At 39.6% G+C, this 210,324-nt stretch overlaps 5 protein-coding genes across 19 annotated transcripts; 2 read left to right on the top strand and 3 right to left on the bottom strand.

Moving 5' to 3' along the window:
- Positions 1–18,682: 18,682 nt before the first annotated feature.
- zfp64 (zinc finger protein 64 homolog (mouse)) lies at positions 18,683–22,802 on the bottom strand. 4 transcript variants are annotated; one of them, XM_046056550.1, is made up of 6 exons: positions 22,648–22,802; positions 21,636–21,803; positions 21,380–21,526; positions 21,146–21,208; positions 20,805–21,056; positions 18,683–20,704 (listed from the first exon to the last, which is right to left on the bottom strand). In XM_046056550.1, exons 1-6 carry the CDS (start codon positions 22,652–22,654, stop codon positions 19,272–19,274), a joined length of 2,070 nt encoding a protein of 689 aa, XP_045912506.1. In that variant the 5' UTR covers positions 22,655–22,802; the 3' UTR covers positions 18,683–19,271. The 4 variants fall into 4 exon arrangements, with proteins under 4 accessions (XP_045912506.1, XP_045912505.1, XP_045912504.1 ...); XM_046056549.1 differs by having other exon boundaries at positions 22,632–22,659; XM_046056548.1 differs by having other exon boundaries at positions 22,626–22,659.
- On the top strand, positions 22,655–128,131 carry LOC123975244 (teashirt homolog 2). 5 transcript variants are annotated; one of them, XM_046056545.1, is made up of 4 exons: positions 22,655–23,122; positions 23,305–23,435; positions 87,149–87,312; positions 124,393–128,131. In XM_046056545.1, exons 3-4 carry the CDS (start codon positions 87,306–87,308, stop codon positions 127,431–127,433), a joined length of 3,048 nt encoding a protein of 1,015 aa, XP_045912501.1. In that variant the 5' UTR covers positions 22,655–23,122; positions 23,305–23,435; positions 87,149–87,305; the 3' UTR covers positions 127,434–128,131. The 5 variants fall into 5 exon arrangements, 3 of the variants coding, with proteins under 3 accessions (XP_045912501.1, XP_045912502.1, XP_045912500.1); XM_046056546.1 differs by having other exon boundaries at positions 22,655–23,027; XR_006826012.1 differs by lacking the exons at positions 87,149–87,312; positions 124,393–128,131 and adding an exon at positions 48,451–49,177.
- A 36,229-nt stretch (positions 128,132–164,360) lies between these two features.
- Positions 164,361–171,929, bottom strand: znf217 (zinc finger protein 217). 6 transcript variants are annotated; one of them, XM_046056765.1, is made up of 7 exons: positions 171,911–171,929; positions 171,383–171,482; positions 168,045–169,406; positions 167,734–167,841; positions 166,203–167,594; positions 165,954–166,078; positions 164,361–165,797 (listed from the first exon to the last, which is right to left on the bottom strand). In XM_046056765.1, exons 3-6 carry the CDS (start codon positions 169,366–169,368, stop codon positions 165,966–165,968), a joined length of 2,937 nt encoding a protein of 978 aa, XP_045912721.1. In that variant the 5' UTR covers positions 169,369–169,406; positions 171,383–171,482; positions 171,911–171,929; the 3' UTR covers positions 164,361–165,797; positions 165,954–165,965. The 6 variants fall into 6 exon arrangements, with proteins under 6 accessions (XP_045912721.1, XP_045912720.1, XP_045912722.1 ...); XM_046056764.1 differs by lacking the exon at positions 171,911–171,929 and having other exon boundaries at positions 171,383–171,526; XM_046056766.1 differs by lacking the exon at positions 171,911–171,929 and having other exon boundaries at positions 171,254–171,518.
- A 5,132-nt stretch (positions 171,930–177,061) lies between these two features.
- bcas1 (brain enriched myelin associated protein 1) lies at positions 177,062–192,081 on the bottom strand. Of its 3 annotated transcripts, none has more exons than XM_046057271.1 (14): positions 191,839–192,081; positions 189,755–189,815; positions 189,395–189,479; positions 188,272–188,561; positions 184,713–184,892; positions 183,666–183,725; positions 183,293–183,328; positions 182,765–182,980; positions 181,509–181,547; positions 181,100–181,165; positions 180,741–180,779; positions 179,856–179,978; positions 178,923–179,135; positions 177,062–178,165 (listed from the first exon to the last, which is right to left on the bottom strand). In XM_046057271.1, the coding sequence occupies exons 2-14, from the start codon at positions 189,779–189,781 to the stop codon at positions 178,088–178,090; spliced, it is 1,452 nt and encodes a 483-aa protein (XP_045913227.1). In that variant the 5' UTR covers positions 189,782–189,815; positions 191,839–192,081; the 3' UTR covers positions 177,062–178,087. The 3 variants fall into 3 exon arrangements, with proteins under 3 accessions (XP_045913227.1, XP_045913226.1, XP_045913228.1); XM_046057270.1 differs by having other exon boundaries at positions 188,242–188,561; XM_046057272.1 differs by lacking the exons at positions 180,741–180,779; positions 181,100–181,165; positions 181,509–181,547 and having other exon boundaries at positions 188,242–188,561.
- pfdn4 (prefoldin subunit 4) lies at positions 191,860–196,231 on the top strand. Its single transcript, XM_046057273.1, has 4 exons — positions 191,860–191,963; positions 192,423–192,530; positions 193,065–193,205; positions 195,857–196,231. Exons 1-4 carry the CDS (start codon positions 191,937–191,939, stop codon positions 195,986–195,988), a joined length of 408 nt encoding a protein of 135 aa, XP_045913229.1. The 5' UTR covers positions 191,860–191,936; the 3' UTR covers positions 195,989–196,231.
- The last annotated feature ends 14,093 nt before the right edge of the window (positions 196,232–210,324 follow it).

The following is a 210,324-nucleotide window of genomic DNA, read 5'->3' on the forward strand; positions in this document are numbered from 1 at the left end:
TTTTTTCCATTCATATTAGTCATATCACAACATAAGCTTTGCTGGTGGGCAATCAATGCCGCTTTTTCTATGACAGCACTGTTAAGACTATACAGAAATGTTCCCTGCCACCCTTTGTTCTTGGTGATTGTACAATCATCTAAACATGGCATTATCTAGCAAATACAAGTATAGAGGCTCACTGCAATTACTACAGTGTCAGACTGTTTTCATTATTGATCAGCAAACACCCTTTCAAATGTCCTCCTTTTCATGAACACATGTATTTAGTTCTTTTGTTTGGTAACATCAGCCTAGAATAGAGACTGAGGGCATTGAGTTAAAAGGTATTGGATGTTTGTCTGCTGTACCAATATTGTTTTTTTGCCTCAGTGAATGTTGCTCTTTTGAAAAGCATGCCCATATCAGTCATACAGCACGTCACATACCTACTGGTCATAGATGTAATTTATCATATATATATATATATATATATATATAAGCCCCCCTCTATGTACATGTAGGGAGGTGGATGCTGGAATAAATACGTATTTTGTGCAGGAGTTACCTGGAGTGACCTGAGGTAGGTAAATCACATTTATTGATTGAGGATTTGAGGATTTTTTAATAAGGGATTTTAATCAGGACATTTCACTTTATCATGTAGAGAAACCATATCAATGCAAATTATTACTTTTAATATTATATTTATGTGTTTTACAACATGTCTGGAGGGGATCTTTGAATATAAAATGTGACAAATTACAAAATGAAACTTTTACACGTCCTTTTGCATGTTAAGAGTTCAACCACAAATGGTTGTAACACTTGGGTGAAACCGGAAGTATAAACAACTCTGTCTTTAAACTAGATCTGTGCCTTTGGTTATAACAAGATGACTGCTTATTTGTCTCACACCACTGACTGAGAGGTTGGGATTTGGAGTTGGAGGAAATTATGGGCCACAGAATTCCACAATCAACCTCTGCTCTTAAAAATGTAGTTTTGAATGTCCATTTTTGTCAAGGTTATTGTAACCGCTGTTTATTTGCAACCAATGAAAGCCTTGGTTTATAGTGATGGTAACAGTCTAATATCCTTCTCAACCCCCCAGTGTGTGATCTGTTGAGTGTGTGGGTGTGTGTGTGTGTATCACTGATGTGGGGGCTGGCGGGTGAGGGGAGAGATCAGTGGCCCACACATGGCTGTAATTTAATGGAGAATTGCCCAGTGGTTCCTGTGCAGAGGTAAACACACCAATAGTCAGGCTTTTGTTATTGCATGACTATGACAACCGCCTCCATCAATAAACAATAGAGTGTTGGAGGGGGGTGGGGACAAGGACTCACTGTATGAAAAGAACCCCACTGTGTCCACTTCGCACTCTCTCTTCTAATCAGCCACATAGTGGAGAAGCGTATGATGAGCATGTGCAATAACGAGCATGGAGAGCTGAAGTCACAGCAAAAGTAAAGCACAACAACAGATTTAGCACTTTCAGGGATGTTGTAATATTGGAAGACCCCACAACTCTAATATTTAACTGCTATCAATTTACACATTTCTATACATTTATCAAGATGAATTGCAGTTTTGGGGATGAAAAGGTCAAACGTGAAGAATTTGAGACACAATAAACAAAGAGATAGGGAGAGCTTGGCAGTCACCATCAAGCTGTGAGTCAACAGGGGGCCAATCCCTCAAATCTGAGATGCAATCTGGGCCAGGGTCATAAACATTTACAGGGTGGGAAGTGCTGAGCAGAGGGCCTGCAGGATATCAGCCCTCTCTCACTTCTAATTAGCTTATGAGAATGCACTAGTTATACAATAGCATAATGCCATCCCCTATTGTGGTGATTTCCAAGTGTTAATTTCAGTTGAAGGGCAATAAAAAATCCATTTAAACAATAGGATAAAGTCAAGAATGTGAAACAAATAATCTGCATGTTATGTATGAGTATTAGAGTTTTACCAAACAGCAGAAGAATAAAAAAATCTGATTCATGGGCATGTATTAATTTAAAACTTCAAATGGATGGACTTTCTTGTAAATTATATCTACCAAACAGCATCAGTAACATCTGATGTGTCAAAAAAATTTACTTTGTAAATTAATAATTAAGTTTGTTATTTTTTTGGTTGATGTTTAAACCAAATGTAACCAAGTTAGTTTATGGTGCAGGAGGACACATGCTCTGCTCATTCACACTGAGGGATTCAATTTTGTGGAAAGTGCAGCCAGATGGCAATGTGACAAGAGTAAAGTATGGGACAAATGAAACATTGATGATTGTAACACACCCATGTTAACATGATCTCATCCTGCAACATACTATATGCACAAACACACACACACACACACACACACACAGTTCCTGTCAGAAAGTGTTAATGGATCAAATTTAGGTCATATTTATTTACACACACAAAATGTAATAACAAATGAACAGAACATTTAAAATCATGCACATCAAAGTATTGCCATATGTTCCATGACCTCATCTGATAATTCAGTGTCAGTCACTTTGAAGAGTCTTTTGTCACTGACAGACGTGACAACAGATGTAGCGGACAAGGTACAAATAAAATAATGATTAAAGCTTAATTTAGAATAAGCAAAAAGCTCTTAAAAGTGCCCTTGGGTGTTGAAGGGTACAAAACTTCCCTGAAAACAAAAGAAACACACTGCATAAAGCACTTGACAATGAATTTGGTCATTCTTCTGGGACTGAAAGGCTATAAGACACCTGGTGGGTTTTTTAGGCTCTTGTAGGTTTACAGCGGCCATTGACAAAGACAGCCGTGGACCTCAGAGGTATTGACTGCCTTCTGTGACCGCTGAAAGAAACTTAATCCCCACAGCCTCTGCCTACTGTATTCAACAATATTTACTCCAAGGCATTTAAAATCTGTTCACATTTCCTTTAAGAAGAGTCACATTTCATGATGTTCTTGTCACTTTGTGCTCTTGAAAACGTAGTAGTTGTATCTGCTTCTTGGTCACATAATGTCTGACGCAAAAAAAGAAAACATGTTTGAGTTTGATATTGCTTCTTCTTGTTAATAAAGTTCATACAATCAAAATCATTCTACCATGAGCTGCATGGACATGAATAAGAGTGCATTATGGTTGTTATAGCAACCACAGAAATGGCTTCTATGCTGAACAATAGTCAGATGGATTTTGGGGAGGCCCAGTGGCCACCCCCCTCCACACCCGCATCTGCTGCCGCCACATTCAGACTTATGGGATGTTCTGCCGATTATTCTCTGTCCTGCTTCCCCTTTTCAAAACTGACAAGCTGAGATGAATGAGAATGAAATTAGGGATTCTGCCTGCATCTGTCCAGGAACTTTGATGCAGTAAGCTGTGGTGGCACTGTTTTGATCGGAAGTTAATAAAGAAAGAGAAAGAAAAGAGACAAATGAGGGCCTGTTGAAGTTATTCAACTCAACAGGGGGGTTAAAAATGTGTGTGACAAAAGTTCTTATGCGCTGTGCAGGGTTTATAATGGCAAACCATTCCAGAGGAAGAGCCAGAAACATCCAGCTGGATAGGCTGTAAATAATGACAGTGCATAGCAACCAGGAAGGTATGCAGAGGCAGAATATGTATGCTTCTAGGGCTTTCTTGTGACCTTTTTTGGTGTTGCTTTTATGGGTAAAACATAACAGGACATCAGCAAGTGAAGAAAGAGAGGCAGATACAACAGAACATGCAAACATCAAGACAATTAAAACATAACTAAGAATTCATAGAGTAAATGACAACAAAGTAGAGGGCCTGTGTGTGAACTATGAAGATAATGCATTGGTATGATGGTATGGTGAGAGTAAAATGTGTACATGGGTGTAATTGTGTGTATTTAGTTATCAGAAATGTCTTAGATAATTACAGGATGTTGCTGACTGCTCAACTGAAATCATTAATTCAACCGATGTGCTACCTCTCTCTCCTCTCTGATGAGAAATAAATGAGCAAAAGTTTGTGTGTGAGACAGAGAGAGAATGTGGTTTATTTTATTGGAGGCACAACTGTAAATCACAACCCAGACAAAAAGGAGAAAACCCTTTAGTGCCTTTGTCCTTTGATTCCTTGTGGACAGCAGCCACAGTAGAATTGGATTGGAGCCACCTGCCTGTCTGTAAAGCCACCGTGCACACTGGATAAAAAGCGAGACTACCGCTGCTTTCCTACACGATGGAGGAAGGATTTATACTTTTAGTGAAAACTACTTCACACACAATAAGTATATCCCAGCAACTCAACTTCACACTCAATGTCAATGAGAATCTCAAAATGTGTTGATAATATCATGGAAAAGTTCATATAAGAGAGAACTTCAAGGAAATTCATGGAAGTCAAGTCAATTTTATTTCGTATAGCCCCAAAAATCACAAATTACAAAATTGCTTCAGAGTGCATTGCAATCTGTACAGCATGTGACATGCTCTATCTTTAGACCCTGGATTCAGATAAGGAACCCCCACCCCACCAAAAAGAAGAGGAAGGATCCCTCTTTTTTTATAAAGTTTCCAAATTTGTATTACTTATTTGAATTCCTGTGCTGTTTGGAAAGTGCTCTGCCTCATTACAGAAACTTAGGATTACATTCAGGATGTTTTGGTATTGCAAAACATGTTTCCCAACTGCATTTGGGGAAAGAAATATTATCTTATTTAGCCATTACAGAACCATAACTGAAGGATTTAGGATAGTATAGACCCTGTCCTAAATTCAAAATACCTTCCAAAAACGACAGCAAGGATGGTCTGTCGGCAATTACAGTGAACATGCGAAACAACATGAACACTGAAATTTTATGACTGAAAGGCTGCTCAAACCGTATGATGACACATTAAATTTCCTGTGTATTAGTGGATAGTCTATATATCGACTGCCAAGACAATTGATTTGGAATTTGATAAAAGTGCTGTGTTTTCAAATATTTATCCTGGGCAGATAATTGGGAGAAAAACAAACTTCCCAAAAAGGTGGGGTTTCCTCTCTGCCTCTCCACCACCGACCCGATAATCAATAAAATTGAAGTTAAAACTGAACGCCTGTCTTTCCTTGTCTTTATGACAGTGACAAGTGAAGTGAGACAGCCGTTGTCAAGGATTCAGGCAGTCTCGTGCATTTTGAACTCAGATACAGGCATCACAGGACAAGTGCCGATTCTAGTTTACAGTACTAGTTAGGTTTTATTATGATAAGATATGAGATAAAGTCTGAGATAGGATAGGACACAGCCATCAATTTAGGAATTGCTTCTGTAATTGGAAGATAGTATTTGTCCTATCTTTGAAACTAAAGAAAGGACATGCAGTAAGGAAATATCTCTGAAATGAGGCCACTGATTACTAACGTATTTCCTCTCAGGTATGTGTCCACTTAGTTTTGTACTCTCACGCACACAAATACAAACAAAAACTGAGATAGCCCTGAGTCTTTCCCAATGCATAGTGACCACCGATGCATTTACAGGAAAGAAGAAAAGGGTGGAAAGAAAGACTTCTGTCTGAGGAGGGTATCCAAACCCCCACATCCATATTGATTAAACAAATTTGCCACAAATCATTTTACAAATGCCCAGTGGGGGGCTATAGAGGTTGGTGGAAATACCCCATTCATGCTCTGTCCTCCCCCGCAGGGCTGAAGCCTCGACTCTTGGCTCGTTTAAGCGTGCTGACAGCCTCTGATCCTCTGGCCATCTGCAGGGTGGGCTGGCCATCGCTGAGGGGTCTTTGTGTTCTAACCTTTAGGAGATTTAACAGTGAAACTGGGGGGGGGGGGGGGGGGGGGGGGGGGGGGGGGGGGGGGGGGGGGGGTATCTGAAGGTGAAAAATCTTCCTCATAATTCTGGTTTCAGCTCACACACAAATCAAACTGTGAAGTCAAATAACATGGAGCAAAGTACTCATAAACTTACTTACTTACAACACTGAAAAGCATCTTTATTATAAACATTCTGTTGGTGAATTTTCACAAAATAAGTACACTTTCTCTGCAGCATATAGCTGATGCCTGGTGTGCTCTCTCAGTGACTCATCATACAAATTTAGCTTTAGCTCCGCCTCCCTCACCACACTTGTCTTTGTGAATGAAAATGGGTGGAGACAGCTGTGTGGAGTATATAGTACGTGCGTGGAGTATTTTAGAAAGCAAGTCCGTGTGAGTGTACATGTGCTGAGCTGTTGCCTTGCAGGGGAAGTAAACAGGATGTTTGTATAGACTTTAGCAAATGTACACACTGCAACATTAATTACTAATTAAGTTATGATTTAAATTTTTAACCTCAATTTAGGTTTTTCTTATTGTATCGTATTCAGCTCAAGTAATTTTAAATACTACATCAGAACTACTGATCAAAGCAATTTACAAAATCAGTCATGATTAGATCTAAACAGATCAATAACTGATGAAAATCCTCTTAACTGATGTTTTATCAACACATATTCTAGTAAACTGCAGCAGTCTACACTGAGGCTCTTTTGGCTCTGTGTAAGGGGTCCATCCCTCCCCTTCTCATAACCTCAAACACATGGTCAGCTCCTATTATTTTAACTGCTTCCAGTGACTTCAGATCTTGCTCGACCTCTGAGTGCAATCAGGGGAAGGAATGGCCACATTAAAACAACCAGGCCAGTGACAGCTTAGGTTACCCCAGTTATGAAGAGTAAGATACTACTTTATAAGCTACACATGTTCATAAATCAGTGTCTCTGGGAATAGAATAACTTTGGAAGGTTATGAAAACCAAAACGTACTAAATTTTGATATTTTAGGTGACACCATTTTTGGATCTTAATGTAAAAAAGTGAGAATTCCTTAGAATATGTACATGATGAAGCCAGTGCTGTCAATGTCTTTAAAAACTCCTTCCTATGTTTTTTCCACTCATGTGGAATACATGTCTGGAAATTATCTTGTTCCTGTTCATACAGAGGTCAAAAGACGTATGATGAGTAGGCTCAGAGGGAGCAGTTGATTTGGTGTCTGACGAGAACAACAAACAGGTAATGCTTGCAGCAGCTGTGTGACAATTCATGTGTGTATAAGAAGGCATCTACTTCCTGCTGACTGGGGTTTTCACCAGTATGACTACACAGATATAGTGGCATTTTATCATTCACAACGTCAGATTCATGCAAATACACATACAAACATGTGCACTGGATCATATGCATATCAAACGTCATATCAAACATTTACTGGGAGCTTGAATCTATTCCTGTATCGCTCTGCTTTCAGACCAGCCCTGAATGCTTCCCCAGAAACCTAATCCAACAAAACAGCCCATCGCTCATAAAGACGCCACATGAGTGATGTGAGCGGAGCAAGTTATAGCGACCCTGGGACACACAACTCTTCCCTTTTCTCAAACACACAAATTCCACTGATTTGCACTCATCTGTGATCTCAGGGAACTGTCACATCAGTTTCAGGGTAGCATTCATAAAATCTTTTCATACACTGGTTTTACATTACCTGTGAAAATGACCGGGATTGTTTGAAAAAGAGAAGAGCAGCAGACTTTTTCAACAACATGCCATTCATTTCTTTCTACTGTCTGATTTCCACTATTGACAACCTGGTTTTGAGTTGAAAAGACATCAGAAATCAATATCTTTTTTCTTGTTTGCTGCTGCTGTTAGCGGGGATGGAGGACTGAGTCACTAGTAAGCTGCTGAAAATGGAGACACAAAGTCAAATGTTTTTTGTGTATAGCTAACTAATCCAAACCATTATGAAAAATATCTTGCAATTATACCTCACTGTAAAATCTACATTTTGAGCATGAATATAGTTACGTTTGAATGTGAAAAAGCAGAGATCTAAAGATAGAAATAAAGAAATAAAGTGTGGAGGTCAATAGGCTCCTTAAAAAGCTCTTTGCTTAAAAAGTTAGGATGAAGCTGATATTATTTATGAAAAATACATAATTTCTTAATTGGCTAAATGACAAACCCATTAGATGTTTAGCAGTGGTGAGCAGGCTGGCACTCACATACACACCCCTCTGTGTATCCAATTCTTTCTCGACCCACCTAGTCGGAAGTTACAGAGGCTTCATCCTCCACACAATGAGATAAATATACTACTCGGCTCTTGCCTGCAGATTTTTCTCATAAAAAAAACCCTTTGATAGTTTAGCCATCTGGCCAGAGCCAAAAAAAGTCCTCATAAAAGAGGCCCAAATAAGGTCAGAGGTCACTCCCTCCCTAGGTCAGGGGCCCTGGAAGGTTGTTATAGTGGACTTTACTAAAGTTGTCAGCTCAGATCCCCTTGACAAATTAAAGCACATTCTTCTCTTTTTAACAAGTATTTCATTACAGTCAGCCTTCTCTAAAGGAAATGTTCATACTTAGTTTCTTTGTGGGGAGGGCAGGAGAGAAAGGAGAGTTTGCACAGATATGGAATATGAACTCACCTTCATGGAAGATAAATTGATTATAATCAAAAAGACCATCTCAGTCTAACACTCAGTCAGTTGGAAAACATGGACAGCTTGTGGTTTATCCATCAATACTTGATTATGAAAACCTTTGATGCATACGATTTTACTTTTTTCCTTTCAATACAAAAACCATTATCCATATCTGGAGGAGTAAACGGCCTTTAATCAGCACATAGTACATTAAAAGGTGCAATGACAGCCTGTCATTAACCCTGACCTGTCTGTGTCTCAGTCCAAAAGTCCAGAGGATGAAAGTCTTGGGTTGGACTTATCGGACAGACACATTTAGCTGGCTGCTGTCTGTGTGTCAGCAGGTAGAATCTGCCTGCTAACACGATACAGACACTGTGACAGTTGGTATGAGATGCAGACTAAAGAGATTTCAAACTAATGTCTTCTTTTCAAATGTTAAAATGATGACTAGGTCCACATTGTGGCGCTAAGAAATAGTTTGACATTTGGAAATATGTTGTCACTTTTGGACAGAGCCATGCTAGCCGTTTCCACCTGCTGAGCTAAGCTAACCAGCTTCATATTTACTGTACAGACAGGAAAATTATATTTTCACTTTTGGCGAGAAAGCGAGTAAGCATATATCCCATAATGTCAGTATAAAAACCCCATTGCTACTTATATGAGAAAAAAACATCTAAAATGTGACTTGGTTTCATATCCCACAACCCACCTGTTTCTACCAGGGCACAGACTGAAGTAATATTACAGATGAGGTAGGAGAACAGGAGTTGAGCAATGCTACATCTGTCTTTATACCCGGTGAGTTTTTTGAATGTGTTTGGTTCCACCCCACATGCATTCAAAACCCCATCTGAAACATTCAAACAAATGCTCAGCATATGACAGCCCCTATGTGACTGTGGGAAGGACTGGACAAAGACAAGTGTTTTCCACCACACAGCTGCTCCGCTGGAAATTTGTCTTGAGCTCATTGTCTTACTCTTTATGGTGTTAAAGCTCTCGCTCCATGCTCCAGTCGCTTCCTAAGAAAGGTGCTGCTGGATGATACATAGGCAGAAGTGTCCAGTTTCAGAGGAAATGGTGAGAGAATTGGTAGGGGACGATGAGCTCCATTAAACACCGCTGAAGAATTGGACATCGCAAGGCTGTGTGAAGCAAACAAGCTACAGGTGGGGTATGGGGAGTGAGGCCACACAACACCAAAATCACACGTGTGGCAGAGTGTATTATTTCCTCTTAAAGGCAGTTATGCAGTGTGAGAATGGGATTTAAAATTAATTAAATCAAATGAAAGATCAGCAGAATTATAAGTGGTAATCCGAATTGAATTATCTTAGAATGCATTGATTCAGCACTGAAAAATACCTTTCATGTCTTCATCATCGTCTCATAAAAACCAACATTTGCTTTTGTTCCATTTTCAATGAACTGATGATGAAAGGTGACAGGGGGGAGAAACACTTCAAATTCCATGCAGACAAGAATGCAACGTCTCCAGTTTCTGATAATCAGCATGGCTATGAAGAGTGAAAATAAACAAACACTTTTTTTTCTCCCAGAACTTTTGCCTGAGGGACCCAGGATGAGGAGGGGCTTCATCCCAGCACACCATTATTAATCTTAGTTAATTGTAGGCTTCTCCATTTAACTGTCCCGCATTTTTCATTACTGTTTATAGTGGCAGAAAACTGACCTACAATTTTGTTCAGCTACAGTAACATTGTACAAAGTGTCTGATATAAACTTTATTAAACTCCTACTGTTTATCTACAGTTTCATCATGTATATGTGTGTAAAATATTCTAAGGAATTAGAGAGTTCTGATTATAAATGAAACCATGAAATAAATGTGTTGATTTGTGAATGCATTCAGCAGGAAGTAATGATTTTTTGATTTTGAAACATTTCACTTTAACATACATCCACTTAGCTTTTTGATAAATTGGCCTTTTGTGACTCACATAGTAAATAACCACATTAAACATACTGTAAAATGATGCACATGTTTCCCACTGTGCATGCAGCACTTAACCCCTTCGTGATTACTTGTTTTGCTGTATCTGATACACATCTCTAGTTTTTCATGAGCAGTAGGAGGACGTGGCATGCCTTCAGTGCCCATAACACAGCATGCATTCCATGTGTTGAATATTGTTGGTATCCTCGTTTGAAAAGGAATGCATCATGGTGGTATAATTGCCCTTACTTCTCTCTGGCCACTTAGTTAAAAGGGATTCAGATGGTTTGGGATCTCTCTCTCTCTCTCTCCACCACCCCTCCTCCCATGGGGTAGGGAGAGGAGGAGAACATGAGGGGGATGGGTGTATTTGACTTGGGAGAGCTGAATTTGGAAGGGGGTAAGGCCATTTACATAAAAGGCCAAACTATTTTATTTAGCCTTCATTTTCCTCCCAGACAATCATTGCTTTAAATTACAGCTCTTCCTCCCCCCTTATCAAGAAGGGGTGATAATGCTATGGCTGGCATTCCACACAGTTTCCAATACAAAATGACCTACCCAACAGACATAGATATTGGATTATAGTGGCATTTTAGAAGTCACATGATCCTCTTGTTTCGCTCTACGACTTGGCTTCATGTCCCCTCTTGTTGGCAGGGCTTGCTGGCTGCTGGGAGGTCCAAGTGGCCAAATGCTACAAGTTTGGTGGTGGAACAAGCAACTGCATGTGGCTGTGGCTTATCGAACCATGCATGGTCAACCCCCCCCCCGCCCCGCCCACACACACACACACACAACTATATTGCACTTGTTTAGTGAATCGTGGACCAGCGAGTATAACAGGTTTTAGAGTTTTGCAAGTTACATTTGAGGAATTTTAGTTTTGGGGTCATTGTCTAGTTGTGTGTTTTGCAGCAGGCTGGTCAGACAGGAAATATTCATTCCTGCTCATTCCTTGCAGCATGTTAAACTCTGCAATTACTGAAATAACAAAACACCACTAGACTAAATTATTAAAACAAATATGTGACAAATAAAAATAAATTGATGTTCACATCCTCTATTATATTGATCAGTTTTTTAAAGTTCATTGACACATATTTTTGCCATTCTAAAAAGTAGAACTTTATGGATCCAAATTTAGGAATTTCCACAGTTATTCATGATCTTTTTGATAGCTGTATTTATCAAGCCTATTATATGAGGTCCAAGGTTGTTTTGATTCATTCATTGTGATTTAAAAGTGTCACTTTTATCCATTTTATTACAGACTGTCTGTTTCAAACATGTGTCTGTCATCTGTCACCAGCCTGTAGTATGATGCTCCTGTGATTTTGTCAATCCTATTGATTCAGTGTTTGCAACCCCAACCCCCGCAGCAGGGCTAATTAAAACAATTTCAAGCACAAAGGAGGGGAGCCTTTTGTATCACACAACCAGCAGTGCAACGGATATGGTGCCAGAGGGGCACAGTTGTCAAGGATTAGCACCCCGTCGCAGGCGCAGATGGATATATCAGCCTCCCACCACCGGTGATGAGTGTCTAGGACAACTGCCTCAAATGAGCTTTTAGCAGGAATGTAGACGCAGCCGAAAGACCTGAACTGAAACAATGAGCCAACAAGTGCAGATGACAGATGAAACAAGAGGTTTTTATTAGGCATCAAGTTGCTTTTCAATCATAATTGTGAATGTGCAATATATAAGTGAATAAATATGACATTAAAAATTATATTTGTGTTTCACATCATTTTTGTAATACTGTTAAACAGCACCACACCCATATAATCTGGTGACTAGTTAGACAAATTAGTCTTATTTATGAAAAACCTCCCACTACCCAGTTTTTTTCACATTCCTAAGCCCTGCAGAGCCCACCCCCTTCCTAAAACAGAGAGATCTGCTGGTGACAAATCTTCAAACCAACTTCCTCTCCTTCCTTTCAACCCAAATAATGGGCCAATGAACTGGATTCTCTCTGTCCTGACTCACATCCTCCATGCCATAATATTTATGCTGCCTATTCAGACGTTGCCCTCATCAAATTGCAATGTGAATCACACCGCAGGATTTGGCTCACCTCATTACATCCTGACTAATAGTCTGAATATTAGTCAGGGACAGTGTGATAGAAACAATGGCTTACCTAAGAGTCACTGCAGAAACAAAACTTTCAATACACATGACCACAGCTGCCTCACTGAGCTGAACAAGCACATTCATTTGGAATCACGAATCTTACCAACTGAGGTGTTGACAGTGACCGTCTCATCCATGCTTTTAAGGCATTGTTGTTATCTCTGTGGCCAGGCCATACTTATCTCACAAAAGGAACTGTATGTGAGCAGAAACAATAGGCTTGATTGAGTGCATTCCCTAAAAGGTGTTAGGTTACACGGGCCTGGTCTATTTAATAGATGATATCTGTCTAAGGGGGACTTTGCCATGTGATCTTTATCACTGGGCTTTTTGAGAAATGGTGCATCATTCATAATCTAATTAATTATCTGGCAAGAAGTTGTGATAACAGGAAGTCCCCCAAGGCTGTGTGTTGTGGGTCAAACCACAAACCAGAGTAAAATTAGTGAAGAGTTTGAGATGATTTTATAATAATTACATTCATCAATAAATAATTGATAAATTTTAAGTAGAAATAACAATAACAATAACAATCTTCAAAGAAAACACATTTAACCAGACAATTTCAGTGTCCACAGTAAGAAGCTATTTCATTTCCATTTGAAGAAAATAAATCTCATCCATCAGTAATTATACATTCATAGATAGGCCCAAATACCCCCTACTTGATTTAAAATAAAAGCCACAATAATGCAATTAGCCTAACAAAGAAAATGGTAATCCATGAGCCAGTATGAGTGCATGGGTGGGATGCATCTGTAATGACCCGAGAATGACTCTGAGAATGCTTCTGAGGAATTTTCACACCAATAAGCTCCAGGAGAGTCGGACTAAAAGTTTGCAGCAACACGCATTATAGTGCTAATCTCTGTGTGGTGCAAATGAAAAAACAACAAAAACTTCTTAGATTAAAAAAGAAAACGCAGTTAACAAAGCCAACTTCATGTGTTTTCATGTGTCACAGGTTAAAATGTTCATTTTAAGTATGATCTGCAAACCAGTCATTCACAGTCTGTATTTACAGATATCAGTAACAGTATGGGACATTATCAGACCACCAACAGATTCATAGCTGGGGGTTGAATCACATATGCTAATAAAGCAGATGTCCACAGTCCTCAACACATTCCAGGCAGCCTATAAAAACAAAGTGTCTTTCTTCCCCAAGGAACCGAGCCCCATCTCTGACTGTCTCCAACAGCCACAAAGCTTCATATAAACATTTAGTGACATAACCTGATGGTCAGCAGTGCTCTGCCCCTCCCTGCCACTGTCTCTAAAACAACCACAGCAATTTGATCCCTTCAGACTACATTTTGGGAGCGCTCTGTGTGTTTAGCCAAGGTGTGGGTCTTTGTCTGAAATCTTTCCATGAGAGTGGAAGTTTCGGGCCACATCTCTGTGTCTCTGCTGTCCACTGTGCCCGACTCCCGCTGAATTCATCAGCCATTGTTTTCTCTGCACAGGCATTTATGATGTCACTGCAAACATAAGCTTTGTCCTCAGATGAAGGATCAGCCAGGGTTCGTGCCCCTATGAGGTCAAACAAACAACAAATATTCATAGGCTATGACTTAGATCATGGGGTTGGGTGGACATTATGGTAGTAGTAAGAAAACGTCTTTTAAGGAAAAAAAAGAATGGCCACCAATAGGGATGGAGGCAAATTTTCTTTTTTACTGGTAACAACAAAATAGGAGTAATACATTTTGTTATCACATTAGGTATGCTCATAGTAATACTTGAAAAAGCACAGCTTTTATCTTATCTTTTCTCTCTGCCCTTATCACCTCTATCCATTCCAGTGAAACGCCACACCATATCAAAATGAAAGCAATAACATTTCCTGGGTCTGCCACTGAGACCCTCAGTCTTCTGAATCATCACCAGTGATTAAACTGATAAACAGTCAAGATACACCGAATGTTCCCTCAGGCCACGGTGATGAACCACACACAGCAGTTATGACAATAAAATACTTCTTGATTGTTTGGATGTGAAAAAGTATTGCCTTTTTTTTTCGAAAATTTTTTGTGACTATAGATTAGATAAATATGATAAAAAATACTTCAGATAAACTTACCTGTAAAGATGCTCAAAATAGTGATATTGCAGTGTCTTCTGAGAATCAACAAAAATCCACATTAACATTGCTTTTCTCATTTGTCCATTTCCGCCCTGGATTTTTTATTTTTCAAACAGCATAAGAATGAATTTTGGCCAGAGCAGTAACTGTGTGCATTAAGTGCTTTGAAAGCAGCCAAGGTAAACACAGACTTAAGCATGCACACGCACACACGCACGCATGCACACGCACACACACACACACACACACACACACACACACAAAACAATGGTTTGTATCTGTAAAGATCCAATTTCTGTCATGTTTGTTTTCTTAGGATAAGGCATGTGTGAACAAAGAAAATATTGTGCTTGCTCATAACCATCTGTTGAAACCACTGGAATTTCTAAAATTATAAATAGGTCTGTTTTGTTAAATTGTGGGAATGTTCTAACATCGGCCACTGACTGAGATAACACATAAGTATTAATTTAAAAGTTAAACGTTTGAATTGTTAATCCCACCAGGTTCTTACACTTTTTTAACCTGAAATGAAACAAAGCAACTAGCATGGCCTCATTCTGAATGTCTACACAATCATATACAACCACATTTATCTGTGTTGTTATAATCAGCGTTACTATTCCAATTCATTACAGTGGTAACTTTGATTGAATGATGAAGAACAATCTAATCACTCTATAACAGCAGGCTGGCAATGAAAACAAATGTCAAACCACACAAAAACTGGCTGTCATGCTCTGCAAACTATGAGAATGTGGACAGAGAAAACACAAAGCAACATGCTGACGTGTGAGAATGATCAGAGGCTGTCACAAATAAAACAACAAATCATCTATCTGTGTAGAGCTAAACCTGATGCCACAAGACAAACACTTACACCAGTGTTCCCAACACAACTTGCATCCCACAAAATATGGAATAAAAGACAACAATTGAGCAATTGTTCAAGCTTCAATACATGGCAGGCACCATGTGCACCGTCAAAACCATGCAAACATTCATTTGTTTAGGGTTAGTGGCACAGAAACATGACAGAGAAACAATGGATAAATGTCTTTGTTACTGAATCACAAAAGCTGATAGCTGGTTATTTGCATTCACGAGATCACACCCAGCACTCATTGCTGGATATTGTTGTAAATGGCACCGGCTCTGTATTGGAGAGCAGGAGATGCTGTAGCATTTCTTTGTCCATTAAATTACTTTTATGGGCTTTGGCACTCTCACTCCAGCCATGCCTATTTGCTTAAAAATATACTTATTTTTCTGCCCCCTGAGGACTGGCTTTAAACTGCTGCTTTCAATCATAAAGAAACAACAACAAAAGAGCCTGTCAGGGTAATGCTTCCTGACAGCCCAACATAGACAAAAAAAAGACAGAAACAACACCCTAAACACTCAAATGAATACCACAAAAAAGGTGACAAAGCTTTCTGAAAAAGTGAACAAAAAGTAGTTAGAAGAAATGCATGTGTGTAATGTGTAGATTTGAGCAGACAATCACTTTAAATTGTGCATTATTTTCATTAAAAATGAAAAAAGCCTACAACCACATAGAAGTAAAATAATCTTACAACCAGAATTTGACCTAAAGTTATGCTATTGATTCCACCATGGACACTACAATAGCCTAATAATGCCTTTGCAAATAATCACATTGCATTCAGAAAGGCAAATTAAAGTGTCTCTTGTGTTGCATGGCTTTAAAAGGCTGATCAATTAGCTCTATCATCTTGCATTTCTGTCACACAGACACAAAGAATGGAACAGAACAGATAAAAGCCTCCAGTGTACTGAGAAATCAAAAACTCACTTAAGATGTCAATAGTGTCACAGCGAAAAGACGCCTGCATTGGAAAACAAATCCATATCAATACTTTACCAATCAGTTAATTTCATTAAGACATTCAAAGCCATTTACTGATGGGATAGCAAATTCTGTGGAAACAAAGCAAAGGTCACAAATGTATTGTTGAACAGAGTGACAGATTGTACCCGGAGGAGTGCAGCGTGAAGAAAACACCCAGCGGCTGTCTGAACAATTTATAACCATCTCTGATGAAAGAAATAAACTTAAAGTTTATTTTAAAGCCCTTTTACATTTTCACATTACTTAAAATACCTACCCTTTGTTTCACTAATGCTCATGTGTTGATGCAGTCTGGTTGTTGTCCTTTTATCACCCGGTCCTCTCTGAATCTATTTATATCCAGAAGGAATGCATCACAACTTACAATTTCTTTAAGAAAGTGGAAATTGCTTTTTGGGGAAACATTTATGACCCCATTCAAAGGCTGACATCTCAAACACAAGAAGGAAGGAATTGAGAAGTGGCATACAGTATTACCATGTCTGTTTAAAAACTCTTTCTGAAAAAAATTTTAACCAAAACTTTAAGATTTCATGATAGAACGGATGTGATTTTTCTTTTTTTTTTTGTGCTCAAAATGAGGTGTGACAAACCCCATCATGCGTTCATTATTATACACAAAATAAATTAAGATCGGCATGATTCTAACATTTCACTCTTTACAATAGTTCAAACTCTCCCCCGAAGCAAAGCTCTAAAGATGTTGTAGTCCATACAACAAGCACTTAACGCCAGCCACGGTGTCACATGTGGAAGAGGAGAGGGGGAGAATGTGGGCTCTCCTCCTCCTCAAGGGTGCTCAGGATTAGGGCCTGGAAGTCTGTTAGATAATAGATCAAAGAGATACACCAGAGAGCACTTCTTGCTTTTCTCACATAATGCTCATCTTCATACATAATGGAATTTCAAGAGCTTTTTCCCCATCTTCTCGCAATTCCAGCTGAAGGTCAGGCGACAGACTTTGGTCCTGGAATCACACAGTGTTAAAAAGGGTCACCGCTGACACAATGGACCGTTGGTGTGATCATAATATAAATATGAGCTTGAGTGCAGGTACTAACAATGCAAGAGCATAACTTATCCCAGTCCAGACCCACCAAAGGATCTGAACAAGGTGCTCTCAGTATTCACTTGCTTTATGTTCCTGAAGTTGTGAAGGATTTCTGAGTTATTAATCTGGAGCAGCAGATCAAACGAAATATCTACCGTGACTTGAAGGAGTAATTCAAAATTTACAATTCCCAATTTTCCAAAGAGGAGCCATATGCTCATTTATCCCAGATTTAGGATATTAATTGCTGATATATTGCAGGCATTCTTTAGTCGAACGAGCTACCACACGCCATCAGACCAAGAGCAAACTTCAAGAAGCTCTTGAAAACTCATCTCTTCCGAGAACACTTCCTCTTATAACACCTCTAACTCCTAACATCTAACATGCACTTCCTGTGCTCTTCTTCTTCTATCCCCTACAATTACCTTGTATTGATTGCACTTTTTGTTAACTCTAACTTCTTTCCCTAGGTATTTACCCCATTGATGCGATATGTGCCATTAGCGCTTAATTGTATTTACTGCTGCCTCTATATGTATTGGCAGTTGTAGATCTCGTGCTGTATTTTATGCTCTCTATGTTAATGATTGTATGTTGTTCCTCAAATGTAAGTCGCTTTGGATAAAAGCGCTTTCCAAATGAATGTAAATGTAATATAATTTTGACATTTTGGAAAATATGCTTACTTCCAGAAGAGACTTCCCCTTACGAAAATCAAACAATCTCTGAAGCAGAGAGTTATTCATCAAACAAATCTGAGTTTGTGGCCATGCAGAAGCCAGAAAAGGTAGGAGTCTTTATCAGTAGAGCCATTAGTGCTGAGGGACAAAAAAGAAATCAATGGTCAACTGTTCATAGGAGACTCCTATTAAGTTGCAGCCTTCACTTTCTGCAAATACTAAGTGCTGAAGTCTGCGTGTAAAAATGGCCACAATAATAGGTAGCCACAGGCAAAACAGGCACTTAATTGAAAAATCTATTGGGAGAGCGACTTGGCTTTTAGAAACTAAGACCTTGATATGCAGTCTAATGTTTTCTACAACTGAAATCTGCTTTATAGATTCAGGATGGGGACTTGAAATATATTCATTTCCAAAAAAGAGCTACACATCCAGAATATGTAGAATAAACATTTCATGACTGCAATACTCCACAATTTCAGAGTAGATTTCACCCTTTATTCATATAACTCTGCTGCCACCTAAAGGACAAATTGGAGAAATCCATGGCACAAGTTGTTTCAATATTTAAATATGGGCACAAAGTATTTAACAATCTGTTTCAGATTTAAATTTTTCCTTATTCAGACATTTTCTCCTATGACTTTGCCTGAAAATAAACCTTACTTTAATTGAATAATTTATTCAATTCATTGATTTAAAATAAGGTTTATTTTAATACCCCTCAAAAAGACACTTGAAAATAGAGTATATGAAATTATGTCCAAATGGTTAACTTTCACATTCAAAATGTTATTCAGTGTTAAACATGACAACATTCTTGACTGAACAGCTACAACAATTAATTATTCTAAAATCGGAAAACTCAACATGTCTCCAAAGTCAACCGTAATGTTACTTCACTGGTTAATGATTAACTTGCAAGAAACAAAAGCAGTTAAATGTTAATGGGCTGCACATGTATGTAACGTATAGACCTAAGAGTTCTTACTGGCAAAGAAATAGCTTATGATGCAGTTACAGTCTTTACATTTTAAGAAAAACACTCCCGACCCTCAACTCATTGCGGGATGCCTTCCAGTGTGTGCGAATCTGAGTAGAGTGTGTGAGGAGGGAGCTGCTGTATTGCACTCTGCTGTGGCTGAGTGGACACTATCAGTGGAATGCTGTGGATGACCACATTCTGGCTGCCCAGGCTGATGTTTGGCACAAGCAACGCACGTTCCTCAGAGGCTAAGGCACTCTCCTCAACAGTAACTGTCCGTGCTGGCTTAGACATGTCCTCTGAGGAACCACACACCATGTTGGGTGGAGTTTTTGTGGTCACCATGGCGGTGTTTCCTTCTGTCACCACTGTAACCTCTGTCCCACCCTCCTGGATCAGGGCGTTGAGGCCCTCAAGTTCAGAGCAGGTTGTAATGAATGTTTGCGAGCCGCTGCTGGAGTCCTGAGTGGTTATAGCCGTCTGCAGCAGGGCCTGGTGGAGAGGGTTGTTGGTGTCAGCGGGGCCGAGCTGTGTCAACAGGACCGTCTGGGGTTCAATAGTGGCTTCTGCAGTTTGGGACGAAACAAGGGGCTGCATAGGTGCTAGCAGGTTGACCTGTTGGATCATGGAGTTTACAACCATGTCCTGGCTCTCCGGACTTAGCAGGACCATGTTGGTCTTATTCTGACTATCCACACCAGCTGGTATTAAGGGGTTCTCCTGGCCCAGAGGGTGAGATACGATGATTTTGAGCTGTGCACTGGTGTAAGGAGCCGAGTCAGACAGGATAGGAACTTCTAGCTGGGTGTTGCTCTGTGACGTTGTGACAGGAACCAAGTTAACTGCATCGGCTGGGGTGGAGAGCTGGAACTGCAACACATTCTGAGTGTCTCTATGTTGCTTCTTGTGGCTCCGCAGGGAGTCTTCCCTCACAAAGGAAGCGCTGCACACATCACAGCAGAAAGCTCGAGCCGCATCTAGTTTGGCCCGGTATCTGGAGCCAACGGGCTTTGGAGAGTCACCTCCTCCGCTTTTCCCCCCACCTCTGCCACTTTTCCCACTGCTGCCCTTTTCAGGTTTATCTGAGTGGCACTTTTTTTTGTGGATGACGAGGTTGCTGCGCTGCTTGGAGGCAAAGTTGCAGAAGTCACATTTAAAAGGGCGCTCCTCTGAATGGATCCTCTCATGGACTTTGAGCGCCCCCTTGCTGGAGCAGGAGTAAGTGCACTTGGAACACTGGATGGGCTGAGTGGGTTGGTGTTCTCGTGAGTGTTGCCGCAGAGCAGTCTTGTTGGCACACTGGAACTCACAGTGCACGCAGTGGAAGGAATTCTCCGTGCCATGTTTGATCTGAATGTGAGATTTCAGGTTGCCTTTCATGGCGCAGCGGTATTCACAAAAGTCACACTTGTAAGGCTTTTCGCCAGAGTGAATCCGGATGTGCCTCTTCAGGTCTGAGTTGATTTTGAACTTTGCTTCACACTGTTGGCACTGGAAAGGTGCATCCCCTTGGAAAATTAAAAGGAAATGAATGACAAGACAAATTTTAAGTCTACAAAATAACATCATTCCACAGTTGCTGACAATTCTGGATATTTGATTACCTACCAGTGTGCGAGCGGAGGTGCACAGTGAGTTGGCTGGAGTTGCGGCTGGCGTACGGACAGATCTGACACTTAAAAGGCCGTTCATCATAGTGGATACGTAAGTGCTTCTTCAGACTGCTGCTGTCTGCGGCTGCATAGGTACAGTGTTTGCACTTGTGTGGCTTCTCGCCAGTGTGTGAACGGCTGTGCATGTTGAGCTTGTCCCGTCGACTGAAGCGCTTGTGGCACAGCTCACATTCAAATGGCTTCTCCCCTGGATGGAGGATGGGAAAACAACTTGTGTCAGTATCCGAATAAGTGCTTCAACAACAGGGAGACACATGTGGAAAAGTATTGACATACCGGTGTGGGTTTTGAGATGCCGCTCCATGTCTTTTTGGCCATACTGTGTCTTAAAAGTGCAACCTGTGGATCAACAGAAACTGTGCTTTTACAAGGTGTGTGCAGACTGTGTACTTGTGAAAAGGTCATCTAAAAGTGTCCTAAATAAATAAAAGTGGGACTTGACTGGCAGGAAGTACTTGCCTCCCAAAAAGAAGGAATGTGTTATAGTCATAAACTGTGAGAGGCACCAACCTGAGAAACAGCAGCTGTGTCTCTTTGAAGTCAGGGCAGGTTTTAATTTTTTGGAAGGTGTTTTCTGTGCTTTGGTCAGGATCTTTTTAACACCTCTCATAACACATGTCTGGAAGGTTTCCTCAAAAACAAACTCAGTGCTGGAATCTGAGTAGGACAAAGATATGTTTAAGGTTTTGAATGCACGAGGCAAGTAGTTGTAAATCTAATTTGCAGACAAATTATTGACAACAAAACCAGAAGTATAGTATTTTACCTGTGAGAGTGGCTGTTGCAGTGGTAGCTGATGTGTCAGAGGTGGGTAGGGAGCATCCATTTTGCTTATGAGCGAGAAAGACCTCAAAATTATTATACTGCTGCTTGCAGAAGCCACAGATATGGATATCTGGGCTCACCTCCACCACAACAGAATTTCCTGCAGCGACTTCAGAAGGAAGAAAGCACAAAACAGGAACCCAGGATTTTAACAGGAAGTTGCGTGATATACGTGAAACTGACAAGATTACTGCAATATTACGGCGCAAAATTATGACTGAGATGTTGCAGATATGGTTTAGTGAGTGATCTTGTTAACAACGGGTTGCCTATACCTTCGGCGTTGTATGTTGCCATTTTCGAGCTTGTTTTGCTAGAGATTAACTCATCTTCTGGCTTCTCAAAGCCTACACGACGTCCATCATGTTGTTAAACGGTACCGGCTCGAGTGAACATGCAGCCAGCACCACTAACGTTATTACATATTTAAAAATGTGGACGCTACCGCGGTCTCACTATCAATAGAAATAACAGTGTACTTCTCTTGACAACATTGATACAGACCGTTTTTACGACATGCCACGGAAGGTTTGCGGCAGCGGGATAAGCATGCGTTTTTGTTCACGTGACGTCACATGTTGCTTTTATAACTATGGGAAAAATCTAAATTACCTCATGCGCATTGACGATAACACGATAAAAGTGGTGTATTTTTTTAGCTACACTGTTATTTCTTACAGTAAATATTTTTGTTAGAATTTATATTTGTGTTGTTGGGTTTTGTTTTTAAACGTCATCTTATATACATGCCATTTGGAAAGTCAACTAATCAAAACACGAGTTGTAATCCCAAAGTTCCCCCCTCTATATTCTGCCAGTCCATAATAAACATTCTTTTGGCTGTCTTTATTCAAACAAGTGCATTAAACGCGGGGCCAGTCTTATGGTAAATGACACTGGAGTCAGCTAGAGTCAGCCACACGGTACTTACGAGTACCTGAACGCAGCATTACCCTTCATTGTTGGGAGTGGGATTCAGTCACGGATCCACTTTTGTTCTGAAAGTGTAATTTAGTTAGTTTAAAAAGTTTTTTAAAAAGAGGCTTGATAATACAAAACTTTATCATGTAAACGGCTTGCAGTGAGAGAAATTTGGGCGATTTTAGGATCTCTCTACCTATTAATTACCGTGTTTTCTTCGTTTCTAAAAAGCCTAACATTAACGTAGCAAGACCGTTAACGGTACTGCCACCTGTCGTAGTGGAAGTCCAATCAAGTAGCCCACTTTGCATACTAAAACTATTCATTTGTTGAACGATACAAATAACAGGCCTATCTGTTTTTAAGGGACGTTTAAAGTCTACTGTCACTTAGCTAACTACATTGTTTACAGGTGAGCTCTGGGCTACAACGTTAGCACATTTTTAGAATATAGCTTTAGCACTTTCTGTGGTATCAACGACTTTCAGTGTGTTTCTCCTGTGAGAGGTAAGCTTTCAGATGTGGCAATTGTTGTAGGGCACTTAAATATACATACTCTACCATTTTAAAGTAAGGGCAGTTTACTGGGTTGTTGGGGTGAGTGAATGTGAATGCCTCTTTTTATGCCAGAGCGTTTGTGCAAGTGTGAATAAGCCATGAAAGTGACTGACATACAGCTCCATTTTCAGTGGCAGGTCCTTAACTGCGTGATTGCCACTGTGAAGCTCAGGAATTTCCTTACGCTGACTTTCCTGCATGGCAAAGGCACAGGACTGATTCCTTCCCTGCTGAAACAGCAAATCCTTGAGACAGACAGGAGGTGCACACATGCACACACACACACACACACATGCACACACACACACCAATGCAGGGCCTTTCATGGCCTGCCCACATGAATCTGACTAGTTGATTACCACTGTCTTTGAATTTCATCCTGTCAGGATTGTCCCCGTAGATTCAGATAAATGTATGGTAACAGTTTATGTCATATTACTAGAAAAGAACTGTTTTCTTAGGGCATTTTGAAAATTTATGACTCGGCCCAAGACATGAAAAAGAGGTAAGTAAATAAATAATTACATCTGACCGACGAGCGTGCAAATCATGTGCACATAAATCCCATAAACTCAAATGTACATCAAAGACTGCATTCACATGTGACAGCCAAATGACTCAGAGATGGGTTAATCAAAGAAAGACTTATGTCATCACTCCAGCTGTGGAGAACAGGCCAGTATGCCCTCTACTCTGATCTAGACTTCATTATTCAATCAAAAGAATTGTAAATCAGTTTTTTTCACTTTTCACACTTTAACACCAGCAAGGAAGTCTTATGATTGAGCAGTTCATTCTTATATATGAGGAAACACTGCAACAGTAAGGTGTATCATTACAAATATTCCCAGTACGACTTCAACTAATGATGATTGATTAAGCTACAGACCCCTCAAATAATTAATTAATCATTTGGTCTCTTTAATATCATGAAATGGTGAAAGATGCCCATCACCCTTTCCCAGAAGCGGACGAATTCAGATTTCTTATTTTGTATGACCAACAGTCCACAACTCAAAGATATTCAGTTTACGGTCATAGAAAACAAAGAAAAGCTGGAAATGTTCACATTTAAAAAAACAGAATCACTAAGTGTGCTTGAAAATGTACTTAAATGATTAATCAATAATCAATTGATTTTCTGCCAATTGATCAATTGACTAATCGTTTAAGCTCTAATTTACATCAATACCTGGTTACACTGCATGCTAGTGACTGTTTTTTTATGAGTCCCCCCTATCCTATAAGCCTTTCTTCATTTGTTGTACTCAGAAAGAAAATATCATTTGGACATCCAGCTGTGCCAATTCTAATTTGTAGATGTGCCCCTTTCCCATTCATTGAGATGCCCGAGAATTCAGTGAGTGATGTAATGTCCCTCTTTTCCCCAATGAGACAAGGGCAACAATAGGGGGGAGTGCCTCTGTCACATTATTTTCCCCCACCGAGGCACGCCAGCTGCTTACAGTTGCTTAATGGCTACGAGCTGTCACAAGGCATCACAGCCCGCTGCCACACAGGAGCGGCAGATGCTTTAATTGCACAATGACTTGTAGGTTGTCAACAGCAATTATACCATGCTTCCACCTGAGGGCACCCAAAGAACACCGTCTACTCACTTCACTGGCAAGACACAAGCCTTAGAAGCTGGCCGCTACACATAAACCTGATCTCAGAGTCTTGCTTCTGTCCAGACAAGAGTCGCAGATAGATTCCAAGTCTCTTTTTAGCTTAATGGTTTAGCCATGTGCTGCAATAACCTGGAAAGGACTGTCAGACAGCAGGCTCAGGAGCCCAAAATCATATTTAGAAATAAAATATTTATCTAGCTTTGTCACCTTAGGGCCCGCTGCTCACCGTGCTGCGGCAGGTCGTGGTGTGCAGAGTTTGAGTAATTTTTCTTATTATTAATTCATGCCAATTTTTTTTCTTTGCGATTCAGGGGAGGCTCATTCGCCGCTGCCAGTCCTAAGATTATTATCATTAAGAGGAGGCAAATAAAATGCTGAGTTCAAAGCTATGGTGCAACATGCTTCAGCCCAAGGATGTTGATCGTTTGTTCTTTCTGAGAAAATACTGTGTAATGTGCTTAGATTTGTGGTCTGTTCTATTTATAGACAGCCCTGAAATTATAATCAAGCAACTGCGAAACCACACACACACACACACACACACACACACACACACACACACACACACACACACACACACACACACACACACACACATAGCGACCTTCTGTTTGTGTCATGTCAAATTGAATGGGTAAAAGATGTCCTGAGTCCCGTGTTTGTTTTGAGCCATAAGACAAATTATACACACATGTATGAATTCCTTTGGTCAACAGCTGCCATCTCAGCATCAGATAATACAGAGCCAAAGTCTGGGAACCATCAGATTCCTCCAACACTGCCACTTTATCATATAAAAAGACAGTGTACACAAGCACACACAGCGCACACACAGATTTGTGAACAAGTGCAGCAGTGCTACACACAAAAGGCGCACATGCTCACACGCAAATCAGCGCTATGCTCTTTGTATCTGCCAACTGATGCAGATGATAGGGCTGCAGATGAGTGCAGGCTAACCAGAGACTAGAGGGTACATGTGGCTTCATAGACAATAGCAGGCCATAGCCTGAGGAGGACAGTATTCAACCCTAAGAAACATGATGAAGATAAAATCCTCTGTTTTTAATTGAGTATAAAATATTTTATGTAGTTAAAAATGTTTTTACTGATACAGAAGCTTGCGGGAACGTTAATGTGGCCACGTTGCCGGGTGTGTAAAATGTGAATGTTACCTAGAAGAAGAAAGCTTTCTCTTCTCCTAATTAAAAGTGCATTTCTATCACAACTGAAGTATTTTTAGTGGAGTCCGCTTTGGAAGGTAGATACTGTAGGTGCGTTGTATTTCGCTGTAGTGTCAGCAGGGGGTGTCCAAAATCAGGCTAGAGAAAGAGACCCTGTGCTTGTTTGAAGCAGCTTACAAGGCAGTGCTCCAGTTTGTAGTAGCTGACATTTTGGAACTAGTGGGTCAGCAAAATGGAGAAGCCATGGAGATGTATCAAAATCAGAGAGACTTTTGATCACAGGACGGGTATTATAATTTATTGTGTCTCTTTGCTTTTCTTTATATTGAGTCCTAATTATGGTCTCTGGGAACTGACCATTAACATTATTGCACAAGTAGGTTTCAGGTGTTGCTTTCTGCTCCCAAGTAGGAAGGAGCAGACAGTGAAGCTATGGACTGAATATTTTGGGTTTAGCCAGATCTACGGGGCTATATCTAAACAAAAGATGCATGTGTGCATGTGCACGTGTGATGTGTGTGCGCATTTTTTTTGTGTAAAATTGTCAATAATGTCATGATGGAGGAGGTAGTCTTGATAGTTAGACAGATAACAACGAGGCTGGCTTATTCATGCCCTGCACACACACACACCTACCGACATGGCACATGGATACACACACGGCATCATCATCGTCACAGAGGGAGAAAGGCTCATAATTGGGCCGAGGTGTCTGTAGATAATGAAGCCAGACCTCACACCTGCCAAACCTTGGGGATTTCACTTGACTGGCCACTTAAATCTTCCTCACTCTGCGGGTCTGGAGGGCAAGAGAGTGAGTAAGGAACTAATGGAAAAAAAGCATGCGCTACAGGGAGGATCCCTGTCAGCATGAGTGTAGTGTGGACCCCCACCCCACCCCAGCTAACGCAGCCCCCACAGCTCGTTCCATACAGCACCCACCTCACTTCACTTCACTGTAAATCCTCTGGTGTCAAGGATTTCAGACGGAAATGGGGAAATGCTGCACCAGCTATTTTGTTTCAAACTCTCAAAACACTCGCTTCTCCCAAGTTGTCTTTGGTGACAGCGTTGTGTGCGGGAAGCGTATTGTGGCAGCTTTTAGTGGGGTGTCATTCGAGGTGCTGAAAGGGAAATCAGATAGACGCTTCAGCGGAGAAATACTTCTATATAGAAAGTTTACCTGACAGTCATCAGTGAATGCGTGACACTATATCAGTGGTAGCAAAAAGCTACACCAATTAGGGGTCGAGTTTACCCTGGCAAAATCTTAACAATTTATGAGCAACAAAACGGAATTTCACTCTGTCTTTTTTCATGACTTGATCCATAAATGAGGCTTGGAAATCATTGTCATTCTGGATACAAATAAGGTGTGGATATAGCACAAGAAGAGAGTATTCTATTCTGTTTCAATTCTATTCAATAAATACAAAGACAGCAGTGCGAGACAGCGGGGGGTATCACTCTTTGTTAGCTTGACATGAAGTCAGCCATGTCAGCTTTTACATATGTGGTTGTGTCTGCTGTCAAAAGGTTGTAGTGGTAAATGGTAAGAATCAATAACTTTGTTGTGCTAACAGACACAAATAGAGACTGGTAGCTCTGCTTGTTGGTTAGCTGTATCCAGATGGCCTGGGTATATCTGTCATATTTTATTCTTTATTCTGCAGATATTGGATAAAAAGGATAAACACGCTCTTGTCAAACTCTGCTGTCTTGTGGAAGTTGTTTTGTGCCTCCACTGCTACCCAAAGTCAAGCCATGCATTAATGCTTTGACTTTAAGGCTAAAGCAAGGTTACTTGGAGAGAACCTCAGTCATATTTCTCAGTGCTGAGAAATACTGATACAATAGTGATTCCTAATGGAGATCTGTAGATGCTACAGCAGCACACAGAGTCACTCAGAGATGTTGTTAGGTGTCAGTGAAACTGCATACAATGCATACAAGCTGGTAGATTTGTAGCAGGATATAATGACACATCTTCACAATATTCAGTTGGGTGCAAATTCTGAATGGATTCTAAAATCATCCCTATTTGACTGGGGCTCTCATTCAACATGAAAGGAGCCAGAAAACCCAGCCCAGGCTAGTAATCTTGGATACTTTCAGTTTAATTTTCAAATGGCCAGTCCAGGTGGGAAGGTAAATGAGCCCAGGTGGCTCGCCTGGCCTGTGATATCCCGGGAGGGAAACCTTGCAATCCACAGCAACAAAAACTAGCATCCATGGTGATGGATAGTGTCACATGTCCACCTAATGTTTGTGCTCTAAGTGCTGTCTGTACATACTGAGGCGATGGCTCACCTCATCCTCTACTGTGATAGATTATAGATAGACAAAAAGCTGTGTGAGCACAGCCAGTTTTGGGAAATGTGCTGTAACCGTAGACCCTGGATCATCATCGTCCCATCTTTTACCAGCTTCAGCTGCCACACGAAGACACTTTTAGTAGTTGGGCAACATTTGCTAATGTGGATCTTCTTTCCAAATTGCAATGATAAGCGACGCTGAAATGCGCCCTGAAATGAAATCACACGAAACCGAAAGCTTATCAAGATGAAACTGTGCAATAATACAAGAATTATCCATCACCATCCATCATGTATTTGTTTGCAGGAAACAGATTACATGGATCTTAATTGAAATATTATTTTACCTTCATTTGAATTATTTATGCAGTTGCTGACTACATTCATACCTCAGAGAAAAACATGAACACATTATGTGATGTAAGAATGTAAGAATGTGTGTGCGTATTTGTGAGGATTTCTCATATATTATTCAAAGTGTACAGTCAGAATATGGTTTTATGTAGCCATACGAAGGATATCAAAGCGCCTGTCTTTGATACAATTTACTTGAGATCCACTGGCCAGAGCAGAGCTGTCCGTTGGCCTACCATTGCTAATGAGATCGGGGGCTAAAATTGAGAGTGGTGGGCTGGCTGTCATCCGCTAGGTGATGGTTTTAAGACTAAGCAGTGATACTTCATTAATTAACCTTCACATTCTATGTAGATCTGCTCATCAAGATGCAGTTAATTAAAGAAAGGTCATTCCAAGGGCTGCTGGGAAGCGGCATTATTACAATGGAGGGATGGCACTGCTTTGAGCGAGATAACACAGGGGAGGGGGCAGGGAGAAGGCGATCACCCAGTCACTACTAAAATGGCAGACGACTTGCCAAAGCCAGTTTCTGAACTCCTTAGTTCTAGAAAGATGTATTTTTTAGTTGTTTTTGTTTTTTGTATTTCTTACATTCCCTATTTTTTTAATATAGAAAGATATTGTTGAAAAGCTCTAATGGAGAAAGCCTCAGTAAAATATTCATTACACTCAATCGACAGCATCTATCTTTTAGCATCTCAGTATAGTTTTTCTACTCTCTCTCTTTACTTTTTTTTCAGCACTGTGTCTTCCCTGTCAATTTCGTGGGTGAACTCTACTTCCTCTGACCTTGCTCAGTGCACAGGAAAAAAAGCCATCTTGAGTAAATAAAAAGAACTCAGCAGGATATAAAATAGTTATGCGTCATCTGTAAGTGAAATCCACTTCTGGGTGGTGACTTATTCATTTTGATTTCTACCTATCTATCTATATATCTTTGTCACTGTCTGCTAAAGTACAGCTCAAAAAATGTGTAGCCTTGTTTTAGCAAGTGAATCAAGTTGATACTTTGTTTTGTCATACAAACACTAGTATACGTAAATGTCAATATTTGGCTCTTATCAATCAGGAAGTGATTGTTTTTTTTGCAGGTCTGCATACTAACAATAACAGAGATATACTAAGAAATATGTGTCTGTAGAATTGCCTCTCAGCCAATCACACAAGTGAGATCAGACTTAGTGTTACCAACGGCTTTCTATAATGTTTTTTGCCAAGCATTATTTTTTGATAATGGCGACCATCCCCTCCCCCCCAGCACTGTCTTCTTTGGAGCCTTGGCATCAGTTTATCAAAATGTTGCTCTACTGCAAAATTCTAGCGAGACATCAGCACCTCCCCTGTGTCCACTCAGTCCTCCTGTAGTCATCCCTGAGTGTCTTTTGGCATTGCTTCCAATGGCAGGTGTAGAGACAAACGAGAAACGGTGCGCAAGCGTGCACGCGCATGCATTCAAGCGTGTATATGTGTGTATATATCCCTCCTACCCTGCTACGATACAGTAACTGCTGACCCCGTACACAGTGCCATTATGGCAGACGAGGCAGGGCTCCCCTGGCAGTGGCTGGGGCGGCTGGTTGCTAGGTGGAGAGACATTACCGCGGGCCTCTGCAATAATTTATCCTAAGAGCGCGGCGAGCCGTCATGTAGCCCCTGACAGAGAGCTGCAGTACTTTATCAGCCTGCCTGTAAATCAGCCATGTGTGGGTGCAGACGGCAACATTGTTTGATCTCTTTCAGACACTCTAATAATCTGCTCCCCTCTGATTGATACCTTCACACAACAAAGCACATTACACCAGCAAACCACAGCAGCCATCAGTGTGTGTACGTGCATGTGCTAATGTCTGTCTGTAAGAAGTGCATGTGGCCGTGCGCGTGTGTGTCTTTCTGGTGGTCATCAGTATTGCCAGTGGCCTGGGGAAGGAGAGGGAGGGGATGAATGAGTCTTCTGCAGAAACACAGGGTCATTTGGAGTCTCTAAACCAATGACAGGCTAACGGGTTCACAAAACGATCACTGGATGAAGGGAGGGGCAGGGAGAGAGGGGGCGAGAGAGATGCAGTGCCACCAACCTCAACACAAGAAATACAGCAAACAGATTAAGAGCTACTGAAGCAGTTATTCTTTTCATAAGGGGTGTTTTTTTTAAATGACTATTTTGCGAAGATGCCTATAACATTATTGCCACATCAGGAGGAATATAGTCTCCTGTCTGATTTAGATGCATGTAAACATTACATCTTATATGTGTAATAAACATTTAATTTATACACCCGGAATTTTCTTGTAAAACTACAAAATAGTTGAAAATATAATTTAGCCCTGTTTCAGATTTCAGTAATAGTCCAACCTTTGACAAATACAGCAAAGGTAACTGCACAGCTGAATGCTTGTGTCTTTTCTTTAAAAAGCTGATATTTATTTTTTTTATTCCATTCATGGCCTTCTATCAAATAAAAGTGAATTGCATCCTTTCCAAATTGCCTTCCAACTCCTTGCTCGATATGGCTCATATACAAAGGAGAGCAATGTCCCGTCCAACAATACCCATACCATTTGTGCCGCTCAGCTTCAGAATGTCATTGGTTTGAGTGTGACAGTAAAACATACCTTTTCTGCGGGTTGCATTGGAACATGGCTTCCAATTATTCAGCTCCAAATTCAATAGCAATTTTCTGCTCAATGAAATAGTGGTTTCAATCTCTAGAGTAGTGTCACTTTAGAGAGATTTTCAAAATGGCATGTCTGAGAGTGAATAGATGGACACTGGAGGATTCATTTTGCTTCAGGAAATGATACTTGTCTGCTGAAGCTTGTCATTTATTGATGAAAAGAATATCTCTTTAGATACTGTAGAGTATCTATAGTTTGGGTATATATATATATATATAGTGTTTTTTTTCTTCAGTCATGGAATCCATAATAAATGTGTCTAATTTGTAGCTTTTAGTCAGAACGTCTAAAAGGATAAAAGATGCCAAACAGATGCATAACCTTATGATTGTGTTTGGTCAGATGGAGCTCATTTTGCTTCGGCGCAGCATTAAAAGTAGCACTGAACAATAAAAAAAAATGCAATTATAAGTGTGTTTGTGTGTAATGTATCAGTAGCCCATCCAGGGCCCCATAATGAATGCAATGCAACGTGCGATCACTGAGCCGTGTGCATGCCCCGCTCAATGCATCTCTGAAAATAAACAGAGCAATGGAAATGGTTCTCATTAGTGTTGTTTTCATATTAAGTCCCTCAGACAAGGTTGACAAACCCAGCTCCCTGTGCCAGGCTCCTCAGGGACCATCGCTTCAATACAGCTAGGGCAAACAACACCAGCCGATACCAACACCATTACCACCTCCTATAGTTACTTATCCTCCCCTCCCTCCCTGCGGAGTGCTCTGTCTACACAGACCAGAGGAAAATGCATTAAGATCTTCCAGCAGCATAGAGAAAGAGTCCTGCTTTCATTTATCACCATTGCTATTGGCCCTAAAAGGGACAAATGTCTGTTCTCCATCTCTGTGCTATTAGAATTGGAGAAATGTGCGCTGTATGTGTGAGATGGAAGTTATTTTGTGCTCCAGAGACGATCCACTGCGAGGCTGTTTAGCAGGATACGAACAGGTGTGCTGAGCTTCTGGCTTCCACCATGTGTTCCAGTTGTTTCATCTGCACCTGTTTCCCAAGTCCTATATTCGATGATCAAAACACTTTATTAACCATAAAGTGTTCTCGTTCGTATGCTGCACTATCTCTGCCTCTAAATGTTTCACAGTCACATATTACCATGAAGTAATTCATTGATGAAACAGAGGTTATTGTGTCAAAAACCAGGAAAATATTGCCAAGTAAAAAGAAAAAGATTTGCTAATTTGCAAATGGATGATTTAAAGTACTGTAAAACCAGCTCATGAAAGCAGTGATGATTATTTTTAATAAACAAGCTATCTTTAAATGTAATGTATCTGCTTCATGCATATATGAAAGAGAATTACTTTTCTTCTTAGTGAAATGTGTGTTTTCAGCTAATATATTTTCAGAGCCAGAATCTGACAGTAACCATAACTAAAGCAGAAAATCACTCCACACGCTGTCACCCTACAGCAAAGATTTCCAAATATCTGGTGTTAAACTGTAACTTATGATTATTTTCATTATTTCTCAATGTGCACTGTTTTTTTTATTAATGATTAAATGTCCGGTCTACAGAAGGTCAGAAATGCCCATCAGAATTTCCTAAAGCCCAAAATAATAATCTTCATAGTGCTTGTTTTGTCCAACTAACAGTCCAAAACCCAAATATATTCCGTTTACTATCATATAAATTGAAGCAGCAAGTCCAACAATTAAAATCAATTGATCTATGATCAAAATAGTTGCACTATAATTTACTGTGGCTGGAAATAATTGATTAATGGACTAATCATTTTGTCTCTACTTTAATTGAGTCATTCTTCTTCTGTTGCTTCTTTTTCTAAAGTCATTGACCAGCCTTGTAACTTGAACACAACTAGATGCTGAACTATACTGACGATTCATTTAAACAAAGTATATCTTTGTCTTTATGGCCAAAATTAGGTTACCTGCCTCTAGATGTGACCATTTGTTAAAGTGAAAATGGTCATACTGTTTTAACATAACCCTTTATTGTTATTATTATTTGCATTCACAGGACCTTATCTGCATTTCAGTTTACGGGAGTTTCACCAGATTTTTTTTAGACTGGTTTGCTGTTTCAGCAGGTTATTTCCTTGGAAAAGTAACCTCTCAGAGCAGCCACAGTGGTTTGTTTGACAGAATTAAAAGGACATAAACAGCGTTAGTCACTATGGCTGAACTGAAAAACAAAAAACTGCCTTTACAGAAACTTGGATTAATAGAAAACCCAAGAAAGAAAAAAAAATGTAGGGTCCACACTAGGGCTGACCCCCTATAGTCGAAGATTCGATGCTTCGATGGGCTGAGCCTGATTTGACAGTCAGTCTCACAGTCGAAGCTTCGCAGCTAAACAAGGATCATGCCATTTTGCCGATATGGGGGTGCTTAACGTCAGATTTTACATAGATCTACCAGTTTTCTCTCAATAAGTTAATATACAACCTATTACAATACACATTTAAACGTTTAATGCTGTAAATAAACATGTAAAAAGAAAAATAACTTCCAATAAATGTTTTTAAAGTGCGTGAATAACTCCAGAATTGTAACCCTAACCCCGGGTCGTCAGTGCGCATGTGTATGCGTAGCATGTGTGCAGTGGCAGGAGAGATGGAGCCCCAACTGGTGCATGCAGTTGTCGGCAGCACGGCGAAAACTCTGCACAGGACCGGTGAATGGCAGGCGAGAGAGAGAGAGAAAATGGTCAACAATGAGCCTCAGTTTAGCGTCAGCTCGCAATCGCCGTGCACAAAAACACACATGATTCGACTATCAGTCGACTATAGGCAGGACTTGACGATTCTGACTCGACTTTGTAAATCCTTAGTCGAGGACAGCCCTAGTCCACACTAAACTTTGCAAAGGGCACTTGAACCATCACCACCAGTTGCTCATCTTTAGGTACAATTACCTGAATCACTCTTTTCAGTACGTATGTGAGTGTTCATGCTTGTAAATGCATCTTCGCTGTGTGTGTCACAGTCTCGTCCTCTCCCCAACACGGATGAGCTCCTTGGCTCACCTGAGCTGTGATTTGGCAGGGCACATCACACTGCTGCAGGCTACAGTAAATATCACCTTTCTTGTTATCTCCAAGACCTGCTTTTCCAGTAAATAGGGGAACATGTAATTCAATATACTGTGTCGGGCCATTTGCTTTCAGAGGACATCTAGGTGACATGACTTAGTGGCCCCGGAATGAACATAAAGATTAATAAGTAATGGACATATAAAGATGATATTTGCACTCAGATATCCCTTTTTTTAGATTAATGCTTTTGATCACAGGGAAATGGGTAATACAAAACGAACAGCAGACAGCAGAAGGTATGACATCTCAACACAATCTGGTACATTAGGGTTCTGGAGTGCCTTGCATGGTTGATTGAAACAAAACTTGGGAGCTGTTGATTTTTTTCCCCCTAATTATAATCAGTAATTTTGCATATCTTGCATGATATTTCTGATGGATTACCCAAGGTGATCATATATAGCTACCTCATGATTTGATATATGACGCTAGCAATGATGACTCAAACTAGCTTGCATGTTAGAATTTATTGATAATAACGATACAGCAGTATTAAACTGCCTGTCCCACATGAAATGGTATTTGGTCATCCTCTGTAATACTGTGGTTGATCCCCCTGGTATTTTGTAATTTGTTGCAGTGTTTGTGTTCTCTTTCACACTTTAATATCACGGTATTGCTTCAATTTGAGCCGCAAGAGTTCTATTTCATTTTGTGGGATTAATTTACTGGGTAGCACGCGTCTCAAGGTATTTGTTGTGTTTTGTTTTACCTATGAATTATTTAGAAGCCTCAAAAATAGAGAATAGGTTACAAGACTGTGCCTCCTGTCTCTCTCAGCAATCGCAGTCAGATGTTTAATTTGGTCTGCTAGCGTGGAATAGCACCACGACTGGGATTAGGTTGTTGGCTATGTAATTTCCCTGAAGGAGGAGCATGTTGAATTTGAGAATAATGATAAAGGAGGAACTGAACATTTGAAACAAGGAAAGAACTCATGATTGCTGCGTGTGCTTGAAGTTATCATGGACTTTAGCATCTACATGAAATACTAATATAAAACCAAAATAAAACCACATGCTTCAGCTTGTTAGTCGGTAGATGAGGCTTTAAAGTAAAGTTTGTAGCAATGCTATAATCATCTCTTCAATCACGTCATTTTTCATAATTTACCCTACATGCTAAAGTTCACTACATCTATTAATGAAAGATTCCATGTTTTTCTTTATACTCCGTAGCACTTTTTAAAAATGCTAATGGACTACAACAAGCACCTGAGCAAGGATGAAAGTGCCCTAATTCCTGCTCAAAAGGTCACAGAGATGAGTTATTGTGGTATAAGCACCTGAAAGCTATTCCCTTGTTAGATTTGACAAAGGGAGGCTGCCATTTCCCCCCTTAAAAATAGTGTTGGGTAATAAATGATCATTTGTGGAATGTGGTGGCTACCGGCAGTGACTTTTCCTCTGACATAACTTTACTGCTGGCTGATTTACATCCTGAAAGTTGTCCCCAAAATATTTAAAATGAGCATTTTATTCATTATGCACAGCAGACGGCAGTGACACACACAAGAGCTCTTATTGTGCTTCTTAGGGGAAATGGCTAATTAGTTGGCCATGAAAAATGCAGGCGTGCCTGTTTTACTATCATCCTCTATTTGACTCAACAACACTTTAGGCTTTTGTTACAGATTTGCAGTTATACACCCAGAATCTCTGCATCTCCACACTTTGCTCTACTGAAACATGCGCGCTTCTGTCAATTACGAAACATATTTGCCTCTGCATAAGCGTGTCTTCTGTACAGTAAGTGCTGTGTGCACCTCAGCATATGTGATAGTCCTTCTCAGCAGCCCTTCACTGGTCCCTGAAAGGTGCTCCTGGTGTGGATGAGGGGCTATAGAGCAGGGATCACAGTGACAGTTTCAGGTGGAGGAGTCTATTAATAGTTTACCTCTCAGCCAAAGCATTTCATCATTTTTGGTGTCTGAGGGCTTCCTGCTTCAAAAAAAGGGGGAGAAGTTATGCATCTCAATCTACCGCTTCATATTTCATGCTGTTGAGGATTATAAATAAAAGGACAGATTTTGACCTGGGCTATTAGTTACCCGGGATCCTGTGGGTGGATGGTGCTTTGTCTTCTGTCAGCTTCTGGTGTTTTTCCTTCAGAAAGCAACAGGATTACAATCGAAGTCTTTGGGATACAATATGAGATATGATTCCCGCAGCCTAGAAGTGAAAAGGAGGAAGACTGTTGGGCTGAGGAACAACAAAGGGCAAAACAAAACAAAACCAATCAGTCAAAATCAGCCAAAAGGGAGCATCAGAATGGAACAAGGTGGGGAATTTGACAGTGGGTCAAGCTATGGGTCACACTAAAGTACTAGTTTGGTGATTGCTGTTTCCCCCATTGTGTGACTCTCTTGTTTTGACCACACAAACTGGCTGAAAGTCTCCAGAGACGAGCCTTTCTGACAGAGTGATGAGGAAAACAGCAAGCTAGAAAGCTCTCATTCTCTCACCTTCCCCATGGTCCAATAGATAGGCCCAACATATGCCAAAGCAGCCTGTCAGTACTTCTTGTTGTTGGACAGACCTTTGATCTTGAACAAATAGACAGAAGAGTCTCAGAGCGCAGGCCTGCCTCGGGCCATAAGGAAATATGGGCATCACAAAGGGTCAAATTCTGGAAGAAGGCAGTAAAATTAAAACCTTTATTGCCATCTTTATGGCTTCATTCCCTATGGCAATTACATTATCTATGGAAAATGACAGAGCTTTGTTCCCATTATCAGTGAAATCTCTAGCAAGGAGTGTCTGATGTGCTGAAAGTGATGTATATCAGTCTAAATATATCATAGTGGATGTGGACCTATTGTACTGTGTCAAGGTGGCTATGTTCAGCAATTTAACGAGCTGAAATGTGATCACCTTTTGCAAATAAACACAAGTGCTTCCATAACAATCTAATCAAAAAATAATAAGAAAACTTTTTGCAGCTCAGAGTGTTTCTATCAAATCTAGATTGACAACCCTCGCTTGAAATTAATGATTTTATTTTTCTGCAATCACTCAGTCGCTAACCACTCGAAACCTCACACATTGACTTTTCTCCACAGATTGCAACTCATCCATTTTTTAATTGTGTTCATTTTACCTGGGTCCCACCGGACCTGCAGCAGTGGTGGTCGTTGTCATCCGTCTGCTCTGACAGGAAAGGGAGAGCGGGAGAGTGGCGCCACGCCACTTTCCACCCCAAGCTGATGTGTCAGGCTTATCACACAGCCGAGTGATCCTGAGGTGACATCCTCCACTGAATCGGTGACATTTCACGGACGATGCAAATCTATCCATCTTTGTCAAGCATCCGCCTCGATTTTAGCATTCCTCGAGTTAGCATATTGATCACAAAGAAACGCATGAGTGAGGACTTCTTGTTTTCTGCTCCTTAAAATGGCCATTGTGAGTCCACTGGACTCCTCTGTCAAAGTCTGCTGCTGTGGGCCTTAATCTGCCCTCTTCAAAGTTGCATAAAATATGGACAGCTTTTGTCATTCAGGACCAAGAGGCTCACCAAAGACTTTCTTTGCCTCTTTACTTTGTGTCTAAACTTTCAACAAAGTTTATTTCTACAACATATTGTTGTTTTCAAGTGTAACAGAAATCTCTCAAATCAAATCTTCATGTTGATATTTTAGACTTTTGAAGGTAAGTGTATATAGTTAACTTGGCATTAGAATGTTGCTGTTAGCTCTTCTTTTCCTACTCTTTAAAAAGATGCTGTAAGCGATTATGGAGAAATCCATCACCATGAAAGAAACCATGATATAGAGGGAACAATGTCATAGCAAGTAATGTAATTAACGTTAGCTAAGTTGTGGGTTAACTAACTGACATTACAGTTGCTGCAGCAAAGCTAACATGCAGAGAGGATGAGACGTCCCCAAAGCCAGCAAACCAGCTCCAGACAACAACACTCACAACTCTCCTGCTGCTATAGTTATCATCACAACAACAGCATGTCTTGGAGAACTAGGAAGTAAGCTGAATGTCCGTGGGCAAGTCATTTAATGTTACCTGACACACAAATCATGACTGGAACAGCTAGTGTTGTGTGGAGCGGTCCGGGCCACTTTGTTTGTTTGCGATTTAAAGACAAGGGCGCCCCCAGAAGATTTTCCCAGGGGTGGCCAGATGGTTCCACTGAAAATCCTGGGGTGGCACACTAAACCAAAAGCCATAACTCAATTTCAGGAATTCTATTATGCAGTATATAAACTAGTTGAATACTACGTAAAAATATAAGTTAAGGAATCACAGACTGATATACTTTGATTTCTTATTTTACTGTTAAAATTGTCTAATGTCCATAGACTAAAACCAGTTCAGTTAACATTCCATAAAAATCCTTTTTGATGTGTTATCTGTATGTATTATACAGGGGCAATTAATTGTTCTTTAAATAGGCAAGTTAACCTTTGCCTTAAAAAGACAAATACAGCTTTTATTTGTAGGAGTGCATGGATGGGGAGGAGCAAAACATTTACTGGGAACAAGCCTACTCAAGATTACAGACATCATGGAGCATAAATATTTTTCTTTAAATTCAAGTTGAAATATACGATATGTGTCTGTATAGAGTTGTGTAATTATTTGTTAACATACTAAGTTTGGTATTATTCTTGTTACGAACAACTAGGATAGTTATTCTTGAAATATCCCACTTTTTAACAACCGATTTGACCAGTGTCATATTTATGTAAAATGTAAAAATGGTGAGGCACCAACCATTTCAAAACATAAATACCAGTAAAACTACAATACTCTCCCTTGCTTCTGTGTTTTTTAACATGTCAGCATGTTAGAGCATGAGAGAGAGAGCGAGAGAGAGAGAGAGAAAGAAAGTGCATTGACACAAGTTACAGTACCACTGTCACAAACCTAGATAAAAAATACAATATTTAAGCAGACATGACCAAGCTCAGAACAAATGAGCCTACAGGGCCATAAGCAAAGAGCAGTATGCTCAACACCAATAAAGTCAACGACGCGCACAGACAACGTTTTAGGGATCCAGAGCCTTTCTATAGCCGCTTTCCACAGAGATCCTGCAATCAAAACGGAAAGAATGTTGGCCAATATATATCCCATTCCCAGCTCTGTACCTTTCATACAGCGCAGCAAGCCAGCAAACTGGCCTAATAATCCCGAATAATAAGGCAGTATGAAAGTGGCTATATGACAAGAACATCATGACAACAGCCGTAATCCGTAGTCTAGTGTCAACCGATCCAGCACAACAATTTGCTCATGCAGGGACCAGCAGCAGAGTCAGGATGATAGAAGATGCTTTCACTCACCAGACCTAAGGCCTCACGTTAGCAGAAAGGCGGCCTGGCGGTTTTTCCTCTGGGCAAACTTCTGGGTGACTGAAGTTTTTCAGAAAGCCTGCCGACTTGTCGTGGCCCCGCAGCGTTTGTTGTGCTACTCACTGGAGCGCCTGTTGGGCGCAAGTAACGTTGAGTCCAGTTTCACAGCGTCGTCCAGATGACTCCCACTATTCTCATGTTTTGCAATCCTCTCAGAAAGATGAAGATGAAAACAGGCACAGGACCGTCTCCTTCGAAGCATAACGTTAACAGCCGGTCACAAATGGCGCTGTCAGGGGCTCCAGTGTATGTACGACGTTAGCTTGATGTTAGCGATGGTGCTAACCTGTTGCTATCTGCTGACTATTAGCTCTACAATACACAAAACTGTGTAGCAGTGTGACAAAATTTTGTCTAATTAGACTTTTCTTTCTTCTGCAGCTTGTTGCTGCCTCCACAGAAAACACACACATTCGGCACAACACCGGTCTACTCCGTTGCGCTCTGCCTGTTAGTCCTGCCCCTTAACCAGTCACAATTTTAGAAACGTGATTGCCATCTACATGGACGAATCGGAGGCCTCTCCTAAAATAAACATCACAGTCTGTCACACCTCAGGGTCAGAGGTTACCCTCTTAAAGTGACAGAGCCTAAAATGAGAACACTTGTATTCTGCTATTAACCTTTTAACTCAAACCAAGGGGTTACATATTATAAACAGTATGTAGCATTTGCTCGTTGCCAGAGGGAGCCACTGGGGCCACCCCCTTGCACCCCCCTGGCGGTGCCATTGTTTACAGAGCCAGGGCTCTGTACAAATGCCAGATTTTAAGTGAACACAGAATGGACAGCTTGCACACTGTGAGGAGATATTTGCTGAAAAACAAAAAGATGTATTTTTGAAGATAATCGCTTACCCCACCTTTAATAGCATCATTATGCAACAAGCAGTTTATTGGCAACCATGTCTAACGATGACTTGCTAACTTGTCAAGGCGGTGTACATGTTTTGGCATGAGTCCTATAAAAATAAAAGCGCTATTCTTCCTTGAGCTGCTTTACTTAATAGCAATGGAGCTTTCTTTCCGTCAGTTAAATTGCTTTGATGCATTACAAAAAAACACACAAGGTAAGAACCTTGTTTATGATAGAGAAAGCCCTATCCACCTGGGTCCAGCAGTTTTTAAACTAGCAGCTTCTGTTATTTGTGTTAGGGCGTGCAATGTAATAATTGATTAATAATGCAAAGCTTTAGGGAAAATTATAACCCCTAAAATGAGGGCGAAGATTGTGCTTGTGCCGAAGCAAATCAACAGCGACAGAATAGCACCAGGGATTACAACATCTGCAGTCTGTGGTGTCGAGGTTAACTTGCCCTGTGATTACAAAACCCATTTCCCGGGAGCAGGTGTTACATTGACACCGTTGCGATCATGTATGTGCAAATGCTGGTGCAAATCAAAGCACACACCGCCACACACACACACACACACACACCGACACACACACACGCGCAAACTGAAACACCCAATCACACGAAGAGGGTGAGAGAGCAGAAACAAAAGAATGGCTGCTTCCCCAACCATATGCTTTTGGCCTCTATGCCTGTGAGACCCGTGTGAAAACATGAATGAGCAGCCTGCAAATCGATAGGGACAAGAGATCTAGTGTCTAGCAAATCCAGTGCAGACTGACATGTTCTCCATGTAATCTCCTGCATTGTGCTGTGAGGGGAAAGATTATCCTTCTCTGACTGGCTGGTAAAAGGTTGCTTTGCTGTAGTTCATGTCTGTGTGAAGGGAGGGAGCATATGCCTCTCTGTAAACGATGCTGGCTCCCCCTCCTCCTCTGTCAGAGACTGGATTATGTCCAACATTATCCACCCCCCTCACACACACCCGACTCTCCAATAAAGGACTTTCTCTCTCCCCTTCTCCTTTCAAAAATCATTGGATTTATGACAGTGGATTTCGTAAAAGTTCTGCGCCAATTTTGATGCCTGCTAAGTACCCCGGCAGGATTAGAAGAGGCCTCTTGATGTGTGCACTCCAGTGTGTTGAGCAGTGTATTGTGGTCAGGGTTATCAACTGAGGAAAGAAGGCAGTAGTACATAGTGCATAATGATAAGGCTCGTTATACACATCAAGTGCTGAAAGCAGAGAGTGAGAAAGAGCATGTGTGTTTGTTTAGAATCAATAGAGAACACTATTGCATTTAATTTGTCTTGTGCTGCCTTTTCCACCTCTTTGCTTTACATTCATAAACAGCAGATTAGAGGAGATGGCTAGCCCCACTGTAGCGGCACCATTATAGCAGATGCATGGGAAATGGCATAGGAATAGCTTGAATGAAATGACTGCTTACATTGACTGTAAATTGAAACTTAACATTGCTGCACAATTTATAAAGTCATAATAAAAGGCAGCGACTAGCTCCGGATACACTTGTAAAAAAGCAGTATACACGTTGTAAATTGTAATGAAATACAGCAATGACTTTGCCCTGATCTAGAAATAAACAGGAAAAAGTTGTGCAATATCTGATTCAAGATTTATTGTGTCACGCTTGTATTGGCGCATGTGTGTGTGTTCTTCAAGTCTAGACACAAGAGGCAGACAGTCACCTTCACAGCCAGCTATCCCCGCGAACAGCCCGCCTGCATTTCTCTCTGTGATGATGTTAGGTGGCCTGCATGTGTAGCCGTAAATTCAGAATCACTGAAGCAGTTTTGAGTGGCCGCCTGCAGTCTGACTGTCTGACAGAAGGTCTGGCTTTGGGCAGGTGTGAGACGAGGAAGAGCCAGGTTAGACTCAGTTAATAAAGCCTCAACCAGTTCCTCAGTCTGCCCTTGGAGATCAGTTACATCAAAGCACCAATCAAAAACTGGTGCAGATATAATTTGTCATCAGGGATTTCCTGCTAGAGAATTATAGAGAAGATACAGGCCGATCAATACTATGGATTTTCACTGCAGTGGCTGATTGTCCAATTGCTGTGAAACATGTACCGAGATAAAGGGCACGCCTGCCATTTTGTAACAGACTGCAGAGTCAGCATAGGGCTTGTCAGATACTTATAGGCTGCTGTGATAGAAAATTATCATGCTGCAGTGTCCAAGTACTATTTAACACATTTTTCCTCCATGGGACGTGATTCATCACAGATACCCTCTCTTCTCTGCTTTTGAGGGGGCATCACTCTGCGTCATTGTCAAGTGCGGCTCTGGCCACACATGGATGGTGTTTAAAAGAAGCAGACACAGACGGATGCCACTGCAATGCAATCCCTCCGCTAGAAAATATCAACCAGAATTAGAAAAGATATGGGAGGAATATGTTAAATTCCCCAAACACCCTTCAATGCTGACCACTTAAAGCATTTACTAAAGACTTCAAAAAGTCCTAATCATTTTAGCTCACGTCTTAAAAAGAATTATTATTAGACCAGTACATTGTTGAACATTTTAAGAATCTTTTGTGCCTCTGAGGACCTGTTGCACCCACCGGCACTGGCCTCCAGTCACACCATACATGGGTATGGAACACCAGTATATATGGTCAGCACAAACCCTTTAGGTTTTCCAATGTCATTAATAAATGTGTGTTAGAGCACTTTGTTATAGAGCCTCTATCTATTTTTCTTAATCCTGCTGTGGTCTGACATTGATCATAAAAACTGATGGACCAAGACCAAATTATAGCCTCCTGGACAGCAGGGTGGCACAGTGAGTAGCAACACCCCAGGTTCATGGCCCCAGCATCGACCAGTTCATTTTTCACGCAGCGAGGTCAGCAAAAAGTCACATCTCTGTTTCAGGGGTGAGTAGAGTACTACACGCAGGTACATTAAGGCTGGCCTTTGCTGGGTAGCCTCAACTTCATGCAGTGAGTTTTTTAGGCATGCCAGCAACATGTCGGTCGGTCGGTCGGTAGGTCCACCACTTTGGTCCAGACTGAAATATGTCAACAACTACTGGATGTACTGTCATGGAATTCTGATGTGGGTGATCCCCTGACTTTCTGTCTATCACTACCATGAGGTTCACATTTGTGGTAGAGTGGAGAGAAATTTTGTTGAGAAATTTAAATATGAACATAAAATCTGGTACACATATTTGTGCCATCATCATGTAAAAATTTAAGATTTTCCAGTGCGTTGGTTTATGACCAAATGACCTTCAATTCAGCCTCAGCTGTACTTTTTGTTTAGTGCTAATTAGCAAATGTTAGCATGCTAACACACTAAAAAAGGATTTTGAACACTGGTAGCATTTAGTTCAAAGCACTGCTGTTCATAAGTACAGCCTCATAGAGCTGCTAACATCGCTGTGTATCCGACCTGTTGAAAGTAGGCTATAAAGTAGGTTATGAAACTATTCTGTGTTTTTGATGGATGCGAAAAACCGCAGATAAATCAAACCTGTTCCGAAAACTTGAATGACAGATGAAAATTTTGGAGCCTGTGTGTAAACGTGATTGACACAACGTGACGTCATATTTCTCTTTTAACTTTGACAATACTATAAAAGGTATAAAATGTACCAGTGCGATTGACTCCTGGCAAAATACACAAATTCACTAAACTCCTATGCTAACGCATCTGTTACTTCTTCGAATGGTGGGAGTAGATGAAGACATTTGTGTTGATTCTTGCAACCAACAACAGAGAAATTGGTGTGCTTTGCTTATTTCCACATCTATTTGTTACTGGAGTCAGCTTTGGACACCTTACATCTGGCGCCCATGATAGAAATATAGGAATTTGCTTAAGAGCTTCATTTGGTGAAATTCCCATCAGATAGACCCGTAGTCCATGTCATAGAATGAAAACAAGCATTTCAGAGTGGGTGGGCCTTAAACCATGGAGCTCTAAATGGAGCCGAGACATGTCTGTCTTTGTTGTATATGCCAAGCCAGTTTGCAGACGCAGGGCAGCGACTTTGACCTGCATTAGATCTGGATCTAGAGCTGGATGCCAGGCAGAGAAAGGAGACGCTGCAGAGAAAGTGACAAAAGCAATGACCCACAACTAACGCATCTTTTATAGCAGTATAACAGTACATCTGTAAACAGACTAGAGTTAGAGTTTAGGACAAACACAAAATGAAATGTAACCAAACAAACTAAAAGATACACAGTTTTCTAAGCTTTTATTTGCCTTTATTTTGGCACCAGCACCCACTAAAATAATTATACAAAGAATGTAATGAAGCGTTGCAGGGTTATTTCATACCCAACCTAAAGTCTGAATATTGCAACAGTTGTTTTTTTTAACAATGCTCATGGCGTGGCTGGGATGGCAGTGTCAGTCAAGTGGATGGGTCCGCAACTCTTTTCTAGGCTGAAATATCTCAACAATTATATGTTCAATGGATTGCCATGAAAACTTTTACATTTATGTTCCCCTGAATCACCAAAGGAAGTAGGATAAAGCCTACTGACTTTGAGTTTTCATCTATTATCATCAGTAGGTCAAAAATTTTACTTGACTGTTCCTTTAGTGCCACCCATAAGGGTGACATTTGTGATTTTGAGTAATTAAAGAGCTATTGAATGGACTGCCATGAAATGTGGTACAAGCATACAGTAAAATCCTAAACACTCGGTGATCCCATAACTTTTCTATTAGAGCGAACAATGGGAGCCGGCTCCCTTCTGAGGGCCGATTTGGCCCCACATGGTAAAAGAAAGCATGATAATCAACAAATTATACATATACTAATTACTTTTACGTATTGAAATATTCAGAATGTGTAATTATTTATTAACCATACTATACTTTTTTATTACAAGACAGTTCTTCTTGACATTTCACACTTTTTAACCATCAATTTGACAGAATATTTGAATATATTGCAGATGAAGAATCTTGCATATTTATCCCGCAACAAATAAGAATGTAACTCAGGCAGCCAGTGGAGTGGTACTAAATGAAGAGCTGAAAGATCCGGCTCCCTTCAAAGAGCCTTAATTCCCACGACTATTCCCATCAGCCACATCTTTACTTTGTGTTAATTAGTACTAATTAGCAAACTTTAGCATGCTGACATGAGGAACAAAGATGGCAAATATGGTCAACCTTATACCTGCTAAACCTGCTACATCAGTATCCTAGCATGCTGACGTTAGCATTCAGCTCAGTGCAGCCTCACAGATCTGCCAGCTTGGCTGTAAAGTTGTAGTCTTGTTTTGAAGGACTTCATTACCCAGAAGTCATGTAATGTGACACTCTCTCTCTCTCTCTCTCTCTCAAAATCGTTTGGTTAACCCTTTCCCTTTCATGGTTAAGCAGTGGTACCGCATTTCTGTGGTGTAAATATATAGAATTTAAAGTGGATTTACTGCTATTTATACATATACACACAATTTTATTCTTCAGATAGAACATTTTGGTAACATACATTTTCACTTATTTTCATTTTTTCAAGTACTTTCTCAAATTTTACACCTGAAAATGTACCTTTAACATCAACCTCAGAATTAATTACAGGAGTCTGGGGTTATCTCAGGGTTATCGCAAATGATGGTAGTTTCGGAGAAATGCAAAGGTCAGCAATAAAACACCTCAAATTGCTTTATTTATCCAGAACTGAACCAAAGTTCAAAACTGAGACAGAAATTTGCTGAATTAATTTAATCTGGTCATCACTAGTGTAGTACTGAAACCAGTTTCCATGTGATTGATTAGTCAATTGAGGGAAAATGAATTAATTAATGACAACTTTTCAGTGCAGTAGCCTTGACTTCTGACAAAACAAAACTGCTGATCTGACTTTCTTTATTATTCTACAAAGTTGTTGATGTTGACAAGCTGAAGTCATGCCATTTATTTGCCTGTGATGTGGCTGAACATGGGTCCACCTGCCTTGATAAAATCCCACTACAGTCCCTTTTACTCTAAAACACATGGTGTAGCATGTCATCTGGAATGTTATGTGAAAAAACATTGCACATATTTGTCTGTGTGTGTAGATTCAAAACGGTCTGATCCTAAATCTATGCCACACCACCTGTTTTAGTGCAAATTGCACTGCCAAGAGCCTGAAAATGTTGCTGCTCATCTCTACATGCATACACCTGCCATGCTGCGGAGATGCTGAAATAAAGACTTCTGTTATAATTAATTAAACAACAATACAATCTTCTCCACTAACTGAATCTGTCTCACTAAATAACCAAAAGGCTTGATTTTGCCATATTTTCCAAATCCCTCGATTTTTCTGGATTGGTGGACTTCCTACATTTCACAAGTAGCCAAAGTGAATCAGAGGCTGGTCTCGCTGGACTGATTCTTCTCAAAGTCAAAGGTCAACACAAAGTTTACCATTTTGTTTTCCATTCTCCGTCGTCCTACCTGCTGTCTATCTTAAATGACGGGCGTGGAGATGAGCGTTTTGGGAAATATGCACGGCAAAATGAATTCATACTGTAATGTAATGAGGACTTGCATGAGCTGTAATTGTTATTATTGCCAGACACAAATTGAAAAGCATAACCTGTCTGACACCAGCTATCAGTTGTCATTATGTGGGAAAACATGCCCTCATTGCAGATAGCTGTCTGTTGACACCCAAAGTAATTGAGGAGGTAGTCGAGCTGTTGAAGGCTCTCAAAGGGGAGGACGAACACTTGATCAGAGCATTTTTATGTCTTCCGAGATGATTTGATTTCACATAATGTCTATTTTACAGCCAGATATGCCATTAATTTGCATGATAGTGAGCCAAAATGTGACATTTTTATTTAGACGTCCCCACAATGTTTGGAGAACAATTGGGTGGTGTTTTTTCTTCTGTCAGTCTTTCAGAGCAGTGGCGTCTCATTATATCATATCTAACAGAGCAGTGAATAGCTGCCTCTCTCCTCACATTGCTGTGTCAGGTCAATGTGCCATTTTTTAAGTGGTGACGGGAGGGAGGAGGTGGGGGTATATTGTTGACAGCAAGCTGATGATTACACATTTAACTCTTTGTTGTTGTTTACCAACAGCAGAAACGAATAGAAGAAATAAAGAAATTAGCCTCAGAGTTATTCTAAATCCCTTATCGTCTGGGCCAAAAATTGAATGTTTATAGCAGTTTTGCTGTGGACAAACCACCAGGAAGTACTTAAATGTGATCCACTTTGAATGTGGTGACTTCCTATCTGGAAATGTAATTGTAGGTGCAATGTAAAGACAAAGTATTTTGGCAATACATCTACAGCACAGGCCGATGCTCTTTCTCCTGTTAGCTCAGGCTGGCAAACCGGGCAAGTCTGTGCTTGGTGCCTGAAGCGCTGAAGCGAGAACAAGGAGCTTCTTTCCCATGAACTGGAGCCAAGTGCCAGCACTTAAGGTGAAGGGCCGAGGCGCTGGAGAAGTAATTTAATCTGAGGCTCTGCCCAATTCCCTGGGCGGCCGAGTTTAAGAAAGGTCACATAGAGAAACAGGCTCTGGTGACCCCTTCCCAATTACGGGCGCTATAGCAGAACATATCACAGCACCGTCCAAAGTGACAGTCATTTAGCAGCAACTCATCTGAGGGGAGGAAGTGGGAGATGGATGATAAGAAAATAAAAAATGATTTGCCAGGACCTGTTAGCCACTTCTCTACACAGGCCTGCTGCTCCCCCAGCTCCTCCCTGTCTTATTCACACACACTCACATACTCCCTCTCTCTCTCTCTCCTTTCTCTCTGTCTCTTCCCACCCCCTGCCACCCCTGCTGCCCATCTCCCTCCTGCTCCACAGACACGTGACGACTCCGCATGATTATTGGCGCAATCACTCATGTAACAGCCTGCCCAGCTTTCCGTGGGGGCTCCAGTATTTGTCACTGTCACTTCCCCAAGTGCTCCGCCATTGTCTTGGAAATTGTATGTGTAAGGCAAGAGATGCCTGTGACCCACTTCGACAAGGGAGCCAGCGATGTGAGGGCGCTCATCACACAAAAAAACAGCAGTTTGATGTGTCCTATTATGTGTCCCAGCAAGAGCCATAAATAATTGTGACAAGTTTTTTGTTGCGCGTGAAAGTCCTTGACTCTGCCTCCTGTTCCAGCACCTCCTCTCTCGTATGGAGACGCTGCCAAGCACCCCCGATGATAGATGGCACGGTGCAGCAAATGACAACGGGATAGATTTTTAGTTTGTGCTTTGGAAGGGATCAGTAATGGTGCTTTGCTGTACAAAGCAATAAAAGAGAAGGACAAGAGACAGAGGGGGGAGAATGAGGGGAAAACAACAAAAAAAAGATCCATCGATGCCGGAGAGGGAAGAATGATGGTCGGTGACGCATGATTTTTGGGCATTTGAGCACTTAGATATATGAAATCAGCGTTTGTCAAAATGGAATTGTGGTGTGGTATTTGGCCGCTCACCGCAAAAACATACATAAAAAATGCATGAAATACACTTTATGGTATTATATTGTCCACTACCACTGAGGAGGAATAGTCTTCTCTTCTAACAATAAAAGAGCAAATTGATGTGCCCCAGTACAACTGCATTGTTTTTGTTGTTTCTCTTTGCCTTGGACAAAAGCTGTATGCAGTTGTTCAACTATTCATTTGAGTACATTGTTGTTGCTCTTTGTTCCTTGCCAAGCGGTGATTTCGGACTGCTTAGCCGAGGAAAATTTTCTGTGAAAAATCGACATGGACGTTAGATAAAGTACCACCTGCAGGTCTTGGGTGCCAGGCGGGCAGGATACTGGTAGACAGTATGATCAGTCATGGTAATGAGCTCAAGCCTGACATACATGCTTTGAATTATATGACTTTGAGGCCTAGGCAGCCTCAAACCAGGCCTCGGCCATTAGTTCAACCACTCTCTCCTTATCTCAGAGTCAAGCTGTGAAGTTTTAACAGCGCCATCATTCCCCCTTTTTCCTCTCTAAATTGTTCCACCTCCACAGCAGTGCAAAGTAGGAAGGCTCACAGAGGTCAATTAAGATTGTTTGTGTACTCTGACAGAATGTGGTCTTTAGTTAGATAAATATGGGGAGGTACTTTTGCCTGAATCGCTCAAGTCAACAAGCCAAAGTTTATTTCTTTAAACCTTCTTACCAATGACATGAAATAAAATGATTTGTTGATATCAGCAGTTTAAGTGATACAACAGCATTTAAGCATTCATGCGTTCATGTTTGTCTTCTTTAGTAGACCACAGATGCATTTGCTAATTGTATTTCGCTTCCTCTATCACAATTATTAATTTATCTCTTAAGACCACTGCGGCAGTGATGATCATTCATGTCGCTGCATCCGATAGTTAAGAAGTGGGCTTCCGTAAAAATCCATCATGTACATCAATGCACATTACTGAGGTAATTAAACAGGAGGTAATACCGCCAGATATCGTAAAATATCAAGGGGTGATTATACGCCCCTTAACACTGTACAGCCTCAGCACATGGAAATGATGCAGTAGATGAGGGATCAACTGCAAAAAATATATATCACACAAATGTAAATGTAATTTGTCTATTTTAGAGAATCTGTACCATATCCTATGAAAAATACTAATTATTTGAAATATACTGATTACAGCTAGCTGGGAAAGTGGCATTAAAATAATTACTTGTGAGCCCTCTCAGAGTTTGTACATTTAGCACTGTACCACCATTAGGAATAATCTGTCCAATTAAAGGTTGTGTAATTAATTAAGTGCACATTCTGTGAAGAGGAGAAGGGAGAAAATTTATCAACCTGCTGAAATATGACCTATCTTGTCCAAAAGACTAATATGTTTAAACAAAAGATGAAAATTGATGACAACATTATTTGTAACAAAATGCTCACCGTGCAACTATGATGCATCTGTACTTGGATTCGGCTTCGTAGCATTGTCCTCACAAAAGCTATGATGTATTACCCCCGGCTGCCTGGCAATAACTTTCAATGAAGGGCGCTTTGCCTATCTAGTTAAGCAGTCTGTTACTTTATCCCACTTCACATCTCAGGCCTTCACTGTAAGCATCATCTGGTAGATTAAGACATGTTTTCTTAGGTAGAATTAAAAACATGAATTCTATTGAGGCCTTCATAGAAATGTATAGTAGTGGCATATGATGTTGTGAGTAACTGAGGCAGTGTTGGCACTGAGTGGACATCCTGATACCAAACCCTCACAAGTGTAGTAGAGCAGAAAACATCTTGCTGTGCAAAACCTGTCGGGTCATTTCTGTTATAGCGAGAAAATTTGAGCCAATTCTGTGTGTGTGTGTGTGTGTGTGTGCATTTGAGAGCGTGAGCAAGATGCCAACAGTTTGTACAGTTACAATTTGTTGCCAACTCTACATATGGCCTGGATGAACATTTCAGGGAACAGGCATTATAGCCCAGTACATGTACAAACACATGTCTAATGTTACAATGAATGAAGACATGTAAAAACATTGTATTTAAGTGCCACTTCTGACTCAGCCTCTCAGGAGGTACAGTGAGTGTCATTGCAAAATGATTTTAGTAGTAATACAATAATGTCATAATAATGTTCTAATAACAGCAGTAATTTAAACACTCAAATACTGTCTAATACAATTGGGTCTGCATTAATTAACATCACAAAAAACAATCCCCTACTTGTGGAGAATCCGAGAGAATGTCTAGTCAAGTGACACTAATGTTGAGCTCTGACGTGATCTCAAAAGTTGGAAAAGGTGACTTTGGGAGCACCATGGGTGGTCTACAGCAGCAATGTGAAGCACCTAAAACCTGGCCCGTCTGATTTTATCTAGTTGTTGAACTGCAGCGCCAGCAATTTCAGGCCTGCGTGTCCAGACCAACCCGCGCCACCTATAGGCAAGAGAAGTAAACAGTCTTGAGGTGTGTCAGAGTGTTACTGAAGCTTTTTCTCTTTTTATGGCTCCTGTCTTTGTGGGTTGATTTTTGCGGAGATTTTAAACTTGCAAATCTAATGAAACTTAAAGGCTCAGTGTCTATTATTTAGGAGGATCTATTGACAGAAATGCAATATAATATACATAACCTTACATAATGAACCGTTATGTTTTTATTACCTTAGAATGAGCCGTTTCTATCTACATATACCACAGGTCCCCTTATATGGAAGTCGCCATGTTGCGCCGCCATGTTTCTACAGTCACCACCTTGAATACATACGAAGAAGAGTAAGAATAAAAAGAAGAAGAACAAGAAGAAGAACAACAACAACGAGTAAAATTAGTAGCAGTACTAGTAGTAGTAGTCGTCTGGTTTATTAGAAGTAATAAAAGAATGGAAATTTGGACAAATGGTGGCCGTATTTAACACAAGAGCAGGCAGAGAATGTCTCTACAGAAATGTAGAGTCCATGTAGAGTCAACTAGATGTCTGCATGTTGTGTATATGCTCTGATAATGCTAATCCAACACATCTTTCCAGTAGCGTTGTTGTTTTCATGTTGATTCTACATTCCAACATAAGAGCACATAAACGCACTGGAAAGTTAAACCTTGCTCAACTTCCGCTGCAATGCGATACAATGTCACCTGGTGAGGCACAGCGTTGGCCAATCAAATACGTCCAAGATCACGTTCCTGGTAGATGCCTTTGTGACATTATCGCAGTATTTCTGCTATTTACCTCTTGATTTTTGTGGCGGTGTTCCGCTCTATGTATGAAAGCAGTTGTGTTTCTGATTTTGCTTTCATGAGTTCAAGCGAGCATGCGTACGAGCACACACCTGGTTGCAATCATAAAACCGCAACGCTAGTGGCCACTGAAACCTACATATTACCCCTTAAATATTAATTTGGTGTTAGTGTGACACAATGTTCTAATTTCATTTAGTATTTTTATTTATGCATTTTTATTCATAATTTATTAACGGGTGACACAGGTATAGAATCTATAAGCTAAAAAATGCACATGCAAAGAAAATATCAGCTATAAAGAAGTGTTGCTGTAAATCTCTTTGCCTTCAGGTGGCGCAAGAAATAATAATAACAATAACATTTTATTTCTATAGCGCTTTTCAGGGAACTCAAAGACACTTTACAATGAAAGCAGTACATTAAGTACATTAAAAATAGATAGATAAAATACATAAATACAAAAATACATACTAGAAGCGGGTAGTGGGGGGCATAAAACTAGCAAATAGCAGCAGGTGAAAAGTGATAAAATGGCTGCAGCCATTACAGATAGTGTATGAATCTTTAAAGATCAGTTACCTATTTAGAGTCTGTCTGGCAAGTCAAGGCTGCTGCTCTTTACTATTCACAGTTTAGAGTTGTTGATTTCCAGCTCCCAGAGATTTTAATTTCGAAATATGTTCTTGTATTCTGTTACACTGAAACAACATGATAATGGTTGAACCTGTAGCCAAAAAAGGTTTCATGTCCTCTGCTGAAGCACCAGGTGACACCTCCTTTATAGAACAGAGAGAAAAGAATAGGGCCATATTATGGGCACATTTTCTGTTGCGTAAGTGATTTCACAAAGGCAGGTTATACTTTGAGCTCTATGAGCCCCGTAGCCCCAGTGTACTGGGTGGTGGAGTGGAGTGTACCACCGCACCTTCCCAAACTGCCATCCAGCTGACAGCTCCCAGCCAAGGGAGAGAGGAAGAGAGGCTGAAGGGAGAGGGAGACATAAATCCTCTGTCCTATATAAAAAGAAATACTATCTGTGTCAAGGAAAGGTGGGATGCCCTAAAATGAATGATAACAGACTCATTAAAAATAACGGCCGCCTAAATGATAAATAGCTCGCCTCCTGAAAAGAGCTCAGGACAATGGCTTTAACAAATTAAGACTGCAGACTCTGCCCAAAGGTGTTATTGCCCCTCTTCTCTTTCACCAAAATGTCAACTAGCTGTGTTTAGTTCACCATTATGGTCATCATGCTACCTTATGGATAACTTAACATACTGTACCCACCAGTTAATTTTGTTGTACTTCCACAAAAGTGCATTTTTTTTGAAGATGTGGCCGCAGTAAAACAGGCTTTAAGAAAGTTATTCAAGGGTGAAATAAAAAACTATAAAGCACTTAATTTATTCCACATCAGCTGGCATTTGCAGGCGAGAACCTAACAAGGCCGCTGCTGGGTTTGGCACTACAAACAGACCACTCTTAAACATGTAAACCTGGCACCATGCTTTAAAACCAATAGCTAGTGTCTGAGACAGATCTCACATTCCTAATGATGACAGTAAATTAAGCTAAACTATCTCCACACATTCAAAACTGTACACATCTTTTCGGACTGTAAAAACTCAGCCAGCATTCATCAAGTATAAACATTTACATCTGTGTGACATAAACAGATTCCACCGCTGTAAATACTGCAGAGAAGAGACAGAGCCTGGCTCTGTCGGGGGGAATGAAAATGAGGAATGGATGACTCGTGCGAGTCACTGACTTCTGAACTGATAGACGTCCACTCCCGAGCAGGCTTGATGGGGCCAGACGTGTCCGTGAGTGCACCCTCTCCCTGTCTCTTCTGTAAACACTGGCATTCCACATGCATGAGAACATTATTTTGCAAAAGCTTCGTCAAGAATTCAAAGACCTGCAATGACAAGAGTTATGTGGCTCACCAAGAATGGTGTGTTTTATGCTGCTCCATGAATCATGAGATCTGTTTAGAATAGGGATACATGTAGTCAGGTTTTGGGGGGGATGGCATCATGGACAGCTGTTAACTTGGCTCTGAGCTCAGGTTGGGTGTTGTATGGTTGCAGGGAATGTGGTAGTGACAACTTTTTAAGTTCAGAATTTTTGCTTTTGACGAGCGTCCAAATACATGGGGTGACAGCTTAGTTCCTGGCATTTTAATTCCAGTCTCAGATCTAGCAGTGCCCGGTATAGCCAAGCTCTCATGTCTTTATGTACAAACCTGCTCTAAGGACAGATACAGGAAACAAAGCTTTGATCCAGCTGACAGCATGTCCCAATACTATATCTGGCCTGGTAAAAACAAACCACACATACGTATGTACTTGTGTTAACGTCAGAGCAATTTTAATAACAATTTTTAGAAAATTTGCGAAGAACTTTATGCTGCTTTTCTGGCTCAGCTGATTTGTTATGGTCTCTGTGCTTTCATATTGAACTTAACATTTATATCTTGATACCTGAAAACAGATCTAATCTTTCCTTTAGGGATTCACCCAGTCTGTGTTCAGACAGAAGAGTTGACTGGGGGACTTTCCACAAAAGCAAACAACAAACAAAATCCAGCTGAAGTAGGTCATCGGCTGTGAGCTCTGAACAATTGTGAGCAAAGGATACAAACATTTAGTACATGCATGAAGTTGTAGTATGTGTCTGGGTAGTACTTGTTGAATGCCACAGAGCTTGGCAGCTGCTTCTCAACTGCTTCTTGGTGCGTGAAATACACCGCATTGCATTTAAACGTAGCTTCCTTTATGTAGGTTTTCCAGTTTGCATCTTCAGTAAATTACTGCAGCATTTAATTTAGTGTGGTCATCTAAGACTGCAAAGGCCAAAATGGACATTGTAAGGGTTTAAAAAAAAATCTAAATCAGATATTATGTACTGTAATGTGTGCATTGAAATGTGCTTGCTTTGCTACCAACAATGACCCTGTAATGATTTCACCAAAAGTTGTTTAAAGAAAATGGTAGTTTGAGTGAAGTTGTAGACAAGAGTTGCAAGAAGAGGATGATGGGGGCTTCTAGGCAATTCAAGCACTTGTACTGCTTGATTATACATAGCAACGCTGTGATAAGACTTCATTGAAATTTACAACAAGCAATCTCTACCATATGGACTCACCAAATGGAGATCACAGACTGGCAAACGCAATCAGCTTTTTAATTAACAGAATTAACAGTGCGATGTTAAACCATAATGACAGCAATAAAAACAGTTGATGTGACAATCAAAGTGCACGAAAAACATTCATAACCATTATTTTCATTAGTCTGAGAGAAAGACAATAGCAGTAAGTGGGGTTATATTGGAGAGGGATCTCAGACCCCCCTGTAATCACACTTGAATTAGCTGCAGATACTGCGAATACTCCAATAGGCTATAAAACATGGGGTCACATAGAACACTCATTTGGGTTTATCATGGACACATTCATTTGATGTTGGCCCATTCTCTGAAGGACTAAGTGTTGTCAGAAGCAATAAACATCCTGCATTTTGAAACATTACTGAATGTGAGACAAGGCCCAAATCTACAAAGTTGGCTGATCTACTGAGATTCATCTTCCGAAATGCTATTGCAGCATTGCGACCAGAGATCTGATCAGCAGCTGAAAGACTTTGGCAGAAAATAGCTGTTTATTGACCATAAAACATGTGCGTGTAAACATAAAAGCACAAACGCACACCCACACGCTTACACTCACACTAATACAAGTACACACACACAGCTACACCTACACATAGAGAGATAAGCCACAGCACCATAGCAAGGGCCATACCCCCGGCAACAGCACACAAAAGAAAGTCAAATTATTAGAAATAATGAAAAGCCATCAATAAGAATTCTGCAGAGACTCATTTCATTCTGTTTTCAACAGCGCTTTTCAGCCCATTATTTTCTGTAAATGTTAACATCGCCAAGCCTGCCTATTGATTCTATTATTTTTGACCTTGCATTAGTGTCGGCTAATCTCGCATGCTATAAAATTTCATTTCATAGTGAAAAATACTCCAAGGCCCTAAGGGTGAGTTATACACAGGTTGCGGCACCCCTGGGATTCATAAGTGCACATGCGGGTAAACAAACCGTACATTTAATGTTTCTTAGATGAGTGAGCAGCGCTGGGGGTTTCATTTCTTCCTAAACCTCAGGATTTTTCCTTTCTTTTGTGTGAGGTGGCTCAAAGTAAGGGTTAGGTAGAGAGGCTCATTCAAAGATGAATGCGAGCGTCTTCCAAAACGATATTGTATTTTCACTCCCGTACACAGGCCTGAGAGGAATGCTGATCCAGTGAAGCCAAATACCTTTCTTCCAATGCATGTATGAGGCATCGCTGAAGATTGTTACATTTTTCAGATCACATTCAGGAATGACCCAAGCTTGACCTGGAAGGGAGAACAATGAAGCAGCACCTATTCTACACCAGCTATTATTCAATTGACACATAATAATGCTCAGCAGTAGTCAAGAGATTTGAGAGAAATCACTAAATGTCTGATGAGAACTGGTGCCTAAGAAAAAGCTAAGAAAAAATGCCGGCACAATATTGCAGATGCCTGCAGTAATTACAGCTGCAGTTCGCAGGGGTCCAGGCCAGAAATAGTAAAAATAAACATACCTCGTTCTAACTGATAAATGTGATTAAATTCATAAATTAATTGCAATAAATTATGAAAGCAAATAGGAGAGCATTATTTTAATGTATTCACAGTATTTTAGAAACCACTTTGAAAGCCAAGCTTTACAAGTTTGGAGTTCATTTTATATTGAAACATATTAAATTACCGCAGTGTTTAAAAAGTTATTAAAACTCTTTGAGATTTTGTATTGTAAGAATGATCATGTTTGTAATGTTATTACATGCAGCTGCACGGTTGCAAAAGCCCCTTTACAAAAACTGCGTTATATTGTGTGTCATAACTAACACCAAGCTGCTTTTTCTGGAAGTAATCAAAACCCAAAATAGCACAACGTATTTTATCAGTATTATTAAAAGGGGCTTCAAAGCCAGTGGTAGCCATAATAAAGTTTACGAGAGAACCATTTTAAGACCTGCAAAGCAATATCAAAATGTCTGTGAGAACTTCTTAAAAACTACTCAGTCAGCATAGTCCATGTTTCAGGCATTTGTCTGTATGCCCATTCACAGCCCCAAAACATGATGTGGGGAATTTGTGATTATTTCAGTAAAACTTGGATGCACATCTTAAGTGAATAAGGGATCAATCCACACAATTCTGCTATACAAAGACCTCATTTTCCTTGTTTTTTTAAGGTACAAGCTTACATGTTTATAGAATTGTATTCTTTTTGTTAAAACAGAACCGATTATCTTCCTTGTGGAAACATTGCTTCCATGAAGTATAAATGTGTTCATTCAGTATTCCTGGAGAATGAGTAAGTGATAAAAATAGATGAAGTATTAACTTTGTTTTGCAGATAATCACTCCAATATTTTTTCTTCAGAGACTGCAGTCTCAAACCAAACAGTCTACTTGGAGCGCTTCACAGAATAAAGTGGAAGAAATATTAACTTTGTGTTAACTTATAAACATATAGGGTCAGTATGACATCTTATAAGAGTCTAAAAGAATTTTACCATCCAGCCTGTAACAAAGGTCTGATTGGTCAGCTGAAGTTTTTTTCCAAAATGCAGCTGTCAGATATGTCAGTAAGACGACAACACTCCAAAACTGGTTGAAACAGGGTTCTCCACTCATCTTCCAGAAGTATGCAGCTGAATCAGGTGGTTCTCACCAGGGTTTCAAATCTATGGATCCAATGGAGGGAGTTGCCATATGATATGCCTGTGTTCTGATATGATAAATAATCACATCAGAATCAAACAGGAAACATGACAAATTTAGTTCCACATTTAGGCCAAAAGACTCAACTGTGTCAGAAGTGTGAATCCAATGTGCCTGAGCTGTGAGTTGATAATGTCACCACCTCTAGGAGAGGGTGAAATTTTCTATTCCCCAGAAATTTAATGGCCTGGCGAGCAATGATTAGCCTGAGCAAAATGTCGAGCAACTGTATAATCCGTGTTTTGTGTGTGTATTGCAGTTTTGTGTTCAGATATGCAAATCTTTAAAGCCCTTTCATTTTGTCCAACAAAAGTCTTGGATTACGGATATCCAGGCCAATACTTCTTCTTCCATGTGACAGTCATTGTTGACAAGTTGTCCAATTAACGATCTTGGAACCCATCAGCCATCAACTGACGACGATTTGATTTAATTTTTTTAAGCAAATGAAAAGCTAATCTCAAGGGTTCCAAGATTAATATAAAGCTGAACTGTTGTCAGACAATAGTGATGGGTTTTGAGATTGCATTTGTGTTTCACCTCTTTTGCTCTTACTTTTACCTGCATGCAACCAATGCCTGCTCAAACGTGATTGGTCAATACTACTCACACTACAAATGGAAACCAGAACGCTTCCAAAACCAAAATCTTGTCCCTTGCCTACCGATTCTGCACTAAAATGCAGATATCTGTTTATATTGACTAGTTCAACATAAACTAGACCACAGGCACATTTTAGCATGTAGACAACATGGATAAAAAGCATGTAGCATGTGCGCTGCTGTTAATGAAGGATATAATGGTGTATTTGTTTACCTGTCCGTGGATGTGTAAAGTGTTTAGTATCTGACGGGCTAGAACATTGTGCACAGTGGCCACAGTGGAAAAAGCCTGTAGGTTGATTAGATAGCCAGGAGACAGTGTTAGGTGGATTTCTAGGAGATTTTGACTTTTTTGCATGATCAAAGGAGGCACTGAGCTGACATTATTTAGCGATGGATCACTTTTGAGGACATTCCAATGTGTAAGGAGAATGTTTTGACATTGCCTACCAGATAAAGTAAGCCACATGTAGGGATGTGGATCGATACCCGGTTCTAAAAGGTTCTAAACTTTCTCAAAACCTGAAAATCAATAAGGTCTGAGCTTATCGATACTGCTATCGAGACTAACGGGTCCTAAAATGTAATGTCTCGAGCTTTAAATCTGGTTTAACTTGAAACGCGATGAAAAAGAAAACTAATGTTTTTTAGTAATGGCACCGAAACATTATCATAAGGCTGCAGCCTCTGCTGCTCTCTGTCGTCTCCTACATCACACGCACACAGCGCCCAGCAGAGAGAGACGCCACTCCGTTGCGATGGAGACTGTGAAGTTAAGCTAGCTCCAAACTACTCGAGTTGCCGACTTATACGCTCTTTAATGTAAGCATGTGCAATAAAACCTTTGCGAGTAAAAAGACAATACTTTACCAATGCAACTGTGTGTAGGGTAAACATGTAGAAAGGGCTCATTTAAACTGCTCTGTCCTCAGTCTCTCATCCTGTATGTTTTATACAAATACAGCTAATGTTAGCTTGGCATTAGCCAAATGTTACAAACAACCTAAATTGAAAGTTGTCTGTAGCATAGCCTGGTCTGTAGTCTTAAAATTTGGCACATTGTTAAAAACTCTGCTGCTGGCTGAGACAAACCAGCCGCTCCTCCTTCAACCAGGTAACGTTACTTGCAGGCAGTGAATAACAGCAGAGAGGAGGAGGAGGAGGAAGAGGCTGACTGATATCTGAGTTCTTCATTCTTGCTAAACGACACAGTATTGTGATGTCACATATTGACTTTATATAGTGACATTGCTGTTGTAAACAATAATGTTGCTGCTCTAGAAACAACATTTCGTTGTATTTAAAATATTAAATCCTAATCCTACAATTAATTTATAAATAACCAGGCAGTTAATATACACACTTCAATATTTGTTTATTTATTGCAAGTCATATGTCATCTCAATATATAACAATGTTATTGCACATTGAATATTTTACTTATACCGTGTAGGCCTACGTTATACCCGTTTGGTCTCGTCTTACCAAATAACCGTTGCCAAGTAATTGTAAAGTATCGATAGTGATATCAATAAAGACTTGGATCGTTAAGCAGTCTCAATAATGGTATCAATATCAGTAAAAATTTACGAGCCCCATCCTTAGCCACGAGTGATGTAGGAAAACTTGTACTTCTGGTCAGTCTTAGCTTTGATGACTAAAAGAAAAAAACATGATGAGACTCAGTTGTCCTTACTTGATGTTACGAGTTTATTACATTACAAATCTAATATCGGAGAAGATCTTGATACAGCATTCATAAATGGACACAGTCAATACCAATCTTCATACACTCTCAGCTTTATATAGTACCTAAAGGCTGTTACAAGTACAGACCATTTATGCTTTTGCATTGAACGCTGTAGCCCATATATTTAACTACACATTGTGGTGAAGCATAATGATCAGCTTGGTAGCATCCCTTTTACTCCTAAGCATTTCTGGATTGTCCTTTTTCTGCCTCAACCGATCTCCACGCCTTCTCTCATTTCTCTGTTTCACTAAAAGTAACTGCTGTTCAACATTGATCAGCTTGAACTCTAACATGATCCACTCAGTTTCAGTCTCCATTGTTTGTAGTAACCTACACCAACGAAGAAGAAAAATCTTAACATAGTGGAACATAGATACCCCACCGCCAACTAGTGTTTTGGCTGTGTAATTGCAGAGCGACGCAGACATCAACGCACAAGTATAAATGCTCACAACAACACGTAGCATACGCTGCCGGGTACAGCGTAGACTCGACGCAGAGGTATAATGTCATAAGAGAGGGGGTAGACACGGTTCCTGTGACTGACAGCGACTACCAGATCTCATTCATGCTTATTATGAAGACAAAAGATCTCCAAAGTCTCCTCCAGACATCCAAAGCCTCCCAGCATAAAGCATGCCAAGTCTGTAGGACTCAGGGATGCTTCTCAGGTTAGAGTTAAACATAACTCTTGTTTTAACTTACAGGGATTCCCTATCTGTATGTATGCCCTTCTAAGAGGTCAAACAGATATATCCTGTGGGGTTACCCTTTTGCTGGAAACATTCTTTCATTTCAACAGCTTTAGACTGGAACTATGTAACAGTGTCTGCAACCGTCTCAAGAACTGAGACTTGGAATATTGCGGATGAGCTGTTTTGGGTGATTACCCTCAGCTTTTAGAAGTGTGTTTCTCCATAAGGGTTTGTGATAGATTGTAGGCTCAATAGTACTGTTATGTCTAGAAAGTGAATGACCACTTTACTCAAAAACTGTTAGAGTTGTACTGTAGTGAATCATGCTTATAATCAAATAAAAATAAAAACACATTCAATTTGTAGTTTATTTGCAGGTGATGCCTGGTGCTTTGTTAATGGAGACCATATGGTTTGGGCCTATGTTTCTGAAGTATTCAGAAATCATACAGTCATTTCATAACCTCAATCTATTGGACCAATCACAGAGATAATCTGTCCTTTTATTCTCGAAACATTTAATAAGCAGGGCTGTGATTATCATCCAACCTTGTTCATTGTTTTTTTCCCAGATTAGTCCACAGATGTGTGTTTATCTATTTTTAATGTTCCTCCTACCTTATCACACTTTTCAATTTGGAACTTTTGACACAAACATGCTGGAGCACTTTGCTGCAGCTCCAAAATTAGAGCGTGTGAAAGAGAGCGGTAGTGGGAGAGAAAAGAGAGAGACCCTGTGATTTTTCCGACTGTGGATGCCTGTGTTCTGGGTGTCACTTTGGTTAATAATCTCTTACCAATCCTTCAACTTGGGTGCACGTACAGGACGCTTCAAACCATGAAAACAGCTGGCTTTGTGCAGCCCAACTGTCAGAGTCTCCTTTGCTGTCGATGATGGAAATATCAAACCAGTGAGCCGTGAGTGGACATCTCAATCTGAATCTCTTCAGCTCAGCTAAACCACAGCCGTCCTCCCACTGATAATTCATGCAACATACACTCACATTAGGGACACACTGAACCATCCCTATACAGTCCTCTCCTCCTTGTAGTAATACACTGGCTACATCAATCTCGCTAATTCTGTTAAACTTGAAATGAGATGCACTTTTGTCATTTCTTAGACTTGGCTATCACTTTGATATACAATTGTTCAATAAGAATCAATTCAGTCCTGAAAAGAAAGAGCACTGACTCTTTTCAGATATTGAACAAAATGGTAAATTAAATGAAAAGGCCTGAGTTCAGTGATGTACTTAAGTGAAAGCATTTCACAAAGGACATAGTTTCAGAAATTATCTCCATTCAGGGAATGAACAGTTTGGTGTTGATACCATCAAGTGAACACAGCATCAATCCATTTCATCTGTTTCTAGATTATGATGTGGGTCTTAGTTGCTTTGCCAGCATACACTCAACCTCCCCATTTATTTTAATCATCACAGTAAACTAAAAAACAAGGAGTAATAGGTGTGGCGTTCCATAGGAAGCGCAATCAACATACATGTCTAAACATTTCTGAGTAATTCATCAAATAAAAACAAAGAATGTCTCACATCTATTTAGAGTGCTTGGATCTTAGATTTATTAACAGCTAGATACGGTGGAAATTCAAACATAGTAGTGGATTCATTTTCCACAGAAAACAGATTGCAGTCGATGTTCAAAAGAGAGGCGGAAGGAATGCCGTGTTTGTTTTTCTTCTCCAGACCACCATTATGTGTTTTCAATATGATGTGAGTTGGAGATAGAATTAAAGAAGTCCCTGGAGCTCATCCAAGTTTAACAGAGCAGCAAGGACAGACAACCTTAAGCCCACACAGCGCTACAATGCTCCTCTCATGGAGAATGTAATAAATAAATGAGCAGATGAGTTTGGTTCTGACAAGTGAGGGACATGGCGCTCCCTGTGCATTTTTGATAGTGATCTAATTCATCTGGCAGGCGTGGATGTTGATTAAATCAGAATGTCAGCCACTTGACAAGACAAGACACAAGCCGGCGTGGAACCTGTTTGAACAGCGTGAGCTGTGCAAGATGGCCAGGGAGATTTGCAATGCTGCGTGGCCGCTGAACTCCACGCACCGCCCCGTTATCATCGCTTCCTACATGTCCGGAGAGACAGACAGACAGACAGACAGACGGAGAGAGACGTAGAGGAATCCACTGAGGCCCACCTCTTCTGTTCTCTCTCAGGATGACATCAGTCCTCTGACACTCAGTGTAAACAGAAGGATGTGATGGCACTACCATGTTCCCTTTCACTCACATGCAGTTGATGCCTCCATCAAATCTCCTTGACAATCACGGAGCTGGAGGCAAGACATACGTACATGCTGAAATCACAAGCCCTGTAATTATGGGGAACAAAGACTTTCTGAGCAGACTCACTTTATGAAAGACCATAAATGGAAAATCAGAGCAAAGAATGCGTAGGGTTGGTCCGTCGATAGTGGCACACAATAGGAGTATGATAAAGGGGGAGTTTCGAAGACAGAAATTCTTGAGCCAGGTTGCTATATAACTGATGAGTGCCTCTCCAGAATCACTATATCTGTGGAAAACTATTGCTTTCCCCAAAATCCAACACAATACCACAACCATCTGCCAAAATATGACAACAGACTGACGTAAACACACTTTGGAAAATGATACACATCTTTTGAAGTTCCTTACATACAAAAGACATACAAGTGATGCTTTGCAAGATCGCTGACATCAGATCACTGTTGTTTAATCACTATCTTTATGCAATATATTTCCATTGTCATATGTGTTGAATTATGGTTTGGCACAATATGAATCGCACAGATTTGGGTCCTTGGATGGCTCCTCTCCTGCCTGCCGTTCACCTTCCTGCATACACAGCTCCAAGGAGGTCAAAGTTACATGTAGAAAGTCACGCTACTAATCTCTTTTGTCACTCATAAAATTTACACAACATCTCCCTCATGGAGGCCTGTCAGTTTGCTGCTGCCTGTGTCTGTCAGAGAACACAGATAATTACTCTGAGGGATCGGAGAAGGCCTTGATTATTTATAGGGCAGGATGACTCAAAAGAAAAAAAAATGTTATACGCTACTTTGACTGATTTCTTGTTAGTAATAATAGAACAATATTATGCATAAAAAAAAACTTTACACTGTTACCAGTTTTCAAAAAAATAGAAATAAAATCCAAAAGTGGTAAATCCTGTGGTCATTTTTTTGTTTTAACAATTTGAAAGTCATATCACTCACAAAATGAAGATTTATGTGAGATGAAACTTTTCTAGAACTTCAGAAGAGCACGTGACACTGAAGAGTCAGATATATTACAGACGTCTCTAAGTGAGCGTTCGTATCTGTGCATGACACGCTATCTCTCATACTGGGCCATGACATGACATGCTGGACATACGTCATGCTCGGTCTGCGGCTTAAGAGTGATCCTGGTCATATGAATGATGTGTGAATGTAACAGCCGATGCTTCACGGTGTTTTTGTTCACCTTGTTGTGACCTCACCTGCTGTTTGTGTGTAATTCTCTCCCATGATAACAGCATGAAAAGCCTATGAATTATGCTAAGCCCTTGTGTGAGAGAAAAGAGAAAAACAAGCAGCTCTTCAAGAAGAAATGATGTTACAGTGATGTGTGCTTTTGATTCACCTCAGCTTCAGATCATGAACAGCTCCATTTATTTTCCATAGAAGATGGTGCTGTAATGTACTGTAATGTTTTAGTCTTCTAGTGTTTTTTTGGGATTCAAAGCCCCTGAGCACGTGGCTTCAGATCTTAACTATCTCGCTATAAAATGAATATTCATGACTTAATAAACATCAATTAAAGTTAGAAAAAACAACCTAATGTTAATATCGTCAGCAAAAACTATGACGAAAAATAGTAGTTGATGACCTTTTTTCCACGACGAAAACAGACAGATGAAAACATTTATGTACATTTTTCATTAATGAATAATAACGATAATGTGCCTTGTTAAGAGCTGTTAATGTAGGTGTAACATTAACGTTACTTTCGTGTTGCAATCACAAGAATGTGACATCTCTAATGTAAAATATCAAAAACTTTTCCAGCGTGGGCGTAAAAGGATCCAATCACTCATAGTAAGAAGCTGATTGAGAAAATAATACGTTTGCTGGTGCCTTGAGCTTGGTTAACCTCTAAAAGTAGTAAAATAGTGCAAGTGACCAGTATCCAAACCGTCTCACTGCTGATCATACCTCCAAATACATGTGCCTATTTAATTCTAATACGCTACTTAAATGCGGGCTTAATAAGAGACGGCAATACCGTGTGCAAATCAATTTGATATCTGTGGGGACAGAAAAGTGCACATCACACATTACGAGCCAGGATCAAGCTGGGGGCAGGTGCCTCTCTTCTCAGAATTACAAGGAGAGTTTGCAGACAGATATGAATTTACAATTAGTCTCATCCTAGCGACTTCTTAAGGCTTGTGACAGTGTCTGGGGTTCCACTAAAGGCCATGTGTGCAAAGCCATGAATTTCTTGCGACAGGCTATGATACCAGAGAGGCTATATTTAGGGAGGATAACTAGTACTGCACGGTATAATCTGACATTTGTACCACAAGGGAGTCATACTGCATTGCTCACAAATGACAGTGTCACTGTTGGTTTGTGTCCCCGGTGGAATAGGTTAAAGAGAACAAAACATGTTTTTGCAGTGGAGTGCCGCTCTGCAAGACAGATCTAATAAAACTGTATTTGATTGTGGGGATATGATCTGACTGTGGCTGTCACTGGTGAGTGAGCCCCCTGAACGCGGAGACAGCAGCAGTCTGGTTGAAAAGGAACAAAGAGTCCCTGGGAGCGGTCTCAGTAGACTCTGAAACAGGAGTCTGCATGACTGGCCTGCTTTTGATGGCTGACTTCAGTAGGGCATTGCAACCAGGGACGAACAGAGCAAGCAGAGGCCACCATTGTTTAGTGTTGCTAGCTGTCGATTTTCTTAAAATTTTAAATATATCATGTAAAGCATATTGCTTTACTAGAGCTATTCATGAATAAACATCCTGCATATCCTGGGCAATGTAACATTTTATTAATCTACAGATACATTTTCTATCTGTTCCCTCATGCGGTGTCGTAGTTTAAATTATAACGTCAACCAGCATATTTGAGTACCTGTCAAATCCTTTTAAAGAAAACAAGCATGATGTAATTCTGTTCAACCAGGCAATTCATTAGCCCAAGTCAAACACTCATCCTTCTGCAGTTGGCTGCTGTTGTCCTCCCTGCGGACGCGGTGAAGCCACTTAGGTCCACATTCACCAAGGTGATCAAACCTGCGTCAGCCTACACCTGCCTCCCCTCTCAGGAGGAACCAGGACAGGCTGCACAACAAAGCTCCAGCGGCACACTTGGGGAGTTCAGCTAACTGCGTCTTCAATCACCACATCTCAGCTATCCAAGGATTGCAGGCGTTTAGGGGGAAAAAAACAGGAGTGTACATGGAGGTGTTTGCTTAGGATGCATACTGCACCAGCTGATTGATGTAGGAGGAATATCCAAGCCTCTCAGCTGCTGAAGTGTAGTGCTCTATGACACCTTGCATTTTCCTGCACAGCCTTTGCATACTCTTCCAAAGTACCCTGCAGAAGGAGAAACAGTATCACTACTAAATAGACATATGGAATATGAGTGTTCAAGACATCTTTACTAGGAGACATTAAAGCCATGTTAGCAGAGGCAGTTGAATATTATACTAGCTAGATGCTCAGTGGAGATTTGAGGATCAGCAATGTGCAGGCTGTTTTTTTTTCAATGATATGTTTGAATTATTTCTTATGGGTGTGCATAATGGCAATATAAATCTTTCTGGGTGTGCAATTACAAAGACTGGCATGGTCTATTCCCCGCTGGGTGATCGCCTGCGAACAATGACATATTACCGGCTGGCCGGCAGTGGTCATTAAGAACTGATATGGGATTTATGGCCAGTCTTTAAACATGAGATGGCATTAGAGAGATTTGAATACAGTCAAAATGGCACAAAGAATCTAGCCTGAACAAGATGGAGCTAATGAACTGTGGTTGGAAAGCAGGGGGATATAAAGTTATTTTGGGTAAAGCCAATTTCTCATCAAGCAAAATGAGTCTGATTTTAATCATGGGTTGTCAGAGTCCATAACAAGCGCGCTGTTTTATTGTGGTATTGTATTGGTGAGGTTTTATATGGTTTTAATGAGCAACATTTAACAATTAATATATTAACACACGGTTCTGTTTGTAATGGAGCTAATGAAATGCATGTTGAAAAGCAGATAACAAAATCTGAAAAGCACAGAATGATTGTATTACTAGAATTCAAAATGATATGGACCTTGAGAGGCAGTACAGTATCATCTCAGTCAGTGTTTCTGCATGACGACAAAAGCTCTCTATATAACCGTCTTACTAATTTCCAGTAGCAATTAAGGAGTCTTACATTCCACACGATACCTGCTGAGAGAGTATAAGGAGCTTAAACATCAGATGTGTTCATTGGAAAGTGAGAAATAAAGACTTTGCCTCATCATATTAGTGCCAGCCCTTAAAGTGACTGTTTATCATGAGGTAGTGCTCAAGGTTTTAATGAGCTCCCTGCCTGTTCTAGTATAATTCCAATTAGTCCCTCCGTCTCATATAATGGCATGATTACCTTGTGAAGCCTCCATTGTTTTCTGTACAAGTCTTGAAAGGAACTCTGACTATTTTAATCTGTTTCCCAGTGGCAGCACACCTGCCAAGCCAGTTACACCTCCTGCCGAATGATCACAGGTATTGGTTCATTAATACAGAGAATGGCAGTGTATGAATCCCCCCGGTCACAGCTACTGGATAGATGAGAAAATGAATGTTAAAATCAGATTTTAACTGCATTTCTCTTTCAATATTATATTCACACCATTCAAAATCACAGTGAGAAAGGAGTTGGGGGAGTTTATAAAAAGTGAGATTCACAAAACAGCAATAATATTGTACATATCTATTTCTGTTCTGCTTATACTCAAACTACTTAATGAAATAATTCAGTATTTATTGAAAATCTCTGCTCACTTTCTATAAAGTGTGACTGATCTCAGTCAAAGTGATAACAAATCCTGCAGCTGTGTCAGCCTCTAAAGTAAGGCCAATTACCTCAATTTTGGTCGCTACCATTTCAGAGGCGAGAGACGAGAAGGAGCTATTTTTGATCAAAACCCAGGCAAGAGTAGAATCAGTCATTAGCAGCAGCCATTTGCACTGTCATCTTGTTTGGACAGCCTGTGGCTTCCACTTGAAGACAGTTCTGGTTCTAAAGGAAATGCACCCGCCTCGTTCCTCACAGCCTCAGCACTCTCCACACAGGGCTGATTTACCAAGAAACTCACCGCACAATCATTATGATGTATCACTGATATCAGTTGTCATAAGGGCATGTTGGGAAAATGCATAACGAGACTAAAAATGTGCAGTAACTTCATGCAAACAAATAATTGAGTTAATGCTGTTGATTCAATAACTTTCGAAACCGCGAGGGCAGCGTGCTCTAACCACACTATATTGTTCCCAGTATATCGGTAATTGATTCAGAGTTCTGAGGACACTGTCTTGCACAAGAAATGTTTCATTCAAATCATAATTTAACAGGGTATCGGCAACAACGAGCACAATAGGAGAGGATGGTAATAGCCAGAACCTAAAACTGAATTTAGATTTTCTCTCAGATTTGACACTCGTGCAGAATAAGAGACAGGAGGGAAGAAATGGTAATCTGCAAGAAACCCTTAAAAGAATCAATTTGGCAAGGTGTCTGAGAATGTGACTTTATCCGGCACTGTGATTCCGACTGTCTCCTGTAAGAGTGGGATGACTGTCTTTCTTCCCTGCTGACAGGCAGACCCAGGCCAAATTGACAGTTCTTTAAAGCGCCTGACAGAAAGCCGCATTAATTAAGTCATTGCTGGACTTTAATTGTGTTAAGAAGTTGAAAAAAAAAATCTAATATGAGAAAAGGTTACCAAGTCCTCCGTGGTGTCAGATTTTCTACTTTCTATGAATATTAATGTGCCTAATGAAGACAATCTTCGCTTCATCTCCCCATTGTTCTGTATTCAGGTGCCAAGCTTTCACAGCCATTGATTTGTTGTTAAAGAACAAATATGTCATGGGAGAAAATGACTGCCACGTCTTTTATCTTAAATTTATCAAGAAAAACGCCTCTCTTTTCAGTTGAAGTGTGGATTTTTTTTGTTATTCTAAAAAGACTTTAGCTGAGTGAGTGTCATACAAAAGTTGTCAAGGTGTGTTTGGGTGTTAATTAGATGTGGTAAGCCAATTTTTCTATTCTGCTGTGAACAGGGAACAAAAGGAAATTCAGATTTCACGAGTTGCGGTGGACAACAAATACATACAACGCCAGGAAAGCAAACCAAGTCTTTGTCTTTAGCCGGTGGCATAAAATTATTTAGCTTTTCACATTCAGTACATGGGCATATCCATTCAAAAATATGTTTATTTGTAAAGACAAACCATACTCAATGCTATCAGCATAGAAAAGAGTAAACACATTTGGAGGATCATGATTTCTCCAAGGTGGAGAGCTACTGAAGTGCGACTGTCTGCCGTTGCTGGCAGATAAAGTCATGTGATAAGATATTTGATGGCAAGTTACAAGTTCTTTGTGCCTGCCACTGAGCCTGGGGGAGAGCAACACCAAGCGCTCCCCAAACTTCAATATTAACCGGGCATCATGATTGCCAGGCATATTGAAGAGACAGAAATTCAAATGAACCTCTCTTCCCGTGATAAGACGACCTGAGTCCTTGTGAAAGATGAGCTATGGCTATTTCTGGAGAACGAAGTGCTCGGTCTCGCCACAGGGCAAACCCTGAATAGCCAGGGTTGGAATTACTTGAAAAGAAGGACTGGCTGATGTACTTGGCACTTGTCATTGAAGGAGTGTCTTTTGTTCACAACGCCATAGATCTCCATCTGAGGAAACTGTACAAAAGGACTCATGTATTTGTGAATCCTTTTGTGAAAAATTAACACACGCAAGTGACTGGGGGAAAAGGATAGTGTCAAAATCTCATGTGAATTTACTGTATAATTTTGGGAAAACCTGGCTTGCAACACACCGTCTGTGCGTCATTTTCTCTCCAAATGTCCTTGTCTTGGATGGCCGTTGAAAAGAGAGTAGTCATAGCTAATTTATGTTGTGGGTTGGGTGTACACAAAGTGTGAAGGATGGGGAACTATGCACATGCGGACGTCCCTTTATTGCATCTGACAGAGACGACTTCTTTCTGATGGCATCCCTCTGTGTGTGTGGGAGTCAATGAAGTTCACATTGTTTCCCACCAGAAGAGAGAGACACACAGGAGGAATCAGTCAAGGCTGCACTGAGATCAAGTCTCAGAGATCATCAATTTAAGGCTTACTTCAAGGGGAGCTGTGGTTTTATGTGTTAAAAGAGTATATGGTAATTCAGGCCAAGATAATTTTATTCACTGAATGTGATAAATTTGTCAGTATTCGCAAAACTTTTCAGCTCAAGAATGCATATAATGTACCTTTTGTCACTTAAAGACCCAATCTGTAGTCTGTAAGTAGCAATATGTGTTATTGTTTCATTATTAATGCTTTCCCACTTATTAAAGGTTTGTTTACATCAGTATTTTGGGGAAAACAGCAGGAAAACTATTATGATTAGCCAACTTTTAATCTATAACTCAAATTCCCAAGTCATTTATGCGGACAAAAAAAGACAGATTTTGTCTTTAACGCCCTTCCCTGTAAAATTTTTACCATTTATGTTGCATAAAGCAGCTTTTTTCAAAGGTAACTCTGCAGGGGGAGGTTCTTGCTCAGATTTACTTTAGTTCCCATGTGCTGTGAACCAAACTTGCTTTTATTTATGAGAAAAGTTTAACTTCTGGCTTAGTGCTGCAATGATTATAATTTTGACACTGAGCCATTATCCAGTTTTGAAATGAATCAAATATAATGGTTATGTAGTGTTAACCTTAAGTCAGTATCTCACATTTTCTTTTTATACATACATTTGTATGTATAAAATCTAAAAAGTAGTGTATTTATTATTAATAATATGATTATTATTGCTTTTTTGCCACACTTAATTGTGACTAGACTGACCCAAAAAAGACACAGGAGAACAAATGAAGAGCAGCATCAGAGGGAAAGTAATGAAACGTCTTTCAACAACACTTTGTCTCCGTTCCTTTGGCCAAGTCTGGGATACCTATTAACATTCCCTTTAAATTATTCATTCTGATGGATAAAACACCTCTGCAATTAATTGCATGTGAGCCACCCAACCCCCTTAAATCTGTTGAAGAGGCTGGAATTCACAGCGAGCACTCGTTAAACGTATAATTTCCTTACACTGGACTTTTAAATATGGAGCTGCGTATAAAAACAATAACTTCTAGGTAAATAAAGTAAAATAGATGGCTGCTGATTAATGGGCATAGCATGAAATATTCTCTCTTCATCAGGCCCCCTTCTGTAATAATTCGCCTTAAGGAGAAAGAAAGAAAAAGAGAGACACCCTCCTGATATGAAACTTTTCTATCGTTTGTATATTCCGTTTCATGGACATTGCTTCAGAGCAAATGAGTACCACACGTCTCACACACAGATTCCCAACCTTCCATCCACTGTGAAAACGACATTCAGTGTTCTATATTAATCATAAACATCATAGATGGATGCAGTATTAATTGGCGTACTTCTTTAAGAACAAGTAAGATTTGGGGATCATGTGTCACTGTGGAGAGGTCCTCTCTGTCTGACTTGTTAATTTGTAGATAATGTGTAACATGACTTCATTTACTAACTCCGCATTCATATTTGATTTTAAATGTCCTGCTTTTCACTGTTAACTCGTTGAACTCTACTATTGTTTCTACCCGAAGAGTGATGGATAATACATTTGTGCCTCACATTCAAGGATTAAGTGGGCGGAAAGTGCAGTATTGATGCAGGATACAAACATAAAGGCAGACTGATGGCTGCTACTAAACTGATGTTAGTGTCAGTATTGACGTTTTTAGACAATGCCATTTTAAAAATGCAAACTCATAGCGAAAAAAGTTATATAAAAAACTCATGCTGTAAGCAGAGAGGGAAAATAAGCATTGTGTTTTTGTAAAAGTCTGCTGTGCAGAAGCTCATCCAGGAAGAAGAGTGTGCGGCCCAGCTATTTATTGCTATGCTGCTGAATGCAACGCCAGCTCAAAAGGCTTCAAATCATTGGGGAGATTGTTAGGCTTCTGTGAAAATTACGGAAATGCAGGGGAAATGGATGAGCAACACTTCATAACAATTAATCAGGGGCTGCTGATTAATAAAGTTCATTTTTTATTCTCGATGATTCAGGGGATTATCAAAAGGACACTGTCCTTGTCATTTTGATTAACAAACCCATCCTCGCTCTGGAAGAGGACGCGCTGAAGGGAGACGCTTTCTTTCGCCCATAAAATAAATATTGAATGAGAATATTAACTCGTTAACCTTGACAAGTATTTGTAATTTTCATAAGGGGGTAAACTAGCAGATTCAGCACAAAAAATGCTGTGGGGGTTTGAGAAAAGGCACGGGAAGAGGGGCGGGGGGACAACAACACACAACAAATTAGAGAGAATGAAGAATGCTACTGCATGAATCCTGTCATTTTTATGGGCTGCAGTGATTAATTTGTTTGTTCAAATTCTCAATTAAGCCAGGAGGAACGGGCAGAATTAGAAAAGGAGAGCAGTGCAGTGTTGTCTTGGCTTGCAAGTGCCCTGGGGAGATATAGCCCTACCTGATCTCAGGTCATCAGGCTATTCTGCAGACAGCTCACACAGCCCTGTGCAGGGGTGTGGTGTGTGTATGTCACCACAGAACACAGAACACCACAGAAAAAAAAAAATGTAAATCAAAATATTTCGTCAGCCCCCCTGATAAATCATTCTGCCTTTTCCTTTCATTTGTCCAGGTCGCCTTGTCAAGGGTAATGCCCTTAAAATGTCAATTGTCAATGTGAGCATGCATTGCATTAGACATAAAGTACAGTTCACCACACACAAAAACAGTCGCAGTGTTATACAGAAAGAAATAAAATATGGAGCTTGCACTTCCCTTTTCCCTGGAGGCCGTGTACACTTATTATTTGTCAGAGTGACAGATGTTTTTCAAATGATGGTGTCTCATGTGTGCTGAACTTCTACCAAAGCCCTACCGTGAGAGACTGCCAGACGTTATACACCATCTGATGGTGGAAACCTCCACGGACTAAATCCCTGTGCTGTGAGGCTTTCTTCAGGGAAGTCTAACAACAGAGGAAGAGGTTGTCAGGGTGGTCTGCGGAGGTGATCACAACACTTTGCTCGGTAACAGCAGGCTTAGCCCTGGACCTGACTCACAGCAGCACATATGCAGCAGCACAAAACGCAGAATCCAAAGTTAGATTTGCTTATCAGAATTGAATTTGCAGAGTGCTGTGAATTTGTTTTTGTGCTGCAACAAATATTATTTACAGCACAGACATAAATATTAATATAGAAAGAAAACAAATTTGCAAGTAAGTCTGCAAATACTCAGTTCCACAAACTGAGCAGAAAGAAAGAGGTCATTTTGCAATGTGCATTTTTAACTGTGTGTGGGAGGAAAACACTGAGGTAGCATCATAGAGCTAAAATAGTTTTAGCGGGTGGTTGTCGAAATATGCAGTGTCTACCAGCACAGAAAGGGTCAATGAGGTATTTTTGCTGCTTTCTTTCTCACCTTCAGCTCAAACCATAAAGGGTCAACCAGAAGCAGACCGCACATGAATTTTACTACAGATATATGTTATATATATATATATATATAATATACATGCACTACATGGTTGCTTTAACAATATATTACCTCAGAAATTCAGTACCAGAAGGATTTTCCCAGAACAATTGTACTATTTTTGTTCAACTACATTTATATAACATCTGCATCATCGTGTACAGCTACATTTTCTAAATGTAAATGTTCTTTTTACTGTAAAACATCCCACTTTGGGAGAGTGGAATCACAGCAAGTGTAGTTGGATCACTGACTCTTAGCTGACTGACCGATGTGTGGACAAAGTGATAAGCCTTTTCTTTCTGACACAGTGCATTTAAAATCCAGCACCGCTCCGTGTTTACTTTAAATCTTTATTAGACTGCTTCTACTTTTGCTCAGTAAAGTATTTGTTTACTCTATAACAGTTTTGCAATATTGAAATCTAACAAAAGGATACATCTTGTGCATTCAAGTGAAACTTGTCAAAAAAAAATTCATCTGGAGGGAGGGCTGTTTCTGTTCTACATACACTGCAAATCCTCCAAGCGAAAGTGCAACTTTGTTATTGTGTTTACGACCATTATATGATTTTTGTAATGAAATCACAGTGTGTTTTCCGGACCAGTGGGTGCTTTTAATAGTGTTGGCCACCTTTCTTTTTCCAATTCAAGGTGTCCTCTATACAGTATGAATTTCCAGAGCAGCAGCATTGACTAGAGCCAGCACTTGTGAAGCGAAAATGCTTATTAGTCAAACAGTCCCCATCGGAATAATGCCACGGTCAGCCAGTGGTGAGGGATAACTCTATGTGGATGACACTCTGGAGCATATTCTGTAGGGGATCCGCTTTAGTACAGCACGCACAAACATGATGTATGGACACACAAGCAGAGAAGCATCATGGGACCACACAATGGAAGAGCTGCGGATGAGTTACTGTAGCAAGAGCAGGGCTTGCATCGAACATGCTCTTCAAAACAATGACAGTATGTTCTAGTTTCTGTTTAACGATCCATTTGCCCCTGCAACCTTGATCAAAACCTTTCTGCAAAAATAAAGCAGTTATAATGAATATGGAATTATTATATCTAAAATTAAATCCTACGTTCTCCATGGAATCCCTTAAATCCTTTTGGTGGAAAATAATCTAAATCACAATAGACATCAAAAGCAAAATGGCTTTTCTTATGTTACATAATGACTAAAGGCCTTGTTATACAAGAAAGTGGCACAGTGAAATTCATCCTCATGTCTACAGGAAATAGGTGGTACTTGAAGCTTTGTGAGGTTGGGACTACTCGCAGGGCTTGTTGTTGAACTACAGTAGCTGCAGAGCTATGGCTAACACACTAGCAGGCCCATCCACTGTAAAAAAGAAGTGGACGTAGCCACTGCAACGTCATCCATTGGTTTGTGTACTAATGCATTGAAGCCTTGAGTTTGGCCTTTTGGCCGTTGCCATCTTTTTTTTGCAATGTGCATCCGTAATTAACGTAAACTGTGATATTCATTGGGAGGCTAATTTTGACTAGTGAAAAACAAAATGTCCTTACTGGGAAAAAGGTACAGCCGACTTCTTAGCGTGTCTTTTAGTATAACGAACGCTGAACAAGACATTTGTAGGTGACCAAAATGTTAAAGTTAACTTTCATGAACTGAAAACACACTGCCAAAAGCGTCAAAATTTTTAAACGTAAACACCAATAAAAAAAGCATAGAAAAACAACAACACGGCTATTCGGTGCAGCGGATACAATTTGCCTCTATCCTGATTGACAGGTAGCGACATCAAAATGGGACCATAAATTATAAAATGAATACCATGCTGTAGGCTATTGGGTATTAGAAAGAATGCAGGTTCAAGGTACTTCCGCATTGGCTTCACTTTTCAGACCCAGAGGTTCTCGCTTAAGCAGGCTAGCGTCAAAGATAACAGATGTGACAGAAGGGTCAAGAAGCCATAGGCCTAGTCCACATGTACACGGGTATTTTTATAAACAGAGTTTTTCCTCCTTCGTTTAAAAAAAATCTCTGTCTACATGAAAATGCAAAAATACGCTATCAAGCCCTGTTAAGAGCATGCCAAACCACCAGGCGGAGATATGACCCTAACCATAAAGCCAAGTTGGCAAATCAGAGCCTAATAAAATCGTAAACAAAGCAGACAGTGGTGCACAATCTGACATCAAAAACAGCAGATTATGGCGTGCAGTCTGACGTCACAAGGAAAAAACTCTGTTTTTACTACACGACAACACTGCACCTGCTCTTAAAATCTTCACCTTGGCAGGAGTTTTCAAAAATGACACTGCGTTTCCGTGTGGACGAACGGCCAAACCGCATAGAAAAAGACACGGTTTTGAAAATACCTGTGTACGTGTAGACAGGGCCTCATTATTAAACAAAAGATTAACCCTCAAAGGAAAAAATTAACATAACTCTTTAATACATCTCCCATGAGCTACCTAGCTTGCTTAACTAGCGTTACCTGTCAGTTAACGATACAATAGGTTCACGCAGTTTATTCAAAAGAGGTATGTAAACCATGCCTCATTTTGTGGAGGAGTTTATACTCGGACAGTTTAAATAGAAGTAGATGGAGTGACACAGCTAACAAGCTAAGATAGCTTTCTTAATTTTTGACTCGGTGACCCTCAAAGGTAAGCACGTGTCAGAGGTCACCAAAACTATGTGCTGCTTTACTTCGCCTTGCAAGTGAATCCACTGATTATGGTGATTCCAATGAAATGAGCTGATTTTGCTTGTTTTCAAAGCTGGTGTGCCTGGTCCTTAACAGAGTTATATTTAGTCTGACTTTCATTGCCAGGGCCTTTCAAGTTTAATACAAAGAGGTTTGTCAAAGCATCATATATTTATGTGGAACATTTGCTGCGTCTGGGGAAGGGGAAAATCAATTTCCCGCCCCTCTTGATAATTGATCGTTTTTTCTGAGTGTACTAGAACGATGACAAGCCAGGTCTATCATATTTTGAATGGTAGTAAAGCAGCCAACACATGCTTATCTATAGGTCTGTCTTTCTATCTGTCGTTCTATATAAAAACATTTAATATATATTTGCACATATCACCCTTTAAATAAATTAAGCTGATTTTCTGTGCCCCGACAATGAAGTATGATAATGTGTAAAACAATAGAAAACATTAAGCAGGGACAGGGTTGCAGACTTCACTGATTTAATTCCTCATCTCCACTTAACAGTCTCTAAGACACCTTGTCATTAGCCAGTAAACCTTCTCAAAATAAATCCAATCCCATAAATCTACCTCTGAAGGAATCTGATACTTTTAAAAAGTGACAGTGACTGACCTTGAGATTTATTTTCGTCACACTAGAAACTGTCTCCCTCAGCAGCGAGAGATGTGCCTGTCCAGATGGTTTTGTGTGGCATCGTCTTGCTAATTGTCAGTGATGCCATCAAAGGGATGTAGCAGACCTGACAACTTAGCTGATGAGCAATAAGATGAGTATGAGGGGAGAAATTAGAGCCAAAAACTTGTGACAGTTATTTTGTGCAGCCTACCTATGCTTTAAGCACTTTAAATCCTTTGGCTTCCTTTGTTTCCTGCATTTTTTGCAGATTTGTATAGAGCAGAAAGGAAAGGTGTTATTATTAAACTGAGATTCAAAATATTTATTTCTGTGTAATTATTATGTCTAATTACATTATTCAAGCTATAAACATCTCAGAAAATATAATAATGTAGAAATAATTGGTCCACAATAACATGCTGTATTAAATAGGCTTCTAAATACTGTCTCTATGGTAATAATATGTTACATGTTTTTTGAAGCTATCACCTGTCTAAGTTCGCTTTAAAGTTGAATTGGCTGCAGCACAGAAGCGCAGCAGTATGTCCCCGGTGACTGTAAAACATGCAAGACAAAACATATGACAGAGGGGATGATCCTGACCTGAGAATGACATGTGCTAAAGTACATTATAGTCATTGCCAGAATAAAGGTCACATTGACTCCTGTTATAAATTGGACAGGACAGCTCCAGCATACATGGAGTGTCAAGTGTGAGGAGGTCTGAAAGAAAATCCCTCGGATGTTTCAGGACACACACACACATACACAGGCGGATGGATAAAAGTATCTACGTCTCGCTCTCACTTGTGATTAGCACACTGTGAATCATCACATTAAAGGAGAAGTCCGCACTAAGTTCATCATATAATGGAGATGCAGTGAGTGAGATGTGGGCGTAGGTTTTTCTGTCTTCCCTTTAAACCTTGCTAGTGGCCATCAAAATATTGCAGAAAGGTAGGATACAAGTTAGAGTTTGGGGGTTTATTATTGCTACTGTTTATACAGTTAATGAGTAAATTCGCAGCTTCAACTCTTGTGGTGCAGAAACAAATATATTTTTACATGTTCATCTGAGGCATAATAGTCTTTTGACTAAGAATACCCTGCCTGGAACGACAGTAAGCACAAGAGCAGACTTTTGCACTGAGATACAAAGGGAAACGACTTGAAAGGAAATAAGCAAATGAATGCAATGCCTCATTAGGCGGGCTTTATTTGACCGTAGCCAATTAGAGAGCATCTGTAATTTAAAACAGTCACCTAAAAACAGATTCAACGAAGAACACATTTCTCTCATGGGACCGAATCCTTTGCCTTGTTTTCATTCAAATAAATTTTTTTTACCAGTGACATTTTCTGTTTGAACGAATATAGATAATACACAGAGGACAGTAAAGTTCAGAAATATGCAGATAGCTGGCCTACAGTAGGAGTTTGTAAGTTGAGATGAAAGAGCGGGCGCTATGGGATTTCATGGAGGTCAAGGTTGCGTGCTTATGCCTTTGGCCTTGCTCTCGGCTGGCTGTGCTGACTTGTTTTGCCGTTGCTTTGTGATCAATACCTCTCCCTCTGTCTTAATCAACGGCCGGCTGAGGTATTTGCGGGCTGTTACCTTAATGACACAAAGGTGCACTTTGAAAATCAGAGCTGCAGTCAGGGCACGACTGACAGCTGTTTAGCCATGAATCACACCTGAGTGTAGATTAACGTGGCACTCCTCACAAACAGAGACTGCACTGAAATATTGATAGGGAGAAGTAGATTCTGAGCCTTGTGTGAGTGATCCACATCAAAAGATATGACCAAAACAAGATCCCCACTGCTTACTTTGCAGGGGAAGCCTCAAGAAAAATAGTAACACCTGTATTGCTTATACTGGTTGTTAAGCATTGGAATAAAATTTTGTGCAATATGCATAACCAAATGCTGGAATAATGAGCCATCTGTATGTGTGGTCCCTTCCTTGGAGATGCCAAGAACGGCACCATCTGTGATGCAGCTACCAGCTGTTTTCCTTCTTATTACATGTTTATTAAAAGCTGAAGTTGTCCTCTTCAAGAAGAGTAAAAGAGAGCATGGGTGGCAATGTTGGTTATCTGATTGCCTCCATCTCCATTAGAAACAGTCTTGAGCTCCGTTCCTGGTCCTATAAAAATACACTAACTGTTTCACCAGAACAGAGGGAGTGCTAATTAAATACTCCTTCTTTTTCATCAGCGACTCGCAGGAAATTAAGAGAACAAACACAAGATTGACTGGTAGCAAAGCAACAAACATGAAAGAGGATGAATGAATCTAATCCACCAGGACTGGAAATAAATAAATAAATGATGTCACTTACCCCACCTTCACTTAGCCCTTTGGGTTTGTATTTCAAAATCCCTCAGCAGGGTTTACGCATCTTTTCTATTTGCATTGTTTTCAATTTTCAAAACCTATTAGCAAGATATCGATCGACCACAATTGAGCATTTATGCACAGCAGGCAACCTACATCCCTCAAGTCAGAATCAGATCACATCTCCCATAATTGAGGGTGGCAGAACTGCAGACCACCCTCTGCAACTGTCAACAAATTTCAGGAGCTCAAACTAAGATGCGTCAGGCATGCATCCTGCGCCGAGTGATGGACACTGAGAAGGAGAACTGGAAATGTCCATCAGCATCCTCTGCCATGTGCTGAACAAGACAGGTCAGGTCTGAATAGACACTGACAAACCCAGGGTGGACACACTGTCGACGCAGGCTAAAGCAATACCAAGGGACAAGTGACAGGCTGCTCTGATGCCTTACTTAACTGCGGAGAGGCACGCACGCGGAGAGGCAAAACGAGCGCATGGTGGATCGGACACCCACGTGCACGCTCGTCCATATGGACAGGCAGGCCTCACACCCTTCAAAAGGAGATTAAAAAACATCAGAGGCAGTGTTTAGCCTAATATGAAAAAGTCAAAATGCTGAAGACGGCACTGTATGTTAATGTGTGATGAGAATTGCAAGTGCAGAATGTAGTCTAAAACAGCAAATTGATATTTCTGACAGTGCATCCATTTCTGAGGTTAGTGTGTTCACTCTGTTCAATGCTCAATAAAACAAACAAAATGCCATCTATTTCTGTATAAACAATTACCTGCCATAGATTGTAACCTTATTGGATCGAGTGAAATGTTTGAAATAAATCATTAAAGGCGCTGACAGGGCATTTATCTTCACTCTTGCTTTAATGCTCTGTGCACAACACAGTGGATGAAGTCAGTCAAGGGTGTGTGAGTATATTTTTTTTGGAGTAAGCTGGGCCCCAGTGTGCCTCAGTGTGTGTGCTTGTAAGAGCACCGTTGCGTGTGTCAATCCTCCTGTGGAGCCATGTTCTCAAAGCTCTTCATTTTGAAATCAAGCATGAATAATTAAGCCATTTCACAAGGCTGCTTTAACGATATATTACATGAGAGGAAATAGGTCAAGCAGCAATGTTACAATGATTGTTTGCATGGGTGTTATTGGGTTAAAGAAGACGGTGAACAATACTCCCCTCCCTTCATGCCCCATATACTGTATTTACTCTGCAGAATGACTGACAGCTCCAGTTTCAGACTTATTTTCCTACAGATACGTGTTAGGGTTAACTCTGGGTCATTGTGCCATTCCACCTGAGATAATATGACAACTTTAACCACTGGAGGTGGTGTTCACTAACATGCAAAAGGTTTTGACAAGCAAAATAGACCATTTAAATGTGTTTTGTCTACATTTTCAAAATGTTATGCTGTCACATTTGATAGACAATAACAAATATTGATTGAGTTTGCCAGCAAATAATTACATTATAATTTCTGGAAAGAAATGTCTTCTGGCCATAATCAAGCGGCAGCCTTTGTGGCTGAAAAAGTAAGCCAATGCGGACGTGCTAAAAACTGCAGTTTAATGAATGGCCGCTTGAGGCTGGCTCCAAAAGCGAGTCAATTCCCACAGACCCCCATGTTAAAATGCCCAACTTTACAGCAGAAATAACCATGTTTACAGCCTGGCACGAAAAATGTTTTTTTTTTTGGTCTCCTTCATGACAACCTTAGGGGGGTGAATTTTTATATAACTCAATTGTTTAAATTATATTGAGGCTTAAAGTTATTCATAATTAAGGACGTCACCGCTTAGAGTGACAGGTGGGTGCCCTCTCAGGTGGCTAGCCGCTAAGTGGTTCAGGCTTCATTCATCCGGCCTGAGTCAGGCACTGCCAAGATGGCAACGGCTAGAGCTGCCGGGAGCCACCCACATTGAGCTCTTGAGAAACCTATGGGTAACGTCACAGACACTATGTCCATATTTTATGCAGTCTATCATAATATGGGGAAATAAAAGGTGTTTCTGATATCAAAATTATATTAATCCAAAGTTATATATTTTTTTCTTGACAGTTTAATCCCTTGTAAATAGACAGTATATTTACATTACTTACAAAGTTTCCTGCAGATAGAAGAAGAGTCCCATCTCATCTGAAAAATGCATATGTAAGGCTGATGTTACTCTGTCAGTCCAATGCATCTCTTATAATATCCTTATAATATTAGTGAATCTATAATAAAAATGAAGTCTTGCTTTGATTAACTCAGTCCAAAATGGTCTCCAGAGATCTAAGACATTACACCACTTTGTTCATCAGTTATTTGCTAATTTTGCATGTATGCCATTTGCTGCTGAACACTTTGTACGCACAGTGTACGATGGGTATATTTTTGCCAAAAACAACTACCTGCTGCGTCTGAAACCAACACAGATCAGAGAGGTGAGAGTGATCCAAAACAGTAAAGTAGGGGGTTGTAAAACCAAAACAATGAGCTGAAAAACGTTAAAGCGCTCTGTGGTGCTGAAGGGACCTGCAGAGCAGCTTTAAAGGAAGTATGTTAAAATTCTGTTCTTGCTTGAGAAACAGCCACTTGCAGCTGATTTAGGACCAGGATTTTCACAATGAGAGAGCTGCTACAAACCGCATCTATAAACCAACCAAAATAATTATGGCAAGGAATGATGCAGGATAAGATAATGTTGAATAAAATGTAAAACAACAGGGCTAGTACTGTGTCTCCACTTGCATTTTGTTTCTGTTTACATTGCAGGGCTATGATTCACCAGGGAGTCATTGTATAGTCTGCCTCAAAATGAACATTATACATGCATTCTGTACATACCAACTATAGCCTTTATTGCTCAGCGTGTATGTTTTGTGATGCACAAAAAGCCCGTGGCAATACCGATTCAAAAGTAGTCACTAAAATAACGGAATATTAGAAGGAGTTTGAGGTATTAACACCTGTCAAGAAGAGAATGACATATACTCACTTGTCAAGTACCGGCATTAGGTACAAACAGTGCAACAATACCACATACCTGTGTCTCTATAGTACACTATAAAATTGTGAAAAGGAGTAAGTTCTGACTGATGTGAAAAAAAACTCCAATGATCTCTGTCATCTGTTACATTCAGCCCTGAGGACAAATACGCTGAGTCCCACAAAGCTCCTTTAAATGTGCTTTCAACAACAACAACACTCACATCAGCTTGTTCAACCTCACCTACTTTCAACTAAACTGTGTTCTTCTTACACAGGATGTGACCACATGCTATTGCGTGTATAACCACAAATACCCTTTGCTTCTTTGTTTTGTTGAAGGAACTGTTACATGGCAAACATTTCTTTTAACATGTGAATTTTATATTATTTAGTCTGTTTCTGGAACTTCTTAATGCCGTCATCAAAAATCTCCAACCAGGGGCATCATTCCAAGATGTGTTAAATGATGTTTGTATCTGATTGTATAATCACAGATTACTACCACCCTGTTTCATATGATTTTTTATTCATATTAGGCTTGCATTATTATATTGCTGCACTATGACTTCTGCTTTGTGAAATTTTTATTTTTAACTGCCGTCAATCACATCATCATCTTCTAATTTTTTTTTCAAGACATCCTCTGAATTAGTAATAGCTCTTTGTTTTTAGCTTTGGTAAGTTTTCACAAGCATTACACGAATTACATCTTAAAATCAAGCAGCTGCTTTTGACTGTATGCATATGTTGTTGTTCTGCTTTGAAAATTATGAAACCAGACTTCAATCACAGGCTGTCCATTGTACATGAAATTTCATCTTTGGATTAAAGACAGGTTTGGATTTCCTAGAACATCCTCCTTTTATCATGACTAGAGCATTATAATTAGACTCCCTATTGTCGAAAGACAGTGTAACTAAGTAGTTCAACCGCATAATATGAATGAGGCCAGTGTTATGATATTGGAAACAGTCTGAGGTTGATTCCAGATTTTGCTCAAATGGATAATTGACCAGTGCGGATTCTCAAAAAGCTTTTGTATTTTTAAATGATATGGAGTCACTGAGAGCTTGTGAATCTTATAATGTGAGCAGGTCTGTGAAGTGTGTAAGACTGTGCTTGTTTGTGTTCAGTTTAAACTCACTCTGCTCCTGGACATTGCTGTTTGTCAGATGTTTGTTAGAGCATATCACCACATCAGAAAAAGTTTAAATTAATTTGATAAATTTCCCCCTGGATAATGTTTGTATGGCTAAGTTATATGTAGAATAATCATTCAGACATTGTTTTAAGAATTACAGTTCTAATCCGTGAAAAAGTGCCCATCAATCAGGTTTGAGAGTTAATATTTACCAAACCACATGGCTATAATGACCAACCAAGCAATGCAGTCATTTCAAAATAGTAGACATTTCACATTCACATGGATTTTCTAGAGAACTGTTTTAAATACTTGAACTGTGTGAGCTCAGATCCAACCAATTAAAAATGCTTGAAATGTTACAGAGAGGGAAAAGACAGACACAAATGTCAGAGAGTGAGAAAAAGTAATAAAATAGCTTAATTGCAGTATTGTCCTCCTTCTCATTGCAGTGGTTGAAACCAGAGTCCAAGTTTCTTTTTCTCAAGGCCATCAGTTTCATGAGGAAGAAAACTGTAATAAAGAGATGTGGAGAAACTCCATCTGTTTCCCTTTGTTTCTGAGTGCACATTTTGTCATAGAGAAACATTACAAAAAAGATAAACGGAGTTTCTTTTTTAAAACCTGCATTCATTCATTTTTTTGGCCACTTGGGGGCATCACACCAACCTGTAAGCACCTTACATATTATCACCTTATAAACATGTTGTGACTAACTAGTTAGCAAACAGTTTGTTATTTACACATCCACCAGAAACATTAGCATTCAATTTGAGTCATGTTTCTGGCCATCTGACAACTGTCAGTCTTGTGCTCACTCTCCTTTTAGCTCTGTTCTCGTCTTTGCCATCTCCTGAGGGAAATATCTGGCTCTTTAGCTGATACATGTTCTACTATGTTCACCAGCTAGTCACCATCTGGGGCTAGTAGTCTACAGTTGTTTTTTAGTAGGGGTGTGAACCTTTTGCTATCTCATGATTCGATTTCAGTCCTTGGGGTTCACGATTTGATTCAAAATCAGTTCTTGATTGAAATTTCTGACTTAAAATCAACTTGCTATTCAGTACACAGGGGTGCTAATTTCTGGATCTATCAGTCTGCGGTGTGCTAAGACAGACAGTGTGGAAAATAATGGCATGAAAGCAGCTCTAGGTGATGGCGTGTGATGTGAGCCTGGGCATTTGTAATGTTCCTTGATGTACTTGATTTTCATTTTGCTTAGAGGGCAATGTTACTGGGGGTATAAACTTTTTTACAATATTGCTTTTTCATTTAAAAACATTTCATGGCTCCTGACATGACAGCTCATGACACCTGTGAAGATTTGCTGCTTTTCTTTTTAATCATTTTTATAATATTTATTGTTAATTATTTTGAGGTTGGGCTGTTGGCTGAGGTTAGCATTTTTCTGCATTGAGTACTTTTACTTTTAATACTTTTAGTACATTTTGATGATTATACTTACAAAGTTTTATTTGAGTAACATTTCCATTGTTAGTGTCCAGTATTATCACAGTGTGGTCTTAGTACTTTTACTGAAGTACAGGATCTGAGTACTTCCTCCACCACTGCCCCTGTCTGTCTATCAAGGTAAACAAACACTTAATAATTATATTATATAGTTAATATGTTTTCTAACAAGTTAGGTTAGAACACCCACAGCCTAACTCCGCCGCTGAGCCTCCCCCTTTAAGGAAGTTGGCCTTGTAGGTAACCTGTGTGTGCGTGTGTGTGTGACGCAGACTTGCAGGTTTGTTGTGGGAAGCGAGTCTCCCGGTGTGTGACAGAAGGACCAGCATGTTGCCACATTCACAGAAACGTGTATGCCATAAGGGGTAGTTAAGTTACTTTAGTCAGCCTTAACATGGCTTTTTAAGCATAATATAACAAAGTTTCTGTTCATGTAGTGTTACCACAGCATCCTCCTGCTTTCCTCAGAGCAGAGTTGTGTTCAACTTATAACAAATAAATTACTAGTGGAAACATCGAGCTAGCTAGATAACCGTAGCAACAGTGACACTATGGTCAAAGAACTGCAATAAAATTATTCATGGTCATACGTTACATGCCGCCACCAGTTTGCAGAGTCGATGCAAAACAAAATGTTGTAAATCAACTTATGTGTTGTAGTGATGAGAGTCTGCAAGTAGTGTTTTTACTTGCATTTGGCAAGTGGCAAGTGCCAATTTTGGACCCTGTTGGAAACCTAACGTTTGCAGCGACTGACTAGCACGTAGCCAGCAACACTGCTTACTGCAATTGTGTTTTATGAAAGCCTGAAAGGACTTTTATGATGAAAACTGCTGCCTGTTGCAGCCAAAAACAACGCTATGAGAGCGGTGAGAGTGATCCCGCACAGCAAAGCTGAGAACCATAAAACCAAAACAATGAGCTGAAAGAAGTACCAGAAGCTTCCATATGAAATATTTCCAATTAGAATGGGATCTTTACTAGTAATTCTGCCATATCAATGAATAATGTAAATAAGCGGCAATACTGTTTTTAAATGTTGTTTATACTGATAGTGTTCTCTAGTTATTAGAAGCCTTTGAAATAGTACTAATTTTAAATGTAATTGAGCCTCCATAGGCTTATATCAGCAGCCACGATTCACATATTTTATTAGTTCCAAAAAGTGACATTACACAATCTGAAACTCCTAATAAATGTCTGTTTTTTTCTGTCCTGTACTTTTATCCCAGTTTACAACCCTGACTATATGTGAGACCTAACATTCAGGGTTAACCTGAATATCCACTCCAAAGTGTTTCTCCATCTCTGAATGGTCCAGAATAGACTGTGAAGATGAATCGAATTCTCTCAAAGCTAAAATGATGAGAGGTCAAAACTCTGGCTGCGTTCAAAAGACACTTTCTGGAGCCACCTCGTTGACAATAAATAAAAGGCTGGTTCTGTCGACACTCCAGATGTGTGCGATGGGTGGCTTCCAAAGAATGTGGGCACATTTTAGAGCTGACTGGAAATCAAGCTTACATGGGTGAAAAAGCTCAAAACAAACATTCAAAGAATGTACAAACTCTGCTTCCCGTTCTTTGTCAGAGAAGCAGCTCAGTTGTCGACGAGATCTGAGATAAAATAATTCAGGTTTCAGGAAACATCTGCATGTGTAACTGGGAAGATTTTCAATTTCTTTTAAATATATGATTTCACTTTCACTTTAGGTTTATAAGCCTGTCATCAAACAAAGGTCAAAGTTCACAGACATTAATTAAGTTTTGTTGTTTACTTTCTCCGTATGTAAGCTTCATATTTGTTTTTTTACTGCGAAGAGAGCCACAGGTGGCTCCATAAAAGCACTAACAAGACATATGTTTGTCACATTTTGTTACAGCGGAGGATCACACTTAAGTGAAATCTGTTGAAGTTGTAGCCCGGAAAATCCTCAGGCAGCCAGGTATGAGAATTGCAACCATGTGAGGGAGGAAAAGCTCATCAAGACTTAAGGGATGACAAATTCCACCATCTGCATGTGGATCTGACACTGATGCATGAAAGGTAAGTCAAAAAGTTTGAAATTCAAGTGCTGATCAGAAAGTTCTTCAGAAGCAGTTTGGTGAAGAAATGTGTGGACGAAGTCAGCGTGGCGATGCAGATGACGTAAGGATAGACGTGAGTGGCAGTGGAGCGTGGCCATTCTGGGAGGGATGAGGTGAGGTGATGGTGGGCGCTGTTGTAACGCCTGTCACAGCACACGCATGCTTTGTGTACACAGGGTGTTAAGAGCTGTCAGACAGGTATGGCTCAGGCTTGATCTGAGCAGTGATTGATCGCACAGGTTCAGGTGGAGTTCACGGGAGGTCTCTGGTATCATTGGCAAAATGAGTGACAGACACAAAATAGGGTGATGGAATATTATCAGGAAGCCATTTGTAATGCGGGGCGAGCCTGGATCTCTAAGGGGTGTTGTCTCTCTGAAATGAAGTCATCCATCACCTCCACTTCATACTTGATTAGGTCATGAGTAGTTTTTAAAGAGAAAGAGAGAAGAATGATAACCAGAATGATATCCAAAGTTAGAGGTTGTAGCGTAAAACATAGTCAGTTGAAATACTGAATATTCCATTAAAATTAAAAATCAAGGGTTTCAGATTATACTGAAGTATACTGAAGTCAACCTTATAGAAGCATTTACAATTGATCACAAATGTTTATGGTATAAATAAAGTCCTATTGCATACACACACCTGAATAAAAGTAGTATTTTCGCAGAAAAATGGAAATAGCACAGTACCTGCTAGAACAGAAGTAAAATACTTATTTACTTTCACTTTTAGGGATTAGTCGGTTAGTCCACAGAAATACTGCAACAATTTTGATCATTGATTAATTGTAATTTTCATTGTTGTAAGGATTTGCTGCCTTTCTTTGTTTTATTCAACAACAAAGTGAATATTTTGAAGTTTTGGGAAGTCTGGGAAAACAAGTCATTTGATGACATGTTGGGCTTAGTGTGATGTGCACTTTTCTCTATTTTCTATTTTATAGACTCAACAATTCTTAACAATTTGTTAGTTCCAGCCCTAGATTAGTTAATAATAGTAATATATTTGATGCTTTTAATTTGCAACAATAATAAAAAAGAGGAAGTAGTACAAAGTTACATGTGGAATCATTAGGAAAGGAAAATGATATGCAGAATGTGATGATAAAATGAACATAAATTAATGTATATACAATATCCTGAAATGTAAGGTGGTTTACTTGTCCTGCTGTTTAAACTGCAGTAAACTAGCTTATTTTGAATAACAACTAATTGACAAGTTACACAGATGTAATCAGATTACACTACTGAAATGCTGCAGTCAAGTAAACTGACAAATGGCAATTTTAAATGTAACTTTATCAAGCATGATGATTTTTTACCAGACCTCAGAAGTCACATTCAGTGTGGAAAATGATCAGTGTACCTTGTTTTGTGTATCTTGTAATGAGATACTCCTGGAAACAGCTCAACAGCAGGTCGATGAACAGATATAATCAGTTTTTAAAAGCAGCATCTGCAGATAAGCAGGTTTCTTTATCAAGCGTGTGATTCAGTTAGACCAAAGCAATAACTGACTTTTGTTACTGCAGCGGTTCATTCAAATCTGTTGGAAATCTTACAAACTTTATGGCTTTCGTTCAGCGTGCAAAGCTGAAGCTGTAGGAAAGGATCTAAAAGCAGAATCTGCATGAAAAGGCACCTAGCACAGAGAGATAGAAAGCAGCAGCACACAGCCTGTGCTCCACTCTCTTTTCCCTGGCCTCTGTTCCTTTAATAAACTCATGGTTATCTAGTGTAACAAATGTCTCGCTGCCATCATCAAGTCCAGGCGAGGAGGGAGGAGTTTTTAATGTTCAGTTTGTTCTATGGATCGATGTCTGCTGGCATCGCCTCTCCCCTCGCCTGCACCGTGCGTAATATACTGTACCATTACCAAACGCTTTTTACGCGCATTCACTCCACATATTATCCACCGAAAACTGCCTGCGGGACTGACTGACACACGTCGATCAACATATGTGGCACTGATGGACAAAAACGGATGGTGAAAGGAGAGAATTCGTCCCCCGTAGGAGGAGGAAGAAGAAGAAGAAGAAGAAGAAGGTGAAAGAACAAGCCCGGTTTAACATCTGTTCCCCCCCGAACACGATTCCGTACTGGATTTTTTTTATAGTGAGAGAGACTGAAGTACTCCGAGAGCCAAAATAAAGACTCACACACACTCTCTCTCTCTATGCATGGACTATCGTAGACCGCATTCAGATTTCACCTGGGCACAGTAGTGAACTGCGACTCCAAAAAAAATGCCACGGAGGAAACAGCAGGCGCCCAAACGGGCTGCGGGTAAGCGATTCATTTCTGTTTAATAGGATTGTAATATTTGTGGATTTTTTTTGTTATGATTCTGCGTATAGCTTGCCTATAACACCGGGTTTCCCCCATCAAACTTTTATCATGTGGGACCCCCGAATAGATACGCATCAGATCCCGCATTTAGAGAGATATTGTCCCGAGGAGCCCCATCCGAGCAGGTTTTTATAGTTGGTTAGGATTTTGTAGCCTAGAGTTATATAACTGTGTATGTACAGTGGTGAATAATATGGTCACAGTTACCTTTCAAGCTTATGGTGAGTTTAATAATACTGGTATTCAGCTAATTCTCATTTCATCTGGGACCCTCTCTAGGGCTCCAACAGGGGACCCCAGTTTGGGAACCTGTACTGCTGTAACGTTAAGAAAGTCAAATGTTAAAACAATGGGGGGGAGGAGGGGTTGCAGCATCACAAACTGCTTCTGCAGCTGAGGGGATATTTGTAAGGCTTATAACAGCAAACACTAAAGAAAACTGTTCATTAGGATTTAAATGAAAGACAAAAAAAGCTGTGTAGTTTTCCCTCAGTGATCTGATTACTTGTCACAAGGCATTTATTCATTCACTGATCAGAAAGTTTAGTTTTCACTCAGTTGTTTTGTTTTTTTTAACCTTCCCTCACTGTGTTTGACCTGCATGAAGTGTAGAGAAGGGCTGAAAGATGTGGAGCCGCTGTATCCGTAGCAGATGAACTCTGCATGAACTCTTCATAATCTTATGGACAAATGGAGAATGGGTTACACACACATAGACACACACTCCATCCTTGCTGCTGCCAAGAAGAGGAGGACGCACATACACACACCTCCCTAACACACAGATTTAACTTTTTGTGCTGCGGGGTAATATAGAAAAATCTACCCTATGTTTACATGCAGTCTATTGTTTGTGTGTCAAATTAACTGACAGTTTATTGAATTAATAATACCATTTTCAAGGAGGTCATCATACAGTTGAGGCCAATGTGTCAGTTGTAAACTGGTTTTGTGTGCGTGAATGTTTGTGTTTATTATGCCTTGTAAGATTTAGCTCCTTTGGCACACAAAATCTCAGCATTTCCCCTCCTCCAATAGACACCATAACAAACACATCTTCTTATATTCTTACCCAGAAATGCGCAACTTGTCCTTAAGAAATGCCCACAAAATCAACATTACCCTTGACCTTATTCTCCATGGTCTTATCCACTTTCTTAGTCCACGTCAACATGATGACAGAGTTGGTGGATTAAAACTAGACTGATCAATGGTTTTTCGGGCATATGAGGATGCAATTACTTGGTTGTGGTGTGTTGCGAAGTTATCAGTCTTTATTATGGTTGCGGATGTAGCAACCAGATGGCGATTGTTCCCTGCCAATAATAGCGTCTCTTTATACCCGCTTAAGATACTGAGACCCTTATCTGCCCAGCACACTCTCAGTTTACACATACAAATGTGCGCACACACACACAGTGGCACTCGTTGGCATACAGTCACACACTAAATATTTTTCCCACATTTCACCCTCCAAAAGCCCCCTTTTCTTAAAAACAATGCCCCCAGTTTTTATTCAGAGAACTTTAGAGAAGATGCCTAAGTGATCCCTTTACACGCTCTCAGCTGCCTCGCCTGTACTCTGGTAAATGTGTCAGCCCTATAGAGAAATAAGCCTTCCAGAAGAGTTTCTTCATTGTTGAGGTAATTGTCTCCTCTTTGACAGGCACATTCATCAGTGGCTTAATGGTCAATCAAAAGTTGGCAGGCAGAGTGTTTTCATTCTTTCCTATCCACTACATTAGGAATACTTAATCAAAATGTCTCCCGGTAATGGCTGTGAAGAGTTCATGACTGACTGATCCGTTGTCTGTGCCGATAGAAAATTAACAGCTCGGCACTGGAGAGATGTGGGCCTGCAGATAAACAAATTGTGCATTAATATTTCATCTTCAAGACCTGGGATGTGCTATCAAGCGGTGGAATATTCCTGGGCTATGTTGTCATTTTTCTCGCGTTCATTTTTTTCCTCCTGTATTCTTGAAGGCTCTTTGCAGCTGTAACTCATTTCACTTGATGACTTTACTGGGGTTACAGAGAGTGACGACAAATTGATTACCTGGCAGAGCAAGAATGGAGCGAAGAGAGACGCAGGCTGACAGTCATGTTATAATAATATGTTTAATGATGTGTGGAGGGGGAACAAGGAGAGAGGAGTATTGAAATAAGAGCATGGAAGATGCAAAGGAATAGGTTTCATTTTTTTTTTCAGAGCTCTTAAAGATGCAGTATCACTCTGGGTGGAAATAGTATTTGTAAAAAAAACACCATTCCCAGCTTAAGCATCAATTCAGAGGACATTCGGCATCCAGGGTGCTTGTAATCTCCTCTGGGAATTGTATTATTAATAGGCATATTTGTAAACGTGAGACCACAGACGCACTAGTAAAGGCCAGTTGTATCTGATTTACTTCCTTTGCATACACGGGATCTATGGTAATTTAAAATGCCAATTACTCACCAGTCCAGGATTGGATGCACTAAACCTTTGCTTTATCACTGAGAAAGCATCACTAAGACAGAGGGCTATCAGGCTACAGATTCCAGGACGAAATTTGTGTATCAGGTTTATATATGGTGTAAACCTAAAGCCCTATAAGTGCATGGGATGCATTTTTGAGTGAAGGGAGCCATATGTTATTTTGCGGCCGTGGGAGTATTCCTCTTACTGTTTTTTACAATAGCTCTGTGCCTCAAACCGTTAGCCCAATTTGCTGTTAACAAGATAAATTGGAGAACAGACAAAGGCATTAAGTGTTGCAGTGCCAGCTAGTGACTGACAGCAGCTTGTGGGAATTGGCTAGCAGAAATTTCTCCTAAGTGGTTTGTTCAGAAAACATCCTACGATCAAGGCAGATGTTGTTTATCCAGTTTAGGTAGAAAAAGGAAGTCCATTTTGAATGACAAAAGCTGGGAGGAAAATGGAAGCAAATACATGGGTGTCTTATTTTATGTTTTTTAATACCAGATTACCACCCTCTTGGATGTTTTTTTTCCTGTGTTACCACACTATTCTTTTGTCTGCAGCCATTATAACAATTTTTTTTTCTTTGATTTGCTTAAAATTTGTTTACCTATTGTTGTGAATTGAGATTTGTTTTTTTTAGAATTTAAGTCCATGTGTGATTTTATAGGTGTTTTTGTTTTTTGAGGCTTCATTTGAGGCTTTGCCATTCTAAGCTTCTTCATTTGATTAACTGCAGTAAACGAGAGTTCCCATTGGCTGAAGCGTAACTGTTTCTTGTTTCTAAGTAATCAAGTTAATGATTGAATTATTAAATGGAACAATATTCTAAAGACAGATTGCTGAAATAGGAATTTCTGAATCCATACAATGAAATGTGAAAAGCCCCACTTAATACTAGATACTGTAGTTTGTAAGAGTGTTCGGTCACCTTGTCAGCTTTTTTAGCCGTCCTAAGTGCAAAACTCTGCCTCGAATGAAGTTACCAAGTGATATTATCATTAGTGAGCATTAGATTTTTGTATTTTCCTCTGCACTGTATGTCACGGATTGATTACAACAGGGCAATATATTTGTTTTGATCAAATCCAGCCTTGAAATTTTTGTTGGCTTATGAGCACACCAAACCATATACTTAGACTTTGTTGCAATGCTTGCAAGTTTCTAACTTGCAGGCGCTCCCCATAGAGACATCCTTTAATAACTTTCTCCTCATCAGCTAGTTTTCTTGCTGTATATTCTTACTACAGTAAGAAAATAAAAGATTAATATAAAGTCAGGTGGTTTAAGTGTGATCATGTTGCATTTTCTCTTGCATGCCAGTTTGGTGACACGTGTAGATAGCTAATAGTTTGCGAAGGCTTTTGTTTGCTTGAGAGGCAGACAGGGTGGTGCACTGTCTAGGTGATAAGAACCAAGACTCCTGTGCCCTCCAGCACAGTGATCTCTCTCCTCCGCTCTGCACTCTCCTGTGTGGAAAAAACAGCCTGTTATGATTGGTCTCAAAGCAAGTGCCTGTGCAGTGTTGCACCTCTCTACAGCAACTGCTCATTCACCTTGCCTTCCCTCTGAGACCTGCACTAGTTTCCAGGCAAATGACACAATTTGATATGCCGTTGGGGTGATTCATGTGGATAATGTTTCCATGTGATCATCACTGCAGAAAAGAAACTATTTCTTGTTATGTTTTTTTTTTTTTTTTCACTCATTAAGTCTGACAATAACTAGAATATTGGGAGAGTTTATTGCGAGCGGGCTAAAACTCATTATTTCTGCAAGACATCCCAAGTACAAAAGAAATTATGTTATGGTATTTTGTCCAGGTCCCAACAGATATAATGATTTACAGAGGAAAAATAGGGAGGATACTTTATAGCTTGGGTTGCTCATTTATGTGGATTTAGAGGATACAAATGCAAGGCAAGCTTACAGTTAATACAGTAGCACCGTGGGCCTGGTATTGATTACACAGAGGAGGTATGGTAACCTTTTATATGGTTTATGGTAAAATTCACTGCACCTCATGTGCTTTGTATTATTGTAATGATAGATATTCCCACCACAGTTTATATATTTGTAATTTATATCATCTGCTGTTTTGTCAAGAACATGTCATCTCTGTTTTCCATACAGAGTCAAGAAGATTTAAGTGAGGACATCCATCTTGTAGTCGTTGACCTACATGTATAGTCAGTCAGAGGGCATACATGTTGGCCATATGGTTAGGAGGTCTTTAAAAACAATCAGAGCCGGATCAGGTTAAACTAACCCACTTCTGAGTGAGGTTGGACTCAAAAGAGGTATAGACCAGCTGAGGTTCATGTGCCTACAACAGAAACAGAATGATCATGATTTAGATTTTTTTCTTAGGATCACATGTTTAAGTTGAATTTAATATCTGGAAAATGCCTAGAGTAAATGTGACATTTCCCTTCAATATGTGAGCATAAAAAAACAACAGAGAAAACATTCATCTTAAGTTATCCGCGGTGTACCTGATTTGCTTCTTATCAAATCCTTAATGAGCTTCAATTAAGATTTATTATGCAAATTAACCCTCAGCTGCTACTGACTGCAGGAGCAGGAGCTATGACAATATTGTGCTAATGGTGTGATCTGTAACAATTACAAAGGTAAACTGCTTTCACACTGCACGCTCCACAAGTCTCTGAGAGGTCAGTCTGCTAAATATGCATTCAGGTGTTTTGGTGATTTGGAAATTTGTTTATTAAATCTCTGTCATGGTATATTTTAGACAACAGCTGATTCAATTGTAATAGTATTACTGATATAGGACATAATAATATGCATTGCTACTGTTAGTAGCTGCAGTCTTTATATACTAATAATTATCTCTACTGTCAGTAGATGTATTTACTTCTTCTAGCTGATTAGTCAAAGCTGGAGAAAAATGATTATTGGTCTTTAAAAACCTAATTTCTTGGCAAAATGAAGGGTTATTAAACACGTTTCATTTTAAATATAAGCGACACATATTACTTAAATGAAGCTAGCAAGTGTCATTTTATCCTGAACTAATGTAAAACCCACCTTCATTAAAAATTTAACAATAAACAAACCTCAAAATGGAGATCTACAACCACTTTTCTGATCACCACAGTAACTGCACACAGCGAGGTTATGTCCAAAGGAAGTGCTCCTCAACCCTTTTCTCTAGCACTGTATGAAGTTGTGAACCTTGCACCTTTTGCAACTTCATTTAGCACGGGGCTGATGGCTTCCTGACAGCTTTATAGCCTACATGTTTTATGAGTCGTCATGCAGCGCAATTACATAGGACCTAATTTGATGAATCAAGTCAATGTTTCACTGGCTCTCTTGACCTTGCTGGCCTGCGATCTTATGTCTCTCCGTGTGGGTCAAACAGGGGCTTTCATGCGCTGTACAATTCACTCATACTAAAAAAGAAAATCTACAACATCACACTCTGCCTGCCAACAGCACCTGTTATTACAGCCAATCAAGAATGTACTAATTTGTAATGAGCTATTGTCGGTTTGTTTTAATTGGCTTTGGCAAACCATCAGTCCAAATGAATCAATTAATCAGCCAGTCAAAGCAAAATAATACATTTCTAAATTCCACCATAGTGCAGTGCAAAATTATTCTTATGTTTCTGATCTTTGTTTATATCTATAATAATGTAACATAGTCTTAGTGTCTGAAAGTAGACGAGCAGACATAATTCCAGTTGAAGGTATTTTTGAGTCGTCTCCTCATAATTTACTCCATCTAAACACCTTTAACTCAGTGATTGAAACTGGTGTGTTTTGAGTGGCACAACCATGGAGACAGCATGCAAGAGTAACAAAGAGCAGCTCACATTTAACATGGCAGAAAACATCAACTCTATTAAGCCATCAAAGAAGCCAATAATATATATGTTAAGTTTTTTATGTATCAAGAACCATGATGTTTATCCTAAACTACTTACATTTTATTAACTGTAAATGTGATAGTTAAGCTATCGAATTGTTTAGCTAACACTTTGTTTGCTTGAAACAGCTACAGAAAGCTTAATTTACACATGCAAGACATAAAATAGTTAAGAAACAATTTGACTTAGTACAATTGAATTGGAAACCAACCAGCACTGTTAGCTGGCTAATTGTTCCTTGTATTGTTAATGCTTGTATTGCACTGTTGTTATCTAACAAACTCTTCTCTCAATAGAAACACTGATTTGGGGGATAGAAACTCCGGCTTTCTAATTAGTGAAGCTTTCAAATACTGAATGGCTCATTTGATAATTTTTGTGAGCAGCAGACAAGTTTTAATGTCAAACTGAATGTAAAATGACAAGAATAAAGAGTTTGTTTTTGCTCATGGCGGGGGGTCCAGTGGATCATGCACCCTATTAAACACATTAACATTCGGCCCCCTGACACCTCGAGGTGCAATTTTGATGTTTTTGCTGAAGCCAACATATGGACATGAATAAAGAATGACAATTTATGATAGTGCCAGTTTACTGTATACCTTTTGTTAACTGAGATTTTTTAAAATGATATGCTTGTGATTAAAAGAAATCTTAAAGCACAATAATGTGTTTAGAATTAATAATCTATTTTTGTTTATCTAGTTTTGTTGTTGTGAGCAATGATGATTTTAATAGATAAAATACTTTAAATGTACTTATATTTTCTCAATATATGTTAAGCACAAAGTTGTCAAATTTACTGCAGCATAAGCACATAGAGAGGTTCAAACATATAGAAAGAAAAAAAGGCAAATTAATGCATTTAGAGACAAAAAGATTTGAAATAAATTTAAGAAATGTTTTTAAAAAAGAAAGAGCAGGCTAATCTCTAAGCATGCAAAAAGATTCCAGTGTTTATGTAAGGTTAGAAGCAGAGTTTAGGTGTATATGTGTGTTTGGGCCATTGGGCTTCCTTTGATTGTCATCTGAACAAAAATACCCTAATCCTGCACCTAAACCACCTAAGAGATTCTGCACCGCATTGTGTTTAGAGCCTGTTCCTTAGTGCCTGCCTGTTTGTGTCGTCAGTATGTGATGAGGTAGTCTGTTGAAACAGCTTAATTGATACTCATTAAACAGCAGTGACAGCTTAGGTGTCCTTGATGAATGTAGAATAATTCTGTTGTACTTACAACTTGATTAAGGAGAAGCACACAACATGTCAGTGCTGTAGCCTATGGCTTGGTCTGTATGCACTTACAAGCTACTTAAAATGATCAGTCTCATTGGTCATGCTACCTGCAAGCCGCCCTTAAGTTAATCCGTTGCAATTGCATGTGCCAACAACTTCTCAAACTCTAAATGAAAAAGTATTTTAAAAAAACAGCTCATACTTTATTTGACTTTGATTTTGATAACTTGGAAAGTGTAACACCTAAGAATATACTTCATCTGCAAATGTGAATTATGTTGACTTTTCTTTGTGTTTATTCAGCCACAGTCTGGCATTTCCAGACAATAATAAAGTCAATGGATGTCATGCAGATGAAAAATGTGCATCTTGTATTATTTCAGTTAAAAATTAGAGGCAATTGGAATTGGTTCAAAATTGACTGTCTTTGTAACGAGTGCATGACGAATGGTATAATTTAGAGAAGAAAATGAATGTTGGGAAACCAAAAATATTATTCCACAGCATTTTATATGCCATGATATTCCATGAAGATGAACTAATTTTACTAAATACCCCACAAAATCTACTCACAATATTTTCCTACATCATCATAGAAACATAGTTCACACAGTGGAGATGGGGTCATCAGGGCAGATACTCAAGTTATCATAACGATCTGATTTTGGAGTTGTTTTATTTTTGTTTCGTTTAAAATCCTTATCACTTGCAGATTTTAAGGCCTGTGTAGCTTCTCGCTTTGCTGACATCTGATTAAACTGAAGCTCTGCACTGTAACAGGACGAGCCCTTCTCTCCATTTTGAGAATACATGAAAGAGGGGGAATTTCCGCAGAGGGCGGATTTACAACTTTATCCTCACATGATTAATATTACACAGGGAGGTCTTTGTACAGGAAGCAGCATGTCTAATTATGGTCCAACTGTGTCTGACTGAGAGCAAACATGATGCCAAAAGCTGCCAGTAGGAACTGCACTGACACGTCACGCATACGGTTCACGTGGGTGCGGGGTGATGTCATCGTCACCCAAATTTCATGATCAAGCCCACAACTGATTGAGCAACGGCAGAAGTCTGGCTTTCAGTGTAGTACGTCCAACTGGCAACAAGCTTCAAGAAACACTGTGCGCATATGGGATTTAGCTTCAATAAAACCGGGGAAATGTATTTTTACTTTTTTTATGTTTTCAAGGTTACACATGTCTACCAAACACAAAATAAGACCCATGACCTCACTGATGATAACTACAGTATGTCCACATTTGCTGTAAGAGTAGATACAGATTCATTACCCTCCCCCCTTTACAAGAATTTCAGGGACTCCATGTCCTCCCACATTTGCCTGTTCATCATATATCTCAGCCCAGACATTCAAGAGGTTGCTAGCCAGGCCAGCCATAAGTCATCCTGCCTATCAAGACGAGACTGTGTTTCTCAGCTTGATTTTCAGCTGTTGCTTGTAAACCAGAACAGCATTCTAAGATTAACTGAGTGACAGGGAGGCCTCTAAAAGCAAACTATAATAGTACAATATGTTACAGTCATATTTTATGGCTTTTAGTGTGTGAGGCCAAGTATGCGTATGTGTGTAGACGGATCAGCTGGAAGATCTAATAGGCGTGCATTGCACCTTAGGGAGCGTAGAAAATAATGATCCTGTGTTACTGCTGTTTTTCATTAGGCTGATAATAATAATACAGGTGGACAAGTCACAGGAAGCCTGGTTGGACCTGGTCATCGTCACAAATGCACATCAAATGTGACAAGGTTATTTTTTTAATCCTTTTTTTTCAAAGCTTGTTTTCAATATGTGGAGTATTCCTTTGAAGAATATGTTTTTGTCTTGAAGTGTGTGTGTGCATGTGTGCTTCTGTGTCTGCCTGCGAAAAAGTCATTGATATAGAACTAACTGTCAAAATAAGTCGTGTTCAATCCAAAACCGTTTAAGTTGTCAAGGACACATTTTCCTCTGTCCCATATCCTGACAAACATTGAGTCAGCAATTGTCTGTTGTATTTTCAGTACTGGTATCTCGTGCTCCCCCCCAGGCCATTTTAAAGTTGTAGAAAGTGGTCATTTTCTCTGTGTCAGTAGGGGGTCAGTGTTGTGACAGTCAGCGAAGGTATTCAGTCTGGTGAAACAGAGTCCATTGGGAACCCTAAAGACATTTTGTCCGGCATAGTCGCCTCTTGCTGTCTGTCTTCATCCCTGTTTCATTGTACTCATGGTGCTTGTGGAAAGTCTAGAGAAGCTTGAAACATTTGTCAGATTATTTCCAGATCTCCAAACTTTTATTCAGACCTGACACACCTAAGGCTACTCAGCTGTCAACTGGCAGAAATTTTAAACTCACCCATGAAATCGACATATATGAACTCTATTGAATATTTGCTTTTGCAAAGCTGCCTCTCTGTGTGGGCATTTGTCCTTCTGTCAAACTAGTTCTTGTTATATATAGCACTTATTCTGTCTGAATATCTACCTGTCCCTCTACCTCTCTGTCTCACTCACTCTGTTAGTGACTGACATGTGCTCTCTGTGCTGTATAGTGTATCCCTGGTAACTGTCGCCTGGGGCACTAAAATGCAACAGAGGTCACACACAGATCATTCCTTTCGCCAAAGGCCCTGACTTTAACAGAGAGTGACCCGCGCAGGACAGTGGCGCAGCGGCTGGTCAGTGAGGGATCTAGAAATTACATGAATATAATTTGCTCCATCATCACAATTATAGAGTCATTAGAGAGCTTGTTTTTATTTGTGTGTGTGTGTGTGTGTGTGTGTGTGTGTGTGTGTGTGTGTGAGAGAGTATAAACCTGGTTTAGATGAGAGGGAAACGTGAGATTGGCAGATTAACAGATAAATCATATCTTTGGCACACTTACTTGCTTCAGTTTTAAGTGTTATATTAGACATATGTACAACTAGTTTTGAGAGCTTTGTGGAAATTATGAAATCATATGGAGGAAGAATCTGTGATCAGCAAAGTTCACCCCTATATTTTACCAGGTCTGTGCCAACAAATATTTCACTTAGCATTCAGCCTGAAGTCATCTTCAAATAACCTGAAGATTTATCTGTATCTAGAAAATCGGACACTTTAGTGATAATAGCTACATTAGTGTGATACTTAAAATATTTTTTTCATAATTGTGATTAAATTATTCTAATCATGTGCATAAATATTTAGTGGTGACTGCTATGTAGCTGTCTACTTATCGTAATAATGACAAAATGCTGGTCAGTCACATCTGACAAAGCTGAAAATATCAGATATCACCTAACTGATCCTGTTTGACTTTGCTAACGTTAGCTTGCACAGACTGACAGAAAAATCTGCTGCGCATCTCTTAAATTCCTGATAAAGATCCTGATAAAGATTTTAAGTGCTTGAGTTAAGTATGACTGAAGGATTACGAATATTGTTTAGCTCTCAGTCAGTGTTTGATTACTGAAAAATGACGTGCAAATTAAACTATCTCTAGATTGTTGTTTGTCAGACAGACTCATCACTCTTGGTATTTGTGAACAGCAAAAATACGCAATGTTCGCAATTTTTTTAAATATCAAAAAACTACAGAGTGGCGTTTCTCTCTCTAGCAAACAGTCTTTCAATGTACAGACATTGGTTTTCATGCACGTTTACTAGATAACAGCCAACAGTTTAATTTTGTAGTTTGGCTAAATTAAATAAATAAATGCTGTTACAGCTTATGAGATCTAAAAGTGATAAGCCTTCTAACAGCTTTGAGTCTGCCCTTGATTTAATGGGGGACAGTTGGGAGCAGGGAGGTTGTAGTTACGGGTCATTGTCACAATGGCATGCTCTGGCTCAAACCCTGAACATTGTACCAAATTATTTCTAGTCTCACTGTTGCTCTCTAACAACAGAATAATGCGGCAGCTGACCTTGTAGGCCAAAACCTCATTAAATCCGCAAACAGTGACATTAACAATGTAAAACAATTATATCAGTTATCACAATCCACTTCATATGTCATGATATGCACTTCTGTCTTTTGGAATGTGGTTTGTTTCTTTCCATTCATAGCCGCTGCTCTTTTTGCAGCCTTGAATAGCTCCTTTGAAGCCTGCTATAATCCCTAACCAGGAATTCCTCACTCCCTCAGTGAATTAGTTGTTGATGTGGTGGATCCGTTGCACCCAACTTCCAGGGGGGCACCCTGACTTGCCGGCTTCACCGTTCATCCTCGGCTGCTGGCTCAGTGTATCCGACCAGTTTTCTTTTTCTTATGCCTCGTCTGCCACATCTTCACATGCCACAGTGAAGCAAGCAGCACCCGTTAGTGCCATACAACTACTTGCAGAGTGTGATAACATTTTATTTCTTCATTCCGAGACTTGTGACTGAGGGTGGCTTAGTAGGACTTGATTAAGTTTCTGCTTGAGTATGTCTGTGAGGGTTAATAAGGGTACTTTGGATTCTGTTGAAACATGAGAAATAAAGCCAGGTGCCACATGGACACATTCCTCTTTTAGTCTGAATTTTTCCACTTGGTTTAGAAAAACTTGCTTTGTGTCTTTGAGAAACATTCAGATGACTTTCATATCAGTCTAATTTCTATTTTGAGTCTCTGCCCTCCTACATAATCTTCACCTGTTTACCCCAGTTCTGGAAGTGAGGATGAAAAAGAGAGGGGTTACAAGCCCTTCAGCTAATCAGTCTCTTTGTGCACATGCTAGTGTCTTTATGTGCCCTTGCAATTGTTAGTTGTTTGTGGGTTTGTGCGTGCGTTTGTATGTGTGAGTGCCTTTATGTTTGCATGTGTTTCCTACATGCTCCATGGCAGCCCTCACACCCTGGCAGCGACCCAGCTGAAAAGTTCCGGTACTGTCCAGACGCATCCTTTAGGGACCTCATCAGCCCCTGAATTTCCTTCCCCTCACGCCTGAGGGCATCCATATTCATTTCCTCCACTGATTTGGGGAAAATGATGAAAGGCTGGCTTTTTTCCCATCTCTTATTTCCTGCCAAGGTTGCCTGCATTTCAATGCAACGTAAATCTGCAAAGACCTGCAAACACGTTCCCATTTGGACATGACCAGTTCCATGTTATTAGTATCATGCCATGTCCAAATGAAAAAGAGAGGCCCAGGGTTATTATTGTCATAAGTTAGTGTCAGAATCCTTGTGTGGATCATTGCACCGTATAGTATATTAATCATTTAGTCTTAAAACTGGCTCTTTGTTGAATTACTCAAGTTTCACGATTGTATTTACTTAATAAAGTAAATATGTCATCCACAGTAAAGTTATGAGGGATTGATGATATCGTGGTGATAGCTGCATTGGTTTGAAATAAATCTGTGATTAAACTGGTGGGTGGGTATTTACTCTTACCGGAGATGGGAAATGAATGTTAATGAAAATAACAGTCACATACAGTAATAACCCAACTCTGTAATTATTGGCGTGCTTTGATGATGCCATATATACTCAACACACACATGCGCCCACTTAACTAAACCTCAGGTATTGTGGAGGGCAGGATCCTGCCCTCCACAATACACAACAGCACTCAGGGTGGGGCGTCGAGGCCCAATGAAGGAGCAGGCTTTTAGTTGCCGAGACAACCCAAAACACACATGTACACAAAGGGAAGGCCCCACTGTGAGAGAGGATCATCTCCACCTCTGGCTGGATAAAGAGCGGTGTCGCTCCACTCACTGGAATGCACTCCTGCCCTACAGGCGTATACAGCAGAGTATGTATATGGTTTGCAAGCATCCCACACTCATCATTATTCTTGACACACCAGTCATGGAGGTTTTACTTACAATATCATACCTAAAACACCTTGTTCGCATGTGAAAATATAATTGAAGTGCTCACATGAGCAGTTATTACAAAACTATGTTTTGCTTGAAATAAGTGAGATTCTTTGTTGCTAACAAAAGATTTCAGTAGCAAAGCTGAGATTTTTACCAAGCATGGAATTTCAGCTGACTGCAAAACAGTAAATCACTTAAAGTTGTTAATCCATCTGGATGATTTCCCGTCTGTTTTCATTCCAAAATTGAAATTTGAATTTTGAAGTGATCAGGACAACGTTATATCTGATACTTGCGTCGCTGTTTTCTCTCTTGTAGTCAGTGTGACAGCTCACTCTCAAAAATGGCAGTTGATAGTTTTCACTAGTGGATTTGTGAAGCTCAGAACTAAGTCTGTATTGTTGGGCTCCAAATCTGGGCCACATATGATAACAGAATTATCCTTCTGTACAGTAAGCGTGCAGATAGTCATACAACTGTCTGTCATCTAAGGCCTGCAAGATGCAAAATAGCTTGTGGCTGTGGGCGTCTGATAGACCTCAGTTTCTTTTATAGGGCAGCTTTAACTCTACACAGAGAGTGTGTGGGCATGTTTCACTCTGACCCAAACACACTTTTCCTGCTGACTGGCTCAGCAAAGTAGTTTGTGTACAGGGGGCAGTGCGTCTCTCACCATGAGGGCAGGTTATATTTTGGTGGACACAGTGTCACCTCTACATTTATGTAATGCAATTTCCTCAACACATTCCACAATCTGAAAATGAATACAGTTCATGTTACTGTAGAGACTGAGCTTTAAAACGAATTTCTAACAAAGAAAGACAGCCATCCCTTAGCTAAACCATGTAGACCATTTCAAGTCCAGTAACTTTTTCCATGACTCTTGTTTTAAAATTAATAAAATTATTATTATGGGCTGTGCAGGTTCAGTTGCATTAGGCTAATATATAAAGGAGCTTCAATGTAAGGCCATCTGGAAAATACAGATTTTAAAGGGGGTGAGTAAAACTTAAGTGCTGTTACGGGAAACGACTCAGCTAATTGTAAACAGCTGCAGGTGATATCACCCCTCAGACTACAGACAAAGCAGGGGCAAAAGGTCCCACCGAAAAGCTCAGGATTTAAAGGAACACTTGAATTCAGTCTGATCTACTGAAGAGAAACTGTCCGTTTTAACAATAAATGATACCAATTTAGTCCGTCTCCAAGTGACAAATGTTTTTTTGTGAACAGTCATGCATTTGCACTGCAACATCCTACAGGCAAAACCCCCACTGAAAAGCCCATTAGAATCAAATGAATGTCAAATTCTGCACAAAGTGTTTGCACATGACAAACATCTAACATGGCTAATTGCAGATAAGTGTCAGGGTGAAATGTGTTTTGAGCCTAAGATGGTGCAAAATGGCGTCATGTATTTTTGTTTTAGTACAGTGGTGATAAAGCCTAGGGTTCTTGTAAATGTGCTAGAAACACAAGATCTCTGATAAATATTTATCTACGTCCTTAGTGTTTGTCAGCACTGACTCATAGTGGTTGTTAGAGACAGGAATCTTCTTTTCATGTAACAAAAGGACACATGCTATACAGACTATTTATAAAGATAAATAAATATTCTGGATTTTCCCATTGTGCATTCAGTGTATTATCACTTTAACAACAAAGCATAATCTGTCAAATTGAGCTGAAACTATTTTCATTAGAAAATTAATTGGCAACTATTTTAATAATCAATGAATTGTTTAAGGCAAAAATGTCAAAAAATGTTCCAGTTTTTAATTGACTATTTGATGCTTTTGTTTGTCATAAATAATAATTAACTCAATGTATTTTTTCTTGGTGGAATAAAACAAAATAAATGAAAATGGTAACTTGGGATACTGTGTTGGTCATTTTTCCCCTTTTTTCACAATTTTATTGACAAAACGATTGAATGGTTAATGGAGAAAACAATCAGCAGATTGATGAATAATGAAAAGAATCATTAGTTGCAGCCCTGGCCTGTCAAAGTTAGTTTTTGTTTCTTGGGTTGGTATTTTTGGTGACTTTTCTAGTACTTAACATTGTGTTCCTGTGTCTCCTTGTACTGGAGTTGTACTGCTTCCAGTGATGCCATGTAGTGGAGGGACTGGGCACCATCTTGTGTCCTGAGCAATAGCAGCAGGCTGTTCCATGGCAGCACACCAGCTGCCTGTAGTAGAGAGGGAGAGGTGCTGGGCCGGCCTATCTCAGATTTGGGTCTGTGAGTTATTGACACTCTTTGATAAACCCTTCTGAATGACACTGGTATAATTCAGCCTAAAAGTTTGCACTGTCACCGGGATGAGCTAACTGTCTTCGCTGAATATATGGCTGCAATTTTCGAAATAGGTTTATAGCAATTCTTGGGAGAGGAGGGCGAGATAGCGATATTACTGACTTTATCACTGCAGCTGAGCTGCATCTAGCACTTCTCCCCTCTGTATCTCTCTATTCCTCCGCTGTAGAGCAGTGACGGATCACACAACACACATATTGTAGGTATTACTAAAGAGAAAAGAGTCCACCTCCTAATGGGGGACAGGGAAATGATATGTCACTATTACAGTAATGCTGTATTATCCCCTCTTATTATACTCTTACATGTTTCTTCTTCCCTCTGGGTGGATTTTACATTAAGTTTAGTATCTTAACTCAGTGTTTATCTCAGTGTTTGTCTTCTTACAAATAGATCTCATACACTGGCTATCTGGATAAGCATTCATGGTGTTTTTTCATCAGATGGGTTATTTTCTCTGAATTAGTACTCAAGTGCAGTTTGTTATGTTGCTATGTCTCAACTGTTCTCCTTCTCAGATAATATTATCTTTTTGCCTAATGTGTAATTTAAGGACATTATCAAAATTTGCCAAAACTTTTTCATTCTGTTTTTATCTGACTTTTGATGATCTATATTTATCCCAACAATTACTACTTGAAATGAGTGAAATAGAATCACAGTGGATGTAATTTAATAATAATGGTAGACTTGTTAAGCAAAATAATGAGTCACCCTGTCTATAAACTGCACCTTTAATCCCACCTAATTTTTCTCAGTCAGGCTGCATTCCTAATGTATTTTTGTCAGTGTAATATGAACAGCTCATTGTTGAAATCTTACTGAATCTTTTTTTTCTCTTTTTCCTTTCATGTGTTGAGACAGAATCTGAACCCCGTAAGAATCTAATATACTGAGCCCAGTATAGTGCATCCTATAAATTGATTTTGACCCAGCCTTTGAACAAAAGGAACACTGTTGCATTGCCATCCAAGGCTGATGCCACTCCCTCTTTGGCTCACACTGAATACTCTCCTTTAATAGTGTGATGGGTGGTAGCTGGCTGACAAAAAATGTGCCTTATTTAGTTGGTTGAGGAGAGGTAGACAGAGTGAGGATGGGGTTTCTGTGACTGGCACCGATCAATCACTCTGTGAGGGGAAGCTAATGAAGCAGGCTATGGTTTATTAAAGGGTTAGTAGAGAAAAGATTACTGCATGGCTTCAGAAGCCCTGGAGAGGAGGATACAATGCACCTCTAATGGTTAGGGGCTAGCCATAAAGCAATCAAGGTGTTTACTCTAAGCTGACTCCTATTATCCGATCTGGGTGGCAACACAGATAGTTTTTAAATCTGTGTTTTTTGGCAAAGGTGAGGGAGAAAATAAATATTGCACTACTAAAGAATGTTGATATGCTGCAGGTTTGGATGCCGTTTTACAGTTTGAGGGTGAAGTCAGATTTACTCAAGATAATAGTCCTAACAAGAATACAAACTACACTGTTTCACAATATTTCACCACTGCAAGTTAGCCGTTGTATTGGCATTTGCAAATACAATCCTGATTTTAGGCTAACTTTCATCGGACGAAGTCTATAAAATAACCTTATTCTGAAAAAATATGAGCACATTGAAACCAAGGCACTCGCTAAGACAGTTTGAAAGACAAATGAGTAGCAGGGGAGTGAAAAATGCAAAGCAGATGTTTTTCCCACCGTTTTTAATGGCAGCAAGACATTACTGATGCCATTACAGAGACCTTTTATGGCTTCTTTTAATCCCCTGGCCTGCCTGAGGAAAGAAACCCCTTGTGGTGCAAAGTAGCCTCTTTACTTCAGAACGACAATTTGAACCCATTTCCAACTCACTTCCCTAATCTGCCAAAGGGTTTTACATGGCTTCCTCTGTAATTATTCTGCTCTGAAATCAAAGGTAAAGAGGCATTAAAATACTCCTCTTAGGTAAACATATGCTGCTCATCAGGTAGGGCTTGACTCAAAGTGTCTTTTGTAACAAATAGTCCCAAAATACTGTAGCTCGTGCATCGTTTTTTTCCCCTGCTGCAACTTATTTTGGTCATTTGGTTCACATTTTCAAACAAAGCAATCATTCATAATAAGATCTGATTTGGAGTGTGAGATTTACATGCAGTGCAGTGTTCACTGTCTGCCTTCTGCATCAGACCCAACCTGTAAAGCTCAGGGGAGCACTTATAGGGGTCTGGTTAGGGGCTAAAAATGGAGGAGATGAACTATATGGCTCCATCCCACAGTCCAGCCAACAGTATATCAGTGGAATCTCAGCCGCATGGGCGTGTGTGTGAACGCTCTACTCATAAATATCTTCCCCAACCCCCGCTCACACCACCCCAAAGGGGCCTCTCTGATGGTGATGGCGAAAGGATGTCGCTGTCTGGGTGATTGAGTGCTGCTGGTCCTGGCCATGGGCACATCCCTGCGCTCTGAGCCCAAGTGGGAGGCCTACCGCTGAGCGTTGGCCTGAAGGGACTAGCCTGAAGGCGAGCTGAAGCGCAGCAGCAGGATGTGCCTCTCCTTCTGTTTCTCTGACACAAGAACACCAACTCAGTTCAACTGCTTCAGTCACAATGAATAGAATATACAGTAGAAAGTATTAAATTAGTTGAGTATTTTCATACAAATGTTTTTCAATTCAAACTAAATTTTACACATGCATTTATATATGTTAAATCTGTGTGAACTGGCCTTATCTTTACTTGCACCCCATCTCCCTAAGTCTTTGTCATTCTCACCCACTCAGAAATCTGAAATAATCAAGGCGCAGTAATTAGCCTTACTTGCTGCATTGTAATTGGGGGCAGAAGGAGGTTGCTCATTCTATATTTTTCCCCCCTGTTTGATAATTGCAGACTTTAGCGTGCCCTCTGTTTAATTTTTGTGATCCGCCTAAGCTCATTCCCATAGATGCCGCTGTTATTTTAATACAGTGGCTCTTGTGCTTTTCATCAGTCATCAGAAGCTCCAGCGTATTGAGAGAGGGGAGAGTTCATTTTGGAAACCCACTGTCTATTCCCTTTTTGGGTTTCAGCGCCGTCAGCCTTCCCACTGCCCTGACACTGTCCAGGTCCGTCCTACTTGGCAAGAGGGAGAGCTACAGAGAAAGGCAGAGTTTATTTCCTGTTCTTGTGAATCATATATCAGTACAATTCCCCTCTGTGCTGTTTGGCAACGGCGGAATGACGGGTGTCATTTATCATACGGACTGAAAGAGGCTGTGGGAAAAGGGATTTGAATTCTTCTGAAAGTGTGTGGACTCTCCTTAGTGGTGAATCATTAAACGAAGGAGTTTTTCATCAGGGATATGAGTAACTCCTTGCGCTGGTACTTTGTTCCTCCGTTTCACTGGCTGGCTCAATCATTAAATATCTCAAAAATAAGATTTACTAGTTTTATATAAATTGTGAAGGGACATGGCATTTAACATGTAATTGGGGATTTTGTCCTGCTGAATCCATTAAATTGCTCCCCCATCTGTGGTTTGGTGCAAGCTCCATGGTCATGCAAGAATTATATTTAAGCTAATTTGAATTTGCAAATTTGATTAGCACTGCATTTGTCAGCTTCTTGTTGTCCTGCTAAGTGATGGCATTTTCATCTTCACTATACAGTTATTTTCTACTCTCGGTTATGTTGACTGGTATTTAAGATTGTGCTTTATAAACATTTTGTGTTCCTTTGGATTTTTCTTTTCACTTGTCAGGGACGGTTACTATTTCCCACACTTTGAGTTGGGTGATCAAAGAAAACGACTTTTGATAGGCTGTCACCAGCTCTTCAGCTGCACTGGCAGAAATAAACGTGTCAAGCTTTAACTTATCCTCACAAAAACATACTCCTAACCCCTGCTGCTCTAATTGAGTGTAACTCCCAAAAACCTGTGAACACACATGCAAAACTGAGTAGATCATAAATCAGGCTTCTATAGACAGCCACTGCCCCACCCCCACCCCTCCCAGAGCCTCCCCAAAGGAACTACTGGTTTCCATGAGCTGGCTGGAAATCAACCTTTTCTTTATGATATTTTTGTACCCACCATCCAGACTTTTTGTTTTTTCATCTGAAAGTTAGTTGAAGTCCTCATCAAATGCACAGTGTCAATAAGGTATTGTATAGGGAAATGGGGCTCAGTGTGTTTCAGCTGTCAGCAACTGTTAGCTGTCTCTCATGTGCAGATCACAAAGTTAAATGTGCTGTCAGCAAGTCCTCAGCTAGAAATAGATGTGTTGAGGTTAGCCTAAGAAGCACCACCACCCCCTGCTGCCCAGTAGAATGTGGATCCATCAAACAATGTGAACACATATGAAATTTGAACGTAAAGGTGCAATGAAGCACATTTTTGGTTTTCAAGTTTACCTTTTGTCTGTCTTTATCTGCAAGACTGCATTAATAACCCATCAGATGTTAATGTTATGTGATAATATTTAGCTATGAGGCTACATCAGTATGCAATGCAGACGTCTTGGCTGCCTTCCTTCTTGCAGAGAGTTATATTTTGATGTTTTCTGAACCTAAGCTCTGAGTGCGTGACCTCTCCCAGAGGCCCAGAGTCCCGGGCTGGTATCTTGACATGTTAGCCTGCCACCGCCTGCTAAAGAAGAGTGTAGATGCCCCTGAGGTAAATGAAAACATTTGGTTCTTGCCAGACCTGTTCACATCTCAGCTGGGCCACATGAGCTGGCAGGTGACGCGTGTACAGAGGAGAATCGGAGACCGCAGCGGTGGCCTACTTCTTTTCTTCCACATAGGCCATGCAGGCCACAACCCAGAAACACAGATGAATATGTTCTTGGCTCAGAAAACACCCTGGTGAAACTGACAAAGACTGACCTCCATCTAGGTGAAATTCAGACTGCATCTCAGCCTTTTTATGCTTAGGGATCTGTTTCATCCACTTCCTGTCTTAGCAAGTGCTAATCTGGGTCAGTATTTCTTAACTGTGAAACCTTAGGTTTATAAAATCCTCCAGTTAGGGGTTCATTCAGTGGCTGTGCATTCCTGTTCATCTTCCTTTTTGTTCTGTAATTTTCAGAAATAGACTTGACATTGTGTCACCATCTCATATCAACATCTGCAATTACCAGACAATCCACATTCAGGTCCCATGGGGAAGTATGATTGCAATTAAAAGCGCAGGGCAAATGTTAATTAAGTAAACTACTTGAAACAGCGAATGTTTAAAATGTTTTTACTTTTAACCTTGCACTTCATTTCCACTCCCATTTATATTGGCAGCCTGGTGAAAATTACAGTACTATTTTAGAGACACAATTAACTTTTTTTTTTCATTCTTTGGTTAAGTGCTGAAATATTTAATAATCCATCTGAAATTTATTAAACATATCGTAAATGTTAAATTAAAAAAGGAATTTGCAACTACGTTATTTATACTTTGAGCTTCTCTGCCACATAATCCTGTTGGTAAATGTTGGGATGTTCTCCACTTCAGTTGAAGACTTGTGGTGGATAACACTGCAGTTCATCGGGTTATTAAATCAGAGGGAATAACAGGCCAACTTCTGGCCATTCTCGTGATTGATGAGCCAAGCTTTATTTGCTGAGGCGGTGTGTTTGTTCCTGTGTAATTGTCTACCAGATGGCTAAGCTAACTGTTCTTAAATGCCTTCAGACCTGCAGGGGTCCTGGGTCTTAGCATTTTCCCTGCTAATGACATTTTGCCTGCAAACATCTCATAGTTTTTTTTTACTTTACTTTTCTGATCTCTAATGTTCAGGATCAAAATGGATTTGCAAGCATTTAGTCCAAATTATTTCCTCTGTACGATTCTGTTTTTAATTTGTTAGTAGATGTTTTGAAGTCGTTCTGTCGGTAAACTCCTTTGCGGAAAATGAGCCCACTTGAATTTGAAGGGAGAGGGGGTGGGGAGTTGGGGGGGGGGCTCCACTCTACCTGTGAGGAGTCAGATTGGAGGAGAAAATGGATCTAGGTGGCAGTGTGAGTCATCAATCACAGCCCCTCAAGGGGAGCTGCAGCTAAAGCTGCTCTGAAGTGCTATCTGTCAGCTGCTCCGATCCAGCCGGGGGACCAGAGAGGGGCCATATCGCCACCCATCAGCTCATACCCAGCACACAACTGCCATGTAAACATGTGCAGGTGCTACTGTCAAAAACAACTGTCCCAGTTCACAAGGTGACGCATATTTTCACAAATGGTCAGCCGCCCTTCTCATTGTGAGGATGTTTCCTCCTTCTTATGTTGTTGTTTTGTAGAAAATATCTCCGGGTGCTGCAGTTCACGTAATAGGTTTTTGATTGCTAACAGTGTTGGGTGGTTCATTGTAATTTAAAAGTGAGTGCACTGTTTCTCATGTTTTCCTCCATCCCTCCCATCCCAATCCTGAATAAAGCCACCAAGTGCTTCTCCACCGATGTCGAGCCGCGTCTGTCGATACTTCTCAAGATGGATAGTTGTTCTGCATGCTTATTGATTCGGCACAGGCCAGAGATATAAGTATCATTTGTCATTTCTGGAATTATTTGGAGTCCTAGTTAAAACCCAGAGTGGGGGGAGATGGCCGTGCCTTGGGGGGGGTTGGTAGTAGGTGGGGGAGTAGCGAGTTGTCTGGGCTTTGATGAATGACTGCACGGGTTTTTGGTTTTTACTGTGAGCGCCGGGGCCCTTTAGCTGCTATTTGCTTTCACCATGGTCCAAGAAAAACAATGCGATGGGTCCAAGGACTAAGCAGCATCGTCCTGTCATGTAGTGTAACACAACGAGCAGGGTGGTCCAGGCAGAAGAGTCAGGAGGAGGGTGGGCCTTGGACATTACATGCTGCTTTTCCAAAAGACCCAGTTGGTTGTAAGCCGTCCTGCTGCTCTGTGGTCCCAGCTGACGGCCCCTAAACACATGCTATGAATTTGAATATTTAGCATTTAGAATCTACTGTGTAACGACAAACAGATTTTTCTAGTCTTTAATTTTAAAAGACCGTGCATGGGGAATTGAGGGGATGTTGTTTGGTAACAGTAGCACCAACATATCCCCCGTGACTTTGATTTTGTCCTGTTTTGGGCATCAGGCCAGCAGCAGAGCTGGCTTCATTACTGTATGGATCATCTTTTAAGACCATTTAAGATCAACGAGAGCTATTGTCCACTAATGACAGAGACTCCAAGAAGTTCATTACACTCAAGCCCTTTGATTAATTCAGCTGAACTGTCAGTTTCACTGTTACAGATTTATTTTTTTGTTTCCTTTTTGAATCAAATGAAATTGTTTGATTTTTATTTTAAAGTGGGACTTGAAAGTTGAGTCAGAACGTTTTGGAGTTTGGTGAGGAAAAAAGTGTTTAACAGAGGAACATGTTTAACAGCAAGAAAAGAGGAGAGAAGAGAAACCTCAGACACATGAATGACAAGTAATTATTTCCCTTGTCCATCAAACTGTGTTTTGATGCAAGGATGCGATCAAACATGATATTAACAACTTCAAGCCTTCAAATGAAAAAGATTCTTGAATCGTGCAAAGCCCGAGTGCAAGCTTTTGTGTTGCGCTGCAGCATGAATCATTCATAAACATGCACACACACACATGAACTCACACATACTGGGCAGGGCAACCTTTTGCCTGACCAATATTATTGCCACAGCTTTTCAATGCTAGATGACCATTGTGTATTCATTTCCATTTTAGCTTGCCAAAACGTCTTCTCACAGCAGGAAAGGGATGGAGAGAGCGAGAGCGACAGCTTTGTGTGTCTTTCAGTTTTTTGTCGGTGAATATCCCCATACGCAGTGGGCTGACCGAATGCCCCCAGTCTCCCTGCATAGCCGTCAAACAGGACGGTGCACCGGGCCTGCTATATTTTCATCACTTGTCCTTTCTCACATGGGCACAGTAGGCTGCCACAAGGCCTCGAGAAGCACTGTATCCTACCCTGAAATACAAGGAACTGCCTTAGTATTAGCAGCTGCACATTTGCTGTGATTTCAACAGCAGCCTCATAACCGGGTTTTATAAAGATATGAAGTTTGAATAATTAAAAACAATCATGGTGATATACTGTAGTTTTAAGTATTCATTTAAACATATGCTTGCCACAGTATGTCATGAAAGAGGGCATTTGCACTAGTAAGGCAGTCTTCTCCATTTTGTTTGCCAAAGCAGTGAGAGGACAGACAACAGAGGCCCTGCTTAATCCCTTTGGAGAACTAGTGCATGAATTGATATATCCTCCTCTCTCCCTGTCTCTCTACCCTCTTGCTAATGTCTTTCCTAGAACTTGAACAAACAGCCTGTGCATGTAGGACACATAAGACAGATGTTTAGGATTACTTTCACCTCATTGCTCTATTGTGTGCACTTTAAGGGAGCTCAGCTGATGTGGAATGCCACTCATTCAGGCTCTCTGCTCCTACAGGGCTCCTCCTGTTTATCAAAGTGCCATCTGCACTAAAGACAGAACAACAAAATTTTTTTTAAACGAGATGTTGGGAAGGATACTTTAAAATGTTCATCTCATGCTAGATGTTTAACGCTGTTTTAATACTTTAAACCAGCATGCCCAGCCTCTGCAACTGAAGACTGTTTGTGTTTAGTTTTTGTCCGTTCATATGTACATTACCCTAGAATTCCTGTTTGTTTTGTTCCTGTAAAGAAATAAAGCTAGCCTCGCTCTCCCTGTCCCCTATTCATCTCAGTTTATGTGTGCGTGTTTACAGATGTAGAAACAAATGGGCCAGACCCACATTGATATTGTTGAGGGGTGACATTATCTTTTAGCAGAGCACTTATCTAATCTGGCTGCTTTGGGAAGCTGGAGGAAGTGGCTATGGGACAGGGGCCGGGGATACTGCATCTTTAATTACCATTGATATCGCAATAGAAAAGAGAGGGATAGAGGAGCGTAGCGGCCGGGGGGGGAGAAGGGGGGAGTTGAGAGAGGGAGAAGACCCGTGTTCACTTTTTAATTAAGGCTCCGTAGTGTAACTCGTCAATGTACATTATTGGAAGAATGAACGTCAATGCCATTGCTTTTTCTCCCCCTCCTTTATCTCTGTCAATGATTCAAAGACATGATTTATGGTTCGTCTCCGTCTTTCAGGATCATCCATCAAGCGCTGGCTCTGCCGCAGCGCCACCCGTTGTAAATCATTCTGAAAGCCTGTCACTCATTTCCATTAACCGTTCCTCTGTCGCTCTGGTCTCCGCCTCCCTCAACCCCCACCCCCCACCCCAACAGCCAGCCCCCTCTTCCACCCCTCACTCCTCCCCCTCGGTGCACAACCTACAGCCACGCAGGGTATCAGTTCCGTTCCGCTGCTTCGTCCGCCTACCTTCTTTTCAATAAATTAACCACTTTCTCCCATGCAATGAATAAAAAGGCTCTGCACTCGTCTTGCAGTCGGCACCTACTCCTCCTCCATTACAGCTGAACACCTTACAAATGTCACGCCGCTGACTCGTAGGCTAAATGAGGATATAGCACAGAGAAAATATTTTAGTTGCACTGACTTTTCCAGTGGAAATATTTGAATAGCTCTGATATGTTTGGATTGTGGAATTAATGAACATACATCCCACACATACAGGGTGCTGCACCTGGTTTTATTATATTTCTTTTATTGTATGTATGTATGTGTATAATTTGCCAAAAATTGCACATACAATAAAAGGCAATATTTAATTCTGAGAATTACTGTATTCAGCTTTAACAGTTGATGGAAACAATATTATGTCTGTAATTATTCCATGTAGTAAAAGCAACACTAAGTGGGCAGTGCTGCCATTTAATGCTGTTGGTGTTCTGTAAATTCTACCAGTAGTTTAATTCAGACACTCAAACAATGACTGTAGTCTTTAACCAGTTTTTATAGAAATAGGTCTTATGAACAGAAATAATTGGCTCAATGGAGTGACTGTCAATCTCTTACAATGGTTGATGTGCCTGCTCTGGGGAGCCCAATTCACTGGCTTCTTTTTTTATTCTAATCAACATCTAGATATCAACACAGCAGAATACCCACAAACAGCAGAAAGCCTGTTTTGAGGGGAAACTTTCAACTATTGGGTGCCAACACATTTCACTATTTGGGCAGCCATTGTTCTCAGAATGGGCTGTCAAAGTGACAATGCGCACCAGGCAAATCCAGAAGTTTGCACTTTTCAGAAAACAGCGGGCCCTAATCATTTTGTGGAGGACACTTGACAACAAATTTGCCATTAAAATGAATCTGAATAGGAGGGAGCAGGGCTGTTTTTGAAGCATTTCTGCCTCTCTTACTGTTGCTCGTCTTGTCCCACTGAGCTCCAGGTTTGGCGGGCTTGCTTCTCTCCCTTTATGCTTGCCATGAAGCAGCCTTTGGTCCCACTAGAAACTGACAGTACCACGCTTCAGCTGCAAATTCACTCTGTAGCCTCATTGTATTTAATGAAGGGAAAAAGTGGCAATCTACCATTAATGAACATGGAATGTAAAAAAATGCCTCCCTTTGCTGAAAACTGCATAAAACTGCTTGTACAAGGAAAGCTTTGGCTGGAGCCCATCCAGAATCTAATGAAAGATCCATACAGGGACAGAGCGCGCGGGAAGAGTTAGTAAAATGCAGATTGTTTTAATAGAATACACACAGTCTCTTCCAGCTGCACTATCAGATTCATCAAGGCCTGACCTTGATGGAGCGCCGTTGTTGTTTGAGAGGGCCAGTGTTTAGGGTTCATGCAAAGTTTATGATGTAGGCACTGTATGTACTGTATATATGTGTACTCATCTCAGGGGAAGACAAAATGGAATGCAGTCCATGGAGCAAAGAGTGAAGGACACTTGCCTCTAGCTGCTGTTTGTGATACTTTAAAATTATATAATGAAATAACACATGAGATTATAAGGAAATAAACGACCAATTTAATATTAAAAACAATTAAATCCTAGGTATTGCCCCTCAGATGCAAAATAAAACACCATCATACAATGAAGCAAATATTTACAAAACATCACACATTGATTGAATTGGAATTGAAAAGCTCTTTATTTAGTCGGGCTAGTGGGCATGAAAAACAAACAGCACGTTAGGCAAGTGTAGGCCATCATACCTTTCACTCACTATCTCATAAGACTAGAACAAAGGCCTTATGTGTGCAAGGCAATGGTCCTTTAAACGATGGCCCACTTTCCTCCCTGCTGCCACGCAAACATTCCTGACTGACATTCAATCAGGGAAATTTGAACCAAAGCAAGATGGTCTTTTATTAGTACCGCCCTGTTTGCTCGACTGGTCAGCTCCAATATGCGAAGCGGTTTGAGTGGCACACTGTAAGATGATGGGTTCACTTTCTGATAAGGGTGAATGAGGGGTAAACTGCTATTCTGCAGAAAGGAACCATCAGACCTCATCATGTCGCTCCTGGAGAGCCATGTCACGGGCTCTTCAGAAACCAAGTGACAGAGCAGCGCGAGGCTGCTCCCCTCCTGCTAGTGGAAAATACACTGAGCTGAAGCCGTCCTGCTTCTGCTCTGCCAACTGGAACTTTGTATCAGTCAGGGCAGAAAAGATCATCTATAATCTGACAAATATACACTGAGGCTTTTAAGCCTCTTCAGTTGAAAGCTATCCTACATGCTTGCCAAATTGTTTATATTTACCTTTCCTTGTTAGCAAAAGAGGACAAATAGGAAACAGTCATGCTCTGTGTAATATATTTTCAACTGCTTATACATAAATAGCACAATACAGCTTATTCAGTTTAGTTATTCAGTATTTTAAAGGGTGTGTTCGCCCAAAACACATTTCCTCACTTATCTCTAGTGGCGTCCAGCAATGCAGATAGTTTTGGATTTCTTTGCCCAGGTTTTGAGATCGCAATAGCTCCTCAATAGAGTGGAATTTTGTTTGGTGCTCACAGATTTACAGTGGTGTAAGAAGTGTTCAGTAATACAGCTATCAGCAAAACAACTCAAAAATACTCAATTTGAATTTAATTCCAGATTTTACTTTAATAAAAGTCGTTTTATATGTAATCTTAATGTGTGTAAAGAGCCTAAAGCTGATGATACACGGAGCAACTTTTAGAGCAATCGTGCAGGGCAACGTTGCCGTCAGAGGTAATGAGTAAAGATTACCGCCGTAATCCCCTTCCCCCACCACTCCGCCACCCGCCCCTATCCATTCAAAACACAGTCGGACTTGCCACTAGCAAGATTGCCCAGCAACATTGCTCAAAAAGTTGCCCCGTGTATCATCAGCTTAAGTCATTTACTTAGGGAAAAGTATGTACAGTAGTCAATGGCAAGAGGCAACTTATTTTTTGATCCTGTTTGAACTTTGCCCTGATTTACACCTATGATGTTTGTCAATTTAAAAGATAATTTTGTCCGTCAAGAAACCTCTTAATGAACTACATCTCTCGTCTCACACAATATACGTCACCAACATGTTAATGCGGTAATGCTAGCTAACGTTCATTGCTTGGTTGCTACTAGCTAGGTAACTCAGCTATGTTCCATGTAGAAATATATCTCACCTGATGTGTTTAATCCAACAACTCTGGGTCCTTTTATCACATCATCCACTCATGTAAGTTCTTTGATTTTAGCTCCAGTAAGGTTAGCTTCAGTCATTGAGAGAAAAAGTTACGACGTCACATACGCGACTTTTGGGTTTGTGGTCTTTGTAATTATGTATTTTCACAGTCTTATACCTCAACAGTTTTACATCAAACTGTGACTTTCTTGACTTTTAAATGTATATTTTAAATTGACCCTCATCATAGGTCTGATTCAGAGAACAATTCAAAGGTTCAAAAAATTTGTTGACTTTTCCCATTGACTACCATACATATTTTTTACGAAGTAAGGTCCCATGGTTCACCGGAAGGGGGAGGGACTTAGGCTGTCTATAGTAACTAGTAGCTACAGCTGTCAAATAAATGTAATAAAAAGCACAATATTTCCCTCTAAAAAGCAGTGGAGTTATAGTCCAAAGTCGCATAAAATGGAAATACTCAAGTGAAGTACCTCAAAATTTTACTTAAGCACAGTACTTGAGTAAAAATACTTTCTAATTTACTTTTTGCCACTGCAGATTTGAAAAATCTCAAAACCTGGACCAATAAAACCAAATGCACTCTACTACTATATATATATACAATATAGACTACCTGGCCACTTTATTAGATTCACCCATACGATGTAATGCAATCTAATATTTAGATCTGCCACTAGTTCTACATTTATGAAGATAATGATGTTCACTTTTTGTTAAAACATTGAGCAAGGTGTCAATTCAATTATATGTTCATTATTGAGGTTGTCGTTAGTGGCTGTGTTTTACAAATGTGTTTCTAATATTCTTTCTCCCTCATGTTTGTACACGCGGTGGACAAAACATTAGAAACACCTCCCAGTATAATGCAATCCAGCATAACTACAACCTCGATAATAAACATTTGGTTAAGTCAATACCTCTCTGACAGTGTCTATTCTCGGCATTATTATCTTTGTAAAGGTAGAATGGATAGCAGATCTAATGTATTGGATTGCACAAGATTTTACATAAAAATATATTGTACACAAATAGGAAATACCCTCCTGGTTTTGTTGCTGGTCTGTTAAAGGTCTCTGAGACAGGATGGGAATGTTGTGTGTAGAATCTTTTCCTGCCGCTGCTGATAGGGGACCCTTTGGTGAGATGCAACACCAGGCAACTGCATGTGATGCAGCGGCTATGGCACGTTCAAAGTGATGACTTAGGTGCTGGAGTGCAGATTGCAATGCTCTCCCACCGCTCACTTCCAATTAGGCAGCGGGCCGACTGATGCGTCTCGGAGCAGAAGCTTCTAGTAGGCATCAAAAGGAGCAACGCTGCTCTGTGACATCATGGAGGGAAGGGGCTCCTGGAGCTTTAGGCAGGGCAATCTGATGTGGCTCAGTAAATACCATGATTAGCATCTGTGCAACAGGCAAGGACAGACTTTTAGAAATCCCCACATTTGTATTGTTACATAAAAATACCTCAAACTAAACTTGCTCAAAGACTGTGTAGCTCAGACTGCCTGCTTTTTTGTGTTTTGTTAGTGTGTTGATTGTGCATTCCAAAGTTCTCTGTGTTTTTAGTTAACAGAATGTTGGTTGTGAAAACATTTTTGATTAATTGCCATAATTATTGTGATCATTTTTGCCCAAATGAACAGCCAGATGGCAGGATATGGTGTCATATTTGCGATCCTATCATATTAATCTGGCTCTGGGTCCATCTGAACACATTGTGCCGTTTGCTGTGTTCACAATCTGTCCTCAAGTTGTCCATGTCTTTTTTTTCTCGAGCTGTGGGTTTTTATTTGATTATATTAGACTATTAAATATTAAAGTTGAGGGTGTATGAAAGCAAGGCATTTATCTGCATGAATAGCTTGTGTTTAGTGAAGTAAGTAATGCACTTTAAGTAACATCTCTTTCATGCATACAAAAATTAACATGAGTGTTTCCGTCTCATGGTTTTGTAGTCAAAGCCTCAGAAAGATCCAGTGAAACCGCTTTGTGGGGGTTCATGGCTGCTTTTAAACCCACTTTTCATTGTCTAATCTATGTATTGTCCTATTTATTTTACCAGAATCGGTACCACAATAGTGTTAACCATTTGATGCTAAATACAAAATGATTAAGTTACAGTTTTTCTGCATAGTTTGGAAGTCTGTTAAGGGCATCATTGGGAGTCAATTAAAATGGTGAAATTAATTAATGGGCCGGATGGGATCTAACGACACATTCCTGTTTAAAAGCAAGTCAAAAACTATTTTATTCTATGATATCAATTAACCTCCAGACAGATTTTGTCAAAGGGAGCAGCCTGAATGGCATTGTTCTCTCTTTACTCTGCAGTGTCCTTGGGCTCAGGGAGACTGTTTCCTGACAGCGAACAATGAAGAGAGAGGTGTTTACAGATCTTTACAGATGGCTCCGGGGCTCAGAATTAGCTCCTCACCATTTCTCATGTGATTCAGTTCAGACTTAACTTCAGATGTGTCATCAAGACTATCATCAGGATGTCTGACAATGTATCTATTTGATCTTGACGTGCACTGCTCACTGAGTTAGTCAGATACCACTGTCAAATATTAAACCTTGTGACATGTGTGTCTCATTCTAATGATAGCTCACTGAAGAAATCAGTCATGGTGACAAAAGAGCTTCACAACTTTGGAATTATGTTTTGTACACCAAGTACTTTTTGACTGACATTTCACACCTATTTATAACAACAGATGAGCATGTTGACTAAGTGTTTTTAAATGCACAAACACAATTAATTGGGTACATTGCTTACATGTGAGGCGCAAACAGGATGGAGAAACAAATCATAGTTGCTAAGACAGCCTGGAGATTGTTCAGTGATCCTGACCTGCTTTGTTAGCGTGTTCTGTGCCTATCCCCCCCCCCCCCCCCCCCCCCCCCCCCCCCCCCACCTCTCTCTCTTTTTTTTCCCCTTTACATGACATAAATCCGGGAGATGAAAATGTCATGGAGCAGGTTCATTTTGCAAAGAGGTTTTGATTGCCATGCGCGTGTAATTGATTGTTCCAAGGACAGGGGGAAATCTAGAAATGTCATAACAGTCCTGCTTAGGTTGGTCCCACCACTAGGCAATCAATGAGAAGTAAAAAGAGATATTGATTTGCGAGCAGCAAAAACTGTAGCTTGAGACAACCGGAGAGCGCTGGGGAAAGTGGCACAGACGTGCAGACCTGTCACTGGCACCTATGAATTACCCAATCTTCTCTGAAGATAGTGTTACCTCGGAAACTCTCAAAGTCCTGCACTGGGTATTGCAGCTGTCCATTAGCTAAGCTTCTCAGGCTGCTAACTCTCTGTGGCTTGTCAGATTAATGAAGGAAATGTTGACCTTCCAAAGAATAAATGTTGATGTTCTCAAATTCACAAAAGTTTCTACTGTCATGTTAACATTGGAAACGTAATGCCCTTTTACAGCTGGCACACACATTTCTAAAATGATTGACAGATTTTGAACAGACTCACTTACACAAGGGAGAAGGAATTGTAAACTATGAAGATACTAATGCTTAAAGTTGAGTTGTAAAAATATTGTCGTGTAAGCTTTTAGCATCAATTCAGTTGGATAGCATGCTGTCATGAATGTTGCAGTAAATGTAATCTACTATTTCCTTTGCAGTTAGCCGGTTTGTCTAGATGTAGGGAAAAAAAGTCTTTTGGCTTAGAAACAGGCTGCTGCTTCTGTAAATCCAGGCTTTGCTATGCCAAGAGTCTGTTCTAACGGATAAAGGTTATAAACACTTCAACTGCCTGATTTATGATGGACACCTCAGGTTTTTTGACCTTTGCATATCTCTGTCTAAAGATATAAATTTGTAGTGACACAGATTGGAGGCTTTACAGCAGTTTATGACATGCTAAATCTCAGGCAAGGCATGCCAGCCTTTTGTTTAGTAAGGCTAGTTAGGCTGGGAGTTGCTTTGCTTGGACTCTGAGACAACATTTTCAAATCAAGCAATTCCTATTTTTTTCCTATTAAGTGGTGAAAAAAATAGTGCTTGAGAATAAGCAATTGCTGTTCTTCACTTTTTGTTTACACGATGACGCACAAACTATTATGCTTTGAACACTGATGTTTTATGAAGCACATCTGCAGTTTATTCGGTATTCTTGACAAATTTGTTTGTCATAACATAATGACCTTTTGGAGGTCTGTTTGCCTGTTGTTGTGGCATTGTCCTTGAATCTGATCTTGTATTTAAGAGTAATGCAGCTTGGTATGGCAGCAGTACTGCGGTAGACCATAGCTGGCAAAGCACGGTTACAAATGGTGTGAGAAGCAGAGTTAGACATGCGGGTTTCTTGGTGTGATCCCTGCCAGAAGGTTAATTGGTGCCTTTGGATGTCTGCTACTTAGGGCATCTGATAGAAAGGCATAGAACAGCAGGAAGGGCAACTGTTAATCTCTGTCAATTCCACCCTCAAATACCGCGATAAGACACAAACATTCACAAATAGATTGATGTAAGTGGTTATTTCCAGGAAAACAGTACTTAGCCCTTCTTTGTGAAATGTGCATTTATCTTACAAATAGGATAGGTGAAACTGAACTGCATGTATTGGTGAATTTTAAGATACATAAAATATGCAGGTAAACAGACTTTTACATGATAGTGTATACTAGGGATGAGCCATTTCAATTAAACCATCAGTGGACCGGAAAAATGCTCTTCTCTCCACTTTGGTGTATGTTGTTACTAGTCCTTCAGTTTTACTGACGACTTTGAAGAGAGGACATCAACTGGGAGCTTGTCATAGCCATTGGTGTTCTCCTTCACTGTGAATACTATATATAAGACTATAAATAAAACATACCTCTGTGCTCTTGACAACTCTCTCCCTTAGCATCAAGGGTGTTTTGGAGGCCATCACCGATCTCGGTTGGCCAATCAAAACATCTCTCTTGCGGTGGATCAAGGTCATAGCACATTGGGGCTGGGTGTGCAGGCTCTTGTTCACTAGGCCCCATTCTCCATGTTTGTTTTGAAAGTCCGAATCCCATCTCCATCTCTGTCCATTAGCTGGCAGGCAATTCACCTCCAGGGTTTCTCTTGAGGCACTTGTGAAATATTGATAAAAAAAAGTCTTATTTTCAGAAGGCAAAGAAGGGAAGACATTCTATGGGCCGCCCAGTGTGGGACTCCTGAGTGCTCGGCTTCAGCCATCCCCTCATGGAGTGCCCTCTATTCAGAAAAGAAATATTAACCACATGAAATGCATAAGTGCCTGGACAGGGCTGTTATGTCCTATTCATATTTAACTCAGGGCACATCTGCCATGTCTCTCCCAAAATGTGCATTTTCCAGCATGACTATGAGGCGGAAAATATCTCAGATATGTGACAACACTGACAAACTGCATTTATTACAGGATGTCTTCAAAAGATATGCAAACATTGGTTGTGATATTGTTGCGTGGGTTGCCGGATGGTTAGATTTTAAATAATCTGAAATAGTTATTGCCAGAAAGGACACTTAATCTTCAGTAGCTGTGCTCATATTATGTAGAGCAGACCCTACAGCCACATGAAAAACCCTCTATGCTGAGTCAGAGATTCCACTAATTGGATGATGGGAAATATGTCAATTAGAAATACTGTTGTTTAATTATCTGTTAATTGAAGCAATAATGTTTGTGCTCTATGAGTTGGGAGAATGAACAGGTGAATAATGAAAGAAGTAATTGCTGTTTATGAGACTGTCAGGGAAAATATAACGACGTGACAGATTGCCAGTCATTTAAAAAAAAATTTTATAATTGTTTAGTTTTAACACTGATAATTGAATCAGCTATTCCACCAGCATGATCAACATCTTCATCAGCATCAGCATTCACATTTGCAACATATTTTTATTATTTTGCTAAATGGCTAAATTTCTTCTCAAGTAATGTTTTCTCATCTTTTTCAGTCAAACATTTTAATTTATTGATAGAATATTTCAGGACAAATATCAGAATTTGTGTCGAGCCATTCCTCACATGTGGCTTCAGGGAAGCTGAGATGTTATCCAGAACAGAAGACTTACATCTTCATTGCAGTTTTGAGGCATACATAATCACTACGGAATAGGTCATTTCTATTAACATTTAAATGGCCCAAGAAGAATCAATTTCCTTTTGTCATTCAGTGGCCAATGATTAGTGTAAACATATCAACTTGTGGCCAGAAAAACCTCGGACAAAGCACTAAGTCAGTGGCCTGTCGTGAATCACATGGTGCTGTTAGACCAGCAGCAATCTGTTAGTAAAGACATTATGTCCAGCTATACTCGCCAACCTCCCAAGGCACAGCCACCATTATGTTGACTTAAAAGGTTTCTGTGACTTCTCCCAAAAAAGTCCTGATGCCATATGTGGGTCGTTTAAGTATTGTACATTGGATGCTAAATGATAAATCCATGTATTTTAATATTATTAATTTCTGTCTCTTCCTTTTATAGTGTACATGCCTGATGAAGACGCTGTTCTTCAGGATTCCATCACTGAGGAAGATGGAGAAAACGACACTCAAACTGAAGAGGAATGCTCAGAGAAGACCAGCCCCAAAGTGTCTGAGGACAGAGAGATAGACAACAAGAGCACTAACACTTATAGCAACCAGAACTCTCCCATTAGTGTCCTTTCTAATCAAGAGGCAGAGTTGGAGTCACGCCTTAGTGACAGCAGTGACAGACTCTCAGACTTCAAAACCACCTCGCCACCTGAGAGCCAGAGGGATGATGAAAGTCGTAGCTCCAAACATAAAGAAGAGACAGGCGGCAGCTTGGAGAAAATGAGGGCAGCCTATGCAAACTTTCTCTCTGATTCCTACTGGACAGGGATAGGAATGGACTTGAAAATTGGAAAAAACACCAGCAAAGCCAACTGTGACAGCACAAACGGAAGCGCCAAGAGTGAGTTTGACTGGCACCAGGATGCGCTCTCTAAGACCTTGCAGCAGACACTCTCTCCAAAGCCTGCATCCAAACCTAACCTCTTTAGCTCTGTCCACCTATACAGGCAAACCACCAAACCCTGTGGCTCAGTGTTCACAGGAGCCAGCCGATTTCGCTGTAAGGATTGCAGCGCTGCTTATGACTCTCTTGTGGAGCTGACAGTCCACATGAACAAGAGCGGACACTACCAGGACAACAACCACAGCAAGCAGAGTAATTCCTCTGCTTCATCCTCCAAATCTAGGAAACGAAATTTTCAAGATATGGAAGGAAAAGAGGATGCACAGAAAGTTTTGAAGTGCATGTTCTGTGGCCACTCTTTTGACTCACTCCAGGATTTGAGCGTCCATATGATTAAAACTAAGCATTACCAAAAAGTGCCTTTAAAAGAGCCTATCCCGGTAATCACACCCAAATTGTTGCCACCAACAAAGAAACGGGCCTTTGAAACGGTGAGACCATGCTCCCCTGACTCTACGACTGGTTTATCTGGCTACACTGAGGCACAACGGGCCGCCGCCATTTCAAATGCTAACAATAATCGCTACGGCTATCAGAATGGTGCAAGTTACACTTGGCAGTTTGAAACGTGCAAGTCTCAAATTCTTAAATGCATGGAGTGTGGAAGCTCCCATGACACCCTTCAGCAACTCACCACACATATGATGGTTACTGGACACTTCATCAAAGTCACAAACTCAGCCTCTAAAAAGGGTAAACAGTTAGCGCTTGACCCCCTGGCCATAGAGAAGATTCAGGTTTTAGCTGAGCCTGTTGCCAGTGACACTGAGGGAGAAAAGGTGTCTCCAAAAAATCCTTCCCCCAGGAGCAGTGAGAAGGATAGCCAGGGGGAAGGTACATCAGACAAAATGGAGGAAACTGAAGCTAAAGATGACAAGCAAGAGACTGAGGATCAAAAGGCAGGCAATGGGGCTTTTAAGTACCCTTATCTCCGTGAGGAGGATCTTGAACAGGACTCAGGAGGAGGAGGGGACATTCTTAAATCTTTAGCCAACACAGTGGCCTCTGCCATCAATAAAGCTCAAACAGGGACACCAAGCTGGAGTGCCTATCCCAGCATTCATGCTGCCTATCAGCTCTCCGGCATCATCAAAAGCGCCCCTCTCTCTGCATCTCCCCCTACTCAACTAAAGCAGACATTTAACCACAAGCTGAGACCGATTGCCCCAAAGGGGAAGCTATACCACGGTGCTATGGGAGTTGAGACTCCCCAGGGACAGCATCAAAATGTGGACATCAAAAAAGAAAAGGTTGGCATTAGCGATGGTAAAGAAAGTCAGAATATTAAGTTTGATCTGGTGGAGAATGATGACAGCGATTGTCAGGATGATTCCTCTTCCTCTTCAAAGCTTGATGCAGACTGTGTGAATGAAGGGAGTGAAGCGATCAAAGGGAAGTTGAGCCCAGATTTCTCTGACAGAGGCAAGACACCGAGCCCCTCTGCCAGCAATGGACGCAGCACTACTTCAGAGCCTCTCAGTGACACTCCAGCTATACTTGGTATAAACCCTCTTAGTGCACTGCAGTCAGTTCTGAACAATCATCTGGGCAAAGCAAATAAGCCCAATAACTCAAGAGCAGATAAACTATCTGCTCGCACCAAGTCTATTTTTGCTGATATTAACCGTAGCAGCGAGAAACCAGCTTTAATGCTTGGAAATGGTATAAGAAATAGGCCTGATAATGCCTTCCTCTTTGTGGGTGATGACCAACCAATAGACCTGACAAAATCTAAACACAGCAAGCTGAGTTCCTCGTTACTACCGCCCTCCACCCCGATGCCACAGAAATATGCTCTGTCTGACATCGCAGACATGGTTAAAGTTCTTCCAAAAGCCACAACGCCAAAACCCTCCATACCATCAAGGATCCCAACTATGAAACTGGAATCAGATGTAAGGCGCTTTGAGGACGTGTCTGCCGAGATGTACTCCGTCCACAAGCGTAAAGGTAGACAGTCGAACTGGAATCCTCGCCATCTTCTCATCCTGCAAGCTCAGTTTGCCTCCAGTCTCTTCCAGACCTCTGAGGGGAAATACTTACTCTCAGACCTCGGCCCTCAGGAACGGATGCACATCTCCAAGTTCACTGGATTGTCGATGACCACCATAAGCCATTGGTTAGCAAATGTAAAATACCAGCTGCGGAAAACCGGAGGGACCAAATTTCTGAAGAACATGGACACAGGCCACCCAATCTTCTACTGCAATGACTGCGCTTCCCAGTTTAGGTCACCAGGCGCATTCATTTCCCATCTGGAATCCCATCTCGGGTTCCAAATCAAAGACATGTGCAAAATGCCAGTAGAGCACCAGACGAAGGTAGAGGAGCCAGAACTGTCGAAGGCCCTCAGTGTCAGAGCCACAGAGGCTCTAGTCACAGAGGAGGACATTGACTCAAAGTTCAAATGTAAGCTCTGCTGTCGGACATTTGCGAGTAATCACGCAGTCAAACTCCATTTGAGTAAAACTCACAGCAAATCCCCTGACAACCATTCACAATATGTGGAAATGGACAAGGAGTAGTTTTTCATATTTTTGTCACTTTTATTTCTTCTTTTTTCTTTTTTTCTTTTAATACACGGGTCAGATATTTCAACCATTTTTCAATTAGCATTGTGTAGTGTGCATCATTATGACATTTAAAACATTTCATGGAGTACAGCAAAGACACACTGGTTAGAAATTGTATAAGGAAACACTAAGAAAAACTTTTGCACCCTGCTCAAATGCATCACCAGTAATGAAATGTATTACTGCTTGAATAAACATAATTGCTGATGTTTGCATGCAATAGCCCTGGCTATGACTACTATTTATTTGTATGATATGTCAAGTTTCAACTGTATTTCAAAGACAAAATAATGAACTAATTGTACTTTACGACTTCTGTGATACAGTACACCTGCATAAATGTGCAGCTGTTAAAACAGGTAGCCCGACACATGATAACACACATGCAGACCTGTACAGTGTATTGCTATGTAAAGATGTTTTGTGTTGCAATGATAGAAGAGAAAAAAAGCACTTTAATAAATGTTTAATCACCTGTTTAGACTTGGATTCTGTACATGACTCAAAAATAATTAGGATATTTCACATGTAAATATATTTTAGAAGAAAAACAAAACAGTGTGTTTCATGCAACAAGGATAACAGCAAGACAGATGATACCTGTGATACCTGCACCTTTTTTTACTTATTCAAATAAAGAGTTAACATTTGATAACTGCTTGTATATCTTTTTTTATTTTCTCTTGGATTATTTGCTTACATAGTTAGCAGTTTGAGTGTGTTTTTAAAACGATTAAGATAGTAAGATTTCCCTGCTTATGACTGAGATCAGTGTTATTTAGGTAAAATTATTAGGTCATTTCCTAAGAAGTTTCCCAGAAAGAAGTAGGTAATTTGGTACTAGCACTTAACCAACACTTCACATAAGTAATTTCACACAAGTAATTTCCAATGAAACCTAAAGAGTATTTTAGTCAGTGCACAGCAGATCAGCTGAACATGCAAAAATGTGAAATGTGTCTACAGGCAAACGCACAATTGAACATATATGTACCAATAATGAAATATACTTTGGTTTAAATTGAAAATTCATATTTTCCCCAAAAATTATTTGCCAGTACCAAATTATATAATTCTTACCAGCAAACATCTGAGGAAATTATAAGGCAGATATTCAGAAATTAAGGACCCATAAAATAAGCATTACCCAAATATCTCGTTTTTAAATTCACAATGTCTTCCTCATCTATTACTATTATACATCTATTATAAGTTTTTATATACATGGAGAACCTCAGTATGACAAAGGACAACACCCTCATACTGTACAGCACACTGAATTCTCTTTTTGTACCTTATGCCTTTTAGATACACCGCAAAGATACATCTTCTTGTCAGACTTTATTGCTTTCCTGTGAACGCCGCTGCTGTTGCAGCAAGATGGTATCATAACAATTAAACATATTTCCTCCAGCTCTATTATTTCAAGGCTATTAAAAATAATTGCCTTCTAAATTCATAAACATTTTATGCAATTCATCTCTTTTCAAGCAATCAAGTCCTCAATTACCTCCACCCATCAAATCTCTGTTTTATAACGGCCAACTGACATTTGATGGTAAATGGGAAAAAGCACATGGGCACTGTGGTGATTTGAATGCTGTGACACCAACTTGCCCCCTATTGTTGGAAATGAGCAGGCAATCACGTTGTTCATCAGATGACTCCTAATGCAGTTAAAGTATTCAGCTATAATTTCTCCCTGCATTTATAATTACTGTCAAAGACCACACACCTCAGTGAGCAGATTAAAGCTATAAATTATTTAGTGCCTTTCTTCGCCGATGGATCTCTGATTTGTCTGTAGGGCCATTATGTTTTAGAGGAGCAACTTATTCTAAATTGAAGCAAGCATTGTCCTTAAGATGCAGCAGGATGCTTTGCAGGGGGACAAAAAAGATGATGACTGGTTGTTTGTGTATATTAACTGAAATTTTAAAGTGGCACTCTGCTTTTTATTAACAAAAGGGGACATAATTCAACACAGAATATTTGATTTTTATTGAAAATATATTATATTTTGACATAATGTTTTCCACAGCAATTCCCCCTATGTAGATACAAATCGTTATTTAGCGGATATATAAGCCACATGTACATTTTGAGGATTCAGCAAAACCTAGTAGAGATTCACCCAAGGCTAACCAAAGAAAAATGCAATCACAGAAGGAAATTAGTCGTCTCTGACCATAATTTGCTCTAATAAGTCAATGTGGGATTCATTGTTTGTACACAAAAATACTATGTGGCTGTAATCTAAATTCAAAGCAAAGTTTGCAAGGTTAATATGATTCATATCACATAATCACCAATCATTTGAAGGTGCATAAACTGTAGTGGGTCGAAATCAAAATACCTATCAGGTGCTTCATTTGTTCAAATAAAAATAATGCTCAGTTATTAAATACTGATATACTTCAGGTAACACATTGCAAGTAATTAAGTGAAATAAATCCATGATTCTTTTGATGCTTTGTATTAATTCATTTTTGATGTTTTCATATTAACACAGTTAATCACACCGTATATTTAACATGTCATGGCTAATTACAGAACACAGTCAGCTTTCTGCAATTACACACACGCAATCTGGGTTTTAAACTGATTGATTATGTTAGATATTAAGCAGTGTAACATGTTCATACGTGAACACACACAATTTATACAGAAAAGGTAAACATTTTTTTGGTGCAAGACTCTGCACTGGGCAGATGGCACAGTGATAAAGATTGGCTGTATACACAGTGAAAACAAAAACTTAAACAAAATTATAAACGCAACACTTGTTTTTGCCCCCATTCATCATGAGCTGAACTCAAAGATCTAAGACTTTCTCCTCACAGGTGTGGAATATCAAGATGCTGATCAGACAGCATGGGTATTGCACAGGTGTGCCTTAGGCATTCCACAATAAAAGGCCACTTGAAAATGTGCAGTTCCATCACACAGCGCAATGCCACAGATGTCGCAAGTTTTGAGGGAGCGTGCAATTGGCATGTTGACTCCAGGAATGTCCATCAGAACTGTTGCCCGTGAATTTAATGCTCATTTCTCTACCATAAGCCGTCTCCAAAGGCATTTCAGAGAATTTGGGAGTACATGCAACCGGCCTCACAATCGCAGACAACGTGTAGCCACACCAGCCCAGGACCTCCACATCCAGCATATTCACCTCCAAGATTGTCTGAGACCAGCCACCCAGACAGCTGCTGCAACAGTCGGTTTACATAACCAAAGAATTTCTGCACAAACTGTCAGGAACCATCCCAGGGAAGCTCATCTGCATGCTCGTCGTCCTCATCGGGGTCTCGACCTGACTGCAGGTTCGAACAGCGCGGAGTGGACAAACACTCCACAGGCCACAATCAACAACCTGATCAACTCTCTGAGAAATATATGTGTTGCACTGCATGAGGCAAATGGTGGTCACACCAGATACTGACTGGTTTCCAGACCCCCCTGGACCCCCTCAATACAGTGAAACTGCACATTTTATTGTCCAGCCTAAGGCACACCTGTGCAATACCCATGCTGTCTGATCAGCATCTTGATATGCCACAGCTGTGAGGTGGATAGATTATCTCGGCAAAGGAGAAGTGCTCACTAACACAGATTTTGACAGATTTGTGAACAAGATTTGAGAGAAATAGGCCTTTTGTGTACATAGAGAAAGTCTTACATCTTTGAGTTCAGCTCATGATGAATGGGGGCAAAAACAAAAGTGTTGCGTTATAATTTTGTTCAGTGTACGTTGTCTCAGACCATTTCTCTCACAGAAATCGCTTCAAATGTAGTGAAGCCAATCAGAATCTACAGCCCACACAATTATCTGTTACTTTCACTATTAGTATCATTGATTTTTGCCAAAGTCTAGCTGTGAAATTGTTGTTGTTGTCAAAGCTTTGGAAATGTCTCACCGTCTTACTTCTAAACATCAAAAGTGCTCACATTTTTCCCAGCCTAGAGTTGCTTTCTAAAACAGTTCTAATAGCTTAGTTGAAAAATCAAATTATGCACATAAGTACACTTGCATTTCAGATGCAGTGAAACCCGACCTTAGCAAAATTGATGCCAGCTCGCATTTACAAATCCTTTGTCAATCTGTCATTAAACATGTTATCAAATAATGATAAGTGTACGCTCCTTGCTTGCACTAGCGTGCGTCTCCCTGATGCTGATGTGCTGTAATAGGGCAAATGTGCACCAGAATTTGCCTGCTTGGATACACACAAAACATTTACACTGTGCCTGACGTTGCTTCGCCCTGTGCCAGACAAGCATGGATTCTCTGGCCTGTAAACCAGAGGAGGGGGGTAGTAGGGTTCAAAATGTTCATCACACAGCAGCAGGGTAATGACTAGCTCATGTGTTTAATGAAGGGCTTTAGAACTTATAGCTATAATGACCCACATCCTAACTCCCTTTACTCCCATTTATTCTCCCCAAAGTCCTCAGGTTATTACGTCCCTCTGAGAAATATCCCAGAAAGAGCATTACATCTCTCCATTCCTTTGCACAGTGATATCAGAACATTTGTCTTTTTACCTGCATTGTACCATTGCAGATATACTGACACAATATGTAAAATGTGGAGGAGCAAATACTTGGAACATAAAAGCATTGAGAAATGATGTACCTAAACGCAGTATCTCTTCTTTTTTTGGTAAATAAGCTGTAAGATTTGCTTCATAATGAATTCTGCCTCCTGAGAGTCTGAGCTCTACAAGACAAAGAAAAATGCATGTATGTCTGCTCTCCTACATACATCATATCTTCCAAATAGCCCATAGTCCTCCACTGTTAATGGTGTTGCTTCAAATATGCTAATTAAGCAAAAATAAGTGATGAATGGAATACATTTGATCAATCAAGTAGGCCTAAGCCCCTGGTGCTGCATATTCATTGTACATCATGAATATGAAACCAAAGTCATTTATCAAATATCAGTTGCACATTTGTATCTTATTAATCATACATGCTGAAACTTCTGTCTTGTCAAAGAAACTGAAGGTTGATGAAGCACTTGCAAAAAAGATTAAACTCAGGGAACTCAGGGTAGTGCTTCAGTTATAATGCATGAGGTATTTTCAAACTTCCTGAATCTTAAACAGTCAGTCGATCCTCACTCCGGATCATTTTCAGATGATCCTAATCCCTTCCATGTTTGGCTTTTTAATTATTTCTCCCTTCTTTTCTGTGTTTTAGATATTCACTTCTAATAGTTACTTAATGATTATACATATTTACCTCTGCCTTGATTTGAAAACGGTTATTGATTATTTAAGTTTTAGGTTTTATCAGTAAACCAGACTTTGACTACGCACTAAAAATCACTGGGTCAAAATTTACCTAAGCTGGATCAATATAGCACCAACAGAATAAAACAGAACTTTACCCAGTTCCCACTGACTGAACACCACCCAACCCAAGGGGGTGTTTTAACCTAGTGTTATTAGGTGTAGTTGTAAACTGTTATAATTACTTTTTAAACTTACATGTCGCTATTTGTTAGTGATTGTTAATAATAAGTATATTCTTTGCACATAATTTAGTACGAATAATAATACATTTGTGACAACTATATTGTTTTAGTGCCTAACACTGGGTCAAAATATTTATATTATTTTAGTATTTTAACCCAACAGTAATCAGAAAAGAACACTAACACTGGGTCTAAACAACCCATTGATACAAGGTCAAATTATTCCAGTATTGCTTTTGTGCTATATTTACCCAAAGCACAATTTTAACTCAGTGAGTTTAGTGTGTAATATGTTTTTAAAATGAATATGTCAATAATTGTATTTTCAGTCACACCGCAAAAGGCATTTAGGGTGACAGTGACCACTGAAAACCAAAATAACCCTGGGTTATAGTGCTGCATGTTAAGGAAAAAGCATATTTTTAAGTAGTAGCAGAAACATTTAACAGAATATAAATAATTGATTCACAACAAGTGCACAAAAGGTGAATAAATAGATCAAATTTCTTTATTTAGCTGATTTAAGATATTAAATAAAAACTGATACCATTAGCTGTTGCCAAATCTCTGTATAGCAATGTGTGGAGGTTTTCATTGCCATCATATAGTGAATGAGAGAACACTTGATTGCCAGCAGTTCATCAGTGCATCCTTCATGTTTGTCACCCAGCCTGCCTCAAGGCAGCGTGCTAGCTCAAATTGAAGCTGACATCTTCCAAATATGAAAGCAACAAATCACACATTTTTATTGGGCTTAATCTCCAGCCTAGCCCCTTGCAGACGTCAGCACAATCATGGATGCTGCTCTAATTCTTGCCGACTGGCTGCTTGTGCCTCCCAAGCATCTCTGGACTCACAGAGCAAACGCAAATGGCCAGGCACCAGAGACACGGGTGACACCTACGCTTATTAGGAGGCTTTAATATGGCGGTAAGAACATGCGCAACTCATGTAACAAGATTGTGCTTTGTGTAATCTATGGATGAGCTGTAAATACATATGATATCTGGAAACATGCCGAACATATTGGATCTCATGACGGATGAAAAAGCGAATGTCCGTTTGAGTCACTGGATTATTCACTTGTTTCACTTGGACATTCACATTTGAAATTTTAAATACGATGCATCTGACCTTTTAGGAAGGAGCTGTATAGGAGTTGTGATGGAAACAAAGAATAGCACTGCAACCAAGGACAGAATTGAAGAAGAAAAGTTCCTACAAAGGGGATAGCAAAAAAAAATGTGTATGAACTTTTCTGACAAATCTGATAAATTGAGTCAAGTGATGTCACTTGAGTCAACGCCGGTTGGGGTTCAAGACCAGAAGTTTGAAAATTAAAAAAATCTGAGGGTGTAGAGCTTGAAAAAAGTGACCTTAACAGACGTGCCTGTCCCTCATCTCTGCTTGTGGCTAGTGGCTTGAGGCAACAATCATCTCTACTAGCATAATACACCTAAATCTCAGTTAGTTGTGCAGTTGCATTGTGGGGAATGTAGGTGCCAGGTTTTTACAAGGAAGAAGAATGTGTGAAACAGAAAACACATGCTGCATTCATTTTGATCCTTTTTTCACACTGTCCATCATGAGTCCAACAATGTGAGTGCTAAGCTAAATCGGTGGAGTACTCTCTTTAGATGAGTCACATCACAGCGTGAAATAATTATTTAGATAAGGCTATAAACTACAATTCATTGTAGATGTAGGTGGTCCAGAAATGTGTAACTGAGCTTCCCAGCTACATCCTGTGCTGTAAGATGTCTGGACAACACACAGCTCTCAAGAACAAAACATATCCTAGCAGGAACCATAAAGATTTACTGCTGGGGGTAAACAGTAACCCAGTCATTTTTTGTCACATTTTAACCCAGAGAAACCTATTTTTCGTGAAACTCTGATTCCAGAGAATGCCAGTGTGTGTGACGAGGGGGCTTTAAATGTTCTTCAAAGATAAACTGAACTCAACAGCCAGTGCCATTGACTACTCAATAGATGTATTGTTGGTGTAATTTACAGCTTGACATTTGCCACAGTGAAAATTAGACTCTTTTTATTGCTCACACTGTAAGATATTTGAATTTGATAATGATTGGTATATTCTGGACAAGGTCGAGAGCTTTAGCACTGCAGCTGATGGCCATAAGTAGAGCATAATAAGAAACTGACATTGTTACTAACCCTTCCCTACAGCCCAAAAAGTAGAAATTGTTTTCCCATTTGTCAAGAAGGAAATGCATGTTCCACCTCCAATATTAGCATGTTAAAATATTATCTAGGGTTGCTATGCTAGCTAGGGATGTGCTATTTCAATAATATGTCAGTGTGTTTCTTTAAACCTGTACTACGTGATTCTTGTCCACTTAGGGGCAAAAGAAATACGCTTTAATTACAACAACAACATATTATCATCTTATAAAGCTGCCTATTTACACATTCAGCAAACATAAAGTAACATTAGCATTCATTCTGAATCTTGTTTCTGGCCACCTGATGAATTTAAGTCCAACATTCACTCTGCTTTAAGCTCTGTTTTAATCTCCCCCAACTTCTCAGGTATTTCAAATATCTGGTTGGTGAATGCTGAGCTATCACCAGCTAATTGCAAAATTTGTCTGCCTGATGTTTGGTGCTGAGCAGGTAGTGTACAGTGGGTTTATCAGAGCTTTTTTTTTGTTGCTAAAAACAGCTTCCTGCACCTGTTGGAAATGTGGCTGATGAGCCAAAACGGTATATTTGCTTGCATAAGAACCAAAACAGTGATCTTAAAGATACTGAAATAGCGACTCCTTTAACATTATGCATAATCATTTCACCTAATTAATCTAAAAATATTGATTAGAGCAGTGTTTATAAATAAAGGTGATGTTCAAGACTAACGGACGAGTCACATAAGACTAGTGGAGCATTCTTTTAAGCAAATAATTCAATGCCTATTTAAAATTAGAGTGACTGGCCTATTAGAGGAAAGTATTTACTTACTTGTTGGATTCTGCTGAAACTTGGGAAAATAATGAAACTCACAGCTGCGTTTTTAGATTTTCAAAATTACTCACATGAGCCCAAAGAGGAGCTTTAGAACATCTGTTTGCTCATTTATGTGTCAAACAAAAAACATCAGACATGACTGATCTCACTTTGACAAAAGTTGGAAAATGATGCATCTCACCACTGCTGTCTGGCATTTAGAATTACACAGATTGGTCCAAGGGGAAATTACATTTCAAAATAAAATGACACATTTGGAGCTGATTGGCCCAGATGGGGACATTTTGGGGACAAGATGATTACTATTACTTTTTTTTTTAGCAGTATATAATTTAAGAGGGTGGATTTTTCTTACACATCATAGAATGTGGAAGTTCAGAATTGTTTTGTTTCATGAACAGCTGCAAAATTTTGAAACTCTTCTTCAACGTCATAGCACAGTAAGGTATAAGAATTGTAAAAAAGAGGCTGGAAAGAATTTGACTGTCAGCACTGTGCAAGGTCGTCCTCGCTGTAAACTAACAACCAGAATTGGGTAGGATTGGATTTGGACCCCTACGAAACTGTCAGGAGAATTCAGGGTTTGTTGGCTCGGGTGCAGCCAACAGTCAACAAGGGCACATGAATGCTTTCTTGTCGCCTCTACAAATTTGTAGGGCTAGCTGAAGCATTTTTCTTTCCTCTCTACTGTTCACACCTTCCTATTATTAGATCACTTCCTGACTTGTAGCCGTGTCGCCCCTAAAGCCAGAAACACTCACTTGTATTGGGGTAGAACGTAATTACCGCTGCTACTATCACATAACAAACAATGACCTTTTTGATTCACAAGCATTTTTACTTTTAATCTGCTGCTTTGTACATATACTGTATATCACTTGACCTAATTTGGATCCTAATCCTAACCACATGCGACATCGTCATGTTAGCAGTAATAATTAGTAATAGTAACACTGAATCTGTAATAGAGCTGTATTATTTTAACTGAATGTTCTCATTTTCCCTTGTCTATCAGTCAACCTGAGTGGATGGTGGCCAGGAGGGGGATGGGTTGATGGATGGATGGAGGGATGGGGGGGGGTTGAGTACTGAGCTCTCCACCTCTTGCCCTCCTCTGCTGTCATCTGTTGCCCCACAGCAGGCCAGAGGTTGTTGGCGTTTTGCTCACTTGTAATCCGTCTCACTGTCTGGCTGCCGGCTCTCGGGTCACCTGTCACTCAATTTGACATGAATCAGCATTGACGCCAGCAGATTTAAGCTATTTCTCTCAGTCTGTAAACACAGCCTGGGTGCATGGTCCTCTAGCAAAATAAAACAACAAATAAAAACACCCCTCAGCACCCACCCAAAACTACTGAATTTTGTCTAATGACTCAAAAGAGCCTGAATATGGTAAGACATGTTTTCTTTTTGTGATATAACTCCAATTAAATGTGGAATGGTAATCAGGTTGTGTTAATGTGACATGACATGCTGCTGCAACTCACTTTTCCAGCCCCAGATGAGGAAACATGGGTCTGGCAGCAAATCTCCCATCAATTTGACACACAATGTTTTTATTATGTAAGGTCCATGTACTATCAGAAAGTGAAATTCTTGCTCCTGAGTCCCTTTTGAAATATACATTATTCTCAATATACTTTAAGTTCCCACCAGTCTGAGAAGTTCTAAAATTGCCAGACCAGAGTGAAAGAAAGCTAGGAACTTATAGTTGGTGCTCCGCCAGTGGTTGCTGTCATTTTCATCACTTGATTCGTAATTTAAAGACAGAAACATTTCAGTTATTTGAGGAAATTATGAACAGGAAATTAAAGGTGCCCTGTGGAGTTTTCCAAACCATAGTTATGTTTACATTTAGTGTTGCTGATGTCACTGAGGCCTGACAAATGTTGAAGTATGAATGTTATTTCCTTCCTCACAAAACATTTGCAAAGCACATTTTCAAAATGTTTTAAATCCTGCATTGTTTACAGTGCTCCACAGTGCTACATGTGGTAAAAAAACAAAAACAAATTTATATGGTATCTTTAACCTTTAACCTAGAACTAGTGCAACCATAAATGGGGTTTTCTCATGTTGGTAACACTTTAGATAACCTGCAAATTACAGTGTAATATTTTATACATAATGGATTTTAGTAAAATACTTACTGGGTACATACAGTATTTAAGGAAATAAAGGTGTATGTGCATTTAGGAAGATCTAGAAATATATTGTAAGAAATATCACATTAGTTACAGTGGTGGAATGTAATTAAGTACATTTACTCAAGTACTGTACTTTCATAGTACTTCCATTCCATGATACTTTATACTTCTCCATATGTTTAAAGGAGAGTATTCTACTTGTACATCACTATATTTAACCGGGTTTGATTCCCACTGCAACGTCCACCCATGTTTCCCTGACACTTGACCCCAGTTGCTCCAGAGGCGTGTAGCCTCTGACATATAGTATATAGCAATTGTAAGTCGCTTTAGATAAAAGCTTCAGCTAAATGACTAATTATTATTAATATAGTTAAAATTAGCTCCACCATGACTTAAGTAACATTGTAGATGCAGGACTTTTACTTGTAAATGAGTATTTTTACAGTGCAGTATTGGCACTTTCGCTTAAGTAAACTATCTGAATACTTGTTCCATCACTGCCCAGTATTATAAATAATAAATAATTATATGGGCAGAGATAGCGGATCAAGACGATGTGTAGGGAAAAGGGTGACAAAACTGATACCTACTTATGGTAAAAAAAAACAAACAAAACTGATGTTACAAAGATTATAGTATAAGAAGTTTTAAAATACAGGGTCCTTAAAAGGTCATGAAAAGTGGGCAATAAAATAAAAAGTACAGAAACTATAATCTAAGGAGAATTAATACTATAGCTATGGCTAATGTTTTTGAAATATTGAGTTGCCAGATTATTAAATCCATCTAAATCCTACCTTCAAAAAATGATAATGTTCAGTTTTTGTTGAAACTGTTTTAGAGATTTAACTTAAGGGTCATGTTAGCGGCTGTAGTTTGTGGTGCTGTTTAATTGTATTAAGTTATACTGAAAGTTTGTGAGAGTAACAGATATTTTGTCTACCCTCCCTGATATAAATGAAGTGCCTGTCTTGTTACCCAGTAACAATTTTTCCATAACCTGTAATTATTGAATCGGTACTCTGTAATTTAAAACATACTTGCAGTGCTTTTTTTTCTTAGTCTCTCTTAAACACAAAGTTGTTACCTCTTTATATCCTGTAAGTATTAACAAATACAAATGGTATCCCGGATGAACAAAATAATTACAAGGTAATTTCGCAATCTGAAGTGTTACCTTGCGTCTTCTCTTCAACTGACAGCAGGATGTACAACATTTTTACTTTATATCTTCTTACTTCATCTCTTAACTTTACTAAATCAAATGGCCCATTTTGAGAATATTCTCCTCTGCATATTTGAAATGCCTCCTCTCCAGCCTCATGTGTGAATTAATGCCACAAAGTCATAACAGTTTCTAAATTTATGAAAAGGCTACATCTCCAAACATGAATAGCAGCCGCAGTAGCAGCTCCAAGATCAGACGTAAAAAGAAAAATTGCGCTGGTGAAACTAAATGTACATCTTGCACACTGACCTTACTGTAACATATAGAAAACATTGCATGTGTCTCGCTAAAAAGTTTTGTAAAAAATGGACAGAAAACTGAAGTGTTTTTTGTTATTGTTATGCAGAACATGCACTGTATATCAGATAAGCTAAATTGATCTAATGATGCAAACGTAAGCAACAATGATAGTATGAGCTGCAGAGACAGTTGTCACTGTGGTCAAGATTCAGACATGGACATGTGCAGTCTTAAAAACCCAGCCACTGTGCAGACAGGGAAATCAATACAGCATTTTGTTATCTATCTCTATCTTACAACTTAAAAGAGAAGGATTATATGTCATAGAGTGAGCCCAGGCAGACTTAGGCGTAGATCTATCATTGTAGAGAGTCACAGGCCTTTTCCTGTGTAAATCATGTGTCACATAGGCAGCAAGTTCATTCTCCGGCCATGGAATACATTTAGGCCTTGGACACGGATATCCATTTTTCACTCTTGATTGAGTGCTTCCCTGTAGTGCTGGACCTGTAAGTAGATTATTTTCTAACATGACGCCTTCATTGTTCGTTTTGTTATCGCTGTCCATATCAGATCAAACACAGGAAAAATAGCTTCATGTGCAAAAACAAGTGATTGATACATTTTAATTACTCCACTTCTCTTAGGAGTGCAACTGTCAAAGCTGCTGAGGTTTTAATGTGACAAATGCTTGACAGGGAAACAAGAAAGGCAAATGACACACCTGTGGCAAAGTCGTGAAGGTACTGAATTTCTCCCACCTGAGCAGTCAGTCCTGCACATGACAGAGGCTTCAGTGCAACAGCAGGATCCTCATAAACCAAAATCCTCACACGGAGCAGAGACAGTGAATGATCCGACTTCATCGTTTACAGAACCCTCATCCTTGTGGATGTTTCTGAACCATCTCTCATGTGGAACGTAATGCTGACCATGCAAGGTGGATAAAGTGAAAGTAGCCACTGAAAATATGAACTGTCATGCGCTGCAATACATCCTTTCAGGCAAAGATAAAGCGCTCTGCAGAAGATGCTGTATGTGTTAAAAAAAATGGGAATCCTGTTGTTAAAATGTAATATCCAAGTAGTGATTGATTTTACATAAATGACTAGGCTACAGCAAACCATAAAGACATAAAGAAATTGATCCCCAGCTTCAGTCTCACCTCCTTAACCCTCTTGTGGTTGGCATAAGAAGGCAATCTTGTGGTGTAGCTACCGAGGTGGGAGCTCTATTCTACAGGTACTGTATATTCAAGTTATGGGTACAAAGACAGGCCAGCAGGTAGTCACTCATTCAAGACATCTATATTACATCTGTGAGATGGGGTCTTCCAGAGACAATCATTCCTACGATTCACTTTCAGCACACAAGAATCATCTTATGTCATGAAAGTATGTGAGCGCTGAAATTGTCAGACAGCTCCCACATCTAGCTTTCATCATCTCTTCCCAAAGCATTTCGATTTAATTTAAGTGTGCCGGGAAGTGCTTTCATTTTGTTTTAATGAAGTTTTAAAAGTTGGCTGAACTATAATGTAAGCTGCTGCTGCGGTCCAACTTTCACTTACCTATCGTCTGTTCTCCGTGTGATTGCCACAGAATATAATATGATGACATGTCAACCATTACACCATGTGTGGGATATTCCCAATTTCACCCAGAAAATAATCACTGGTGCAGAGGAATAAGTCTGTCCTGCTATGATGAAGAACTATTCACATATGGATCTATCTATCTATCTATCTATCTATCTCTATTCCATCCTAGGTGGATCAAAATGAAAATACTGATTTTCTAAAGCAAAAAATTCAAATGAATACTATTCAAATTTACTGTCATCATCGTGTGCATTAACACAAAGGCCCCCTGAATATCCTGGATATGAGCCCACAGTGTGGGAATTTGCGTCTTCAAGTCATTGCTGAAAGTGACCCAAGATTATGTGAAACAAAGACATAGCAAATGGCGTCATCTACACAAAGACAATGAGATGTTACGTCCAATGTCATGGCATTATGTTGGAGAATTTAAACAAAGAATTGAACCATAGACAATATCTGCTTGGAAATGGAGAAGGGTCTTAGCTGCCACATCAAAACGGAGAAAAAAGGCATAGCATTTGAAAGCCTAAAGGCTTAAACTAATACAAAAAGTCTAATCAGACTAGCAATCCCTGATGTTAATGAAGGTGTCACACATTGCACAAAGAAAGTTGTGCCTGGCAATCTTCCATTTTTCGGCTGCCTACACCAGTGACATTTCATCTCACATTCAAAGAGCGCTGAGGCCCCTTAATGAAATGCATAATTAACATATTCTAATTGTGCTGAGCACAGTGATGGTTTTGACAGAGCTCACTTTCCATGTCTAATTCAATGCTAATTTAATCTGTTCTTTTCCCGCCGACATGACCTTTCTTGATTGAGTTTCACCGCAAAGAATTTTTTGATGGATTGATTTATCAACCTCTTGGAATGCAACAAAAGTGCCAGTTTTAGACAGACGAGAGAATAAAATGACGAAGATGGTGGCAGACAAAATCAGGTGACTGTGGAGGAAAACAATTTGATATTTTAAAATTAAATGAAGCCAGGCGAGCTATATAGAATTATGTCCGATGATACATTGTGGTATTAAAACACTCCTGCACAAAACATAGCGTTTTGAATCCCGCAGGTCTAATGGCATCATTTCTCAGTCACAAGCGGAACATTGCTTAAGCCATTTGGCTGGCGTACCTTTAACACAAGGATTAAGAGGAATCTAAAGGCGTCTTTATGACAGAAAGAGCAAAAGATACCAGCGCTATTCATGGATCTTCTTAATCTGAGTATTTACCAAAGGTTGATGCTGAGTAGGCAGCTAAGAGTATCTCGGCCCACTCAGCTGTTGAAATTCCCATTCTTTTATAATGGGAAAGAGAAAATGATATTCAATAGAGGAAAAGACACTGACATAGTCTATAGGAGACTTTGTTTAGCTTTGAGCTCTGGGTCACAAATTATAAGGAATTTGTTGTAAGCAATAATTTACCTTTCCTTTACAGTCTTCAGATGTCAGATAATGCTCTTTTTTTTTTTTTTTGCACTATTCTAAACGGAAGTGACAGAAATTCCCTCCAATGTCTGATTCCATGTCCCGGTATGAGGCAAAACCTACTGTAGGTAGTGAAATTAGGGGAGAAAGCTGGGGATGAGAAGGAATGTGGACCTGTCAGTCAGTCAGTCAGTGGGAAGGGGGATTATGCAGAGCTCAGAGCAGTAATTGAACACCGTCGGGCCCGCCCTCATTTACATCTCTCCCTTCTGCTGGCTTTGATTGGCAGCTGTACATGAAATGCCACATCAGTTGAAAGTATGTTGTGAGCTGGCACTAACAATCCTGTGGCTCCGGGGAGACCTGCCATATTGTAATTTGGTTATCAGGCATGAAGGAAATAATTCTAAGTGCCAGGAAATGTGAGGCAGAATAAATGCTTCATTGCTGCAAGTTGCCCAGGGTGACAGTTCTTATTTAATGTACAAGAGCGTCCCGTTGCCTGTAGATTTGGGAAGCAGAGAAGGGGAAGGGAGAACTAAGAGGTAAACTAAGAGGTGGAGAATTTTCACAAAGACGATAATGAAAACCTGCAGAGAACAAAAATACAGATAATCAATCAGGAAATCATTATGCATAATTTTGGGGTCAAGTTTGTTCTCTAATTAAAAAGCAACGACAAACGCATGATGGAATGTATTTGTATTCAAACCCTATTTTTAGGCTCATACATGGAATTTCCAGACAAAAGGCATAAGCACAGCAGTAATGCAGATTTGTGCGTGCTGTTGCATCATTTGGTTGACATGTAGTGAAAATGGGTCCTGAACGCAGCCACTTCTCTTAAGTGGCTCGGGCCTTATTTGTTTTGATGCACTGTTTTTGCATGGGGAGTCTTTTCTCTTGAGATGGGGCTGTCACATTGTAAAAAGAAGCCCCTGATGCTGGCAGCAGCCCTCGGGCAAAATGAAAACAAGTAAGTGGCATAGATAAATCATGCCAGCCAACGTCTTGTTGATGAATCAGATAAGACCAGAGCATCTCAGGAACACTGGGCTTAATGGAGGTCCCAGTGGCAGCTGTGGGTGGGTTTATAATGACTGTAGAGAGTGTCTTTTGTTTACTGGCAATTATAACACAGATCCGGGGTTAGATAGATAGATGGATAGATGGATAGATGGATAGATGGATAGATGGATAGATGGATAGATGGATAGATAGATGGATAGATGGATAGATAGATGGATAGATAGATGGATAGATAGATGGATAGATGGATAGATAGATGGATAGATAGATGGATTGACAGGCAGGCAGACAGATAGATCCAATAGATACAGAGGTGTAGACTGATTTAAGTCCAATAATAATTTTGCAAGATTAGTCTTTCTCCAGATTTGTTGTACAGCACAGGATAAAGCTTGACTGACACACAGCTGTTATTTTTAACTCGTGATCCCATACTGAAGCCTTTCACCTTGGTGACTTGACATTAGAAAAATAAAAAGTTGAAGTAACGGACCATCTCAAACCTTTTCAGATTTTCTGCAATAGCAAAAACTCCCTTTATAAATTGATGTATCACCAATTTCTTTTCCAAATTATGATGTTGTATGGAAATGTCATTGCTGACTGGATAATGTTCACAGGCAACGTTGTCTTTGAGTAACTGAAGTTCTATGTTTTAGTGTTGCCCAGAAGTCATAAAGAGCTGGTCGGGGTGGATGGCAGCTTTACAAATTGCAGGACTTGCAGGACAAACACAATGTGTTTGCTGTTGCAAATTAATTGTACATAAATAGTAGTATATAGGAGACGAGGTTGTATCTGTGCGTCCTGCTATTCTATATATAAATATTGTTTTTTTGATTTAAAAAAAGTATTTTTGGGCCATTTTCAGGCCAGACAGTAGAGATAAGTGATTTATGTTTGACTTAACCTCTAAGCTATGAGGGCACCCCCTGTTTTAAAAGAAAAATCTTGCAGTTTGGCCCAAATCAACTCTAACTGTAATTTTCCGAATGTTAAAAAACTAACCTTGACCACTATCCGTTACACAGCTTTTTTTTTGGCTCAGTTTAGACTATTTTTTTTGAAAATGAGGGTTCAAATACAAATCATATTTAACTATTTGATTCATGTAGGTACATCGATGAAATATTATGTTATTTTGTAGATTTTGTGAGAAGCTAAAACAGAAAATGAACAACTTCCGGAATAAATCTGAATCCAGATTCATATTTTTGTGAAATAAACAGATAAAGATAGTAGCTTTGTGTTAAACAAAAGTCACTGTGTAACACAAAGATACTATCTATCTGGGGTGTAACTTAGATAGATAGATAGATAGACGTATCCCATTTGTTGCTACAGGGCTAATTATTCATAAAGTAATAGGTTAAGAGAAAGTGGCCCATGCCATCATCTCATCATGTGAACAGACTGACTGAGAGACGTGATGGCTGACATTCCCTGGCAGAGTGTGGATCATTTGTCCACAGGAACAGGGGCAGCTCAGTTCCAAATGCCATGGTGTGGGGTGCCCAGACAATGGGCTCAATGCTGGGCTATTATCCCCTGTGTCAGCAGGGATTGGCCTCCCATTTGAAGAGGTCCACTCGTCTGCATCCATGCCACTTTGAGGCGCATCATTAGGTGGGCCTGTCAATTTCCAACCTAGTGTTATCTGGATGCTATAAATACTGTGCATCATTTCTCCTTACATTTGCCTTCATACCATCCATCCAGCTACCTGCAGTCTTGAGTAGATGGTCTGCTCTGTGCCAAACCATCTCTGCTATTTGATTTGTTTCAAAAATGGACAAAATATAGCACGTTAGTATTGTTTTTAGATGTGTCTTGTGTGGAAAATTCAGCATGCTTCTTTGTTTATAGACATATTTATAGCTCTTTCTGACCCTCTCTCACTCTCTTAATTTTAGTAAATAGTCCAGCGTAAATAGAGTCATAAGTGATAGAAACTGTATTGAAAAGGTGAGATCCATCAGTTTAAATAACACATCTGTTGATCATCTGCCAAACTCACGATGAGATTCAAGCAGGTAAATACTACTGAATGTATAGTGAACTTCATGTCACACTGGATTTCTACTGTACCTGATCAAACGGGCCTCTGAAGGGCCAAGACAGGCTTAGACCATCATTAGTCCATAGTAAGGTTGCAGACTACTAGTAGCTATCTCAGCTCATGGCCAAATTGGCTGGATGTCAGTCTGTCTGTGTCTTGTGAGGTGTTAAGAAGCCTAATGATGTCTGGTCTTGGCTGCTCCATTGTTTGGATGTTGATCTTCCTCTGCAGGTGAGGTAGGCGGCTGAATGTTACTGTATCCTACACAGGGTGAATATCAGTGATGCGATTTATTTTTTATTCATGTTATATGACATGTCGGTGTGCCTTATGGAAGTGGCTCAGTGGAAACATTTTATAACAAGAAATCATTCAATCAATCAAGGCATTGGATTTACGGCGAAGTGAAAAAATCCCATTAGTGTTTAATTTTGTAATTAAGGGATATGGACCAGAGCAGAAGGGAGAAGGTGAAAGAGGATTTGATTTGGTAGTGTTTTGTTTGCACGTATTTATATATGGTGCTGTTTTCTGACATATCTCTTGCTCACGCTTTTGGCTTGTCTTTAAACCTCCCCTTGGCATTGCCAGAATAAGTTATGTGGATTGCCTGTGAAGACGTGATATCTTGGAAGCACTCAGACTGCCCCCAGAGAATTAGCCTGTAAACCATCATTAGTGAGCGCAGAAGTGTAAGTCTTTAAAACGTTAGATCCAGCTGACGTGCCATATAACCCCTTTTATTCCCAGTGACAAACCAAACCATCTAAAATCATGTATAATTATGGCGAGGCAAATCCAATTTACCCTGTCTGAATGTAAGGTTTTCTAAATAAATGAAATTATAGATTAAGAAACATAAAGAAACTGTAATATTTCAAGGAGAATGTTCCAATTCAATGAGTGTTGTGCAAATAAGATGATTTTACGTGATGGATTCAGTCCAATAGACTCGTGGCAAAGTATTTGGATTTTTAACAGTTTTTTCTGATCTTATCGACTTAAAAAAAAAAGTCCTGACTTTTGATGCAGTCATGGCGAGACGGAATTTCATATTTAGCTTTGACATCTTTGACAATTGGGGAGAGAGAGTCAACCTTCACAACTTTCAAGCACACATAAAACTTATATCAGCTGTATTTTTAAAGGTGCAAAGGGAAGTCACCACACTCAACAGAATCAACATTTCAAAGTCTTCATGGAGCCCTTGACTTTTGTGGCAGATCACAGAGGAGTGGATTGGCAAGACTCATTTACATTGTTCAGAAATCGTTGGCTGGTCTAACTTGAAAAGAAATATCCTTTACACGGCTTAAATATAACCTTTTTGTGTCGTATTCCACAGAGGAAAATGTAAAAAAAATAAACAGCCAGGAATGTCAAAAACAGCATAATGTGTTACATATATGTATCAAATTGAAAACTATATTAACACAAATGGAGATGTTAATGTTCTTAATTTTTCCTCCTATTAATGTTGCTAAAGAAAAATAGTGTTGAGGGCTTAAAATAAATAAAAAAAGAAAACGAAGTTTGAGTGACTCCTTGAGCGAGCCAGATCTGTGGACCTGTCAGTTGATTAGTCCTCTTGATTACCATTTATAAGAGGCCCCAGCGCTCTATTATTTGCATTCCTATTTAGCCATGATTTTGCAGAGGGCACACCGTGATTAAACTTGTCAAGAGGCCTGATTGACAGGGTCAAATCTTCGCATTCCATTCTGCTGAAATTAAAAAAAAAAAAGAAAGTAAAATAGACACTGGATGTGTCAGCTTCCCTTCCCTATTCCTTTTCCTCTCCCACCAAGCTCAAGCTCAGCAAACTACCCCTCTCCCTCTCCCTCCCTCCATCCCTCTTACAATCTCGGTCAGGAATGTTTTAATTTTAGGGATAGATTCTGCCTGTCAAACGAGGCTGGATGGCCTGTAGTTCAGACGATGAGATGTGATGGGTGTAAAACAATAAAAAAAAGAGTAAGAGACGGGAGAGAACAAAGAGGAAAAGAGCTCACTTTATTGGACAGATTTAATTACACTGAATAGAGATTAAACCAGGCAATCCACTGAGGTGTGAAATTAACCCTTGATTACTGATGAAGCTCTGAACAGAGGCTGAAAACAACAGTTAAAAAAAGATTGACCACTTGGAAGTGGTAATTATTTCACATATCACTTTTTTTTATCTGGGTAGGTAATGTTAGCATGCATAAATGAGTGCGGATAGGTAACTACATTATTAAGCAGACTGAAAACGCTAACAGAGAAAGACTTGACATGATTTGAAATCTAGCAGCTTGCTTGCATCAGAGATTACTAACCTTTCTGTTAGACTGGGCTCTTTCCCTAAAGGGAATGAGGCCATGAAAGAAAAAAAGACTACAATTAAAAATGCAGAAATCAGTTGGTGCAATCTGCTCACTCTCAATGATGTTGTGGATCTCACTGTATTTTATCTAGAAATGGACAGTTGAATGAAGGCATTGTATATTTTCAAAATAAATTGTAAGCTGCTTAAAATACTCAATTAATTCACATATTCAATTATGTCTGGATAATACTTACTTTTTTGGTGCAAGTCACTGAATATATTATAAATATACATTATTCATATATAATTTTTCACAAAACACAATGTAAATCAGACAGGTAAAAGACAAACTTATATTATACAAAAAATGCCAAAATAATTGAATAAAACATAAGAGCATCATCAGGTAAAGTAAGATTAGTGAAGTTGTTTATTCATCTTACCTTCACCACATATAATCGGCCACTCATCCAGGAGGGAAATGGGACATCCTCTCGTTCAGATCTGATGTTCACAACTCAGAGACAGCCAAATGCACTGCCCCGACAAGGCTAGCTGTTCGTATAATTAGCAATAATTAATGAACAGAAAGCGAACACTCGTTTGTATTTTAAATGATCTTAAATGATCCCATTAGCACTTGTCATAGTCCTGTACACTAAACAGCGTGAGTTCAATTAGATTTTTGTCACATTCAAGTGGTTTCACAATGCCACATTTGAAGTCTTCCAGTTGGGCCTTTTCCAAATTATCTGCAAGATGGCGCCGTCAAATCTTCCCCATGCCATGAGGTTTCAGGCCGGTGCACTGAAATAAATACAAATATTCTGGAATATCTATATTTTCTGTCTGTTTTTGCTAACACACTTTTCTCTGTCTCTTATAAAACGTGTTTAGTGAAGTGTATTATATTGGGTAGCGAGGCTAAACCACCACTGCCTAGCTCTTATCCCTAACTGTGCCTGCATGACAGCATGCATACAATAAAATATGTACCCTGTCTTGTACATTTCATTCCCAGTGCTGAACGGACAAGGGAGGAGGACAGAGAGGAGAAATAAAGTGCCATAATGAATCTAAAGGGCATAATTCATTCTGATCAAACGCACTCAGGGATGAGTCATGCTCCGGTGAACCCTTCTGACCACTGATGGTCTACAGCAGAGAGGAGGATGAGGCGGGATTGACGAGTACACATAAATTCTAATTATTCCCAATGTATGCGATCCTGCAAATGGCCGTCCTCACAGTGGTGGCCGACGACGGTTTTCTCTAACAAAACCCCCCTCCCTTCTCAAAATGTCCCCTCAGACTTTTTATGAAGAGCTCTGGCTGTAAACCTGGGACAGGAGCTATAGAGCAGAAGGAATGAAAGCAGCGGGTCGTATAGTTGGTACAGGAGGGAGACAAACACACCAGCTCCAGCTCTGGTGCTGGGAAAAGAAAGGTACGATGATCAATTAATCCAGGCAGTAATTGGATGAGTGTGTATGTAAAGCGGTAATGCTGTAATGAAAGTCATCCATTGTGCACATTCTCTCCCTGGCCGGTGAACCATCCCCCTCATCATCCTTTGGATCTCAGGTGCTTAGCCATGCAAATCTGTCTGACAGCCCAGTACATCTCTGTCTGCCTAATTGGACAGTATAGAGTTGTTTATGGATATTGCAGACATTTAGGACTCAGTTGGGGGCTGCTCAAAAATCATTAGCAAACGGCCCCCGTTACTGGACTGTCAGCTTCACTTCACTGACGTCAAAGCACTGCGATAAAAAAAAATGTTTATCTCTGTCAACAATAGGGAAAGACTCTTTTTAAATGGAACAGTATACTTGCTGAACATTCAAACATGTTATCAAATGAGTGTATCTGGATTCAAGCAGCGTGTTATATCACTCCCGCCGCTAGTTTTTGATGTGTAAGTGAGGTGGTGTTTTTGTTAATTAGAAAAACACTCCATCTGTAGAATTTGCAGTGGTGGATATTTACCCATACCTTAGATGATATGTGTAAGAATATACTATACGATTCCCTTCCAGATATTGAGTTTCATTCCCTCATGCTTCCTTATAATCTCTGCTTTGATGTTCTGACTTAAAGCGGCTATAATCAATATTTTTACATTAACAATGGATTAAATGGCCAGGAGGAAAGAAGTTGGTTGTAGAGACGATACGACCTGCACTTAGTTTCAGCCTCTTTCAGCTCATTGTTTTGGTTTTCTGGCCAGTAACTTTTTCTTTCGCTCTCATCAATCTCACACAATGTAAAATCTGGACACACTAGGCAGATATTTCAGTGAAAAAGCATGAAAAAAAAAAAAGAGGAGGAAATGGAAGATTCCAGTGGCTCTGAGCTGACAGGGGCCCTCAAAAATACTACATGAACATAGAACATTAATTATCTGAGGAAATGATTTAGGGCCCTAATATCATGTTTCAGCCTCTTGGTATCTCTGAAATGAAATAATGGCGTGTTTGTCCATTCCTTTTTTACAGAAATCATCCAGCTAGCCTGCTATATCACACCCTGTCAGTACAAACATTAACTGGTTCACTCTTATCTAGCTGCAAGCTGCTTACAACTCAGAAGCAGTGGAAACTAACAGCTGACAGACTCAGTCTGTGTGCGGAGTGCATGCGCTGTCTGTACAGAATATCAAACTCAAAACCAAAATCAAGTTTCTCAAAATGGAAAGAGAACAAAGGGCAAGAATTCCGCCCCGAGAAAGGAAAGTGCCCACGTAGTGCCCGTGAAAACCTACACAGCCGTGTTAGCATTTTCGTAATTATATGCCCATGTTCCCATAATGCAACTCAGTTGTTTATTTCATTAGAATTTCTTTGCCAGTTAAGCACCCCTATCTTTAAAACTCCATACCCCCAGTTTGTACCACAGGTATTTGAGTTCTCAGACCTACCTCAGAATAACCCTGATGACATCATTGGGGGTTCATTTTTGAGACTACAGAAAGATCTCCCCAGAGCCATAAAAGACATTGTATGGTCATTTTCACAGGCTAGTTGTAAGTAGTAGTCTCCATGACGTGTAAAATGATCCCTTTTCTAACAATTTTCATAATCAGTAAGTCATTTATCGTTTACATGATTGTAAATAGAACATCTTTGAATTTTGGACTGTTTGTCTGACAAAAGAAGCCATTTTAATATATCAACTTTGGCTCTTGCATGACTAAACAATTAGTCGATTAATCAAAAAACTAATCAACAGATTAATTAAACATAATAATAATTCATTCCAGCCCTAAATGGTTGTGCTTAATGTCCCAGCAAAGGAAACAAAGGGGGAAAATATCCCCAAAGTGCTTCTAAAAGAACCCGTGAGTAAAAACGTAAGTATACTTTTTAACATTCCACATTTGGTATGGCGCCATTTATGCCTCACTCTCTGTCCTTTCACCAAAATATAAAAGTAGCCTATTCTACATCAGGCTGCACTGTGCCCCCTCTGAGTTCCCACTGGCTCCAAAAACAAGCTGCAGGTTCAGCTTATGAATGTTCAAACTGAAGGCACTCTGATTTGCATGGCTGAACATGGTGAGGCAGGGGAACAGGTCAGAGGGACTCCAGACACAAGCTTTTAAAGGGATGAGGCTGTGCCAAGCTGCACAGAGGTGATGTGCTCATTGCACTGATGCGACCTCACACACAGCGTGAACAAAAGAGGAGCTACAGGGCTCTGCTAAGATCACACACCTAACAGATAGCTGGATGGGGATGTACAGTACTGTAAACATCACAGAACATGCAGCGATGACGGAGATTAACAATCAAAGTTATTTATTAACGTTCATTAACGCAAAGCCATTTCAAAGGCAAACCTTCAGCCAACATTAATGGCCGTGTCATCAAGCGGTCTTCCATTTTTGCAGAGGAACTGTTTTATCATTGCACTTATCTCTGTCAGGATGCAAATGTACTGGACGATTGATCGGAATGACCACAGAAGAAGACTTTACGCAATGCACAAAAACTGGTGACAAGACAAGGGTAAATTCAGAAGGTGGTGCTCTTTTTTTCCTCTCTCATTCTGTCTCCCCTATTGCTCTCTCCCCGGCTCTTTAAACCATTCCATCTTTATAGCTGAGCCAATCAATGGCAAACCAGTGTCTATTGTCTGTTCTGTGCTCAGGCCACTGCCTTTCTCGAGCACCCCCCATTACAGAAATGTTTCTTCCCATCAGTGCCTTTACTTATCACTTCCCGGGTGACATTGAACTTCCTATGCCCCGGCCGCCGAGACACATCTCTGAACTCACACAATTACTCTTCATCCACACTAACAATTTAGTAATGAAGTATTGATTTCCAGATTCCTCTCTTATGGATGATATTAGATTTTGTTTGATAAACTGTGCCTGGGCCTCTAATCTGCACTGTCCCTTTTCCCACTGTCTGTAAAACAAAGTGCCACTGGAGAGATAATGACCAGGGAACATCGATGAACTCATTTCATCAATTTGTAACACTTGACAATGAAAAAGGGCAGGCATTTTTCAAGCAGCAATGTCAAAGTTTATTGCTCTGGGTACGGTCTTATTGGAAGCCAGACATCTTGAGCAGCGTTCAGCTCTAATTTATGGGCCCCAATGTGCCAGTTACTTTTAAAGGAAATGTTTGGATACTGTGAGGATATTAGTGTTGCACCTGGGTTGTCTGATTTCCAGGGCCACTGGGGATTCATGTATCATGTTAGAAAATACAAAAACAGGAGAGGAGAGGTTGAGACTCTGGCTTTTTTCAGTGCAAGGAAATGCTGTTTAGGACATAAATCATGATGTTACATACAAGACACACATGCATAGATGCAAGAGCCACATGAGTGCTTTAATTCAAATGTTTTCTGGCTAAATAGTGTTCTCAAAATCTTAAATGCACCATTAGTATAAAAAAACAAATACTTAAAGGTTAGACTTGACTTAGACTAGACAATTTTCATTAGAGCCATTTTTAGGCGCCTCTTCCCTTAAACAGTACAGTTACATTGCATGTGTAAATACATCTTGTTTGTGTTTGTGGCCTTTACTAAATGGAAATATGTACAATGCCGATGGTCTTCTTCATAAAGCAAGATTACCAGTTAAGCCAGGCTTTCTTCAGTTATTCAGGTTTAGTTTCAAGGAAATCTCTTTCATAAAGGATGTTCAATAAGTCTGACCTCACTAACCACAGAAACATATTGCTCCAGACTGGTCTGGTTCTCGTCATCTTAGATTTCAGGCTCTGCTTCACTTCAGGCTTAAACAGTATTACAGTTAATCTGACGGACTACAACACGTTTATTCACTGAGTCTTCCTCAACTGTTGCATTGTGAACCTGAGTCAATTTGCAGTACATGTCAACTATGTCACCTTTTGACTTGGCGTACTTTAAATTCAATCCAATCATCATTTTCAGTCTACAGTATTCCAGTCAACGTATGTGCTTTTAAATGCACTGCAGTTAACATAAAGCTATTAACAACTTGACCCATGGCTGTAGCCATTTATAATATTTTTAACCTTAATTCTCTTTTTAAATGTAACAAATTAAAGAAACAAACATGGTTTAAACCTGCAATAACTGATTTTCTGGCCACTCGAGAGCAACAGAAACAAGCTGTGAACACAACACTGACATATTACCTTTTAAGTTGATATGGCTAACTTGTTAGCAAACAGTTGCCTGTTCACCCATCCAGCAGACACAGAACAACATTAGCATTTATTTGGAGTGTTTCAGGCCACCTAGTGAATACAAGTCTTTTCCTTTTAGCTTTGTTTTTGGTCTCTACCATCTACTGAGGGAAATATCTGTTGTCACTATGTCACTACGAGCGACCCTTTTCACATGAGTAGTCATGTGATCCATTATTAAAATAAAAATGTTCATTTTAGTCATTTTAAATTCATGTTGCACCTTACACATCTTGTGCATTCATTTTCATCACTTATTGACACAAAGAAAAGTCACATTACTCACACTTGACTTTTACCCACAATGACATGATTACAAGCAGAGTGCTACAACAAACTGACCTAACAGCAGTTCATTGGAGTTGAGTTAATCTCTACTTCTGTCAGGGTCTGAGCTCACTGCTGGCCAACAACATGCTGCCAGAAGTTTTGCTTGGTTAACTGCTGTTTGTCTTCCTTTCACTATTTTATTCTTCATGTTATTTGTTTAATACATGCAGCTCTGTGGGCACGAACATTGCAGTTTTGTCTTCACATGTCTGTTTTCTTTACTGTGAATTAATGACATCTGTGCCTGATGTCTTGGATCTGTGTTTCAAAGTCAGACATGACTAGTTTTTAGTCACGCTAGCGGCATGGCTCTATTGGATTGCCATGAAATTTGGTTCATGTCCCCCTTATGATGAACTGTAATCACTTTGATGATCTCAGTGTTTTTCATCTAGAACCATCATCAAGCCAAAATTTGTATTTGTCCAATACTTTAATTTATGACCAATCATCCTAAGTAGTAATTTGTGTTTGTTGCTAATTGGCAAATTATGGCATGCTAACATGCTCAACTAAGACTAGAACATCGGAAAACACTCTAGCATTGTCAGCAGGAGATTGGCACAATGCTAACATTGGCATTTAGCTCAAATACCTGCTGTGCCTCCTCACAAAGCATTACTAGCATTACTGTAGACTCTAAATCTTGTTAAAGGTACACTGAGTATTATTTAGGATGATCTATTGACAGAAATGCAATATAATATCCATAACTATGTTTTCAGTGGTGTATAAAGATCTTACATAATTAACTGTTATGTATTACCTTGTAATGAGCCATTTCTATCTACATACACCGTGGGTCCCCCTTACATTGACGTCGCCATGTTGGGCTCTACAAAGCTCTACAGAGCGCGTTTCGTCGCTATGTTGAAAACATACAAAGAAGAAGAACAAGAACAAGTAACGTTAGTAGTACTAGTAGTAGTAGTGGACTGGTTTGTTAGAAGTAAGAAAAGAAGAGATATTTGGACAAATGGAGGCCCAAACGTATTATTTAGCACAAGAGCCGACAGAGCATGTTAGATGACTGATGATGCATTCTCCTTACCTCTTTATTGTTAAAAGAGAAATAAAGCATACATGGGACATAAAGAAGCATACAGAACTCTGATTTATGCAAAATCACGTATGTCATTCTTCAGTCAACATGTCATTTGTAATATGGTTAGTTTGCTGTCCATGTAGAGTGAACTAGATATCTGCATGTTGTTTATACTCACTGATAATGCTAATCCAGCACATCTTTGTATTAGCTTCCATGTTGATTCTACATTCCGACATGAGAGCAGACTGAGCAGACACCCAAACTGAAAGAAACACAAAACGACCACAGTCTCTTTGTAGACAATTGGTGTCTCTTTGTGGTTGTTTTCCATCTCTTTTTGCTTGTTTTTGTCTGTTTTTGGATGGGGGTGGCGATGTTGCAGTGGATAAGACGCATGTCTTTGGTGTGAGAGACCTGGGTTCAATTCCCCACTGTGACACATCCACTAGTGTGTCCCTGAGCAAGACACTTAACCCCTAGTTGCTCCAGAGGCATGTGACCTCTGACATACATAGCAATTGTAAGTCGCTTTGAATAAAAGCGTCAGATAAATGTAATGTCTCTTTGTGGTTGTTTTGTATCTGTTTATGAGGGGTTACCAGCCTCTTCAAATGGAGTTTCAAGCCCAGGGATCCCTTCACCCCATGGGCCTCTGGGCCTGTGTCCTGTAGGCCATTCAGTAATCCATCCATGATGATGAGTAAAGAAACGCTGCAGAATTGTTGCCTCTAGATTAGTTTATCTTCCTAAATATCATGGAGACAACTTTACATCAATCATCTAACTATTTTATATTTTCAAACTTTTTTCAAAATTTTTGCATTAAATGTATATGTGGTGCATCTCTACATGCTCAACCCTAGCAGTGTTTTCTTTATGTTTGCAGACAATTTATCTGGTGCAAAGTCAAATAATTTATTTCCCCTCATTCATCCTGATAGAATGAAAGACCCGAGGAACAACAGCCAATTTAGACTGAAAATCCCAGTTCAGCTCAGGGTAATCTGATTTCTCTGCTCCCCAGAAATCTACATGTATAGTGCTTATCAACTGGATTACTGGCAGGTAGGAAGAATAACCCAATTTGAGGTTACTTGTTTCTCTGTGTGTAGTATTCAGTGTCACATTGCATTAGAAGAGGAAGGCTATTGCTTTGTGGAATGGATGCATAACTTCCTCTTCCTCCAGATCTAGCTGCTCATTCATTCGCATGTTGTGGGTTTTTTTGCATTACACCACCATGTAAAATAACAAAGTGACCAAATGTAAATGTACGGCAATCAGATAATGGCTTTAAGGGATGCATTTAAAAGGAAAATACAGGCCTGAGCCTCACGACATCTTACTTCTTTCATTTTTCTTTTTTGAAAGGGACTTTATGTCATCTTCCCTCTTACCAGACATGTGGTGGAAATGACAGATCTGAGATGGGTTTACTGGAGTGGTGACAGGGCCAGGAGGGCCCCTTCTGTATGTGGTCCCACTCTGATCCCAGCATGGGCTATAAAGAGCCTCCACCCAGACTCCCCATCTGCGGATATTATACAGGGTAAAGTATGGTTTGTGGTAACGGATGACCACCGTCCACGTACCCTCATCACCGCAGAGGTCAATTTCCCTCAAACAAAAGCAGCACTCCCTCCAAGGTGATTATTGATAAAGGATGACACGCCAATGTAGACACAGAAGAAATTATACTCCGGGGCCAATCACAGCTCCTCTCTTGTTTCTGGATAGGGAGACCTTGCTTAATGTATAAATACAGTGGTGGGACACTATTCCCATACCTATTGAATGACTATAAAAGAAACGGAGTGGAAACCATCAGGGATGCAGGGAGCCATGTCAGTTTCCTTTAGACACAGTCATCCTAATATCTTTTAAAGGAAACAATCATCTTTCCTGATGAACCAAAATGTCCTATAGCAGCCAAGGTCAAGTACACCAAGTCCACACACACACACACACACACACACACACACATACATACACACACATGCACACACATGCACACACACACACACACACATACACACACACGCACAGACACACACACACAGATGCACAGCTACAGTAAATGCATCATGTGTTCAACTGTGCATTATGTCCTCTCATTTCCCCCCTTTAGTCCACTACAGGGTTCGTTTCCATCTCAAGGTGCAGAAAGGCAGATGATTAACACACGTTTCACACAAAAATGGTGGTTCAAAATATCACGTTAACGTTGCTTATAATGTAACCTACAGGCAGTTGTGTTTAAATCTGGAACTAGACTGTTTGTCTTTGTAATCACATCTATAGACTAGAGAGTAAATTAACATCCCCCATTTAGAATTTATTGGCTGTATACACACAATAAATGGTTTCTAGCACACTGTAATGTAGTTGTAAACAAATATAAGGACATTTCAAAGTGTTTACTACCTCCACCAAAGAGGTAATGTTTTCAGTGCTGTTTGTTGTTTGTTTGTTTGTTTGTCTGTCTGTCGGCAGGATTACGGAAAAACTACTGGCCCGAATTTCATGAAACTGGAAGGTGTATGTATGGGCCAAAGAAGAACCCATTACTTTTGCCAAAGGGCAGACACACAAATTATTTTTCACTTTCGTTAACATTGCGAGATAGCTGAGTTGTAACTGAGTTTGTCGCACATGTGCAAACCCATTGTAATTAAAGTGACATATATAGTGGTGGAGCTTGCAGATTTGCATATCGTAGAAGACTGGACTGTTGGCCTTGGCGGAGATCTGCGCTTTCTGAGTGCCCTTCTAGTTAATGTATTTGTTTTTTGCTGTAATTCATTCTATAAGGCATTGATAACTGGTTGATGAAAAGTTAATGGATTTTGAAAACACAGTATAACATATATAAATATATGTCCTTTTAAATGCATCTATAAACAGTTTTAAACTTATCTTTGAGTGATTTGCACATAAAGCAGTTACAACACAATGTAAAATATATTTATCTTCCAATTAATTATTCATGAATGTATTCCAAAATTATTTTACTTTAAGATCCCTTTTCAGGGTAATACATAGATAATAAGTATTTATAAGTCATATAACATTAATACGTATTAAGTGGCCAATGTACTGACATGACAAAATGGAAAAGTTTCCATCATAATACAAAGAGTTCTGTATAAGATGCACATTCATGCTCAGCAAAAATAACAGCCTATATTATAAGAAGCATCATGTCCAGCATTTATTTAAAAAAACAACTTTACTTAAGGGAATAAATAGTTGACAACTTTTTTAATACAACAATGCTTTGTGTTTGTTAGTGCATGGATCACATTTTCTGAATAACCTAGATAACTTGGTTGAGTCATCCCCAGAACAGGCCTTTGAGAGTCCATGTTCTAGTTTTGTGGAAGTTTTTAGCTTTTACTCAGCAGTCAATGTCCTTCTTGGAACCCGCCCCGATTCTAACATACACTACACAGTTAATCAGCAGAAATTACACATTGATTGGAAAGTAACTGGTAGTTAGTTACATGAGGAGAACAAATCAGCAAAGTATTTTTGCTTTTCGAAATAAAGTAGGAAGGCAGAACATGTTTGATTATGGTTTGAATAACTTAAATTAAACATATTATATAATAACTTACTACAACATTAAAGTGTTCATTTAATATTTGTCGATTATGCAAGTCATTTTTATAGGTTAGGATAAAAATTGTTTATGATGTCCTGCTTTGGGTTTTAAGTTTTCGTACATTTATGAATTTACAGCGTGTTATAAAGAATTTGAACTGTAAACAGCAGATTTAAAACTGTTTATAAGTCCATATAAAGCTAGTGAGGAGATATGATTGTATGTACAACTATGTCATACTATAGTATTAAACATTCATTAACTGTTTATACACCAGTTGTGGATGCTTTATTGAAGGACTTAATTGTAGCAAATACATTAAAATACACTTAAACACATTAAAGAAGATGCATATTTCTAAGTGTTTATAACAGCTTGCCACTACATTATAGTGTGTAAGCCATTTATTAATTGTTGATAGTGCTTATACATGCTAAATAGATGGGTTAAAATAGAGTGTTGCTAAACAGACAGACAGAATCCTATATTTAATTTGGAGCATAACAGTCATTTCATAGGCAATCTAATTAATGATGAGTATGTTTTAAAAGCACCCTTTTAGTAATAAATAATGTGTTCCATATATGATCTATGCTGCAGAAAGTAGATATGGTCTCAGATGACTTTGTACGTATATTTACTGCACTGTAGCTTGTTTATGAGAACTGTAAGACGGGGGAAACTCGGGAAAAAACAGTTGCTTAGGAGGTGCCATGTCCTACCAATCACTCTCCCCTTCTAAAGGGGCTCCAATGGCACCTGAGGGGGAATCTCATGGCTGTCATCCCAGAAAGCCTGCCGCACTGATGCCTGCTTACCATCTGCTCCCCATATGAGCAAAAACAGGCAATTGTCTCAGAGAAGGCACCTCAATCACACTGTCATTGAACTAATATACTTTAACATGTTTTGGGGGTAGGTTTGGACAACATTGTGGTAGAATCTGCAATGCTGGAAGTCCATATTTGGCTCAAGGAGGTAACAGTGAATGATTGTGTTTGCATGCGGTGTAGGTCGAGTGTGTTTGAAATGTATATCATAGCCCTGCCCTGTCTCAGCATGGACTTGGCATCTGACAGTGAAAAAAGCAGAACAGTGGGACCCTCTCAGTGTTACACTTCCTGTAAATAACCCCTCCATGCCTTTGGTTTTATCATTCCCCGCAAATGATTCCAGGCCCCTCCAGAGTCGACAAGAAATAGCATTATTTTATGGCATGGAAAAAAAGAGGAGATAAAAAGAGGAGCCAGAGAGAAAAAGGGAGATGGGGCTAAAAAAGGTCCTTCAGGGAACATGGTGTAAATGAAGTTCCAGGAATGACACAGGCGAGCAATGAGGCGTGGATGGAAAATATACGCTGCACATCATCGGATAGAGATGCCAGTGAAAATGGCTTCATTGAAGTGTCAGCCCTCATCCATCAATCAATCATCCGCAAGAAACAATAACGCTGCGGCGATGGGGCAGCTTTTATGGGGCTTACTCATGGGTATCGGAAACAGCACTTAAGTGTAGTTCTGACACTGGGAGAAAAACAGAGGTGAGGTGCAAGGCTTATTCCACATGCAGGTAGAACAGATAGGAGGGGGGAGGGACTAAGTATACAGAGCCCCCCTGGCAGGAGAGCTCTGGACAGAGGAGTTTTTTTCTTCACAACAGCAGTGGATTTCACCTTTTCTAAGATCCACTTCGTCCTGAATGCCTGTTATTGACATTTTGGATTTACAATATTTTTATGTTGTGTTACTGTATGATTTTTACGTTTATTGAAAATGAAACAAGACTAAGAGTCTACAGCCATGCTAGTGGCTCTGTAAAGCTGTACTAGGGTGCTTTGAGTTAAACCCTAACATCTGCATGCTAACATGGTCACAATGAGAATGCTAACATGCTGATGTTTAGCAGAAATGTTTCACCGTCTTATTTTAGCGGGTGTTTTACAGGTGTATGCTCATAAACATATAAAATTTTGACCCGATGATGGCGCTAGATGAAAAGTCAGGAGATCACAGGAGTCATCCTGAGGGGGACATGAATGTGTGTCAAATGCCATCCAATAGTTTTTGCCAAACATTTCATTTAAAACCACAAATGTCTATCTCATGGTGTCGCTAGAGATAAAGTCAGGGGATCACCAAAGTCATTACATTCATTGTCAGGGGACCGTGAATGTCTGTACAAAATTTCCCGTCAATCAATCCAACAGTTGTTGAGATATATGTCTGAATCAAAGTTGTGAACCGACTGACCGACATTGCCATCCGTACAGCCATGCTGCTAGTGTGAGATTTGTGGAATATAAGAGTTGTCCAAATCAAGTTATCCTTGTCTACATTTTACAGTCTTTTACTTTCTCTTCAGTTCATTGTTCCTTTATACTTTATACTAAAAATCTTCCTTTCAGAAACAGGTTGATGCACTGTTAAGTTTTCTCCTATGATATCATATGTAGGCCTATTTAAAAGAGCCAACCAGAATCATCTGTACTTACAAATAACCTCTGGATACCAAAAGCACTGAAAATAGAGCAACACATTCTTTAAGGCTATATGTTCAGCACACTCCTGACATAAAAATAAACAAAAAATGCTAAATGGTCCAACAGTCACTTTTGCTGTATGTGAGCCTTTTGATTTCCCCAAACCAAGTCTCTTGATGGCTTCTCTGCAACATGAAACATGACACGTCATCCATTATTCTGTACATGTGCCTTGCTATCTCAGCCTGCTCCATATGGCCCCTGTTGTCTCCAGACACCCAAATCCCTTTCCTTGGGCCAGGGGCTGTTTTTGTGGGAACCATTACATTGCTCCTCTTCCTCAGAGGAATGGGGTGACGATGATGAGCAATCACAGCCAGAGCAGACTTTCTGCCTCAAATTTTGACAGGATATTCAACAATTGACCATATCCGCTTTGTTGGCCCAATTGCTAATTCATGCAAGTTGACAATCTGGAGGCAACAATTATGAGTGATGAAAGGACTGAAAATAAGAGGAGAGAGCACTTAAGGGGAAGGAGAAAAACATGAAGTTTACTTTACATGAAGGAGGGAGGTAGGAGATTTGATAATCACATTACTGGAGAGAAAGAGGGTGGAATTGCTAAACACATCCTCAGTCACAGGTGAATGTATCCACAGCTACTACATATAACCTCTTCTAAAATCAAACACACTGAACAGAAGAATGGTTGGCAATGCAAGCATAAAATGCCATTTGTGTATTGAATTGTGCACTAAAATGGCTGCATCGTGAATCTTTATCACACAAAACCTAATGTGATGAAAGAAATTTGAAAAGGAGCTGTGGAGACCTCAGGTGTTTTATGGCTTAGTATTTTGAGAGAAAAAAAATCCCAAGTGAATTTGCATGAAACATGGGTATTTTCTTGAGATGTCCTTGTCCAGAACTCTGTGCATAATTGGCAGTGAGGGCATTGGGGAACAAAAAATGTAATATGATAAAGTTCGAATCATTAATAAAAATCTTTTTTTTTGCAGTGAAAGAAAATGCTTGAGAGATACACCGTGTTATGTTATTATCTATTTTTTTCTCCTATTGCATTATTGTATCAAATCAAACATTATTTTAAGCCCAGCAATGATGCAGCTTAATGAAGGGAAGGCCTGCAGTGCCATTCGTCTACAAGGAATAAAGACATAGGTAAAGGTCAGGCTAAATTTCTGACAGAAATGCACCAATTTTAACATTTCTTGAGGCCCCCAAATTACAGAGAAAAACATGCAGAGCAGGAAGTAAACAGAGGGAAAATTCAAACTGTATCTTTGCCTATCAAAGGGATTTATGACATGAAAACCCTTGCAGCATTCTGGACACGGGGATCGAGAGTAACAGGATGCATGTCATAAGCTGTTGTCGACTCTCTGCCATGCATTTGCACTAAGTTTGCCATAGAGTGGGGGAATATGAGGGTGATGCTAAGTGAAATGCTCATTTTGCGTTTGTGATTACCAAGGCCCATGGGCGATATGCACTAATGTGAGCTAATGCAATAGATTACACAGTGCTGGCCCAGGGGAACAGACAGCAAGCAGATGTGGTCTACTCAAAAAGGGAGGGGGGGGAATCAAAGTTTAAAGTGTTCAATGTGCTGAAGATTGTCCGTTACAATTTGTTGTTTACAGAATGTAAAGCCATGAAAGGTTTTGTCAGTCTTCCTCGTTTATAGGTATGCGGAAATTCAACAATAGCGTGCTCATGTCTTGCAGATGTATCAGCTATTACCAAACTTCTCTTTTCAAGGAGTAAATGCTCACTGAATCAAAAAGCCAAAAAAATAAACATGCTGCTGCACTGCTCTGTTTGAAACCTTCAACTACAGTGAAGTGATATCAGGTGTGTTTCTTTAGACAGCTGATCCGCACACCTGTGTGACATCACCAATTAGGGTGTGGTCACGAGCGCAGCATGCTTATTACTGCAAGTTTCATATCAAAGAGAGCAACACAAGCATGTTTTTGTTCTGTGTGGAGAGGTGTAGTTTAAAAAAATAAAAATAAAGACAAACCTGTATTTTAACGTCAATGCTCATAAACACTACTGAATTTTATTCAATGTGTATTTCTCATAACTACATAGGTCTGCTATTCAGATTGAACATGCACGGCTTTGACTTTGAAACCAGAATCTGACAGGGCTATTATCTAGACTTTGTAAATAATGCCCTCTAGTGGTCAGTCTAAGTCATTGATGGGGAAAAGGGAAGGTGCGCCACATTTTCTTCAGTCTAACATTAAGTCCATACACATTTTTACCAGTAATTATTTTTCAAACAATAAAATGTTGTTCTTTCCTTCTGCAAATGATTTTTCTCTTTTGTTCATGTTGAAAATAAAAATCACGTTACCGTAATATCATGCATGTTACAGTCCACTGATGATATAACTGAAAAAATAAATGAGGAGCTAGAAATCCAAATCTATGCTTTTCTGATCTGGAGCCAGACTAGTCTAAAGTCCGCAATTAAAGCGGTCATTGCAGGGTGTTCCCTTGCAGCAAGTTGGAGAAACCAGGCTATTGGGTCTCACTTTGTACCACCATCACTCTTGGTCTCAGCTAATAATTCATGCACATAATACTGTATAAAAAAAAAAAAAGGAAGAGGCATCAGCAAAAGTGCTCTGTTATGAACAAAGTTAGATCACTGTTTCTAACCCTCCTTGAATGTTGCTCTATTCTTCATCAGATTGGAACATACATCAAATACATTTCTAATCCAAAAGGTTTCAAACTACAAGTGAATACATTTTAGATAATATGGTATAATGTAAACATCTAACTTCCATCTCTTTTTGGGGTAACTATTAATGTATAGATCTTCCCATGTGTGCTAATATACCCAAGGATAAATAACAACCTCATTAGCGTATATATATGTACAGTGTAAAGACTCAACATAAATTAGATTCACGAGCAGTATGATACAACACATAAAATGTCTGTTATAAGACAATTCAAAAAGTATTTCACCTCCAGGTATGTGTGACCACTACCTGGCAGATGTCCAAATTAAAGACAGGTTTGTCATGCCAAACAGTACCAATTACTGTCTCCTTGAATGCATGAGAGTCCCTCAAACTGCAGCTAAATCTGTGTTCTTTGCTGTGCTGAGTAGATTGTGGGTGGCCAGGTGTCGATCAGTCAAGTAACAAATACTGCCAGAGCTTTTCGCCTCTTACTTTATTATTGAAATGTGTCATACAAATCTCAAACAATATTTTCATTTTTACATAAGTCCACATGTAATGTGAATACCAAACAACAAAAAAGAAATAACTTAACCCAAACCTTTCAAAATGGCAAAAATACTAAATTATAAACAGACTAAACAGCTTGTAAATATGAGTTAACCTGAGACTTCTTGTTCACAGTGTGTAATTAATCGAGCCATAAATCATCATAGCTGATTTTGTATTTTTTCCCCCCAAACTACACAGTCATACAACATCTACAAGGCCGCTGGATGACCAGCCGGGACTGACTGGTGCCAGTTGAAACAAAATAACACTTTCAAGACTGTGTAGTAAAAGCAGACTCCTGAATAGTGACTAAATGTGCAGTCTAAATAATACAGACCCACCATTTAATATACACCAAGTCATTCAGTTTGGTACATTTTACAGCTCATGGATTTGAGGCACCACTAAAGCAGATGATAGCCATTAGCCATTTCAAAAGGACAAACAACAAAATCTGTTGTGTTATGGGCTTGTAAATACCAAGTGTATCAAAGAAACCCACAACCCATATTGTGTTGTGTTACAGTTAATCATGTGCCATAGGTCGATATAGCCTCAGCAGTAGTTTTTCCCCCTCACCAGATGAGGGGTTTTTTTATGTGGTGCCTGACAAACACATGTCCATCTAGTTATGCCCCAACTCAAAACATCTGTCTCTAGTCGATAGACGAGTAGCTATAGGTACAGAGGCTAAGCTGACATGATAGCTACAGCAGCTTGACAAAATTAACAGTGTCTAGAGCACAACATGAGGTAGACCCCTTCTACACAGGACTCGTTACTGTGGCCTGTTTGTAAACCACTGGGCCGAGGCCATCAAGTTATTCCACAGAAAATCCCAACACCCATCAGTGCATTGGAAAAGCAAAAAAATTGAATAGTGCTTAATTACCGCCTGGGACTCAACAGTAAGTGAACAGAGCAGCAATTGTTCACACAATTTATATTTCTTTAAGTTTTTACTTAATATATTTCTATGTAATGAACTCAGATATATTTATGTGATCCCACATACAAATTTTACTGTTATATCATAGACACTTACAGATATTTGAAAATTAGTGTGGGTCAAATATGGATAAGCAAAACTTTTGAGTGAAAAAAGAAAATTACAGTGCACACCAGTGGAATAATATCTTCAAAGAGAGGTGATCTGCACTTTTTCCCATTCAAACAAAGAAAACAAATGTACACTGAAGACCTCAGCCCTAAAATGTCTATGCAACACAATTTTCCTCTATTGAAAAAAATATGAAATTAGGGGAGCCTAGATACTTTCATCACAAACCATCTCTCTTAAATCCATACATTAAACTTTCCAAGAAGCTCTCCAAAATAAGGTAGCAGCACAGTTCAAATCTAAAGAGAAGAAAAAAAACCTTTATATATTTTCAAATATGCCTTGATTTATTTACATCAAGCACCAGGTAAATCTATTCAAATATTCTGGTCAGGGTGAAAAAAAAAAAGAAGGAACAAACTTTATCTACTTCAGAATATTTTTCTACTTTTTACCTTGGTGCCACTTTAGGTACTTTTGTCAGTGGTCCCATAGCGTTGATTAGGGAAAGGGCCTGAGGGATCTCTCCTCTGCAGGTTGGGCAGAGTGGGTAAGTGTTGGTACAGCATAGTTCTGCCCCCTGAGAAAAAAATCTTCAATGTTAACTCTAAAAACTTCTAGATTAATTATATAAAATAGCCTGTTTAAATACAAAACTGTCCTACTGTATGTACCACTCCTGAACCAGCTAACCTATTACATACCTGTTCTTGGGTTGGCCAGTCCTGCATGACTAGGGTTAGTTGATGTGCTGTGATAGAGAGATGCCAGGTCATTGGGTGTGTACGAGCGCAGAAGGTTCATCATGCTCCACTCACTGTCCAAACCTCCAATAGTTGTAGGTGTAGTCTTCAAAGGACCCATTGTCTCAGAAACTGTAGCTGGACCAGAGCTTTGTGATGTGGTTTTCACACTTCTCCCTGAGATAAGCAGCCTGTTAGGACCATCCCCTCCTGTTCCTCTGTAGCCAGGTTTCTCACTGGTGTCAGCTTCCCTGCCTATAGGTACCCCATATTTGTATCTCTTGCTGGAAGGTTCACCAAAATCCAACTGGGGGAGGCTCCCAAAGCGGCTCGACAGGCACAGCCTGGCAGCATCTGAGTGCCAAATGACGCCACTTCTTGCTGGGTAACTCCTCTCACCAATTCCCACTCTGTCTGGGGGGCCTGGTCGGTCCATGACGTATTTGCTGCCGGTGTTCGATTTCCTCAAGAGCTCAGTGTATCTGGAAGATTCCTGACTGGGATGTGTATCAATGTTATGTCTATGACGCTGGGACTCCTGGACAACATCGTGTAGGGGTGCATGTATAGGGGACCGCTTAGGAACTTTGGGGGGGTTAATAGGGGTCTTTTCTTGTGGATTTGAAGATTGGGGGGGTTGAGGGGGTGGAGACTTTGTTCGACGAGGGTGGCGCCGATCAATCATTGGAAGCGGGGTGACATCGTTCCCATCAAGCGCAGGGGGGCAACCTGTGTAACGTTTTTGCTTTGAACCGCCTCCAAATCCATTCTTTTTTGTATTGTCTAACTTGTCTTTATGAATCAGCTTTTTGTGCATTATCAGAACCTCTGGGTACATGGTTTTATATGCACAAAACGAACAGGCAATGGGGATTGATGCATTTCTGGGTTCTGCAATGGCAGAGATGGAGAGAGAGAGTTTTAAAGACAGATTTAATGGGGCCTCAGAGTTCTCGTCTTTTATCTCCTCCTTTTCCATCTTCAGGTTAACAGGTACGAGGCACTTTACGACCACATCATCAATCGGGGAGTAAGCAGACTTAGCAATTAATTTCTCATACTCAGCATTCATCTGGACGAGTGGCTTGCCAGGCTTGCTACCTATGCTATCAAATGTGTCCTCTGGTTCTCCACTGGGGCATGATCTGGCTCCAGGAACCCAGAGTTTGGATCTATTTGGAGCAGGATGTTCATTTCCATGTTTTCCGTCATTAGGGGAGGGCACTAAAGGCACAGGTCTGCTGGGAATGTCCGTGTAAGGTTTGTCCTTGTGACGCCGATCCAGGTGATATTTTAGGGAAGTCTTCTGGGCTGCAGCGTAGTCACAGTAAGCACACTTGAAGGGTTTTTCACCTGAAACAAACCAAGACTTAAGTATAAGCATAGTTTAAAATACAAGCAGCATAATGAGACCTACTCTATACAACCAAGTTAATATATGCAGTCTAAAATTTATAAATGAAATCATTCAAGCCAAATGTGTTGAGGATACCTGTGTGAGTCCTCAGATGAACTGTGAGGTAGTAGCTTGATCGGAATGATTTGCCACAGTAACTGCATCCTTTTGATCGGACCTTTGATCGATCAAAACCTTCTTCACCTTTAAAAAAAAAAAATGACACAAATACATACGTAGAAAGGAATAGGACAAAATAAAAATCACAAAAGGCATGTGTTATATTCCTTCCCATCAGCAGAGGGAGCACTTGGTAACAGTTCTTTGTATAAAACAACTCTACAAACAAACAAAATTACAAGACAGTATGAGTGATACATGAACGGGGTAAAGAGCGCTAAATTTACCTGGACCCAGGTTTTCTGTCAATGTTGCTTCCTCAAAGCCCTCCTCAGAGCCTTCCTCTGCATGCTCAAGTGACCCTGCTCTCGACAACTTCCCATCAACAGAAGTTGGACTCTCTTCACCACCCCTCTCACGCTTGTGGACTCTGGAGTGGAGAACTAACTGGTGGTAGGTCCTGAAGGTTCTCTGACATTCCTCACAAGTGGTTGGCCTTTCTTTGTCCTTATCTTTTTGCATCAGAGACCTCCGCTGTGGTTCTGGGTTTTCTCCAACAGTCTGCTGCTGAGACCGGAGCTCTCTCCCAAGGACATCTTTTGTAACTTTGTCTCCTTGTCCCTCAGACCAAATATTATTCAACTCCTCCTTATCAGAGCCACATTCTTCATTGTCTGTGCTGGCTTCCTGGCCAACATCTTTAGTAGTATTAGGACCAACTGCTATCTTGCCCTTTGTAGCAAGTTGCCAAGCCTGATATGTGTTGAAGGGATCTAGCTGGGGAATCCATTTTGATGATCTCTCATGTTGCAAACTATTTCCTGTAGAGCGAGGCTGAAGTCTTAGACTGCAAAGAAATGTTTCCTGTGTGGCAAGAGATTCAGTAGTGTCATCCATGTTCTCCTTGTCTTTGTCTTTGCCAGGCTCCACCTCTCGATTATGTACTTTACTATGTTCAACCAAACTTTCATGGTCAGGGAAGAAAAACCCACAAACCATGCACATTTTGTAAACTGTGACTACAGGCTCTGGAGCAGGGTCTTGGACAATGCCATTGACTGTGACCGGGGTCTCCAGGTCTTGCTGGGCCTTGCTCTTTGCCCCCGGTTTTACATGCATCTTCATGTGGTTCTTGAGGAACCATGGCTCTCTAAACCGCCGTCCACAGACATTGCAGCAGTAAGTAAAGTAGTCCTTGTGTTTCCTCATGTGAGTCTCCAGCTCACTGGCATCTTGTGAAACCTGACCACACACAATACAGCTGTGAACCTCCTCTTTTTCAGGAGGGATACTGCTCGGTTTGGGACGGGGCCTCTCTCCTGGGATCCTAAATTCGGCGTCAACTTGAAGCACAGCTGGTTCAAAGAAAGTGGTGGGGTGCTGTGTTAATACGTGGGGTCCTAGCTCATCCTGGTGAGTAAAAGTCTGATCACAGAACATACAAGATAGTGATACACTTCCTCCAGATTGCAACACAGCCTTTTCTGAGTATGCGGTGTGTGGTGTCATGCTAGAGCCAGGCCCTGGGATGCTTGCATTGTTACTAATAAGAACATCTTGGGCAAGTTCATCTGGGCTCTCCAAACACGGCAGCAACGAGTGAGTCGGCATTGTCCTCTGCTGTACACACTGTCCAGATTATTAGGAACCTGGAAATAATGGGAAAAGTGTCTTAAGCCACTGGTGAGTATCAAAACAGGATCAGGTAGCTACCACCTAACTTAGGATGAAATCAGTTTAAAATGCACCACGCACCATGCCTTCTCTCATACTGAAACAGGAAATGTATCTTTTTAACAATCAACTGCACAGACAGCTAATTTCCGCTGGCCACTGATAAATCTTCTTATTCAGTATATAAACCTTAGTTTGTGAGCAACTAACTACATAATTTGGCATTCGATACCATACTTAATATATAGGTTCACACGGTCATTCCAGCTCACATTTAAACAGGTTTTTTTTTTTTTTAACACAGATGAATTTGTAAACTACATAGTTTCAAAATGAGAGTAAATGACAGTAGTCACGATTAAATATTAGACAATATTCTGCAGTTGAATAAAAAAAGTATTTACATACCACTACATTAAACCATCAACTTCTCATTTTACAACCATCTTGTTTCTTTGCCACACCCAAAATGAAGACTTGAGAAATGTTGTATGGCCTTAGTTTGATTAGCTCTAAGCAATGTTAAACAACAGCCACACACCTGATAACTTTTGTTTTTGTTGTTATACTACCCAACAATCCTTGGCTGTCCTATTGACCCACACACTGCACTTTTATAAATGTATGCTCCGGGCATTTAATGTTTTGTTTCCCTTTTGTTTTGTGAATACTGGGACTACCGCCTTGTGATTTAGTCATAGTCGCTGTTTTAGCAGGAATAATTAACTGCTTATACATTGAGAAAAAAAAAAGTTTAAGAAATTGAAAACACACAATTAGTCTGATTGGCACAAGAGTGGAGTGACTGGACCAGCAAGTTCAAAGGCTCAAGGCTAGTGCAAATGCAAGTGAAGACTGTGACAACAGCAAAACATATAGCAGCCCATGGTAGCATCTGTCCTACAATCTTTAGTTTTTTTTTTAATTTAACCTAAAATGAATCAACATACATCATCTATATAGTTTAACAACTGGGCAATGTAGCTGATAAGGTGAAAGTCCAAGTGGCTGATCATCTCCCAGTGAATCAACCCTATTGTCCTCATTAATATAACTTTTTTAACACAACCTATCAACGCTGGTACCCAAGTTTACTATTTATCGATTACCTTGCTATTAGTTTGCCTGGGTGTAGTTTTGACTTTATCCAGGTGAGCACAAGCAACTGTCGATAATGACCCAGTGTGAAGCACACCCATGCTTTGTGTGAGGCAGCATTAACGTTAGCCACCTTGTTATTCAAGTAAGCACAGCCCTCGTTAAGACCCTTAATGTAATTTTCTCGTGAGGGGGCTGCTCAAAAATCACAGTTTACAACGGAAGTTAACTTAACGTTAACCTCGCCAGAGTCCACGGCTATTTAACGGAGCTGCTATTACATTTCTATAAGTGCATAATAAGCAGAGCACGAGGAATTGGTTTCTTTTTTGATCACATACAGATCGATATCAATCATGTCCCTGGCGTTAACTCTGATTGGGGACGCTTCAAATCATAAAGTTGAAATTAGCCAACATTAACTCAACTACAAACACCTCCCGAGAACGATAACTAACGTTAACCACTTTCATCACAACAGATTGGTGCAAATGAGCATTAACCATACCTAGTGTACTTACGTTGTCGCTTATTGATTTGTTTAACGCCAGTTTCAAAACGTTAACCCCAGATATTGTAACTTTCCGATACGCTAACGTCGCCAAGTTATGGTAAAAGTTAAACCATGAACTCCCAAGTCAGGACAGTCGCATTCTAACGACAGTAACGTTAGCAAACTAACACCTTCTGTTGTCTCGACTTCGACTCAACTGTAGAAACTCACCAAACAATACCTACCAACTCAGAGTTTCCGGATTAATAATGACACTACGGTGCGACTGAATTCAGTAAGCGAAGCTGTTTGTGTGAGTTGCCTCTTCATTTCACAACGCGTCGCTGGTGGACACCTCACCTATTCAATTGTTTGAATGTGAATCATATTTGCTCTACTTGGCGAGTCCTCACTGTGTGCAGCTGTTGAGTTCTGAGGCGCGCGCTCTCTTCCAACGATTCTCAAAGGGGAAGATGGAGCGCGTGCACGGCAACCCCCAAAACACCCATAGGACAGTCACGTGGTCACGAATAACAGAGAAAAAAAAATTAGGATTAGTGCACATAGTCTTAAATCACACATAAAATGCATCTTATCTGTGTTATTTATTAATATAACATCCTAGTATCCCAACTACTTACAAGTTGCTTGAATATGGCAGTCTTGGGCAGTTAATCACTATCATGTGGGCTTGATTTGTATTTTAAATCACCCAAGTTACAAGTGTGATATTATGTTTTGTTTTTTTACAGTAATAGGTTTTGGGCTATCCTGTCGTTTACTTTAATCTATGTAAACTGTTACATACAGAGTGACGCTGTGTGCTGATTAGAGCCACAGGCTACATAACAATGTTCACCGTTTGATATGTAATGCTGCTGAACCTACTTGAAGTGTAGCCCTTCTTTCCACGCTCTCGCTTCATGCATCGGCTGCCATGTGGAGATGGGGGAGGGGTGCCTCAAACTTTTTTTCACAGTAACATGAGGGTTTTTTGCAGAAGCAGGTTGGTTGAGTCATGACGCATTACAGCTTCTCCCTATTTCACGACATTGAACAAGCCCAGTTTTATATCCCACTTCGATTTACTGTCACCAAAAACATACACTTGATAAAGCCATATATACTTAATGCTGGTGTCACATGCTAATGTAGTGAGGGGGAGACTTTCTATAGCCTATTGTGAAATGTCAAACTTATAATAACAAAATATAATAATGATAATTACAATACTTGTGACAGGGAAAATGTAAAGTCACTATTCAGTTGTGTGAACACAAAATACCCTAAAAGAATAATACACTTATTTTTGTGAGGAAAAGACTGTCACCTACAGTAGCACCCTGTGGCTAATGTGAAGTTAAATAACAGCCCCTCCTCCACCCTTAAACCCTCCCAAAGAGACACTAGGCATTGATGGCAGCTTAAAGCCATACATCACACAATCAATGAAGATATTCAGTAGACTTCAGTGTACACTTTATTAAGGCACACACACACTACCATCAAATGGCAGCAATGTCTGAAAGAAAAACTACTTATCAGTAACCACTCCCAGCTAAGGAACAGTGAACAAAGACTTGGAGACACCATTTGCCAAAACCATCTCTAACAGTAGGCTGGGTTGTTGCCTTATCCTCCTGCCTCATAGTGGCCATTAGACTGCTTCGCTTATATATTGCATGTTGTTCTTGAAACCCTTGTTGTTACCAAACAGGTCAGACCAATGCTGTGCTCTTTATATAATGGAAACACAAGCAGATCCGCAGGTTTGGCAAGCAGACTTCACCAAAATGCATCATTGCTGTAATGAATGTGATTATTGTAAACATGCCAGACACCAGATCATATGCCTTTCACACGTTAGACATAGGAGCTAACATTGTACATATATTATTGTATACAAAATCGCTTCAATGTCAATTTATCTGATCATTTCTTCTCAAACTGTGGTTTAAATAAGCCACATGTTCTCTGTACAGTGCAAAATAAGACATCCAGTATGTGTTTTGCATTAGTAAGACTTAATCACTTACATGCGCCGCCCCTAAATTAAAAAGAATTGTGCACCCCCTGCAACACTCTGATTCAGATTTTGGTATTCTTTACGCACCCCGATATCATGGTACACAAACAAGTCTAGTATGTTAATCAAAGGCACCACATGTGACACATGGAGGCCTCCCGCTCATTTCCTATTGTTCTGTGACCACAAAGGCTCCGTGAAAGGCTATCAATCTGGAGAAGCAGTATGATGCCTCAGGATGATGAACGTGCCCGAGAGATGTTGTTGCCTATCATAAAAAAGCACTCTATGTGCAGTGGTGGAAGAAGTAGCAACATTTTTTACTTAAGTAAAAATAGCAATATCGCTCTGTAAAAATACTCTGTAAAAAGTAAAAGTCATATATTAAAGAATTCACTAAAGTAAAAGGACAAGTATTACAGTAACAGCAAAATATAGCTACTTAAAGTATGAAAGTAAAAGTAGTTGTTGGACAGAATAGTCAGAGACTTTGGTTTGGAAAATCCTAATTCCAGCTGTCAGATAGCGGAGTAAAAAGTAGACCATTTCACTCTGAAATGTATTGTAGAAGTATTAAGAAGCATAAAATTGAAATTCCTCAGAATTGTATTTAAGCAGAGTACTTGAGTAAACATACTTACTGTCTTTGTGGAGGTGGTTGTAGTTTGTGTTTAACCAGACAAATATTTATTTAACTGGATGGCAATGTTATCATAGATTATATTGCAGTTATTTAATTAGCATTCATGCTCTGTAGTGGTAATGACAGCAACAAGTGGGCAAACATTGTTTACTTTTAACTGATTTAATTAACTTTGTCCTGTTGTTTGACTTTATGCTGATGTCATTTCTCATCTAAAATCCTGCAAACTCTTTGTCTTAGCTTGTTACTTTCCAAACAAAAACATACTATAAACCAAATTCTAATTGAGGATGAAGTGGCATCTTTGAAAAACCGAATGCTTGAACGAATAATTATGTGTTCAGGAGACAGACAGACAGGCCCTGATAAGAACTGGATCAACGAATGGGGAAAGGCTGTTGTGGCTTCTTTTTGTCTTGACGTGTCAGGAGCAGCTGACTGCATTGTTCTCCTCCAGATTCCCAGCCTGGCTTCTTTCATAATCCTGGTGTCGCTCCTGAAAGACACTGATAATATATAATCTCCTTTCTCACCCCTAACCAGTGATGTTTATTCAGTGCAACCAGCTGTTGCATTGTTGATCATCTTAGAAATTTTATCAGTCACCTAAAGCATTCCTTTTCTGCACATTTGAAATATTTAGCTTCTTTCCTGAGGAGAAATTGAGAAAAGGGGAGTCTCTTTGTTCTACTGCACTGCTCTGTATAATCTTTTTTTACTTTCAGGCTTTTCTTTACTCTACGTTGACCCATATGGACACAGTTATTCATAAAAAAAAGAAACAGATAATAAACAAATGACAAAAGAAGCTTACTCTGATAAATATTCGATTGTTACTAGCCATTAATATTTCATAATGATATAGGTTAGCTCTAAATACTCTTTCAAATGTAATTGTGGTTGTATTAATCATATGATATCATTTAACTAAACTGCCTTTCTTATCATCAAAACTAGGACAAACCAACATACCAGTATTATGATTCTCTTGACCTTAATCTGCTGTCAAACATAAACTACACAGTCTTGGCACATTCAGTCATATAAATATCTCGTATTTGAAATTGGCAGATTAGGGGAACCACACCTCAGTTTAGACAGATGTGCGAGTGTGTGTGAGTTAAAAAGAAACAGTTAAAAACAAGTGTAGTTGCTGCACAGAGGGTCATCATGTCAAGTCTAAAGATACAAATCTGTATCTTTAGATTAAGGTTACCCTAAAATAAATTATGTTTCTAACCTCAGAAAATCCATTTTGTTCCGGTGGACTAATATTTACCATACTTTTTGTGCAGCAGCACAGGACATCATATCTTGTATTGGGCACCATTCTTTCTATGCATTTTTACAATTGTATGTAATTTATATCACCTCAGTGCAAGTTGCTTTTTCTGTGTACTTGCAACTAACATTTCAAGAACCAAACCAAATACAGAAAATGAAATAGAAGCATTTAATCAAAACATTGGCCTTAAATGTGTTATCATAAACAATGGGTAAAATCAGTGTTTTTTCTCAACACACAGCTCACCTTATTATCTTTCAGTTGTGGTTAAAACATTTCACATAACAGTAACATTTCAGGAATTTGAATGGCATAAAAATTTTATAAACTTTTTTAGGATTTCTGGTATCACACTACAGACACCTTTTGTCCCTCCAGCAGGATGTAACATTCCCCTGAAAAGAGTCACAAAAACCAACCCTAAAAACACTTGAGAGCATCTGCATCAGAATGCCTCCCAACACACAAACAGACACACAATGTGCCTGCAGGACCTGCTGATTCATTCTTGGTTCAAGTGAATGTGACTGTCATGCAGAGGCTAGATCACTAGTATTGATTTGTTATCAGATCAGAATTAGTGATTACTGTGTCTTCTCATTGGTCCCTGCAATTGTTTCACCTTAATGTCTCCACACAGAACAGACCTTTTACTAGTGAGCAGTGCCGTGATGCACATTAGTGCTGACAGCAGGCCTCCTGTCAGGCCTCCCTGCCCACTGTTCCCTTGTTCCACCCCCTCTGAGCTCAGTGCATTCACACAGTCACATGCATTGTCCTGGGATGAACTGCAGCAACATGGTGGTCAAGCAGATCTTTTGCAGTCTACAGTTGTTTAGCGTTGTTAAATCCACACCAATAACAGTTTCTATTTTAATAAGCCACCTAGTTCATTTTGGTCTGTGCTTGTGCAGAAGGGGTTTGACCAGCCCTCATGAAATTTGGTTTGCTTTCATAATTGTACAGAAAAGCTTCCCCTATTAAAGCTCACAATTCTGGCATACTGCAAGTAGGGACATGCAGCTGCCTGCACTGTGTATTTGCCAGGATACCCAGATGCATAAAAGGCTGAGTGAATTAGTTAATGACAGCATAAGAAAGTGAAGACATCCGGTGGTTGTGAGATTCACAATGTAATATAAAGTTTTTCATTTCAGGATAAGTGTCTCTCATGATTTTATGTTTGGTAATGAACATGAGCTCTTCACACATACCAGGAATACTGGTGGCAAAAACGTCACACTGCATCTTAATTTTAAACAATCCCCAGGGGGAAAGGACAGACAATGGATCACATGTCTTATACAGTGCAAGCAATACCTCACTTTTTCTCCTTCAGTGCCATGGCAATTACTTTGATGCACAATTTAAAATGATCACACCTATTATAGAGGGTAATGCAAGAGGAGTGTGTCTCATTGATAACAAAGGAGCAGTGTGAGTTATGCCTTCAGGGGCAGCGACTCATCACTTAATGGTGGGTGAATGGTAGGTCTCAGACATTACTATCTAAAACACATCCTTCCAAAGACTTCACAATGTGCTATCCATCATAGAAATTACATCATAAATGGTAAAAAAAAGATTTGAGGGCTTCCTTTACCTGAAATATACAATTCCTTACATCTTGTTTTACATCTTTTATCTCTAAGGTGTCTCATGGACTATCATGGAAATTGTGAATTAGTATTCAATAGTGATGTCCATCTGTCATCTCTCTGTCTGTCACAGTTACAAATGACGGCCTGATCTGAGGTCAGTTTTCTTTTATGCGACCATGTCTGTCAGATAACTGTCACTAGTCTGTCAGCGATACAAATAAATACATACATGAGTAAGGCTTACAGCATTTGGCTCTACACCCAACATAGCGAGGTGTGACTCACGTGTCACGCCTTAATAGCTCATAAGCATAGAGCTTAAACTTGTGTGCATTAAAATTATTTGGATTTCATTGGTGGAAGAATGTCATATTTACTTTTTGGCAAACTTGTTGTGTCACATATTTTTGCAGTTGTTGCATCAGCCAGTTGTTGTTGATTAAGTTTCTCAATGCCATTTTTGTTAACACGGATGAAGAAGAAATGAATGGTGAACATATTTATTGTCTTCAAATTGGCTGAAGTTACACATGCACGCATACATACATATAGGAAAACAAAAGAATGATATTAATTGCACATGCCAAAAACAAATGACTAACACCACAAGACTTTCATTTAATTACTTGACAAAAAATGCTGCAATCAAATTAAAAGCTAATCGACTGTGATTTATGACTGCTGCAAAACGTACCACAAGGACACATTTGCACAATGACACCATTTTGCTACCTCAGATGCATTTGTTAATGTGAACACTTACAATCAGTTCCCCACAGTAAACAGTAAAGATTGTGATTTTCCCATATATCCCAATACATGACTGTTAGGATATTTATGTATGTGCTTTACTCTACATATAGCTTACATAAAGTTAGAAAAATCTTTAAGTGCATTTTGTTATATAAACAAGCTCCTCTTATCAGCTTAATCAGTTCTCAATTTTAATGTATCATTTAAGTACTTTTTTCAGTATAATTTCATTTTATCTCTGCATTGCCACAACTGCATGATTTTTCTGGTATGGTAACTGTAAAAATAGGTTGTATATGACTATGTGTTTTTAAATGTTTTTGACATGTTAATTGCTGAAAGCAAAGCATGGTACAGTCTATTGCATAAGCCCAGTATGTCAAGTTGCAAGAACAAAGAGAAGTCACATTAAATACCTGTAGAAAAGGTTTCACACTCACATTGCTATACTTGTCAAGATATCTATATTACTAAAAATATATATATATCTCATCAACCATTTTACCAATTCAAATCACCACCAGTTCGACTACCTGCCCACTGTTCATCTTTCTCACAATTGTTCACTTGCATTTATCCTCCCAGTCACTTTTCTTTTCATATTGTATCTTCTAAACAGTAACAAAAACAAAAAAATGTAGTTAAAGTATTTGAATAGGGGTTGAAAGGGAGATGAGAGAGAGAGAGATAAAGATTGAGTAAGGACAGGAAAGAGGGAGGGAGTCTGTACAGGGAAACGTCACTGTTGGTTTTGGTTTCACTTGGTCTTCTCAGCTGGAGCGACAGTTACTGGCTCTGTCTGGACCCCAGCATCTGTAGAGTTACGTTTCTGACTCTGAAATTTAAAGGGAGAAAATGGTAAATGTTTGTTTATTACAGTATCTACTGTACTACTCCATTTCCACATCCATGCCAAATCTGAACTCATATATAACCCATTTTAAATTTATTTGCATTTGATTAAAGTATCCTAGAAGCCTTGTTCCTGTTGCTAGTTGTGGGGAACAATTTCTAATTTGAGGTCTTAGTTTTTTCATGGTGGAAATGGTTTCATTTCATGAAACAACAATGCTTGCAACACTGCCTGGAATATGTGTCTTCTGAATCAAGTCTAATATATTAACTTTATGTAATGTATTAAAGGCAAACTGTGCAACACTTGCATCCTTTGCACTCTGATCACTGCACTATTTGTTATTATGTCTATATTGTTTTGTTCATAGTGTGTATATTAGTGTTGTCTACACTGTAGCTTGTGTCTGATTTTATTTTATTATTAATTTATTATTGTGTTATGTTATTTTTGTATGAGTAAGCACATCATGAGCAATGTACAATCCTGAGTCAAATTCCTCGTATGTGTACACATACCTGTCAATAAAGCTAATTCTGATTCTGATTCTGATTCTGACAATTCACAGGATGTGTAACACAATGTGAACTGCACTGTGAAATAGGGCAACACTTTTAGTTGCTTAATGAGTTGCTGCTGCCATCTAGTGGAGATGAAGGTACAACATATTGCAATAAGCAGGGCCAAATTAACCTGAATAAACAGTCAGCAGTGTTTAAGGGAAACATTGCTGACTCACCAGATTTTTAAAGAACAGGTGGATGGAGTTCCTCTTTTCCAATTTCCTGGGCACATTGGCTGCTTCATCCGCAGCTTGGGTGGCCACTGAAGCTGGTTTGCTATCTACAACCGCCTCTGATGACTTGGCTGCCGGTTTGGGTTCCTCCTTGGCTTTAACTGTCGGAGCTGCCTCTGCCGCTGGGGCAGGGGTCGCCTTCTTTGGATCAGCAGGCTGAAAGTGTTGTGGTACATAATGAAAAACAGAATTATTCCAGTCCTGTAGCAGCCGTGGATCCAATGTTTGTATAACAATATGTTTAGATGGACTCTGAGATGACATCAGATGTAAAATTTGAAGCGACATTAAGATGCAAGATGGGGTGGCGATGGTGCAGTGGATAAGACACATGCCTTTGGTGTGAGAGACTTAGTTCAACTCCCCACTGTAACCCATCCACCATTGTGTCCCTGAGCAAGACACGTAACCTGTCATTGCTCCAGAGGCGTGCGACCTCCGACATGTACAGCAATTGCAATTCGCTTTGGATTAAAGCGTCAGCTAAATGAAGTAATGCACCAGCTGTTAGGATCCACTGTGTCTTAGTAGCTCATTATGATCATAGAAGCACTGATGTGTGTTATAATAACAAATGGAGAAAATACTTTTGCCAAAAACATTTTTAATACCAGATGTAATTAATGGAATTACTCCGGTTAATAATATGTCTATTCTCAAGAGGCAATTTTACTGTATTTACCAGTCCAGTTGTTCTCCTGAGGAGTCGAACTCCACTTGTGGAGGCTGCCTGGACTTTTGTTGTCATGTGGTCTAACAGTACCTCAAATTCACATTCATCTGTTACTTTCTGTTTACTAATTCCACCACAATTCATACTCAGAGATTTTCAGACATTTTTAAGACCCATAAAGGCTTGGATGAATCGGTCCTTACTTTAGGCTTGAAGAAAGAAAGGAAAGGTGATTTTGAGGCTGTTTTCTTTTCTTCCTGAACAGGCGGTGGCGGTTCTGGCTTTGCAGCAGCTTCCAGAGTGCTGGCTTTAGAGGGATCCACCTTCTGTTATCAAAACAGCAGAGAAGAAAATACACATCATGAGCCATTTACAAATTAAAGATGTGACCATCATTGAAGCAGAGAGAGTGAGGGCAGGACCTGCCACCTGTGATGTAAAGAAGAGATAAAGGGTGGGTAAATCAGGGATCAGAGCGGAGAAGTAGGCAGAACAATCTGATAAGAACGGTCCTCATAAGAATAAAGAAGCCCACACCATCATGCACAAAAGTCAAGAATGTTATTGTCTGTAAAAAGAAATAGACAAGAAAATAGGAAAGGGAATGTTTCAATCTCCACTGAATATCCTGTGTCCTCCTTTGGAGGAATATGCTTATTATTTGTTTTTTTGACAAGAGATGAGAAAATAGATACCATTTTCATACTTGTTAAATGTGAGATGGTTAACATAGCATAAAGAATGGAGAGCTGGCCTGCAACTGGTCCAAAGGTAATGAAATCTTATTGTTTAACATGTTATATATCATTTGTTCAATCTCAACTGAATCAAAGTGGAAAGTAAATTCAAAAAGTTGTGGTTTTATGGAATATAATGTGCTAGTGAGCTTTAGGGTTGTTGGTGCTTGTTACCCTCAGACAGCCAGATGTACTGTTTTCTCCTGTCCAGCCTTAAGTCTAAGCTAAGCTAAGTGGCTGTTGCCTCATACTTAACAGACAGATTGAGAGTGGTATTGATCTTCTCATCTACCTCTTAGAAAGAAAGCCTATAAGCGTATTTCCCCACAATGTTGAATTCCTTTAATTTACCTCAGCTTCTACCACTGGCGGTGGTGCCTTTTCCACCATCTACAGGGAAGAAGAAATTATTTGTTTTCCCATCTATTTAAATGTTGTATAAAATACAATAAATAATGGGCTGACTCATCTGTCATGATGGAATGTACAACATACAGACATCTGTGATAAGGTGAATTAATTAATCAAAACATGAAAAAACTGTCTCCTTTTTCAAATGCCAAATTTCATGCGTGTTCAGTGAAATGAATAAAAGATAACATTAGGTTTAGCATATTATTTGGTACATCTGTTTCAACATCATGTCAGAGGCGCCTGTAGAGTAAAGAAAATTAAGAATTAATATTCCAGAGCACTTCCTGCTGGTTTACCTGCTCTTTTACAACTGGCTGTGCAACCTCCTCTGCTGTCTCATGAGGTTCAACAATATTTTCTCTCTGAGCAGATGTAAATGAATCAGAACATTGTAAAAACAAAAGAACTGTGCAAAAATAACATGGATATAATCAGAGAATGAGAATATTGTTCCATCCCCTAAAAAGGCAAAACCCCAGAATGGAGAATTTTACTTCCACTAGTGTCTCCTGCAGAGCAAAGCTACTTTTTTATTCTGAAGAGATGCAAACAAAGATGGACATGTGAACATGCTGTAATTTATGTGTATGGCATATCTGTTATGAACATACTGAAAATAATATTTAAAATAAGACCCACTGTGAGAGTTGCTGAAAGACTATTGAAATCCTACATGCAGATTAAAACTTCTACAACTGGTTGTACCTTTACTTCTAGTGCTGGCTGTGGTGCCTCCTTGATTGTCTGCAGGACAGGTAAAGGAATTCTTTTTGTTAGTTACAGTCAACAAGACAGAAAAATAATGTACTCATGAAGAGAAGAAAAGTTTTAATTGTGAAATGCTTAATATGTTAGCATGGCAATGAACTCTGACTAATATGAGCTTTTTGAAGGAATAGTTTGACATTTTGGGAGACATTTACCCGCATTCATGTTGAGAGTTAGATAAGAAGATTAATAACACTGTCCTGTCTCTGAGATAAGGATGGAGCCAAAACCAGGAAGCAATGAGCTTAGCTTAGAATAAAGAAGCAGGGGGAATCGGCTAGCTTGGCTCTCCCCAACACACAATACACCCGGCAGTTCCTGTAAAGCTCATTAATTAAATCTCGTTTGTTTAATCCGTGCACGTGAGTGTAAAAATGATGTTGTGGTTTTATGAGAAGTTGTGCTATAACTTTCTTGGTGACCAGCTGGGCTGTAGAGGTGCTGGTATTGCAGGCATATTTGTAAATTTTGGACATAGCCAAGCTAGATGTTTTGCCCTGTTTCCAATCTTTATGCCAAGCTTAGCTAATTGTCTCCTGGCTCTAGCTTCATATTAAACACAAAGACATGAAAGGGGTGTTGATGTTCTCATCTATAGGCCAGTAAGCAAAGAAGTGTTTTTTCCAAAATGTCTATTTTTAAATTAATTACTAATGCAATTACAATGTCGGGCATCATGGAAATATGGACTGTGGTAGAAACAGTGGTGCTAATAACAGTCTTTTTTCCAGGGAAACCTTTTGACCGAAGTCACACTAATATTGCATGTCTAACTGTGGCATCACATTTTTGAAAGAGCACTACAAAAACCTGATTCTCCTGGATGAATGTCAAAACAGGTTTGCCGCAAGTTCCAATTTGAAAACAGCAATTTGTTCAGTTTCTGCCACCTCCAGACAAATCAGCTGTTGTTCAGTTAGTAACAGGATGAGCTATGGTCAGTTTGAGAATATGATAATCTACTGTACCACTGCTGCAGTCTTGGCGGGGGCATTGGCTCCACTTGCTGAAGCACCCTTGCCTTTGGATGCCTTGATGCCTAGCAGTACCTCAAATTCACATACAGTATGTTTCACACTATGTTATAATCTGACACACCGTGGAACATGCACTCCGTAAAAGTCTACATGAATAACCACCGTTTAAAATAATTATCTCATCTTGCAATGCAGTGCAGTTTGCTTTTTCTTTACCTTTGGTCGGAAGAATTTGCTCAGAGTATCTTTGGCTGATTTTCCTTTTGAGGACTCGGGTTCCTTTGCAGCAGCTTTTGTATCTTCTTTTGATATGGGTTTTACAGGTTTGGCTGCAGGTTCTCCTTTGATTTCCATTTTTGGTGGCTCTGGAGGAGGTGGTGGTGGGATAGACATTCCTTTGGGTGCTACAGGGGGCTCAGATACTTGTGCAACCTATTCAAGAGAGAGCGGGTGTTCAAATAATGGTTTGCCATGGAAAATCATAGGAACTTTAACAGCAAATACAAGATACACAATGACAATTTTAGGTGAGGTGTAATAAGATAAATGCAAAGCAGCAATCGCTTTATTTTAGTTATGTCCAACATAAATAATAAAATGATTTAATTAGTATGTAAAATGCAACAATGGTAAATAAAGTAGAATTTCTGTAAGTTAATTGAATCCAATTGTGCCCAGTAAAAATATCCTTTTTTTAGTGAACTACAAGATATTACACAAATTAAATATGAGCAATGTGCTCACAGTGGTGGTTGCCGCTGGTTGGGTCTCCTTCTGGGACTATTTGGCAACAGAAAAAGGAAGCAGTTAGAGAGATAAAGTTAAACTGAAGCAAACAAATATCTGCAAGAAGCGACCAGGGATATCCTAAATATAAGCTGAAAATGAAATGAAATTTTCCAAATCACTGACCCAATATTTATTATGTAATAAATATATAATCAGCCCCTAACATTACTGAGTTCACTGATACAGCTTTATGAACCAAAATAAGCATATAATAAAATGGATATGGAAAGAAAATCAATTGATAGAATCTCAAAACCCTTCTAAATAAACCCACAGAGGTGCTGTCATGGTCAATTAATTATGTGATGCTTCATGAACATCTTTTCACCTGATCTTTTGTGGCATCAGGAGTAGCTGTTTCCTTTTTGGTTGTTTTAGTGGGAGTCACCTGTGCAACAAGGGAAGGAAAATGGACTGTCTTCAATAACTTGTATTCATTCCACACAAAACATTAGAAGAAAAACAAAATACCTGTCCCTCAAATGTTAAATGCACATGCATGATGTTATTTCACATGGCTGGCAATGACGCTGCAGTGTAAAACGTTCAGAATCAGCGTATATAGTTGATGTAGCAGGAACAGTAAAATAATTATTTTGATAAAACAGAAGCCTTTCATGAATGCAGACATAGGCCTTTATGATAAGCTAACTGAGGCCCACTGAGCTTCCTGACAGAGCACATACAGTACATGCGCTGTCATTGTGATAGCCATTGTGCTCCGGAGATGGCGTAGGCCTGCCCTTGCTCTATCTTCACAAATCTCAACTTCCAACTGCACAGGCCTCCCTTGTGAGCTCACACTATGGGTTGAACAATAGGCCACCACATTCCCGCATGTTCAAAGACTTGATTAGCATGGGGCTAGGGCAATGGTAACTCTTTAAAACGGCATGAATCCAAAAGACAGCACGATGAAGAGGATATACAATAGCTTCTTGTTGTAGGTTTTCCATCAGGCACTGTCATCTTGGCAGATTTAGTTATGCATACTGTTACTGCCATAAAACTGCTTTTTCACATATCTCAACATAGAACAAGAGGAATCATGCTCACACCAATCAAATTTAAACATAACATCTTAAATGTTACATTTATTCACTGATCACTGATCTCCACTTTATCAAGCTAGTTACAAAATATCTTAGCTTCAGTGAGGCTTTAAGCAATAATTAGAACACACAGTAACTACATTTTTGTTGTTTGAGCAGCTGTTTGCTTTTGGAGATAACAAGAGTGGATTTGTTTTTCCACTTTGATTACAGCCATTATTCAAATAATTTTTCCCAAGCAGTCACATTTTACAAGAGAATCAATTAGAAATATCAAGTATGTATATAAACACAGACTGAATTTCTCAAATTGTGCCACTTACTAGTGTTTTGAAGAAGTTCATAACTAGATTCTTTTCTGGGTTACTGTCCTCTTGGTTTTCCAAAGGTTGGCTGTTTCTCTCGTCAGTTTCAGGAGCTTTTTTTCCCTCTGGACCCGGGTCAATAGTCACACGTTCTGGCTCCCTTAATGGTTCAGGTTCTTGCTCTAGGATAGCTGGCTCCTATACACCGTCACAAAGTATTAGCCTTTGAGAATTATGTTAGAGCAGTGGAGCTGATATGCAAGCAGTGAGTGTCTTAATCGCAGCATTGAGATGGGAGCACAATTCCAACCATGCCTCTGCCTACTCAGGGCATTGTCAACAATCACCCTTTTATTAACGTGTGTGTCCCACCCCTCACTCATTGATATTCAACAATGTGTAAGAGTTATGCCCTGAGAAATGTCAGGAAACTCAAACCTTACTGTATCCTTATGATGAGTATGTTTAAAATACAGAACTGACCAACCCTGATTTTCATTTTTCAGTTTATCTGTGTAATTTTCCTTCAGTGTGACCTGATTAAAAATTCATATTCCCTTTAAAACTCTTTATTTTCTGAAAGCAGAAAGAAGTCAGAAAACACTGACCAAATTAATTATGAGCAAAATCATGAATGAGGTATTTTTAAAGCCCTTAAATGAAGTTTTTTAATTTTTGATTTTATTGGAAAATGTTTCAGTATTGTGTTCATGATATATAAACAGATTTGCATTGTAATAAAACAACTCATTTTACAATCCAACAATTACTACCACATGCCACCACATGCCATTGAACAGGTAGACCTATATTTTTCAAAACCTTTTTATGCTGTTCTTCCTTTGCAGCCACATGAATGGTAACAGTAATACCGTCTCCCAGTGAAGACACCTTAAGCTACCAAGCATATACACTGATTGTACAACTGATGTACAAGCTGACTGCAAACTAACAAGTAAACACTGCCATGTCTGTACTTATGCCACAGGTATCTTCAATCATTTCTGCACATTGTGAGTCCAGTGTTGAATTTATTGAGTTTACACTTGATTCAGTCTTTGCCTTCCCTTCAGTCTCTCCCTCTGTGATGATCTCTGGGGCTACCTCCGCTGAAGTCACAAGGTTACATTCAGTTGCAGTATCTTCCATGATGATTTCTTCTACAATGGTCTCAAGAGCGGCGTCAACACACTCTACCACAGGCTCATCTGAAGTGGCAATTTGAGAATCTCCAGAGATCTCCTCAGTGGAAGCTCAACATCACTAACACCCCTAACCACCTCTTCTGTATCTTCATCTTCAACTGTCTCGATGATTACCGTTAGCATTTCGGTTTTTGGTTGTCGCTCAAGAAGACTCACACTATCCTCCAGGGGCTCCACAGAAATGACAGGATTTGAATCAGTTTGTTCTTCCACAGCTACCGCAGAGCGAGCACCTGTCACTTTTATCAGCATCTTCCAACAGAATATCAGCTGGGGTGACGTTCCCATCTACAACTTCCTCCTGGACTGAAACTGAATCTAGTATCTTCTTCAATGTCGCACATGTTGCATCTTCTTCACAAGGGCTTGGATTCTCTTCGACATGTTCCTCTGAAATTACAGGGTTTTGTTTGGGTGCCAAAACATCTTCAGATACTTCATTTCTTTCTTCCAAGTTCTTCAAAACTGCCAACCCCTTTGACTTCTCCTCCAGTAGATGATTCTTGGGCAGTGGTTTCTTCCTCAACACCTTCTGTTACTGCTTGCATTTCATTTGAGAAAGCCTCTATAGCTTCTTCATTCATCTTCTCAGCAGTTGTCACAATTGGCTCCTCTGGACCGGTAAGCCTTGCTTCTTGTTCTCCAAAAAGGGGCACAAAAGTTGTTGCAGTGATGACCTCCTCTCCCACAGGGAGGCCTTTATTCATTGCAGGCTCACAAGGAGTGATGGCACAAAGTTCACATTCTAGAGAGAGGGCATCGATTGCTGTCTCTGGTATCTCGTCAGTATCATCTTCGACGATCGGACTTGGTTCTACTTCTTCAATTGGTTCTAGTCCCACATCAGCTTTCACATCTTCACCAACATCAGCGTTCTCATCTGTAGTAATAACTTCAGGAATAGACTCAGGTTTGACTTCATCATCAGGAGAATTTAAAGAATCTTCAAGAGGTTCCTCAATGGCGATAAGCTCATTGGAAGGAGCCTCAGCTGGGATAAATTCTTCACTTATTGCTGGTACATCCTCGACTGAAACCCCTTTTTGCCCAGATTCCACCTTAACTAGAATTTCTGTCACAAGAGGGACAGACAGTTCTTCTACAGGCATGTCTTGGTATGCAGGTGTAGGATTTGGCTCCTCACAAACAACCCCAGAGATTGTTTCCATCACTACAGTCACTGGCGCTTTATCTAGGGAAGGAACGCCATTTGCTTCCCCGGCCTCAGAGGCGACAGCATTATTCTCAGGTTCTGCAGTTTCAATAAGCACTACATCAGCTGACATGTCTCCAGCTCCTTCACCATTGTCTCCAGTAAATACATGGATACTTGGATCTGACTTGTTTACAGCAGCAAATTCAGCAGATTTAGAAACAGCAGCGAAAACCGCCTTAACACAATCAGCTACCACTTTGGAAAGGCTGGAAGAAACCTCCAATGGCACAGGTTCCTCAGTATTATTATCTTCTGCGACTATTTCATCTTCTATAATTGATTTGTGTAGGTTGGATTCTGGTTCTGCAGCAATTTCTGTCTTTTTCAGATTTTCAGAGTTGTCTGTAACTTCCGTCATCTCTGCTCTGAACACCATATTCTCATACACATTGTTCTTCATGATGATCACTTCCTCAATAATGATCCCAGCCGTCTCGTTGTCTAAGGGTTTCTCATTTGCAGGTTCTTCAACAACCTCCTCAGTAATGTCGACAGCAGATTCATTCAATGAATCTTCTTCAGTTGCTGCTGTCACCATCACGACTACCTCTTCCATTGGGCCCTCAGTAATAGCGGTTGTATCATCACCTTTGTCATCATCGTTGTCATCATCGTCATCATCACCAGTTTGCGTTGAAATATGTGCTTCTGTTTTTCTGTCTGTTTGCGTTGCTTTTTCCGCTCTGTCCTCTCGGTGCTCAGCGATGATCATGGCAGTTTCGTCTCCACTTGAACCTGACTCCTTTATTATGAAAATCAACATTCACGTTTAGATAAAAATACAGTTGTTTTTTGTTTCCGGGACACATAGGACAACCATGTGCTTGATCACACTGTGACTGAGTCAACAGAAAACACTCTACAGTGTAATGCCATATAGTACAACAGTCCCACAGAAGTTACTTGGGAAAAACGTTTTAATTGCTGTTGAGGCTGTGTGAACAGTGTGGCTCACTTAATATATTTTGAAAAACAATTGAACTCTATTGCAGAGAGGAATAAGCTATATCGGATCAGAACACGTTTTAATAGGATCAATTCAATGTTGTTTTGCATGGGATTTGTTGAAAAATATCAAATATTACCAGACTTATATTTTAAAAATGAACACGTAAGGTGCACTCACCGGCTGTGGATCAGTGGCAGGAAGACTTACATCTGTTTGATCTTCATTTGAGGTCGTTTTTTCTTGAACACTCTTGACATCAGCTGGACGTTCTGCTTTCTTTTTGAACATCTTGCCAAAAAGATGGACTTTTACTTCTTTACTTTTCATGACCTCTTCCACCACCTCCTGGACGGTGGTTACAGGGATGTCAGAAATGACTGGAGCGTCCGTCGGTTTACAGTCTGATTCAACAATCTCAGAATCAGGCTCAGTCGTTTCTTTGGCAAGGTTTAAGGAGATGGGCCCGCCATTTTGCTTGACTGTGGTCTCACTGTTAACTACAAAATAGAAGAATCAGTTATCAAAATGTAAACAAAGGGGTTGGCCAGTACAACAAATGCACAAACTAACATGAGACAAATGTTTTATTGCTTAAGATTTTTTTCAGTTATTGGTCAATTATATTTGTATTCTTGATATAGTCAAAATGTTCCAAATTGGGACTTCAAATGAGTTCTGATTTTTTTAATGTGAAGTCCATTCTGCAATAATTAATTTGATCTAATAACTACTTCTGTGAGACTGCTATACCAAAGAGGTTCACTGTTGTCACTACCATTAGATATCACTGTAAATTTGAATGTTAAATTCCTTGCATGCAACATTAACTCAAGCATGATATCAACTTGTGCAAGCCTCCAAGAGGTAAACATGGGCTAGTCAATCAAAAAAGTGACATCATCTTTATTTCCAGCATCATAATTATCTTTTTGGCAAACTCCCAGTAGCATTGTTGTTAATGCAGAGACACCGACCACACCACGACAGGTCAAATAGTTGCTCCTTGTCAATGTCTGAGACTACGCCTATAGTTTACATTGGAAGACTCAAGACGCAGTCCAGCTGGGAGTCACTGTTTACAGAGCATTATACAAGCCCAAATGATTAATCCAACATAGGCATGGAAAGATCAGCTGATTTTGTCTGTAAAACTGAACAAACTTCAGTAAAAATAAGTCAAAACCTAATCTTCTATCATGCTCAGATTCTCCAATATACACATCACCAATGTGTTATTTTACATTTAAGTCATTATATAATATATATCTATATGTAGTATTACTTCCCTGCTATTTATCGTAACAAAAATAAATTCAAAAATCTCACCCACCATCAATCTCCAATCCATTTGATGTGATGTTAGCAGAGAGGCCATTCACTGATCCATTTTCATGCTTCTCAGGACTTGTCTCATTCTATAAAAAATAATGAAGAAATACTGGTCTATGTTGGCTCCACAGTTCAAGACATTATCTACAGTGGGTTAAATTTCAACAGAAACACAGGTTTTGACAGTAAATGGACTGCTGAACAATCCAGCATATTATTAAAACTAGACTTTTTGTCATAAAAGCAACTAAAATCTACCTTTAAATGTGCATCTTATGAATGATTGAGAGGCAGCAAAGTTGTAGATACTACTGGTATGAAATTACAGGTTTGTTGTGTAATTTGTAGAATTTCACGTTACCTTGTTCTTGGAATTCTCGTTTCCCATAGTTTTGCCGGTCGAGACTTACAGACGCATTCAACTGAAAGAAATGAAATAGAAAGAAACCCTGAAATAAAGTTTAGTTATGTTAGTAAATATACACTACAAATAATGACTTAATTAAGTGATTACAAATTGTCAAAACATTATTATCATTCAAGTACCATACCTCGTTATACTTATACAAGTCAAACTAATGATATGCTCCTTATGAGAAATGGATCCACTGCTCCTGACTAACTGTGTACATAGGCTACTGTTAACAGGCTATTTTATGTGTGTTTTAAAATGGGTGGGGCAGTTAGTGATGGTGCTGTTTAGTAAAGGCACATGATTAGCTCATGGTAATCTCTCTGTGAATACTCTGAAAGTATCCCGACAAGGTTAGACTCTAATCACTCACACAAGGCAGTGCAGCACACTTTTATTGACAAAAGTGGCTGGGAAGTAGCAGGATGTGTCAGGATATTGACCTGGCACATTTCCACAATTTCAAAACAAAAATATATATGTTTGCACTTATAACCCTGTTGTATTAACCTGTTTAGTTTGATTTTGAAGTTAAAACTTTAACCATGTTATCATTTAGGTCATTAGCATCATGGATTTTTAAAGATTCAGATTCAGAGTTTTTTGATAATAAGACAATATGCCTTAAAATAGACATGCGCCTTAAAATATCTACTTTATTGCTTTGATATTATTTTTTTTAAAAGATGTTGTTACAGTAGTACCTGCTTTATGATCACAGTAAATCAAGAAATACAAAGAGCTCTGTAATGAAATCATCTGTCTTCAGAGACTTCCACATAGACATGTTTAAATGTCTGTGAGGGCCTGTCAATGCATCAATTAACACATGCCTGTCTGAGAGACAGGGATCAAAGACAAACTGACATTTGTTCCATCCATCCATTTGTCCACCCATTATCTATAACAGCATATCCTTTTCAGGGGAGGAGGGGGGGGGGGGGGGGGGGGGGGGGGGGGGGCTGAAGCTGATCCCAGCTGACACTGGGCGAGAGGCGAAGTACAGACTGGAAAGGTCGCCAGTTTATCACAGGGCTGACTTTAGCTAATTAACCCATTTCTTCCTTCTTCTATTATTATTATCATCTTTACGTTTTGTTTGGTACTTTCGCAGTAAATGTGCTGTACCACCAACACTCAATTTGTTTTATTCCTTATGATTTCTAAGAATTTAAACCTCTTTATGCAAATCAACCAAGCCACAATGTATCAGAATGTGTTTTACTGTTACAATTGCAAAATTAAAATGTGTGTAAAATCTGAAAATGTGTAGTTATTTATTGAATGTATTGTGACATGGCTTGGAATCCATGAACACAATGTCCCAATTGTTGCCTTTAGCCTGCACATTGAGGTGGGAGTTGGATTCCCCTGTTTGCATTGTACACTTCTGACTTCATGCAGGGCCTGCAGCTGAGAGACCTCAAGCAAAGTCTTTATGATGTACCAACGCACGCCACTGATTTAAAGACTAGTTAGAAGAAACTGCATATCAATATTCATTCAACCCAGTTCAAAACAATGTGATTCTCATGAGACTGCATAGATGCAAATAGTGTGTAACAACACATCCCTATCTGTGATGTGAAAGGTCTACAGTCCACTAGATTCGTTGACATATTTTGAAGCTAGTCTAAATGGGAATAATATAGTACCCTAGCTTTGCAGATGTATAAAGTAAATATTTGAACTTGGGTGTAGTACTGTTAGCTTTAGAAATATTTACAGAGCAGAAGTTCCGGTTAATATAAAAACTACTCAGAGATATTGTAAGCAAGTTTGCACATTTCTTGAGATAGATCATTAATAATAGAATATATAAAAATATCAAACCAAGTTGAAATTGATTTAAAAAAACAAAAAAGTATTAGCTTAGTGAGTGTGTGGCTGTTGTTGATGCCACATCACATGACCTTGTATATTTTAAAAAGAGGTGAGCGGAAGGGGGGCAAATAGAATATGCTATTAAATGGACAAAACGTACAAAAGTAAGCATTTTACTTTTATTATTTTTATTTTTATTTTTTTAATACCTTCTGTCACGCTGTAGAGTTTCGGGTCCCGCTAGATGGCGGTATAGCTGCAGCATCATGTTGAGTCCCACTGTCTTTGTGCAGTCGAGGAAGCCAAGATGGCAGCCACCATGAAGGGAACTGTAGTAAGTTTAAACTGAAAAGAAATTCTACTTTGTTTTCGAGGCACGCTGTTGCTGTTTCATCTGGAGATGCAAATAAAAACAGTAGAGATGTATGAGGGTGGGAGTGGGACAATTACTGGTGCCAGTGATATTTAAAATGTTGGTCACACCCTCGTGTAGCTTATGTCAATTACCGTTGTAGTAGCTAGCTAACGTTACCGTTAAATGTTATCTAAGTTAGATGGATTTATACTATGATTAGGTAACAGGGAGAGTGCACCAGCCTAAAATTATGATAATAATTATGACTGCTAGCTAAACGAGGGTTATAATAGTCGACAACGTTGAAGGAGCACCACTCAAGCCGCCGTCTGTAGCTTGCTCGCTAATTTGACCATTCATATTAAGCTAAAACTAGTGAACCATCAAGGTTAGCTCTGTTCCGCTCATGATATTTAACCTATTTTCTCTCTTTTGCAGGCGGTTGAAGATGTTAATGTCACTTTTGAAGACCAGCAGAAGATCAATAAATTCGCCAGGAACACGAGTCGGATGACTGAGCTGAAAAATGAAATAGAGGCAAAGAAAGTAAGTCACATCACTGCGGGGACAGACATTTTGAAATATTTTGAACAATCCTGGGGTTTGGAGATCAGTTGTGTTCAGACTTGACTAACACGTCTGAGTTACTGTGACTCTTAACTGACTGACATAAGATAATATATTACACTCAGTTGCACGTTTTATTAAAACAAATGCAGTCCTACTAACTTTCATGAGGATGGAAATGTTCTGTTTTGTATTGGGGCTGTTTTGAAGAGGTGCTGAGTTAACCTAATGAACGTTTTGGAGGATGTAGTTTGTGGTGCGGTTGATTGTTATATGAGTAATATTTAATTACTTAAACCTACCTAGTCTACACCTCTGTACTTTAACATGGCACAATCCATCTGAGCCATAAAGCACAGCATTTGTAAACAGTTAATGATTACACTGGAAGTTTGTTCAGATGAGTCACAGTTACTTGTGGTCTGAAGGGCAGGGCAGCTGCTAAATTTCTAAAATTAATTTAGTTGACAGCCCTAATTGTGACTGTAATAGTCTGCTAATGTTTCCTTGCAGAAATTGCTGCAGAATTTACAGGATGCCAGTGATGACTTAATGATGTTAGACGACGACACTCTACTGATCCCTTATCAAATTGGCGATGTCTTTGTCAGTCACTCCCAGGAGGAAACACAAGAGATGCTGGAGGCTGCAAAGGTATATTATTACCTTTTCATTCACTTCCGAATTGTAATTGTCAATAAAATATCCTCATTAAGCCAAAGTCATCAAGACAAAAGACTGTGGAGGAGAATTTTAATATACAATGACAGATATAGAAGGTACTGGATGAGTGATTAGCCTCTAGAAAAATGGCTTTGTCATTTTTTAAAAAAATCACTTTGAGTTTAATCAGTTCCCTCGTATATTTTTCTTATTAAAAGTAAAGAGTAAAACGTTTGTTCTTATTTAAAACAACAAAATGTCTGTTCAGACTGTTGTCAAACATTTTCTTGATCATGATCATCTTTTATCTAATTTCTTTGACGGCAAATTACATTGTCACCCATTCAAGCAAAAGAGAGTGACACATTGCCTTGTCTTTTATTTAAACTAATACATTAATTTAAGTTGTACTGAATAGAAATATCAAGAATGATCTTTTTATAACCTAGTTGAATAGAACAAAGAGCCAGACTACACTCTTTGTATAAAGTTATATTGAGTTTATTTTGCACAAATTCCCATCTCTGTGTAGGATTATAGCAATATAAAGGCAGTAAAAACATTGATATGCTGGAAAACCATTTCTGGCCCTCTTTTATCAGTGAAATTCTCAAAGTTTACTAAGTTTTCTGAGTTTTTAAAACAGGATTTACTAGTGTTTTTGAAAGCCTCTATGATTTATTAGACTGTGTTTTAGATCAGTGAGTAGCTGCTGATTAGAAACATAATAAGGTTGAGTTGAGTAAGTATTCATGTAATGTTTCTGCAACAGAATCATTTTTGAAATGACAGAAATTGTCCCCGTTATGCTGAAGGACTGGATTCCATTGAAAATCAGTTAGTTCAGACGCGGCTAAGGTCAACGTTTTCACATGCTTCATGTGCCCATTCACAGACCATATTGAAATAAATTTCTCCTACTTGTGCTTTCATTCAGAGAGCTGTCATAGTGGTCCAAAAGAAATTCTGATGTTGTACTAAGAAATAAAATGGTCAAGGTGCACACAAAACTCAAAACCTATTCAAACTCTTAACTGAGCACATGTTTTGACAAATGTGATTGTAGTGTAGTTCATAATTACTTTTAGTGCCTGGGCAGATACTGTTCACTGCCCATTCATTTAGACTTAACCGCTGAGCTGCTTTAAATCACAAACACACAAGCTGGAACAGATTTTGTAGGTGAACAACTTGTTGCCAACATGATTACATTTTCAGTTCAATCAAATGCATTCATTTCCAAAATGTATTCACATTTGGAAATTGCTGTTTAGACCAATAAATAGGCCTACATTACAAATCATAAAATGTTTCATTATCATCATTATGGATTGCATTTTTTTTAACAAGTTCACTGGTCAGTACACATGCTTGTATGTTACAAGTGCAATTTATTTTAGCAAATTTTCATTGCCATCGGTAAACAATGTTTCTTGACCTGGTGCTCTGTCCAAAAAAATCATTGTAATTTCTGCCTGCCAAGAATGCCCAAGGCAGGTGAACGCTCTCATTTTAATACATTGAAGAAATACAAAGTTTTGAGACCTGTGTCAGATATAGATGCCAATTTTTAAGGGAGTGTTCAACATCTTGGCAAGACTTTAATAGAAAGAAATCACAAGTACAGTGTTAATGTCATATGCGCCCACAAACGTGTTTTAAGAAATAGATCAACATTTTAGGAAATTCACTTTCTTGCAGAGAGTTAGATGAGAAGATTAATACCACTATCATGTCTGTATGGTAAATATGAAGCCACAGCTGGTTAGCTTAGCATAAAGACTGGGAACAAGGGGTAAAATCAGCTAGCCACTAACCACCTAAGCTCACTAATTAATGTCTTTGTTTTATCCATACAAAAAACTGTTAAAATGAGAAATGTGGTTTTACAGAGGGTTTTGTGCTGGACTATTTTTCTTGGCCAGTCGCAGTGACTTCCTGGAGTCTCCGCTGGTTGCCTGGCAACAAGACTCAAGAAGTGGGAGCGGTATCAATGACATCTAACTATCAGCAAGAAAACAAATTGGCATAATTCACAAAATGTAAAACGGTACGGTGTAGTGATAGTTGGTCCAGAGCATTAGAACAGTGAGAAACGGTCCAAAGCAGTTCATCAGGACAAGGCAGCGCAACCAACACCACTCCCCCAGGCTGGCTCAGACCTCTGTGTCAGAAGGCATTGTTTAGCCAGATGGCTGTGACAAAGGGGTGCTTTAGACGTTGACCGAGAGGGACTTTAGATTAGAGCCTGTCCTCCCCTTTGTCACTTCCAGGATCTTCCTGTTTGTCCTTGTGTTTGCTGCTTCTTCATCACACAACAAAGCATGCTCTGCAGGTCTGTACTGATTGATGTGGAGCAAGTTGCTACACACACTGAATGACAAACGTGTTGAGAACGGCTCACTTTTCAACTCATAATATCTGCTGATTATAATTTAGTACACATTTATATACATTGTCATTTAAAGTGTTTTCATTCCTCATCAAATTTTCTCCTTTTAGAATGTGTTTTAAGTGAGTTCAGCTTGGAGTAATATCTTAAAACCGGTTCATGGAAATGTCTTTAGCCCGTTGTTGCTTGCCTCATGTGGGGAAATTGTAGTGGTTGTCATGTAATTGAAGTTTCCATGTTCTGTAATCAGGAAGCACTGGAGCAGGAGGTCACAGGCCTAGAGGAACGAGTGTCAGCAATACAGCAATTGTTGAGTGATCTGAAGGTCCAGCTCTATGCCAAGTTTGGTAACAACATTAACCTGGAGGCAGATGAAAGCTGAGCGGTGAAATGGACATTGACAGCTGCCCCAACGTGGACTTTTTCATGCAGCTCTCGTATCAGATCCACAGTGCATTTGTCAAACAAAGCATCAAATACGACTCGGCATGAACTGCTTAGATTTGTTTTGGCTTTTGTCTACACACATGACATGAGTCTTCGTTTTAGCTTTGGCAAACAGTTTCACAAGGACAACAAAGGTAAAGGTTTGGAGATTAAATAAATGCACATAATGTCTGACGTATTTTAATTGGTCCCTTGTTTAATGCTCATGGTTTTGTTTTTATTCTGTTAACTGTCGAACTGAAGTAAAAAATGAGGAACAAAACTCTGTTTGACTAAACTAAAGGTCAGATGAAATTAACAAAATGTCTTTGACACATCAGTGTATTGTGTGGTCTCTGCATGAAGTCTTTTAAAAGTATTGAATCTGCTTGACATTTATTCTGAACTTACCTCATCAAATCAAGTTGATTAAATTAGTACCCTCTGTTGCTGAACTACACATTTAGTGTCTTCCACAAATGGAAAACTGAAATATTTTGAGCTTTCAATCAAAAAAGGAGTGATAAACTGAGCTAACATGCATCCAAAAGACTTGAGGTACCTCTTCTTGAACTGTGGCCACATTCTTTTAAAAACAAACAAATCGTTTTTGGGACTGGGGCGGTTGAAATCATCTAAGAAGTTGCCTCTTTGCTGGAAATACTAACATCTTAAACATGACGAGGCAACATTTGTAAGCAGTCGCAAGCTTTTCCTTGCCGCTGTCGCATTGTGCTTGCTCAAGGTGGGAATTGCTGGGTCTGTAAATAATATAATAAAGAGTTCGGTCTAGACGTGCACTGTATGAAGAGTGCAATGAGATAACTTCAGTCATGAATTGGCGCTATATAAATAAAATTTTATTGACCAACAATTGCAGGTACTCAAAATATATTTATTATTTAGACATGTACAGTACTGTGCAAGAGTTTTAGGCAAGATTGGAAAAAATGCTATAAAGTAATACTTTGAAAAATAGACTATATTATATTTATCAATTAACAAAAAGTGAATGGAAAAAATCTAAGTCAAATCAATATTTGGTTTGACCACCTTTTGCCTTCAAAACAGCAACAATTTTTCTAGGTACACTTGCACATAGTTTTTGAAGGAACTCGGCTGGAAGGTTAGCCAAAAAATTACTATCCACAGTTCTTCTGTGAATTTAGGCAGCCTCAGTCGCTTCTCTCCCTTCATGTTATCCCAGACAGACTCTGATGTTGAGATCAGGGCTCTGCGGGGGCCATACCATAACTTCTAGGACTCCCAGAGCACTGTTCCTGTGTTTTTGTGCATAAAGTGGCTAAGCCTTGTTTCCATGTCGGAGGTATGGCCGCAAGTCTTCCGTTAAGGCCACTTCCTACGAAACTTTTCCAGACAGTAGATGGGTATACAAGGGTCCTTTTGCGAAGGGAAGTGAGCATGATGTATGTTTTATCTGCTGCAGTAAGTTTCTTTGGCCAATCGCTGCGTCTATTTAATAATGCCCGTTTCTTTGTGCTTCTTCAAAAGAGCTTGGGCTGAACATTTGGAAACTCCTTGAAATGTCTGCCTAGAGACCTTGCTGATTCAGTGTAACTGTCTTGTTTCTATGGTATATGACTTTTGACAGCAAACTGTCTTCTGCAACCTCACCTTGTTTGCTGAGTTTGGCTGTTCCACACCCAGTTGTATTGCTCCTACACAACTGTTTCTGTTTCACTTAATCATTGTGTTATAACCTAAACGTAGAATTGGTGATGAACAGCACCTGTTTGGTATAATTGTTTAATCATACACCTGATGAAATGCCTCCCAAATACCTGACTTTGTGCAAGTGTAATTAGAAGAATTGATAAGGTGGTCACACCAAGTATTCACTCACTTTGCATTTTCTTAATTTAAATATAATCTATTAACATGTCTATTTTTAAAATCATTCTTTACAGCCTTTTCTTCACACCAGCCTAAAACACTTAAACAATATTGTTTGTGTGAATTACAACTAACAGATATGCAATACAAATGCCAGAAAAGACTAGAAGAGAGAAGGTAACAATATACATAATTCAAGTAGTTTGGCTCATTAAATAAGCCTTGACGGCACTTATTTCAAAAACAAGATCTGATACAGAAAAGGCAAGAGTGTTAAATTCTTGGAAGATGCAAATGATTTTCACGTCTGGTGTTGTGTGTGGACTAGTGAATGTGTCTAGAAAAATGATGTAGACATGTCTGGTACCAGACAGATAAAAATATATCGTATAATATATATTTTATCAGCATAATTGTTGTTGCATCAATTCAGCAAATCAATCCGAATAAAAATAAGTGCCCGAATAAAAATAAGTGCCCTTTAAAACATGATTTAAAAGGATCAAATCTAGATTTTGTTTTCAAATGTCTTTGCTTAATTTTTCCAGATAATTTTCTCTATATGCTGGATGGTTGGTGGCTCCCACAAATACAACAATGCACAAACCTCATTAAATTGTGCCCTCAAGTGTGGCCTACATGAGCTAATAAAATATCTGGGAAAAAAAGAAAAGAAATGGAGCTTGACGTTACAGCAGACACCACTGGAGGATCAAGATCTCAATTAACAAGTTTCTCCTCCCGGTAGGTTTCCTGCTGAACATTCATAGCTATGATTAAGAGGAACTCCACCCACACAGGCTTGTCTTTATGCACAGCTTGTTAAACCGCGGCTCGGAGGAACACACATGGAAATGACTGGACTTATTTCCCCGTTGGCCTTGTTTATTCTCTGCCCTCTCTCTCTCTTTCTCTTTATCTGTTCATCTCTATCCGTCCTCTCACTCCCCTGCTTCTTCTCTAATGACACAGATGTTGATATTTATCAACTGCGCTGTTGTAGTGAACATTGAGAACAGCAAATAAATTGGAATGATTTCTGCTGAAGCAGCCAGTGTCACTAAATAGTAAAAATAAGATGGGATGCAGTCTGCCAGAATGTTTTCCTTCAATTACAACTGTAGAAATTGTAATACAGTAATTAGGCTCAAATATGACATAATTATGTTTAGTAAGGTCAGGTAGAGAGGTACTAAACATTTGCACAATCAAAATTTGTGTCAGAAAATAAAGTACGTGTATGTGCTATTCTCTGGTAACAGCACGAACAGGCCAGAGGGTGTCCCTGTCTCCCCAGTAATTTCACAGTGAAATCAAATAGCTTTAACTAGTATCAAGATGAGCTCCTTGAGTTTATTGGATATGGCTACACATGTAAATATTGGGGGAAATACGTCATGTTGTTGTTTTTGTCATGGCTCCTGAAGAAGAGTTATGAATGAAATGAAGAGGAAATAACTGAAATATGCAGAGGAATTAATTGGAGGATGCTTCATAAAGAAAGTTAAGTCATACTTAACTTAGAGCTCATGATTTAGACGTTAGGTTCAAAGTGTGAAATGCCTTGAGCAAATCAAATCCCCCTCTAATTTCTCAATAAAGCACAATCCTGTAGTCCGAGCAGATTATGCTGGTAGCCGGTGTCTTGCTCAAAGACTTTGTGCACACTTCATCATTTTCTGCGCTGGTGCTACAGTGAAAAATTGTGTTTGCTCACTGTCTCTGTATGTTAGCTTAAATGTCAGGAGAGTCAACCCAGACGGTTTGAAAAATCCATAGCAGCTATAGCCATTCTTCATCACTTACAGGGGTTTCGTCTCAGCCAGCTTTTATTCATTACACGTGAGCAATCTCACCACTCTTCAAAAGCACAATGCAACATGCCACCCATCAAATGCCATTCATATTGTGGCCACTAATATTTATATTTGCAAATAAGAATACCTTGCAGACAGCATGTTGTTCATTTGCTGTCACCACAGAGGTCTAGTTTTTTTCCCACACTTTGGCCTTTTAGTGAATTACTTTTATTTTCTGTCTTCATTGAACAGCTCACAGGACAGGCTGACAGGTAAGATGAGGAAGGAGGGAAAGATCGCACGCAACAAACACTGTCTGGTCAGACTTCAACAATGAATTTTGTGCTATATCTTGGATAGAGCTGAACTTTATCAATTAACTGATTGACAAAAATGAATAAGTCAGTCCCAAATAAGTTTGGGACTGTTAGTCAGACAAGTCAAGACATCTGATGATGTTGCTGTGAAATTTGATGATGTAATTTTTCGGGTTTTTTCTGACATTTTAAAGACAAAGCTAAATGAAAAAAGTATGAACATATTCATCATTATTACACCCAATGGTTATTTGGAGTCTTAGACTACTGGGATGCCAGGATGCCCCTGTCAACTAGCCTTGAAAACCCAACTGAATTTCTGAATGATTGAACAGGATATGAGGGTCCTTACCCTTGACAGCGGTAGTGCAAGACATTATGAGACAATGTCAAGTAAGCTGTATCATGGGGTTAGGAAGAGAAGCCTAAAAAGCACAAAGCAAGATTGAGTGCAGTAAAGAGACCGGGGGCTGTGAGAGGCATCAAATATCGCCGACCATTTAGGAAGCAGCGAAAGGGCACACAGGTCAAACTGCCTGGTAAGTTTTTTTGTGAGATTTTCAATACTAAATTGTTGAGAATGAATTACCATTCCTTCACTTCCTGTGGACAGGGATTTATGTGTGGAGGCTGAGCTCTATGCTGGGATATCTTCTGTCATTCATTTCATTACTGTCTGTCAAGTTGATCAGCCTAGACAATAAAGGCACAATTCCACTGTGGCGGCATATGAATCATCTGAATGATGAAGACACGTCTTTGTGTGGACTGATCCCTCTGTGAGCATCTGTGTGTATATATGTGTGCGTGGCAATCAGGACTTAAAAGTGCTTTGAAAACAAATTGGTGTCCCAGAGCCAACATCCAGTGATTTATTTAAAGATGTGTTTATCTTTCATTTATGAATTGCTGAATTGGAAATTAAAACTTTCACTCATGTATCATCCTGTCTTTCCGTCTAGAATGCCTAAAATATGTGGGAGTCTTAGCTTGTAAGGTTCCATCAGATATCAAATTTAATCGTTGGCCCTTAATATGCAGAGAATATTACTTCAAAAATGCATTTCCATATCCACCATGGAACAATAGAGCAAATAACTTACCATATGAAAGATAGTAGAAAGCCTCCAAATATTTCAATGAATATCATTACCAAAGCCTGAATTTATGTTGGTTACAATGCAAAGACCTTGAAGAAACTGACACATCCAAGCTGTTGGGAGACGTTTGAATTGCTCTTAAGAAGTGATGGACAACTTAAATCTTACCATTAATGATTTTACATGATTCTATATATACATTACATTTAGAACTCTTTAGAGTTTATTTTAACAATATTTACCCATGCTAGTGGCCAATTTTCAGATGGCAATGTCAGTCCACCACTTAGGTCCAGACTCAGACTGCAACTATTGAAACTATGAAATTTGGTACATTCACATCCTGCTCAGTATAACTGATTACTTTGGTAATGCCATGACTTTTTATCTAATGCCGTCATCTGGGAAACATCTTAATTTGTGCAATACCTGCCATACTTTATGTTTAGTGCTAATTAATAAATGTCAGAATGCTAAAATGCTAAACTAAGATGTGCGCAACGGCAAACATTATACCTGCTAAAACTCAGCATGCTGACGTTAGCATGTAGCTCAAACTATCTTTGTGTACAGCCTCGCAGACCTGATAGTAGACTCTCAGCCTTTGTTGCTAATAAGTTGGTAGAGTCATATTTAACTCCCCCAGTAAGGGAGTGTTATTTTTAAGCACATACCATGGGGCACAAGCCTTGGTGGTCCAGTCCCACTACATATGCTGAGCTGATGAAAACTGGGCAGCTTCAGAAGAACAATCCAAAATTGTGTATATTGCACGTTACTCTAATAGCATTTACTGAAAAAAGGTGAATGCTTCACATTCACACCAACAGGACTTTCCCCAAGTAGAGATTTAAGCCAATGATCCTTCAGTCATATTACTGTTGCACCAACTCAGCTCTACTGTCGCCCAATTAGCTTGAATTTATGGTCCAACAACTGCAAATAACAGCACAAAAGATGGCTTCATATAGTTGTCCTTTAGGGTGACATTTTTCTGTGTTTTCTGTAATCGCACTAGTATTCGTGTCCTCCCCCCTTCTTTGAAACATACACATAGCCTAATTAATGGACGAAGGGGGGAAACCAGGATGAATTATGACTTGTCTGTTTTTCATCCAATTAAATCTAACTGGTCGAGAGCAGTCCAAATTTAAGCAAAAAATAAATCAGCATCTGGATTGTGGCCAAGCAGTAAAAGGTTCATCAAATCATATCATTGAATTCATCTGTGTTCCCGAATTCCATTATAAATCCTCATTTATGTGTTTTGTAAATGCCATTATAAAACGTGACAGTGTGATGTCTGTGGGTGTTGTTCACCTTGATCTTGCTGCTGAATCTCTTCTATTAACACCCCGGTAGGTGTTGTGCTGTGTTTTCATTTCACTTTAGGTTTCAACACATCAGTCGGCACCAACTGGCAAATGTAACTTTGATGTGTGCCAGTAAGCAAATGTCATCCTGCCAATAAATTGTGTGTTGAATACTTTCAATTAGGCCACTTGACCAGCTCAGGGGAGAATACCATCATAAAGGGATGCAGAGGAATACATAATATAGCAGCAAAATTAAGTATAGCTTTATTGTAAGTGGTTTCATTGGATGGTGCTCAATGGCTGAAAACTAAAACACTTGTTTCATCTAACCACACACATGTCCTGCACTTGTGGCTGAAGAGGTTTCTGGGGATTGTGACATCTTGTACATTCAGCTTGTTTAACAAAGAAGAAGAACTTGTAATACTGACTGAACTCTTTACTCAAAAAAAGTGTGATTCAACAATTAATGGTGTGAGATAGTTGGGCATTGGCAATGAGATAACAATAGGAAATTGGATGTTAATAATATATACGTGAAATCCTATCAAAGTAGCGGATCAACAGTGTTTCAAAGTTTTTCTCTGAAGAACAAGTATTTGTGACTAAATAAGCAAGAAAAAAACAGGGGCTTAAAGGGGCTATATGTATTTTTTTTAATGAAATGTATCGCCTTTTTATTGCCTATTTGTGAGCGGGTTGTAACCTTACATAAAAATTAATCATTCACCTGCTTTCTCGGTTGCTTGAAACAGCCAGTATGCTGCTTGCTATGTGAAGAAATCTGGTCAGAAGAAAACAGATTAAGGTTCATTCATTGTGGACATTTAAATTTGATGCTTTTTTCACGTTTGAAATTTGAAACACTTGTAAGAATAATGATGTCACCCTATCCAGTAAAATATTGTTGCATGCAATGTTTTTATATACTGAAGACTGGAACTCACTGTGTATCACTGTACTGTGTATCTCCTCGGCTGGAGATCTATTACCACCTGCTGCTGTAATTGTAAATGTGTAGACCTTAGCCACATCGTCTATATATTAAGAAACAATATCAGCCTGATATTATTAGGGATGCCAGAAAAACTGAACTACTTTTGAATAGCATAGACTTTCTAGGAGATGCTTTTGACTGTGGAGATATAAAAATGAAAATGACCATGTCCATGCCACTATTGTGAACTATCTCGCAGGTGAAGCTATTTATAAATGTAAAAATAGTATGTAATATTAATCCTGGCTGGAATGAACAACATAAGAGACATTTATGCTGTGGGTTGAGGCTGGAAAGGTTAAGCAAAAGCTCTGTTGTGGGCTATAAAATGTGCAGGATTTAAATATGATCTTTATTTCATCGGATTTTCTTGCCAGAAAAGCATTGCAAAGTAAATCGTTTGGAAAGAGGTCATAATAATGAATAACAGTACTGATTGTGTTGATTTCACTGAGGACAGTAAAGTGAGATTAATTCAGTATGTAAAGCTATAATTGTCGTGTAGCTTAAAGCTTTATATAGTTTTAAGGAATGTGGAAGTGATCACATCACATTAAACATCTAAAATATGCTTCTTTATTGACATGTTCACTGGTGTTACTGGCTTTCTAGTTCATGCTATCCCACCCGACTCTATACTTATACTCGATACTTGTCCAGGCTGTTAAATGTTTGTAAAAGTTGGGTTTTCTGTAGTCTCAAAATTAATCATTGCATATATGCCGATTTGTTTAAATGAAATATATTATATAAATGATCTGATTCTGATAGATGATGAAATATGCATTCCACGCTTGCCAATTCTTTTGATATCTCTGTCCCTCTGACCGCTCTTCTACTGGAGTTTCAGAATTACTTAGAGAGTAGCCTAGCTGAGGGTGAGTGGGAAGGGAAATGCTGCTTACTATTTGTTGGGTTTGCTTTTGCTACTGCTAAACCCTTTAAACCCTGTGATGACTCTACAGCTCTGAAGATATTCCTGGTACTTTACAACACTCACACAATATTAACAGACTGATCTCATTTGAGGATATGGGTTAGAGCCTTTCTTTTCTACAGAGACTCTACAAAAGGATATAAAATTACCTCCTCGGCCAGTGCCCGAGGAATGTGACTAGACATATGAGTGGGGTAGTGGATCCATTTAGGCTAACAGGTTTCAGCTAGACTAATTAAATCAATATGATAATCTGACATTAAGTAATTTACCAGTACAGCTTTAGATGATTTAGGTTTTAATGCACGGCTCATCTTCTGTTTACTTTGGATTTAATTAATTGAAATGTTCGGGGGCGGGGCAGACACCGTCACTATGTGCTTTTGGGTGGGTAACTACTCTAATAGAAGTGCAGAGAAGCGTGTAGGACTGCAACTCTTCCTCCTGGTCTCAACTCTGGGTTGTCATGTCTTTGGTCCACTTGTAAACTCAGTCAGATTTCTAGATATGAGAGCTGCTCCATCCAAAGTGGGATGAATGCCGTTTCTCCTAGACCAGGTCTTCCCCAAACACTCTGTACATCATCTTGTAACATGTTTGAGAAGACCCAGGCTGTGCTACCAACCAGGCAACATGGTCAACTGCCATGCTGCCCCAGATCTCTAGCCCACCCCCACCCCCCAAACCTCAGATTCACTTCATGTCACTTGATGTTTGGTGATATGATTAGAGGTTTTGAAGCCTTGGAAGGTATAAATGTGAACTATGGGCTTTTTAATTATGTTCTTTTAATGTGTCTTCACGTCCCTCACTTTCTTCCTTTCCTTCCTCCTTTCCAACCCCCGGGTCTCTTTCTCACATCGTCCTCTCTGGGAGGATGACGGAGGAGCTGAAATTGCCAAATGAGAAATCCTTGGTTGCATAGGGTCAGTCTTAAGTGACGTCAGTTACTTAAGACTGACCTGACATGCTGCACAGCTGTACGACTGTCCATAGAACCCCTTATTTGAGAACAATTTCTTTGTGTGATGCCACAACACTTTGTAATTAAATTATCATATATATCCTCACTTATGCCCTGCGATGGACTGGCGACTTGTCCAGGGTGTACCCCGCCTTTCGCCCGATGTCAGCTGGGATTGGCTCCAGCCCCCCATGACCCTGTACACAGGATAAGTGGTTGACGATGGATGGATGGATGGATCCTCACTTATCCTGTAAGTGTTAGATTTATCATATACAATGTAACGGTGCATTATATTGCATCTCACCATGTAACTGTGTTCTATTATATTATCTGTACACATGTGGTGATGTAACATTTAAGCTGTACGTCATGTCACTTGATAAAAGACTTCTGCGTGGGATACACCTGTGTTTCCCCACTCTAAGCTCCTTCAGAAGCCTCCTCTGTCATTGCTCCTTATCTCCCCTGGGTGCATTTTAGGGACTGAAAGATCCTCTATGATGGTGGACGGGGAACAATTTCCAATAGGAGACAGGATCATGAGTTTTAAAAAGCATTCTGGGAGATAGCCAAGTTAGCCATTTCTTCCTGTTTCTAATATTTATGCTATACCTGGCTCTTGCTTTATAGTTAATGTACAAATTTGAGAGTCGTATTGATGTTCTCATCTAACACTTAGCAATTAAGCGTATGTACCAAAATGTCAAATTATTCCTTCACTCATGTGGCCTAACATTTTAACGTCTGATTTGTTGTTTATGTTGTGCTCACATGGTGGATGATAATAAATAAATGTGAGTAATTTATTGATGAAATTCAAGGGTAAAAAGTTTGTTTGAATTAATAAATTATTAACATTTGAGTTTACTTTTACATTACTGGGTCACTAGACACCATTGCTTGTAATGATATATTCAAGACACAGTTACAGTGAACACACACATCTCAGCTGTCCCTTGATGGAGTGTCTGTTGTAGTAGCTAAATCATTATTTTGAACATGTTAGAGAAATATATTAAAAGTCCCTGTCTGGGACACAGGAGAAGTTTGCACAAATCTGGTTTTGGCAAAATACAGCGATTGAAATATATACTCAAGTACTGTAATCAGGTGCAGTTCAAGGACCATGTACTCCATTTCATGCAACTTTATATGTCAACTCCATTTTTGGGTGGAACTATTATAATTGTTCTCCACATTTATCTGACAGCTATTTTGCCGATCAAGTTTTGGCATACAAAACGCACAATCTTTTTAAGAAGTGTGTTCCCTTGTTGTAGATTAAACCAACCAACAGTATATTAAGTATTTAAATGATCTCCTTCCTGACCAACTACGACATCAAAAAGCGGCTTACACATAAGTAAAAGAAATGCATTAATTATAAGCGTAAGTATTAGTAGTATTATATATATGATACTCAGATAGAGTTCATTCTGTATAGAGAGTACCATCCATCCATCCATCGTCAACCACTTATCCTGCGTACAGGGTCGCGGGGGGCTGGAGCCAATCCCAGCTGACATCGGGCGAAAGGCGGGGTACACCCTGGACAGGTCGCCAGTCCATCGCAGGCATAGAGAGTACTTGATATTTTATTACATTTTACTGAGTATATTTATGTACTTGGTGGATTTTGACTTCTCATGGAGTAGTTCTTACATTATGATATTAAAGGATCTGAATCTTTTTCCCACCATTGGCTAAATGTAGCCAGTGGTTACTGCACACTAACAGCATTTCAGCAGTTGCCCTCATCTCCATTCTTCCACTACCCGAATACTATTATGAAAGCTGAGATTGAAGCTTGAAGATGCTGGTGCAAAATATTCTCTAAGTTGTGTAGTTTACTGTAAATCTGGGGACAAAAATGTGGGTATTTCAAGGTACAATTTTAATTTAATTGCTCAGTATGAAGGTAACTATGACCACATGACCCAATGATCCAAACCATCTGACAACATGATGCAGCAGATGCTGTTACATCTGTCTCACTAATCATAGTTCCACTCAGAGGTGGAGGTACGTTGTTGAAATTGGTTGGAGCAGAGGCCACTTGGAGAATCTTTACTGTACAGACATGACAGGGTGATGATGTCTTATTTAGTTTTGTTTACTTTTTAAATAACTCCCTGTTACTGGAGCCTCACCCTAACAGACATGATTAACGATATTCTCAAAAATACAGCAAATTGATAGAGTAAATTGCTTTTTTATTCATCCTTTCAATCCCAGTATTTCATTTGCATTCTCAAATAGTGCTTTCACCTTGTCAAAAGACAAAAGAGTTGCACTTTTATGCATAGTGCATTATGGGATCTGCATTTGTAATATGTTCTATTAGAGAAAATTATTTGATGCATAGAAACATTTTTCACTTTAATCCTCTCTACATCTAATCCAATTTTGGGATACAGTTTGGCTGAGTCCATTAAAAAAATCCTCTCAGTCAAACAAGATGCTGTTTACTTTTAAATTAACTCTGAGCACAGGTCATGCAAAAATAAATAACTGAAAGTGCCAATAAACAGACACTACTTCTCTGCCGGCATGGCTGAGTAAAATTAAGACCTACATTAAACAGAGCATCCCGTCAGACTAGCGTGCATTAACATTAGAGATTGAGGAGAAATGAAAATGACAATATTTAACTTTATGGGTAGAAGAAGAACACATGAATAATAATGATGAATAAAAATGGGCGAATGGTCATAACTTTCACAAACTGAATTTCTGTGGAGAATCTCAGGATCAGGCAAGAGCTGGGAGTAGAACTAAAGTCAAAAAGGTTGACTGGTTGGCTTTAAATGGATGATGAAAAGGGCTAAGATGCATAAAGCAATACACAACAGTAAAAATATGTTAAAGATTTCAAAATGTGTCTGGTTATCAAAGCTAAATTCTTGTTTCCCCAATTACAATTCCTGTGAAAAACCTGCTTTAACTCATCTATATAAATGCACTGTTAATTCTTGCATGCAGATGCATATCTGTGTTGATTTCTCAGAAACTGTAACCAATAAAGAGAAAAAAGAAAGGATTAAATGTTAAAAAGATTTCAGATCTTTTTGCTTTTTGCCAGTTTTTCATTTAACAGGTTTTCAATTAATTCCTGTATTTTAAAAAAATGTGTTAGCAAGTGCATCTAGTAATTGTCTATAATAGTGCCCATTTCTGTGTTCACTCAATCACACATGACTGTGATTGAGTGAATAAAATGATGTGTTTCTCTATTTACCTTATTATTTACTATTAATTTTGTCTTTAGTACTGTATCCTTTATTGTATCATAGTTTCCTTTAGATGCTGCTCTTCAGAATGTGCCTTGTCTGAGGCAAATCACTTGTTTAATATTGCCCACAGCCATGCAGGGACTTATATTCTTGTCATGCCCCCAAGTCAGTAATTAACCTTAAACAACGCCACCTTCTCATAATGAAAAACAAGCCAATGGTTATTCACAGCTTTATCTTGCTGCAAAATCCCTCTATAATCCCCTAACATCTCCTGGCATATTGGTGGCTAGGTGGAGGTGGGCATCTTTTTAAGTGTGATAGATGGAGTTTAGTTTCAGGCTGCTGCAGCAGCTTCCTTCTCTGACCCAGCTGTCCCCAGAGAGCCTGAGATGAGCCTGAGACACAATATAGTTCTGCTGAAAAGCCTTTTGTTGTCGTTCAATCTGTATTCAGGAGAAGAACAAACAGAGCACCTTTACTCTGTTTTTGTATTTTTTTATTTGTTGACTTTGTGGACTTTATTTTGATTCAATTAATAACAAAGAAGCAGCAGAAATCCAAAATCAATGGTTTATCTCATGTAGATACCTAAAATATATCTTTAATAATTGATCTTTTCTGTGTTGCTCTTGCACTGTAAAATTATACAAATATACTAAAGTAAAATAATCATAATCATAATAATAACCTAATTAATAATTAGGTTATTTTGCTTCTGGCTCCCAGTAACCACAATCAGATTAGACCAATAAACCTTCATAAGGCTTGTATTGTGAATCCCCTTTCAGACCAAGTGGAAAATAACATTTTATAAAAAAATCTTTAAAAGAATTTATGATTTAAAAAAAGGAAATTAATAGTGGATCCAGACCAATAGCTGGAAACTTGAAAAGTATGTACTAGAAAATGTAATGTAATATGCAACACAAATCTGCGACATCACATAGCTTCATTTCAATTAGTGCACATCGGACTTGCCATGTAAAAGAAATAGTCATGATGCAGTGGCCAGAATGTGTCGATGTGCTTTTCTGAGGATTGTGTGTCAAGAAGTGTCAAGAAGTGTGTGTGTTTCCACAGAAAACAATGGGTGCAGGTGTTTTTGTGGTGGGTCACACTACATGAATCTATATTGCCCTAAAGATGTAGAGAGTGTGTTCCCAAGACAAACAACAGCATCAATTGTTTCAACAAATCTCCCCAAACTACCAGTGTCTACGTAAAAGTAACAAAACCCTCTAGCGGCTGTAGGAATCATGACTGCCACAAAGTCCATAGAAGGAAGAGATCAGTGTAGATGGATGGGTCAACAAAACAGCAATATTGGTTTCTTACAGTGGGGGAAAAAAGTATTTGACCCCTTGCTGATTTTGCAGGTTTGCCCACTTACAAAGAATGCAACAATCTACAATTTTAATCATATGTACATTCTAACAGTGAAAGACAGAATCCCAAAGAAAATTCCAGAAAATCACATCATATGAATTTATAAAAATTGATAACCATCTGATGAGGAAAAACAAGTATATGACCCCCTACCAAACAGCAAGTATTCTGGCTCCTACAAGCCAGTTAGTCTTTCTTTAAGACACAGCCCCAATCCCAACCAATTATCTACATCAAATACACCTGCCTCACCTCGTTACCTGTATAAAAGACACCTGTCAACACCCAAACAACCAGCATCCAACATCACCACCATGGGCAAGACCAAAGAGCTTTCTACGGACATCAGGGACAAGATTGTTGATCTGCACAAGGCTGGGATG

Source organism: Micropterus dolomieu, linkage group LG08, assembly GCF_021292245.1.
Source record: "Micropterus dolomieu isolate WLL.071019.BEF.003 ecotype Adirondacks linkage group LG08, ASM2129224v1, whole genome shotgun sequence".
Classification (NCBI taxonomy): domain Eukaryota; kingdom Metazoa; phylum Chordata; class Actinopteri; order Centrarchiformes; family Centrarchidae; genus Micropterus; species Micropterus dolomieu.

What these genes read in the sequence shown, in the direction of transcription:
- znf217 (XM_046056765.1), bottom strand. Translation starts at nt 169,368, where the DNA reads ATGCCGACTCACTCGTTGCTGCCGTGTTTGGAGAGCCCAGATGAACTT. An exon ending in GACAGAAAACCTGGGTCCAG is followed by an intron (nt 167,842 to 168,044) that starts GTAAATTTAGCG and finishes TTTTTTTTAAAG; the next exon opens with GTGAAGAAGGTTTTGATCGA. An exon ending in ACTGGCCAACCCAAGAACAG is followed by an intron (nt 166,079 to 166,202) that starts GTATGTAATAGG and finishes TTTTTTTCTCAG; the next exon opens with GGGGCAGAACTATGCTGTAC.
- bcas1 (XM_046057270.1), bottom strand. Translation starts at nt 189,781, where the DNA reads ATGGGAAACGAGAATTCCAAGAACAAG. An exon ending in AAATGGATTGGAGATTGATG is followed by an intron (nt 188,562 to 189,394) that starts GTGGGTGAGATT and finishes TCTATTTTGTAG; the next exon opens with TTAACAGTGAGACCACAGTC. An exon ending in AACCAGCGGCAACCACCACT is followed by an intron (nt 182,981 to 183,292) that starts GTGAGCACATTG and finishes TCTCTTGAATAG; the next exon opens with GTTGCACAAGTATCTGAGCC.
- LOC123975244 (XM_046056544.1), top strand. Translation starts at nt 89,605, where the DNA reads ATGCCACGGAGGAAACAGCAGGCGCCCAAACGGGCTGCGG. An exon ending in GGCGCCCAAACGGGCTGCGG is followed by an intron (nt 89,645 to 124,392) that starts GTAAGCGATTCA and finishes TTCCTTTTATAG; the next exon opens with TGTACATGCCTGATGAAGAC.
- zfp64 (XM_046056547.1), bottom strand. Translation starts at nt 21,991, where the DNA reads ATGGCAACATACAACGCCGAAG. An exon ending in GCATCTCAAAACCCACACCG is followed by an intron (nt 21,057 to 21,145) that starts GTATGTCAATAC and finishes TCCTCCATCCAG; the next exon opens with GGGAGAAGCCATTTGAATGT. An exon ending in GCACCTCCGCTCGCACACTG is followed by an intron (nt 20,705 to 20,804) that starts GTAGGTAATCAA and finishes TAATTTTCCAAG; the next exon opens with GGGATGCACCTTTCCAGTGC.
- pfdn4 (XM_046057273.1), top strand. Translation starts at nt 191,937, where the DNA reads ATGGCAGCCACCATGAAGGGAACTGTA. An exon ending in ATGAAATAGAGGCAAAGAAA is followed by an intron (nt 192,531 to 193,064) that starts GTAAGTCACATC and finishes GTTTCCTTGCAG; the next exon opens with AAATTGCTGCAGAATTTACA. An exon ending in AGATGCTGGAGGCTGCAAAG is followed by an intron (nt 193,206 to 195,856) that starts GTATATTATTAC and finishes TTCTGTAATCAG; the next exon opens with GAAGCACTGGAGCAGGAGGT.